At 45.9% G+C, this 288,358-nt stretch overlaps 8 protein-coding genes, 4 long non-coding RNA genes and 1 other non-coding gene across 15 annotated transcripts; 7 read left to right on the top strand and 6 right to left on the bottom strand.

Moving 5' to 3' along the window:
- Positions 1-20,710: 20,710 nt before the first annotated feature.
- Positions 20,711-21,600, bottom strand: LOC140213561 (putative nuclease HARBI1). Its single transcript, XM_072284793.1, has 2 exons — positions 20,874-21,600; positions 20,711-20,783 (listed from the first exon to the last, which is right to left on the bottom strand). Exons 1-2 carry the CDS (start codon positions 21,417-21,419, stop codon positions 20,739-20,741), a joined length of 591 nt encoding a protein of 196 aa, XP_072140894.1. The 5' UTR covers positions 21,420-21,600; the 3' UTR covers positions 20,711-20,738.
- An 8,023-nt stretch (positions 21,601-29,623) lies between these two features.
- LOC126544420 (arylsulfatase B-like) lies at positions 29,624-56,438 on the bottom strand. The gene is made up of 10 exons (XM_050191736.2): positions 56,033-56,438; positions 54,937-55,096; positions 44,924-45,036; positions 42,935-43,045; positions 41,343-41,495; positions 40,580-40,706; positions 35,753-36,043; positions 33,568-33,946; positions 31,260-31,464; positions 29,624-29,828 (listed from the first exon to the last, which is right to left on the bottom strand). The coding sequence occupies exons 1-10, from the start codon at positions 56,141-56,143 to the stop codon at positions 29,694-29,696; spliced, it is 1,785 nt and encodes a 594-aa protein (XP_050047693.1). The 5' UTR covers positions 56,144-56,438; the 3' UTR covers positions 29,624-29,693.
- Positions 56,439-100,662: 44,224 nt separating this feature from the next.
- LOC126544426 (uncharacterized) lies at positions 100,663-108,475 on the top strand. 2 transcript variants are annotated; one of them, XM_072284792.1, is made up of 7 exons: positions 100,663-100,832; positions 102,186-102,254; positions 104,351-104,440; positions 106,090-106,223; positions 106,797-106,850; positions 107,712-107,747; positions 108,345-108,475. In XM_072284792.1, exons 1-7 carry the CDS (start codon positions 100,824-100,826, stop codon positions 108,364-108,366), a joined length of 414 nt encoding a protein of 137 aa, XP_072140893.1. In that variant the 5' UTR covers positions 100,663-100,823; the 3' UTR covers positions 108,367-108,475. The 2 variants fall into 2 exon arrangements, with proteins under 2 accessions (XP_072140893.1, XP_072140892.1); XM_072284791.1 differs by lacking the exon at positions 108,345-108,475 and having other exon boundaries at positions 107,712-107,918.
- Positions 108,476-108,800: 325 nt separating this feature from the next.
- On the top strand, positions 108,801-120,718 carry LOC129387905 (uncharacterized). Its single transcript, XR_008615054.1, has 4 exons — positions 108,801-109,152; positions 110,779-110,802; positions 118,454-118,534; positions 120,338-120,718. It is a non-coding gene; the product is annotated as an uncharacterized lncRNA (long non-coding RNA).
- On the bottom strand, positions 112,974-115,320 carry LOC129387904 (uncharacterized). Its single transcript, XR_008615053.2, has 2 exons — positions 113,694-115,320; positions 112,974-113,625 (listed from the first exon to the last, which is right to left on the bottom strand). It is a non-coding gene; the product is annotated as an uncharacterized lncRNA (long non-coding RNA).
- Positions 120,719-125,696: 4,978 nt separating the features above from the next.
- LOC126544423 (protein AMN1 homolog) lies at positions 125,697-145,599 on the bottom strand. 2 transcript variants are annotated; one of them, XR_007602144.3, is made up of 8 exons: positions 145,449-145,599; positions 141,751-141,883; positions 135,024-135,165; positions 132,533-132,750; positions 129,998-130,054; positions 127,526-127,640; positions 126,564-126,655; positions 125,697-125,909 (listed from the first exon to the last, which is right to left on the bottom strand). XR_007602144.3 is itself a non-coding variant. In XM_050191738.2 (8 exons), the coding sequence occupies exons 1-7, from the start codon at positions 145,493-145,495 to the stop codon at positions 126,577-126,579; spliced, it is 777 nt and encodes a 258-aa protein (XP_050047695.1). In that variant the 5' UTR covers positions 145,496-145,598; the 3' UTR covers positions 125,697-125,909; positions 126,564-126,576. The 2 variants fall into 2 exon arrangements, 1 of the variants encoding a protein (XP_050047695.1); XM_050191738.2 differs by having other exon boundaries at positions 126,564-126,641; positions 145,449-145,598.
- Positions 145,600-145,729: 130 nt separating this feature from the next.
- LOC126544429 (transmembrane protein 138) lies at positions 145,730-149,043 on the top strand. The gene is made up of 4 exons (XM_055077634.2): positions 145,730-145,926; positions 145,998-146,169; positions 146,607-146,697; positions 148,850-149,043. Exons 1-4 carry the CDS (start codon positions 145,802-145,804, stop codon positions 148,975-148,977), a joined length of 516 nt encoding a protein of 171 aa, XP_054933609.1. The 5' UTR covers positions 145,730-145,801; the 3' UTR covers positions 148,978-149,043.
- On the bottom strand, positions 149,010-157,566 carry LOC126544427 (NADH dehydrogenase [ubiquinone] 1 beta subcomplex subunit 2, mitochondrial-like). The gene is made up of 3 exons (XM_050191744.3): positions 157,374-157,566; positions 150,288-150,417; positions 149,010-149,177 (listed from the first exon to the last, which is right to left on the bottom strand). Exons 1-3 carry the CDS (start codon positions 157,463-157,465, stop codon positions 149,103-149,105), a joined length of 297 nt encoding a protein of 98 aa, XP_050047701.1. The 5' UTR covers positions 157,466-157,566; the 3' UTR covers positions 149,010-149,102.
- A 572-nt stretch (positions 157,567-158,138) lies between these two features.
- Positions 158,139-205,479, top strand: LOC126544428 (protein CIP2A homolog). The gene is made up of 21 exons (XM_050191745.3): positions 158,139-158,438; positions 159,288-159,557; positions 161,357-161,451; positions 164,484-164,577; positions 166,155-166,277; positions 169,413-169,552; positions 171,998-172,076; positions 173,315-173,491; positions 173,990-174,146; positions 180,606-180,729; positions 183,606-183,705; positions 186,205-186,323; positions 188,178-188,376; positions 190,188-190,250; positions 194,814-194,924; positions 195,368-195,439; positions 196,794-196,918; positions 199,211-199,324; positions 200,918-201,000; positions 202,600-202,739; positions 205,065-205,479. The coding sequence occupies exons 1-21, from the start codon at positions 158,334-158,336 to the stop codon at positions 205,206-205,208; spliced, it is 2,634 nt and encodes an 877-aa protein (XP_050047702.1). The 5' UTR covers positions 158,139-158,333; the 3' UTR covers positions 205,209-205,479.
- Positions 205,480-209,619: 4,140 nt separating this feature from the next.
- On the bottom strand, positions 209,620-209,691 carry TRNAE-CUC (transfer RNA glutamic acid (anticodon CUC)). The gene has a single exon. It is a non-coding gene; the product is annotated as a tRNA-Glu (tRNA).
- Positions 209,692-236,468: 26,777 nt separating this feature from the next.
- Positions 236,469-238,409, top strand: LOC126544430 (uncharacterized). The gene is made up of 3 exons (XR_007602146.2): positions 236,469-237,558; positions 237,638-237,729; positions 237,809-238,409. It is a non-coding gene; the product is annotated as an uncharacterized lncRNA (long non-coding RNA).
- A 1,090-nt stretch (positions 238,410-239,499) lies between these two features.
- On the top strand, positions 239,500-248,037 carry LOC129380280 (uncharacterized). Its single transcript, XR_008608293.2, has 4 exons — positions 239,500-240,728; positions 244,148-244,339; positions 244,421-244,474; positions 247,950-248,037. It is a non-coding gene; the product is annotated as an uncharacterized lncRNA (long non-coding RNA).
- Positions 248,038-254,277: 6,240 nt separating this feature from the next.
- On the top strand, positions 254,278-262,174 carry LOC140213707 (uncharacterized). The gene is made up of 5 exons (XM_072284958.1): positions 254,278-254,478; positions 254,556-254,762; positions 254,840-255,046; positions 255,124-255,330; positions 255,408-262,174. Exons 2-5 carry the CDS (start codon positions 254,711-254,713, stop codon positions 255,599-255,601), a joined length of 660 nt encoding a protein of 219 aa, XP_072141059.1. The 5' UTR covers positions 254,278-254,478; positions 254,556-254,710; the 3' UTR covers positions 255,602-262,174.
- The last annotated feature ends 26,184 nt before the right edge of the window (positions 262,175-288,358 follow it).

The following is a 288,358-nucleotide window of genomic DNA, read 5'->3' as shown; positions in this document are numbered from 1 at the left end:
CTGCACCAATAATGCAATCTTGTCAATGGTAACTTGACGACTACGTTGGGTGGTCATATGCCTTTCTTAGTATTTGCTTCCACCGAGCAATCCTACGCTTACACAACCTTTTGCTTTATTGTGACGGACGGTGGCGATGGTTCATTTATATTGTTTTTCGCTGCAGAATTGCCTCTTTATTTATCATATCGCAATTCTTCGAGCGCCGCACCAGCGCAAGATAAAAGGACAAATAGGCCCGCAGATTTTCCGTTCGCTGACACAGAGACTTTACCAAGGCGCCCAGAGCTTGCGCCTAGCTATGGCTAGTTGGTCAACATGCACCTGAAGCAGTAGTTGACGATGAAGAGCACGCACGTCACCGGAAACTTGTGCGAGGGAGCCATGATCTTGCAATGTCAAGACCTTCTCCCCTTCAGTTATCTTGTGTTCCACTGCCAACTCTTCCTTCTGATGAATCTGCAAGGACTTCCTTTCTAGCATCGGGTTGCTTTGACGTTGATGGCGATCTTATAAACGTTCTGCCATTGACTTCTGACTCCTCCCTAAAGTTCTCGCACTGCATTCACTTGACATCACGGAGTTTGACTTCAATTGTTCGAGGCTGATCATTTGCTGATCAATAAGTCTGGGTTGTAATTCAATTTAAGCGAACCAATAATTCAAGCCACGAGGTTTTGAAGAAAGAAGGCACACTAAGCGCAAAACTACCTTAAAGGTTGTGACGTCACCCGAAATAACCGATGTTGGGTGTGGGCATAAAAGTTACAATTGAAGAATTGGCCATAATCTCATTAGCTTCAACTAACCCTTTTCCGTTAAATAGATGAACAGGAAAGGGCAAGGGCATCTTTAAAAGGATTATCGAAAAGTCTATGCAGTAGCAAAATAAGCTTTTCAGAAAAACTCCGAAAAAAACAAGAGATCTAATTTATTCACTGGTGCACAATTTTATTGTCTGAATGGTTGCATTTATCGCCGACAGGCGTTCGCTGCATGCCGCTATACGCACAACTGACACAGCTGAAGTGGCACCTGTGTGCGAGAAATATAGCGGTTCTGCCCATAAAATATACTTTTTTTTAATTTGATGTACTCTTCTTTACTTCTGTGGAAACCGAATCACGCACTGCGGCATACCTTTCTTTATATTTGAATATTACCTTTTCTGTTAATTTCTATGAATCTGTAGGATCACTAAGATTGTTCACCAGTGTTAACTGTTTCGGTGTTTTCATTTAACATGCCTTTTCTATCAATAAAGGTAATTTATTTTAATTTACCGTCTTTGAGCTGCGCCGAATGATCTCAGCGAATGAAGGTTGGTGGAGGGCGGGGGAGGCGGAGACTCCATAATAATTTTGAGCGAACTACGTCGAACTACGCTTACGCTTTTGCATTTTCCTTTCATCATAATCCCGTCACTGCGGCCTATAATCAAGCACGCCACCTTAGTTTGCTAGGCAGCAGCGCCTTTATATATAAACGAAAACCAAAATACTAACCACCACGACTGACGCAAGGACAGCTCGTTAAGAACCCCGCCTCTGCTTCTTTCCGCTCGTCTCGCAAGGTGGAACCAGCAACGTCATCACCTTCAAGCCGCATCAATTCGAAGGAGACAAGCAGCTCCCGAGGCAGCAAACCAGGTGGATGCTGGACTTTTGCCAGAAAGTGTTCCGACGCGAACCGGACGAGACGCAGCAGTTCCTAGACGTCGGGTGCGGGATCGGAGACCTGACGCGAGAGGAGCTGCTTCCTCGATGCCTGCCGTGCCGCCGCATCGTCGCCGTCGACGTGTCGGCCGACATGGTGGAGCACGCCGCTCGTCACTATCATCACGACAGGCTTGAGTTCAGGAAGTTGGACATCGTGAAGGACAGGGACGTGGCCGATTTCATCGACGAGTACGGTCTGTTCGACAGGGTGTACTCGTTTCACACTGTCATCTGGGTGCGAGACCAAGCGAAGGCGCTGAAGAACATGGCCAGGCTCCTGAAGCCTCGCGGAGAGTGTCTGCTTATTTTCCCCGCGTCTGTGCGGTCTATCGACGTCAACCGGAACCTTGTTAAAATGCAGGGTTGGAGCAAGTATTCTCACGTGAGTGTCAATTGAGCATTGGTGTTTTAAAAGGGACAGTGTAGGAAAATATTAAGTCGAGGTAGATTGAAAGATTAGGATTCTCTAACAACGAATTTGTCATTCGTAGCGACAACAGTTATCGCAAGCGAGAAAAGGACGAAAATGGGAAATCGGAGTAGTGGCACCGGTTCTGAACTATGGCGCCTCTCTTGTGACATCTTCACTGGACAATTCACATCGACCACAATAGAAGGCTGGGGTTGGGCGATTTACTCAAGTCGCCTAATTTCACGGGAGTAGTTGCAATTGGGGACCACCAATTTTCTGCACAACAAAGCAACACATTGGCCCATGGAATACAATTACATGCTTTCTATCCATCAATCTGAGCTCTACTCTATATGTTTCCTTTAGAGTTCCTTTAGGTCCAGTCAAGTAAGCCTGATTGCCGAAACAATTCATTCTAGCAACAATTTTCGGGAGGCACGTGCTCGGCGGAATGTTTGTCCCCAGCAAACTATGCAGCCTACAGTAGTAGTGGTCGTATTGAACAATGTAATGCAACGTGAAGTCAGCGCCGAATTGAGGAAGATTTGATATTTGACAGTCACCCAATTTGTTAAATCTGCAACTAGTTCACATGATATACAAGACAAACGTTCATTTACAGTTGTGAGCAGTACCATATAAAGCAATACTAAATAGCTTTCAATGCGTTAAATAGTTTGCTAAAATCTAATTTAATGCTTTTTAATGTCGATTTCTGCAGGAGACCGGACAGGTCAAGATTTTTTTTCTACGAAACCAGCGCCCGGGAGTGGCAGTGTTACATGACAGATTACAAAGCGTATTTTCGTTACCAGCTTCTCCCATCTATGTGCAGTAAATGTTCTTCAAATGACCATGTTGAGTCTCCGGATCCTTCAGCTTGTTTCTAAATGCTACGTCATCTTCGAACGTCTAGCTATACTGGAGTAAACGCTGTCAAAATACATGACGTCAGGGAGACCTGATGGGAGAAATCCAGGGTGGAATTGCCACTCGTTTGATTTTTTTCGTCATTGTGTTGTTTCTGCCTGCTTCGCCAAGCCTCGTGCAACGGCAGGAATTGCTCATTTTCTTCGTAGAAGCACGTTTTACTAGTAAAGTTAAGCAGTACTTTTTTAGTATTCATTTAATTCAGCTTGTCCTCACGGCATGGACACCCGCTAACGTAGCTCTCTCCGGCAAGCTCAGTTTCAACCTTCAGGAATACTAAAGGTAATTTAGATGTCCAGTCTAAGTATGTAAATTTGATGAACACGTGTGAAAGTACTGCCCAGTAACGAAGCTGCTAGCTTTGTTTCATGGAGCTAAACTCGGCCCTCGTCAGTTTCCGCCCGCATCGGTGGCACCTTCTACTTCAAGGCGCCTTTCTCAGCATTATTCACGCACCTCGCGAAACTATCCATCGTTCAATACACCTTTTCGGCAAGAGAGCATACGGCGAGCTAATATGGCGAATATTTTGAAATAACGCCTCAAGCCTACGTTTCTTGTCTCCATTCTCTCGCTATCCAGGTCGTCGACCGCTTAGCACCGAAGACGCAAGACATGAACTACGACGAGAGCATTGCATACATTTCCAGGCTTCTGGAAGAAGCTGGACTTTCACCGAGCACATTGGAGCTCCCAGTGTCCACGGCGTTCGACAATCACAGCCTCGAACTATTGGCCGGTAAGTGCCGATGCACCATGCACTGCCCTCTGGCACAAAGTACTTTTGACGCCAGCACACAAACATCTCGTGATTTTCTGCCATGTCCAATGCACGTTCTTCGGCAACGTTAAAGCTGCAGCATAACTGCGAGTCGGCCTAATTGAAACAGATTCATCTTAAAGCTTTTTTGTGCGCAAACAGGGACGACGAATAAAAGAAACACAAGGACGAGCGCTCGTCCTTGTGTTTCTTCTATTCTTCGTCCCTGTTTGTTTGCGCACAAAAAAGCTTTAAGGTTAAATCTGCAGCAGCTTTTTTTTTTTCTCACATACCTGGGTCGGTCAAACAATCTTTAGCGGATATATTTAAACTCTCACTCTGCATTCGTGGAGGACATCGGCAGCCGAGGCCCTATAACCTTGAGACCCGCAAGCACCTTTACATACAGTTGAACGTTTCGGCCATGCCACTGCCGAAACGCAAGCAAGTAAACATGCCTTTTCCGTATGTGTGCTTCTCGTATCTAAGCTACCCGCATACCAGTCCATATAAGATTTTGTTTGAAATTATAAATATTATTACGATATGATTGAGCGATGCTCAAGAGACGAGCCGCTACGAGAACGACGAAGAAGTTGGTCGGTGCCCTTGGCACGAGCGAGTGTCAGCCTGGCTGCCTGGCTCCAGTGTAAATAGCGTGTAAATAGCAACTCTCGTCTGTGTCTTTCCACACGTAACAATATCAACGATAAGAACGGAAACCTTGGAGCCCCACTTTATTAGTCAATTCATAAGCCAACAATGTGAGTGTATATATATATATATATATATATATATATATATATATATATATATATATATATATATATATATACACTCACATTGTTGGCTTATGAATTGACTAATAAAGTGCAGCTCCAAGGTTTCCGTTCTTAACGTATATATTGAAAGGGGGTTTATTGCAGCTCGTACGAGGGATCGCAAGTAGCTCTTGATCGCGAGTCCTAGCCGTTCGCATCAGCAGCCCGAGCTCGGGTCTCGCGCCGCCGCGGTGGCAGTCCGCACAGCGCCACATGCATGTTACCCACTACAATTGCCCCCGCCGCGAAGAGGAGCCATCCTGGCGACCTAAGGTGATGACACGATAAGGGGGTCGTGGTACGGCTTCAGACGACTGACGTGAACCGTCTCGCGGCCACGGCGGCGTTTGTCCGAAGATGGCGTCACCGGTTCCACCACATAATTCACCGGCGATGTACACGCGACGATCCGGTACGGACCCTGATATTTTGGAGCAAGCTTTGGGCTAAGGCCTGGAGATTGGAAGGGCAGCTGAAGCCAGACGTGAGAGTCCACGGCGAAGGACTGTGTGGGCTGCCCGTTGTCGCGGCGATCTTTGTGGATACCTTGGGTATCCGACGTGAACGAGCGAGCCAGTTGGCGGCACTCTTCAGCATGGCGAGCAACTTCGGAAAGAGGGGTGAATTCAGAGGCATCCGGATGATATGGTAGCATGGTGTCGAGGGTAGTGGATGGTTCACGTCCATAAAGAAGGAAAAATGGGGAGAAGCCTGTGGTAGCCTGAACGGCGGTGTTATACGCGTACGTCACAAAAGGGAGGACATCGTCCCAATTGGAATGATCAGACGCAACATACATGGTGAGCATGTCACCAAGAGTGCGGTTGAACCGTTCCGTTAGACCGTTAGTCTGTGGGTGATACGCCGTAGTGGTGCGGTGAATAGTGCGGCAAGCGGCGAGTAGCTCATTAATAACTTCGGACAAGAAGACACGGCCTCGATCGCTGAGCAGTTCTCGCGGTGCGCCATGCCGTAAGATGAAATGCCGTAACATGAATGCGGCGACGTCGCGAGCAGCAGCCGAAGCAAGTGCAGCAGTTTCGGCATATCTGGTGAGGTGGTCTACTGCGACAATTATCCAACGATTTCCTTTAGCAGTGGATGGAAGAGGCCCATAAAGGTCAATGCCAATTCGATCAAAAGGGCGTGCAGGACACGGTAAAGGTTGCAGAGGGCCTGTCGTATGAGGAGATGTCTTGCGTCGCTGACAGGCTACACATGACCGAATGTATTTGCGGACATAAGAATACATGCCGCGCCAGTAGTAGCGCTGGCGGAGCCGCTCGTAGGTTTTCAGGACGCCAGCATGAGCTTGTTGTGGGTCGGCGTGGAAATACGTGCATATGTCGGAGCGCAAATGGCGAGGGATGACTAGCAGCCATTTGCGACCGTCCGGCTGATAGTTTCGGCGGTACAAGATGGCGTCCCGTAGCACGAAATGGGTGGCTTGGCGACGAAGGGCTCGAGGGCATGTAGCCGTCGAAGAACTGTGAAGAATGTCAACGAGAGACACAATCCACGGATCTTTCCTCTGTTCAGACGGCATGTCGGTAACAGCAAGAGTAGCAACCGGGCACTCTATGGGTGAGGGTGGCGTTTCGTCGGATCGCATGGGCGATCGGGAGAGTGCATCGGCATCAGAATGTTGGCGCCCGGATCGATAGATGACGCGAATGTCAAATTCTTGGAGCCGAAGAGCCCAACGTCCAAGACGGCCTGACGGGTCTTTCAGTGACGCAAGCCAGCAGAGCGCGTGGTGGTCTGTCACAACATCGAACGGATGGCCATACAAGTAAGGGCGAAATTTGTTTAACGCCCAAACTATAGCCAAGCATTCTTTCTCTGTCACAGAATAATTGGTTTCTGCCTTCGTGAGGGCACGACTCGCATACGCAACCACATATTCCGGAAAGCCAGGCTTGCGTTGCGCAAGGACGGCTCCAAGACCAACGCTACTGGCGTCCGTATGAACTTCGGTCGGTGCAGTCGGGTCATAGTGGCGTAGAACAGGCGGTGAGGTAAGCAGACGACGCAAAGTGGTGAAGGCTTGGTCACATGCCGGAGTCCAATGGCGAAGGTCACCGGGGCCAGCCAGGAGCTTCGTCAGGGGAGCGATGATGCAGGCAAAATTGCGCACAAAGCGTCGAAAATAAGAGCAAAGGCCGATAAAACTTCGGAGCTCTTTCAGTGTAGTCGGCCGCGGAAATTCGGCGACAGCGCGAAGTTTGTCAGGGTCGGGAAGGACGCCGTCTTTGGAAACGACATGGCCAAGTATGGTCAGCTGGCGGGCGCCGAAGCGGCACTTTTTCAAGTTAAGTTGAAGGCCGGCGGTGGCAAGGCAAATAAGGACTTCGCGTAGACGAGAGAGGTGAGTGGTGAAATCAGGGGAGAAAACTACCACGTCGTCTAAATAACACAGGCACGTCTTCCATTTGAGGCCTCGCAGAATATTGTCCATCATTCTTTCGAATGTCGCGGGCGCATTGCAGAGGCCGAATGGCATTACTGTAAACTCATACAGGCCATCAGGGGTAATGAAAGCTGTTTTCGAGCGGTCGGATTCATCCACTGGTACTTGCCAATAGCCCGATCGCAAGTCCAAAGAAGAAAAGAATTCAGCACCATGTAGACAATCCATGGCGTCATCTATGCGCGGTAGAGGATAGACATCCTTTCGTGTAATCTTGTTGAGGCGTCGATAGTCCACACAGAAACGAATCGAACCATCTTTTTTCTTAATGAGTACTACGGGCGATGACCAAGGGCTGCAGGATGGCTTGATAACACCACGGTCAAGCATGTCTTCAACTTGCTCGGCGATGACACGACGCTCGGTGGATGACACGCGGTACGGACGCTGGCGTAATGGTGCGTGATGTCCCGTATCAATGTGGTGAGAGACGGTACTTGTGCGGCCTAATGATGCTTGGTTCCAATCAAAAGAGGCGTGAAAATCATTTAAAAGAGTAATTAGTCGCTCACGTTGTGTCGGCTCGAGGTCATCCGCAATGGAGCGACAAAAAACATCCGGTGGTACTCGGTTAGATGGCACATGGGGTGTCAGTGCTGCTACGTTGGCAGTATCTACGTCGTCGGCCATAGGGAAATGCACAATAGCGTCAGCGTCGACAGACTCGACGGTACCAATAGTCTCGCCACAGTGCAAAGCCAAAGTGTATGAATTTGGGTTTGAAATCAGTATTTCTGCAGCACCATGGTGAACTGTGAGGAGGGCGAAAGGCAACAATATAGGTTGGCGGCGAATGAAGACGGCAGCGGGTGTAAACATGACCGTCGTTTCGGCAAGCGATGCACATGAAAGAGGGACAAATACAGCACTGTGAGGAGGAAGGTCAGTATCCGAAGCTACACAGATCCTGCTAAGATCCTGAACTTGAAAGTCGTGACATGGCAAATCGCACAGAACGGAGAACTGAACCTCAGCACGTGCACAGTCAATGACGGCATGATGGCGCGACAGAAAATCCCAACCGAGAATGACATCGTGGGAGCAACAAGTTAGCACAAAGAAATCAATGGAATACAATATGTCTCGAATCAGCACCCTGGCAGTGCACATAGCGACTGGCTGAACTTGTTGTGCACTGGCTGTTCTAAGCAATGGAACCGAAGGTTTCATGGTCACTTTCCGCAATGCACGACAAAGCTTCTCACTAATCACGGATACAGCAGCACCTGTATCGACGAGCGCAAGGCATTTGATGCCATCAACGGACACTTCAATAACGTTAGCGGGGGGAAAACGAGGACTTTGATGTTCCGACGATGACGCAGTTCGTGCCTCAGGAACTGCGGAAATCAGTTTTCCGCCTCAGTAGTACTGGCACTGGGCCTACGACGCATGGGTGAGAGTGAGCGAAGACGAGGGGAAGGCGAGCGACGAGTATTGTAGAGGTGTGACTGCGGTGCTGGTATGTCATCAGCAGCGTAGACTTCCGGTGCTGGTCGCTGAGGCATACGGTATGGTCGGAAGCCGGTGCTGGGTGGTCGCGCGGTGCCCACGAAGGCCGGCAAGCGCCGGCGGCAGAAGCGCGCTACATGTCCCGGTGTACCGCAGGCATAGCATATTGGGCGGTTGTCAGGAGTGCGCCAAGGATTTGTACCCTGCTGCTGTGCGCTGAAAAAGGGAGCGACCTGCTGGCGAGGCGAAGGCGGATGAGAGAACACCGGCTGGAGAGGCGCTGAAGGAGAAGGAGAGAATCCCGGCAGACGAGGCGCCCGTGCAGCGGCTTCAGCATACGTCAGAGGCGCGGCCACGGGAGCCGGCTGACACGGAGGTGGAAGAGCTTCGGTCACTTGCTCTTGAATTACCTGTCGGATAGCTGGAGCCAAATATTGAGAAGGCTTCTCCGTGGTCGGCAAAATCGAGAGCTGTCGCGCGACCTCCTCGCGCACAAATTCTTTGATTTGCGTCAGCAAAGTTGTGTGGTTGTCGCCAATAACCAATGCTGCTAACGAATCTTCCGTAGGCGGTGGGCGCCGAGCTAAGATGCGTTGTTTCCGTAGCTCGTCAAAGCTTTGGCACAAGTTGATAACTTCGGCCACGGTACGCGGATCCTTCGCTAGCAACATTTGAAATGCGTCCTCATCAATGCCTTTCATAATGTGTTTTATCTTGTCCTGTTCCGCCATTGACGGATTCACGCGCTTACACAGGTCAATGACATCTTCGATGTAACTTGTGAACGTTTCACCGTGATGTTGCGCGCGCCCCCGTAAGCGTTGTTCTGCGCGAAGCTTGCGCACAGCGGGGCGCCCGAACACTTCTGTGAAACTTGTCTTGAATCTGCTCCACGTTGTGAAATCGTGTTCGTGGTTTCGCAACCAGAGGTTCGCGACGCCGGTTAAGTAAAACAGCACATTGTGCAACTTCGTGACGTCGTCCCACTTGTTATGCTGGCTCACCCTTTCGTAAGATGACAACCAATCCTCCACGTCATGATCATCGGTGCCGCTAAAGATGGCAGGATCACGCTGGCGCAATGCACCGGAAACGATGACCGTCGGAGGCTGTGGTGCATCTTCCTGGGTGGTTTCGTCAGGCATGGTCGCAGCAGTCGGTAGCGTCCGGCTTCGGAGTTCCAGTTTTCGAGGTTACCCCGCAGCTCCACCAAATGAAATGGGGTTTATTGTAGCTCGTTCGAGGGATCGCAGGTAGCTCTAGATCACGAGTCCTAGCGCTTCGCATCAACAGCCCGAGCTCGGGTCTCGCGCCGCAGCGGTGGCAGTCCGCACAGCGCCACATGCATGTTACCCACTACAATATATATATATATATATATATATATATATATATATATATATATATATATATATATATATAGCGTACATATTCGCGTATTACCCGCACCCCTAACTTTGAACTCCACGAAAAAAAGAACTCTCGTATAGCCCGCACGTTTACCTGAAAAAAAGAAGAGCGCGAGAAAGATACAACTGCACACTCAGTGATCATTTCGTTTTCAGAACATTTATTCACACGACCACCACCCCGCCACTGGTTATCCGATTCACAATCGTCGCCGCTCTCACTGCTGCCATCCGACTCTTCATGACCCCTCGGAAACACCCAAGTTTTTTTTTGCTGATGGCACATTATTTAAGCTTTTACGCACAAAGTCGGCCGGTATCGCTTTCCGCGCATCCACGATCCACTGGCACAGCAATGGAATATCGGGCCTTGGCACGCGTCCCGTCGGTATGAGGGCGTAAAGGCCGTCGGCCATCTACTCGGCATACCGCCGCTTCACGTGCCCCTTGAGCGGCTTGTTCAGGCACACGTCGAGTGGCCGTAGCGAGGACGTCGTGCCATCAGGTATTATGGCGAGATCGGTGCCGGTCTCGGTGAGGCGAGCCTTCACCAAATCAGTGCAGTGGCCTCGGAAGGAATCCAGTACGAGCATCGACCGGCGTGCCAGCGAGGCACCTGGTCTTCGTTCCCAGATTACTCGAAGCCAGTCACCGACGGGGCCACTGTTCCTCCAGGAATTTTCTTCCGCACGCACAAACGATTCCTGGGCAGGGGGGGGGCGGGGGTGAGGGACAGTGGGGGTGCTAGGTAGCGTCTTGCGTTTGAAAATGACACACGGGCGCCGTTTCGTGCCGCCAGCCAAAGCACATAGCATGACTGTGCAGCGCCGCTTAGAATTTCCGCTGGTCAGCACGCTGCCTGATTTTGATCCCTTTTTTTTCCCTGGTCATGTCCATCGGCATCTCAAAGTACACAGGTGGTCTGATCAGTATTTGCCACCTGAGACAGCAAATAGCTGTGCTCCTTCCGAAGTGGGATGACATATCGTTGAAAGTTCAACAATTTTTTCCCCGTAGGCATCGGGAAGCCGCTGGCCCATGGTTGTTCGCCGCCACATAGAAAATCCATGTCTTCGCATGAAGCGCTTGCACGAAACTTGCGGGGGATGTTCATTTCCCGGGCCAACTTCAGGGCTTCCCTTTGTGCCATCTCAGTCGAAACTGCGTGGCCACGACTTCTCTGCGCCTCAGTGAACTTGGCAAGATGCGTCTCGAGGTGGGGGTACGCGCCAGTCTTCGGACCACGAAACGCTTGGCTGTCCCTGTTCATTGTTTTGAGACTCTCATTTTTTCTTCCTCCAGCCGAGTATGCACGACTCGTCGGCGTCATGCTGTCTCACACCAGCTCTGTTGCCGATTTCTTCGGCAGTGGCTATAGTCTTCAGCTTCTCTTTAGCAGTGAAAGACTGCCGCCGAGTCGCACTCATGACGCCAAAGCAAAGCAGCCATAAAGTGCGAACTGGGGTGTAGTGCACGAAACAGCGCCTGACACTAAGCTCAACAACACTGGCTAAAAAAAGAAGTGGCCAATGGCGTGGGGAACAATAAACGGATTATGAATGTGGATTTGGCTGTGCCTTTCGTTGGCCCCTCATCGGCTTGGCAAGCGTCGATGACGATGGGGATGGCGGACTACACGGGGGAGGCCGCCGCGCATTGCCGTGAAGCCAACCCCCCAAAAGAAAAAAAATCGCAAATAACCCGCATCCCTACTTTTGAAACATGTTCTTTCAAATGTTGGTGCCGCTTATACTCTAATAACTACGATATATATATATATATATATATATGTTTGTGTGTGTGTACAGGGTGACGAAAAAGCGTTTGATTCGGTCGAAACCTCAGCAGTCATGGAGGCACTACGGAATACGGAATCAGGGTGCAGACGAGCCATATGTAAAGATACTGAAAGATATCTATAGCGGCTCCACAGCCACCGTAGTCCTCCATAAAGAAAGCAACAAAATCCCAATAAAGGAAGACGTCAGGCAAGGAGATACGATCTCTCCAACACTATTCACAGCGTGTTTACAGGAGGTATCCAGAGACCTAGAGTGGGAAGAATTGGGGATAAGACTTAATGGAGAATACCTTAGTAACTTGACATTCGCTGATGATATTGCCTTGCTGGCGCCAGTCCTGTCGCTTGTGTTCTTCTTCTTGAGTCCTGGTCTTCTGCGCCTTGCCTTTACTACTTCAAGCATGAACCAACTAGCCCAAGCAAGAGCTTTACTTGAGCATATTTCTTCTATGGCGCCGGTCCTATCGTTTGTATTCTTCTTCTTGAGTCCTGGTCTTCTGCGCCTTGCCTTTACTACTTCAAGCGTGAACCAACTAGCCCAAGCAAGAGCTTTACTTGCTTAGTAACTCAGGGGACCAATTGCAACGCATGCTCACCAACCTGGAGAGGTAAAGAAGAAGGGTGGGTCTAAAAATTGATCTGCAGAAAACTAAAGTAATGTTTAACAGTCTCGGAAGAGAACAGCAGTTTACGATAGGTAGCGAGGCACTGGAAGTGGAAAGGGAATACATCTACTTAGGGCTGGTAGTGACCACCGATACGGATCATGAGACTGAAATAATCAGAAGAATAAGAATGGGCTGGGGTGCATTTGGCAGGCATTCTCAAATCATGAACAGCAGGTTTCCACTATGCCTCAAGAGAAAAGTATATAACAGCTGTGTCTTACCAGTACTCACGTATGGGGCAGAAACCTGTAGGCTTACGAAAAGGGTTCTGCTTAAATTGAGGACGACGCAACGAGCTATGGAAAGAAGAATGATGGGTGTAACGTTAAGGGATAAGAAAAGAGCAGATTCGGTGAGGGAACAAACGCGAGTTAATGACATTTTAGTTGAAATCAAGAAAAAGAAATGGGTATTGGCAGGACATGTAACGAGGAGGGAAATAACCGATGGTCATTAAGGGTTACGGACTGGATTCCAAGGGAAGGGAAGTTTGCAGGGACAACATGGCCACAATTAGTACATGACCGGGGTAGTTGGAGAAGTATGGGAGAGGCCTTTACCCTGCAGTGGGCGTAGCCTGGCTGATGATGATGATGATGACGTGTGTGGTACCGCTGAGGTGGGTCGCCTTTCCCAAGCTTTGCTCGTGCCGACGTCAGCTGCTGTTGAGTACCTCTACAACGAACGCCTCTAGAACTGAATACCATTTATAAAGAAGGAATAACTCTGTCCCTGTTTTGTGTGAGTGGCGCGCTGCGCGACCTTTACAATGAAGTAACCCGTATAACGAAGAGGGTTCATCTGTGAATGCTACCGCGGCCACATTTAGCCGAGAACAGGCTGAGCGAGCCATCCGGCACGCGTCGGGCCTCTGACGATGACGAGGACGACGCCGACGGCGACGACAACGAAGTGCTTTCTCTTCTCGCGACCACTGGCACGAGAAGCGTGCGCCTTGCTGTTCAAGGCCGGAACAGTGGAGGCCAAGAGGACGTGGCAACTCGGCAGATGCGTTCTGCTCATGCGACGAAGTGCATACCACTGTAGCTAGGCATTGGCCGGCCCTGGTCCTCAATACAAGGGTTTCGTTTGGGGGCCACCTCCTCCATTCCGGGGCTAAAGCCACCCCACTGCAGCCGTGGTTGTTACATCGATCTTTTCTCCTTTGACTGTGCTTTCAAGGAAAGGCGAAACAGGGGCTAAACTTCCTTTTCGTCCTCTATTCCGGCTACGATCCAACAAATGATACTTGCCGCATGTCATTCCATGCATGACCGAAGATACTTAGCAAGAAACTCCGTAATGAAAACGGAAACACGCCAAGAAAAGAAATTCCTGGTTTGTTGCCTCAAAGCAAGTGTTTCCCATAGAATGTTTATGTTTATGGAAGCTAGCCCTTGGCTCATCTTTGTTTTTTGTTTGGAACAGTTAACTTTATCCATAAAGTGCACAGTGTCTATTTTAATCTCTTTTTTTTCTTTGTCGCTTTGCGTATCGCAGAGATATATGCCTCGAAGAGTCCGTTGACGGCGGTCGTGTCGGATGACGAGAAGCAGCCGTTCCTGATAGACCTGGCGAAGGAGACAGCGAAAATGTACTCTCTGGACGTGGATCGTTCTCGCTACCGGACTTATATCATCAAGGCGTCGAAAACCAACAGTTGGATCTCAAGCGGCCGTTCATGAAACGGCAGAACGTCCTTCCTGTTTCATCTATACAGTGAGATAAATTGAAAATAAAAGCGCAAGTCAATCCGAGTCCCCTTGGTATCAGAAGTCCTGCTCAATTTTGCAAATCGTCTTTGACTGCACATTATTCTAGAAGAAAAAAACTTCCCCCAGAACCTATCTCACGATGACTGTCCAAGTTAATGCGATTGGCATCGAAGCAGTGTGTAGCGACACACCGTATTTGCACTGTTGAAACGTGTCACGTATAAGGGGAGCATGTAGATGGACTTCTTCCCAGTGATTCGATTATAATGATGATGATAATTTACTGGCATCCCTTTTGAAACTGGGCGTTGACAAATAGTCACCTAGCCTGCGTAAGGTAATCCGGTATGCTGTACAAGCTTGTAATTCGAACGCGAAAGCGTTAACGGCCCCGTGTCACAAAAAAAAAAAAAAATTGGGGGTGCGATTTTGTAGAAATGACTTTTTTCATGCCAATGCCTTGTCGCGTGACGTCACCGATTTTGGAAATTGTGTATACGTAGGCACGACGTTTTCTTGGATCGTCCAATCAGAAGCTCCCTTCATTGGCCGGATGTTTCTTTCGTATTCTCTTCTCTTTTTCCGGGACTGTATAGCAAATTTGTTTTGTAAAACGGCACTTAATAAAAGCGGACTTCCATGCTGCGTAAAGCAAATTCATTTTGTTACCTTACAACGCAAAAGCTGCCGCAGTCCAAAGAAATGCAAACGCAAGTGCTCTATTTTTGAAGTCGTAGCCACATAGTAGTCGGATGTGCATCCGATCCATGTCATTGAGCGCTCGCAAAATGGCAGCCTTTGTTTACCTGTGAACAGCTGACAGCCCCTAGCGTGTCTGTCTGAACAGCTGACTGCCCCTTGCGTGCCCGTAATTGCGGCCCCGCCCCCGTCAGATACTGATTGAGGTGAGTAACTATTGCTCGTGTAGTGCTTGCATTGTCCTGTGGTTTTCGCTGCATGTCTGACGTGTGATAATTTCTTCTTTAGGAAGGGCCAAGAAGAATTATCCGTAGCCCCCGAGGTGAAACTTTCCAACATAGTGGATCGAGAACTGTCAAGGCATTTTCCATAGGGCACCGCCATGACATAACGATAGCTTCGTCAAAGTTATCGCTGCATCGGTAATACTTCCTGCACTGATACGCTCCGAGAAAGAAGCTGCTACAACATTAAATGTGAGTAGTGACTTCACCTTTTTTTACATTAGTGGTATAAAAAGGCAGAAATAAGTCGTAGTGAGCACTTTATGCAGGCGCTTAGCTTGGACAGAATGTTTGCCTCTAAATTTCTTACTGTGCTGCGGGCCGGCTGAAATTCCCAAGTTGACAAAGAGAAAATGGCAGCAAAAGGGCCGCGGGTGTCGAAAGAGCACGCGGCTATTCTCGTGCAGTTCATCAAGCAGCACCCATACCTGGCGAGAGCTTCTACAGAGTTCTCGCCACGTATGAGTGCTGCTCGAAAAAACGAACTGTGGGAGGAGGTGGCGGCGGTGCTTAACGCACAGGGGCCAGCCGTAAAGGCCACCAGCCGTTGGCGCAACCATTGGGCCAAAATGGCCCATAAAGCGAAAAAAGAAGCGGCCAGGGCCGCGAGCGAGAAGAGGTGAGCTTCTAATGATGCTGACAGTAACGTAGTTTCACGTTGTCGTTGTTGCCGTGTTTGCAGGGCTACTGGAGGTGGCAAAGTGGGTGGCGTGGACGGCCGCGTCCTCGACGTCCTTATGAGGACAGGAGGGGTCCTTGTTTCCCCCCCTGAGTACTTCCCCGATAGCGAGGTGCGTACATTGGATTTAAAAAAGTGTTGTTTGTGTGACCTGCTGTGACCTCACAAATTTTCAGCATTACATTGTAACACAATATTGCAAAATTTTTAAGCCCTTTTTTTTGTGCAAGTGACAATATAGGTTATGTACTCTGAGCAGCAACTTGTGTACATGATGCGCATTGCACACACTGCTCGCAATGTCTGAACACTACTCTGATTGCAGGACGAGGCAAGTCCAGAGGAAGCTGCAGGGCCCAGCGGTTCCCGCAGACATCCACCAGCGACAACTGCTTTCGTGGTGTCGGGCCCTGCAGCTGTTGCTGGGCCAAGTGGCCTTACACGTAAGGCAGTGACCTAGCTTTTGTAGTAGCATTGTTGTTTGCAGTTGCTGTATGATCTTGCTATGAAGTAAAGTACGTCACTGTGCTGTTATTACCTTTGTGTCCAACATCCAGCTCTTATTCATGGAGGAGAAATGCAAGACTACAAATGACATGATGTTGTAATAGAGATTCCTTGTACTTCTTAAGGTTTACTGCTACCAGCAACTTTCTGTGGCATCTTTTGCTCTAACTACCTGTTTTGTGTATCATTATTGTAGCTATGCAGCTATAATGACATTTCAATGTGACTGGTTAGGACAATCAATCTGTGTAGATCGGATAACAGTGAATGAGCAGTCTTTGCTTTTGCCTTGCATGAAGAGCCACCGGCTACGCCCCAGGTGCTGCGGCCTACCACCCAGGTGCCGCGGCCTACCACCCAGGTGCCTCAGCCAACCCCGCAGGTGCCGCAGCCAACCCCGCAGGTGCCGCAGCCAACCCCGCAGGTGCCGCAGCCTACCCCCCAGGTGCCGCAGCCTACCCCCCAGGTGCCGCAGCCTACCCCCCAGGTGCCGCAGCCTACCCCTCGAGAGCCACGGGCACCCCGTAGACAGCCCAGGCAGCAGGAACTTGATGGTGCTGTGATGACGGCTACTGCCGCATACGTTCGCCAGAGCCAGTTGGAGGAAGCCAGAGTTCAAGAGGACACCCGCTTCCGCCAACAACTGCTGGAGCAAAACCGGCAGGTATGTGTAAGGCCACAGATGTATATTTTTCTGCGTATGAAATTGATGAGCATATGACCTCTCTAAAAATTATATTAATCAGTGAACAAGCATAACGTATACGTGTAGTCCTGTGGTGATATCTTGTACACATTCGCGTGATATAACATGTGTAAATATCTACGCAATTATGTGGCAAAAAGAAAAAAGTGGCGTTGAATTCAAGGAAGCAGGTATAGCAATGTAACACATCTTAATGGAATGCGACGGCACAAGTTTGATGGGCCAGAAAGATATTTCCAGTGTTTGAATATACAATGACAAGACAATAGCCTGCAAATGGGGATGAATGCAACACACAAAGGCCTTGTTACTGAGCTTCTGTAATTAAACTAATTACACATCTTTGCTAACAGCACCACGAGGCCCACCTGCAGAGCCTGCGGCAGCACCACGAGGCCCACATGGAGAGCCTGCGGCACCTCGGGGAGGAGGTGGCGGGAATGCGGGAAGTGCAGTCGCAGCGCCTCGAAGTGCAGCGGCAACGCCTCGAAGTGGCGCGTCGGTCGCACGAGACTAACGAGCGCCTGCTTCAGCTGCTGCTGGCTGCACTGGGGCATGGTGGCAGCTAAGCCCCTCCCCCCTCTCAGGCCCCACATAATTAAAGGATGCAAAAGTAGCATAGGCAAGGAATTTGTAACTTATCTTAAAATTTGCTGATGTATTAATGATATGAAGGGCAAATATTGCTAGTTTGCAAATAAATAATTGCTGAAGTCACCCTTTAATGCAACCATAAGTAGCATAGCCATTGCAGCATGAATTTTTTCTTCAACGTTTACTTCAGCCATAAGAGCGTGCACACCATCAGGCTCACCTGCAAAAGTGCCTGTAGGCCTGGTGTGTGCGGGCAGTCCGACTGTGGCACTGCAATTTTGAGGTGCCTAGTTATTGTCATGTCAATTTAAGCACGACGCCACACTGGAAGTGTTCTACAATTTAATCCTTGTCATCGAATGGTGAAATTTTCAGGCCTTACTATAATGTCGAAAGCAACCTGTCAATATACACAGCAAAAAAGAAAAAAGTTATGAAAATTCCTTGCCTATGCTCCTTCTTTTCATTTGTAATGTTTATTTTTTGTTTGTTGCATATTTGTTTGTGTCACTACCTACTGAGCTGGAATGTCTCTTTTCTTGCACATCTGTCTCATTATCAAACATTTTGTTGTCATTCAGTAATCTTTCAGGTTGTGATACATTGTGTTTTAGCCCTTGTGGTGCAATTTGTGTGGAATATTTATGCAGTTTGTCTTACTGAATATCATAATATGGTGCTATGGCTCTTTCAGTTTCAGAGCGCCACAACAGCATGTTCCTTTCACATGTAGTGATGTACCTATACATTTCGCTGTGATAAATATTCAGTTGGCGTGTGATTTAAGCACCTGCTCATTTCTGTTTCTGGTGCAGTTTAAGCCAGTTGTTATTACTGTGTATTTGTGCAGTGTACAACAGTTTTCTTAAACGATGCATGCCGTTACCTGTGATATATTATGATGCAAGAACAATGTGATCCAATATTTATTCCAACGTGTCTGTGATATGTTGCATAATGTCTCTACTACTAAGTACTCATGATTCTCACACTTCTTCAATGTAGAGACTGTCGCATGTGATGTGTGCATAAACAAGTGTATGTTGAAGGCTGAAATACAGAAAGGTGCAGTTTTCCTCTAGTGCTTTTATTTACACATCGAAACCACATTTCTTGTGCTAGCTTGCACTGTACAAATATTACTGTTTAACATTGCTGAGTTCTGCTATATACAAGTGAGGTCACTTTGTTGAAATCTATCAACTGCTCGTGCGTGCACACACTTCGCGGGAGCCACAGCGTTTGACATGGATGACCAGTTGGACGGCATTTTCGTCACTCGAAAGGAACTTTGCCGTTGTTGCGAGACAAAATGGTGGAGGACCTAGAAGCTGCGCGTGCAACAGCACGTTCCATGGAGCGCAAGGTGTGACGTGCACTGTACATCTTGGCTTCTGTGAGCTTCTCTGTGCTAGTAGAAAGTGAGGAGACAGGCGCTTATGTCCATCAATGCGTAAGGGGATACGAGTAAGAATCAGGCTACATGCATCTAGATGACGACAGCAGCAACAAGCAAATTGTGGCAGACACTTTGAATATGCACTTATTTTTAGCTTGCTTTCAATCTCATATGTCACCTCTAACGATACTGTTTTACTTACTATCTTACTATAAGTGCAGGCTTTACATAACCCTTCACTACACAACTTTTATGTACCCACTGTGGTTGCTCAGTGGCTATGGTGTTAGGCTGCTGAGCACGAGGGATCGAATCCCAGCCACGGCGGCCGCATTTCGATGGGGGCGAAATGCGAAAACACCCGTGTACTTAGATTTAGGTGCACGTCAAAGAACCCCAGGTGGTCGAAATTTCCGGAGCCCTCCACTACGGCGTGCCTCATAATCGGAAAGTGGTTTTGGCACGTAAAACCCCATAATTAAATTTTTTTAACAACTTTTACATTTCTCAACAAATCATGAATGCTTTGCATTACGCAGACATCAACTGCAATTTCACAGCATGAAATGCACAATGCAATTACTTAAAACTGTGTGCATGCACCTAGCGATGCTGACGCTGCTGTTGACGTCGCAGCTGCCGCCGCACGCTCCTCAAATAACGCATGTGCTGCGCACAGGTTGTGCCAAACATGCCAATGACATTGTCGCGAACAGCCCGCCCTCTCAAGTAGTGCATTCTAGAGCCCGTGTTACGGGGCAGACTGTGTGGCGTGGGGTCGCCGTTATTGTCAAGCTCACTACTACTACTGCCGCTGCTGCTGTCGTCATCACTGTCATCGCCTGACTCGTCGCCTTCAGAAAGGCGAAGGTTGTGCAACACAGCACATGCCGCGACAATGTTGGCTGCACGTTCCGGCTCGTAGAGGAGGGTGCGATATCGCTGAAGACAGCGGAAACGGCTCTTTAAGAGCCCAATGCACCTCTCCACTACGGAACGCATGGCGGCATGTGCTGTGTTGTACTGCCCCTCGGCTGTGTGCACTAGAGGATGGCCAGGAACCGGGGTCAGGAGCCACGGCTCCGAGGGGTAGCCACTGTCACCTGCACAAAGATGGAAATAGTACATTGAGTACTCCGCTGACGAGAGGCAAGTTGTCAACTGAGGAAAGCTACAGCACCATTCAACAACGGTAGACTTCAGGGTTGCAAGTCCCAAGTAAAAGCATGAGTTGAGCATGTCCATACCCGACACAAACTCTTAACCAATTTACAAGTGCACTACTCGGTGCCTGCCACAAACAAGAAATCGACACTTGTTGGTGCTATCAATGACAGTAGTAGCAGTAATGTGTGTTCATTTCTTCTGCTTCTGGCAGTCACTGGGTGCAGAAAGCACTAATACGTGTTGCTTTCGTCAGCTCCTCGCAGACACATAATGTGCTTGTAACTTAACACTTCGAACATTGCCAATGGTGGCAGTCAATGTCTTAATTTTCTTTTTTTACTCCGGAATTACTCATGTTCTTGTGGTTTGGTTAAAAGTTTGGGTTGGAGCGGACACGGCGTTCTGCGCTGCTGAAGCGTGACTGCGCCAAAAAAAATGTTTTTTTCTCACCGAGGAGGTATTCCCCGGCATTCACAATGCGCCCCGCTTGAAACCGCCGGCGCAACCATGTCATCCGCCAGACAAAAGCGTCGTGGTCCGACCCCGGTCACAGAGGGTCCAAGGCCAAGATTTTCATGTCCGCGTCGCAGATCTGAGGTAAAACGTAAACCAGAGAAAGTGCCCGTTGGCAAGAGCAACGTAACTTTCAAAAGGGATCGCAGAAAACGTGAGTTTTACTTACGAACATGCAGTTGAGGGCGTAGTATCCCTTGCGGCACATGAACACAGCCTTGCGCTCACCCTTGGGTGCGATAATGGCTATGAGGCTGCCGTCTACGCATCCGATGACGCCGGGGATAACGCCGCGCCGAAGGAAACCCTCCTTCACGGCTGCCTTTTCCTCGGCTGTCTTTGGAAAATGGACCCACTTGTTGCGGGCCCCTGCGTTCACGACAGCCTCTGCCACACGTCGCACGCACTCGCTCACCGTCGACTGCGACACACGGATCGTCTCCTCGCTCCCAACGGACGCTTGGAAGCTCCCGGTAGCAAAGAAGCGCAGCGCACACAACACTTTCCGCTCCACCGACAGTCCCGTCGCTCGCTCAGCTTCTAGTTCCCCCGCCAGTTCCTCGCACAACAACCGCACCGTTCCCTTCGAGAGGCGAAAACGCCGTCGAAAATGGTCATCCGGCATGTCAAACGCGTCGTCTGGCTCTCCCTGTTCACGTCGGCGACGGCGAAGAGCCACGGCCATAGCGATCAGAGGGGCGGCCATTTTTTTCATGCCTTCGGAAACGACCCTGCCTCTGGCCGTGCCAAAAATCCGTGCCTCTTGCTCCGCATAATGAGTGCGTCAACGTCACGATGACGATTACAGTTTTTGCGGGTTCCTGACGTCGCGTGATTGACAGACAAAATGGGCGCGGCCCGGTCATTTTCGACCAATGGCTGCTCAGTGATGGCGGCAAAAGGCATGGAAAAACTAATAGAATTCCTACAAAATCGTACCCTTGATGTCGGCGTCGCACGTGGTTTGGCGAAAAACTTTCCCGAACCACAACCACCCAGGCCCTCCAGGTGGCGCAGAGGCGTTACAGAACTAACCGAATTCCTCAAAGTAAAATACGTCAGTAAAATCGTAAAGTACGACCTAAACACAAGATACAGACATGATAGCGTTGGAGTTTAATTTGAATATTCCGGAAAACATGATTCTGTTACGCGGATATTGAAACAAAGAACCCTTTTCCGAACGGCGTGGCCCACTCGGTTCCTTACAACAACACCGTCGCGCTCGGCTCCGCACACACGCGAGAAAGCTGCGGTTCCCGGCAAGCGCGACAAGCACTCAGGGATCTTTGAAATCTGTTGCGTTCCACTCTTAACGGCGAATATTAAGCGTCCTCCAAATGTGTTGTGTACGTCTCCTTAATATTATTTTTCTTCCGCAAAGCTTCTCCATCTACTTTGCACCGCTACCTATTCTTGTAACGGATCCGGTCGTATCAATGTGTTCCCTAATTTTTTTCTTCCCCACCAGTACTCTGAACATCTCTATCTAAATCTAGATCTAGACGCGCCATGCCATCTGCCGGCACCGCCAGAAAGTGCGTTCGTGGAATGTGGGTGAATGCATATTCAGACAAGATTGCCTGATTATGTATGAAGTGGCGTCGATTCCACCCAGCACCCGATAAAGTTTAAAGGATTTTTTTTTGTCATTGAAGAGCTGGCCATGCACAGTGGCACATACCTACTGACAGGTACCCTGTCACCCAAGTTGCTTCAATGAGGTTCATTGAAGAGCGTCGCATACCTAGTTGCACATACCCAGTGAAATGCGTCGGGGTCAAAGACGTTCGTTGAAGACTGGCACACAACAAGTAGCACATTACCCGTGAACCAGGGGTGGACAGCATTGAAGATACATGTGTCCTAAATACCACCGTACGATACTGCTTGAGTGTCGTGTACATGTACCATGATACATGAAGGAAGACGTGCACCTGTGTCTATATTTTCAGTACTTCGACTGAAGTTTCGTGCATTTTGTGGTGCAAGGTACAGCTGTGGCGAAATTCCGCGCAGTCACTCAGAAAGACCTGTGGCAAGGTAGTTTTTTCTAAACGATTTTTGAGACAGGCGGCGTTGTAAACAATTCCTGATATTGTTCCCTCTCTGTCTACGATTCCATTCGGTGAGGTTTACCGTAAAGTAGTAATAGCACTAGTAGCACCGGTAGTATTACCTGTGGCAGTAGCAACAGGTAATAACATGTAATAACAACATGGTAACAGGTAATAACAACATGTATCGCAGGAAAATGAAGCTTTGGAGTGATCAGCAGATGTCAAACAAGGATTTTCGCTGGAGCCACGTTTCACGACGCGGACACTATGGTATTTATCAGAGCAGCAACTTGTCGGGACCAAGTTCAAGTCCCGTTGTTAAACTATAGCTCCAGCAAAATCCTTTGTACGACAAGTGCTGATCACCAATAGTAGTATTAGAAGTAGTAGTAGTAGTAGTAGTAGTAGTAGTAGTAGTAGTAGTAGTAGTAGTAGTAGTAGTAGTAGTAGTAGTAGTAGTTGTAGTAGTAGTAGTAGTTGTAGTAGTAGTAGTTGTTGTGTTTATATAAATATTCGCCATGACATCAAGCACCAGAACTGAGAGAAGAGTTAATTCCAGAAGCTTCAAAATGCTCCTCCAGTGTCCGCACAATTTTCGTTGTCATAATATGGGCTGTGACTAAACCTAAACCTAAACAGCCTAGCCTAGTTACACGTGGACCTTGTGTGTATTGAATGAAAAGACCCACTGGTATACTTAGAAAGGACCACCACAATGCCAAGAAGGAAACACCTAGACTGTTTGCCAACTGTTGTCTATAGGCCGTACCTGAAATTTACGTGGTAAAAGTACAAGCCTAAACCAAAGCAAAGCGGTTGTTACAATATCCACGGATAATTCCTGGACTGCTCAGAATAGTTCTTCCTAAATGAATGCACTAATTAAGTTTTACGTGCCAAAACCACGACTTGATTATGAGGTACACCTTAGCGGGGGGACTGCGGATTAATGTTCACCTCCTATGAATCTTTAACGCGCCCCCACGGGCACGGGACACGGGCGTATTTGCATGTCGTCCCCATCGAAATGCAGCCGCCGCGGCCGGTGTTCGTTCCCGCGACCTCGTGGTTAGCAGCGCAACACCGTAGCCGCTAAGCCACCACGGCGGGTTTTTTGCTAAACGGACGCTCTTCCAATTTTATCCGCGTTAAACGCACAAGTTGTATATCTCCGCTTGGATCGCCTTATTAGGCGAAACTAGTACATTTATACAATATTATGCAGCCGAGTTCACTGGCATGTTTAGAATATTCATCGTTAGTTACTCCGTCTTTTCTTCAGCTTTTTCGGTTTTTGTTTTACTTTTCTTGCTAGGTTGCCTGTCGTTCAGGCTTTAAATCAAGGACGAGAGGAGAAATGTTGGTTTGTATTCGCGAAATGTTTTATTACCTGTTCTCAAAGAGCTAAAGAAATGCTCGTTACGGACATTTTTTTTTTTATGAAACGTCCGGGGATATTTTGGTACATCCAAGTGAATTGATTATTTTAGGCGTCGTGGGTACTTGCCAATATAGGGACAGTCACCGAACCAAGTAAAACTGCTTATCAAAGTAGCTTTTAGCGGCTGCTCCATCGTTGTTTCGTTTCGAAAGAAAAAAATGCGCGATTTCATTTAATTAACTCTGAAATTTTACCGTCTTCAATTCCCGCTGATAATGGGCTTTTCTCCGTGTACCCAGAAATTCATTCAAGGATTCTGATGTCTGAGCACTTACACATTTTATTTTCTCTCTAATTAGTCAGGCTGTCATACATTTGCGCGAGTCGGCATCCTTACGCAGTTATTGGAGCAAGAAGACGTATGAGTGAGACGGGAATTGAACTTACAGAGTCGCCACTTGCAGTGGCAGAGATTTCCTTTGCAATACGCTTCGAGATTCGGCTTTCCGAGATGCTCTGTCCTGCAGTACTTTACACATTGCGCCAGCACGCATCGTATAATTAAGACAAGAAATGAAACGAGGAGATCAGTCGACAACGAGCGGGTTCTTTGTGTCGTTGGTGGTGCACACGTCAGCGTTGGCTAAAATTTCACGACGTTTCTCCATACAGGACAACTTTTTAAAGCGCCTTGATAAACATAAAGCCTTGCAGCCAGCCCGGCACACATAATGAAGCGAAGTAACGAGTTCATAACTTTAAGATGAAGCTTTAGTCCGCGGGCTCCTCTCTAAATACATGTAAAAAGAGAATTCGTTTTTCTTGGCAACCACTGCACCAAATTTGACCAGGTTTGTTGCATTTAAATAAATCTAGTGACTGTTGGTTTCGAATTTTTGAATTAGGTCGTAAATTTCTTATTAAAAATTGGCAAAGATCACAAATTTTCTGTAAACGAAGCTATCACGTTTACAACGCGTTTTTGCGTTTTAAATGTATTTGAATAGGACGCGTCGGAGTTAGGCCCGAGCTAAAGCTTCTTCTTCCTAATAATTGTTTTTTTTTCCTTTCCAAGGTTGCGTTACATGCATTGACTGAATATATGGAATAGATTGGTGAGTTGTGCTTCTGCAATTGCAAACCATTTAACCTTGACATGAATGGTGGTTCGAGTTCATGTAAAGAAGAAACAGAGGTGAGCGACTCTACTTTGAAACTCCGCCACAGATGCATTCCGCGTGGTAGTATAGAATCAAGCTTACTCTATTATTACAGACGCTCCTTAATCTTTAAGTTTTCTGTAGTTTAACCCCTTTTGCCGTTTTTTTATGAAGTATGTTATCTTAGTTGATAGAAGTGCTATGACAAATTCCGTAAAACAGACTCAGTGGGAAATACAATACCCCCCGCCTACGTTCGGCACCCTTCATTCTAGTGTAAGAAAGTCTTGGAGTGAAAGAGCAGGAACAAATAGTGAAGCCACCCCGTAACATAAAGTGGGCAGAAAAAGAAATCAAAATAAAAAAATCGTTACCTAGAAACTAAGCAGGCTCATTATCCAATGTGTTCGGTACATTGTTCCTAGTTTGAAAGACTGATGCCAGAAAGGATGCCCGAATTTCAGTGAAGTACTCTCTGGCAGTTAGTACTCCAAACGTTGCAATTTATCCAAGTAAACTTAACTGCCTTCGAAGACTATTAGTCGACATCTAGTTTTAGGTCAAAGTAACTATTTTTCAATAGTGGCGTTGGAGGAGCCAAATGATGGGATAAATCAAAATGAAATTGCGGTGTTTGACTACCCAATGCAACACCTGGGCTATAAGAAGTGGCGTACGGCGAAGGATTCGGGTACTGACGTCTGCCACCCCCTTTCCGCAAGGTGCACCTGAATCTAAGAACACAATCATTTTTGTTTAATTTTTTTTTGCATTCGTCATTTGAAATAAGAACGCCGCGGTCAGGCATCGCAAACGACGTTCTTTATAACATGGGCTGTGAAAATGGATAACAGCCACTTCCTCTGTAGCTACAGTCATACATCAAGCACGTGAACACCTGTTTTCTCTGCTCGCTATGTAAAATATCGATGAAACCTGCATTCGACATCGTCACATGTGTGTGCCTGCGTACTTCCCCCTTTAGTCTTTCTTTCTTTCGTTTATTTTTCCTTTGTTTAATGTTGGCATCGAACAATGTATCCTATGTGGGTGCAGCAGTGGACGTTCTCTTTTTCTATTTTTTCTATGGCACAAAATTGACTTTCAACCCAGACGTGTGGGCTTCGGCGAAAGTGGTGTGGAAAGGTAACGTTCTGATTCACAGTTACTGCTACAACTGCATTCTAGTAGAGAGAATACGGGACATAAAAAAAAAACATTCCTGAGGGTTTCATTGCGTGTTCTTGTATATGAGGCATGAGACCGCATGAGACGGCTTCAATCACCTTAAAATGTATCAATAAAGAACACAGCGTACCTTCTATTCCTGTACTTTGAACGCCTTTTGTCTGGTTGTGTCGGAGTTAGGCGTAATCCTCTCCTGTTCCCTTATACAATTTCGCACGTCACGATAGCATTAACACAGTCTTACAAATACCTAGGCGTAACGTTGTCTAACGATCTAACCTGGAATGCACATGTCACTAGAGTGATATCATCTGCTAACAGAAGCCTTGGTTTCCTAAAACGTCATCTACGTCTAGCGCCACCAAACCTAAGATTGCTTGCATACAAGTCACTCGTACGCTCTAAGCTGGAATATGCCTCTGCCATCTGGAGCCCTAACCAAAAATATCTAACAAACTGTCTAGAATCAGTGCAGAATCGTGCCACAAGATTCATCCATTCATGCTATTCATATAATGTCAGTATATCATCGTTAAAAGCAGAATCCGGCTTAACAAGCCTGACTTGTCGGCGTCGTATCGCTACTATGTACTTATTTCATAGGTTTTTTTACAGCTCACTTCATCATCCACCCTACATCAGCCCTCCTGCACGCATTTCTCTCCGCATTGGTCATCCCTTTCAAGTCGCCCGTCCACGTACGCACACTACCACGTTTGCCACATCATTCTTCCCACGTTCAGCCTCGGACTGGAACGGCCTTCCACACGACATCGCCGCAATCACCTGCCCATCGACGTTTTTGAACTGCATAATTAACATATTTACCAGCGAGCAAACTTGTACCTAAACATCTTTCCCTTGTGTATATAATTTATTTTAATAGCTACCCACCCCTTATGTAATACCCCCAATCCTGGGGGCCTTTAAGGTAATAAAGTGAAGTGAAGTGAAGTGAAGTGAAGTTAACTGTCAAGCATGAGTTCCCTCTAGGAGAAATCCTCGTTTCGTTGCATCGGTGACTAATGTGCATTTTCAACGCAACGCGCAGAAAAATGACATTTGTCCGTGGCATGTGAAATATTCCCGCCAGTTTCGGTTATTAGCTGAAGATTGCAAGATGTGCGCAAAAACCAACACTCAAATTGATTCTATTGTGACTGCGGGTTTCACGGCACGTATACGTACATGAACCAGGATAATCCAACTGAAGCGAACAATCATGCACCGATGCCATAACTTTAAGTGCGCTTCAAGTAACAAGCAGTTACTTAATTACGTCTCTCATTGTGGGCGTGTGTTCTCGTGTATAATGCTTGATCTGTACGTGCTCCAGCTGCATACCGCAGGCGGATCGCACGCGACGAATTGTATGTACTCCCGTCCGGTCATAGTGAGCGCCATGGGTGGTACGATTATTCTCGGACGTAGAGGGAAATGTTCAACAACAGCATAATCTCGAATAAGGTGTTGCCAGCGTTGCTGACGTATGCTCTGAAAACAGGGATTGCACACACAAATGTGTCCCCGAAATTCGCGCGTCGACTTGCGATATACATACCGAAAGGCCTATAACGCTGCTGGCATCGCTGCTAGGCCTCAGTTCTACGAAACACGTTTGTATTAGACAGACTCTTCCGTCGATGTGCTGCGAACAAGAAAACACGTCTGATCGAAGAGAGTTGTGCTCAAATACACTGCACTAGATACAAAAAAAGAACTGTAACTGACGAGCGAACTGATGCGATTGGCGCAGTGATTCACGCCGAGCGTGAATCGCTCGGCGCGAAGGAGGGACTCGCATGCCCGATGATCGAGCGCCAGAGCGCTCCAGCGCGAGCACATACAACGTGAAAATGACAATGGTTCACTTGCATGTTTGTTGAACCATGGGCCAGATCTTCGCGTAGTCAATCCGGCCACTGCGCATCGGTGTACCCGAAACAACGGCCTCTTGCCGCACCGTCACCCATGCTTACACTGTACGGCCGCTTCGCTATCCTTCGATCCAAGGCCAGTCATGCCGGCGCGATCACGTGATCGAACATGGCCGCGCACGTGCGCCGCTGTCGAAAATCGTCTACAGCCGATATCTGACAGGAAAGGCCCGCACGCCTGTTTTATTTATGATGTAAAATCTGGTTCCAACCTGCAGATGCAATCCTCACGTATCCGTGAATACCGCCTGCGCTATCTTTTTTTCTATTTTCATTACCTTTATTTTAGTTTTGCTGAATATCGAGATTGGTCGTTGTGTCCTGTGCCGAGGCACACCTCAAATGTGCTTTTTTTCTGTAGCATAAAATGTCCTTTCAGCCCAGACTTATAGGTTTCGAAGAAAATGAGTTCATAGGGTAACATCTTAATTCAGAGCGACTGCCTGTTTTTACAACTAATGCTAATCGTCTGATGTAGAAGCACTTCCTACGGTTCCCTTTGCAGGTGTTTCTAGAAGAGGTAGCATGCATTTTGGTTTGAAGAGCCTTAATGGTGATTGACATGTAATACTGCAGATCTTATTTTGCTTCTCATGTGTAAGAACCTTAACCTTCGCTTGAACCCTAGTGAAAAGTGGAGATTCAGCTACCTCACAGTTACCATGCTTCTATCAACGTCATTTTTCGCACTCTTCTCTTCAGAGAGACGCCTTCATTATATTACACAGGAAAATAAAATGCTCGTGTGTAATTTTACAGTCAATATTTATAAAATATATTAAATAATAATGAAACTTTTCAACACGCATGTCCCCTTAAGCCGTGCTGAAGCCGGATAAAGGTACTTGCCCTTTAGAATTGCAGCATTTGCCTTCGTCTCTTCTGCTTCCAGGATGGTCCGTTCCGAAATTGTCTGTCATTAACGCTAACAGGTTAATTGGAAAACAATCGTATTTGCAAAAGTTAGGTACAATTGATTTCGTATGCCCCCTTAGTGTTATTGTACTTTTTGTACCTTTGTTCTGGGAGTGGCGAGATCTGTTGTTGCCCAAATGCATATACTGTAACAAAACGTCATCCCCTCTTGACTAATGCCATGAAGGGACACAGGTTTACAAAATACTGTAACACACGGTGACAAAAATTGTGGGAGAGGCTCTCTAGCGAATCCTTCCCGAAAAACAAATTCGACATGAGTTGTCATTATTTACTCTGTGAAATGTTTCCCATGTAGCAAAAGTCCCTGCCATGAAAGTCGGAAAATCACACAGAGTCCATATAAGGTGCCCACGTGAAATCAAAATATCGCGGGTCTGCTCTTCTTGTGGGTGGCTTGTTCAAAGGTGGGACCATCGTCTTCCTGTACTGTTCTAGACGGTTTTCCAAGCTTCGTATTACCTGAGAAGAAAAAAGCAAGTGAAACTTATATTCGACATTTGAACATTTTTTTTAAACATCTTCTCGAAGCACGTTTATGTTTCTTCGTACATTCATGTTACGACGAAACCACTAAGAATAAGGGAGTGTTAGCCTACGCTTATACGCGAAGCTAAGATGCTCAAAATTTTCGGATGAATTACCGTTATCGTCGGTAATGCAGCTCAACAGAACTACATGAACTTTTCTTGTGAACACGAATGTGCATATTCACAAGTATGTTTTTTTACGCTAGACCTTCACGTAACAGCAGCTGCAGCTGCAGCGGTGACTTAGCGACTATGGTGTTGCGCTGCTACGAAGGAGATCACGGGTTCACTTACCGAGCACGGCGGCGAAATGCGAAGATATTCGTGTGATGTGCATTAGGTGCACGTTTAAAGAACCCCAGATGGGTAATTCCAAACAACGCTTATGAATCGAAATTAATGTGATTTTGACCCCAGACGTTATGTACGCTGCGCATTTATAAGCAGTCGGCATTACATATTAATAAAGGGAAAATCAGACATCCACCCGTTCGTAGCAATTGCTACAAAGAAAAGCCGTACGTGTTCCTCGAAAGAAAAGCCTTGCAGCTGAAGAAAAATTCGTCCAGGTCCGGGACCAGGACGAATTTTTCAACTGCGAGTTTGTTTTTTTTTTTATCGGGGAATGCGTATGGGTTTCCTTTGCAGCAATTGCTACGAACTGGTGGAAGTATGATTTTCTCCCGGACCAGGAAAAATTTTTCTTCAACTGCGAGGCTTTTCTTTCGAGGAACCCGTATGGATTTCCTTTGTAGCAATTGCTAAGAAAGGGGGAATTTCTGATTTTCTCTTAATAATTACTTCTCTCCACCTTGTGGGTTTCCGCAGAAATATTCCGTCAAAGCCATTACATATTGTGACCCATGCTCCAGTAACAACACAAAACACAGTCCCACCCGACACGAACTTTGACATCAAACAATGCGCGTGGTGGGTCTGAAATTGATTCTTGCTGACAACGTTTCTCAAATACTTAGTGAACTTAGGTTACCGCTAAGCTGGTACCATGCAGTAGATATTTCTTACGTTCTCCTTCGTACTCTAAAATTTTTCTTCAAGAACGACCAGTTCTTTGTACCACCTGCATGTTTGAAGTCAGAGAACTAGATAGGGTACGCATTCACAAACACATCCTTAGACTGAAACTGTTCGTAAGATCAAGTGTTGGCTAATCATAAGATTCGGCGTGTTATTAGCCTAGAAGATTCGGCGTGTTATTAGCCTAGGCGGCTAGCCTACTTAAACAGCTCATAGAAACTTGAGTAAAACAAAAGACAACACACCGAAAAGCATCTGTTCAAATCTCTCGGCCTGATTACGACATTTGTGCTGTTGCTACGCATTTGAAGAAGCAATTACTGACGTGCGGATTCTCCTCGGCTATGTTGTTTATCTCGCAGGGATCCTTGTCGATGTCGAAGAGGCACGGCTTTTCGAGTGGCTTGCATTCTTTCCTCCTCGGTTGGCCGCACTCGGTCAGCACTTCTCGGGGACTGTGCCTCGGCAAGGTGCGACCGATAGACAGGATTGTCCGGGCCGCCGCGCACGTCGGATCCAAGACGTTGTTCCTGGAAGGACGTAATGTTCGTAAACAACGTACAAGTTCCAATTTCGGGTACAATAAATTGTCCTTACTGGTTGAAAGGCGCCGTTCAAACAACACACGCAACCGCATGAAGAAAGAAACTCGTCTGAGGGCGGACAGATTTATGTGAAAACAGTTCACTGCTGCCAAAAAATTGTGTTTCGCTAAATTCAAAACGCATCCGCTGAGCAAGGGAACATTCCAACACAAAAGAATTCAGAAGGACCACTGTGGCGCAAGCAGTGCTCGTTATTGTTTTGCTTTGCCCCACAATATAACAGAGAGAGGAACTTTATTAGGATGCGAATGGGTAGATCGGCCTAGTCATGTGTCTCCAGTCTGTCATATCACGCGCTTCATGCAGAAGAAAGGGTTCGGCGGAAAGTCAGAGACGCGTAGGTATATTAAGGTCGGGAGTATGATGGGGGTGGTGAGATTTAAGGGGCGCCGACCGTGTGAAGCGGCCAGGACTCAAGACATGAAGACACCGGCCCACCGCCAATCTCTCTGAGATATAGAGCAATAAAGTTTTTCCCCCCATTCCATTCCATTCCATTCCATACGCAGGCTAATGCCTCTGTGAAACACTTGCGTGCACTCTTTATAGCACATCTGCCGTGGCTGCCAGGGGTCGAGGCGACTGGAGTGTAGCCGAGAGACCCTCTACAGCGTGCATTCAAAATCAAGAATTGGGTCGAGCGATAAAGTAGCACATTGTAATACCTATGTTACATAAACAGGGATCAATTGCCTCACAAAGGCTGGCCAACGTTTCGATATGCGGACCTATCATCTATCGCTTTTGACAAAGGTGCGTCCACCTGTCTAAACGTTGAACAGCCTTTTTGAGGTAATTTATCCCTGTTCATGTAACTTCTGTATCAGTATAGTGTGCATACATTTCATCATTCTCACCGCAGGACACCTATATATTTCTCCCTAAGTAAGGGGTGTGCAGTGAGCATGAACTGGTTTCTTGAGAATCAGAACGAGTTGATGCAAAATAAAAGAAAGCTTTGTGAACTCGGCCCTCGGCACACATTTGTGTTTGAAAATTCTACAAAAGACAGCTGGCTCACGTTCTCACTTCTGTTCGCAAATGTAATGCGAGAGATGAATAACATAGAATCGATGGCCAATCGGATAATTTCAAAATCTTTCACGTAATGGAAGTCATCAGCACTGGCCGAACAAGAAAATCCTCAGCCAGGAGGCAGGCCGAAATAGCGTTAGTATAACAACTCCATGCGGGCCGAGGGATCTATTGTTCGATCACTGTAGATGGCTTTATGTGTTTAACTGTCCCCTCCGCCTTTCGCTGTAGTGGCACATCTGTCTTGTTTTGAAGCAATTGAGAGCAGCTTCGGAGAATAGACCAGGGCGTCGGTAGCAGTCTTTCGGCATTGCGTTGTGGTTTTACGTGCTAAGCGTCTGCTGAGGAAAATGTGTGCTGCCTTGCTTTAAAAGTTTGATTCGTTCATCTACATTCACCTAATAGTTTCTTGAGCGCCCCTTTAGGCCTCACCTCCCGTATTCTCTTTCACTGAGGTGGCACAGTTCTCGTAACGGCCGTGCCAGTGAACGAGAATTGTAACTGAACATACAGTAGGTGAAAACGCGACGTCTCCAGTTTCACTGCCCTCAAAACTACGTGTAAATAGAAAACATAGCCATGCCCCTACGTTGTGTTTGTATTATTTCTTTGTCTTAATTAGCTCAATGACGAGCAATGAGGACAACCTTGAGCTCCCCGAGTTTTGCCAAAACGCAAGAGAACACCTTGTGGCGCTCTTTCATTTGCTTTTTTCCCTAGGTTATTGTAAGTAAGCCAACAAACAAACAATATAAAACTGTTGCTAGTCCAAAGCTAAAAATGGCGTTGGGAGGTTCACAGTATTATCTGTACATATAGTACAGTCCTGCTAAGGATCCGTATGTTCCCACATGAACATATGCATTCACGTAGAATTGTTGTCTCGAGCATATGGATCCTTTTTTATGGAGTTGTTTCTTCATTCCGCCCATTGGGCTACTCCAGAAAGCACGCAACAACCTCAACTCATTCAAGAACGTGCAGGACGTATACCTTGGGCCTGCTCCCGACGAAGGAACAGGATGTGTGTAAGGTTCGTACTGCCACGTCGTTGTGTTGTCCCCGGCAGTCGTCAAATCTGTACCACGGTCGTCGTAGATGCGGTGCAGACCGTACTTGTCCCCTGAAGTGTTGTCTACTCTGTATATTCCGAGCTGAGAGTCGCTGACTTGCAGCGGCTCGTACCAGCCGTCGTAGTGGCCGCCACCGTACGTGCCGTTGACGTACTTGTAGCGCCCAACGCGTAGGGCGGACATGTTCCATATCGGGTCTATGTTGTGCAGCACTTCAGCCCTCGGAGAACCGACGCCAGTGACCAGGCTGTGCCACATGTCGACGCCATCAATGTCGCCTAGGTCTTCTACGTTGCCGCCTGTGTTGAAGAGCGAGAAGGAGAGAGCTGTTAAAAGAAAAGCAAGTCGGCTAACCAGAGCGCACGTCTTCAATGCTGGCACTCGGGAAAGCTCGCGGTGGGCTCCGTGTTTCAGGACGCGGACACCGTAATTTGCGAGGAACGTAGAAGGATCTGCTTACTGCCGCGTCAACTGTGGACAGCAAAATTTATTGTTAAACGCTACATTTCACGAACGACATAGTAAGCAATATGTATGCACGCACTGTAAGCTATAATACAAATAGAACAAAAAAAGGATACAAGTTTCATATAAAGATAAAGGTATGAAGTTATGAAGGTTGCGCTTGTATTTTCCCGCGGCCCTAATATATGCGCCACTCTGAGAGGGTTGGCATTCGTGCATGTGTATGTGAGTCCACAGCTGGCATGTGCGGGAAGCCACACAGGCAACGCATTAGTGTACGAAGGCGACTGCGCGAGGGTAACGCAATGAAACCGCTCTTGAGAAGGCTGTTGTCTCCTGCCAGAAATAGATGCTGTCGCAGTAAATTAGTTGAGAGCCCAAGGAATTGTTGAAATGTGCTTATTGTTTGAAGAGATTGATTGATTGATTGATTGATTGATTGATTGATTGATTGATTGATTGATTGATTGATTGATTGATTGATTGATTGATTGATTGATTGATTGATTGATTGATTGATTGATTGATTGATTGATTGATTTAGTCTATCAGTCAGTCACCGGTTTCAACGTTCCAAAGCTATACTGGGGCTATTAGGGACGCTGCAGTGGATGCCTGGGGATTTTTTTTACCACCTAGGGTGCTTCAACCGGCATGTAAAACAAAGTAAACGGGCGTGTTCCTCTTTCCTTATCTTTTTTTTGTCATTTACTAACAGAATTATGTCTCTCGCATTTTATTATACTTGGAATGGTGTCAGGCTTACACGAGTGTTGCAGTATAAGTATTCTAGTTGCTATTTTCACAAGTGGTCTTTCTTGGTCTCACCAAAGTGAACACGTAAACAAGAAAACAAAACTAAGTTGCTTGCGCCGCACTTTAACTAAGGCCTCGCGCGATACTAAGCTGCTTTTATATTAAAGTTCAATTCGCCCCGTTCTTCAAAATGCCTCCTTGCTTTCTTACCGATACCAACAGTGTGAAATGAGTTGAACCTTCGCAAAGGAAATATATTTGCTTCATCTGCCATAATTATGGTTGCAGTTTTGTTTTGTTTTTCACCGACGCAGGCACTGGAGTCCCTTAACATCCAACCGCTCTTGCTGCATTATCACACTGAATCTGCATCTGCAAAGTTTCTGCATGTCATCATTGACTCTGTCTCTGGCTTTTGCTACTGCAGCCATATCATACTTTCTAAAGAAAGTTAGTTTCTAAAAAGTTAATTTCGATCGTTAGGTTTCTAAAGAAACCTAACGCCTTTTCTCGGTATTACTAACGCGTTCAAATGTGCCTCTTCTTTTTTCACGTAGAGCAGAGCACTGAAATTCATCGTCCGGTACTGTTCGTTCATCACTAATAAACGAGTTTGTAGCGATCATAGGATACTGTTATTTCAATATCTCGTTTTTCATTACATGTACTACCTTTCTTTCTTTCTTTCTTTGCTTGTATGTTTGTCCATATTAACTGCTTCAAATGCTTTTCTTTTTGTTCGCGTTAGCCTCGTTTATGCTGACTTACTATTATTACTATTTCTCACGTGGTCGGGGGTTCGGTATCCGCGACCACGTGCTCAGGAGCAGAACGCCGCAGCCAATGCGCGCCACAGTTGCGTATATTAAAGATGGCGCACCCACCGGCTGCAGAGTACAGTGTGGGCAGCCAATCAGACACGTGCATGAGCTGGCGCGACACTCTGGGCCGGCGAATGAGAGGGCTCCAGAGGAAGGCGGTTCCTCGCACGCCGCCTTCCCAGTGGGTCATCTTGGTGCCGCGAAGAGGCCAGTTGGAGCCGGCGCTCTGGTCGATGCCGCCGGCGGCAGCACCGTTGTCCGTGGTCAGGGCAATGATGGTGTCCTGGATAGCATCCGTTTCCTTCAGGGCCTCCACCAGTTGGCCAATGGCGTCGTCCAGCGCAGACAGCATCGCTGCAAATCAGTGCCACAGCTAATTCTCGCTGGCAACGTAACTGGTTGTGCGAGGTAATTCAAAAGTAAGTGAAAAAAAAATTTCTGGCTCTCCCGTGATGGAGAATAGATGCAAGCATGAAATGGCAACCGGCAAATCAGCTTGGTTGGAGTTGATACGAGCCACAATCTCAAAATGGATGTAGTGCATATTCGCAACGGCACACCCCACCAGACCACACCGGACAACGCCATACTGTGGTCCGGTGTGGTCCATATGGACGCTGCCCAGCTAGAAGAAGAAAACCGGCTCGAGGCGGCACGACAGGCAGCCAAACACGCCAGAGAGACAGAGCGCACTTCTCAGATAGAAGAAGAAAAACGCCTGAAGGAGGCGCCAAGCAGCGTGGTGCCATCTATCGAGGCGGCGCGAAACCCGCGCCGTAGAACTCAGGGACCGCAGGCGTTCAAAAGAGCACAGGCGACCCTGTCTCAGCGCCGAAAGATGACAATGAAATGTATGGTGCCATCTATCTGCCTTTTGAACGTCGCCCCCCCCCCCTCCCTATTGAACATGACAAATAAAACTTCAGCGCACTAGAAGTTACAATTTCAGTGATATTCTGAACAAACATTAGAAAAAACTCGGAACCAACATTTTTGTGACTTGTTTGGGCAGTAACAAGCGTATTTATTGCGGTTCTGTACAAAGGGTTGGGGGCCAGAGACCGCATTTTCTTAAGTTTTGACTGGTTGCCCGGATGATCTCGTTTTGTTCTCGCAACTTCCCCGGATGTCCTCGTTTGAGTGCCCAGATAACGGCTCTGGTTTTTGGCTCAAGGCTACTTGAACGTCGCCGACAACGGCAGCTAAAAGCATTTCATGCTTTAAAAAAAGTAAACATTCGTTAGTCAAAAAGTGCGTAAACAATAGCTGGTTACCATTTTTTACAGAGCTGCACAGGCTTGCATAAAAAAAATTTAATAACCAAAAAATACGCATTGTCAGGATAGTAATATTTACCAGTGACAGGTGGAGCTTAAGTTGCGTCAGTAGTGACACAACCCCCGGCAATAATAGAAAGTCCGGGTTCATCAAAAAAGAAATTGACAGAAACCGAGATGCTAAGTTGGAGTCAAAGGATAAAAAAAAGATGCCACCGATATTTGCAAGATCGGCATGAAACAAATCAGTAGGGAAAGTAAGCAGTGTGTGCAAAGGGGCTGGTTGGTTCATCTTCAGAATAAAAACAGGAACAGCGCAACACAAGACAAACGCTGTCATGTGACAGAGCGCTGTCATGTGCTCTGTCCTGTGCTCTTTACTCACTCGTCCTGTGTTGCCCTGTTCCTGTTTTTACTCAGTAGGGAAAGTTAGTACGATAACACGAAAGATTGTCCCTTGCAATTTAAGGCCCGAGCTGGCTGCCTGAGGAACAAAAAAACATACCGCAACAAATATTAGCAAGAGGATGAGGCACGTGCCTGTCGCAGCCAATAACAGCAAATGACCCAGCACACTGCAATGGAATGTCAAGATGTTCACCCTGCAAGATCCGTAGCCGATGTCCACCTTCCAAAAGCACTGGCACTCAAAGCGGATGCAAGCATTACCTGCTCAACGCTCGATATAAGCAAGACAAGTTTAGAGTATTGGTGGGGAAAGAAAGCAGGCAAGCGATTGTTAGAGTGCGAGACGTTACAAACCAATACGTAGAAATACATTAAAGGGAAATTTTAACGAACATGGAAAATATCAAGGAAACGTAGGCAAAATACCAGACTGCTGTTGCATCTATGTAATACTAATTAACTCAAGCACGCCTAGGTGACTGCTTGTCGCCGCACCGTTTCACAGGAGATACCACTGTAAATTATCATCATCATCACAAAGGGAGCGAACGGGATCGTTATCCGGACAACCGCAGACGTAATCGCGAAGAGGTTAAAGAGTATTCACGAAAAGAAAGCAGGAAAGAGACGTGGAAGGATCGTCACAGGCATCGACAGCTTTAGAAGAATAATAAGGCGAGGTATAGTGCTACACCACAGTATGGTAAGAAGGAGAGAGAGAGAGAAACTTTTATTGACAAACGATTTACGTGCAGTGGTCGGAGACCCTTTAGTCCAAGGCCCCGCTGGCCTCGGCCACCCGCTTGACCTGGTAAGGAGGAAGTAGCCTGCAAAGTCTAGGTGACTACCTCTCGCCACCTCACTTTAAAGGGACGACATTGGGGACCCTCGCAAAAGTCTGTCACGCAGTGGCGCTACAGCGCTACACGTCAAGGGCAGGCTCGTGCTTCTCGCGTGCTACGTACTCCACGCTTGAAGAAAAATGACAAAGGTAAATGAAGTCAGGTACGCGACAGGGAGTAGGTGGCCCGTAAGATGATAAGCGCGCTGCTGCTGTTCGTACATGCCGTACTATGCAGCACCTTTGTATCGCCTTCAACTGAGCGCGCGCACCTGTGCACTTTAACGGTCATGCGGGTCTCTGCGTGCTTCGTTTTAGCACCGTAGTGTCTTAAGATTCACGCTTTTACCGCGTGTAGCACTTGTCAACGTGTCATGTGCGTCCTTTCCCTACGCTCTTGCGGCTGAGGCGAGCGTCTCGCTTCCAACTTTTCTATTGTACGGCCGTCTTTTATCTTGCTTCAGTGTAGAGTGGCCCTTTGTAATGACCAAGGTTTCAATCATGCTAGACGGAGGTTTACAGCTCAGAACGTTATTTCAAGCACGGATAACGTAACTCATGACCTATGACAGCGTTCTTAAAGCGCTGGGGCGATGTTTCAGTTGTGTATAATTAAGAATGCTACTCGCTAACGAATGGCTTACTATTAGTAGTTAAGTTTTTAGGTAAATAATATTTTATTGTGAACCAGTCCTAAATTTTCATGATGTGGAACTGTGTTTTTGCATTAGCGGAATAGCGCACCGGATGTAACCTATGCTAATGGCGTAATCTTTCCGCCGATCTCTTTCTTGTAATTCTTTTGTAGCGCCGAGGTTTTATTTTCACAGTGCTAATCAACCCCGTAAGACAAGCAGCTTCCACCGGCCTTCCTTTCTTTTTTTTTTCTCGGAAGAAGTAACGACTATGCAACTACTGCGTCGAAGAGCACGGTTATCAAGCATTGCATGACCCCCACTGAAGTATTAGGGATATTTCTAATATTTCTTTATATTTACGACAATTTAGTGCTATGTCTAAAGAGCGCCATGCTAGCTTATTTCATAAAGGTATATTTTCTTTCCTAGCTAGTAAAATTCAGTGAGACTACTAGGAACGCTGTAACCCCCTTTTCTAATACAACTCACCAAGCTATCTACAAGAAAGCCGTTAAATGGTTTATGCATTTACTCAACGTAAAGATAACATTGGTTATTCTAGTTCATGTATAGAATTCTCATAGTAAAATTTGGTGGTATGTACGTCCTTTAGAGATGACCGGCGACTTTAAGGCTATTAGAGATCGATAACATGTTTAGCACACCGTCAATGATATGTTTTATATATTATTATGAAAGGCTGCACGGAGGCAGCCTCACCTTCCCCTTTTGCAATAACACCCCTCTCTCTCCACCGCAGCGTTTTCGGCGCATTTTTATGTGGACTAAAAGTGGTTTCATTCATTCATTCATTCATACCCAGTGTTAAGCACCCAGTGACCCAAGTTCACAACAAAGAGGGCCACTTACTATATGCCCATACCCAATGGCTCAACTGGGTCCAAGGGTCGGTTTTGAACTTGATTCCCTCAGAACAGAAGCCGGATGCTCCACCCATCTGGCCATGAACTACCCAGTAAGCCAAGTTCGCGGGAAAGAGGTTAGGCGCGAACATAGATACAGACACTCCCAAAGAATGCCAACAGCATTAAAGTGAGCTCTCCTCATCGAGCGCATACTGCTAGCGTAACGCGTTCACACTTTAATAGATGGCCCGGTTTGCGTTTTTGTCAAAGACATAGAACATGCTCTATGCATTTCCTAACGAAAAATCAACTGGATTTAAGCTTAAAGTTTGGCTCAAACCTGTGTCATCTTACTGCGCTTCGCTTCACAGTTCGCTTCTAAGAGAAAAACTTTCCTCGCCTTTGCTCCCTTTCCAACAGTTTATTATAGATCTTACATATGTGTTGTCGATGTTACTCAGTTCTCCCATCCAAATTAGGAGCGCGATCCTGCAAATTCAGGCATCCTCAGGTCCACCTGCCCCTCCACGCCGCAGTACTCTGCAGCAATGGGACGTACAGCGCAGCTTCGATCAACAAACCTCGAAGTTTTCACTCACGTGCAGCAGAATATGGGTACAGTGTCGTCGACTGTCACAAGAAACGCCTACCTATTTAGTAGTCCAGTATTGATTACAGCTCAAAATAGAAATGAACACCTGAACACCGTTTTTTTACGAGCGTACGTCCTCATAAAGCGGCGTACTAGCCCGATGTCTTCTAAGAGTTGGAGAACTATTGATGTTTCACTGGCTTGAACACTGACCGTCTGTTCCCTAGTGGGCCATAACGTGTACAATGCTTGGCGCATCTCATCTCACCGGCAAAATGTCGTCGCTTGTGGTTCTTGATGTGCCTGTTCATCTCGATATACCTGTCCGGTGCCTCGAACAGTGCGTAGAAGTTGCCCACGTGAACTGCCAGGTGGCTGAGGTACAAAAACAGAGGCTGCAAAAGAAGTGATTGCATCCCCTGACTAATCAAATACTAGCAAGTCATTTTTTGGTCATCTGGCTTCAGTACTTCGTATTCTCTCCTTACGAAGATCATCAGGACAAACTGCACAATTTCTTCGCACAAAATAACAATTTCGCACCAACAGTTGTTTATTCAGCGGAGCTACCTTTACGAAAAATTTCATAAATATTGCTCGTTTTCGAGTTTGCAGAAATAGCAGCCGTTTGTCGTTGCGCAGTATCGCGAAATAAAATAGACCAATAATTGTATAAGGTTGATCAATTGCTAGGACTCTGTGAGAAGGAACCATTTTTCAATTCTCTAATCGCCAGAACAAAGTGACGCAATCCGCTTTATAAAATAAAATTTGCGCGCAAGAGAGAATAGACAGAGGTTCTCATTTCTAAGTCAGTTAGAAAAAGTGTCTTTTTGTCGCAGCATTTACGTACTATAAACAGCCATTGTTTGTTTTTGATTTCTCAGTCCTAAGGAGTGAACAAGTTTTCGCTGTTTGCTACCACGGTAATTATTCCACGTACTGCCACTCTGTCACTAGGAAAGCACACGAATGCAATAAAGTTAGGCACGATAACTTTGACAGCTTCTATATATACCACCTGTACTCACCTTATTGCGGTCCCGATTCTTAAGTATCTCTACTGCCTTCTGCGTGAACAATTCCGTCGTGTAGTTTCCAGATTTGGATTTATCTGCTTCTAGATTGTCCCAAAGGTCCAGACCCCAGCCTGTCCACGGATTTTTGGGATCATCCATGTACTCCTGATAGGCAGATAATAATTATATTCAGACATCTCACCTCTAATCGAATTAATTAGACATTTTTAAAAATTGCCTACGAATATTGAATATATTTTACATATAAAAAATAAGCACGCAACTTGTACACCAGAAATTCAGCTGAACATTTCCCATCTGAAAGCATGCTCTTGGGTCTGACTTAAGTGAGTGAATGTGCAGATGCGGAGTCCTTGACCTAGCGACACACACAATGTATCCGTAGTTTCGTATTTCGACTATCTCATCACATGTTACCTGCAGAAGACGAGCACCCACGCATGCTGTAGTAACTGTACCTTACGTGGCATTCGGCGAAAGGGAATACTCAAAAAACATGGAAAGTATTGTCCTCGAGTCCAATGCAAATCAAACACCAAGTACAAGCCGATTCATATTCAAAATATTTATTATTCGTGTAGCCCCAGTAAATAGCTGCCACTCAAGAAAATATAAAACGAAAAGGTTTTTCCAAGTACTAAGCAACCATTTAACAAATACACATATCTTAACAAATAGCCTCTCCTCTAATTTCTGCAACAGTGACTCGGCTTTTTTCCTATCAGTGTTTTTTTCTCAATGTCAATGCTAAAATGGTAGTTGACGACAAGAAGTTGCTGCTTGAACGCCTTTGTACTCTGCCGTCTTACATGTAGCGTCGCTGTGTCATCTAACGAGGCCTGCGCGATGCATTCGAGCAGGCCTCCAAGATCTGCGTTCTGCACCAACCATGGGCTTCATTAGAGACGCTTCATGCACAACGCCAGAGATTTCGGAGGATATGTCCCAGCAAGATGCACTAACTTGTGTAGCACTTCACGAGCTGCGGCATTAGCTGCGATTTCTGTTCAGTCTCACAGTTGAATGCTCGTCTCCGCAACGGCACACACAAGTTTGATAGTTGGTCAATTCGACCCACGGCAGGTATTGGGCATGTACCAGGTTCTCGTGATAAAGAACAGGTACCTGTACAATATACCGCTACTTGGAGCAAAAGAAAAATAGCGATCGCCTAGACTGCAGCAACATGTAACCTGTGAGCGAAAGGTTTGTTAGCACTACAACTCCACTACACATACCTAATCTGTGGTTGTTTCTCCTATAATGTGTAACGTCTTTAGAGTAAGTTTCACGCATGTTCTTGCAACAACTGTCCAAGGCCAGCCTAATTCAAGCATCTTTAAGGCTTGAGTGAGCGTAGTGAAATCACCATATAAGAAATGAACCGCATTGCTCTGGACGAAAATATATTCTTGTAATGTCACCCAAGATGTCATGGTAAGCAACCGAGAACATTTCCGCCGATTACGCTAACCATTACTTACGTCCTTGCTGAAGTAACTGCGTGAGATGCGGCAGCGCACCACCCTAACCAAAAAAGCACACAAAAGTCAAATGTACGTCGTTCCTTAACAACTCATTACCTCGAAGGCAGAGTGGTCCGTATAGCCATGGTGTCCACTGTAGTAGCCGTAGAAAGAATCGAAGCCACGGCGAGTCGGTGTATGGTTCCGGGTCATGTGACCTAAATGCCACTGGGCCGCAAAGAAAGGAAAGTTACCACTCTGCTAGATTCGGTGAACAGCGCCAAGTGCAAGGCAAGCCGCTAACGAACACTAGTGCGTTTGTATTTCCTATTCCGCTCACTTTAGTAATGCAGTAATCTTGCATTTTGACTTGTTTATCTTCTGCGTAGTTACAAATGCAGTACAGTCTACTTCGTTATGAAGGATTGACTGACTGTCCCGGAGCACCTCACGACTGCGTGACTCTGGTCGGCACTGTACTACCAGCATAAACTCAAACGGGAACAATCGCGAAATTACCATAAAGCATTCTTCGATTTTCAAGTTTGCCTGCATTTGTAAACCGGCTAAAACGTGTCTTTACTTAACGCCTCTTTTGTTTAATTACGCGTAACGGACGTTTCGTATGATCAGGTATTTCCTGTTTGCATTCCAATTCATGCTCATAGTGATGTAATTCATTAAGTACTGTACTGTAAATTGTACTGTAAATTGAATACAGCATTATAAAATAGGTATAGACCTCCACATTTTGAACAGCCTCTGAAATAAACTTAAGAATAGGATGCGTTTCTACGGGTAGCGAAATGAAACTTTCGTAACAAGTTGTTTGCGTATTGTTTCCACTGCATTTACAACATGAAGACTTATCATTTGATTTGCATGATTTAGTCAAATTTTCTTTAGTTGCTACCGGCACTGCTCGATAACTTGGTAATATTTCGTAGTTCAGGCGTGACGAAAAGTGAGGCAATATTGCTAATCAATATGTGTTCGTGCCGGACACTTATGGAATTTTGTCTCCTTACAAACCAATCAAGCACGATATACAGTCTCATCTAACGCGTCATGCTTGGTCGTCACGCTATAATCACGGCCAGTCACTTAAAAACAAAGTATTCAACACCAACCCTCACTGACATCCCATCATTGCGCCACTTTGTTACGGCCGCTGACCCAGACGGCGTCAATCCGAATTGCGGCTTGCCACTACACCATAGGAACAAATAGAGTGCTGATATTCTGTAGATTGACTTGTTGCTGGGATAGTTGATATTTGCTTACCGACATAATGTAGCGCGAAGACACAGTTAGACAGCATCTCCTGAGCTGCTCGCAGCCATGTTCTTTCTTTTATCTTAACGATCGCCTAAGCCATCATCTGGCGCTCTCGTTTGGGAGCTGTGTAAACAATGAGGCAGGCTGAGAAGGGCACGTGATTTGAATACATCGGAACTTTCAGCTGAGGCATACTCGGATTTAGAACAAGTGCGCAAAATTGTGGATTCTCGTAGCGAAAAGGACAATTTGCGGGAACGCAGCTCACAGCCATCTTCTATCTTTTTTTAATGATCGCCCCAGCCCAAATATCGAGTCTTCTTTCGGAAGTTCGGCAAGCCATGGTCCAGGATGAAAAAGTTTCACAATTTGAAGGCGTTGAAACTTTTCGCTGACGAGTACTTGGCTTTAGAAAAAGTGCCCACAAAAGTGGACACTGGTAGCGAAGAGGTTATTGCAGTTTACGGAGTACCGAAACACTAGCGATCTGAACTGCGCAACAAGGCGTGTAACAACTGTTGTGATGGTTTGTCCAACCAAGAAGTACCCGAATTGCTTTGTTTATTTGTTGTTGTTTCTCATAACGCCAGTCTTGCATAAAAAGAAAGATTGCACTCATTATACATCCACAATTGGGCTGTCGCTAGCGCTTTCCAGCAACTGAGAAACACTTAGAATGCTTTCACTTGTGCCCTAGTTTAACTCGACTTCGCTATATGGCGCCTCAACTGTTGCTGCTCACGTCTACGCCAGCGGTATCCCAGTATTCTATCAAGGGCAATTTGCTTAAAGGCAAGCTAAAGCTCTGCTATGAAGTAAACCGCTTACCTTTCCCACCGCATGTGCTTCATATCCAAGTGTCTTGAGGTAGTCGGGCATCAGCTTAAACTGAAGAGGGAACCCATACGGCATGGCAGAATAGATCACATTGTGCTGCAGTCCTGCGAACCAGATAAAGCACTTTGTTGTAGCACAACTTCAACCGATAAGTATCTATGTTGATGATGACGATTTGGGATTTTTATGGCGCAGCAGCCGTGCAGACTATAATGCGCCAAGAACATGTTTTCCGTATTAGCTTATTTGTTTAAATGCTGTAAAATGGTGTAAATGGCCAAGTAAAAATATAAAACATCAAATGTGCTACAGTTCTTGTAGGATTCCTGTGGCTTTTAAAAAGTTAAAAGTATCTTCATATGGGACCAGTGGTTCATCACTCAATAAGAACATAGAATGGATAGGGATTCTTTTTTTGTAAAAAATGTTAAAATATCTTTCCCTCCATTTTTCTAAGCCAGGACATGTTATTAAAATATGTAGCCCGGTTAAACTTTCGCCGCAGCGTTGGCATGTTGGTTGTGGTTTGTTATTAAGTAACTATAAGTCAGCCTTGTGTGACCAATTCTTAAGCGACATAAAATAACCTCGTAAAATTTTTGTCTGTGGCAACAACTCTGCCATTCTCGTAAAATAGGTTTTGTGCGATGAAGCTTAAGTTTTTCTTGATCCCACACTTTCTGCCAGTGTTTCTCAACTGCTATTCTTAAAGTGGCTTTATAATCTTGCCAAGGTAGGCCAACATCATGTAGCTCCATATCTTTGGTACGGGCTGTCATAAAATCTGCTCTTTCATTACCGGGAATTCTTACATGACTAGGAATCCAGTAGAAAGTGACATTTAACGCTCTCTTGTGACATGTTGTGTATTGATTTTTTATTTTCTTCAGTAGATTATTTCTATGTGGTAACCTAGATGCGAGAGCTTGAAGAGAGCTCAAGGAGTCGCTAAATATAACAGATTGATTATTTCCTCTTTTCAGGATGTCTTCAAGAGCTAACGAAATGGCATAAAGTTCTGCAGTAAAGACAGTAGCCTGACTTGGAAGTCTCATTTGTTCTTCAAGTTGATTTGATGTCACTGCAGCGCCTACATTGCCATTGCTTTTAACGCGACAGCGTTAAGGAGCTCGTGTCGCAGAAAAGCCGGTGTCGTCGGCGTCGGTGTCGGCGGCGTTGGCCGTGGGCGATAAATCCCAGAAGGCACTTCATAAATAAAAAACATTTTGCAAGATGGGCTGGTGGGAATCCAACCAGGGTCTCCGGAGTGTGAGACGGAGACGCTACCACTCAGACACGAGTTCGTTTCTTCAAGACGGGACAAAATCGCCTCTAGTGAATGCGGTGTTCCCTTAGAAACGTGCCGTAGAAAGTTATACTGCGGTGTATATCGGTAATTATGACCATGTAACTTACAGAAGTCGCAGTTTCACGAGTAGCGAAGTACGTTTCCGTTACATTTCTTCTGCGGTCTGCGCACACGCAGAGCCATCTTGCGGCAAACCCAGAAGACCCCCTCCTCACAATGTACGGCGGTGCCCCGACACGTGGCGCGCCACTCGCCCCGTGATCGCGTCCGCCTTCATGGCGTGTCGGGGGCCGGCTATCTGTGCCGATCGCGACGTTTGGCTGGCGATGCGCGTTTGAGTAGGCGGTGCGAACGGGGTGCGATAACGCTATCGCGTTCCACTCTTGAAGGTGAAGCTTAAGCGTCCTCCAATATTTTGATCCATCTGTAAAGTATTTCATGCAAAAATTACATTCTGATTCTATTTCTAATAATTCGCTTAGTAACGCCTCTCGGTGAAAATTGTTTTCTGTTTTTTGTTAACCTAGAGTCGCATTGCGCATGTTTCATCTCCCAAGGAGCAAAAGAAGGTTCATCTTGCAAGAATTTATTTCTTACGTCGTAACATAGGTCCGCATTCAGCTTTTAGTACCTGATAAAAAAGGAAGAAATGATTGCCGGTTTGTTGCTAAAATACATTTCAAAGCGCGGCCTTGTAAATAGTATTCTACAAGGATGCGTTGAACAGGACAGTACTCTCATTATGTACACGTTTCCAAGAAATAGTCTTCTAGGTTCCAAAGACAACTGGTTGGTTTCTGCATACAAGCTTTGTATGGGAGACGTACGAAACGCACCGGAACACAGACGTAGTCCAAGATGATGCACCGGATCAAGAACCTCTAATGCCGACTTTCGAGCTGGGCAGTACACAAAACATCCGTAGTCTAATAGTGACCGGACAACTGCATTGTATATGCGAAGCAGACATATTCTATCTGAACCCCATGATCGATGGGATAGGAGCTTTATTAAATTTATAGATTTGAGAGATTTCTGTTTTGCATAAGCGATGTGGGCTTTGAAGTTGAGTTTCTTGTCAAAGATTATACCAAGAAATTTGTATTCATTCTTTACAGTGATTTGCTGTCCTTTAATATGTAATGTTGGGTGCAGTGTGAGCCTCGGTATTGACTGAAAGGTACGCACATTGTTTTGTCTGCGCAAAATTTAAAACCATTTTCGTTTGCCCATCGCACTATAGAGTTTACACCCAACTGCAGTTGGCGTTCGCAGGTAGCCATATTGCAAGTGGAGAAACAAAGTTGAATGTCATCGACATATAAAGAATACATTAGGGAATAAGGAATAACTGTACTTATCGAATTGAGCTTCACTAAAAATAGTGTAACGCTCAATACGCCACCTTGCGGCACTCCATTCTTCTGCATAAAACAGTTGGAGAAAGTTGGGCCAAACATCACCTGAAAAGTTCGGTCCTCCAGATAGCTTTTGATTATGCCAAGCATGTGCCCTTTTATTCCGTATCTGTTCAAGTCCATTAAAATGCCATGTCTCCACGTCGTATTATATGCTTTTTATAAGTCAAAGAAAACGGAGACGCAATGTTGCCTTTGGACGAAAGATTCACGGATTTTTGTTTCTAACCGGACTAATTGTTCAATTGTACTGCGATTGACTCTAAAGCCACACTGGTACTGATCAAGTAACCCGTTACTTTCCAAAAGGTGCATAAGCCGTTTGTTAACCATTCTTTCGAATGTTTTTCCTAAACAACTGGTTAAAGCAATGGGGCGATAACTGTTAGGGTCGGAGCATGCCTTTCCAGGTCTTAGAAGTGGTAGAACTATCGCCTTCTTGCATGCTTTCGGAAAATAGCCTTCAGCCCATAACCTTTTGAAGAGGTGAAGGATTGTGTCGTACGTGTTCATGTGTAGGTGTCGCAGCATTTCGTAGTGTATGTTGTCCGGGCCTGCTGAATGGCTCTTCCCTAAATATATCGCATCGAAGAGTTCAGTTTTTGTAAAAGGACAGCTATATGGCTCAGTACTATTCAGTGATATACGAAGATCTTTCTTTTCTGCAGTGGCCTTTATCTTAAGAAACTCGGGAGTGTAGTGAGCGTCACTCGAAATTCCAGCAAAGTGCTCGCCAAGTATATTTGCTTGACCTTTAAGATCCGTTTCCTCGTCAAATATAGGGAGCGTGTATTCTATATGAATACCGTTAATTTTTCTCACTTTCTCCCAGACTAATTTACTTGTTGTGTGACTGTTTATAGAGCTCACATATTTTACCGATGATGTTCTTTTTGCTATCCGTCTTTCCCTTCTAGCTGCAATGCGCTTTTGTTTAAACAACAATAAATTTTCGAAAGTTGGGTACCTCTTTAGTCGAGACCATGCACAGTTTTGTTTCCTACGAGCTTTATCACACGCATCATTCCACCGCGGTTTTGGTCTACGTGGAAGCTTCCCTTGTGAAAGTGGTATGGAGTTTTCAGCTGCATCTAAAATTTGTTTCGTTATCGCATCAAATAAGTCGTCAATATTAAGTGCGATGACATCATCAATCGTTATTTCGGAGATTTCCAAAAGAAGAGACCAGTCTGCTTTACCCAGCTTCCATCTCTGTCTTCGTGCTGGCATTGTTGGAGGCGCGTCGATCGGCTTGAGTATAATAGGGTAGTGGTCGCTGCCACGTGGGTTTTCCCTCACGTCCCAAGTAAAAAACCCAGCAAGTGACGGCGTGCCACAGGAGAGATCAATGCTTGAAGTAGATTGTGATTTAGCAATAAAATATGTTGGCTTTCCATCATTAAAAAGGTACACATTACAGTTGTCTAAAAATTCTTCAACCATTTCCCCTCTTGCGTCAGTGTGGCTACTGCCCCAAATGTTATTATGAGCATTAAAATCACCCAATAAAAGGAAAGGTTCTGGAAGTTCTTTCACGAGATTTTCTAATTCTTTTCTTGTAATATTCTTACCTGGTGGTAAGTACAGGGAGCATACTGTTATTGTTTTTTCTATCTGAACCTTTACTGCAACAGCTTCTAAGTTGGTGTTAAGCTTCCCTTCGCATACTGGGACTCCTTGAGCAACCACTATAGCGACTCCTCCAGATGCGACTGACGCCTGTTCCCTATCTTTGCGAAAGATGCTATATCGACGCAGAGGTTGTTTACGGCAACCTTTCAAATGAGTTTCTTGCAAACACATAACAGAAGCCTCAGCATCCTCAAAAAGATCGTAAATGTCATCAATATTAGTTCTTAAACCACGGCAGTTCCATTGCGCAATAGTATCCATATTTGATTATGTGGATTATTAAGTACTTCGCGAAGAAATTCTACGTAAGTCCCGAAGATGACATATGTATATTAGCGAAAATCTTGCTAAAATGCTTTTGAGGTCACGTCTCCTTGGCAGGGGGAATGACCGGAAGTCTACCCCCTTTAAGTTTTCCAGAAGAATACCCGACTTTTTGGTCTGCCTGCCAGATGTAGGCTCTTTTGTTTGATTCGCGTCCGGCGGACACACTTCCATCATATCATCGCCCTTTGGGCGTTCATCGTTCATGGTGCTTGGTGAAGGTGCCGTTTTCTTGGAAAGAAAGCGGTCCTTCAGCACCGGCGTTGAGACCTTCGTGGCCTCTACCGCATGCTGACTGCCGTCAGCCTCAGCAGAAGCCTCCGGGCCTTTTGGGAGAGGGTTGCTACGAGCGTCTGTCCTTTCACTGGGTGAGGAGGGCCGGAGCGCTGACACCTTGTCCAGCAGCTCCACCTGGGTTCCAACTGACACCATCGGCGGCGCACGCCCTCTGTGCACAGCCTGTGCGTAAGTACCTCTATCGGCAAATGCGATTCTCTTTTTGGCTTCAATGTATGAAATGTTCTCCCGTACCTTCAATGCAATCACTTCTTTTTCTTTTTTCCACTGAGGACAAGATCTGGAAAATGCCGCGTGCTGACCCGCGCAGTTTGCGCAGCACAGCTCGTTTGTGCATGTTTCATCACCATGGTCTGGTTGACTGCATTTAACACAGGTTGCTCTTCCACGACACGATTGGGATCCGTGCCCATATTTCTGACACCGAAAGCACCGGCGGGGATCGGGCATATAAGGTCTTACTCTAAGGTACAGGTAAGCGGCCTTAACGGCACTTGGAAGCGTTATGGAGTTGAAGGTCAGCACAATGTGCTTGGTCGGAATTTCACTGTCATTTTTTCTAAATTTTATTCTTCTTGCAGCTAGAACACCCTGATCTCTCAAGGCTTCTTCGATTTCCTCGTCTGTGCACTTAAGGAGTTCTGTGTCTGAAATCACACCCTTCGCGTAGTTCAGTGTGCGATGTGGCGAGACAGACATACTGTTCTCGCCAATCTTCTCAAGTTTCTTAATCTGCCTGTTATGCTCAGCCGTCATAACTTCGAGCAAGAGGTCTCCAGAATTCATTTTCTTGGCTTTGTAGGTCTCGCCAATACACTCGTTAAGTGCTTTGGCGATGAGGAAGGGGGACATGTCTTGAATGTTTTGTTCGGTTTCAGACGTGATGACAAAAAATTTTGTGAAGCTATCACTAGGTTTATTGAAGTTCATTACCTCGGTCCGGTGCCTTTTCGGCTTCCGATCAGGTTTTGCTGAAGAGGGGGTTCTATCCATGAAATTACATATACGTTCGGCAGCTAAGCTGGCCGCCCACTATGGAGCCCAACACGAGAGTGTTTTAAAAACCACTAGCCATACATAACTGCTATAACCATATAACCATGACCAAGGAAGGCCACGCCCACATGGTTAACCCTAGCTGCCCGGAAACTTGGAAATGAAGTGAAGTAAATAGGAGACAGGAAAGATAAAATAGTGGAAGGAAAGAAAAAGATTGAAGAGGTGGACAGGAAAAGGCGACTGCCGATTTCCCCCGGGTGGGTCAGTCCGGAGGTGCCGTCCATGTGAAGCAGAGGCCAAAGAGGTGTGTTGCCTCCGCCGGGGGGCCTTAAAGGTCCAAACACCCAGCATCGGCTCAACCTCCAGGATCCCTCTTTCCCCAGACACGGCTAATCCGCGCACGGCTACACGCGGGAGGGTCCAACCCTCGTGTGCTCGGGTACGTGGTGTCGCAACACACCAAACGCCTGCTGACGCAGACGCCCCTGCGGGGAAGTATCTATTTTACAGCGAAGCTATTACTCTCTCATTGGTTGGCATTTTCCGTGTCCATGTCCATGGGCTTTTTGCCTCCGGGCCGACCCGGAGGTAGTGCAATAAAGGGCCGACCCGCGGCGATGGTGAAGCAGGCTTCAAGCACTCAGAAAAGTTGAGCGAAAAGTGCATACATTCTTTGGAATTACCCATACAACATACACAATAGCGTTCGTTTTACTAAAGAACAAGCACAAAACAAGCATACAACCGTATGCGAAGCATGTAGCGCTCCCCGCATGCTTTTCCCAGTGAAGATTATATTGTGGCGCAAGCTACTGTAGCGACGGCAGCTTGCGACGTGGGGAGTGATGTCACTAGCTTTTCGTATATGAAAGAACCAGCCTAGCAACTGATTTCATTGTCGTTGCAGCACCGCTATGGGCAGGCAACACACAGTTATGACTCCCGAGGAGCAGCGTTAATATGAAGAGCGGCAACGGCAAAAATAAAAGACAGTAGGCCAGCGGCTACGTGCTGTCAAAAGTATCATTACTCCCAACACTGGCATTACTCTATATTACCATTACTGCGCCGTTACGCTAAAACAATAAAACATTAAATACCCTCCTCAGCAGTTGTCGTGGTGGTTTTCAACAGCTTCGCCGGACATGCACTTTCGCAGGGCGGGATGGCGAGTGAATTTTTTTTTATTATTCCTTCATCGTTGTTGAGGTACTCTCAAAACAATTATGTTCTTTAAGGCTATACATCTCCTCTTTTGTAAAACTTCACAAAACCCGTTTTTTCTATACTGGTAGAAAGAGCAGTGACACTGCATGTGCTTTCTTTTTCTTCATCGTGTGTTTTATTGCTTCCGTAGTTGGATCAGTAAAATGTAAGAGGGGCGTGGGAGTAACCTATTAGTTAATACATGTTATCCTCTTTTTCACAACCCCTTAAATATATTTGACGGGATTTCATGATACTTTCTTATAATGAATAATTTAGACACTATGGAGAGTCTATAATAATACAGTAGATGGATACACCCTCTTGTCAGCCTTGTGCTTTTGTATGTGGACTGATACAAGCTGTATGTAGACAAAGTCATCGACAATCTTATATCCTTGCTTTTCGCTGACCTCATGTGTTTCATGGTTATATTAAAAGATCCGTTCGCATAATATCTTGAGATAATATCGAACAAAAGTGTGAAGTCGCAAGTACGCTAACCATCTATTCTACAAAAAATATTCTACAGACAATAAAGCTAAACATATAAAGAGTTTCTACGGACTGCTCAATATATTTTTGTGGATGTTTTGAAGTTTTCGTGCACCTGATGAGCTCGAAAGCGTTACTGTTGAAACTGTTGAATGCCCAACAGGACCTAATCAGCGCACTTAAACAACGGCCAGTTTTTATGCTAAAAATACGGGAAGGTAAGCAGCATGGGCCACAGTTGCTGCGTTATCTTTTCTTCCTTAGAATATCAAATTTAATTGCTACCAGTTCGAAAATTCCTTTCAGAAACGAACCAAATAGTAGTTTTAGGTCGTTACAGCATAAACACCGTCATACTTCGATGCAAACGTGTTCTCACCGGGCTGCTTAGCAGTACTCTAATTATTTCTCTGGTTGTCTATTCCGCACGAAATGACACTTCAGGGGACCTTAAAGAGAAAAGTCAACTGCGCTGCATTAGTAAACAACTCTTACGTCCTAGTAAGCAAAACAAATTGCGGATGAACCCATCTAATGATGAATGTCGATGGCAATGCGCTTAGCAGTGAAGCAATGTAACGGCACACCGTATCGCCAGCGTGGAGACGGGTCATGTATATATGAGGCGTGTATGCAAGCAGGCGCCTCTCTCGCGCTTCCCTCTGGGAACGTTGCGCCATCTGGAGGCGCCGCCGCAAAGTCCGCGGGTGGCGCTTGCGTGATTACACATTTTAACAAGATTGTCTGATTATATATGACTCAGGTTCGATTCAACGCAGCACTGGAGAAATTCCAAATGGCATTTTGTTTTTCCATTGAAGAGCGGCACATGTTATGCGTCACATAGTTACCCTGCTTGGCGCCAAAGAGGTTCGTTGCAGAGTCACACATACCCAGTGGCCCGTCAACAGTGACCCAAGTTGTTATCAACGGAGGGTCAGTGAACTGCGGCCCATACCGGATGGCACATACCTATGGTGACCAAAGTTTGCGTCAGAGAGGTTCAGCGAAGAGCGGCACACACCTATAGTGTCACACCGACTGACCCAAGCCGGTCCGGCGGTCGATTTGTAACCGGGTTCCCTCAGCACAGTAGCCAAATGCTGTACACATTAGAGCACGCACTAACCAGTGGGAGGCCAGGGTGGCCAGCACCGACCCTGAAGATCGGGCGAACGTGGTAGGCAGGGCGACGCTGACGGCCAGGGCCCACGGTGTCCTGGACTGAACGCGCCTCCTGCCTAATGCGAAGACGCTGCCTGCTCTTTTGAATGCTAAGGCTTATTACTACTTAATACGGGAGAAGGCTTGATATATATGTTTGAGGAATTGGGGAGATGGCGCGAAGAAAACGCAATAACTCATGACATGCGTGGCGAAGCCTCATTGAAGTTGTCGCACCAGCTTACCGAAATGTGACCAGTTTCGACTGCGTCGGCTGTGGTCTGATTACCTCTTTTTTTTTTTTGGACGAAGACGTAGACCACATTCTAGGCTAAAAGTGGCAAAGATTGAACTTATGAAGTTGCCGGCTTCTTTACGGCGCCACCAGGCTCTAAATCCGAGAAAATATACCGTGACGTGAGTGACATCATGTCACCCAGACGTTCCGGCGCTGGATTTTTGGGGACGACATTTTCAAGAATGAAATTTCAGCTTGCTCTTTCTGTTCTGGTAATGAACCTCCCATCGCAAGATAACTGAAAAAATGTGAGAAAGTATTTTATCAGTGTGAACTTATTTTATGCTTAGACTGAGTGTCTCTTTGAGAATATATAGGTAACAATTTTGAGAATTCTTTAAGGCACACTGCGTGCTTATATTTCACTGATTGCAGTGACATTGATTTTTGCCTCCACGTGCATCTTCCTCTGCTCTCTGTTTGAGGGCCAAACTTATTTTGAGATCCAATTTTGAGCGCCAAAAGTTTACTGTAGGAAACTCTAGCCTAACGACGATTCAGATACCATGGAAACTATGGGTAGTACGTGTATATATCAACAGATTCGTCTCACCTTCGTGCTTGTGGCTTCGGACGACCGTCTTGCGGCACTGAACTTCTGCGCATTATTTTTCTATATTTTTTTTCATATTTCCCAATTTTATAAACACGGCCAGACAACAAGACTCCGTGTGCATGCACGATTATTGCAAATTGTTGGACTTATAACGCAATATCTTGTCTAAACTCATACATTTTCTAACACTCAAAGCCAGCTGAAGGCAGAAGGACAAAATTTAGGCATCACTTGGGCGAGGACGCTCGCGCAGACGATTAAACGCACATCAAACTGTTTTGCCCCCACTCCACCGCAGATACGCACCGGTGTGAATCGGGTGCCTCCCGGACAACAGTGTCGCCCGGGATGGCGTGCACATAGGCGACACGTAGTGACTGTCGAGCACGATGCCGTCTGCCGCCAGGGCGTCGATGTTGGGCGTGCGAATCTGCTCTGACCCGTGGAAGCTCACATCGCCCCAGCCCTGCAGTCATCGATTGAAAGCACCACGTGATTCCAACGTCGGACATGGGAAACGGGTAGATGAGGATATAGTGCAGCCAACAGTAAAGTGTACCTCATACTGTGCCACGATAGAATATGTTACGGTATGAACAAAGCAAGGATACACTGTACGTTGTAGCTATACTGTTTGCACCTCCTCAGCACTGCACTGCAAATTGATACCATCACGTGATCCCGACACAAGTTAGACGTAATGGGTCGATAAGGGTATATTGCATAAAGAAAAGTCCTGCATACGGTGTTTCTCGATAACATTAGGCGGCGATGGGTAGGTGCCGAACTTCATCAGAACCCGCCGGGGTGGCCCAGTGAATGTGGCTAAGCTCGAGTTCGCGGGTTCAATCCACGTACATTAACAGCCGCATTCCGTAACAGGGCGTGAATCCGAAAACCCCCTGCGTACGCTGCATTAGGTGCACGTTTAAAGTACTCAAGGTGGTTGAAATTATTCCGGAGTCCTCCGCTACGATGTGCCTCGTAATTAAATCGTAAAAATGACACGTAAAACACCTGAATTCAATTTTAATTTTTTCTCGAACTTCGTCAACCCATCAGCCGTACAAACAGTAAGCAGTTCTAGAAACAAGCCTCATGAAAACATAGAGACGTGGTAACCAGGAATACGTAATTAATGTGTATATATCCAGAACCGTGCTCTATTAAAACACAAAAACAGTAGGACCGCTCGAAGTGCCGTGAAATATTACCTCCTCATTTAGAAAAAGTCGGTCATACGTTTGTATACATTCATGTAGACCGCATCAGAACCCTTCGCCCGAAAGAGCTCCGATCGCAGTAGTGCTATAAAATGCTCGCATTGCTCAACATACCTCTAACGCAGCTTTGTCGCAAAAACACGCTAAATATAAGATAAACAAGTGAAGTCTATACGAACCAGATCGTCGGCCACTACAACGATGATGTTGGGTCTGGCCGCGCATTCTGCTGGACTCGAAAACCACACCACACAAACCAGCACACGCAGAAGCTTCTTCGCGCTTTCCATCTTGACATGCGACAACAGGACGGCTTGGCGTTACACACGCTCCTTGCGAAACTCTCACGCAGTGGATGCTGTCGACGGCGCTGCGTGCCCTGTTTTTACGCAACACATTCCTCCAGTGTCATCCTTCCCGTCACTTCGCTAAAACGGAAAAAGAGAAAGTGCTCTGCTGGTGTACCGATGGTTTATGCAGAAGGCAAAGGCAGACGCCACTTCTGCACCCGGGCATTCCTTCGCGGTCGTGATATGGCGAGCGCGAGCTGGAATGATCTCACCGTCTCAGCCGGCTTCTTGGACAAAACGCGTGGCACCGATACTCGAGAGCTTCGAGATAAGGTGGATTCTCTTTGTTTGCGTTCTCTTTTTTTTCGTATCTTATCGAACGCGTGCGGCTGCCGTCTTGAGAAATCGCAAAGCGTGCTATATAGTCAAATAGCCTTCACAAACATTCAACGAAAAAATAAAGAGGGGGAGGGGTGGCAAACATAGTCTTTGTGGTATATATGGCACTCGAGTGGGAGTTGTGGCTTGGTGTGTCCCATACGTAATCAATTTCGGTAAAGTTCGCTTATCGTCGTGTTCTGTGCGGGTACTTTTCCTCAATGAACACGCGTGTTTGCAAGCTCTTCTTTTTCTTTTACTTCTCATCTTTCTTGTTTGACATTATTTCTTTTTTCGTGTGTCACCGTATCATCTAGAGGACATTATTGGGCCTACGACTACGCAAGTATTCCCAGTTGTCATTAAAGCCTGCATCTCCCAGTCTCGCTCACTCACATATATATAGAATGGTATTCTCATCATACATTTCTCTATCATTAAGGAGGAGTCGTCACCATGATGCGCTTGCGCGCTAGACGTGTGAGCGCAAAAACGTTACTTTAAAAAGGCACAGTTTATGTCACGTATCCCGATACCTTTCCATGCACTTTCCCCTAATAACGACCCGATATTGTGGCTCACTGGCTACCGTGTTGAACTACAGAGTGCGAGGCCGTTAGTTTGGGTCTCACCTGCGGAGACTGCTTTCCGATGAGAGCCGAATGCAAATAAGTCTCACGCCCACACAGGACGTCGCAGAGACGTCTTCCGGACGAATTCCAGACGCGTTCCATTACTTGGGATCGAAGCTGGCTCCTTAGCTGTCTACTTAGACTGTCTCCGATGCTGACCAGTATAGGAACACAACCTGAGATACGAGCTGTCCTCGTGAAGCGTCCTCTCAGAAGGCAGCTTTACTCGGGGCTAACTCTGATGCCGCCAATTTAAATATATCTAAATAGCAGAAATGAATTAGAGAGACCACCTCTGGACCTATTCGAATGCAATTTGTTGCAGGAGAAAGTTAACTTACGGCAACCCTAAAAATAACAATTTTAATTTATGGTTTGGAACTTTCGCGAGAATTGTCGAAAATTTGGTAAGCTTAAAAAAATTGAAGCACGCAGTTTATCAATCCGTAACTGCGTACCAAAACCAACTATCGCAGTTTTGTAAAGTGCATCCTTTAGAGCATCTAAAGCGGGCAAATTCGATATATTAATTTGCAGCTTACATAAGTTTGGTACAATCTTTATGGAGGTGTTGCAAAAGTCCCACTCACAAGTTAGTTGTATGTTCCAGAGGGATGTATATTACATCAATATTGTCCGCATTATCTGCATTCTTAGGTTCCCTTTACAGAAGCAAGATACCGTTCTTAACTGCTGAGTTACAGCGTTATAAAAGGTTAAAGTCTCCTTTTCTGATATTGTGCAGCTTTCGGCAATTTTTCTAAAACATGAACGGCTCAAATAAACAGTACGCTTCCTAGAGTCACCAAATTCGAAATGTATCTTTTAAACGAGACAAACCTCATCAAATGCGGTGCAGTGGTTGCTGAGAAAACCGATTCCTTCGTGCCCATGAAGTTAGGTCGGAGCCCTTAAGCTTGAGCTTCCTCTCAACGCGTACCCATAAAAGCCCTGGCCACGCTCGGACGTACGTACAACAGCCGATTGCGTGCGTAGTGGCGGCAAGGGTAGCGAACCTCTCGTCTTCCACGCGGCCGCCAGAGGATTGTGCCGAGAACGACGACACATGCGAGACATGCACCGGCGAGCCAATGGTTCGCCTGGTGCACAGCCCCGGTTTCCTACAAAAAAAATAACTGCTAGAGTGAACTCATTGCTCATTGCAAGTATAAACAGCATTGCACTGAGGAGTACAGAAAGTAGATTGGGCTAAAGATGCATCCTCTGGTTTCAAGCTACATCAAGAATCCACAAATTGTATAATTTTCCGCGAAGCGTCCAGTTATAAGTGCCACGATTATTCCATCACCCGAGCTCCCGGGACAGCTTCCGAATCCTGTCTCTCATGGGGGAGTCGGATGCTGCCCATCTGAACTAAGTATGAGCCCCGTAACTTGCATCATCATCGCCGAGGTACACAGACGATGGATACGAGGAACGTAGCAAAATGAGGTACGAGTACGGTTTAAGAACTAGGCGAGCAAAGCGTGGTCGATTCAGGACCAGGTATGCACCACAGTTCCTGAGGCCGTCGCCATCATCACACTCGCAAGCAACGCGAGCGCGCGCGAAAGAAGAAGTAGAAGAAGACTTGCATGCCCTGCTGCGGTCGTCCGGTCGTCCGTTCCTGCACTTCAGGCGAACCTTCTCTGAGCCGTACGCCTGGGAAAGTCGTCATGGGCCGTCAGTACGACGGTAGTTTGCACCCGGTGGAGTGGGCCATCCTCGAGGCCAACCGGCAGCTGGCCGAGGAGGCCCAGAAGCCGCCGCTCTACCTGCAGGCCTTCCTGGACATGGTGCATCTGACCATAGGCTTCGTCTCCTGCTGTGCCAAGGACGAGCGTAAGATGCAAGGCCCGTCACTTTTGTTGCGACCCGGCATCACGCATTGCCGATCGCTGCCGCGCCGAACAGGGTCTATACGCAAATTTGATCGCTCGATTGAGGCACGCGTTTACGCTCGATATCTACACGGGCGCGAGTTACGTCAGTGACGTTATATTAGAGCTTAAGCCTATCCAAGTGTGTACACTCCGACCTCGATTTAACGTAACCTGACTTCGCGAAATTTTCAATTTTACGGAGCTCTCGATTCAAAAACATGATGATCGGGTCTCGTGGACATCCTTACATTCACATTTACCTCCATTGTAATTTAAGGAAGACCCGAGAAAGAGAGAGAGAGATGATCAGTGATTTTTGTTGCGCCTTAGTGAGGCATAGGGTACACCAGAGTGCACAGAATTATTGTTGCAGTGGTTGTCATTGCAATACTCTGAAGCTGGCATAGCGGCGTCGGTGGAAAAAATAATTACTAATGTGCAGTAGCTCTTTTCCTTAAACGATGACAGTTGTGCGACATGAAAACGCCATGAAGTCGTAGTGACTGAAAAAAATAAGCACCACAAGACGTTCCTGAATTCTGTGACTAGCAATATGTTTCACAGTTGACGAAATACCAGTACACCGGAGATGCAGTCTCATCGACAGCGCTGAAAGCGAAATGTTGTGGTGGTTTGCTCAGCTACGAAGCTGCAGAAATGTATTGTTTTTTCTGCGCCGGTCTTGTCAAAGAAAAACAAGAAACTACTGTACACTTACGCATGCATTTGTGTTGACAACTTCACATCAGCAGCTGCATAGCATATAGAACTTCAGCCTTCTACGTTATACTTTCACTCATCTTCTCGAGATGGCGCCACCAGCGCTGCTGCAAACGTCTGCGTCACTGGTATTTCGTAAATGGCAATACGTACATGAAGAAGCTAAATCTCGGCATTTTAATTTCATTAGCAGTTTCCACAGCCTTTTGCTCAGTTTAAATATGACAACGGGGAATTTTCTGTCGTAAGAGAGAAATTTTCGCTGCATTTCGGCGCATGATGCGATTCGAGGCACAGTGGTGCAAGGCAAAAATTGCACATGGTAAAGAAAAAAATGAAACCGATACAGGAACCTTTTCTGTCTCATTCTTTTTTTTTTCTTGTGTGCTTTTTACCTTGCGCCACTGCGCCTCGAATAGCTATGCACCAACTTGCGCAACATATTACGCTGCTATACGCATGGTGCTGTCACCACGAGAGAAATTCTCGTTGCACCAAGTCAACAGAAACTAGTGGTGGAAACTGACCTTCGCAGTCACGTAGTAGGTCAGGTTCCGTCCTGGCGACATTGAAATGTTGTCATGATAAGACGTGATGAGAACACTTTGTCATGCGTTGGGGTGTCGCCTTCTATCGTTGCGTTGCATAAGGACTACAGTAAAACGGGGCCGCATTGTCGATAGGTCACTTTTGAGGGACGCTATCCCATTTGGAGCCATCACTATAACTATCACTTTTGCAGCCTGACGACTTGTTTGTTAACTATATGCAGTGCGGAAATAGCGCTGATGGTGCTTTCCTTTCATCGCACCCCCTTTCACAGGCTTAGCCAATCATCGCGCACTGTGTGTGATATGCCCGAGACTGATCGATCAAGAACGCAACCTGTGGTGGAGGAGAGAGTGTTGGACGTACACGAAATCTGCAGGGTAATAGAGAATGTGTTTGAGCGTATTTGGCAGGCACTCCAGAGAGGCGAACAGCAATTCGGAAAGTACTGAATCACTATATATTATGTCAGTATTACTTTTTACCGCCAAAGCTACGGGATGTAACAAAGAAAGATGAAGCGCTGCTTCAGGCTTCACATTAAGCGTTGAAAATGAAAACGTTCGACATAAAATGCAGCATATCTATTTCTATTCCATTTCTTCTACTAGCCCTCCACGACTGGTGAAAAAAATTTTCGGGCCAATCTGGCCCACATGGCCTGTGTGCCACGAAACGTCACGAAAACCACGAAAACTCATGTTATTCACGTGTACAGCCTGATTAGGCATCATTAGTCCGTACGAACAAACCAAATATTTTCAATTCTACGCCTTTTTCACCACTAGCATTACGCTACTGGTCAAACTTTTCTCGGACTGCGCCCACTTCGTCTGTCCGTCACACGATGTCACAAAGCCGCGAAAACCCACCACGTCAGAATGACATGTACGCACTAGAGATGCATTAATTGCCCCGTTACGAAAGGAATAGAAGATGGCAGCCTGCCGATCGCTCTAGCCCTCGTTACTCTAAGCTGCTGGGAGGAAGGATTTCTCTCCGTATACTAAATCTTTCTTGTGCTACCATACAGTGTTGTCACGCCCTTTCAGCATGTATACGACATCACTCTGCCAACTGTTCTTGGCCGAGCATCCGTTTTAGAGCTAGGCCTGTTTAGGCTTCAGTTGCACCACCACGATTTTCCACTAGCTACCACAAGCAAGCAAGGGGAAGGGGACCAATCGCAGACGTCAGTACCCTCATTCAACCTCCTCCTTCCTTAATATACTTTCACTGCGCCAGCTCGGACCCACCGAAACCCTCTCCATTTTCCCGCACTCAACGCATCTTGTCAGCTTATTAGATAAAAATACACCTACCAAGGTAGTCGATGTCATTTGCTTCCAAAGGAAGCAAGTGACCTCTTATAAACGAGGCGACCATTTAGCTGGGCAGTTCAAACAACTTTGCAGGTCACGGCCCGATTCATGCGTTGGCGGTTACGTAAATCTGACGTCAGGAGATTGGAATAAAATCAGAATGCAATAGATTTAACAATACGGCCCCATGAATCAAACGTACGCTCATGGTATTCTAGTTTAGATTAAGAGAAATAAGCAGATTTTAGCGGACAATGTCGCTCCTACATTTATCGAAAGTGGGCATCTTAGAGTGACCTATAGCGCGATTGAGCAGAGGTTCTTGCGGCAATATTGCGGTTGACACACAAGAAAAACAAATACCTTGAAGAGGCATGGCCATCCATCACCATCCATGACCACCCATCAAGACAATAAATGAGTCCGTGCCATTGTTCAAAACAATGTGTAACCTCCGTGTCGTGCGCTTAGCAGCTTCGCTGGTCAACCACCTTCACAGAATAGAATGATGTTCATGATTTTTTTTTCTTTTCTTGTCAACCAACAGGTTTCATCAAGAGGATTGTCGAGATCAAGGGAGATGATGGTTTGGAAACGGATTACTTAGACTACATGGTGGCTGTAAGTAAACAACGTCCAACGAACAAAAGACCACTTCCTGCAAATGTTCAAAACAGAAAACAAAACGCTGAGTATTGGTGAACCAAGTCATGGTTTTCTTCACGACTCTTCAAGTACATAGCTTTTCCTTGAACAACGTAAAGTGTAACGTCAGGTGCGCTAACGCCGAGGAACCTCAAGGACGCGCTCCTAGAACAGTTAAAGTTTTATGGTTGATTGAGTACTAAGCTGGACGTTTTCAAAAACGTAGCGGGGTTAACGTGGTTAAAAGGAGTACGATGTTCCCGATTTACAATCGTATGGTTAACAGGTCCGAAACATTTGGGCTACAACTCCAAAAAGGTGTGCTTAATAGCCTTAAGATGTTTCGGGTCTGCGTAGACGTTTTGACGTTTTGAACATATTAACTGCACCTGTAAGGTTTCTGAATGAAAGCTGAAATGACATTAAGCTATTATCCACATCATCCTGGTGAATAATGTGAAACGCCTTTAACCTGTCATATATTGGCCCCTATATTAACGCCTTTTTTGGTGGCCGTCCTCCTTTTTCTTTCGACAACTAGTTATTTCGCAGCCAAGCGCGACATCTTCATAGCATCGAGTTCCAGTTTTCTATTTTACGTCATCGTTTATTATAATGTGCGCATGTCGCTTGATTAACGAACTCAGGTTAAGATGACAGTAATGAGCAATATGAACTGTGCTGCACTAGTAAATTGCGCTTCTACGACATTAAGAAAGTCACTGTTACCTTGAGAGGAGGTGTGATAAGGCCGGGAAAGACGCAAGGAATACCAGTGGCGACGCCACCTTGAAGTTCCCGAACCAGCTCATTGTGACGTCGTGTACTTTGACGATGTCTGCTCAGGCCTGGTTAATTTTATCGTCGGTAAAGGTGAACTAAATTGCATTTTCAAGGAGCCAAGGCCTTCATTTAGCAGATTCTCTATAGCATTACCGGCACCCCACAAGAGCCCAAATACAACAAAATGTTTCCAAATCGCTGACGTCAAAGTAGCGCGCAAACCCTGAACTTCCGGCTCGAAATTCTCAAGAAAAAATGGAAGTTCGGCCTAATAATCATCCTCTTACGGCGAAATTAAGAAAAAATTAACGGGTACTTTCTAATACAATGTTATCTTTACTGTGCCTGGCAAAGTTCTACGCCAGTTATTGCTGTTGCATTAGCGTTTAGGAGCTAATATCTGAAGTGGTCGCGCGCAGCTGTTCACCCACGAGCCCTTGCTGGGCGCGGTCGTGGTGCTCGCGCTGGCCCTCTTCCTGGGCTCGGTGTTCTGCGGCCTGTTCTTCGTGCTCATGCGAATGGTGGGAGCCTTCGGGGGCCGCAAAGTGCAGAACATCACCGGCTACTACATGCTCGCGCTACGCCTGCACACCGTCACCATGACGCTGCTCGCGGGCCTCAACGTGTGAGTGTATACGTATCTACGCTTGCTACGCTTGTACACTTGCGAGAACATCGGAAGACTGCAAAACCGTGACGATGATGCAGTATGATCTGCGGTCGGGGGAGTCTGCAATAACGTGTGCAGCCAATGGGCGCGCATTATACGTGCCCATTTGGACCATGTCTGCACAGAAATGTGTTAACACGGCAAGCTGGGCGAGTCGGTGATTGAACATGTTCCTATGGGCAGGCAGCGCAACCCGGACAAAAGACAAGAGGAAGTACACGATACGAGCGCATACTAACAACTGGTTTATCTTTTCCGAACAAGGTACTAAAATATACAGAAAATGCAAACACGTGTAAAGTGACGCTTACAAGGGTGAAAGAGTGTTAGCCTATCTTGCCATTCGAAAACTCAGTTTATCCTGCAGAGTGACCGAAGTCTGACTGACGCATGCGCCTGAGTTTACATGCATGAAGTAGGCTTCCACAATCTCGCGGTTGATTTGATTCATATCTTTATACAATATTTCCGTTTGTTCAAACATAGGTTTGCATAAGCAATCTCTACAATGCGCGGCCAGATTAGAACCTGTTGCATTCCCGATCGCATCTTGGTGCTCCCTAAGGCGGACGTTAAGGCAGCGTCCCGCCTGCCCAAAGTACTATTTGCCGCACGAAAGTGGAATGACGTAGACCACTCCCACAGAGCATGCCACAAGCTTCCCCGAGTGTTTGACGCGGCACATAGCCTTGGACGCCTGTTTAGGTCTATTGACAAGATTGCAAATCTTGTTTAGCGAAATCTTTGCTGAAAAAACGATTTGAACACCATATTTCATGGCTGTCTTTTTTAACCCATGCCCCATCTGATGTACATAAGGGATGACTGCATAGTTTTTTTATTTTTTCGATCTGTGTTTGGGGTGCTTCCCCTTTTTTTATTTTCTTCACTAGTCCTTCACATATTGACACGATAATAGATTTTGCAAAACCGGCCTTCTCTAGACAATTTAGTTGCTGCGAAAAGATCAGATTGGCGAGGTGGTGGCATGACTTTCTAAATGCGGAACCTAAACACGTCATACCAATTCCTTTTTTCACTAGTTTTGAGTGTGCCGACGCGTAGTCAAGAATTGGTTTGCGGGTCCTGAGGTTATATTGCCAACAAGATGTCTCGCTGTTAATCTTAACTTCAAATCCAAAAAAACTGAATTTCATTATTACTCATAATCACTCATGTACTGCCGATTAATAATGAAATTCTATTTTTGGTACAGCGTAGTGCAGTAAAGTGATCGTATGAAGAAAATGATCAGTCACTCGAAGGTAGACGCACACGGATGAATGACAGATGGCTATTGGTGGAAGTGATAATCCCTCTCAATAATATTTTTACACCAAAGCTGTCTACGACTAGGATGCCGGAATTTCTTCGTGGCCTAACGTACGTCGACAGAAAACTACAGTCATCTATGGCTTGTACTCCCAAATGCAATGGCTCATAACCCCGTAAAGCAAAGGCCACAAGTACTCAGCAAAGTGACGCGAACAGTGCATACATTCTTTGGAAACACGCTTGCAACAAACAAAACAGCATTCAATAAATAACAAGCTCAAAACAAGCATCCGAACCACATAACTGGTGATCAGGGGCTCCTGCGCCTACGTGCAAAGCGATGCACGTGGCACTCCCCGCATACATTTTCCGGTAATGATTACTGTTGCACAAGCTGCCACGGCGACGGCAGCTTGACTGCAGCACACGAAGCAGCGACTGACGCAACTACACTTATGTACGTAAAAGAATAACCCACCTAGCAATTGGTTTCTATGGTGACCGTGCTATGGGAAGGCCCCGTATAGTGAGGACTCCTGAAGAGCAGCGCGCTTACGAGGCCCGGCGAATTTCTCTTCTCTCCCGGTCCACTCTTTGTAGGTGAACGAAGTAGCGGCGCAAGCGAAGTCGCAGGCCGTCGAAACATCTTAGGCTTATAATTAGGGGAATTACATGTGGATGTCGCCACGCGAATAATTTCAACGTATGTCACAATGGGTACTCGTTCTAGTTGTCGTTTACAGATTCGCTGTCCAACCAACATCACAGCGTGGATTAGCGCTTTCGTTTTTTTAAGCATCCTGGAGATCTTTCGTCCTCTCTTCTTTCTCTCTTTGCTGCAAGCTCAGTTCTGGCAAGACGTCTGCCCAATGTGATTTTCTTTTCCTGCGCTCCACAACACTACAAAAATTAAAGACGAAAGTTGTCTTTCATGAGGTTCAACGCTGCGTGCGTTGCAATCATTATACATGCTGTGTTGCTCAAAGAAATCCTGACACTCATTCCATTTTTCTCGAATATAACTGATGCCGTCTCTTCTAGCCTTCCACTTCTCATCCCTCTCCTGGGCAGCAAGTTCTTCGGCAAGGTCCTTCTCTTGCTCACTAGCAACGTGCTGTCGCAAGCATTACGTTTTGTTTCAAGACATGTGGAATATGATAGGGTTGTTAATCTGCTTCGTATTGGTGTAGTAAACGTCGTAGACTGGTGTAAAAGTAACCAAATAAATGCTGATGCGCAAAAAACGCAATCAGTCTGAGAAATCCATTAAAAGCTCTTGATGACACGCTGCCTGTCCATTTGCATGGCTCCGACTGTTTGGATTGTGACTGCACACCGACTGAATATGTAGACCGTGTTAAATATCTAGGAGTTCACTTTGACAACGACTTATCACGGAACGCTGACACGGCTTCCATTTGTGCTAAACTTCACCGAGCTGCGCGCTTACTTTACCACGTTCGGAGTTATGCTCCTATTAAAATAAAGAACATGATCGTGTATGCGTTAGCTTATTCTGATATAAGATATGGTACCTGATGTTTTTTTTTAATTGTAGCACTTTACAGAAATCCAAAGTAGACTCTCTATTGCAGAATATTGTAAAAAAGTGTAGCCTACAACACAAAGATTGATACGGATAATCCATTCAGGCCTCTGAATAGGCCAAACTTTGATTCAGTCTTTCTGTCTGTTGTTGTGCCGAGATATTTATGGAACAAAATATTCGCATACGCACTCTAAAGCACCTGAATATACGCAATCCTTCCGCATATGTTGTTAATCGAACAGGAACTAATTATGGCAAAGGGCAAAGACAATATTCCTAATTTATTTAATGAACTTCCCACCTTAGAACTGGAGCAAGGAAGTTTATCCGACTTAAACAACGCCTTAAAAGAAGGGATATAAAAGTAATGTTACTCGTATGAAGCTACCTTTTATTTGTGTGTAATGGTTCGAACATCGTACCTGTGTCCATTTCCCGGAATTCCTACAATACATTCGCCAATTCAGTGCATATTCATGTAACAGTGTGACCCATCTTGTTCGACGATGAGAGGTAGCACCTTTGTCGCTCTATTTTTTTCGTTTCTTGGTAATTTGCTTTGTATGTGCTCTTGAAAACGAAGAGGTTTACTTTATATTTTGGAATCATTAGCTATGCTCGAGAACCTGTGAATGTGATTTTACCCGGACTGTAAGGTCTCTGCCATACAAGCCCTCTGAAGACTTCTGCAGACCCGGCAAGAAATGCATGTACATAATAAATCGCAATCAAGGCTGTTGTTGTAGTTGTTGTTGTTGTTGTTTGTTGTTGTTGTTGTTGTTGTTGCTGCTGCTGCTGCTGTTGTTGTTGTTGTTGTTGTTGTTGTTGTTGTTGTTCTTTACTTAATTCTTTCGCGCAGCGTGTCCCTGGCCTGGCTCTATGGCAGCTCGACTCGGCTGGTGATGGCGCACGAAAACAGCGTAAAAGTGATGCACGAAGGTCACAATTTCATGAAGAGCAGAATGTTAGATGGCTTGAACGTAAGTGTGTGCAGTCCACAGTTACCGATAGACGGTGTTCTAAAAGCGAAGCGCAACGAAAAACGATAATGCAAATGCAAGCTCAAATGCAAGCCTTTGCGGTATATAACGAATGTGTTATCGAGGCACATAGATAGAACCCCGCGGGATATCACTGAAGCTTTTCTTTATTAGCGAGGTTCCGGTGACGTGTGCGTTCCAAGGCCGTCTCTGATACTGCATAAGTTAGAGACTGATGACATCTCTCTAAGTTGTTGTGTTCTTGTTGTCCTTTTTCTGTCCTTTCTTTTTCATTTAAAGTGTGCGTGTGCTATGCAATATACATTCGTGTTTCTGACAGGGAACTCTAGTCGGCGCTCGTGTCGTATTTCTTTCTCGTCCCTTGTTTTTCGCGCTGTACTTCGTAAGTACGGAAGACTAACGCACCCATCATTCTGTACTTGTAAGGAAACTTCAGAAGAACCTAAGGCCCGCTCAGCAACTGACGAAAAAAAAAAGAAATATAAGACGTGTTATTCTGTTTCGTTGTCACCTGGTCCATTGTTTCGCTTTCCCACCTTAGTGACAACGCTCGTGCTCGTACCCATGCCCACTAATCACAAACACACCCCTTCTTTCCGCACAGTGGTGGCTTTGCGCTGTTATCGGGCCACGAATTTAGACATGCTCGCCCGAATCAAGGATCCTAATTCAATTCATTTCCATAGTGCGCACGGCCATTGTGTACACGTCCTAATCCTTATTTTCATGAACCGGAGACGTTGTTCTCCGCTCCATGCCGCTCATTGCGCGATCCTTGTGTTTTCTTGTCTGCTTTCATCGTGATCTTCACCTGCCGTGATAACCTATAGTGATTGTGGCTTTCTTCCACCGAGCTCGACGTTGTGGGTACGATTCCGGGCGCGGTGCCCGCATTTCGATGGGGGCAAATTGCAAAAAAAAAAAAATTGCAGAAATCATCCATTGGGATTGTCAATGCAAGCGAATAGTACGAAAGAACGAAGGAATGAACGTTTTCCTTGCCGATGTCCCCTACTGAACACCCACTAGCCTCCAAAAAACTGACAAAATATTGGCAAATAAGAATATTCGCCTTAGAGGCACTCGTGCATGCAGATTTATGTGCCAAAATAAAGAATTGAAGGCTGTCAGAATCAATCCGCAGTCCCACACTACGGCGTGTATTTTAGCCAGATCATTGTATTCGTATGTAAAACCCGAGAACTTTTTTTTTTCCTTTGTTGCCACCCAATGTTCAGCCTGTTTACTACTACAGTAGAACGCACTGTAAAAGAGTTAGTCATGGGGTTGTTTGGTGCATGGCGTTCTAGCAAAAAAAAATTTACTTTCGGACTTAAGGTGCCAAAACTGCAAAGTTGTTATGGCGGACGTCGTGGCGGAAGACCCCAGCCTAATTTCGACCAGTTGCACAGTTCATTGCACAACGTAGTGGTCTTTTTTGCTTTCTGCCCCCAGCGAAATGCGACCGCCAACGATCGGGATCGAACACGCAACATGATGCTCGGCAGCGCTATGTCATAGTCATGTGAGCACGACAGGCTCAGAGGAACACGCTTAATAAACGCACGTTGATTTCCTTTTTTTTAGAGTTGTCCGTACTGAGACGCATACGCTGGCGGTCTTAAATTGGTCCGGAGAATAACTTGCATGTATAAGCAGCGTCCTTGCACGTCGCACATGCGGCAGCTCCGGAAGCTAGAATAAAAGTGTCTAATGTTCATATTCACAGCGTTTCGCTACTTGGTTCTTTTATTAGTAGTAGTACTACCAGTAGTATTACCGTTATTTTCATTATTAGGAGTTGAAGACCTCCGTGGAAACTGCTCGATCCTCCAGGAAGAGCATCGCCGACCTCGTCAGCAAATCTCAAGCAGGTAACGCTTCTCCCGGTCGATGCCTGCGGAGTATTTCTCCACGAAATGTTCCAACGTCCGCGAGTTGCAGTAGAAATGCGTGGTGTCACGGTGTAACCTCATCTTCGCCGGATTTTGGGAGCGGAGACCGAAATGGTCATCGCTGATGACGTTTCCATCGCCGAAACAACTGTTGTCTCAGCGACGGACACTTAATTTGAGTTTTCTGGGAACAAGATTACCATGCAGGCATCGAAACGTCAATTTCGACGTTTGTTGGTCGGTGACCAGTTTTCGTAATTGCCGTACTAGTTCTTCGTTACCTGTAAACAATTAGTCTACCAGGCCTCGAGCAGACATCGTCAAAATCTGTGACGTCACTACAGGGCGGAGCGAAAGTATCAAGGTGCCCGTCGCCACCCTTCTTTAGTTTTCGCGTCTTTTTCTGGCTAACTAAGCCTCTTCTCGTAGTAAGAGTGTCTTGGTTTGTACTGTAGAAGGGATACGTTGTCCGTAAAGACAACGCATAACTTTGCAATGAAAACAGGTAATACTACTTTTTATTAGGGTGCTTTACCAACTAGCTCAACATCAAGCTATTCTCGAAGTAATACACGGTGTATGATATGCGCTGTGAGTGTAAGTAATCAATCAGTTCGTTAAAAATTTATTCACGTCCGGGTTCCTTAAAGCCGCACCCAGATCACGGAATGCGCGTGTTCTCGCTTTCTGAACCGCATGCCCCCTCCCCCCCCCCCCCCTGAGATGCGGCTGCCACGGGAGCATATCGAACCCTCGACCTTAGCGATTACTGCATACATCTGGAATGCAGCTGCACCTGTCCCCTGGCAGAAATGTAACGCAACCGTACTTGTTGACACTACTAAATTGGAGGAGGAAGTGCTGCTCGCTGAACGCTGACGACTGTACCTTCTGGCCAGTAACTATATCGCTGGTTCTCGTGTATAGCGTTCCTGGCACGTGCGTGACGTGATCGTGTGCGAAATGCGCGTTCACTTCAATAAACTTCTCAGCTGCGAGTCAAGACCCGTCCTGTCACCTTTGTTTTTGGTTTTTTCGTCCGTGTGTTCTTTCGCTGTACGTGAGATGGTGCTGATGACTGTGGCTGGGCTAGCGAAATTCTCCAAGCAATATAAAAAAAAAGAAACCTAGGCGCATGAATGCTAAACCTCGTTTAGCTTAACTACAACAGCGCGCGATATATGGGCGGCAGCACAACAGCGCCAGGTATCGTGCTCTGACATGTACGTACGTGACACCATGACTATAAATTGCCGTTGTAAATATTGTAAGTGGCGCTACTCTCAGCTTTAGACGTCGCGATAAATAGCCAGTGCAAATCCTTCGCGCGTGGAAGCACTGCGTAAGATAATCGCTCTAACTCTCATCATAACGTCTACCGAAAGGTTGTGTGATATCAGTGTGTTGTTTATTGTCAGCAATATTGGGGCCAGCCAGCTGGCGGTGAAGCTGATAGAAGTTAGTTCGAACCCAACGCATCCAGATGTATCTCAGCTTTACGCGGGCTCCGGCTTCGTCGATAACCCGGAATTTTGGAGATCGCCCCCTCCCCCCCCCCCTTTCGGTCACCTTTTGAACTACATCGCAATACAGTAGCGTAAGTCAATGACCTGCAATAAAAAGAAAACGTCATAGTTCCAAAAATAGGCCGAATATCAACAACTCTCACTCGGCAACGTCGAGCGAGTATACTTCCTTGCAATTACATATATATATATATATATATATATATATATATATATATATATATATATATATATATATATATATATATATATATATATATATCCTGCTTCGTCTTCTCCTGCTTCAACTGCGAATCTTTGTTCGAAAAATTCCTCAGGAATCAATATATCTAATCACTTTCAGTTTCTCTATGGTACAGTGTAATTTTAAGTTATCATTAAGAAGTCCCCAGCAGACGTTGTCTACATACCGAGACATCACGAAGTTACCTAATTCCTAGATTTCTAGCATCGTTCATAATTGCTTCCTGTAACAGTGCTTCAGCTTGAGAAAGTGTAGAAAAGGCCATGAAGTCTTTTTTTTTTTTCGTACCGATAAAACAAAGCTGCCTCGACTTTACGAAATTCTCGCATTAACAAAATTTGCTGCTGAAAGTGCTACTTCGTTATATCGGAGTTCGACTGCATAATTCCACTCGTGATAAGCGCATAGGAAATGTATGCGCAAAGCTTTCTAGCCACTTCCACTATGAGGAGACATCTATTTGTCCTTGTTTGTTGCTGTTTCCTTTGCTGTCTTTTTTTTTCTTCAGAATACTTAAACCAACTGCAGAAGCACGTCGGCCTGATCCTAGAGAAGTCTGGTCTTCCGTCGGAAGAACAAGTCACTGATATCAGTAACTGTACGTAAAAGATAGCGCGTTTTGTATTTGACGCAGCAGCAGAAATATTGTTTTTGTTCATTAGGGGGGGCATTCTCTGAACTGGCCTTGCTAACGCAGACTCGATGGTTGTAGCCAGTTAAGCCTATCATTACCTGCAGTCCTGCCGCTATCCTTGAAGGAAAAATTTACAGTCATTACATTCTACAGGTACCAGTGCATGTCGCAGAAGCTTTGGGGTTAACAAAGAAGATTGAAAAGAAGTAAACGAACGAACAACGAGGGATGAAACAAAAAATCTTACTTGCAACTTTGATACACCCACTAGCCCAAATTGCTGCCTTGCTGCCTGCATCTTCGCTTCCAACTTTGGTGCGTAACAACGAAAAATTTTTGTGTGAGTGTATACGTAACCAGTGTACAAGCTTTACACAGTACAATCATCTTGTAGACCGTATAAATAGTCCAAGCATTTCTGCTTTTATTGATGTGTAAGGTAAGAAAACCTAAACGGAGACTAAGGATTTCGCAATGAACAACACGGGACGAAAGAATGCTACGTGGCATACATAGAATGCGCGGCGTCCCATTGTGTGGCACAAACAAAATTGTAAATTATCTTTCACAGTCTGCAAGGACGTGGCTAACGTAAGTATTAACTATCGTAAGCAGCGCGCATCTTTCTTCGCATCACCGTTTACGCTGCTAGAAAAAGCCCCATAATGTTTATCCGTATCGAAGAACACCACAACGTGGCAAGGATCCCCTCATGTAAAACCCCCACCCCGGTCTTTGGATGTAAAAAAAATATTTTTGAGATGTATGCAGTCTGAGCAAGTGAAAGATCACACAGCGAAGCTCTGTGAACTTCTCACGTTCTTCGGAAGTACTAGGGGTCTGACAGGTGATTGATTATATTACGTTTGTTTTCTATCTATCTAGCTATCTCTCTCTTTCTCTCTCTCTCTCTCTCTCTCTCTCTCTCTCTCTCTCTATATATATATATATATATATATATATATATATATATATATATATATATATATATATATATATATATATATATACATACATACCTATCTGTCTATCTCTATCTGTCTGTTTGTCCACCTATCTATCTATCTATCTATCTATCTATCTATCTATCTATCTATCTATCTACCTTGCAGGACAACAACGTGCCTCAGAATGAACGCACAAAGTTCGACACCTGTGCCACGGCATGCGCCGATCTTATGCAGGTACTCTGCGTATTTTCTTCTTGCCTTTATTAGGGGTCGTGAGGACCATGCCTCGAACAGCATACACATCTTGCCCTAATCCACGCGTGATGCCACATACTTTGATTTCACGGCAGAGAAGGCCCGATGATCTGGTCGTCTGCAGACCAGCAGTCTGCAGTCGTGTACAGCCCCGCCGATCACATTCCGGCATTGGATTCAGACGCTAAACCTGATCCATCGATCACGTACCAAGGTGGCACGCGCTTGAGCCAATGAGATTTACATATTAAAAAAAAAAGGCGCATCGATTATTGACGCTTAGTTAGAATTGGGATTGATCCCTCCTTATCGTAGAGAGACTTTCGGAAAACGTTTATCGCCTCCGTTAGCCGAGTGATAATTAGGTGCAGTCCGCCTTGCACAGCGTTGTATGCACAGTGTGGGGTCGGTGCAAAACCGTGCAACTTCCGACGTCGCAGGCTGTGCAAGATGCATCGAACGAGGTCATGTCAGAGCTTCGCACGACGGTGGAGGAATACAACAGACGTGAGTGGAGAAATGACGCGTTTTACTCGCAATATTTCGATAACGTCGTTAGCATAATTCTGACGTCTTCGAATTCTTTGAAAAACACTGAATGTTTGTTCGTAAACCACGCTTCTTGTTTATTAGCAAAAAGGTCACTGTTACCATTAGAAGAAAAATTTGTTTTTAAGCCAGAAACAGAGACAAAAAAATGAAAGAAGGGTGGGGATGCGGTCACGAAATTCCCACGCCAGCGCTCTCTCTCTCTCTCTCTCTCTCTCTCTGAAGGCGCGAATTTCAACAGCGTCTGTTCGGTAACTATGTTTTTCATTTCTTGTCCCCAAAGAAAGACCGAGATTGGTCCGACGGTTTTCTTCGAATCATATTCCTTCAGCATAGAACGACAGAAAGCTGTTATGATTCCTTTATCACAGATGCCCGACGGCGTACCTATTGAACCATGGACTACCCAGTGTTCCAAACTGGCGGGAAAATGATTAGAAACCCAGCAAGATAGGCAGAAAGTCTGCTAAAGCTGCTTCAAGTTCCCGAAGAATGCAGATTGCATTAAAATTATGCAGGAACCATCGACTAGGATAGTCATTGTCATTGCAGATGAATAGACCGAGCAAACGAACGAGCGAACGGTCGAACGAGCGAGCGAACAAATGAACGAGTGAGCGAACAAACGAACGAGCGAGTGAGCGTGAAGGTTAACAAGAAGTCTAGAGAGAGAGAAAGAGAGAGAGAGAGAAAACGAACGAGAGAACAACGAACAACAAGTTCCGTCTTGCCGGGCCCGACCACCAACCACGAAGACGGCCGAAAGAGCCAAAGAAAGATATCCGCTGTACAATTCTACAGGGCTAACTTATTATGTTGAGATGGTGGGTAGGATAGCGTGAGATCACACATGAATCGTAATCCCGCTCTTCCCGGCAACGTTGCCCAGCCGGGACGACGGCCTTCCGGGAGCTCCAGCCAGGCACCTCCTGGAACTCCAACAAACAGAAGTTGGCCACACTGTACTCAGAGGTAACCGTAGTGACTCATTAGTGTGTTTTATTCAACCATACCTGGCACACGATGCACAATAGGGCGCATTGAACGTGATATGTTCTATCTTTCTTCTATTTTTTTTAAGTTTTACCAAAAAAGAATACAGTAAGAAAATCTCACTACAGCGATCGCATGCAAGCTGCTTCAACCTTTGCAGACACCAACGCATTGCGTTCGCTCAAATAGCTTTATCGTATTAGAGGTTCGATTGCGCAACATTTTGACGGCACACACAGAAGAGAAACACACACTACAGAGGCGCTCTGTAGTGTGTGGCGCTCTGTAGTGTGTGTTTCTCTTCTGTTTTTGTGGTCAAAATGTTGCGCAATCGAACCTCTAATATGCTATACCAGCACGCCCAATCTTCAACCTTAGCTTTATCACATTTCTTGCATCTTAGCATGATTAAAAACCGAGTGTTTCCCAAAATTTGTCCGAAATTCCCCAAACATAAGAAAGAGCAAATAACTGATTTTGCTTTTACCATAGAGTCACTGCGTTTGAATATAACTCGATACACTAGTTAGACAAGTAATTGCGCAAATTAAACTAATCTTCGAGCAACGAAGCCATTTGTGAACTAGGTATGATGTGCGATTATGTTACGGCCATTAGAAACACAGCGCATAACGGCTGACTCATGCTGTCAAGCACTTGTTGCAGAATGTATCTTTCTTTACAAATGCTGTAATTCATCCACACATATTTAACGTTGCGCGCTCATTTATCATAATGTCCTTCCTATTTTCAGTAAATTTGATATTGATGATAGCTGCAGTTGTATTAGGATAGCGGGATAAATGCCGCACTGCTTGTGAAATTCAATTATAACGCTCCGGAGTGCTTGAAATTAGTAACTTGGCGCCAGGATCTCTTTTTTAAATGTGGTTAACCACTGCTAAATGAAACCAACGACACATAGTTTGCCATCATGTGGCGCTCCTTAGAGTACTTTCTTTATATTCTGCCTAATTGGTTAATTAACCAAGATCAATTATGTAATGTTTTTAATATACACTTTAGGGCCAAGTTCATTTCGTTACATTAAATAACCAGAGCTTTCCCCTTTTTTTCTACAAATTTTAAAGAAGTTTAATGCGTAATAACCAACTACAATTCTCGTACTGTAACTTATGAAAATGGAGAAACAGCGATCGTGTTCAATAAATATTTGAGAAGCTGATAATTAAGGCAGCAGCGTTGAAGTTTCACAACAATTTTCACTTACCATGTTCCCCTTCTTTCTTTTTTTTTTGCACAATATACTCTGCCTGGCGTAGAGTTCTCTCGGGACACTTCGAAACAGCTCATAACCGCCGTATGACGCTTTCGAGCACTCGCTTAAGGATTTTTTGACAAAGCCTGTAGTACACTGGCGCTCCCGAAAATTTGGCGACATGTCACGCATAAAATGCCCCCTATGCTCTCATAATGCGAGCTTCCTGGCACGTAGTGTTTTTTTGGGACGTCCGGTAAACTTACTGCGTGGCCTCTAAAATATGCTTCGAAACCTCTAAAATACAAGTACTCTTTTACACAGATCATAACTAACCTACACATTTCAAGCGTTCTGAACGCGTAACCCGTAACGTCACCCCAATTATCAGCAAATACATAATTGTTATCACGTTTGTTTTCTTCAGGGCAGCGGATAAAAGTTGTAAGCGTTTTATATAATTCCTGTAACAGCTAGATAGAATAGGCTTTAGCAATTTTCACATAGCTTCCAGTAAACTTAGACTCGAAATGTCCCTGCACATAACCCTTAACCTTCCACACATTCCCTCCGCTTAAAAACTGCGCGAATCATCTGGTTCTTCCAAAACACACTGAAAACACGAATGTACCGGTATATAACGTTTTCGAGAGCTTCCAGTCGCACTAACAGTTTTGCTGTAAAACGATTTGTAGGAGATGAAAGTTGCACCTGCATGTTCCACCCTACGCGTGCGGTCACATAGTGCGTGAGCTTAGGAGCAGGCAACTGGCCAATAAGCCTTCATATGCTGCCTCATGACATCGGGGCTGCCAAAGTTGAGACAACCGAATGAGCGAGATGAATCTGGGAATTGACTTATTTTCTTGGTTCAGCTCAGTGTTATCCCTAACCACAGTACGAAAATAAAAATTTACGCATTGTGTCGCAATGCACTTTAACGCTCAAATGCTATCGCATTCCCATAACTGGTCACTGTGTACTGTATTGCTATTGTACTGTAAATGCTATTGCATTCTCATGTTCTCGTAGAGAGTCAGCGCACTGTAACGCTTAAATGCTATCGCACTCTCACCGATAGTCAATGTACTGTAACGCTCGAATGCTATCGCATTCTCGTAGATGGTCACTGTCGACTGTAATGCTCAAATGTTACCGCATTCTCATGTTTTCATAGATAGTCAGTGTACTGTAACGCTTAAATGCTATCGCATTCTCGTAGATTGTCAGTGTGCTGTAACGCTCACATGCTCTCGCATTCTCGTCTGTAGTCAGTGTACTCGTACCCTGAAATGCTCATTGTCAGCAAATGTGAATTCTGCGATAATTTTTCCCCCAGGTCAAAGCCAAGGATTTCCCCACCATGTCTGATTTTGGCATACTGGCGCTCCTCAATCCCTACGGTGACATCTTCGAGAGGGGGTGAGTTGCGGAGCACACGAGTTAAAAAGATTGTCTGGCGATTATACCGTGCACTGTGGTTTATAGTCCGCAGTAGCGAATTTGAGTTTAGCATAAGAGAGGTCTTCCCTATATAGCCCGTCATGCTGGGGACGAAATTAGACCTAAAAATTGCAGTTTCGCTCGAAGGGCGAAGCACTGATTGCGATAACAAGGTTTAGTGTTGAACCTGAACTTCTCGGACGTTCGAACTATACGCGGGTCCGATTAACGTGGATACGTGGGTGTGACAAAATTTCTGGCACCCTTAAAAGCTTTACCACGATGTGTAGGGCCTGTAATGATATCGCACAGGCTCCACCACGCCGCTCGTAAAGAGCCGCGGCAGAAAAGTTATGACTTCCAGGTTTGAGCTTTGATATTGTTTCGCACTTTTCATATTTAAATATCCTGAAACGACTGCAAGACAAAAGGCATGCGTTGTGGGTGTTATTTTGTGACATTTCCTTGTGGGCTGCCATTTTCAAAATTCTGAAGAATAACTTAGTCAAAAATGTAAAGGCCTGGTATGAGCAACCTTATGCATAGAATAGTGTAGCACTATCATCCGCATATACAGCATGGCATATAGCATGGCATGGTATATGGCGTACATATATTTAACTGCATGCGGATCTTCACGCCAGCATCAACATCGACAGCGAAATTTCGCCTGGAGTGGCCGTATAATCTCTATCACAACAAAATAAGTTTTCATCAATCTCCTCTTGGATGCTATCGCAATCGTTGTTGAAGAAAGGTGTCCCTGGCGTTACTACTTCATCTATGCCGTGCACGTACTTTTATTTATCTACACTGTAAGTCGATTTAACCCTTAAGGGTGTTCTTTCTTTATGACTCACACGGGTGTAAGGGTATCAGTTATGCGCCGACTTGCACCCTTACCGGTCCTTGAAGGTGTAAATCGGTTTGCGGTGTACTTACACCCACCATGGTGGCTCATGTCGCTGTGACGTTGCGCCGCTGATCAGGAGGTAGCGCGTTCGATGCCTGGTTCCGCAATGTAAAAACGCTCGTGAACCGCGTTTCACGTGCATGTTCAAAAACAGCAGGAGGTCAAAGCTAACCGAGAGCCATAAACTACGGCGTCCCTCGTAGCCCGTTGTGCAGCCTTAAGGATGGGGTGGGTGACGTTAATCCCGTAATTAAAATTTTGCGACTAAGCGCTGACGGAACGCATAACCGCTAACGTAACGCATAACGTCCTCCAACCTGTCAAACATAACGGTGCCTTCACCAAGGTGGTCGTGCGTGGCAATGCTGGGCGCGAACTGAAATCGAGCCACGGGAGTTTTGCAGGGGGGCTCAGTTTGTGTGCAGTGCACTACGACGATTATTTAAAGCGAAGAATAGCTTTTCTTGGCTCTTTCGCCCGTTTTCGTGGCAGTCGGCGTACGGACGTTCGCCGCCGACTCAACGCCCCCGAGGCAAATGGCGCGTACTCTCGCACAACCCAATTGCGAGGGCACGTTCATCGTGGCACGCGCTCACACGCGAGAGCATTGGGCAATCTGAAGGTTTAAAAGCTGTGGTGGAGTCCTCGCGAAGGACAGCCCTCTGCCCACTTGGCGGCTGCGAGAAAGGGCTCCGGCGGCGTGAGAGGTTGGTGGCAGTCGCCTTCCGCATCGTCGCTTGCGCCCCTCGAGGCAATAGGCACACGTGACGACTCAGCTTTATATGTACGGCCACCTGTACTGCCGCTACAAAACGTGGTGGTAAGTGGTTCTGTTCTGTACTGAGTTGCGCACTAAAACGCAAAACGGCGCCTAGATATTCTCAATGCAAGAATTACGTACGCCTTCGAACGCTTCATTCCTTTAATAAAGCGAGTAGCTTTCTAGAAGCCTGCCGCTATTCGCTTACATCGGCAATCGTCGTCGATGGTTTCTGCACAATCTACACGTCCCCACCGCTGGACATGACTGACAAAAGCGAGCCGCCAAGAGAAATTTGTATGCCGTGACCGAGACCGCGATTAAAAAGGAACGACAAGAATATATGCGAGGCCATTTGATTTCTGAACCAGATTAGGTGCCCGCAGAAGCCGAGGCCAGCCATCGCTGCAGGAACCATGGGAATAGTAGCTAAGATGTCGGCAAGTGTAGCACCGAAGTTGGCTTTTAGTCCCATTGTGCGCGACTACTGCGCTCACGGCGCTTCTCACTCGTTCCCACGGGCCTTAGTCTGCGCTTCCACTGAAGGTGCAACCGAACTCGATCCAATGGACAATTTGCCGTTGCTGCGGTGCTTCCTCAGGACGGGTCCATGGCGTGTTGCGGAGAAGCATCGCTGAGCTAGGTGTACCGGTTGGCGGCTTATAAATCTGAAGACGGAAGTAAAACTGCAAGGTTTCTCTAGCTCCCACGTCATCGGGGCCGATCGCCGAGGGATACGTTTGGGAGTGCAGAAAGATGTGTGGAAGCGTCCAACCGGTATTCGTGCATTCTTGGACAACAATTAGCGTTTCTACGAGCTAACGAAAGCCGAAAGAGTCGGAGTAGTTTATGCCTTCCGTCTGCGCCTTCAAGCACTTTGCAGCAGCGCTGAAGCTTCGACTGATATAATACACATATCTACTGCGCGTAGGACGACTGATGTGTGTCTATGTCGTCTTTTATTTTGCACCATTGCGTCTATTAAAATTTGGCATTTTGAGGTCTCGTGCGTTTGTGTACGTCGGTGTATGTTTCAGTCGTTTCGAGGGGCGAGTGGCGTGCGAACGGAGAACGCGTGCTGCGTGAAGTCACGCCAATCCAAGACAGTGACAATGGCGAAGCCGCATGTGTGATACAAAAGGCTAAGCGGATAGGCCTTGTTCCCACAACATCGAGAAGCAATCTCAAGAAAACCATCGATATAACACCAGGACTTCGCTACAGAGAAAGTCTACAAAAACCGTTCACTACCCGTGAAAGGGGGACGAACGGGTTAGTCACGGCTACCCGTCAGGCCTAACGCAGGCAGGTCGCGTGCAGCCATATGTTAAGCCATGACGCAGTTTCCGTAGAACGGGAATCCGCGGGAGACCTCGGGAAGAAAACCGCTTCTGCTGTAAAAAAAAATCTACAAGATCACCCAAGCGAAGCCTGTGTTCGTCACTTGTGCAGAACCCCCGGAGCGATATTTGCGCAAGCTAAGCTTCTTGCGTGTACCTTGTTTCTAAAACTCCCTAATGTACATGTGTGCCGCACTTCTTCTTGTGCAGCTTGGGCTACGGGAGCAATGCGTGCATCGCGGCGTTCGTGCTGCAAATGGTGGTGGCGTTCAGCTTTATCGTGGGCGCCTGGGTACACGACGCCGAGGTGCCTCCAAACAAGCGCAGTATGATCTCCAACCAGACTGGCGTCACGCTAGTCGTGTATGTCACCCTGCTTACATTTTTTTACATTTTCTCCCCTGCTGGCTTGTTTCATGTGAAAATAAACACAAATCAATGTTTGTAATATATATTTTAGAAAGAAAACTAACTTAACCCTTCCAGGCACCAGTTGCTATTTATACGAAAATCGCGCGTTTTGTAAAGCTATACTGACGTAGACGCGTGAGATAGACACGAATGGCGGAAGGTTAACACAACATAAAGCGATCTTTAACTCTAGAATATATGCACGCGATTCTGTGCGTAGCGCTTCAGTGCCTGCTAGGTTATTTGTGATGAGCAAAGGTGGGGTTGGAGTCATGTTGTCTTCACTTATTTCTCTTGTTGGAGATGAGAGAACATGTTCATTATAGGCAATGAAAATGTGCAGGAGCCCCAACAGTTGTAAAACGATTCGCTGGTCTGGCAGTACCGTCAGCCATCATGTTGTAGTAAATGATATATTTCGTTTAATATGGTTCAGGATATGATGCGCCATCTTATACAGGTTGTCACGAAAATATTCAGAAGTGAGCCAAAATCCACCATCTTTAGGAAGATATTGACACGTGTACTTATCTTCATCGGGCAACTACGTTTCGCCGCTTAACTGTAATCACACAGCGAGGGACGCGCCTGCATGTATCCGACGTTTCTGGAAAGTTATCGACGCTTCTATCCGCGTGTCTGTTGTCGCCGAACCTTGTGTTATCAGATTTCATCGCGTGACACGAATGGTGTCGAACTTTGTGGAAGACACGCGGGTCCCATCAGTTAATCTGGAACATTCGACGACTGATCTATAAAAGCCGACGCGCTTGACCCGCTAATCAGATTTCCGACGATCGCCGACTGTGTTCGCCGCTTTCGTTGTGCTAGAAGTGTAGCCTGTTTTGTGGGCACAAATTCGCCCAATAAAAGTTAGTTTTCTCGTTCACAGTATTGCTACTGTGTTCTTCTACGTCACCACCACGTGACATCTGGTGGAGGTGCTTTTCGTCCATGTACAGGACGCCCCCGACAAGCCGTGATCCCAGCCCAGACCACAAACAGAACACCAACGTAGTCCCGGACCACCGAGCAAGCCGCCGTCTTCAACAGCTGCCCCCGGAGCACGGACTTTTACCTGAGAAGACCAAGAAGATTGTGGCCAAGGCAACCGCAATGGCAGCCCCAGCGTCCCCCATCGTGCTGCAGCAGCCCAGGGAACCACCAACGTTCCGCGGTTCCACATTTGAGGACCCGGAAACCTGGCTGGAAACGTATGAGAGGGTCGCTACGTTTAACAACTGGGCAAGCGACGACAAGCTACGACATGTCTATTTCGCATTGGAGGACGCCGCCAAGACGTGGTTCGAGAATCGAGAAGCCACCTTGACGACGTGGGACCTCTTCCGAAGCGGCTTCCTGCAAACATTTCAAAGCGTCGTGCGCAAAGAGCGAGCCCAAGCTCTACTGGAGACAAGAGCGCAGCTGCCGAATGAGACGATAGCGATTTTCACTGAGGAAATGAGCCGTCTGTTCCGCCACGCCGACCCAGAAATGTCCGAGGAGAAGAAAGTACGTCTACTGATGCGTGGTGTAAAGGAGGAACTTTTCGCCGGTATGGTAAGAAGCCCACCGAAGACCGTCGACGAGTTTCTTCGTGAGGCGACGAGCATCGAGAAGACACTGGAATTGCGGAACCGGCAATTTGACCGACGCACCAAGCCAACAAGCTACTCCGGAATTCAATCACTGGCCACGGACGATTTATGCGAGACCATCAGGGCCATCGTGCGCGAAGAACTGCGCAAGGTCTTGCCATCGTCGCAGCCTCAAGTGGCCTCGATCGCCGACATCGTGAAAGAAGAGGTGCACCGATCGCTAGGAGTTCCTGAGGTGCAACCACAATTACCGCAGCCCCAGCCAGAAGCGATGACTTACGCCGCCGTCGCACGCCGTCAAGCTCCCCCTCCGCGACAACGCCAGGGCCCTGTAACGCCACAATTCCGTCGTCCACCGCCGCCGCCGCCAGCACGCCCACCCGTCGCCCAGCGCACCTACGCGAGGAAGACGGATATTTGGCGCGCCCCCGATGACCGCCCGCTCTGCTACCACTGCGGCGAAGCCGGCCACGTGTACCGCCGATGCCCATACCGCGACCTGGGATTGCGAGGCTTCGCCGTGAACGCACAGCGCCCGAGGGAAGGTGAACGCCCTCGTGACATCGCCGACTACCTCGCCGCTACTCAGTGGAGCCCTCGACGACCGTCCCGTTCGCCGTCACCAGGCCGCTACCTGTCGCCGCAGCACCGACCATACACCGGCCCAGCCCGGGGCCGCTCTGCGAGCCCATATCCGGAAAACTAAAAACAGCAACCGATGGAGGTGCGGTTGCTGTTCGTCGAACTGACGAAGATCCTCCGCCGCCGACGAAGACGACGAAGAAACCATCTCGACGACCTAATGACGACACGCCGCCGTCCCGACGAAGTCAGGAAGCCAAGACTACACCGACGAAAGACGACTTGACGAAGCGACGTTCCAGCTTCAGTTCAACACGACGCAGCCGTGATCCGACGCCACGACCTAACTGCAACGCCAGACAAAGAACCACCGACCTTGACGTGCTTCTCGACGGCCACGCAGTCACTGCCTTAGTCGACACAGGGGCCGATTACTCCGTAATGAGTGGACACATTGCCGCCCAGTTGAAGAAGGTTAAGACTGTATGGGAGGGCCCCCAAATTCGTACCGCTGGAGGGCACCTCATTACGCCGACTGGAATCTGCACGGCAAGAATTACCATTTATGACCGGACTTACCCTGCCACCTTCGTTATCCTGCAACGGTGTTCACGAGACGTCATTCTCGGCATGGACTTCCTGAACCAACACGGCGCAATCATCGACCTGAAGTCGCAGTCAATAACGCTGTCGGAAGATCAAGCGATACCATCGGAGAGCCCTTGTAGTCAGCACGCCTTGAGTGTGCTCGAAGATCAAGTGAGCATCCCGCCTCGCTCCAGCATCGTTATTTCGGTCGGCACCGAAGCACCCGCTGACGTAGAAGGCGTCATCGAAGGCGACCAACGTCTACTACTCGACCGTGAAATTTGCGTCGCAAGAGGGATCGCTCGACTGCATGGAGGAAACACGAGAGTGTTGCTGACAAACTTCAGCCAGGAGTTCAAGCACATCAACAAGGGCACGACGATCGCATTCATCGAGGAAATTCAGGAAACCAGCGATGCCTTTGTCCTCTCGGATTCGATTGCATCTACCCCGACGACCGCAGTTCCCGAGCCAGACTTCAACATAAATCCAAGTCTCCCCGTGATTAAGCAGCAACAGCTCAGAAGTCTGCTTCGACGATACAAAGACTGCTTTTCGACGTCATCAAGGATTCGACAAACACCAGTCGCAAAGCATCGCATAATCACCGAAGAGAGCGCTCGACCACTACGCCAGAGCCCTTACCGAGTTTCGACGCGAGAACGCGAAGCTATAAGACAACAAGTCGACGAAATGCTGCGCGACGACATCGTCCAGCCGTCGAAAAGCCCGTGGGCGTCTCCAGTTGTTTTAGTGAAGAAAAAGGACGGAACCCTACGTTTCTGCGTCGATTATCGTCGACTGAACAAAATCACGAAGAAAGACGTATACCCCCTCCCACGGATAGACGACGCATTAGATCGGCTCTGCAATGCTAAATACTTCTCATCGATGGACCTCAAGTCTGGCTACTGGCAAATAGAAGTCGACGAAAGGGATCGCGAAAAGACCGCCTTCATCACGCCAGACGGCCTCTATGAATTCAAGGTTATGCCATTTGGACTGTGCTCGGCGCCTGCAACGTTCCAGCGCGTGATGGACACGGTTTTAGCAGGATTGAAGTGGCAGACCTGTCTTGTTTACTTGGATGACGTCGTCGTCTTCGCCGGAAATTTCGACGATCACCTTAAGCGGCTTGCGACAGTATTAGAGGCCATCAAGTCATCAGGGCTCACCCTGAAGCCGGAAAAGTGTCGCTTCGCTTACGATGAGCTTCTATTCCTAGGCCATGTCATCAGCAAATCTGGAGTGCGCCCCGACCCGCAAAAGACAGCTGCCATCGCAAAGTTCCCGCAGCCAATCGACAAGAAGGCAGTGCGCAGATTCCTTGGCATGTGTGCCTACTATAGGCGCTTTGTCAAGGACTTTTCGCGCATCGCGGAGCCGCTAACACATCTAACGAAATCTGATGTCGAGTTCAATTGGGAAACGCCGCAGGCCGACGCATTTCAAGAACTCAAACGACGCATGCAGTCGCCGCCGGTACTTGCACACTTCGACGAGGACGCCGATACTGAAATCCACACTGACGCCAGTAGCCTAGGCCTCGGTGCCGTCCTAGTCCAGAGGAAAGAAGGACTTGAACGGGTGATATCGTATGCTAGCCGGTCGCTGTCAAAAGCGGAAAGCAATTATTCTACGACTGAAAAGGAATGCCTCGCCATCATTTGGGCTACAGCTAAATTCCGCCCTTACCTCTATGGCAGGCCATTCAAAGTCGTCAGCGACCACCACGCGTTGTGTTGGCTAGCTAACTTAAAGGACCCTTCAGGACGGCTGGCGCGGTGGAGCCTCAGACTACAAGAATATGACGTAACGGTAATATACAAGTCCGGAAGAAAACACTCCGACGCCGACTGCTTATCACGCGCCCCAATCGATCCCCCGCCGCAAGACGACGTGGACGACGACGCCTTCCTTGGGATAATAAGCGCGGAAGACTTCACTAAACAGCAACGAGCAGACCCGGAGCTAAAAGGCCTCGTCGAGTATTTGAAAGGGAACACCGACGTTGTCCCTAGGGCATTTAAGCGCGTGTTGTCTTCGTTCACGCTACGAAACAACCTGCTCGTGAGGAAGAACTTCTCACCAGTCCACGCCAGCTACCTTCTTGTGGTGCCGTCAGCGCTCCGTCCAGAAATACTGCACGCCCTACACGACGATCCAACCGCTGGGCACCTCGGATTCTCCCGGACGCTGTCGAGGATACAGGAAAAAGTATTACTGGCCGCGTCTGACCGCCGACGTCGCCCGTTACGTCAAGACATGCAGAGACTGTCAACGACGCAAGACACCACCGACAAGGCCAGCAGGATTACTACAGCCGATCGAACCTCCTCGTCGACCATTCCAGCAGATTGGGATGGATTTGTTGGGGCCGTTTCCGATGTCAACATCCAGGAATAAGTGGATCATCGTGGCGACGGACTATCTCACCCGCTTTGCTGAAACCAAAGCTCTACCAAAAGGCAGCGCAGCCGAAGTGGCGAAATTTTTCGTCGAGAACATCCTGCTGCGACATGGTGCCCCAGAAGTCCTCATCACCGACAGAGGAACTTCTTTTACAGCAGAGCTCACCCAAGCCATTCTGCAGTACAGCCAGACGAGCCACAGGAGGACAACTGCCTACCATCCGCAAACGAATGGTCTCACGGAGCGCCTGAACAAGACCCTCGCCGACATGCTAGCAATGTACGTCGACGTCGAGCACAAGACGTGGGACGCGGTCCTGCCGTATGTCACCTTCGCCTACAACACGGCGGTGCAAGAAACAACACAGATCACGCCATTCAAGTTGGTTTACGGCAGGAACCCGACGACGACGCTCGACGCCATGCTGCCGCACGTCACTGACGAGGAGAATCTTGACGTCGCTACCTATCTCCAGCGCGCCGAAGAAGCCCGACAGCTCGCCCGCCTACGAATCAAGACCCAGCAGCGTACCGACAGCCGACACTACAACCTCCGACGACGCTTCGTCGAGTACCAGCCCGGCGACCGTGTTTGGGTATGGACCCCGATACGCCGGCGAGGACTCAGTGAGAAGCTGCTGCGACGCTATTTCGGACCCTACAAGGTCATCCGACGTATTGGCGCACTAGACTATGAGGTCGTGCCAGACGGCATTTCGCACTCGCAGCGGCGCCGCGCACGATCTGAAGTGGTCCACGTGGTGCGCCTTAAGCCATTTTACGGACGCTGATGAACTTCCTTAGTTTGTTGTTTTCTTTGCTACGAGTGCTTTTCTTTGTTACTTTCGTTTCTTAGCAGCATCGGGTCGATGCTCTTTAAGAGGGGGGTAATGACACGTGTACTTATCTTCATCGGGCAACTACGTTTCGCCGCTTAACTGTAATCACACAGCGAGGGACGCGCCTGCATGTATCCGACGTTTCTGGAAAGTTATCGACGCTTCTATCCGCGTGTCTGTTGTCGCCGAACCTTGTGTTATCAGATTTCATCGCGTGACACGAATGGTGTCGAACTTTGTGGAAGACACGCGGGTCCCATCAGTTAATCTGGAACATTCGACGACTGATCTATAAAAGCCGACGCGCTTGACCCGCTAATCAGATTTCCGACGATCGCCGACTGTGTTCGCCGCTTTCGTTGTGCTAGAAGTGTAGCCTGTTTTGTGGGCACAAGTTCGCCCAATAAAAGTTAGTTTTCTCGTTCACAGTATTGCTACTGTGTTCTTCTACGTCACCACCACGTGACAATATGCTTCTTATACGCTTAAAACTCAGGAAACGCAGAATATCCACAATTTTGTTCATAGAACGTTAAAGCGTTAGCATAAAAGACAGCTTCACAGGAGGATGAACATTCGAAAGACCACAATGCTCACGTCTGGAGGCGACGTTCCGACAAACGGACTTCTATTCGCGTTGACGAATACAAGTAGCTTAGCGGAAACGCCGGTTCTAGAAAAGTCTCTTGTTTGACGTCCCTAGGTCCAGGACCAAAAATATTTAGTCTTTAACTTTCAAGTGTTTGTGCTGAAAACGCGTTGATATATGTATTATATGCTTTTCCCGTATAACGAGGTGAATTTTTGTTCTGTCATTTAATTTTAATGTTATGCAAGCTTCATTTACTTTATTCTTCCTGGAAGGGTTTGCAAAATATCAGCTCCAGAGATTTCGCTAAACAAGGTAGCGCAGATTCTTAATGAGAAAACCAACCTTGTTACTCCGTCTACCTTTAGGTCTACCGTTCTAAGTTATACATAGCAATGTGGTTGGTCCTCTTAAATTTCCTGAATCATGCTGAAGATGTTGACACGCTCTTTAGCAATATCTGAAATAGTCATGGCAAATGTTTTCAGAAAATTATCAAAGAAACTTGCCCAAAACTAAAATCAAATGACAAACAAAAATACACCTCACAAAATAACCATACAAAATTCGCACATATATATATTTGTAGCACCATAACCCATCGAGCACAAATGAAAAAAAAATCGAGTCGAAGACCCAATTAGTTTCGTGTTATTCGCAACACAAGTGTGCTACGCTTTGTGCAGGTATGCGTTTGCAGAGTACAGCAGTAGAGTTTACGTGTGTATCGTTTTACCTTCAATCTGCATTCCTTTTTCACACCCAGGTCGACCTTCTTCATGTGGCTCTTCACGACCGTCTTGGTTCCGTCGACCATCCTCTACATGCTGAGCGGCGTTATAGCAGCCAAGTACCTCTGCATGCCGTACCAGTACGGCGGCGCAGAGGGACTCCAGCTGCTGGACAACGTGAGTAGCACCACCACGTGCGGCGGTGGTTCACCGAAAGGCGAAGGCTTGAAGTGATGAACATTTGCAGAATGAGGATGTGTTGCTGGGGCCAACGTTTCGAGAAGGGGACTCGTTTTCGTCCGGCACGAAGGAACGTCGACAGCTCCCTTTGTCGAAACGTTGGCACCTGCGACATTCTTTGTTCGAGCACTGTTCATCACTACCAGCAAACGCGAAAACGCGTGTTCCTGGTCTATTTCCATTGCAGAGTCAAATTCTAAACACAAATTGCGGCAAACGAATACACGCGGCATGAGTAACAAAAGTATGTTTACCCTTTCCTTGCATGTACCGCATTTACTGAAATGTAAGGCGCCTTTTCGCTCTGGAGAAATCAATGAAATATGACAGTGGCGTTAAACTGGAGTACAAAACCGAAACTTATTTATGCAGCCCAAATCTCTTCCGCAGATCTCGGATCCCACATTTTCTTCTCGAAAGCTTGGCTTTGTTGTAGTGAGCATGCTGGAAACTCCTGCGAGCGTCGGAAGTTGACCTATACTGGGTACAAATTGTACTTCTTGCAGCAGAATCTCGTGGTAACTTCTTCTACCACAAATGTTGAGAGTGGCTTTCTTTATCTCATGGCATTTTCGGTGAAGCAAATTGAAAATGGAACCACTATACGTTCAAAATGATTCTGTTGCAAGCGCTTTTAAACCGGAAATTTGGCACTATAATACCTGTGTGCGCTAACATTCATCAATGTTTTAGGGCAGATGGAGCCAAAATTCTTGCTTCAAACGTCTACGGTTTCCTGGTATTCCGCATGAATAGAGAGTTTCACCGCGTCCGGTATTCCGGTATGTGGTAAGGTTTTTGTGGATCACCGGGTTACCGGACGCTGGTAGCGCCATTGTGTGACGCGTCCGGTATTCCGGTATGCGGTAAGGTTTTTATGGATCACCGGGTTACCGGACGCTGGTAGCGCCATTGTATGACGCGTCCGGTATTCCGGTATACGGTAAGGTTTTTATGGATCACCGGGTTACCGGACGCTGGTAGCGCCATTGTGTAACGTTTCATGTAACCACAATACCTTAGACACGTATTCGTGTTCCATGGTGGTTTTGTCGAAAACCACTGAAAAGGGTACGTGTTCATGATTACGTTGCTGCCGAAAATTTACGCCAGCCGCGAAGTAGAATATATTTGGTTGCTGCAATTATAGTTGGTTGAGCTCTGGGCCACAAGATCATGCCAACAACTCAGCCGCTAACGTTTACGCCTCCGGTAACCCAGTAATCCGCAAACGCCTTTGCGTTTGTAGGAATACCGGACATGCTAAAACCATCTATTAACAAGCTTAAACGCTCTAGTTTTATCGTGTACGCATACCATTTTAGTATACGAAATACCGGTACGCCGGACTACAGCAGTGCTGGTTGGATACATTCCGTGACGCTTTTTCCAACCACACGACGAGTTAGAAATGCTATGTGACTCGGTTGTTCACACAAAAAAAAGAAAAATAAGCTCTAAATGGTCACTTTTTTTGCTGCCGACATCTTTACGCCAGAACTTAAGTATAGCAGAGTTGTTGCAGTTTTAGTTCTGTCCGCTTTAGTTGAGCCCAGTGTCACGAACTCGCACTCTGAGGGCTCAGCGTGTCCATTATTCGGGTATTCCGCAAACGGTATGGAAAGGATAATTTTTTGCACCATTATTTACGTGTTGAACGGTGGCCCGGTAGCGCTCTACGCATGGTCGGGATCTTTTGTATCTGATAGTGTTTTTACTATCTTTTCTGTGTGAGTTAGTTTCTTTTTTTTTTATTGTAACCTATATATTGCGCATTAAAGAAGGACTTCATGTTCATTTTAGCGTTAGAAGTATGATGTTATAATTATCTATTTAACGCATTAATTGTAAACTATGATTGCTGGTGATGGCTGTTTGCAGAAAAGGTAGTGGGTTCGACTCCCACCGGTGGGCAAGCTGTCCTTTCTCTCATTTTGTCTTTCCTTTCCTTTTAAGAGGAACGTGATATATCATATCACAAATTCAACTTTATTTCCATGAAGCATTCCGTATTTATTACAAAAAACAGTCGCCTTCAATGTGCTCCAGTTGTTTATAAACAATGAGAACCTCTCTTCTCCCTATTCTCTCACTCATTGCGCCTTATGGAGTACACAGATTTTGGCTGTTCCTTTAATTTGAGTAATCTAGGGTCTAATAAAAAAGCCGGCTTCATTATGTGCATCTCTCCTTTCTACATTGTCAGGTAACAGCAGCACTGTACATTAAAGGCAAGTGGGATCCCATCGAGAACCAAGAATACGAACTGTACAACACTACCTACAAGCCGGGACAAGTGATAAGGTAAAACTCCTTTCGCCGTCTGTTTTGGTGCGTGTTGTATCAACTGTGCAACTATGAGCCGGAAGGAAATCCTTGACAAACGTGGCAGGAGCTGAATCAAGGACAGAAGATGTTCGCATGTAGGATAAGGATATCCCGCATATCTATAGGATAGGCCGGCGCCAAGTATTGTCGCTGGTGTACTGGATCATCCAACCACTCAAGAAGAGGTTGCTCGCCGGCATTTCTGATAAAGAACAATTGGACGGGCTTTCTATTTGCAGCCGCACCCCAATACCGGAAGGAATACCTCACTAATAGGCATTTTAAGCCTCTTCGTATATAGTTGTCTTGCAGTTTACGGGATACCGGACAGTAGGCGGCAGGAACAGCTCTGGTAACATCGTCTTGCGATGCTCTCTTCATTCACAACGCTTAGGAACGTTGCCGCGCTACGTCATTGTTCTCGCGGTAACAAAAAAAGAAAGAAAAAAAACTGAGGTCCAGCTATACGCGAACGATTGCTGCTGCCAACACTCTTGCATAAGCAGGTAAGAGGAAGATAGTTCGCCACTCGAGCTCGGAAACTGTTCTGTGCACTTGAGAATGTCAGGAGATGGAGGCACCAGTGCTGCTGAGCATGTCTGTGCCCCAGAGTTCCAATGTTAGGTGAACTACTGCACAATGTATTTACGAACATGATAACGTTAACATAAGATTGAGCTGTATTTGTGTACTTGCGCTACTACGAAAGCAGAAAGTCAACTCTTGCAGTAAGACGAGGATGGGAAAGTCATTAAGGAGTCATTATCAAACAATGACGGGTAGCGACACCGCTTTGTAGTTGTCCCACGAACGTGCCGTGAGTTCCTGTAATAATGCGTAGCATTATATGGTGTGCCGGTAGCAAAATTCCACTTGAAGCCAGAAAACCCCTCTCCCAATACAGCATAAAGATGCGCAGTTCAAGCCCATCGTGTGCGCGGTTCGTAGCTGCCATCCGGAGTAAAGTGACGAATGACCCGTTGTACGCGATAACAAGAGCCACGCCGGCGCGAAACATTCTGTGAGCTCATCCGCTTCCGCCGTTCCCCATACGCCATGCATAGAAAGGAGGCCAGAAATTCCTAAGCCTATATGAAAAGGGGCATAGCAAGCACTATGGGACGCCCTGGCAAACACCCGACCAGTGAGGATGGAAGGTGACTAAATGGCGCGACTAATGAAAGCGTGACCGATGAAAACGTGAGGCTGCGGCACTCGTGCATTAAGTACACACTTAATGTGTACCATTGTACCAATGTGTACCAATGTGCGCCATTGTTCGGTGGTGTGACCATTTTGGGGAAGGGCAAGACCAGATACGAACGCGAAATCTTAGAAGCTTTTCACATTGGAAATGAGAAATAAATTTGTGTCTGTGATACGTCTTTGTGTTTAACAAACAAGGAACGTGCCTACCTATCGAGTAGGTAAAATATGATTAATAAAAAAACTGGCATTCATGCACAGGTCTTGGGAGAAGTAGAAGTTGCGCATGCGTAGGCTGTTTTTCACATGGTAATGTATCTTCGAGGTGTTATCTGTGCACATGTCTTGGGAGGAGTTGAAGATGCGCATGCGTTGGAGGTTATGTGTGGCAATGTAAATTTTAATAAAGTACAGTTGAAAGTGCAGCGTCCGTCCGTGTCTAACACCTTTTCCTTGTGTGCGCGTCCTTTGTGTTTCGCTGGTACCCCCCTTTTTCAAGTTACACACGCACGCTGAGCCATCCCCCCTCCGATACCTTTGACGACATTAACACATTGGTTAAGCCGCGCCAGGCACCTTGCAAACAAATTAAACAGAACGTCCCTTAACGGCCGGAACTGCCGAAAATGTGTGTAGCATTACATGGTGGGTCGGCGAGGTGCGGGTTGTATATGTTGGGCAATGCAAATTTGTGAATCTCTCTGCTCGTACTCCTCACGCATATATGAATAAATAACGCATACTACATCAGCATAAACCCCAACGCAAGCGACGCATCATTACCCCGCATAACACATTCCGCACCGCGCCGACAGCCATATAATGCTGCGCATATCTTGAATAGTTCCAGTTCAGGGATGTTGAAAACCAGGAAGCGGAGCCGAAGTAGAGAACGTCTTCTTTATTCGACGTTTGCAAAAACAACTAAAAAATGCAGGCGCGCGCTCGGCTCCACGCTCATTTTTCACTTCGTCTTCTTCTCATCTTTTTCGGCGCATAATATTTAACAAGGGAGGTCTTACTTAATTTTTTACAACGTCTATTGGTGCGTAGTTGTTTATCAGTAACTACCTCGACTGCATTATGTTCTGAAGGACCAAATACTCAACCTAACAAGTTCTTATGACTGCTTTAGCTTCGAAATGACAGTAATAAGAGAAAAAAATCTGCCGTCCATTACCCCCCCCCCCCTTTATACGTACGGGCGCTGAAGTTTCAGCGCAAAATAATAAAAACAGGACAAGCAAAACTTTCGTCTTTGTTTTATAACATCTTTCTCTCCCAATTAATGAAAATTGAGCTTTAAAAGAATAGCTCTCAAGTCCAAACTCATGTGTTGTTGTTCTTTAGTTTCAAAGGCCCATACCCAGGCCCCAGCAGAAATTATGGTTATATACGCGAAGTCGTGTATATCGGCTAAGGAGAGTTTTACCTCAAGAATGTTTCAATTCTGTTCATTTTAAGAGAAGGTAAGAGAAAGTTAAGAGTCGCGCCACTATGTTGCCAGCGGGCCAACTTCATAGTCAACATAGCTGGCCTCACACTTTGCCTCGACCAGCGTCCGCAAGCGACGTGCCTGCTCCGGAGCTTAGGGTTCGAGCTATTACGCGTTTTACGTCGCTAGCCCTGCTTCTCTTTCAATGCGAAGCGCTCTTCTCCTTGTGCAGCCACATCTATGCTAGCGCACAGTGTGAGGTGTCTCGCCGTGTAGGTGGGCCCATCCCGTTGATAGGGCAGTCTAAATTATGTGCCACTGGGGCGACTGGGTATGTGCTTTGAGGCCACTATAGGTACGTACCACTGGGTTTTAGTTTGCTTTCAGTTTTATATATTGCCGTTAGAAACATTGTCTTACTCATTTTAAATATAACCACTACAGCCTTTAATTTTTACGTAACCGATCGCTACCAATACAGTTACATTGTTCATATAAGCGATTTGCTAGAAATCGTGGTAGCTTCGCATTACTAGACGTGAACTACAGTTGAACCTGTCCGTTTTTAGTGGAGCGGCTTACTTCCAGTAGTTGTTTGCTATGCTCTCCATATTGGCATGATTTTGCGAATTCAAATGCCACAATGGACCACGTTGCAGGCAATGCATACTTTCACATAGGTACCGGAGCTGTCTCGGTGGAAGGGCGCATGGGATCTGATTTGAAAGTTCAGCTCTTTTCGTGGGCTACACTATTTTATACTTTGCAAACGCGATCGTAAGAGCTTGACCTATACGCACCGAAGTTGCCTGCTTGCAATGCTCAAACAAAATGAGGTGCCCTGTAAAGAGAGTCCGCCGGTTCCTCGCGGGAGTTATACGTGTGTGGAAGAGTCAGCGCTCTCTGCTAAATAAGAGTGCAAAGTTATGTGATTTTTGTTGCGCAACGACCTTAGAAGACAGCACAGTCGTTACCTTGTTTCTTTACGGTTCTAACCCACACCTCGTGTTCTCATGGAACTTGTCGCAAAGGTCAGCCTCGCGGAGGCAGCTGACGACACACAAAAACCCGACTACAAAAGACGAGAAGAGTACGGGTTATTGCTAGAAATGTGGCGAATGTTTCGAAATTTCCATTAGGGGGACGAAGTACTCTAGACAATTCTATTCGCACTCGATTCGATAATTCCCTATCCGACGTTGTCGAATATTACTTTGAATTCGAGTACAAGAGGTGAAAACACTTAGTCAAATGTACAGAAAGGCTGATGCAAGGGGCCACTGTTCCGAATGACTCAGCTGCAATATGGCCGCTTTTGCTAGTCATATGGCGCCATTTGCACAGTAAACAAATTCAGTAGCTAAGGTAGTTAACCTCTTCTCAATAAACTCTTCTCAATATTTTCCAGTTGAGGATGCATACTGGTCGACTTTAGACCGTCTACCAACTTACTGGCTCAACCGACGCAAAAGTGTCCCTAATCTGAACTCTCACCACGTCTCCGCCCTTTTAAAACTACGTGCGGTGATGTAGTATTACACTTCGCTTATTCGGCTAACACAGGAGCCAATCAACATACATTTGGCTGCGTGCTTTTCCTGTGTTGCAGTGCTCCCGTAGAAACAGTGCACCAGATACAATCGTCTGAGCTGTTTGTGAATTGCCAGCGCTTCGGTGCACAGGCCATCTAGTTCTGAACGGCATTACGGGGCTCATTACGATGGAAGCAAGCCTTCTTGGTTTTACCGAACGAATTGCACACAACCCTAATATTTCACATTGTTACAAGAAACGACAAACATGTTCGTAATTCGATTTGATATTCGAAGGTCGTTTGTCTTGAACGTTGTCATTCGATTCGATTCCGAAATTTCGAAGTTCGAGCACCTCAGCAGAACGAAAGATCCAGCAAGTTTGCAGGTCTGAATGCAATTTCACGGCGTGGAAATGAAGCTAACTGAATTCATTATTATTTGAACTGCTGGTAAATTTCGGAAACGATAAAATCTGAAAGCCCCAAGAGGGCGCTTTCTAATGAAGCCTAATGAAGTTATTGTTTGGAACCTAATTAAGTTCTTTTTTTTTTCAGGAAGTGCAACGGTACGACGCCACTAGTGCATTTGTCAACGCATCCAGACATCACCGTCGCGTCAATGATATTCACTACACACGTGAGTGCAGGGACGAAGAAATCATAATTAATTAGGTTCAAATTATACAGGTGTTATTAAACGACTGTTCAAGTTTACTGTCTAAGGTAGCCGGCTGCTTTGCGATTGGGAATATTGAGTAATAACTGCTCGGAATATTGAAGTTACGCACTACGCATGGTTAGTTCACAATGTTTGCTTCCGGCTGCCGCGCTTTGCATTCTCTCTTGTAGTTGTCTTGCGGAAAGTGCGTGAAAGTTACACGGCAGTTTTACGGCGTGGGAATGAAGCTAACTGAATTTATTATTATTTGAACTGCCGGTATATTTCTAATACCATAACATTACGTGCTACGTTGGGGAAACGCCAGAAGTCTTCTTGAAAGTGTAGTTAAATTAAAGTCAAGCGGTTACTTCCAACAATAATAACTTTTCAGCACCGCTGTCGTTGCCTTTCTTTTTTCAAAGGGGGGTAGTTTACCACTCATACTTTTGCCACCCCATCGATGCCCAGGGGTACCCCATGTACCTGAAATCCCTGGAGGAAAACAAGGCCTTGACGTTGTCGAGTAGCTTCGCCCTACCCAGTGGCCTCGCTGTCAAGCTCAACGATGCAAAGAACGCGTTGGACAATTTGAGCTCCCTAAATGCGTCGTCAGCTGTAAGTGCACTCACAGTTGCATCTAAACCCTTAGTATTCCAGGCAAAAACTTACTGAAAGTAAATTCGGGACAGAGCCCACGGTGGCCATCGGTGCCATGGTGCGGTATTCTAGCGCCATTTGACATGGACTCGGCGAACGATGCATGCTGCCTCCGATATTTCGTTGCACCTTCGCATCGTGTTTTCAAGATTATTCTCTTTCTTTGCCTTCCTTTTCTTTAATGATTTCACACATTCATAAAGGAGAGCTTTTAAAAAAGATTACATGAACCGCGCGAAAGTGAAAGCATAACTTGAAAGTGCAAGCAAGATATTGCATAATTATATACCTCTGCCGCAGCTACGATGCGCAATATAGGCTACAGTAACCAGTGCAGACGTCACACATAAATCGCTATTGTAAACAAACGTATTTAGCGGACTATGAACTAAAGGAATGCTTACTTCGAGGGATGGATGTCGCGATGATGACGACAGGCGGGCTTTTTATTTTATTCCGAATGTTCACGGAACTATTTTTGTTTGGCGCATATGTTGTTGTTTTTTTCGTAGTTGCCATGATGGTCACAGTTCGTTCTTTTGGGGGGGCGGAGAGGAGGGGGGAGCTGGGGCACGGCGTACGCATTCGTACGTTCCGAGGCCACGGGTTCAAGGCGACACCGTGACGACTGCACTCCGATATGGGCACTACGCAAAGGCGCCCATCGTACTTAGGCTAACGTTCATGTTAAGTGGTGCGGCAGGTCAAAGTGAATTCCTAGCCTTTCATTACGGCGTCTATCATAACCTTAGTGATGCTTTGAGGCGCTAAACAATGTCGATCGACTGAACGTTTAGTATGCCAGGTTTTCGGGCGAGAAGCTTGACACAGAAAGATGAAACAATATTGTAGACTAATTTTTGTTACAAAAAAATGGTATTACCGAGCTCGTTCGAGCAAAGAAAACATCAATTTCTGGTGGCTGTTTAATACAACAATATTGCCAATGGTAGAAGCTGTATCGTTTGTTACCAGGCTTCCCTGGCAGATGGCCAACTGATAAGGTCGGTAACTATTCTTGGAGAATTGGGGTGCAGAAGTTGCGTTTTGCTCATATAGCTGCGCTGATGTGAAGTGATTAGAATTAAGGTACCGAAATTCATTGGCTTATTAAACCGTGCGCGCAGCATTTTTGTCAATATGGTTAAGAAGACAAACGTTCTTTTCGTTCATCCATTCACATCTTAACTAATGTTTATTGATATGGGGAATCGGAAATATGTAAAATCGGAAATTTTTGCTTTAAGGAGAAAGGGTCATACAATCACTGATGACTTGGCATGCTGGAAACATAACAGTAAATATGGACTCACGGAATGCTTATCCATTTAGCTCCAATTACAAGATAAAGTTGTCACATGTATGTATACGAAGAGATAATATAATGAACCTAATTGTGAGAATTGCAATGGATTTACTCCTGCTTGTCTGAACAAAAACGTTGGTCAATTAATCCTTGCGTAGAACATGCAATTGTGGTAGAAAAACCTGGAACAAATTATGGCAAGCAAAACACCGACTATCAGGTTACGCTTTTAATGTAATTATTACCCTTTCCTAATTGATATGGCAAAGGCATGTACGCGCTGCCATTTCGAACAAGAAATACGGTTTTTGTTTATCATGTAGATTGGTGTTCCTGCAGTCACATTGTTCCTCACTCGTCAAAAAATTACTTGAATTTCATTGATCTTTCGTGTGCAAATGTCCCGTTCCCTCATTTTCTTTAATGCACTCGTAAGTACTGTTGTATCATGTAATTTTTCTTTGTGCCACGTGGCTTCAATTATGCTTTTATGCTTATCCAGTTTCCGTATAATTATTGTTTGCTTCTTGAATTTACTGCTTAGCCATCATTTATTGCTACCCGGTAATCTTGACTTGTGGTATGTCTATAGCATACTGTTGGTGATGCGCCCGGCGGGGTCAGAACCCAGTCAAGGAGGCTAAACCCCTCTTTTCGTTCTCCCTCACAGGCACGGCCCATGCGTTACCTATGAAATAAAAGGCAGAAAAAGGTCAATAGATTCGTCGCGTGGTGAAAGCGACTTAAGTATTCTAGGTCTCTCTCATAATTAACCTAATCAGGAATTATCTAAAGTGTTCCTTCGAAATGACTAGCGTTGTATATTACAACGATGATGTCTGAAACGAATACGTTCTCCTCGCGCACAGGTAACCGGTACCGTCAAGTCGACTGATGACGTCAAGGTGAGACCCCGGAATCTCCTTTTCTACACTCATGTAGAACACAAAAGAGAAGTACATTCAACTCGCAGCAATCTAAACCCTGATAATGTAGAATTTCGGTTAATACACCGAAATATCAATTTTCCGGGGGGAGGAAGAGCTTATAATGTTGATGTAGTGGGAAGTCGCCTTAGTCCAGATGAGGTTTCTCGCTAATTCAAATCGAAACCTATAAGACCAACAACACGACGCGGATGTTTGTAGAACGCGAAGAGAGAAAAAACAAAAAAGAAACGTGCCCTAGTTTGATGTTCAAGTCAATATGCGTGTTTTCAGGCACCGCCACGAGATGGCGCCACCAACGCTCTCACGTTAAAACCCCTTATTCTAGAATGGAGTAGTTTTATCTCACGTTATAAGGTTTGGCTCACGCATACATAGGTGCGGCATTGATATCGAGCGTGCGCGCCCCTTCTCTACGCCACAGTCCAGAGGCCGCTATGATCAGTGACGCGTCAATGTTACGGAATGGGTTCCAAGGGAGGGAAGCGCAGTCGAGGACAGCAGGAAATTAGGCGGGGTGGTAGAATTAGGAAATTTTCAGGCGCGAATTGGAATCAGCTAGCGCAAGACAATGGCATTTTGAGATCGCCGGGAGAGGCCTTCGTCCTGCAGTGGACATAAAAAACAGGCTAATGATGATGGTGATCGTGATGGTTTACACATAGTCCCGCTGTCGTTTCTTATCCTTTCTGTCCATGTCCCTGCATTTGCTTTCTTCGGAGGCGTCCTTGCCACTAAATCCCTCGCCATTATGAAGGAGCTTTTTGTGCATCAGGTATGAGTAATAAAATCAAGTTGGCCCATTTCAGCCTTTGCAGGTACAACTCGAGAACAGCGAACCAACACCTAAAGGATGGTGCAGACGAGAACGTGCCATGTGCATGAGGTCAATAGCCGCGTTTACATGGACGCGACAGTCTCCATGGAGTCGACTGTCGCATTTATGTGAACGCCACTCTATTTTCGAAGGAGGGAGGGATAAATGGCAAACGCTTCGTGCTTCTTTGGAGGAGCCTCTCCTTCCATACTGGACCTGTCAAGGAGCAGAGTTATGTATATTGTTACGTGTGAAAAGACACAGACAAGAAAAAGCATAACTGCGAGTCGGCCTAGTTGGAACAGATTAATCTCTTTAAAAAATTTTGTGCGCGAACAAACAGGGACGAAGAAGAGGAGCAACACAAGGACGAGCGCTTCTTCCTTGTGCTCATCCTTGTGTTGCTCCTCTTCTTCGTCCCTGCTTGTTCGCGCACAAAAAGTTTTTTTCAGACAAGATATACACGATATTTACACTGGAGCCAGACCACCAGGAAGACACTCGCTCGCGCAAAGAGCCCAGACACTTCATCGTATTTCTTGCGGCAGGCTCGTCTATCTGTCGATGGTATCATAATATACATATGGGCAGGCATCACCCTATCACACCGAACACTGGCTGTCACAGCACTGGCGTCTCAACAGCGCTGACGAACGTTTCTGTTGCCTCTCCCTTGAACGCATCTCGGAGACTTCAGATTACACTACCACCAGCACTGTAGACGCACGGAAAGAGGGCGTACGTGCAGCCAACAGCCATGTTGGCTCGCCCGAGCTTTGCACCAGCCGCAGAGTAGCTGCAAGGTAGTGCGCGGGTGGCGTACGCGCTCAGCCGCGCGGACAACCGTGCGCATCCACGGCCGGGCTAGCGGTGGAGACGTGCGCTCACCTGGCCCGCCACACCGCAACGCGCGCGCTTGATCACGATACCGCACGATCGCCACGATACGGCAAGATCGAAAATGCAGAATACATCATAAGTTTCTGGCCTAACAATATGCCCATGATATATCTAGCCCTAGTATATTTTAGAACGACAGAAAGCTGAGCTAGTTTGTAAGGATTCATAATGCAAAGAAGGGGTAAGGCGTGCAGACACGCACACAAGAGAAGTGAAAGAAATGAGAGAAGTGGCAACAACGGCGTTCGTGTTGTCCACTTGTGTCCGTATCTGCACGCCCTACCCCTTCTTTGCATTATTAGCCCTAAGATATGCTGCTATTTCGTTTCCCACTGGCGGCAAGTTGTAACTTTCTTTTTTCTTCCCCTATCGATAGTTTCCCTCCTTGCTTATTAAGATTTAGTTTAATTAAGGTAAGGGCTCTTAATTCCTCCAGGTCTGGAGGAAATTAAGCATGTCTTGGAGGAATTAAGCAAATTAAGCAAGCACCTCTGCTTGCTTCATATATTTCATTCCTTCTAATTCATGACGAAAAGGTTCTCTCTTACGTGGATCGAAGAGTCGTTTTGTGTTGCCGCTGAATTTGCGAGTTCGTTAGCCCATACGGCGTCTATTGCAACCTCAACCGGGTGCCGGCGCATAGTCTCATACGCTTTTCGCTAATTTCGTTCTTGTTTTTTTACATTGCCGGAAGAGTGTGTCCGCAAGGTGGAAGGAAGGTTTCGCGGCACTCGGGAGCGACGCTGCGTATCGTAATGCACTACAGGCCTCGATGAACAAGGTGAGTTGGCCGCGTAGTTCTCGCGTGAACTTTGTCTACGCGAGGATAAACGGTTAAAAATAAAAGAAGTAAAACGCTAAGTGCCACGCAGGAAAAGGGCAGCAGACATGAACATAATGTGAGGCGAGGATAAACGGTTAAAAATAAAAGAAGTAAAACGCTAAGTGCCACGCAGGAAAAGGGCAGCAGACATGAACATAATGTGAGGTAGTTCAGTCAGTTCAGAATCTGTATTTCTTCATTGAAATGTCCAGCAGCTTCAGGACTAAAGGCCTGCCAGCATGTGTGCTGGAGTCCTGAACTACTTTGACGCGCTCGGCATCATGTAATACCAAAAGAACGAAAGAAAAGAAGAACAAAAGGAAGTTGCATTGTTTCAGGAAAATATATGAAAGCTAGAACAATGTGCATAGTAAATGTTCGCTGAACAAACGTTGCATAAATATGAATGGTCACATGAATGAATACGTGCAAGCTGTTAAATACACCTGGTATAGCGACCTTGAGGTCTATGTTATCTCTTGTGATAAAGCATGGGAAATAAAAGAAAAAGTTCATAGATACTGGATATAGTGACCTATAAACTTAGAAGGTTTACTGACTTGACATTTTCGTGTTTTCATTGTTTGCTTTATAAGAAGGCCCTCGACCGCAACGCGATAGAAAATTACTGACAAGTCATTTCAGAGAGGCCCATATAAAATTGCTATAAAAGCTACCATCCAGCTACGCAGCTATAAAAAGCTATAATAAAATCTTAACACGGCATCTCAATGCGCGAGCTGCGTGAGGAGAGAACACGAGAAACTGGCACTCGGCGCACGTGCAAGACGTGTCTCAAATACCTAGTCGGCTTTGGCACAAGAGTCTAGTGTGCGTGCGATCGTGGTCTATGATGGTTACAGCGTTGCATTGCTGTGCTGGAAGGCATGCAGAGGTCCAATTACAGTGTCGGTCTTGCATTACATTTTTTTATTACAGAGGTCCAAAGTGTGACGAGACAGGAAACGCCTATTTATATACCTACCGCGTAATATAACCGGAATGTGGGCAAAGAATGCCTAGCATTAAAAAGAAACCATGGTAAGCGGTACCGATCTGGGTCGAAGAAAAAGCTATTGCAGTAAATTATTTAGAGCGTTCAGAGACTAGCCGGTACTTCTTTCTCGGGTGTCGAAACCCAGGGCCTTCATTAAAGGGCCAAGAATAAAAAGAAGAGTCGAATGTGATTCTAGTATAGTTTTTGGGTTTTAGCGGCGTAGCGTGGTTATATATGGAGGAGTAAGGGAAGTCGGCGGTTACATGGTTCCTTCGACATGAACATGTTTCCTTCGCTTTTTCTCACGTTTGCAGGAGTACCTCGAGTATACGAATGAAAGCATTCGCGCGCCTTTGAGCCAACTCGACTCCACGAGGAAAGCGGTAAGCTCTTCATTAGATTTTTTTTTCTTGTTCTCTGTTTGTTAGTTTTCGCACACCGCCACCGCCTGATCGTTATCCGTGCCGTCTCCACCGCGCGTTACGCATGCGCATTACGCATGCACAGTCGTTACGCATGCACAGTCCATGAGCGTTACGCATGCACAGTCCATGCGCGTTACGCATGCACAGTCGCTGCTTAAAGGGACACTAAAGCGAAACAATAAATCAGTTTAGACTAATGAAGCATTGTTTGAGAACCCTGCAGGCAGTCCTTTCAAAAAAATATATTGATTATTAGATGAGAAAATCAAGGTTCGAGTATCACTATTTGAATTTCGCGTCGAAACCCCAGCGCCGGTACGTCAACGTGACGTCAGGGATTCCAAAGTATGTTTTCGCATTTGGGCCGCGTTGGCTGAATAAAGGTTCCCGAAACTTGCCATGTTTAATATTTGGTTCCTTTAGAACACAATGTAGTCAATCTGTACCGCTATATAATTAGTAGGCCCTAGAAGGTGCCATCAAAATCCATGACGTCACAGCCCCCCGGTGCGGGAACTTAAGTAGGCGTCGCCACCCGTATTTCGTTCTTGCGCTTTTTCTGGCTTACCAAACGTCTTATCGTTGTAAGAGTGGTGTTTTTGGTGTTGTAGAACGGTAATTTACTGATGCAGAAGAAATCATTTTTCACTTTAGTGTCCCTTTAACCATGTTGGAAGCTAGGCTCCAGGTACAGGTAACAACAGTAAAGGGGTAGCGATTCACTGATATTCTCTACGGTCAATGGTACTCCGTTGCTGGACACTGACCTCCGAGTGCGAGGACGCCTTCGCTTCGATATATATATATATATATATATATATATATATATATATATATATGGACCAAGAAGGCTCCGTAATGGGCGCTATCTAAGCTCTGGTGGTTACCGTTTCTGCGACACAAGATCAGTACTGGTCTGTTTGTTAGCCTAGTTGTTTGCTGTTTAGAAGACACACAGAAAAAAAAAAGGAGACTCATTGACAAACCACATTTGAAGTGCTCCAGTGAGTCGTCGATGTGTTTTCCTTATGCGCTCTTTTTGCGGGAAATGTGTATTTTAGCACTTGCAAATTGCTATCGTTGTGCGTGTGAAACAGTGTGTCACGCTGACACAGCATAATATTGCACTGCCAGCCTCGCATTACATCACTGAAACGCTTTCCCGTTGCTGCGGTAGATAACTTAGCCAATAGATGTTTCGGACTGAAATTCCGCATATATTTGGATACACAATACGGACACGTATAATATAACAGGCGTACATAGTTGAACTTACGCTGCTTTCGTTTTTTGTCCCTCATATATAACGCAACACAAAACTGTTTCTGACAAATTGTGGTTAAGAAAGCATCACAATATGGCGCACCTGCGATTCTACGGAAAGCCTGTATCACTGTTGTTTCGGTATTCCACCAATTGTAGTACGTTTAGGTACTGGCTATAACTACATGATAGTCTATGAACTCAAGACGGAGACAAGAGGCAACAAGCCCCATTGCGTAATAGCAGATCAGAGCATCGCAGGAATTCATTGTCCATCTTATGTCGGGCACAAATGTCAACTTCAAAATAAAAGAATCGCTGGCATATCCGAAGCGTGACCGAAATTTGGGAGGACTTGTCTACTTCTTGAAGGTATCTTTCGTTTCCATCTTTCTAACGCTAGCGTCAGGAAAAAACTTGGGCAAGGACGAACACAAAGCAACAAGAATGAACAGGTGAAGCACAAACTGCAAACTTGCGCCTATTCGATAACTCACAGCGGAAGAAAACAATCTTCTGCGCTTCACCTGTTCAGCTTCGTTCCTTTGCGTTCGTCTTTGTCCGAGTTGCTTCCACACGCTGGCGCAAAAACATGGAACTCCACTAACTAGCTCAAATTCAAGCTCTGCGTAACTTTAGGTGCAAGAGACATTCAAAATTCTGATTCCTTGGCCCTGGCTCTGTAGTAATTTGGTCTGGCTCGCGAATTCTCTCTTTTGAGACAAGCCAGCAGCGGTTCTTGATTATCGAAGGTCTCTCTCCCTCTCTCTCTCTCTCTCTCTCTCGTACAGGTGTTCACGAGTGTCGGGGACTGCAAGCCCATCCGGGACTTCTACGTGCAATGCCTCCAAGTCTTCTGTGACGGTACCTTACAATGCATGGTGAGGGGCTCGTAGTGCAACAAATATGCGAGAGCTTTAACTCAACGTGTATGTGTACAGTGGGCAGTAAACCCTCATTATAATGAAGCAATGTGGTAGAAAAATTTACGTTGCTATAAACAGTGTTTCGATGAAAGCGGAGCAGCTGTAATGGAATCGCAGTAATGTGGTACGCTCACTCCAACGGTCGCACGTCTACAGAAATAATGCCGCTCCGGATCATGGCTAAATTCTGCGGACGCCCGTGAACTGTTGTGTCGTATGCGGTCCCTATCCCCTGATACATTCAGCCTATCACGAAACTGTCGCCACGTAAGTGACCTTCACAGAACTCTTTGTGTCGGCCAGTTGTACGAGGAAACAGCCAATCGCGTGCGCTGCAACCGAGCGATCCCGCACAGATTTGCCGCTTCGCACTTCGTACTGAGCACCGTATGGTGTCACTGGACTTCGAATAATTCTGTCTAAGACGCCTGCACTGCGGTCAGAACCTACGATAGCTTCTAGCAAAGCGATACTTCGAACAAAGCGATTTCGTTATAACGAGGTTTTCACTGCATGTGTAAAGTCTCGGTGTTAGGAGTTTCTCTTCGCCTCGTAAAAATATTCGTATCATCATATATCTTCGTATGCCGCATAACAAGTGAAAGTTAAGACATATACTTGTGTAAGTATTTGCAGTGATTATTTTTTATTTGAAGAGATCATTATGTAATGCGTAAAACACGTGCTCGTTCCTTATCACACACTGATAGCGCTCACTGCATGTAAGGATAGGCCGGCAAAGTTGGGCACACCGGCCGCGAATTTTCTAAGATATGTTCAAGAAAGGCCCGCTATATGCGTTATGCTCCTCCCAGCACCCACACACCTCGTACTGTAAAATAATCGAGCTAAATGTGACCCTGACAGCATATCCCAGTATACCTGTATACCACTTGACGTCGACAATGATAATCCGACGGTTTCAGCCCAATTTCTCAATAGGCGGTATTATTGGTTACTGCTGCTATTAACATTACTAAATATATTTCTCTTCTACATTTTGCGCTCTTATTCCACTTTTGTGTAGGTGAAGCCACCATGGTTGCTCAGTGGCTATGTGGTTGGGCTGATGAGGACGATGTCGCGGGATCGAATCGCGGCCATGGCAGCCGCATTTCGATGGGGGCGAAATGCGAAAACACCCATGTACTTACATTTCGGCGCACGTTAAAGAACCCCAGGTGGTTCAAATTTCCGGAGTCCCCCCCACTACGGCGTGCCTCATAATCAGATCGTGGTTTTAGCACGTAAAACCCCATAAATATATATATATATATATATATATATATATATATATATATATATATATATATATATATATATATATATATATATATATATATATATATATATATATATTATTTCTTGTATAGGTGTAACGGGATGCACTGTAAAGAAAGAAAGAAAGAAAGAAAGAAATAGCGATGCAGCTGCTCATTCACGAAGAGCTGTCACGTACAGCGAATCTATGCCGGCCCTGTCTTCTAAAAAAGAAATTGAGACGAGTCTTTCATTGGTCGAGAAGGAGAGAGAGAGAAAACTATTTGGTCCATTAAGGGTTTAGCGTTCGGTAGGTTCATTGGTCGAAATCTCTTTCCTCCCAGAACGGCATCTGGTTCGCAGTGTGGATGGTGTGCGGGATGTTCACCACCCAGATTGCCGTAGGCTTGAAGCTCTCCAAGTACCTGATGAAGATGGACGACTACCTCTATGAAGGCGTCGAAGTCGAGGAGTCGGTGTGAGTTTACATTTCGTGACGTGTTTTTTTTTTAATCGTTATTATAGAGCAAGAGGCGACTTGCGCACGCCCTCTTAAGTGCAGTGGCAGAACTACTCTCAAGAATATATTGTCGGAAAATGAGGCCTATCTCCGCTGCTGTTATAGCTGCCCTGCACAAGGGCTGTTTTGCTGCTTTACCTTGTTTTTCAACGCCTTTCTTTCTTCTTCTTTCTTTTTTTTTTGTCGTGCGTCAGATAATGTTGCGTCCTGGAGTCCTGCATCATGTTGACGCATAAATATGCTGTATTGTTGCTCTGTCACTTTCTGTATTGCGAGATTTACTCCAGAATCCAGTCATAGCATCCGCTGAGCGATAACAGAAAAAAATAACCAAAGTAGCCTGAATACAAGGATAAGGAAGTGTCAATGCGAAGCCCAGGTCCGGAAGAAACAGCTCTTCATATAGGAAGCTGCCTTGCTGCGATAATTGTATTCCAGTCTGCAAACACCGCGCTAAAAAACAACGAACTGCACTTCAAACATGCTACGTGAAGCGCTAACGTTGCCGCTATTTCAATTTTCATATATCAGGGAAAGTCCAGCGGACGACAAGTCTACGGGTTTCAGCGTGAGCTACGCGCCAAGGTGAGCAATGCGTCTCCATATGCAGGGCTTACGTCACAATACACCTGCAGCGGTCATTGCGGAAACCTTTCGTTAAAGTTATTCAATATGTAACACGAAGCAGACTGCCTAGTGGGTGGTTTCTTCAAAACGCAGTGCTCCTAATTGGGCGTGTTGACAACCGCCTGCATAGGCTGCTTACCCGAATTTCTTTTTTTCTGTTATTAGAGACCTTTAGCGTGTCCGCTATTCCGGCAAACCGGAGCGGTGCAGCCGCCTGGTGTTGTAGAGCTCAATAAGAAAAACACAGCTAAAATTACAGTAACCTACTTTATTCTGCTTCACTGCTGGTGCAAATTTTCGGCAGCAACGTAATTGTGTTCACAATTACGCCGCTGTCGAAAACTTACACCCCAGCTAAGAAGAATATAGTGATGGGCTCTGTGTTTAGGTGTTGAGCTTTGCACCACCAGCTGGCGCCACCAATCAGGCCGCTGACGTTTGCGCGCCCGACCATCCGGTAATCTGCCCAACCGGTTTGCCGGAATAGCGGACACGCTAAAAGTCTCTATTTCTGTCACGTGGACGTTCCCAACGCTGGTTTACATCGAACGACGTGGATTTTTCGTCGCCGACATCCACGCATTCCAGTGCCACATGTTTAATTTCAACAGTCGACACAAGAACTTGCCGGGGACCTAGTTGATATTGCAGAAATTTCGTTGTGAAACGTACTTGTTCAGGGTTTAAACGAAATTGAATAGAGTTCTTATATTCGTTTTCATCCGGAATGACTCCGCTTCGTCATCTTTTATGCGTTTTTCTTTTTCGCCTTACACCCTCCAATCACAAATTGTGCTTCTCCGTTTTCTGCTTTTACAGCGGCTTCAAAGCGCCGACTGGCCAGTACAAATGGAGGTTAGTATACATTGTTTCGTTCCGTAAACGATATTGTGGGATATCCTGTCAAAAGTTCACTTATTGCGTTTAGTCTAGATGGCGAAGCTAAGCCACATAGAGCAACTCCGTCTCCAAGCATCAGTTATCCGAGTTCTATGTACATCAATTTTCTCGCGTTCGTATTGCATACCGCCCTTAACTTATGTTTGCGCAAACTTGCCATAGTCGCTGAATGTTGCGTATGATATGTCCGAGAATAGGTTTCGTCCAAGTTTATTACTACTACTGTTACTATTATCTATGCTACCGGAGGTCTTGCTGAGATCGCTAGACATACCCAAGAGAATTCGGTATCAAGTCTGAAAATACTTTTGACGCGAAATCCAGGTTGCATATTCACGAATATTTCACTTCTTTTTTTTCATAGAAAGAGCACATGCGCGTATATGGTATTTACATAATAGAAGAAAGGTAATATTTATTTCAATGGACAGATAGTTCCCGGACTGTTTCTTTGTGCAACTTTGCCAGTATTATTTCTGGCTCATATAGTTTGCGGCATAATCACACGTACGTTCTTCTATGACTGCACTTGTGATTTTCTTTTCTTAACAGGCGGCCTGTTAAGGATCCGTAAGTAGAACCTACACCGTTCCTCTAGTCTCCAGCGTTTCCTTGCCATCGTGTCTTACTCGAAATCGTTAAAGATGGAGCAGCTGAATTGCAGACACATTAGTTGGACAAATGACAATCACTGCACTGAAAGTCTGTCACAAGGTGGGTTTGCATCGACCGGCGGCCTGATAAATGTGTTTCGAATTCTTCTTTTTTTCAGGGAAGGAAAATTCCTGTAAGCTGGTGCCCTTATTTTTTCATCTTCCATCTACTGCCTGCCTCTAAACGCATCCCTTTCTGGCGACAGAGACGTATTAGCCAACATTTAACTAACATCGTATTAACTAACATTATTAACTAACATCGCGATACCAGCGGAGTTATTCAGTCATGCCAGTCCCTGAACACCAGCTCAAATTCTGAACTTCACCCGGACATCATGACGTGGGGGTGCTACTGAATATGAGGATGATGTTTAATGACATTCTCTTTAAATCAGGATGACGACATATGTTCGCCTATGCAAAATACAAAAACCATATGTCACAGTCTAGCACTCTGCCTATTTGCTTTATCTGGCAAAGTTGTCTATGCCCCGCCGCGGTTTCTTTCAATCGCTTTGTCCGGACTCTGAAACACGAGGCCCATAAGGGGAGCTTTGCAAGTGCCATGACTGAATAGCTCTGCTCACATCTAGCACACCCTATACGAGCGGGTCACGCGTGGTTGCGGGCATCTCATAACAAAGGAGTCTACATTCTTTCTGTTGCCGTTTCAGGAAATTCGAGGAGAACCCGTACCACATGCCGTAAGAAAAGTTATTGTATTCTACATACGGTGCATGGAGACTATTTTTTACGGAAGCGTTGTGGGAGGTTAACGCGGGCGCTTTCTCGCTGTAAGATCAGTGCATGCGGTTGAATTGTGCGCATGAAAAAGAGAGAGACGAAAGTTTTATAGATACGCTGGAGACAACGCTTTAAAAAGAGGGAAACGCTACTGCATGTGCCACTTTTTAACAGAGCTAAATCATATAGCAAATCGACTCTGCAATGACCGTCGCTGCGCGCAAGCAACATTTCGGGATGATACTGGCAGTTCTCGGCATGGGTTAACTTCCGACAACCCAGGCAAGAGCCTTTCTTAACGGGCCCTTGAACTGTCCTCACTTTAGCCTAATGAAGAGTCTATGGGTTAACATGGATGAGAATAAATTGTTCGCTAACGAACTACGTATATACTGGTTGCGGATAAAGTTCAAAAAAGGAAACCTTATCTCGAGCCGGAACTAGTCCCTGCGAGCGCGGGTGCGAACTACACTTAGGAAAGAAGTTTCTGTTTTAAAGGGACCCTGAACAGAAAAAGCATTTCGGGCTGTCTTAATAAAGCACCCTTCTAGAATACTTAAGAAAGTCACTTCGTCCGCGAGGTTTGTCAAGCCCGAATTGGCACAGTAACAAAAAGTGAGTGGTGGCGCCGCCAAGTGCAAGTTCCCGCACTAGTTCGCTGCGACGTCATAGAATATAAAGGCGTGTGCTAGGGCATACCTAATATGTCGTAAAAACCGACTGCAATGTATCCTGAAAAAAAAAAAGCAAAAGATTGGTCATAACAAGTTTCACAAAGGTTTACTCAGCCGCAACAGCCCAAATACGAAAAGTACTTTGAAATCCGTGATGTCACAGTCTGACGTACCGGTGTATTGTGGTTTCCTTAACAAGTCACATGATGGTTTACTCAGCCGCAACGGCCCAAATACGTTAAAGTACTTTGAAATCCGTGACGTCACAGTCTGACGTATCAGTCCTGTGCTCATTCTGCGCGAATTTTTTTAAAAAGCACGGTACTTTTTCGTTCGGTTTCTCTTCTAGTAATCGACGTATTACCAAGAAATTAGCGAAAATAGAGTTTTGAAAGGACAGTACTGCATTGCGATAAGGTGATTTAGTGTATCGCTTTCTGTTAGTTGTACATAGGCTGCTGTGGAGAGAATTATGTGTACAGTACTTCAGCTGCTCCGATGCGATACGCTGAGTGCGTACTATAGCCCAGAAGTTACGGTACTATACGATACTGTTAACCTCAGCAAAGCAGCAGATTCTAGCCTGATTTGACATGGTTGTCAATTGTCCCTGTCAAGTTTACTGCTGCCCTCAGTATTCTATTTGTTACGGAACAGGATTTGCAAGCACAATCACACGCCGAGACAAATGTCACAGGCTTCTATGTGCCGCCTTCTGTGCGATTTTGCCTTCGCGCTACAATGTCATTGAATAAACACCAACTAGCACAACAACAAGTCGTCCTGCAGCATTAGCAGGATGTAGCAAAGTTTGAACTGGCCTTGCGTTGCGGTGAAAGCGTGTTACGTTACGCATCAGTTAGGATACTATAGGGGATGCCGGCAATATATGTTGACTCTTTCTTCTTACAGAAAAGAACTGGAAGGATCCGTAACGTAAGAACCTACACGCTATTGTATTTTGCGTATAGGCTTAAAAATCCAAAACACGCAAAATATATTTAGAATATCTTAACGCAATATAACACGGCAAGAACATTTACTTCTTACATTGACGAAAACATAGACTGTTAAAGGGCAATAGGGCGATCCTTTGATCAGACCTTTTCATACATATATTCATCATATTCTCATCATAATATTATATTATTCACATTGTTATGGCGTGATATACGGTATATATTATTCTATTTATTTGATTTGTGCGAGCCTAATTCTGTGGGAGGGACGCGTAAAATTGCTGTGTACATAATAAATGCAGAAGTAAATAAGTTAATAAACAAGTAATAAAGAATAAAAAAACGTAACGTCTAAATTGAAACTACAGGTGAGTACAGTGAGCTGCTTATATAGTCCTGTAATTGTTTACAACATTGCAATTAACGCTGGTACGGATATGGGACGCTGCATCAGCTGGCGGTGAGGTTAATGTTTGTTTTTTGCATAAAGTACTCGAGAAGAGCGATTCCTGTAAAATCTTCACCATCAGCTAAATAGTTGTAAATCCTTGTCGACGTCTTCGGAGGTCCACTCTGAGCTGACGCTGTCTGTATGTATTTCCTTGTATGCATTTACGTACTTGTACTGAAGCTAATACACTTAAAGGTCAACTGAAACGAAATTTTGGACGCCGCTAAATGCCAAGTTTCAAAAAGTGTACGTTAGAGCAAAGTCTGTGCACCATTTTAGTCATTAAATACAAATGAACGCGTCACAAAAATCGCTCAAGAAATTGTCGTTTTTTATACAAAAGCTGAAAGAACGCCGCCATTACTGCTGCCCGGAAATGATGCAGAGCCCGGATCTTTGAGAACCAGAGCGGCGTGCTGAAAATCTCGGAGGCTATCTTCTGGGATTCGAATCATATTCACTGACCGCCAGGTGTCCATGACGTCTGCTTAGCTTAGGCCATAGAGTTACTATACTGACTCTAGAGGACAAGCTACCCATAGGGCCCATGCATTGAAATCGGGAACCGCAAGAGCGCCGCCATGTTGCTACGCGCCGAGGTTGCCAGCTCCTGAGACGCTTGCTAGACATGGTGACAGTAATCAGTAGTCAGTTTTAATCCGGCGACCGTAGCAGCGTAGCAGCATGGCATCTCCCTTGTAGTGTCGTGATGTGTGCGTGCAGCCGTGTGTTTGGGCTTTATAAGTTGGTTCTTTATTCTATGTTATGAGACGGTGTGGGTGTGGTCCATGTTGGCCGTACAGGTGGCAGTTATGCAACCGAGGGATGATCCTGTTGAAGTTTACGGCGGTATGCGGTTTTCAGCGGTCACGCCTGTTGCATTAGTGTCACTCGACGAGGTTACGAGCTCGAAGTTGTGGTCAGATTCCTCGTCGGCGTTCCGTAATTCTCTTCGCACAGGCGCGGTATGTTGCAAAAGCCGCTTTCGCGATCTATCGTCGCGACGATAGATCGTTTTTTATTATTATTATAAGTACTGATCCAGCTGTAGGGCACATGTAACCGACAAACGGAAGTCTCAGGAGAGCACCTGAGGTTATAATAAAGCAGGCGGCGCAGGAACTCCAGGGCACCAAAGGGACGGTGGGGGGACCAAAGCTCGAAGCAGAACGGTACGTAGGTTGGGGCCACCGAGGCAGGTGTATGCCAGGGAGTGTTCGCACGAACAGCTCCCCTGGCACGCGCAGCAGTGCCTCGCAAGGTCGAGATACTTTAAAGGCACCTGCGCCCATGATCTTTCTTTTGCCTCGGTGCAGTGAGCACGATTAACGAGAATAATATGGAGGGCATCCGGTGCAATCGCGAATGCGTCATGGCAAATGTAGCTCGCGTCGCCTGGCGTGTGTAGTAATATCGGAGTTGGTTGTATGAACTTTATGCATAGTACGCGTTGTTACGGTACCTTAAAGGAATGGGTCTAGAGGACGGTGTTGGTACATTTTTTCGTATCGCCCTAATCCTATACCCCCACTACAAACACACACACATACCCTTTTTTTATGTATACATACATGACGGATCATAGCCTCCTTCATTTTTGAAAAATAGAGGTGACTATGGACGGATTGACCAGTTCAAGTTGTCAACTTGTCAGTAATTGACATAGGAATCACTGTGATAAACACAATTCCACGATCGGATTGTTTACTTTCATTTTTTATTGTAACACTGAGGACTACATAGAACTTTATTTTGTATATGTGAGAGAAGTATGTGGATATCACGAGCTTAAGCCAATGTGCGATACACAGACAAAGCAGCTGCTACAACATGAACTGCACTGAGGGCCACACAACACATACATAATTACAGGTGCAAAGTCTAGGGGGAAGCTTCAAAATACGCTCTGCAGCACTGCAAAGTATAACGTATGTGTACAATAAATGTTCAAAAAAACAATGCATCAATGTCCCATTTGCCTTTAAGTTCATTACCAAGTTCAAGTTTACTGAAGTTTATTATGAGCATATGTACAACAGGAATCTACTGACACACCCGCAGTCAAGGTGGCTTTTCGCGGTGTGCTGGCTGCCTCAGTGTAAGAAAAAGAAATTGGGTGAATGTCGACACCAGTGCCACTGCTTCTGACCTCTGACCTGCACATGCCTCCGCGGCATCTTTGTGCATAAGTGTGCTGGCGAGGCGAGGCGTAGGAGTCATCCGAGAGAAAGAGTATCGTTTACATGAAGAAGTGGCTGTTCACATTGCCTGTCGCTTTCCCTCAAATGTTTCCTTGGTGACTAGGGTGACACCCGCAGTCAAGGTGGCTGTTTGAGGTGTGCTGGCTGCCTTAACAAAAGAAAAAGAAAGAAATGAGATGAGTGTCTATACCAGTGCTATTGCTTTTTGCCTCTTACCTGCATTTGCCTCCACGGCCTCTTGGCTTGCGGAGTCTGTATGAGGGAGCTGCTGTGGCTAGGTGTAGGCATTGTCTAAGCAAAAAGAAAAGGCCATTCAAATGGGGAATTATGGAAATAAATGTAGTTGTTATGTTTGCTTCTTGCACTCTTCTTGCCTAAAAGTTTTCAAACATAGTGTCCAGAACACACCAGAACTTTGACTGCTTCTGCTTTTTACCTGCAGGTGTAGCTGCGAGATCCTTAGTATGGCTGCGTGCAGCATTGTAACACTTGATGGAGGCATTTGAAGTGGTAGCCAAAAATATAAAGAATCATCCTTGTCTGCATGAATGCTTTCAATTTCTAAATGCAGTGGTAACTATCACTATTAGTGCAAGGCCCCCCACATCTATACGGCAAGTGCCATAGCTGGAAACTGAATTTTTCCTGTAGTGTTTCACAAGGCGTCTGATATGTCCACATTAGATGTGATGTGTTTGTTTTTATTTATCCCAGTGTGGAGAGGGCATCATTAAATTGTTTTTTATTTTTGCGTGTTTTGTTTTTTGGTTTATTTCTGAATTTATCAAGCAGCAATCTCATGATGCTAAAGTGACTTATGTAATGGCAATCAGCTTTTTTTTGCAGAAAAACAATGCATGTCTTGACCCATATTTTGACATCCCCTCACTCGCATAATTTTGCAGAGTATTCTACCTATATTGACTTGCTTGACCTCCACTAAAGAGTCTTGCATTTTCAAATACGACTCTTTTCTTACAATCATTCGACACTTCTCATAATTTCTGTACCTTGGGGCTTCTGATACTCTGCATTCACCATTTTTGCTTGTTTCTGACTAGAAATGTCTTCTTTAATTTAGAGCTTAAATTTTACCTTTGGAACACACAGAAGGGCTTGCCATTGCATATCTACATAAAATGGAAACATGTTTCATTAAACATTTGCAAAATCCAATTGAAGATTGATGAATGCAGCTTGCAGTGTGATTTGACTGAATGAGCCATAAAAGTAACTCATCTCACTTGGTAAATTAAAGCACATATTAGTGTGATGTACAAGATACGTTACACTAACGTGGGGGGTTCTCTTGCTTATACAGCAAAATAATCGGTGCGCGAGAAAAAAAAAATTATTTTTGCATACCCCTTGTACACACTTATTTAAGGAAAATGAGCTGGAGCTGTCCACATGATCTACTTGTTTTACCGGCGAGTATGGTCAACAAAAATGTGTTCCAGCTGCTTAGTGGTATTTGAGATTATGTCAGTATTGCATATGTGCCTGTTGTCTAAAATAATTGAATTTTGAAAATGCTCGCAGGGATCTGATGTGCATATCTGCAGTTTATGGATACATGCAAAAGACTCAGCATCAAGTGCAAGTAAACGGTCCCACAGGCCCGGATTCGATCACGCAAATAGATTCGCTGCACAAATTTGTGACCAGAAAAGATATGCCACATGAAATGGCATGCAAGGAAGTGTTGAAAATATTGCTCAGTTAATAAAACGCCTACGCTATTAACATGTGGGTTGATGCACTCGTTATGCAAAACGGAGGTGAGGCGTGCAGACAGGACACAAGAGTAGAGAAGTGGACAACACGAGCGCCATCCACTTCTCTACTCTTGTGTCCTGTCTGCACGCCTCACCTCTGTTTTGCATAATGAATCCTTACCAACTAGCTCAGCTTTCTGTCGTTCTAAGTCTCGATGCACTCGATTTCGTTCGCATTAGGCACTCGCCTCTTGATTACTTCGTGGCACAGAAATACTCGGCATCAGGCTGTTTTTCTGCTGTGGCCTTTGTAGAAGCATGATTGTTCAAAGTGCAACAATTAAACAAATTCTATGAGTTGCTTGTGGCTTCGCCAATACAATTCCGGTGCGCTGGTCCACCTGTCCAGCAATTTCCTACTGAAGGGAAACCTGCAAATAACACCGCTCCGCATGTAGAAAAATGCTCTACTGTGACGCTTCTCAAACGATTGTGATGCACCACAAGAGCTGCCTACTCGCGTGATATTCTCAACAAGGAGATACATTCGTTCACTTACATGTGAAGGTATATGCCAGAGCACTTCGGGGCTTCGGTGGCACATAAGGCACCAGTGTGCCATAGCGTCCGATGTCTACGCGCGATCGCATGTCAAACCTAAACTGCACGAAACTACTACGCGTCCAAAAAACAGATTCGAAACCGAAATTCGCGTCATCCTTTATTGCATGAATGCGTACATCGTGATTTACATAAGTCACTGACTTAGCGATCGCTTTCTGTAAACTTAATATTAACGCACCATCTTCATAAAGCCATCAGGTATGCGTTTTTTAGATGACAAAGCATAAGGTGACCTGTACCTGTTTTCAGCTCTTTCAATAGTAATTGCGCTGGCCACATTGACCAGTAGCAACAGGGCGGCGCTCTAGAGGTTCCCACTTTTCCGGCCCAGCTTTTCCTCTAGAGTTATTCTACTAACTCTATGGCTTAGGCGCTATTCAAAGGACGCCAGTAATAAATTTAGACAACTGCCCACGTTCAGTATATTCTTGTATTTTTTAACTAATTTCGTGAAAGGAAAACTTTGTTAAATTGGCCCTTAATGCACCTGATGATGTGTGTACCCGAATAGAATATATGAGGCTGCAACTTTGGCGTGTCATGACCCGAAAAACAAATATCAAGGTTGTTGAGTTATACGGGAGGTTTTGCGGCATCATTATGAATGTTAAAAGATGCATTGTATCACTAACACAATACGCAACGAATCCGCCTTTTTCACGGCGCGACGGCGCATGCGCCCTGCCCTAGCGGAGTTTTCGCAAAACGTTTTGGAAGGGACGCGCGCGGGGCCGCGCGGCCAGATATCGGGGGAAAGTACCCCGGAGAAAAAAGATGCGCTTGGACAGCGCGCTGTTGCAAACGCTCGTGCCATGTACCGCTTTGGAACTCTACTGGTAGCTCGACGTCGGTGCGGTGCCGAAAACGCGCGTAAGACTGCGACTCCACTTTGAAACAGAAAAGGTCCAGGGCTGGGGTCAAATTTATCGATAAACCCGTCCGTTACACTTGGGCGACACTTCAGAAACACGTTGCTGACGCAGTCTTCTTGCAGCGTCGGCCCACTGTTGCTGATGGTGACAGCGCGTGCCTGACTTCATGTACTCTTTTAAGGCGTGGTAACACTGGGCCGATACGAGACCGACAAGATGCTGACGCCGACGATTGACCAACTATTCAGCACTGTGCCCCTGAGACCATTTGATCATAATAGGCCGAAAACAACGCAACCGATGGGTGCAAGTTGTCATATAGCGCGACGGGCTTTCGTGTCGACGGCACCGACAAAATCAGCGTGCCGACCGTGATAGCTTGATCGAACCCTACGTGATCAGCCGTCGAACCGACAACGCGATAGCTGCAGCTCATTCACTTATAAATATAATTACTCACGCTCAAAATGCATAGACATGCCTTCGAAGTCGAAATGCACGAGCTTCAGTCCTCTCAAGCCGTGCACGTGAAATTTGAGCAAAATGTTCATCCTGTTTAGCGAAGTTTAGTTTAGGCTTGACTCCGTCGAGTTTGTGCACCCACTACCGATGGAGCTCGACTTAAAAAATAAGCAGTCAGGACGAAGGAAACCGTTCTCGTAGTTAGGTTGTGGCCCTACAGCGATGTGATAACTACTCTCCACTTCGCACGGGACGTACACAATAAGCGGCAAGTGGCGACACAGCGCTGTGCCAACATCTCGTACTTTGGTCACCGTTCCCAAACGCTGCCGGTCGCATTCCCGTAGATGGTGGGTATGTGTGTGTTGTTATGCTGACATTTCTTAATTCCAAAGCAGCACTGTTTATCTGTGCGTCAAACAGGAAAGCAGAGACGGTGCATTCGGTACTGCAGCATAAACTCGCACAGTTGCGAACAGTGTTAGCGATGGCATCCGCGTTCTCGCGAGAAAACTACACGGCCTATAAGTGGGGACTTATGCCGAGCACAGTTGTCTCTATTCATAATTTATAGCACGCGCAAACTGTAAGTAGGATGAAGTTAAACAAAAGCGAGAATCAGTGGTAACAGCCCGTAATATATATTTGTCTGGATCACAGTTGCAGTTTAAGGGAGTCGGCCGCTCATACTGACTCGTCTGTACGTTTGGCTACGTTTTGAGATTATTTTACATCGGCGATGCGGCGTTTCTACAATAACCGATCAAGCTAACAGCGATCTGAAGCTGTAGAGGTAAACAAATGCACCGGTTTGGCAAAGCCCACGTGGAAGGCTGCGCTCGAAGGTTTCTTGAATATGCGAAATGTTTAGTGAATGTGTAAAGGGAATACAAAAAGCGATGTCCAATCGCAGACATCAGCGACAACGAACTCAATGCGGCCGCGTCGGCAGACGGAACTCAGCGTGCCTTTTAGGGTGGCCCTTCTAGCCACCCTAGCACTGTTACCACAACAGCGCACTCGGGCATGTTCACCCACTATACTCGATGGGTGAACGACATGCTGCCCCTATTAATAATTAATTGCGAGCCACGAAACGCACAACCGACCCACACTCAACATGGGCGCAGGTACACAAATCAACTGGCGAAATCCCCGACACCCTTACAAAAACGTTTCCAGCGGCGTGCGCCAGAGGGCAGTACAAGAACATGAAAGTGGCAGATTTTGTCGCCTTTGACGCATGTCAGTCATACAATAATCACTCATCTAGTCAACTATATCCCACATATTTTTTCAGGGGTTTTGACAGCAACGAGTCGGGACTTGACCTGAGAAGATGGAATGCGGACAGGAAGAAGGAGTTCGTGATCGAGTCCATGTGAGTTCTGAACAGCTACTTAAAGTTTCTCGGAATGGTGGTACAGCTAGCATAAAACTTAACGAGAACGCACGAGCCGACTTTCTTGCACCTTCCTGGCGCAGTTGCTGGGCAGAAAATGTCGGCAGGTTTTGTTACAACCTCTTGAGGCCCCGTGTTCAACCCCGTGTATAGATTTATCCTCTTCGTTACTTTTTCAAGATTGAACCATGAGCAATAATTAAGAAAAAAAAATCTATTGACACTTAACCTACTCCGGCCCAAATTTTAAATGATTGAAGTGGCAAACAACGCTGTGTTTTGCATGTGAATGATAAAACACAGGCAAAAAATAAACAAATTCTTGTAATGCCTATGGCAGCATATAGAAGACTTTTCCCTCTCGTGAATTGTCAACAAATCAAGCCATTGGAGACAGCGTATGGTTCTTCGGACACTAGTTAATGTGCAATCACAACGGTGCGAAGCATGGCCATGAATTCTTTGTTAGACCATTTTTGTGCCACCCAAGGCAGGCGATTTGTGCTGGACAGCATGCTCCGAAGGCACAGCAGGGAGGCCTTGCCGTGATGCTATGCGTGGACATTCCCGAAATCTCGGAAATAACCGCGTTTATTCGCTGCACCAAGTGAAAAAAAGATGCAGGACGCCTAATCATCGCCTTTACGGGTGTAACGCGATAGCATTCAAAGATGCCCGACTGCTTCTCACGGCTGCTGGCAAGTGTAGCTTATACGTAACCGGAATGTATACCGGTAAACGCTGGCAGCGAACGCTTTGCACAGAGGCGAGCTTCCTGGTAGAAACGCCGCCTCTTGCGTGGGTTGTGGATGCGCGGAAGCGAGTGCCATCTAGATGGTGTTGTTGCAAGGAACCTGGCGCGCCGCTCTGTGAATGTAAGGAACGCTGAAAAGAGGGTTTGTGCTTGAGTTTCCGTGCAACAGAATGACAATCCAACGCTATCACGTCTGTGGGTTGTGTGAAAGTCATACTTTATGATATTTCAGACGTATTTTACTTTCAGAAATTGAATTAGTTCAGTAATGTCTCTGCGCAGCATGGAGGGCCTGCATGGTTCAGTATGCGTGGTTGAGAATTATTTTTCGCTCGCGAGACGGTCGGCGCTGGATTTTCTGCGACACAGGACCCTTAACGCTATCGCACCAAAATTATGCAATTGTGAGTTGCTGGTACTGAAAGTTCTGAGATAAGTCCTTGAGCATGTTTATCTTCCTTTCAAATATTCATTGCAAAGCGATATGATCACTGCAAAAAATTAATCAGAACCACAAGGATATGGTTATGACTAACAAAAATATGGTCCCCTCAGTTTCCCCTGCCGAGGGTCTCAACTCCGGCAGGTTTGATGCCATCAGGTTGCATACGAGGGTTTACCGGTCCAAGCACTACGTGACGCCGTAAGTCAAACGGATGCTCCACATCCGCCACCATGGCCGTGAGTGGTCCGTGCTGACTCTCTTCCGGTTAGTTCCTGTACACACGTATAGATACCCAAGAGTGAATGAAGGAACACCCACCGCTGTAGCTCAATAGGCAGAGCAACGTACGCGTAATGCTGTGAAAGTGTGGGCTCGACTTCCACCGGCGGCAAGCTTTGTTTTTTCGCCAATTCTCATTTCTCTGTACCTTATCGTTTCTGCGCTTCAATTAAAAGCAAATACTTTCCCCTGTACGATATCCTTGGTTTCATTCATTGGCGGTTTCATATGGTTACTGATGTATGTATGTATGTATGTATGTATGTATGTAGGTATGTATGTATTAATGAATTACTGTTCACAGTGCCGATGAGCTCAAGAGGGTAAAGGAGGCGCGTGCCAAGGGGCAGCAGCTTCACGTGCTTGCTGGAGACGGACACTGATAGTTGCATGATGCACAGCAAGCCCGAAGACGCCTCCACTTCGCTCCGGACGAGGCATTATGCTGCAATTATTATTTTAGTTTTGTTTTTGTATTTGGAATCTTGTACGTTATTTACATTGTCCATTTCACCTTATTTTGTTCACGCAATTGTGAAAGCACTTTGTCCAATTCACACCTAGTCAATACGTCAGGCCTAACGCCACTGCCTTTCTCTCCTTTGGGCCTTCATTTGTGCTCTAAATGTACTATAAAGAACCACAGCAACTCTTACGGGAGAAATAAGAAAGCTGTCAGCAGAAACTCTTGTGTTAATTCTGCTTTTTTTTACTGTAGGATATAATGTGTAATGTTGGTGGAAAATCCTACTATTATATAAAGCAATATGTCAGTATGTCCTATCAATCCTTTTTTACAGTTCATGTTATCACTATACCTTATAATGGCCAATTGCTTGTTTATTACTTTTTAATGCCTATCTATGTCATTGTATGCTTCTACATAGTTGTGATTGCAATTATGTATCCATTCTGCAGATATTATGGCAACAGAAATGCAGTATTGTTCACTAAAATAAATAATAATATATGATCATATGGGATACTGTATAGAAGGGACAGTACAGGATTAATTCGTGTCACAGGCATCCGAATTCTTAAACCAGGTTTGTATAAGCTGTGTGGCAAAGCCCGCATGTTCCCATTTGACAATATGGGATTAACTTATATTGCAGGCGTCTAGGTTTCTTAAGTGAGGTTTGTATAAGCTGTGGGCACCTGGTCTGACATGCATCCCTGCTTTTGTGTGTTATCCTTGCTCGCTGTACAAATATGGGACAAATAAACTAGTGCGAACATTCTCTTTTCTGCAAACCTTATAAACGTTTCCGACAAAAAAATATATCAATGCTTATTGTTCACGTTCCTGCTACGAAATACAAGACCATCAATGCTGCATTTCTGCTGCAGTCACATGTACACAAGGGTCTGTGATTCTTACAGCCAGATGTCCCATCGAGTACTCAGTCTCTCGGTATGCATTCACGGTGCTGAATGATATGCAATAGCGATTTGTGGTGCCATGTGACCACTGCCTACGATTTGTGCAGTATCACGAGGAGGCGCCTGTTTAGAGCAGAAGGCCACACTACACTTGGTGCACATTTTGAAGGGCAGCTTCAACAAGATGTAATTATAACTATATGTGTGCTGCATATTGAAGTGTGCATACCGGGTGCTTCAGCGAACACTTTCAAAAAATGTTGAAAGAATTGCCTGCAGCAGACAGCACAATTCTAGTCCATGAGCTGGGCTGTTTTGTTTTGGAGTGAAACCAAATATTTTTCAACGTTTTTCGGTTCAAGGAGAAAGTCTGCTATCCGTAAACCAATGTCAGGCAACTTCTATAGTGCATATCACAGGGGCCTGCATGAGTGCGTATCTCCGTCAAAGATAGCACGAGAGATAACTGATCGAGCGCTCCACTACTACCACTCGGTGCACAAGCGGACCGGCACTGTAGCAAAACCCAGGGCTTGCACACCGAAAAGCTTATCGTTTCGTTTTTCTACAGGTACAACGCTTTGTTACTGCAGTTTTATCGTTCATTTATGTTCGTTTTATCAGAACAGCATCTTGCATTTTAGCGAGTACACTCGCTGAGGTGCTCCTTCTGAAAACATGCTCAGTGCCTTGACTCACGGCACTGAGCATGATCTCAGAATCTACAATTCACTTAGTGAGAAAAATAAATACTATGTTTTTTTATTGTTACCTTGCATTGAAAATTTTTGCATGCAAAGTAAAACCATTATAAACCGTTACAGATCAGTTATATTTTTTTCGTTTCGGAGCAGAACCGGAACGAAACTTCTTCAATGAAGTGAAACTTAAACCCAAACGAAAAACATTTCGTTCTGACACCCTGAAATTTCTATCCTTTACAGCAGTGGATATGTAGGGTTGTCTGGGCTGTGCGCCTTCTTGTCGTCGGTAACTGTATGTGTGACAACTTCGTTCGGGAATTAGGCATTTGTGCGCATGAAGAAAAAGCCCGTTTGTGATCTGCTCATCACGGTGGTTGGTTCCGACCACGTAATTCTTGTTGCCATCGCCGGTCGGATAAATTGGGAATGGTTTTCCGACTACTTTCAGTGTAGATTAACCCCACAAAGTCCGATGACCTTTTCACGTCAAAGACAACTAAAACAAGTTAAAAAAATTTGTTGCTGGGCTCGTTGCTTCATACTAATAAATTAATACTGGTAAGCGCTGTTTCAAGATGGGACAAGAGGAAGACATTGATGCATGGGATGCTGCCATGCGTTGATGTATTCTCTCGTCCAATCTTGAAACTGCGCTTATCAGTGTTCATTTATAAAAATTAAGACAACCTAATTGTTCATATTTCTTTCTGCTCATGGAAGGTACATTGGCACAAATAAAACGGTGAACGATTGATTAAAATAGATTAGTATGATAATTAGTAGTTCACTTTATGAACTTCAAGGAACGATTAGTAGTTCATTGTATGAACTATCCACAACTGGAACCTCCCTCCAGCCATAGGTGGAAAGTTTTCATTTTTGGGGGGAGGGGAGGAGGTGCTCGAGACCATCTTTCCGAACTCCACCCATGTGTGTGTGTGTTTATATATATATCATTTGATAACAGCTTTACTTGAAGAAACTTCGTGCAACCTCCAATAATGGTTCACTTGTAAGAACTATACTTAGCTATCACTAATACTGCTTCGCCTTCCCGGCGAAATTGCAGCATTTCTTTTTTACAGAGTCCGAGCATAAGCGCTACTGTGCATGGCTGCTATTGATTTTCTTGAGTGAATCCAGTTTGATCTCACTTTGGTTTCTGAGTGAATTATATATATTTATCGCTACAGCATATAAGTGGCGATGTTTCCATCCTTTATAAATGTTGTAAATTATTAGAATTTTTTTCACGAATTGTTAGCATTGCCCATTGGAAAGGGATGCAATACGGAGACACAAATCATTCACGTAAATTATACACAACATTGATAAAAGACTCTGCCGAAGGAGTCATTGAAGTCTGCAAGGTTTTTTTTTTTCAAGTTCAAAGAGCACAGAATGCAATTTGAAGCCAGGTGAACCTACAGCAACATATTCATCCTCTAGGCATAGGCTAGCCATAGATTGCATACCATTAGAAAGAAATGTTAGTTGGCTACTTTCTTCTCTTAAAAAATATAATAAACTTTGTCCTGTGTAGATATTTAAATGTATCTGTTCATGGTGCTCACAGTGAAATTTTTTTTAAATGTTGACGTGAAAAATTAGGCAGCCGCCGCTAGTGCTTCTAATGCACTATCGCCAGCAAGCTGTTTGACCGACGCCGCACATCGCACGCTGTATTTCAGACAATAAAGTTACTGTTGCGAAGAGTAGTTCATTTTTCAGCGTGCTCGGATTGGAGAGGCGCTTTTGCACAGGCACCACTCGAGACCTAAGAGTGCACATACTCTTTCAAGGTCTTGCGTGCGACTGGTTGATCGTGGCATATATATATTCGCGGCCACTGCCATCAAGTCGCTTTATCCACGGTAACGATTGTCCCAGTCGAGTTATTTTAACATTCACTTCGTGAAGCTTCATGCCTGGGTGCCAGGTAAACAATGCTTAGAAAATCGTACCGCTACAATTTTAGGACCACAAAAGCTGGCAAAACATGTTTAGTCCGAGCTTCGCTAGATACCTGGATTGGGGGTACGCTGGTACAGCACACCACATGGCACATGGAAACACTTGAGTGATACCGTCATAAATTTCAAGGCTAGACATACAAGAAAATGTTGTGGGTATGTTATGTATTAACAATGTCCAGGCTTGACTCTCCTGTTATTTCAATGACGGGTAGAGCTGCGGCAGCACTTTTAGGCCCATCGGCGTTCAATAATGTGGCTATAACGAAGCTCGAAGCTTATTAACGACATGCTAAGGAGTTTCCCAATCCACAAAACTAGACACCTCTCAGAAACATGCGAAAACTTGCCACTTGTCGTCAACAACAGGTTCTCCATGCCCCTTACAGCGCGATCTTGCATACCAGCATGGCGCCGGAGAACAGACGGCATTGTGGTCGAAAAAAAAAAAAAACGCCTTCAATAAAACGGTCTATACACGTTTGCGGTATTTGCTGGCTGATCGCCGGCGAAACCCGCGTGCTGTCGTTAATGCAGCCTGTATCTGTAATCTCTTGCCGGATCAGCACGTATTCGTCTACGGCTGTGAACATTTACCAAGAGCTAGCTTCCCGTGAAGGCATTCCACCCGACACCACCGCCGGCTAGGCCTAACCACCGCCGTCTCATCGTGATCGAGTCGGTGGCCAAAGTTGCGATTGGCACAGAGTCAAAGAAATGGTTCGAAGTCGCTGTATGGCGCTTGTAAAAAACGGAGGAACTGCCTCCCTAACGAAAGTGAGGGCCCATTCCGATCGTGTGCTTCGACTCCCATGGACACAGGCGGCTGCTAGTTCAAGTTTTGCACATACGTGCCTCTGAAAGAAAAGCCTGGCTCTCCCATAATCTAAAGTAGATATAAGCATGAAACGGCTACCGGCAAAGCACTGGTAGGAGATGATACTAGCGATTATCTTAAAGCATGTTCCCAATGGCACACCGCACCACATCATACTGTGTACTGGTCCATATGGATGCAACAGTTTCCTGTCACAGGCAGAACCTCAAGTCTTGTCTCGATCAAACAGCCATTTGCGGCGCGCCGGACGCTGCCGGCTTGGAGCCTGCCGGATAGCTGCGGGAATCGCAGACTGCCGGCGTTGAAAAGAGCAATCAGAGCCAAAAGATTACAAGCAAGTGTACAGTGCCCTGTATCTGCCTTTTGAATTTTGCCCATTGGAAATGACAAATAAAACATCAGCGTACTAGAAGCTACAGCTTGAGTGATACTGTGAACAATCATTAGGAAGAACTCGAAAAAAATACTTTTTTGCAAGTTTCCTGGGAAGCAACTAGCGTATGTAATGCGGTCTTCTATGGTTGCCCGGATTATCTCATTTGAATGCCCTGATAACAGCTGTGGCTTTTGGCTCAAGGTCACTTGAAGGTCGCCGATAACGGGAGCTAAAAGCCATTGCTGCTTAAAATGTTCTGATTATAGTGCGGTGCTGCTTATACATAGTGCGGAAATTTGCGGCTCCGGTGACATGTTATAGTGCTTACCATAGATCGCTTATAAGCAATCTACGGTAAGCACTATCCTGAAATTGAACAACAAATGAAAGTTGTTTGAGAAAAATATTTATTCGTCATAAAACGAAGTAAACACAATGTATATAATGAGTTGAAGCAATGTCTGTAAGAATGAGTTCGAACAGTCCAACAGCCTCCTTGGAAAGTGTAATTAAAATAAAACCGAAAGGTGAGCATTCCGTGCCAGCTGTTGGCCAGCAAAAGTGATAAATGCCGATGACAGACTTCATGTGGTGAAGCACACCTGAAAAGTATGCAGTTCAAAAATACATCAGCCGGGGAAGTAGGACACACATTTGTCTTTACTCGGTGACAACCTAAGAATTCCGTGCAATTTCTGTCCACAAAACCATACTGCAGCTGCCACAAATGCCTCTGCACTCCATAACATAGTTTCCAAGAGTTAGTCTCCATTGTGAAGTCACAGAAATGAGCACGTGTAATTTGCTAGCACATTTATACAGATTCTCTTCCAGTTGGACAGTGGTGCTTTTGTCACGGCATTATCAGGTTGTGGTTTATAGTTACGCTGGTATAATTTTTTTGCTTATTCCCCGAAAGGTTTGTCACTCTTGATGATGCAGAGTCAACATACATAGGGGAGTATAAAGAAAAAGCAAATCCAGATTGACACAGAGTTGCCAACAGATGAAATTTAAATACCGTAGGTATAACGGGGTGACCGGGCACAAGGAAAACAACTGAAGAGCAGACAGAGACAGTCCTTGTATGCAGTTCTCTAGCATAACTTTCCACAGCCATAGTCATCACCACAGGTACCTGGGTAACCTGGGCCCTTCCCTCAAATACACAGCTGGATATCCATGTACCAAGCCCTTGGCTGGTAAAACTTAAAAAAAAGGAAGAATGTAGAATATGAAGCAAGCGGCCCTCTCACCTCCCAGTGACAGTCAGCAGAAGACAAACCACGACAACTGGCCCTTCCTCTCCATCCTCACTGGTACTGCCTCGGGTGCTGCATCAACACACCTTGTGACAAGTCTTATGATGTATAATGTCATGTGTTCATTGCAATATTCACTGCAATATTCACTGCAATATCTTTCTTTGTATTCATTTTTCTTTCCCTGTCACCTGTGTTATTGCACTTTTGCTTCAGCATGTAAGGAGAACGCAGTACATGTATTGAACTGCTACGACATCACAAATGTAGGCAACATACTTGTGGACAACATTCTGTGGCAATGAAAGCCATGGACGCAAAACACATATGGGAACACTATTGAAACATATTGCCACAGTCTCGGTTGCTTTTGTTTAAGCTGGAGAACTGCAAAAATAAACATCTTATTTACTAGTGCACTTACGATAAAGTAAGGTGTAAATACAGAATTTATTCTTAAAGTAGCAACGTTTTCTTTCTGCGGTGACAACCTGCTGCTGACATTACTGTGACTCTTTTTTACTGTGATAGGAACTCCAAAGAAATTCAGTTTGTGTGTAATATACATTAAGTAATATCACATTTACATCGCAAACTTTGAGTGGTCATTAGAAAAAATATGGAGATAAGGTCTGGAAGAGAGAGAATCAAACATCGTAAGCTATTAACTATATAATTCTCAAGAATCTAAGACAATCTTACTAGGCATAAGTAATTGCCAATGGTTGAGTAATTGAATATAGGTGTGAACAAAATTGGATGCTGGGTGATGACAATGCTCAAACAGCAGTTACTAAAGAAATTTACGTGGAACTGTCAGGACATACTGCAAATGCTACAGTAAAAGATGGTGCCTTCAATGAAGAATACACTGAAGTGAGCACCAACTACTATCTTACTGCTCTTTCATATGGTTCTATTTGGTTCACTAGAGACAGCCAAAGCACTCTGCTTACCAAACAGTATCTGGTGGCAGTCTGCCAAGCTCAGTATTTGGAGCGATGGGCAGTTAGTCATGAGGGTCGTCACTGCATCGGCTCCAAGCTTGCTGCATCGATTGGCAAGGAACTCCTGCAGGACAAGGAGTCATTGAGGTTGGACGGGACAAAAAACTTTGAAGGAGTACTGACAGGAAATTGAGCCATAGATTCAGCAATTGCACTATGCAGCCTCAATTCCCCAAGAATGCAACAACAGGACTCGACAGGACAAAAGAGGAAAGTTTGTCCCCCTGTGTTTACAAGCACACAATTGGAAGGGGCAATATGACAACTTTTGGTGATACATGCAATGCATGGCTGATGCATGGCCTTCAAACACCACACCCAGCTGACTTAAGTGCTCTTAACTTGTATGTGATACCATGAGACTGCCAGCTCCGTTTCTGGCGACATGTCTCTTTTTTTACGTTTGAAGCTGTGTTGGGCATGATACGCACTTTGAACGAGTCGTTTAAAAGGTGCTGTAATGAAATACTTGGGTCGCTCTCGAAATTGATGCCTCTTACCATAATTGAGGACTCAACAGCTACTTAAAGATGATAAAAAAAATTGTAACAGAAGTTTTGTACCAGTAGTTCTTAAATTTTTGTACCAGTTTTGTACCAATAGTTCCCAAATTTTTAGCTGTAACAGACTTTTGACTTACAAGTCACAGGTGAGACATGTACTCTCCAAGGTGGTCAAAAGTCTAGCTTGGATTCTTGACCTTGACCATGGACAGCAGTCAAGAGCATAAATTTTATTACAGTGATAACTGTCAAAAACACTTCAGCCAGTTTTTATGACATCTGTCACAGATATTATCATTAGTTTTGTCATCACTATGTGTTTAGCATAGCAGAACTAGTCATAAAAAGGAAAATCCCCACCATCACAACAGATTATTTCTCAAGCCTTCCATCATGCCATGGCTTTGGAGTTTTCATTGTGTGATACTGTCATGGCTGTTGCCAAAATAGTTCTCGTGCCATCAGTGCCGTTATTTAGTCATGGCATCATAGATGCTGTCAGCTTTGTCATGATTAACAGTCACAGTCAGGCCTGCTACAGCTGGTTCAAGTGGCACCTAAAAATTTTCTTAAAGCAGCTCATTAAAATTTTATGCAGAAAATTTTTCGCAAGGAAAGCCAAGGATTGAGTACGCTCTGTCTATATGTTCTGCCCTTAATATGCAATGCAGCAATGACGATCTTAGATTATTAGTGCACTTCAGTAGTGCGACTTAAAACTTCTCACACGATTGCACAAGACTGGGGGGTAAAACAGACATTTGCAGTGCACGATTCTATAGGCACCAAGCTATGCATTGACCTGGGCTGCTTTTCATTTCATCACAGAAAATGTGCAACAAGTTGTTGCCTACCCGCCAGTCAAACGCCTTTACAATGAAGTCCTCAGAACCTCAAGAATCCTTCATTACACTGTAAAGGTCACTGTAAAGGTTTGTAAAGGTCACATACTGTACGGCTCACACTAGAGCAGGCTAAGCATGTTCAATGAAAGAAAAACCTTCGTTTAACATGAACTCAAGAGACTTAGTTAAGTCGCAAGTTTTTTTGTGCATACTTGCCTGACAATGTGCACCTCGCTGCATCTCTGTGACATCTTTAGAGGGCAGCAGCGGCACTGCCATGTAGCGTTCATTGCAAAGCAACAAATTGGCAACAAAATTTTCTTTTAGCGGCAAATTCGCTGTAGTGGTCTTTATCATAGATGCGCTCACAAAGCATATGAACGATGGCAATTCAGCCGAGACATAATCCTTCATTATACAGTTTATTTCACTATAGAAAAAGAGAGAGAAAGCAAGGACAAGACTGGTGGGGAGGTCAACCAGATGAGTGTCCGGTTTGCCACCCTACAATGGGGGAAGGGAAAGAGGGAATATTTGATTCAGAGGTGTTCTGCTGTATGTGCAGTATCATTTAGATTCCAACTATAAGATCTGTACCTTTCCAATGCAATACCCTTCCCAAGTCATTTGTTTTCCATATGTCATGTGAATAGACTTGATGTTTTTGTATAGTGAACCGCCAGCACTTCGACATTCCATTAGCCCATTCACAACATATTCACCTCGCATACACTGGAACACCGTGGACCAATGTTCAGCGCTTTCGACTTCCTACAAATATGAAAGACACTCTCAAACAATAAACTGGCATGGCTTTCAGGTACCACGAAAGGCAGATATAAGGAGTGTAGCTGGGTGGGCCCTATTCTCACTGTTATTGCCACGGTATTATGATGGTTAATGCAAAATGCCGGTATATCACCAGAATTTCGTGGTTATATCGTAATATTGCCTTCAAAGCCACAAGCTAGCCAAGCAGTTTAGAAAACTCAAATTTTCTCTGCTCATCATCCCCAAAAGCTTTGCATAAAACAGCCCACTCTGGCAACACCAGTCATGAGCTGTCAACTTGCCTCTAAGGTGGCACTGCAGGGACCTTTGACCAAGGCATCCAAACCACGAGAAGTTATCTGCAGTAGGCAAAAATAATCCCTTTCAAATAACACCGCAAAGGATTCCTTCAAACATGCAGCACATTTTGCGAGACCTAAGCAAAGCAACGTCTCTTACCGCCACCAGACATATTCGGTACACTGTGGGTGAAAATCCGAATACTCCAAGGTTAGCACGAGAGATTGACTTTGAAAGCGACACAAGAAGAGGCACAGGTTGTGCACATGCCTTGGCAACACGCAGAGCCACTAGCACAATTGTCCAGAGTATAAATGTGTATTGCAGTGCGAGAAAAATGATTTACAGCTGCAGCTGACAAGCTCACAATAAAAGATATACTGCACGCCAATGCAGGTGCATGAGTGTACGAGCGAGACGAAAAGGAGTGTCTCGCCTGAAACCTAATATCTACGACTACAATCAATGCCTCTGATAGACAGCGTCCCACTCACATGCTTCAAGCAAATGTACTGGCAGCCTGTACTGCGTCATACATTTAAGACGTTTGACGTCTCAAGTTAGCAGCATGGTCTATGAAGGGCACTGTAGTGGAGGGGCTAACAATTTCAAGGCTGGGTCCAGTGCGCATACACAAATATGCAAGAAAAATGGGGGTTCAACTGCCGCTGTGGCTAAACTGGTAAAGCATCACACCCATCTAGCGGAGGTTATGGGTGTGGCTCCCACTGGCGGCAAGATGTCATCTCTCATGCTTTCTTTTCCCTATTCACCATTACTTCTACATTTTAAATAAAGAAACACAGTCATATACTCCCTATGCATTTCTTGGCTTCATACAGTGAAGGACAACAGCATCAACAGCAACAAAGGAAGCTGCACAAGGCAAGCCAAAACATGCTAATTTTTCTATGCACACACACACACACACACACAGAAAAGTTAGTTAAAGGATACAAACGAGTAAATCAGGAGTCATTAAGTATATTGCAACAAGTCAATAATGAAAGCTAGAAGTTACGTGAAACACGTCAAGACAAGCTGAGGTTGGTATTATTACTGCACACAAAAAGCTTTGGTCAAAGAAATACAGTGAAGCCTCGTTAAACCGTAGTTAGCCGGAGCCCGGAAAAACTACGTACTAAACGGTAGTACTGTTTAACCAAAATAGCATGAGATTGCCCACTTACCTGTTGAAAACTGAACTCGGAGAGAGTGCGATGAAAGGGGAAAAAACATGCAGTATTCATTCACTTTGCGCGACAAAAGTGTTATTTTCGTTTGATGCCGCAGCGGCCTGGCACGACGACAGCATCCTCAAACTTACTGAAGCTGCGTGCCATGCGGCAAACGCTCGCATGGCAGATTCCTCGTTGACGTTACGTATTCTCTGTGCACGCGAGCAGTAGTACTGCAGAAGTCCCGGGGGCGCATTTTCATTGCTGGGTGCCGGAGTTTGGAATACTTTTCGTTTGGAATAGAGTTACATTATCGCGCCCCTGTTCTCGTCGCGACGATTGCATTCATTAGGCTGACGTAACGCGTAGCTTTTGCCACTGTTGGGCCTGAATCACCCGTGCTGTCGCTTTCCGTGTCGTCCTTATCATTGTCGCTAGGTGACACTTCGGCAACAACAGAGGCAACGATGGCGAAAAGTCTAACCTCATAGCCGACATGTCCTCGCGGTCGCAGCAGCGCTGCCGAGCAACTTATTTGCATTCCAATTGCCATACACCGTAGTCAACAGCAGATCCTTGTCGCGTGCCAGCGCCGACTTCTTCTTGTTACGTTCGATAGCATGGACGATGTCTAATTTTTCTTCTTTGCTGAGCACCCGGCGTCTTTTTTATCCAAGCTTCGGAACGACGCGAGTCCTCGCTTGCACGACGCCATTAACGCTCTCTGGCACCGCGTCGAAATGATGCTGATGTTGATGCGGCTTCACGCGCAAACGCACAGGGCGCTTGGAGGCCATTGTTCCGATCTCTGAGGCTTGTTGTTCTGCCGGGCCGCCCGATGGAGACGACGCACCGCCGTGTTTGGGCGACGAAAAGCTGAAAGGCTACGTTTTAACCGATGCGTACGCGATAAGCCGGTACGGTTTATGCGGATACAAAACACATTATGTTCAATGGCCGCTGAGTCGGGGATTTGACTTTACTACTTTTAAATCTAAACTACTGTTTAAGCGGGTACAGTTTAACGAGGTTTTACTGTATCAGCAAATGAATTAGCCTATGCCTCCAGTAACCAAATGTATCCACAGAAATTTGCTACAGTTGAAACTCCTTATGATAAAGTTGCACCCGAAACAAAAGATACCTTTGTTATATCTGATACTATTTGTTATATCGGAACATACCGAGAGATGGTAGGTTATCTCTCGGGATTTTATGGTAAGCAGATACTTGTCACATGCTGCTGATATCAGCAAGAAGCATTTTAGGCTTCTTTTTTTGTCTGATAATCTGCTATATCCATGTTCATTATATCAAAATTTGACTGTACAAGGAAACGAAATGAACTGCACAACTGACCTGAGTTTCAGAGAAGTCAACGGATTTCAAAAAATGGCAGTTCTGCCCCAGCGCTTTGAGGCCATCATCACCTAGGTTCTCACACCCATTCAGTTTAACAACTGTGAGGTGTTTGTTCTGCTTTGCAACAGTTGCGAGGACAGCATCCGTGACTGCATCAAGCCTACTCAATTCAAGCCACTCCAGCTCGTGAAAACACTTGACAGTTTCCAAGAGACCTGAAACATCAAACAGGCACAACCTTCAATACATACTCCTGTGAGTGCTATGCCTATGTCTTTGCCATTTAATAAAGTTGTGCTCTCGATGTAGTGCGAGTACGGGCCCCTTAAGATCACAAAAGAGCAACAATAAAGTGGTTCACACTAATAAAGTATTTCTTTTATTCGTCTATTTTCATTCACGTGGCAGGAAAATAGCTGGAACACAGTTTAAAGATGCTCTGTGGTTTCTGCGATAACTAATAATTATCTTCTATAGTTTGCCGAAACAATAAAAAAAGCTTATTTAAGAGAAAATTGTTACAAAAGTTTGCATGGACACTAAAATGCATAAGGAGTGCAGTGCTAGAAGACATCTTAATTAAACCTATACTAATTAAACCGTATTTTACAGTAAAATGAATTGACCCGCAAATATAAATTAAAATTTCTAGAGCTGAAAATGAGAAATCTCGCAGCATTGCAAGTCCCGTACGTTTAGCCTTCGTGCTCTCAAAAGGAAGCATAGTATCCAGATGTACGAGGGCAGCTTTAATAACTAAGGTAAATTTCCAAGACATGGCGCATTATTTCAGGTTGTAGTACATGGATAGATAGCAACAGTCTTCGGAGTAACTCATACCAAGTTATCAGCTGAAATGATGCTCAATTTCTGCTTAGCAGCTGTTTCAGGTGAGCGAGTCAGCACTGGTCAAAAGCACAGACAAAGAATTCTCTGTCTATGTAGTGATGAAGCATTTATTTTTAAAAGAACTGGGCAGTGGTGTTGGTTAAAACTGAGTTACATGAAGTTCACTAGGCCTCTGCACAAATGTTTGTGAACCGTGTATTTTGGTTTATTGAATTCAAACATCGCCAGACGTCAATAAAGGCTAAACTGTGTCCAGAGCGTACCGTTGAGGTCTTTGCATCAGAAATGTCTGGAAAAATTAATCACGATGTGATGGAAGATCACCTCATGAATATTTGTTGCATACACAGCTCAGACTGTGGGAATTTTTATGGTGCATAACATTCCACAAGAGGAACTGCAGTGAAAAAAATAACTGTTATGATGGGTGCCACGACTGTTGACCATGGTCCACAAGATTGCAGACGTTTCATAAGGAATCTGTTCCTGAACAAGCGCAATCCACAAGAATTTTATCATTCATTTGTGACTGTGGACTAGACATGGATACACCATTACAGACCCAAGCGGCTACAGTAGTCAAAACAGTGATCAGCACCTGGTGAAAATGCCCTGAAAAAGGCGAAAGCCGTTTAGGCAGTCAGAACGATAGCGGTCATTGTTTTTCGGGGTCAACAAGGTGTCATTTTCATCGACTTTTTACGAAACGATGAAAATGTAAAAGTAGAATATTATGCAACACTTTTCAATGGCTTGGACGATGAGCTAAACAGAAAAAAGTCATGATTGACTCACAAAAAGTTTTCTTTTACCAAGACAAAGTTCACACCTCTGCAGTTATAGTGGCTGAATTTCATGAATAAGGGTTTAAATTGGCGCCCCATCCTACCCATTCTTTTGTGTTTGTCTCCTGGCTACTTTTCTTTTTCTAAACCCCTAGATTTGGCGTGGGGACAAGAAGTATTCATCAGATAAGGAAGTCATTGCTGCTGTGTAGTATATTCAAGGCCTCAAGGCTAACAACTTTTCTGATGAGGGGAGACAATTGCAACGCCACTGGAACAAATGTGGGAAGCTCCAAGAGGACTACGTTGAGAAATACTAATTTTGTGGAAGAAGACTCAATTGATTTTTTTTTACCTTGCTTATTGAACAACTCACACATCACTTCAGCAAACCAGCCACGTGTCTTGAATCTAGCAAAATGCATTCTTGGGCTAGTTGGTACGGATCCGTAAATACTTTGTTTAGCGCCATAAATAAATACCTTGTGTCCTGTCGCCTTTCCTGTGTCTGTTGTTTTGCGCTAAACAAAGTATATATGAGTCATAAAACTATGTCTCAAGAAAATTAGAAAAAGTGATTGAGAAAAACTTTATAAACAAATAAACAATGAAAAATAGTTGGATATTTACGTTGACGCCACTCAAATAAGGCCCAAGCATAGTCACACTGGGTGTCTGCACCCATGCGCTGTTGCTCGACGTTTCATGTGCTCCCATCCTGTTGGAGTGTACTTTCTCCAGATTATTATGGCTCCACTTACAACAAAGTCATGATGGCATCGTTAGAACAAAGGTTTACAGTAGTGTCACACATGCCAACAGTGCAACAATGACAGGTTAATGGTTTACCCAACTCATTTCGCACAGAGTGTCATCCAAACGCCATGAAGAGAGAGTCAGCTTTTTGAGCATGGTGCATCGTCTGAGGTGAATGAGTGCACCTTCTGTAATCAGGTTCTGAGACAAGTCAGCTTCAAGGGACTTGGCATGCAGGACCTGCATGCAGAACAACAGACAATGGAGCAAGACGGCAACAATTCATAGCTTTAGAAAAGTCAAGGGTGCTTTTTCACATTGTAATGTGGAATAAGTTACTGCAACCCGTCGCAGATTGCCATACAGTTGAACATTTTTGAGAGTAATTGGTTGGGTGTAGCTTGCAGCTTGCAGCTTTTATACACTTGCGGACAACTTTCTGTGGCTATGAAGGGAAAAGTACGGGGGCAGAGCTTCTGCACACATGCTACTGCGCCAAGTAGCCCGCCAGCATTCGACACTGCTTTTGGCAGCTCAGAACAGACGCTGAATAGGTGCAGCTTCCACTGGCAATGGTTTCGCATTTGCCCAGACACTGAAGGGAAAAGCCACAGAATAAGCAAGCTTTTGCATTCAGTGGTGGGCTCTGTCTTATTTAACTGTTGCTAATAAGTGGTTATCTTTTCTCTTCCCCAGCTTAAACTAATGTGGATGAAAACACAGAACTCTTTTCAGAAGTGCTCTCACTTGTTCATGCTTTGCCTCCGTAGCTTTCCCTTCATAGCCACGGAAAGTTGTCAGCGAGTATAGTGGACACACAGCGTATTTGCTGGATGTGTAAGTCACACATGTACCGTACTCTCTTTTTTGCTGTAATTTCTCGTATTGGCATCATAGCATCATATATTACATATTGAGGCTAATCTGGTGGTCCTCCATTTCTTTGTATATCTATTACCTGCAATGCCCACCCTGAATTAATGCCCATACGGTGCCGCAGGGTTTTGGTAATAAAATAAATACGGTAATTTCGAAGGCGTCATTGTGTTACAGTTTGTGTTGCCATCAAGAGATGGCGCCACTGCAAATAAAAATTGCTTTCGGTTGGTGACAGGCTTGGAGCAAGTATTGTTGTGTCGCACAGCCCCGAGAGGAATTAAAAGCACCACACAAGTGCAGGCTATCAGCTGACAGGTAGCAGAGTGATGTAAAGGAAAAACACAGAGATCATATGCGCAAGCTCATGGGCAGGCAGCGCCAACCTGTCACTCAACCCATGAAGATTTTGCCAGGCAGCTATGCCAGACAAGAGGAAATGACACGATCTTTCAAGACATGAACTAAACTGAAATTTTACAAAATAAGCTCTTTACACACAGCATTCATTACTGTAATTCGAGCACAAAAAATCAGGTGCACAAGGGGCACGATCGTGAACGCCCACTACACTCATGGACAACTTCTTGTGGCTAAGAAGGTAAAACTACGGGCGCATGGCCACTGCACAAGTGTTACCGCGCCAAGTAGTCCAGCAGCGTTTGACAGTGCCTTTGGTAGCTCGAAACAGACGCTGCATCGATGCAGCTCCCATGTGCGACAGTTTCACGTTGCCTCGGACACGGAAGGGAAAAGCCGCAGAATAAGTAAACCTTTAGACTCAGTGGTGTCTTCTGTCTTACTTAACTGTTGCTAATAAGGTGTTTATGTTCTCCCTTCTCCAGCCTAATGTGGATTAAAATGCGAGAATATTTTCAGAAACACTTCCAATCGTGTGCGTTTTGCCTCCCTAGCTTTCCCTTCATAGCCACAAAAAGTTGTGTGTATAGCAACCTGCTTACTAGCAACTAATGAAATGAGTGCTCATTAGCATTGTTTACCTAACTATATTGAGAAACTTCACTGCAATGGCTTACAAGACACAACAGGGACACAAACATAAGCCTTTGCAACGGGAGGCTATTAAGCTCCAAATGAAGCAATAAAGGGGCACTAAAGGGAAAAATTATTTCTTCCGCATCAGTAAATTACCGTTCTACAACACCAAAAACACCACTCTTACAACGATAAGACGTTTGGTAAGCCAGAAAAAGCTCAAGAATGAAATACGGGTGGCGACGCCTACTTTAGTTCCTGCACCTGGAGGCTGTGACGTCTTGGATTTTGATGGCATCTTCCAGGGCCTACTAATTATATACAGTGGTACAGATTGACTACATTGTGTTCTAAAGGAACCAAATATTAAACATGGCAGGTTTCGAAAACCTTTATTCAGCCAACATGGCCCAAATGTGAAAACATACTTTGGAATCCCCGACGTCACGCTGATGTACCGGCGCTTGGGCTTCGGCGCGAAATTCGAATACTGATACTTGGACCTTCATTTTCTCATCTAATAATCAAGGTATTTTTTTTAAAAGACTGCCTGCAGGGTTCTCAAACAAAGCTTCATGAGTCTAAACGTATTTATTGTTTCGCTTTAGTGACCCTTTAAGTGACGTCTAAGTCAATTGACAACAAGTTCTCGTGAGACACATTTTGTGTTCATGAGCAAGAGCATAATAATGTCACCAGTGCTGAGGTTAGAACGTAAATTAAATTCCGGGGTTTCCTGTGCTGAAACCACGATACGATTGACACGTGTACTTATCTTTATCTGGCGACCACGTTTCACCGCCTAACAAATGTAATCACACAGCGCGAGACGTGCCTGCATGTATCTGAAGTTTCTGGAAAGTTATGCTTCTATCCGCTGTCTGTTGTCGCTGAACCTTGTGTTATCTGATTTCATCACGTGACACGAATGGTGTAGAACTTTGTGGAAGGCACGCGGGTCCCAATGATTTGTCTGGAACATTCGATGACTGCTGTATAAAAGCCGACGCGCTGGACCCGCTGATCAGATTTCCGACGATCGCCGACTGTGTTCGCCGCTCTCGTTGTGCTTTAAGTGTAGCCTGTTTTGTGGGCACAGGTTCGCCCAATAAAAGCTAGTTTTGCCTTTCACAGTATTGCTACTGTGTTCTTTGACGTCACGACCACGTGACATCTGGTGGAGGTGCTTTGCGTTCATATACCGGACGCCCCCACAAAGCCGTGACCCAAGCCCTCACGCGGAAGACACCAACGTCGCCAGAACCAGCGAGGGAGCCGCAGGCTGCAAGGACTGCCCCCGGAGCACGGACTTTTGCCTGAGACGACTAGGAAGATGGCCACCAAGTCCACCCCAATGGCAGCCCCAGCATCCCCCATCGTGCTGCAGCAGCCCAGGGAGCCTCTGACATTCCGCGGTTCAACTTTCGAAGACCCGGAAAGCTGGCTTGAGACGTACGAGAGTCGCTACGTTTAACAACTGGAACAGCGATGACAAACTGCGATATGTCTTCTTCGCATTGGAAGACGTGGCCAGGACGTGGTTCGAGAACCGAGAAGCCACCTTAACGACCTGGGAACTTTTCCGTAGCGGCTTCCTGCAAATATTTACAAGCGTCGTGTGAAAAGAGCGAGCCCAAGCTCTACTGGAGACGAGCGCAGCTGCCGAATGAGACGATTGCGATCTTCACTGAGGAAATGAGCCGTCTGTTCCGCCACGCCACCCCAGAAATGTCCGAGGAGAAGAAAGTCCGCCTGCTGATGCGTGGTGTGAAGGAGGAACTTTTTGCCGGAATGGTACGAAGCCCACCGAAGACCGTCTGTGAGTTTCTTCGTGAGGCCACCAGTATCGAGAAGACACTCGAGATGCAAAACCGGCAATTCGACCGCCACACGAACTCGACAAATTACGCCGGAGTTCAGTCACTGGCCACCGACGACCTTCGCTTACAACACGGCGGTGCAAGAAACAACACAGATCATGCCGTTTAAGCTGGTTTACGGCAGGAACCCGACGACGACACTCGACGCCATGCTGCCCCACGTCACTGATGAAGACAATGTTGACGTCGCTAGCTATCTCCAGCGCGCCGAAGAAGCTTGACAGCTCGCCCGCCTACGGATCAAAAACCAACAGAGGACTGACAGCCGACACTACAACCTCCGACGACGCTTCGTCGAGTACCAGCCCGGCGACAGTGTTTGGGTTTGGACACCGATACGTCGACGAGGACTGAGTGAGAAACTATTGCGCCGCTATTTCGGACCCTACAAGGTCATTCGACGTATTGACGCACTGGACTATGAGGTCGTGCCAGACGGAATTTCACATTCACAGCGGTGCCGCGCACGATCTGAAGTGGTCCACGTGGTGCGTCTGAAACCCTTTTACAGACATTGACGAACTTCCTTATTTTTGTTTTCTTTGCTACGGGTGTTTTTCTTTATTACTTTCATTTGTATGCAGCATCAGGCCGATGCTCTTTAAGAGGGGGGGTATTGACATGTGTACTTATCTTTATCTGGCGACCACGTTTCGCCGCCTAACAAATGTAATCGCACAGCGCGGGACGCGCCTGCATGTATCCGAAGTTTCTGGAAAGTTATCGATGCTTCTATCCGCTGTCTGTTGTCGCCGAACCTTGTGTTATCGATTTCATCATGTGACGCGAATGGTGTAGAACTTTGTGGAAGGCACGCGGGTCCCAACGATTTGTCTGCAACATTCGATGACTGCTGTATAAAAGCCGACGCGCTGGACCCCCTGATCAGATTTTCGACGATCGCCGACTGTGTTCGCCGCTCTCGTTGAGCTTTAAGTGTAGCCTGTTTTGTGGGCACAGGTTCGCCCAATAAAAGCTAGTTTTGCCTTTCACAGTATTGCTACTGTGTTCTTTGACGTCACGACCACGTGACACGATTATGAAGCATGCCATAGTGGGGGACTCCAGATTAACTCTGACCACCTGGAGTTGTTTAATGCACGGTACAGGGGAATTCTTGCCTTTCACTGCCATCGAAATTTGGCCGGTACGACCAGGATTTGATCCCATGCCCTCAGGCTTAGTAGCACAATGCCAAAGCCACTACACCGTGGCGAGTAGTGCTGCAGCGGAAAAAGTGCCAGTGGTGATTCTTTAAGGGGGGAGGCTGCGCTTAAGTATCAGAAAATTGGCCTTAGAACCTTATTTTCAGTTCAGCCACTTTTGTATTTCTGCAACCCTTCTTTTCTGTACGATTTTATAAGTTTTGTTCCAATAAAGGTGCTTTGAAAATGTTTTTACACGAGGGGCAGAATCAGAAAAACTGCACTCAGAATACTCAGCGGAGCCACCTCCGCCGAGAAGGAAAAGCCCAGGCACAACCTAATCTGGATCCCAGGTCACGTAGGCATAGGGGGGAACAAAAGGGCAGACAGCCTAGCTCGAGGCGAAGCGTTCCGAGCAGGGAGGTCGAATGCCCCGGAGACCCACCTACAGGCTTGCGAGGGGGGATACGCAGAGACCCTGAACTTACATAGAGGAACTAGAATTAGATATCCGCCCCCACACAAAGCCCTCACACAGGAGGAAGCGACCAGCTGGTGCAGACTAGAAACAAACTCCTTCCCCAACTTACACGTGCTCAATAAGATGTTTCCGACACAATACAGGGCCACCTGCCCTTGGTGCAGTGCCACACCTACACTCTACCACATCACCTGGGAGTGCGAACGCAACAAAGCATTCCACAAACACGAACAACCAAGTGCAGAGCAATGGGAGAGTCGGCTCACCAGCAGCGAGCTCACGGCCCAAAGGGCCCTAGTGCAGCATGCGAGCGATGCAGCACAACTCAGTGAAGCCTTGGAATAGGGGCCCACCCTTGCTGAAGAGAAGTCTCAAGTCGCCAGCGCCAAGAAGATGGAGACGACGGAGACCTCATAACCGCAAAACTCTTGAAAGACTCAATAAAAGTTTTCACTCCCTCACTCACTCCATGATTTCTCAAAACCACAATTTTGACACAAGTGCAAATTTGGAGAGATAATAGCCTCTGTTCTATTTTAGCTATTGTAATTTTTTTTCTTAACCTAAAAGATAAATGCATGGAGCGTGCACTAAGTCCAATTTTAGTGTAATACTTTTCTCAGTAAATTTTTTTTCATGAGTTGTACGTTTCATATGTCAAAACAGTATTTTTTTTTTTAGGGTAACCTTGATCGGCATTTACTCTAGTTGAAATGAGCCTAGGACATTGGTTTATACCTTGGCGCACACACTTTTGACATTTTACATTTCTACGTCCTAACCACTGTGCTCATCTTTTTTTTTATCTAGTTGCCAATTTTTCTTGGAACAAAGGAACCGAGTGTCTGCAGAACATCAGGTACTACTTGTCCTAGGCCAAAAATAACTACAATATTGAAATTAGCACATCAAAATAAACAGGGCATACAAATTGGGTTAAGACCCATCGATAAATAAAAAAAAAATATGGCTTTCAAGTGTGGCATCCCACCTTAAGCTACACACTTAAATAGATGGCTGTAATAATCTGCACTCATTAGATGGCTTCCTTTATTCACCGCCTTAACAAGCTCAAGTTAACTACGAATATACTGGCATACTTGTCAAAGCTGGCTGGCACGTAACTTTGTGGCACTGCAATGTAGACAATGTAAACACAGATGTGCAATTCTGATGACCTTAAATGCGAAGAGAAATGTCTTCAGAAAGTATTCTTATATTGCGCATAATGTAAGAACAGGGGTACTAGTAGCTTGAAGACCTGAAAAAATAGTAAGACATCACTGAGCTGATGCATCATCTCATGTTAGAGGTGCAGGTTAACTCGAGCCCACAAAATGAATAGCGTGGGCCTTTTGCTTAAAAAAAACAAAACTATTTCATTCCGATTCCATGTTTCATTTAAGGTATGCAAGAAGTTTGGCACGTAAATTGTTGATATACGTACCAGTGGCACAAGATGGTCGTTAATCAACTGTCGCCTGTGCAGCCGTGCATAATAATAATCGGCAAGGGCCGGTGGCAGTACGAGGTGCTGAACCCATTCCGCTTCTGAGTAGTCAGTAAGAGCATCCAGGCACCTGGCAAATGGGTAACACAAAATGTACGATTTACAGCTCCCGTGTGCGGTTACATGCTTTGTTCCATAACAGGAAAATATACCACTCTTAATTTTCCAGCTGGACCATCAAATAAACGCTGCTTAATCGCTGAATAACCAGTGACAAGCGATGCTTCCTACTGAGAGCAATATAATGTTCTAGTGTTATCTGTACGTTACCGTCTGAAAGTGGCTTGATTTTGGAAATCCTTCAAATTCTTTCCAAGTTGTTTTTTTATTTCCAGTAAAAGATAACTTCAAGAGTCCCTGACATAATGGGCCGATATAAATATTCTTCATCAGCGTACTTTACAATTACTGCAGAATGAAGGTCTCTCCCAGTTACCTCCAACTGTCCATGCCCATCCTTTGATATCAATAAGTAATGCAAATTCTGCTGGACTGCTTTACATCTAGCTGTGCAATTATGTAATTCAAGAGACTTAGTACTTATGTTTCCTTTTAAAATGTTGTTTCAGTAGCCAAAGTAAAGGCAAATGCATGCAATGAAGGACCCCCCCCCCCTCCCGTCCCTCACAAACATCTCTAAAAAAAGAAAAAGCCTCTTTTCCAGTGTGTTGATGATGTCAAGCATAGCAACAGAATGCTAGCTTGGGCTGGTTGGTGCATGACAAAGCCAAATAAAATAAAAGCTAATGAGGTTAATAGTCAACGCTTTGTCTATTTCTTTCTGTCTGTCCCGTAACTAGTCCTGTTATTTGTTTTAACCCTTCCAGGTGCTGTACACACAATTGTGTACACCAAAATAATGCATCAACAGCAAGAGCACCAATGAGAGTAATGATATTAAAATGTGTCGCATACACCTTGAAAAAGTTTTGATTGGAATTGAGCTGCAACTTCGAATAACATGTGCAGAATGCTTTAGTAAAACGAGCGGGAAAGTAGATAGTTGGGTGTTCTTGCTCTGCGTATGTTGTTGAATGTATAGCAGATTCATTTCTTTCAGTGTTTTTTCGCAGTCTTGCAACAGGCATAGTTTTCAAATGTCTGGATAAGTGCTTTTCAAGCCTGCTAGGCACAAAACAGTTGACATTCTCATATTTGATGTTCGTGTAGTGAGTTTTCACACGGAGCCCACATTCTGAAAGCTTGACAAAACTCACTAAAGAAGTGAAAATTCATTATCTATTGCACAACTGTACGTTTCCTATGATCCTGAAGATGCAAGAAATGCGGTGAAGAAGTGGGCACGACTACGGACGGAACTCAGTGACAGTGTAATTTGGAGTCGACACAAGTGTGAACGTGGGTGACCGTTGGAGAGTGCGAGCAGACGTCCGTCAGGTAGTGCTGGTGAGTGGATGCACTTGTGAGCATGAGTTGGCGCCGGTAAATGTAAATGACTGTTGTGCTTGCGTGTCTGTGGTGCGTGTGCAGCTCTGTGACATGTGAACACAGTGCGAGACAGCATGCCGGTGGTGGTGCCTACTGGGGTGCTCGGGAGCTGATGCCGCTTCTGATAATCGCTGAGAAGATGGCGATTGACACGGCAATGGAATTCAGCCTCCATGTCGGGTTTCTGGGACCAGTGTGAGAGAGTACATGTCCTGTGGAAGTAATCGTGAGCAAGTATCCAGTTATTCTGCTGACCTGTGGAGTCAAGTGATCTTGCCATGACAATGTGCGGGCTTTTGCAACATCACTCCGTTTATGTGCAGCTTTGCCGTTTTCAAGCAGCTTAATTCAATGTCCACACCATTTGCTACAATCAAATTGCTCTCATAAATTGGGCTGATGTTTGTCAGATTCCCACGAGGTCAGATTGCCAAGAATTCTGAAGACCCTTATTTCCCCCAAGATTGTTCACACATTGTAAGTAACAGCTCTCGAGTGTGCTATCTATATTACTCCTCCTAAGCCAGTTGCAATTGATTGAGCTATTTATGGATCCCCTGTCATTTGATTGCCAAGAGTATAACAAGTTAGATCTTTGGGACGCAGGATTTTATTGACGGTAATGTGGGAAGCACACTAGGCGACAAACAATCTCGGTTATTGGAGTCAACAGCTCGCGTCTTACGTCTTAGTGATAACAGTTCCGCAGGTCACTGCATGTTAAATTTGCATTTGCTAGGATTTCATTTTAGATGTTATATGTCACTTGCTGTCTATGATCAGTGAAAAATGGTGATGTATGCTAGAAATGTAGCCACTCGATTAGCTACATAACCTGTTGCAAGCGATGTATTCTCCGTCAATAACTTTCGGCGGCACTACTTCTTTCGTGTGAAGTAGTGCTTAACCAGCCAAGGCCGTCCGATAATACGTCCCGGTACTATAGTCAAACGCCTCTACAATGAAATAACCTGTATAACGAAGGATTGATTGTATCCCGGCCAAATTCCTGTCTTCTATATGTTGTGAATGCCTCTAAAACAAAGAACACTACAATGAATTTACCGGTACAACGAACGAATTAAGGTGTCTCCAACACCACCCCGTCATTTGTTGCTTTACAATGAACTCCACGTAGCGGTGCTGCTACTGCCCTCTACAGACATCGCCACAATGCACTTGGCGCACGTGCAGAGCACGTGCGCTAGTAACGCATGTAACGGGCGTGCTGATATCAGAAGTAGTCCTGCTGCACTGCTCCAGGAACCACTTAACTCGCACACTTCTTGTTGTCACGCATCAGCGCCTGCGACCGCTGACAAATACGTTGCAGCTGATGATGACATGAAAGTGTAATCGTGACTGACAATCGGCGACATACGTCTTCAAAGCCACCTGAAGCGGGAAGGACGCGAATGTCAATAAAGTGAACAGTGGTGAAGATCTTACAAAGCTAACCAAGAATTTTGACGGAAAGGGATGCGACAGCTTCATTCAATGATCCGCAGTTTTACTTTGTGCAGCTCCTGCGTTTCGCCACAGAGCATGCTCTGAACCTCGGTGCAATAAAGTTGGCTACAGTTGCACACTGTGTCAGACAAAGAGCGCGCGCGCGCACACACACACACACACACACACAAAATATCGACTTATTAGCGTCTCTCTTGAATTCATATTAGTTTTCTTTTGCTGAACGTGCTCAGCCTATTCTACAGCATGCGGTACGGTGCTCGACCTTCACAATGAAGTGACCTGTACAACAAAGGATTTTAAGACTACCAAGCACCTCAATCAGGGGCGTATTCTTTGACGGTCACTTTTGGAGATACCACTTTCAGTGCGCGCTTATTGGCTGGTTGAGCAAAACCTGTTGAGCTGATTGAGCACTGCGTCACGAGAAGTAGATTGTTTTTCGGAAAGTGATCGCCCGGGAATATGCCCCATATGACCAACGACGCTCAATCGTCAAAAGCGCAAGTCCAGAGCGATCTCCACGGCCCCTTTAACGAATGTATTTCTAACTTCAGTTTGTTCAGCAATCTTGCTAATGAAAGCGCCTCCCTATCTCTGGAGAAAACACCATTACTGCTCTCATTCATGCAATTTTCAGACGTTGCCGTCACTCGCCAGATAAATGCTCGTGCCGAAAACGAGTTGCACGCGTTATTTCTGGAAGATCGACGTACATATCTTTCAGGAGAGGAACATCACCGAAGCGACGTAGAATATTCATTTCGCTACACAATACTATCTTCGCTGGAACGTCATTCGCAACTACGACGCAGACCACAACAAATTCCACAAGACAAACACATGGACGCGTTCATATTAGACAGGATCGCACTCGTAAGTGCAGCACAAAAAATGCAAACAAAGCATAATTATAATAATTCTATTTATAAATAAATTGAGTATGTTAGCATTTTTGTTTATATTCTTTTTGTTCTTGTCAATATAACTATAACTGCGGTCCTGTTAACTGCGCGGTCGCATAGCAACCGCTTGTAAACACGCGTGGATTCGGCTCTATTCCGTAAACATGAGGTGCGACCGCTTCAGATTAGTGATATTGTTTCAGTTAGTGCTTTTGGCCGTCGACGTAGTGCTCAACGTTTTGTCAGACCTTCGCAGGGGTTCACCAGTTACTTTGCTACTGCTTTTCATGTAAGAGTTGGCAGTGGATCTCGACTTTAGGAGCTTTCCAGACATATCTGACTCTTTTTTTTTTTTTCCAGCATTCAAGATTTCTGCATTGTGTCGAGCCTGCTGGTCATGTGTCTCACAATTTTCAATACCTATGCCTTCCAAGTCGGGGAGTTCAGGGAGGTCGCCGCGACCTTCAAGACGCCGGTCGTCGTCAACCTCATCTACTTGGCTCTGTCGCTGACACTACATGTGTGGTCGATGGCGAGTCAATTGCGCTTACTTCTGTCGCACTGTTAAATTGTTAAAGGCGCGTTTCATTTTACTAGCATTCTTGTTCTTTAGACATATTGTAATTAAAGACAGTGGATTGGTGGGATCATCCCAATATTAGATGACAATGAGTGTAATTGTCAAAGTATTTTAACGAAGTGCATAACGCGGGCCAATCTTCAAGAGGTGACAGTGCAACAATGAAGCACTTACGTCTCATAGTGTACTGATATAAAGAATTTTTTTATACCGATTTCCAGAAATGTTGCCTGGCAACAAAATCAGTGTTGTGGGGTAATACAGATAGTTTTACAGATACAGAAGCTTTAGTTAAGCAGCTTTGGCTGGGCAACTTCCAGACTTAATGAACATCATCTGTACTGCGAAGCCAAGAAATTCTTGTTTCTTCATTTCTCTACCTCTCCCAGGAAATGGTTGAAGATGGGTCATCCAAGCAGCTGCAGCTTTCATGGCAAACCACAGCTGCTGATGTCACATTGTTCACGCTTCAGAGATTCGGTAAACCTCATGTTTCTACCATGTCAGGTGGCCTGTAACTTAGAATCGTGACGGACTGACAAACTAGTAGGTGAATTTGAGAACTACAGATAGTGCTTGAGTAGCAATTTAAATGCAGGACAAAGCAACATGCAACGAGGACAAGCGTTGTAACTTAGGAACGTGACGAGCTAGGCTAGTTGGCAACTTTCCGCAGTGCTTGTCGCATGTTACTTTGTCCTGTGTCCTGCATTTGTGTTGTTATGCAAGTGTCAGTTGTAAATATGAATCTACAAACCAGTCTTGGCAGGTGATCACGTACACAAAATTCAGTTTTTTTGATAAACAATGCCTTAATACCAACAAGCCTCCCAAAACCGTTGTGACTTTGCAAAAAATTTGAAATTGCAATCCACTAATGACAAGAAGAAATGGTCACCAAGTCTTTTTAGATGTAATGCCCAAAGTCACAGATCACACCTACAGCACCTGCTAAAATGTTGCGGATCCCGTATTGCGTTGCGACACGTTCAACAATGTTGCAGTGGCGATGGCAGCTGCAAAGTAGCATTTGTCAACATTTAACCATGATGCTGCAGCGTTTCCAAGCAACACGCAGGCAATGCTGCAGCTTGACATTGTAGCAACATTGCTTTATGTGCAATGATAGCATGGTTTTAAGGGGTAACGCTGCCAAGTCTCAGTCTTTCAATTTACACGTGAAAGAGATGTACATTCCAATACTCAAAGCATGATCGAATGCTATCGTTTCTTCTGGTCGCATTTGTACAACATTTTACATAAACCAGTCTTGGCAGGTGATCACGTACACAAAATTCAGTTTTTTTGATAAACAATGCCTTAATACCAACAAGCCTCCCAAAACCGTTGTGACTTTGCAAAAAATTTGAAATTGCAATCCACTAATGACAAGAAGAAATGGTCACCAAGTCTTTTTAGATGTAATGCCCAAAGTCACAGATCACACCTACAGCACCTGCTAAAATGTTGCGGATCCCGTATTGCGTTGCGACACGTTCAACAATGTTGCAGTGGCGATGGCAGCTGCAAAGTAGCATTTGTCAACATTTAACCATGATGCTGCAGCGTTTCCAAGCAACACGCAGGCAATGCTGCAGCTTGACATTGTAGCAACATTGCTTTATGTGCAATGATAGCATGGTTTTAAGGGGTAACGCTGCCAAGTCTCAGTCTTTCAATTTACACGTGAAAGAGATGTACATTCCAATACTCAAAGCATGATCGAATGCTATCGTTTCTTCTGGTCGCATTTGTACAACATTTTACATATGTTATGGCATAAGTACTGTTTTGAGCTAGTTGGTATAGAATAGTCAGCCATTATAGCTTAATACTGGTACTGTGTTGTCTATAAGGTAGGTGCATGTTTTGTCTAAAACAGCAGGTGGATAAATTGGTGGCTTGTTGGGATCATGTTTACCACGTCAGTACAGCTTGCAGCGAAACCAGCTTTTCTGCAAAGTTAACAAAAATATACTACTTACACTAGATTGTTTTTTGCTACTGTTAACATTTTACAAATGGTGAAGAAACACTTAAACAACCTCCGTGCACTTAGCTAAATTAACGAAAAAAGTTGAGTAAGCTAGTTTTATGGTGCAGCATGCACAAATACTAGGACATAAATGTTGCTACTCTGAATTAGTTTCTATAAAACAAGTATACAAGTATTTGCTCGATCAAATATCACAGACATTTAGTGTTACCTAAATGCAGCAAAATCAAAATCAATAGGAAAATCTGGTGCCAGTGTCCAGGCAAGTTTGTTGAAGGGCACTGCGACCCTGTGGGAAAGCAGATATGCGAAATATCTGTACTTGTATGCAACATAGCTTCACCTAACAGCCATGACACTGCAAAATATTGTTTTCTTGCAGTAAAGTCTCGATCTTCGTATTTTTGTCATGCATTTATGTATGCTTGAACATATAAATAGTAAACAAAATTGTACATATGCACTTGTGCACTTTCTTTGCAAGAGGCAACTGACTTGGATGGCGTTTGTTTAATAAAAGCAGCCCTCGTAACAGTTATCGGCATTCCACGCATGCGAAAGAACCACAGCATCGAGTTTTCCTCGAGATTATTGCAAGTAAGTCAGCGTCAAATATGTTCCCGATTTCTTTTCCAGCCGGGGTGTGGCACTACTACTTCTACAAGAAGACCGCTCTGCTCATGGCCGACGATCGACTGTACCATCCGAGCGACTGGCCTCCCACGACAAAGTGCCTCGAAGTCACGGCAGAGCAGCCAACGTGACGTCGGCTTGTTCGCACAGAGATGCAAAAGTCTTGGAACATTGAAACAATAGTTTTTAATCCTGTTCTATGTCGTCAACTGGTGCAGCTGTTGGTGGGAGAAAAACCAAAGGCAGAGGCGGCAGTCTATGCATCGTCATCCGGAGGGATGCCAAGCTCTGCGTCCGTGAACGTGCTCGCCGGTGGCCGAAGGAAGTGACCCTGAAAGGACAATGTCAATGTCAGATGGCATCCAACACCATTAGCGAAAAACCTGGAAAGCCTTAACTTTTTCTACATTTCCGTATGCTGGCTGCCCTGCCAGGCTGGCAGTACTCTTTCAAGAGGCAGCATCGCTATTAGCTTGCATGAATGCTGGTGATGCAAAGCTATCGATAGCAGACCTGCCAACCTTAAGGTTTGAACAAACCCTACAGTCGAAGCCCAAATATACTAAACTCTGATTTGAAATACAAGAAACTGCTTTAGTATTTAAGATGTGGAGAGCTTATTAAAATATTTCACAGCTATTGTTCTGTAATAGGGCTGTAAACAGGCACACTTCTCTATATTCACAGCTAGCATGATCTACATCACAGACGGAAATATTCATGATGTTTATTCATGAAATATTCAAAAACAGTGGCCAAAAATATAGCTGCCATTATACAGGGGCTCAGAGAAGTGGGTAGTGCTGCTACAGGTGTGCGTCCGAAAAATATGGCACAGTGACTTACTTAGTGACTGTGTTTGTCGTTTTTTTAAATAGACCCTGCCCTAAGCTTACGCAAATGAAAAAAAAAAAGTAAAACCACTAGCGCCTACATGGTAATTGTAAACAAGCTCTAGAATTCGGAAATTTTACGATAATGTTGTAACACATCGTAAAAGTTGGTAGCTGTGTGATAGTATCGATAGTTTTCTTTTTGAAAACTGTCAGTAGAGTAAAACAGGGCTATCGATACTATAGTGATAGTTCGCTATTGACAGTGCATTCAATAGTTTTGCAATTCTTGGCTAATGATAGTGCCAGAAATTTTGATACCGAGCCATCAGTAACACTCGGTTAATGCAAATGGGAACAGAAAAGCATTGCCAAGTTTATGTTGCAGTATCTACATGTGGTACGCCATGTGATTTTACATTATCAACAGCGCCCTAACAATACCATTATTGATAGTTTTGCATCACTAGTCAGAGCTCATGCAGGAGTCATAACCATAACTGCTGCAAATTACTGGGCAGATTCAAACAAAATCTGCTGCATTCAAATGTTCGAAAGCCCAGCATAAGATCAATTCGTCCCGGTAGACGTACAACTACTGCACGCACCGTGATGTGTTCGTAGTCCGTGAACACATGGTAGAAGAACCACCACCATGCCACACCCATGATGACTTCCGCCATCTTAACGTCCAGCGGATCAGGCTCGACTCCCTGACGGTAGTACCACTTGCCGTGGCTACAAAAGACAAGAGTGAACAAGGCCAATAGGAGTCTGATTGATTGCCAGTAACCTTGTTGACAAGTGCAACATACGAGAAAGAGGGGCAAGTGATGTGCTTTTAATGCAAGCACAAACACAGAAACGCCTATACAAGAGTTCCCGTTACACTCTCAAGAGGAAGCTTTAGCTCTGGGGCTCCTACCTAAATAAGAAAAGAAAAATCGCTTTTCTTGGCAACCACTGCACTAAATTTGATGAGGCTTGTTGCATTTCAAAGAAAACATTTAAATAGAGTGACCATGGGCAGCAAATCTTTTATTTAAGCCGTCAATATTTTAATGAAAATTGTTGAAAATTGCACATTTTCTGAAAATGGAACTACAATGTTTAAACTCGGCTATGCAAAACGATATCACGATTCTGTAAACTGTATCTAATAGTACATCCAAAGCGGACATAACTGATGCATTATATATGGTTCTAAAACAGACCAGTAATATGCGAGTACGACTTTTGCAAAACCCTTGCAAAGGATGTAACAAATTCGCGTAAAATGTAAATTGATAAATCAAATTTGTCTGCTTTGAATGCTCTAACAGATGCAGCTTGCGAAACTGCAATATCTGTTCTTAGTGCAGAGCTACGAATTCATAAGCTTCATGCTTCCATTTTTTTCAAGCTTACCAATACTTTAAAACTCTTCTTAAGAAATTCGGGCCCTAAATGGAAATTCCACTTCCAACGGTCACTAGAATTTAACATTCTCTCTCAAATGCAAGAAATTTCATTAAAATTGGCCCAGTAGTTATTTCAGAAAGGCGTTTCTGCATTTTACATGCATTTGAATAGGCAGCATCAGAGCTGGGCCCAAGCTAAAGCTTCCTCTTAAGCAAAAGTTAGTTTTCCCAAACTTCAATCACCTTCAGAAGGAGCTTGGAGAAACTCCCTTTCAGGAAGAGCTCGGAATGTGTGCGCTTGACTGAAAGCATGGAGCCAAAAAACCCCACAAAGGAGTTTCTCCTACACCCTTAACCCTTTAATGACAGCATGTACAAATACGTAAAAAAAAATTTTAATTTCTACCCGAATGTGCAAAACACATCGAGAGTAAGACAAAATAAAAAATTATTTTGTGGAAGCTTCTTCAGCAAACAGGGGGGAAACACCATGCAGAAACCTAAAAGGCCTTTATCACAAGCCACCTATGGCTTCGTTCGGGATTTGTACAGGGAGCTCTAGTCATATGTGAACTACACTGCACATTACATTTGCTTTAAATCACATGTGTGAAAACACTGCAGCTGGGATGTGTCAGTCTGTCTCTCCTCTGACCTTGCTTTCAATAGAAAGCAAGTCACGTGCCAAACTTGTTCCTCATCCTGCGTTCTTGCTCTAAGCCAACAAATGACGCTTGCCAGCTGTCATTCAGTGCTGGTCTATTACAGTTAGCCAGAAGCTTCGTACTCAATAGCGAAACTCTGTAAGAAACAAAATTTTCTTTTCCTGGTATGTCACGTGCAGGCAACACTTGTCAATAAAGGGTTAAATGGGAGTTCCTTTCCCAGAAAAGGTGGACGTCCCTTTCAAGGAACTCCCAAAATGCATACGAATTTCATGCTGTAGTATGTATAGGTGGCTTCACCAATGTTCCAATCAACTTATAGAGCTTCCCACATGATGGCGTTGTTTGTTGGCTGATGAAAGCGGCAGACCAGCTTCTTTCCCCTTGTTGCAGTTGCTGTGACAGGAAAGCATGCCGGTATTCCCGTCTACTTAAGGTCTTCTTTTTATGTGTGCATAGGTGACATTATTTTGGCCACTTCACATGTTTCTGCATAAGGCAACCTACCTTGCATGATGTACAGTGCTCACGGAATGAAACACAACAGGGAGAATTCAATAGAGCCTTGCATATGTGCAAAGTGCTTGAGAGTACCATGTTATGTCGCTAGGAATCTGGTCACCAAAGGTAATGCGGAGTCCATTCTAAGTGTACAAGCCAAAATTATGTTGATGTGACATGAACTGCAGCCGGTGGAAATGAAAGCATACGCATTTGTTAGCACTAAATCAATGCGTTTAATTCCGTGAGCAGTGTATGTAAATGTACATGAATGGCGCGCTAAGTAGCCAGCAGGGCTCAGTCCTGGTTAACCTCGCTGACTTTCATTTATTTTCTCTCTTTCTCTCATCTGTATTGCTTGAACTGTTTTACATTGGCATGGACCTCCAGCCGACTAGTCTGCGTTTGCTAAGGATTCAAATGCATGCTGTACACACCCCAGTCGCAAAATAAACATACTCAACTCAAGCTACCAATTTTCTAACACACCATACCCTTCTATGCACTTTCCTTCACACAGTGCTATCCAGCAGCCAGTTGGCACATATGCCAATAAGAAATTTTGTCTATAAGGCATTTCTACATTTCGTGAGTGGGATGCCAAAAGCAGCGTGATGTGTGTCCTCTGAGGAGCTATGCAAGGACAACGCTGAAGGTATGTGACACAGGTGTTTGTGTGCAACCATGGTGCAAGCAGTGCATTCATAAGCTAGTCACGAAAGGCATGGCTTGCGCATCATGACACTGCAAGTCAGTATGAACCAATTCAAACAACCAATTTTAACGTGTAACTGCCATTCCATGCATTCAAATTGATAGGGGGCGTCTCGCTGGCTGTACGGGCGATTTGTTCAAAATGTTGGCATGTTGAATCGAACCGCCATTATCAACAGACTGCAGTTACCGCAGGACAAAAATTGAGTCTGCCGGAAAGAAAAGCTCTCCAATTACGTACACCTTGTGCTGACATCCTTTCAACTTCCACTAGAACTGAAACTATTCTCTGATAAATGTCGCACTCTTTCTTCCAACGTCACACTCTGTTTTCTTTTTTACTGCAACAGCAGTTGGGAGCTCGAAACAGGGCATGCTCTGTCCATCTGTACAGGCCTTTGCACTGTGACATTCCTTGCAGTGTCCGTGTTCTGTGCATCACTTATTTAAAAGTAAACATCTTTGACAGAAGTCTGTCTGGCTGGGTAGAAAATACTGGAAACGAAAACTACTCCAGCCAACGTTAAGAAGCTCCCGACATTTTGGGACATTTTGCTCAGCTAATACCCCAGAGTGAGACAGGCACCTTTAGTGACACTTCGAGAGAGTGCGCATTGTCACAGTGAGTGCCGCTTTTGGTTGCGCACTGCTAGACATTAAAGGAGAATATAATTTACAATTTATGGCAGCATCAATGAGTAAATCAGCGAGAACATTCTATACATTTTAATTTGGGCAATTATTACCAAATAACAATGTCAACTGCCATAAGACAGGACGAGATGGCACTGCATCCGACACTCTAGCGTCTTGCTGCCCGTTTGGAAGTGCTGGTAAAGCATCAGCGCCTAAAAATGCGACGACTATCATTGGCAGAGGAAGAACGAGAGTTCCCACAAGCAGGGACGCTTAACACATTTGAAATCGCAAAGCCGGTTTCAGAATTAGTGCCGACCACGCACGGGCCAATTTTAAAGACAAAATCTTTTTAGCGATTTAATACTACTTCTCTGTAGCCTCTTTCTTATCGTGGGCCGATCCCGGAGATAGTGCAACCTGAAGGACATGCCTTTTGCCTCAAGTTAAAACATACACAAAAGGAAGATACATAAAAACCCCCATGACGACGCATTAAAGGAAGGAAGACACATAAAGCCGCCTGTGTTGTCTTTATGCATCTTCCTTTTGTGTGTGTTTTAACTTGCGGCAAAAACATGTCTTTTAGCAAGCACCAACTACGCCAACAAGCGGTTCTGTTGCAACATAGTGCAACCTATAGATGTGGGCTGGTATGTGCTACTGGGTATGTGCCCCTCGGGCTATTGGTCACCATGATGTCCAGAGGATACATACATACATACATACATACATACATACATACATACATACATACATACATACATACGTACATACATACATGTATGTATTTAGTAAATAAACATAAATAAAATTGTCTGACAGCAGGATTCAAACACAGGACCCCTAGCATCGCAGCCTGATGCTCTGACCATGAGTGCTGCCCCAGCAGGCAGAACATCCTTAAGCATTTCCCATGAGCAAGCCAGCACACTGAGGGCCTTGGCGCATTGTATTGCAATAGCAATTTTATGACCACTTCATGCAATCATTCGTCCTCAATAATTACAAACAAAAATACTAATTTCTTTAGTTTTAGGGACATTTCTGAGGAACATTACTCACATTAACTGTATGCTTTCCCTTTGCATCTGAGTTTGAACGCCAGGTGGCGAAATATGTCCAGGCATTTTCGTGTTCCAATCGCACAGACTGGTGCGCAGAAGCGGCTGTATTCTAAGACCTCAAGTTAGATGGTTTCGCTTGCTGAAGCAAATCATAACACAGCTATATAGACCCTGCCAGCTTGTCCCACTGTTTTCCCATGTGCAGTAGCCATGGTATTACGTGCTGGTGCGGAGTTTCCGCAGCGAAGCACCACGTCCCTCACACCGCGCAAACGCCTCCGCATGTTAATCGTCAGAAGACCAGCCAAGAAGCTCCTGCAGAATGTTATTGCAGTGAAGCAAGGAGAGCCCGCATACACGTCAAGGCCACTCCGTGGTCTACACACAGGAACAACGCCCTGCTGCGAACGCGACACAAGCTGCAGCTCAACACAGGGGGTGCACACACGTGGCGCTGCATAAGCACAAGGCTGAGGCAAAGTGACAACGCCTTCAAAACCCTGCAGTCAAAAGTGCGAAGTAGACGTATACGAAAGGCAACAACACCAAGACCCAGTAGTTCTAGCCGATGCTGCTTGCAGTCATTGAGTTCTTTCTTTCCCATGCATACGCGCACATCACACCGTGAGGTTTTACTTAGCCAGCTTGTGTATACAGCAATTCATACTGCAATTGAAGCTACGAGCCTAACTTCGTGTAATGTAACTTCATGTAATATTCTAACATATTTCATAACATAATATTTTGACATAGTTCATAAACATAATACTCTAACAATAGATGTAAAGGATGGCACATCGTGTAAACTCACCTGAGCTGACATTTATGTGTTCTTGGCCTGCTGAGAAATCAATTTTTTTTTCCCGGAAATTTTTGTTTGTTTGCATACCTGCGTGGTACCTATGGACGTAAAAGCAGTGGCATAGTAAAGGGGGGGGGGGCGTGGGCCTCGGGTGCCAGTTGAGAGGGGTGGGGTGTCATATATGTCTGAAGACCCCCCTCTTTCCACTGGCTTGACTGGACGTAAATGGTAAAGAATGCTCTGGTAACCAGCAGCCCGAGCTCATGTACCCGATCTACCAGATGCGTAGTGCCGCAGAATTGTCGGCTGCAGCTTCATCAACATCCTGCGCAATAATTGCACAGACGTGCAGGATAAAATATTTAATTCGCTAAGTGGTCGCTAAACTGCTCCCCTTAGTGGAACGTTTCATGTGCGTTGTGCTCATGCTCAGAGCGGGCATCGCCAAACATACAGTACGGCGATTTGGCTCTTGGGTCCCTCTTCCATTCAGTCCGCGCTATCCTAAAATAGCATATCTTAAATAACTGCTTAATTAGCAAGTATAGCAGAAACATTGCAATTTGGGAATTGGGAGACTCAAAGTGATATTATTAACTCAACAAAATCTTCTCCACACAAAATTGTCTAGAGTGATAGAGCCTGCAGTACTTTGGCACTGTGGGTGGCCCAGTATGGCAGTACCGAAAGTAATATGAAATAGTGCACCAGTGACGTCGATGTTTCTATCCTCACCATTGTGAGTGCAGACCAAGAGTAGCACATACTCTTGCTGGCATGGGCTTCACCGCAGCCTTCTCCTTTTTTTTCTTTTTTTTTTTTTTGCATGGTGATGCCAGGAATCGATGCGAAGCGTGCTCTATTCCGTTCCCAACATTGCGGAGGTACCACAGCTCAGATAATGACGTTTACTAATAGCAGCAAATAAAGAAAGGCTTTATGGATCAGAATGAAGAGAACTTATAATTGTCACAGCACTGACGCCCACAAAACAGGGAAGCAGGTGTTGTTTTCTAATAGGGTGGGGCGATCGGTGTCACTGACGCACTATTTAATTTTTGCCCACAGCCAAAATACTGCACGCCGTAGTACCTACGATTTTTGTGGAGTTGCTGTTGGTCAACAAATGACTGTCAGGCTCCAATTTTGCAAATGCAATATTGCCTCTAACATCGCTAATGAAAACTTCATTGAAATATTTTTGTTACTTGTGATCTATATTTTCCACGATGCCGCGTGTGTATTGGCTGCCAAGCCTTACAGTCTGACAGCAGATGTGCAAATGCGCCTATGACAACTTATCAGCGCAGCACCCTGTGTTATTTGATGAAGAAAATCAAACAGCGTGTATGCCTGCTACATTCGCGATCTTAGAGAATGGAAGCGAAGGGAGGAGTGGGGACGTGCGGTATCCAAGCGGCTGTGCTGACGAGACCTACGGGCTTCGGATGTCATGCGACCTAGCTATGCCACAGCGTAAAAAGCTGGTGAAGAAGTTCACGTAAGTGGAAAAATATGAACGAAAGTGCAACCTCATACATGACTGTGCACGATGTGTCATTAAAATGTGACAGCAGCCGCTCACAGCCGACATCTATTCAACTCACAGTTACGGTGCCAACAGGGTACTTGGCTAACTAATTCGTAAGGTGATTAATAATAATAATAATAAAAAAACTGAAGGTAGAAACCAAGTGAGAATCAAAGAAGCTCTTTCCAAACAGGAGTGAAAACACCAGCAAAACGCACACACACATAAGAAGTTTACATTTCACATCGTAGACACCGAATAATACCATGTTGTGCATTTTAGGCACTTTAGGAACAACCAGATAGCACCGCGAGAACTATAGCTTGCCAGAGAAAGTTGGGATGGGACACATCGCTTCGCTCAAGAAAGTAAACTTACTCGCCGCTCTGTCTTATGCTCGTGCGAGTCACAGGAACGATGCGGGATCGGGCCGATCGGACGACGGCTGTTCTAATTAAAGTGCCGATCATCTTTAAATTACTGAAATCGAAAATTTCACACTAATTTGACCTTCCACTATATACACAAGCGCAGCGCTGCGGCAACAGCCGTGGCCTTTCAACAACCAGGCCTGCACTTAGCTTGACACAATACTACAAGTTGTAGCGCTAGTTCCTGGTAATTCTTTTTTTCACACACAAAGCAAGGACAAAATATTACAATTGTTAGGTATGTTTCATTTAATAAAAATGACTTTAATTTTTAGTGTTAAACACAATTTTTTTAAACGTTAGCTTAAGGTTGGTAACGTTCATTAAAAGTTTGGCGCGTTCATTATTGTATGAAACTCTATGGGCGCGTTTGGCGGAACGCTCAGGTCAAACAAATGCAAGAAACATTTAAAGGTGGAAAGTTGCAGGGGAGCAATCACTATGAGCACTCCTTGGCAGGGGCAAATTCCAATGAGTGAAAAGAATGGTAGAATGCTTAGCAAGTTACGTCCATGATGACATTAATGAGCGAAGATGAGAGTTACGAAATAATTTTTACAAGAGACATGAATGCGCACGAAAACAGACTCAACAGGCAACAAACACTACGATCCAGAGGCTGTGTTTTTATACGCGCGTTTTAACGCAGCCTTCAAAATTGGAAGCAACTTTGAATAGGAGGCGGAAGCACTAACAAACGCGTCACTCAGTGTTGACCAATGAGCAATCTCGTAGTCGCTCGCTGCACGTTTTAAAATCCGTGAACGGTCCACGAACGTGGTAGCGAAATGGCGAAATTGTGGAACGCTTGTGTGTAGATGGACGGCTCCTTCGCTTTCATGTGAGAGAGGGGCGTCTCATTTCATCGTTGTCGTCGTGCCGTACAAGCCGTACGCACGCTGCTCCAATGGAAGTCGCCGACGTCGCCAAGTCGTTCGTCCAGTCGTGCACCCTGCAGCCGTCGCACGAGGATTCGACTGCCTCGTCGTCGTTCGCGCAACGACAACTGGATGCAAGTTGCTTTGTCACCGCCTTTGCTTCCGCATGTCAGCTGTCATGCTCGCGCTCATGCGGCACTGGAAAAGTAATGTCTTTGTTAAACACCGTGCGCATGCGTGGGTCGGTTCGCCTGCCGCGAACTATTATATATATTTCGTTGTTTACGAGTGCAATAACATTGAAAGGGACTCAGTAGTTCCCAGCTTCGGAGTGTGAGGTCGTCATGCCGATGACGCTGATCACGGCCTGGGACACATCTTGTCGGCAGCGGAGTGGCTTTGAAGAAATAAAAATTGGACAGAGATCACACCACATAAGACAGGGGCGGGTTACAGAGAAATCGCGCTTGTGGGCGTTTTGTTCACTTCATGCACTGTTTCTTTCACGTTCCCGTGTGCTAGCCGTCTTACACACGAGTCCCTGTCATCAGGTGGGTATTTTTTTTTTATAAATTAAGGACTCATAGGAGTCGGCACTCGTGGTTTTAACATAGAGAACTTGGTTTCGATGCTTAAAGAAACACAGGACAGCAAAGGATATGTGGCGCATGTCAGATATGGGGATCAGTGCTCCATCCATATTTATCTACAAGAGCGAATTTCATTTTCTTTTAATGTCTCGAGACCAAGGTAATCTATGTTCCTTCTACAGTATATCTCACCTTGTTCTATGATTCTTTGTCTGGTGGTTACCTTGCATGGCTTGGATGCAGTGAAACTGGGTGGCTATTGCTTGTACGAAGAAGGCTCTGTTACTTTAATGAAACATTCAACTGGGAGCGCGCCTTCGTGTGTCAGATCCCTTTCTTTGTCCCGCGTGTTATTGCGCGCCATTTACAGTTACTTTTGTTTTTCTTCATCAGGTTCTGAATGGCTTGGTTGGCTCTCGAGACTTGGCTTTTTTCGCCAGCCGCAGCCGGCTGGCGCACGAGTGCATCACCTGCTGCATCACCATCCTGTTGGAGGTGCAGCCAAACCTGCAGCTCTCCGGGAAGGTGCTGACCCTGCTGCAGCACTTGGCCAAAAAGCCGCAGCTACTCGAGTGGCTACGAGAGGAGTTCGAGCTCCACTCGGCGCTCGTGGAATTCTTTCAAAGCGGGGCCATCGAAGAAAACTTTCAGCTGCGGCTGCAGGTAGGTCGCCCGGGAAAAGATGCGTTCCTCCAGCGGAACAACTTACACGCGCCTACGGGTACAGAAAGCACAGAACAACCTCATGAGGGTCGCAAATTTGGCGAGTTGGTAACGATGCACTTGCGACAGGAACAAGCAAGGAACACGGGACATGTGCTGACTACGGGCTGAGTTTATTACATAGAAACGGCAGTGCACATACTCCCCCCCGTGCCATTCCTGCGACCCGTGCGTTTGCACATGCAGCCTGTAGCAGGATATTGTACGCTAAAAATTTTAATCTAGCCAATGGCACAACTTCAGAGCAAAAATTCTTGTAGTGCCCTATCTACCTTCCGAGAAGGCCACTTCACGCTTGCACAAAGCTGTAGGAGTGTGGCTAGAAGGGTGGCATGATGTGCTAGCAGCCCTCTCATTGCAGGACACTGCAGGACTCTCTCAGATGTCTTTAATTACACTTGTCCTGTGTAAATTGAACTCCACCTATCTGAACTGCTGATTTCCTGATGTCGTTACTGCACCTAATTACCTGCCATCCTTGATGGCAGTATTTGCTCTGGCACCAATTCTGGTGCTGTAGTATACCACCACATCAGTGATATTCCACAAGTATTTCGTTACATTACCTGCCTACGTAGAGTTTTTCCTCTTGACTTGCCTAAATTGTCTATTTGCATTTGATCCATTGTCGTACCTGCCAAATCCTAAATTTTTCATACATCTTACAATTTTAGGATTGTTCTGTGAAATTTGAAACGTTTCAATAATGAATCAAATTGTCACTATTTGCAAGTATGATCTTTTTTAAATAGTTCTGATCCAAAATATGCATACAAGAAGTCACTATTCGCAAATATGAATAGCTTTCAATAGTTCTGAAATGTTGACAAGGAATGCATACATGAAATTGAGATGTTACCTGTGCCAACCTGCTATGGCAGTGCAAGACGCGATACACCAGAGGGCTGCTTCCTTCGGGCAAGTTTATTCCTGAAGCAGGTGAAATCGGCAGCACATAAGTAGCTGAAAGTGTCACTTTGGCCTAACAATGTGTTGCTTCAGTCAGCTGTTTCTAGTTTGTTCTTGCTCGTGTGCTGGGTCTAAGAATAAATAATTGTAAATAAACTTCGCTGCATCCCACAAGAAGTGTGCATGAGGCAAACTTTAAAAATTAATGCAAGCAACACCTCTTTCTTCTGCCGTTTGCTCATGTCTTCAGGACCTTTATGGATTTTAATGATCACAGGTTGCCTGCCGCGGTGGTGTAGTGACTTTGGCATTGCGCTACCAAGCCTGAGGGTTTTTTGACATAAAAATTGTTACAGTGCAAACACATGCAACCACAAAGTATCAAGGACGGGATACAAGCCACACTTGATACTTTGTGGTTGCATGTGTTTGCGCTGTAACAATTTTTATGTCAAGTATGCACCAACTCGCCCAGAAAGAAGTTTTAATGAAGCCTGAGGGTGTGGGATCGAAACCTTGCTGCGGCGACTGCATTTCGATGGGGAAGAAATGCAAAAACACCCGTGTGCCGTGCATTGGGTGCACTCTAAAGAACCTCGGGTGGTCGAAATTAATCTGGAGTCCCCCACTCTGGCATGCCTCATTTATCATATCGTGGTTTTGGCACGTAAATCCAAAGAATTTAATTCATAATGTTTGCAGGTTGGCAGGCTTGCGCTATGCATATTGTCGCTCTTAAGGTGTTTCAACTACGCCATGCTGGCAATTTGTCGGTGAACTATCCAGCAACCCGACCGTCGTTCCACATGTCCTGTACAATTAACCTGCAGGTCATCCAGCTTCTTCGAGAGCTTTGCTACAGGCATGAAGTGACATTGACAGAGTCCAAGCTCGGCTACCTCAGTGACTTTCTTTTCAAACAGATGTAAGTTCAAAGTCACTATTTGCTTTCTTCTTTTTTTCTTTTTTCCTTTTACTGTTCAATCATTTGAAGGAAAGCTGTGGTGAAATCATTGATTGGGCTGTGTGCAACTAGATGAAATTATATCTGCGTCATGTTCATTGGCGTTCATAATTGGTTCTGCTAATTGCATGGTACTCTCAATGCTTAACTTTCAACATGTGGCTGGGCATACTTCAACTTTTTGTGCCATTTTTTTTTTCTTCTTTATTCGTTGTCGGTGTTGGCACATACTATATTTACTTGCCTAACGAATCCACAACCTACATTTTTGTCCCTTGTGAAATAACTTTTTTTTTTACTTTAAGCACGAAACTGCACCATGTAGATTGTCCACCAGGTGTAACCTTCAAAGTTGCACATGCAATGCGATATACTAATCATTAGACTAAATACCCTATATGTATGTCACATGTTTCTGAAATATCTCTAGGCGGTGGATCTGTTTATATAAGCCAGACTGCAAATCCCTTCGATGATAGAGCGAGATTGCCCAAGTCCGAAAAGGATGCTATTGCAGCTTGGCCATTTAGCTCAGCAATGCAAGAAGTGTCCATGTTTTCCAACATGATCTTGTTAAGCAAAGAAAAGACAGAATGGGCAATAGGCGAGCATATTACATAAACAGGTGATAAGCCCGCCAACTGCCACCTTTGTTACTGCATGAAAAAGGCTTATTTCTTACGAGCTATATGTAGGCCCATGATTGAATCATGCAATCTATTGAGTAATAATGTGTGCCTGATGGGCAGTGTGCACAAAATTTCCGAGCTTTCGAATTAAGCGGCAGTAAAAAGTTCAGAGCTCATCTTCTTGTATATACTCTTTCTCGATTTCATCTATCATATGCTTTTAGAAAGCTGTCAGCAGGATGAACAATTTTGCCCATATCAACGCATTGTTGCTGCTCATTCGTCTTCATCCGCTACACTACAGTACTGCCTGTTATGGTCTCGTAGACTTGTGCATAGACGCCGTTACCTACTTGAGTCAGCTTGGTGGACAAATTACCAGTGTGATAGTCCTGTGGTTAACGCACTCAGCTACGCTTGCGATAGGGGCATGATTTCAACCCTCATGGTGGGGTTTCCCAAAGTTTAGTTTTTCTTTTCTGTATAACTAGGGTAAAGTGAATGACGAAGAGGTTGACTGACGGCACACTGATGTCGAGTATGATGACAGTGTAATTGAAAAACAAACAGCAAACCTAGTTTCGAGCTTCTAGCTCCTGGCGCAGTAAAGGTAGTGAACTAGAGCTGAAACGGGACTTTTTAATGTGAAATTTAGGCCACCAAGTGGACATTGTCACATGCACACATTTTTTTTTCTCTTTAAGGCAAAGCATATCCTTTATCTACCTCCCCGGGTTTCTTGCACCGTTGTCAAGATAGTCTCCGCGCCGCAGCTGGTTGTGTTGTGAGGATGCGTTTTGCTTTGACATCATGTGTTCTGTTGTATCCTGCGCGCTTGATGGCACGTCTAGCTTCGCATTGTGCTTTGTACACCACATGTCAATACCACGCCTCCACTCATCCTATATAAAATGCCCACTTATGACATCTGCAGCAGTCTACCTCTGAGACACCTAAAGTGCAAGTCCTTAAGGGTTGTCGACCTGCTGCTAAACGTCACGGCGCTGGCCGAAGCACAGAAGAGCATTGGCATGATTTAGAAGTGAGGAGACAATCTCTGCATGGGCTCAATGCCACATAAAATACAGAGAAACATTATTTTGAGGCAGAAGCAAGCTGATAACATGCCCATCGTTGCTGCATCATGGTGTTTTAAAGGGACACTTAAGGCAAAGTTTAAGTCAAGCTAAAGTGACAGATTAATGCTTGAGAATATATCTAAGGCACCTATATTATTGCGAACAGAGCTTTAGCAATCCAGAAACTGGTAAATGCAAGACATGGTTTGAGACTCCCCAGCGACATTCGGGTACTAGCCTGATGGCGTAGGCGCTCCTCATAATTCTGTCACTAGCACTCAACCAACTTAATAGAGAGACCATTACATTGCATTAAAGACAGAAGAAAATGCTATTTGTCTGGACAGTTCCATTTGATATTTAGGAAAATCCGACTCTTCTATATTACCCTTAGCAACTATGTGTGCGGTCAGAAAGTCTTGCTCTCACTGGACTCTGTGCCCCCTGCACTTTTGCATTTTGGTAGTTTCGTTATCACATAGTGCTGCGCTGGTTTTGCTGGCTTGCAAAACTTGCACAAACTGCAAGTATAGCAAAGAATCCACATCCATGTGATGTTGTGGGAGGCCCAAACGCTTCACGCCACTTGAGCAAGGTCAACTGTAGCGATGAATCAAATTGTCCATCTTGGCTTGGTTTCTTCGTGGTTTCTTTTGCACTTTGTGCAAAAACGACCGTAGTGCCATCTGTCGGGCGCCGTTTTATTCACTGACGACAGTAAAGGGCGACGATGGCGTATACAATGCCACCACACCCCACTCGAGGTTGGGCAACTTGAATGTCGCTAAATGTATGCAGGACCCTTCAGTCGTGATTTTTTCTTAAACTAAATCATTTCTTGGCACAGAATGAGCACTGCTAGGTTACTGGAGTGGTATTTTAACAGTTCACATTGACTTAATGTTTGCCTTTAGTGCCCTTTTAAGTGCTCGAAAGTGCCACAAGAACACGTGCATTGATAACCAGAACCAGGTGGGCACGTTGGCAAGTGAAAGGACTCATCAAGGACAATATTCAGGCATTTAATAGTCACGTGTGTTGTTAGTAATAATGCTTCGCACTAACATAGATTCCCGCATTGCATAAGATCTGCATAACTTTAAACTGACCAAATGGGACCAGCCCTCGTTGCAAACAAAGGTACAATGCCTATGGTGCAGTCTCGATCTACATAATGCTATCTTATTTTTCGCTTCACCACCTTGTCGCTTTTATATTACGTAGCGCTGCACATTGTAAACACTCGCATGGGGCCCTGCGTAATCTTTTGTTTCAAATGTTTCAGGGACTCGGGGGACCACGAGCTGTTCCTGCCATGCCTGGAGCTTCTCAACCACTTGTCATGGAGCATGCACGCACAGAAGTACATGAAGATAATGGTGCGTACAGTTCGGTGTAGTACATACAAACCTCATTATAAGGAAGTTGCATTCTTCCTAACCTTGAGAATAACCTAGGGCATAACCAATATTTGTAATACATGTATGCGCTGATAATTGGCGAAAGAAAAAGAAGTTGTCATCAAAATTATGCCAAGGAAATGCAAGCTTAATGTCCTCGACAGGCCATCAAAGGGTCTCCTTTTGATTTTGATGGCTTGTCAACAGCTTTACAAATCCACTTTGCACCATGCTTAATACGCAGCCGTGCAATCTGTGAGATCGCACAGTATCAGCTTGCCGGCTGCTGATCGATCAAGCAATGTCTTCGGGCAAAATGTGCCGACACGTCCAGAACGTGACCGTTCGAGTTGCTCTGGTCGAGTTTTTGGCATTTGTGCTACCAGAATGCATACTTTGCACTACTGAGCGAACAAATGTTCGCTTCGGCTAGACCTGATTAGACAGTTTTCGCAGAGCGTCGCTTACGCTCGCATTTCACGTGTTTGAGCGGCTGCTGAGGACTGCATCGAGTTTGCTTTCTTTTTTTTTAACTAGACACGATCCTCGGAGAACCGACGAATGCCTCTCCCATCGATCTCTAATTACCCCTGCCTTGCGCTAGCAGATTCCAAGTTGTGCCTGCAAATTTCCCAATTTCACCACGCCACCTAATTCTCTGGCGTCGTCGACTTTGTTTCCCTTCCCTTGGCTCCCATTCTATAACTGTTAACTGACCGCCGGTTATCTGCCCCATGCATTACATGGCCTTCCCAGCTCCATTTCTCTTTCTCAACTAGATTAACTACAGAACTCTATAAAAGGGCACCTATATGTGTCCATACATAATCAATTCCCTGTGGTATGGCATTCTGCAGAATTATTTGCATGTCTTTGCTGCTGAGAAGAGGTTGATTATTAGGAGAGGAAATGTAGATCAAAGCTTTGCGTCAAAGCCTTGTTTAACTGCATAGCATTCTAATTCTGACAACCGCAAAAAAAAAAAAGTCTGCATGTACTGCTGCTTTGTTATCGCTGTAATTACTCAACAAGGTTTAGTTATTTGACGAACTTCCATGTGACGAGTAGGGATGTACCAAATTATTGAGTTTAGCAAAGTAAATCTAAAATGTTTCTCATCAATGTCAGCATGTAACGAATATAGTTACTTGATATAGCGAAGTCAGTAAAGTCGACAGTTTGCATCGCAGATGCAATGCCCAAAAGGGTGCGTCAACCATAAAGGTACTTATGTTGTATTTGTTTTGCACATATTCGTTACATGCCGTTGGGTAAGAAATGTTTTAGAAATACTTTGTTATATCTTCAGTCATTGTGTCAAGGTTTGACTGTAGCAGCTTATGTCGAGAACAGTGTTTCGGATGGCACCACCTAGGGCACCGGAAAAGTGTTTTCATGGAATCTGTATAGTATTGTCGGCGAGTACTGTTGCACTTCGTTTTGTGGCCTCTGTTGATTGCTAGTGCAAATACTGCTGCGTACTGGAGTGTCCTGAATGTTCGCAGTGACCGGTTACCAACCACTTTCGCATACTTTTTTTTTTCTCTTCCATGCAGCCACAGCTACCGGAGTTGTGCAGGTCGTTGGTTCCAAAAACCACATATGACAACAGTTGCGTGGTTATGCACACGCTGGCCATTTTCGCTAACCTCTCGCTCGACCAGTTCATCAGCAACAAGGTACTCTCTTCATTACACCTAGTGGACTGTGTGAATATATGTGTCCCGCATTTACCCAACTCTAACATGCCCCGAATTAAACAACCTCTGCATATACGTGGGTCACAAATTGGACAATCATGTGCACCCAATTCAAATCTGGAAATTTCATAATGAGCAAAATATAGTGTGCTACTGAGTATAGCACTCGGGATGAAACCTACAGAGCTTACTTTTACAGAATGGTAATTTATGCACACTTATTGTCCGTCTTTGTAAATTTCGCAGTTCTCTCTCATTGTCTCTGGGCCGTTGCATGTCGTCCTCAGTGCGGTCTGCTGCGTTTGAGATTCGCCGTTCCTTGAAACCTTCCACAACCCTTTCAGAATGGTACGGTGGCCTATGCTTAAACTAACTACATTGCCCGTTCATCCTGTGGTGTGTGCAAGCTCAAGCTCGCACAATGCGAGAAATGTGTACAGTGGCTCTCTTAGTAGTTCTGTTGCGAATAGGTTAGCATACAAAGCAAATTCCTTCGAATGAGCTTTAGTACTGAAAGCAGTGTGTCGTTGCAAACCTGCGTCGTTGGTAATGGCAATGCCGGTGCGCCGTTTCCGTCTTGTGGTGACAGTGGTTCCGACTACAGTCGCCGACCGATAATGCAGACTTGACGGGGACTGCCAAAACGTCCAAATTATCGGGAGTCCACAATACCCAAGCAGAAGTTACTTTTTTTCACAAATGGGCGAGGAGAGGTTTGCCCCATTCTTGTATTGTAAAAAAAAAATATAGGAAGTGCAGAGGAACAGGGGACAAAGAATATCGCATTTAGCAATGCTCACAATATTCAAGAAACCTTCCACTGCACTGCGTAAGCTCTCCAGGCCCTTCCTAGGTGTAACGGAGAAAATGTTTGTACACTACAACGTTCTCCAAATACGGCAGCTGGCGCAAATATTAGGCTGCAAAAGCGCAGGGCAGACCTCCGCACAAGTGCTGGCTTGCAAAGCGTGCATATTTCAGCTGCATTGCTGCCCATGTGCCAGTGACTTTCTAATGTGCAGCTAGCTCCTCAGCAATTGTCTAGCAAAAAAAAAATCAAAATGCTGCTAAAAGCTTTTGTTTAATCATGTGGTCCTTGCTATGAAAAGATGAACATGTGCCGTTGAATGTGACAGACGTTATGCGAGTGATGTTAAGGGGTAAGCCTCTCTGCTCCGCTAAAGACAGCTGTCAACAAGGCAGCATGCAAATACAATTCTTGGACCCGCTTTTGCTTTTGTGGGATATTGCGCAGCATGTGGTCTGCAACCTGGCTAATGTGCTCTTTACAGAGCAGTGGAGAAGGATCTCTTAAGGAAAGAAAGGCCAGCAAAGCACTTCAGACTAAAGGCAAAGCACTCCAGAAGCCCCGCATTTGATAGGATATCAACAATTACAGCTCTGCTGCCTTCTGATAAAGTAAAAGCTAAGGCACAACTTTGAAAGCCATTTTCTGAAAAGTGCTTTTCTTGCCTCCTGCTCAGCTTGTCCCTCTGATTTCTTCATGACTGTTAAGCCTATATTGATTACGTTTTTGTTATGTTCTTTGAAGTGCAGTTCAGGGCGTGGCATTCTTGGTATTACAGTGACTTTTTCCGAATTAATGATTCAACTATTTGTTCAGTCTAGGTGTGTGTTGTACAGTCAGTCGCCTCGTAAATAATGAGAACTAAAAAAATTGTGTTGTAAATAAAGAGATCTAAGAATGTCACATACTCAACCTTTCGTTTTAGAACACAGAGTGCCTCGAACGAGTCTTGTATAACATTATGCAAGCCAATCAGGCTTGGGACAAGCTCAACAGAAGAAAAAAGTTGTAAATAAGCTGAGAGATAGTAGAACCTCGTTCGTATGTTTTGGGGAAAAAAACCAGGGAAAAAGAAACCGAAAGAACGTACGATTTGAAGTGACTCAAATATTTGAGACTGAACTGTAGTTGACATCTACGTAATGCAAAGTGTTGTGCAGATCGTTGCACACGAGACCTGCATTGCACTGTTGTGGCTTTGGGGACCCTGTTGTGTAGTGCTTTAAGGCGGCGATGAGAAACCAAAGGGAAATCGAGCTGATGGGCGACGCTGGTTGTCGCTGAAATGAAACGTGGCACTCGCATCGTGCTGCCTGCAGCAAGGGATGGCGACTCATTTGGATTATTGCTTACTAAAAGCGTGCGGTACGCTATGAACGGTACTACACCTCATGGGTCGTAAAAGAAGTAGGTTAAGATGCTTATCGCAATAGGTTTGGTGGCGATAGCTGTGGATAAGACATGCGACGACCCATGAGGAGATTTGCTGGTACAGGAACAAGAAAGTGAGTGCGCGCCGACGTTTTCACGTGAGGCTAGCAGGCAAACGTGTGGAAAGTGATGTGGTGGACGGCCATATACGGTTCTCCATCGTGCGTGCCTCACATATTTTCTTGTTCAGTGGGATCTAGCAGCCAGAAAACATATCGTATGATTGCAGTTTGGCGGCGTACTGAGCATTGGCGCCGAAAAATCGTGCTTTGCAGGAACGTGTGGGCTGGTAAAAAGCACAACTTTATTGGGTCATTTTTGTGTTCTCGATCGGGAACGTTGGCGCCGGGAAATCACACATAGCAGGATCGCATAATGGCTCTACTATACAACTTCAAAATTTCTATGATAACATCACAGAAACATTACCACTACCTCTGCCAATTTTCATCAAAATCCACGAAGAAACAAGGAAGTTGATTTCGAAAGCCCCCCTCCCCCCCCTTATTAAGTGCCATCTGTGATCAGCCCTTGCCATTACAATTTTGTCATTATCAAGCCGATGACTATCACAAGTGGCGTGTGGCCGATTGACAGCCAATCGGAAAATATTCCTGCGTAAAATAGGTATTCGAACACAGGCATAAAGAAACTTATTGTACTTAAATGCCATCTTCGATTAACCATTGCCATGGTGACAGTGTCATTATCACGCCGATCGCTATCGCGAGTGGCAGCCGGCTCAAAAGCCGGCCAGTCGGGGCATGCGCTTGTGTAAGAGAAGCTTTGTTGATACAGGTACAGAATTGCAAGCTTCGACCTCGCCGAGATGACTTCTTTTTATGTGTGATTAATATTGTCTTGTTCTTTGCCAGATGTTCAGCCAGTCGATAAAGCAGACACTTCAGGTTCTCCTCTGCACGGTCGTGTCCAACAACCTTGAGGCCAGGAGGATAGCCACCGACATTCTGGAGGATCTGTTGAACAATCAGGAGCGCCGAGCATGCATGCTCAAGTGAGTCTGTTTGGAAAAATCCTCATTACTGAAAGGTGCGGAAGAACGGTTAAGGAGACACTAAAGAGAAATGTTAAGTAGCTTCACACTGGTATTGCTTTTCCAGAACTCCCTCTTTTTTTTTTTCCGCTGAAAGCCCAGGCAGTTTTACAGCAGTGTGACATCATGGATTTCACGGGACAGCAGACTTTTGTTGATTCGACCCCACCCGAATGCCCCAACGGACGCCTATACGCTTCTAGACACCAAATTTTCGCTATTTCAATCCTAAAATTGACTTTCGCCAAATAATTAGAACTGTACCGGTCAGCATGCATGTGCCTGACCCCTATGGTGAACCCTTGTGAAGCACCCTCGTCAAGAAGTATGAGCTCGCTCAGTCAATGATATTGACCATTTTAAGTACCAGGAGCACTGCGTTTGTGAAGACAGGAACTACTAGTGGCCATGCCGATCAACGGAAAAGGGTTAGGGACCCTTTGTACACCGATGTTGAAGGGTCGCTGTACCAGTGGGTCCTCACAACCCGTGCACATAATGTGCCTATCAGTGGGCCAATGCCAGCCGCAAAAGCGAAACACTTCGCTTTTCTTCTTGTATGGCTGAATCTTGAACCTGGAGGACACTGGATCCAGAGGTTTAAAGATCAACACAGCGTCGTTTATAAAAATGTGGTAAGGGAAGTGTTGTCTTTGGATACAGTTGAAGCAGCAGTGGCTACTGACAAAAGTGCCTGCTGTGCTGGAGCGCTACGTAGAGAAGGACATATACAACTGTGACAAAACTGCTTTTCTTTTAATGTTCCCTTTGAGGATGCATGCTTTTAGAGGATATCCATGCCCTGGCGACAAGCACTCCAAACTTACGGTGACTGTGTTGCTGTGTGCTAACCTGCATGGGGTCCAGCGCCTGAAGCCTTTTGTGATCGGGCAATCAAAGACGTGTGCATGCCTTAAGAACCAGCACATTCCGGTCCCCTGTCGCCGCAGTAAGAAGGCGTGGATGACCCGTGACCTTTTCGAGGAATGGCTGCTCGAGTTGGCCGACATAATTGAAAGCCAAGGGAGAAAAGTGATGTTGCTGCTTACAACTGTAGCGCACACGGCGTTAGCCCGAAGCTAACAGATGTCGAGTTTATGTTTGTGCCTCCCAATGTGACGGCAGGCCTGCAGCCGTTGGACGCCACCGTGATAGCCAACTTTAAAACTGTATCGGTGGCGCATGCTGAAGTGACTAATCTTAGTCATTGACTGCACAGCTTCTGGTAGGTCGGCCCATGCAGACTGGCCCCCTGACGTGAAGATTAGCCTTTTAAAGGCCATGCACTTTGTCTATGGTGCGTGGCATGAAGTGAAAAATGCCGGGCTTTATGCGCTAGCATGAAACCCCCCACTGATAGTGACAGCAACACAGTTGACAGTGATTGACAGTGGCTCTTCTTTCACTCTGACCTTGATGTCCACGCAAAGTGCACTGTCGTCGATCAACTCGTTAGTTGATTTTATGTAATCTAAAGAATTGCTGTCAGTGTTTCTGCAGCAGCTGGAAGCAATGCACACCGCGGTTGTAAAGATGAAACTGCCGTGAAAGCGAGTGCGGATATTATACTATTTCAGCGTGCCTAATGCTTGACAAGCTCTTTGGAGCTAGAAGAAAACTTCTATTTTTCACAGCCTACTTTCTACAACCTCCATTCTTCAGTACAAGTGACAAATTTGGGTTTGGAGCTATAAAGGTATGTGCAGCATACCTTTAAAAGGAAGACGGTACGATGAAAAAAAAAAAGAACTCTGAAAGTCGATGGGACGTTTTAAGCCATCAGAAGAGTGGGAGTCTGCTTAAAACTTTGAAGACCTGCTGGTAAAATTGTTGGGCGTCTCGTTGCTCGTACTGTTCGTGTGAAAATTAAGAGACATGTGATATGTCCTGTAACAGGGGCCCCTTTCTCTGCTTGGTATGCTTGAGCACATCGCGTAGCTGTATTGCGGCGAAGCTAGCTTTGAAGGCAAGTACTGCCAATTGAATCGACGGTGTGTTTCAGCGTTTTTTCCTACGTTTTGTTTAATTTGACATGCCGGATAACTCGACCAGTTTCGTTGGTTCCATAAGAATCGAATTAACTGAAGTTGACTGTATAACAAAGGACGTTGCCGATTTTTACTGGCTTGTATCAACTGTATCAAAGTAGCGAATATAATGAATTTTGGCTCCCCCTTCAACTTTTAATAACGAGGTTTTACTGTATATGCTTTGAACACTGTCCGAGAAGTCTAGGTGCAATGGTGAACCTTGCTATTGCTGTCACTGCTTAGCACTTCAGGCAGAACTTGCAGTATCAGAGTGCTCTGTGCACCATTCTTATAGTTGGCGTTTGACAATTGTTATTGCATTTTGCTATCTCTGGCAGGAACAGATGAGCACCACGCTTATTTTTTGTTTTGTCAGGTACCACAAAATGATGGTCTCCTGTGCCTCGAAGGTGGCTGAGAAGAAAGTACAAAGGGAATCTGAGGACTTACGAGCGGTAACGCCACATTATTCATTCAACTTTTTGATCGTGTAGGCTGTCGGAAATTTATTTTTGTGTGAATTGGTTTCATCTGGGTTTGTGATTTTTCAATTATAGCCAAAAAGCACAGCTCTAAAATTGGGTGTGTGTGTACCGTAAAAGCTCATTCAAATATTCTGAAAAAAGAAAGCGTCAAAGTCGCACCATCCAGAAAAACGTACAAACTGAAGTCAATAAAAAAAATATTGGTTGTGCCCGAAAGGTGGAGCATGGATAGCGATAGGAATATTAGACTAAAGGTTGAACACTGCATTAACAAAATTGGCTGTGAAAGCAAAAAAACTTTGCTTTCGCGAGAATTTAGCTGTTGGGAAATGAGACAGTACACACAGGGATCGCACTGAACAATGAGTTTACTCTCGAAATTTCATTCGCATACTTTGGCGAGCCTTGCTTGAAGCTATCCAGCAATGCATTGCTGACAGTACAAAGTGCGCCCCATATGTTGGTCACACTGGATGAGTCAGCATCTATGAGCAACTGCGTACCTGCAATGCCAAGCAAGCTGTATGACACCAGGAACACCGTCGCCCATGTTCCTGGAATACTGTCCCCTGTTTATGCGTCTGTATACTGCCGAGTTGCGTGAACTCTCGTAAAAATTGTATCCCTAAAGATGATTGCCCAAGAACGCAAGCATCTTGCACCAAATCTCCGTCAGACGATGCTGAATCCTTGCACAATGCCTGTTGGGTGAAGGCAGCTTTGGTGCAAGGTACTGTGACTGGCTGTAACCAATGAAATGATGGCATCAACAAGCTGGGCACGTGGGGCAACTGTGGTGAGATGTGGCATCCAAAGCCACAAAAATTCAAGTGGAGGGGAACTCTCATTTTACTTTTATTTTAAAGTTTCTGCGACAGGTAATGAGTTTGTTGCTCATAAATGCCCATAATTCATTTTTCTCCTGCTTTGGCATGCTGAGAATACTAGATTGAAGAGCACAGCTGGTGGCCTAAAATAAAACTATTGCAGAGCCCCTTTGAATGACATTGTTGAGTTGTGCTCAGACTGAAAAATTGTGCAACTAGTCAATACACACGCACACACACAAAAAAGGGCAGTTTTGCTTGTCTGTCTGCACTGATTTTTTCAAGAAGGCAATGCTCCAGCTCACGTGAATTAGTAGTGACATCTTCCTCTGATCGGAAACTTGCATTCCCCCCTTTTTTTTTCATTTCGTTCGCATCAAGACCATCAATTTTCTTGCGGTCATCTTATCGGTCCCCGAGCTTCTGGAAGGATATGTTGCCCGAACGCCGAGCACGATTGAACCACTGCTGGCCCTTCTCATTGCTGCTGTCGAGGAAAGCGTTGGCTCTCTGGACGTGGTACACAAGAGCGTCAAGCTGGTCACATTGCTCACCAAGGTTCGTGGCATGATCTGTGCTCTTTTACACCTTTATGACCATTGCCCTACGGTCATTCTCACTGCCATGACATTGCGATTACCTCGTGCTCAATGTCTACACATTATTTTTCTACCTTTTGCATGAAGCAGTTGTGTGGCTTGAGATAATTTGCTCATAAGGGCATGTAAAGGAAATTTAATTTCCATAAAGTTGACCTGTTTGTTGTCACGATATGCAAAGGCAGTTCAAACTCGATATAACAAAGTCGGTAAAATTGGAACTTTACTTTGTTATATTCAAATGTTGTTACATAGGAATTCGGCCTTGCATTCAAAAAGTACAGGTATTCACCCATTTCTCTTACATGGAAGGGGCCATAAAAGATTCCTGAATAATGAAGCAGTCCCCCCTCCCCCCCCCAAAAAAAACTTCAATAAAAAAAATTCCTTTCGTACGAGCAGCCTTTACTGCAATTTTAGACCCGACACTGACTGTACTTCCTTCTGTCCGTTGTAGGACATGTGTGCCCAGAACCTGCTTGTTGCCCACAACGCACCCGTGTCGGAATTCCTTAAGGCTGTGACAGTAGTGCTGGTAGCCCTACAGGACAAGGAGGTTGACGGCCTGTACTTTGCTCCGGAAATGTGCTTGGCCAGCCTGCGGCTCTTTCGCGGTGAGTGGTGAGGGCCAGGGGTGGTCTTGGGGTTGGTCTGACAAAGGGGTGGAAGGAACACCTTTTTTAATGAAGCTGTACGGGAGCCGTTCCGCAGCAGTTTTTCATGCGGCGGTGGCAACATGTAGCAGTGCGGTTGATATCACGTATTGGCCGGAGCACCGCCTGCATGGCAGCTCTGAAGCTACTCCATGACCAGGCTGTAAGAACATGAAAGCCGGCTTAGGTAGAGTTGGGGCGGTGTACAGGAACATGTATCAGATACAGAGGAATGTAGAAGTAATACAAAGCAATACGCTCGGATATACAGTCAAAGAACCAATGTTTTTTTTTTCAACTGAAGTAATCGAAGCCACCACCGCTGCCATTTTGATTGTCTCGTAGCCTGAAACTGGCGCTCTCATACGCTGTTCCGCTGGCAGCCGTGGCCACCATAGCCATCTGACGCTCTCCTTCTGAGACATTGTCCTATGAAATGGTGCATTTCCTGCATTCAATTGGTAATGCGAAAGCATTAAATGGCTCACGAGGCGGAAAATTCGGCGTTGTTGGCTTTGCCACATAATGTCCGAAAAGGCCACGAACCCTTGACCTTGGGTGTTAACTAATAATTAGTTAACTAAGACCTAGCTAATTAAGTACGGTAGTTAAGGCACTCAAATCCTTGACCTTTGTTGGGAGCCATACCCTCGACTTTGCGTTGTGGCATAATGTCTAAGCATTGCGTGGTGGTCACATTGCTTTCACATTCATCCACGTAGGGATAACTAAGTGCCCCATAAATTTTTTTCCAAATGTTTTCCTGGTCCCTCGGGAGACCAAGAAAATAACATTTGAAGAGGATTGCACTGTGTATAGCAAAGCATTTGCGAAGTCTTGGGCAGATTTCTGGCAATGGCAGAACTTCTGAAAGGCTTTGAAAGACTAAGATGTGTCCATCCCTAAAAGAGCTTCAGACTTTCATATGTGAGTTGCTCAAATTTGGATGCATCAGCAAAGGCTTTTTTATTGCAAAAGTTGAGTCACTTTAACGTACACTAAAGAGGATAAAGGTGAAAGCCTGTGCACAAGAGCCATTCATTAAATTACTTGACATTTTCATTTTAATGCGTTGTTACTTCCTATTACTTATTTTCTCCCACCAAAGGTCGTGGGTTAGAGTGCCGTAACTAAATATACCTTAATTGCCTGGGCCTTAATTAACTTTGCCCTACGTAACACCAAGGGTCGTGAACTCAAATCCCACCAAAGGTCGTGGGTTCCAGTGCCTTAATTAACTATATCTTAATTATCTGTGCCTTAATTAACTTAACACCAAAGGTTGTGGGTTCTACTCCCGCTGATGGCCGTGGTTCGACTTCCATCAACTTTGGTGCCATTGAATTTTGGGACCAGTGACTTAATTAAATCTACCTTAATTGTGTCTGTATTTACTTCCTCTTAATTGACACCAAATGTTATGGGTTTGAGTGACTTAATTAGCTATCTTAATTCATTGTGTCTTAATTAACTTCACCTTAATTAACACCAAAGGTCATATGGGTTAGACTCCCACCAGTGGTCGTGTGTTTTGATGCCAATTGGCATTATGGCACTTAGTTTTGGTGCCATAATGCCGGGCATCGAATTTTTTAACCCATGGGCCATCTAAAGCTTTCACCTTAATAATGATCGATACGGATGCCTGAGGCGTGTTGGCACAGCTGCTGTCGTTGTGCAGTCACGGTATCAACACCCATGCTGTCAGGTCTCCGGAGATGCACATTGTGTTCGGCTGCAAAAGCTACAAGAGCACCATATTTATTTGTACGTAACATGACCACAATTGAAATGTGAAAAGCAACTTTTAAGTCATGCAAAAAAAGCCCACAAATGTAACAAGAGATAAATGAGAAGAGAACTGGTACCTTTATTGAAGGTATCACATTTCGGAAACAAGTTCTGTTCACTCATCGTCATCTGAGGAGGAGACAGAGCTTTTCTAGGGTGGTGTTCTCGGGCAATCAGTTTTGGAGATAGTTGCACTTTTACAAAATTATGCATGACTTGGCACCAGATGCGTCCGCAACAGTGTTTCTGGCACTATACCAAGCTCCCTATCTTCGCACAGTACCAAGTGCGCTGTCAGCCGTATGCTTTGAGAAGTTCGGTGCCCAGACAGGCAAAGTCTTGCAGAAGTCTCGCAACCATTTCATTCGGGAAACTGTCTTGCCACGACAAATTCTGCGGAAAACTTGTTTGTGGCCACAACCAACTTGACGGCATTTTCGCTGTGCTTAGGAATGGTGCCACGGTTACGGTGCTGCAGTACCTTGTGGTCTATCCTGCATCGACTCCATTCATTGTACAGAAGGTGGTTCGACTCCATTCATTCCATGGAAGGGCCGTTGTGAAATGGATGGAGTCGAAGCATAATACTGCAAGGTACTACAGCACTGTAACTATGCCGCCACTCATAGGCACAGCGAAAATGCCATCAAGTTGGTTGTGGCAACAATTTCTGACTTCAGTCGACTTGTCTATACATTGGATCGAGACGGAAAGGTGCAGGTTTCCAATGTAATCCTAAAGATTACTGGATTTAAAATATCAGCTTTAATATGGTCAATTTTGCTTTTATTCGAATGTAACGCAAGGGTCGTCATTAAGCAATGAAAACTTTGACAAGAACTCGTGTTATAATCAAGTGAATACAGCAAGTGGACGCACCGTCACACTGTGCTCAGCAGCCTGTGCAGCATTCTGGCTTCTGCTGCTGTCTTGACTGCTGTGTGCACAAGCATCCTCCTGAGTAGCTGTCTGCAAACCACACAGTGGTACGTGTACTGGTGTGAGCAGAACGTACAGTGAATATCAATGTAAAGCCATTCTTTGGGTGCTGACGAACGTCGATAGTTTTCCTTCGATCTCGTCTTGTGCACCATCGAGATGTGATGCCTGCGACATCATTGGCATTGCTCCTTATCACTCTCTTAAGTTATGTAAATGCATGCCTCCAGAAAAACAAAAGAAAGACATATATGACATTTGGAAAACTTTGAATCCAAGACATCATGCTTGTTTTTAGCCGATATTGTTTTTTTTTTCTCAACAATGTCAACATGTAGATACAATAAACATCAGATAACAAACATAAAGGTAACAGATATAATGAAGGTACTTTCATGACACATGCAATGTCATTGTAACAAAGCTTATAGCATATGAGCTAGTTCTTTAATTTATTGGTTTAGGGAGTGATAACAGACCTTGGGAAGTTCCGGGGAAATTCCCACTTTCTTACCAGCATCTGGCACATGGACCACTGCTGCCAGCAGATAGCGCCACTTTTAAAGCAGATGGTTTTCGCTCTTTTGCTTGTTTTGGTGGGTGGTCGGTGCTGGTTGGACTATCACCGCTAGTGTAAAGGGTCCAATGCAAAGGGCGCATGCTCTTGGGCACAATTGTGACCGAACGCCAACTGTTATATGGCTCTTTAGGGCGCACATGCTCTTTGGGGCGCTTTAGAGCTTTGTAGGCGTCTGAAGGTTTAAATTAGTGCGCTTTAGAGCTTTGTAGGCGTCTGAAGGCTTAAATTGGTGCGCTGTAGAGCTTTGTAGGCGTCTGAAGGCAGAGCTTTGTAGCCGTCTGAAGGTTTAAATTGGGACGCACATGCTCTTTGGGGCGCTTTAGAGCTTTGTAGGCGTTTGAAAGTTTAAATTGGGGCGCTTTAGAGCTTTGTAGGCGTCTGAAGGTTTAAATTGGGGCGCACATGTTCTTTGGGGCACTTTAGAGCTTTGTAGGCATCTGAAGGTTTAAATTGGGGCACACATGCTCTTTGGGGCGCTTTAGAGCTTTGTAGGCATCTGAAGGTTTAAACTGGGGCGCGCATGCTCTTTGGGGCGCTTTAGAGCTTTGTAGGCATCTGAAGGTTTGAATTGGGGCGCTTTAGAGCTTTGTAGGTGTCTGAAGGTTTAAATTGGAGCATACATGCTCTTTGGGGTGCTTTAGAGCTCTGTAGGCGTCTGAAGGCTTAAATTGGGGTGCTTTAGAGCTTTGTAGGTGTCTGAAGGTTTAAATTGGGGCGCACATGCTCTTTGGGGCGCTTTAGAGCTTTGTAGGCGTCTGAAGGTTTAAATTGGGGCGCACATGCTCTTTGGGGCACTTTAGAGCTTTGTAGGCATCTGAAGATTTAAATTGGGATGCTTTAGAGCTTTGTAGGCATCTGAAGGTTTAAATTCTTATCTGGAGCACTCGGTAAGGACAGCCCTCCCTTTCTCTCACCACCTTCTCCCTCTCTCCCTTAGCTGCAACTGGGGAGGGCTTTGGTGACAAGAGAGGAGGATGGCAGTTGCCTTCCATGCCGGCGCTCGCACTAAAGGAAACAAAACACACTTGGCGACTGGGCTTAGATGTATAGCCACTGCACTACTGCTACACATGTGCTGGTTAATGGCTCTGTTCTACGTATACAGAATTACACAATGAAAAAGCAAATGCTTTTGAGCACATCATTGCGTTAATACTAAAGTGAATAGCTTTCTAGAAGCATTTGGCTTCTAATGATAACCATCGTCAATAGTTCCTGCACAATGTTTTGGTGTTCACATTCGAATCTCAACATAATAAAGTGAATCTAATATGTTTCTTGGTGATAGTAGCATGTGATAAGCATACAAATACAGTAAAACCTTGTTAACAGGTAGTTGGCGGGGAAGGTGGATCAGGTATGCACTAAGAGATGTAGCAATTAACCGACAATGGCAGATGAGCGGCTATGGACTTAATGGCCAGAAAAGTGTGTTAATTCTTACTCAAACACATGCGGACAAGTTTTATTTGCAAGCAGGGAGGAAAAGGTCTGATTTTTACTTGCTGCTGTGGTGGCGTTGCAGCGATGACGGCATCCTCAAACTTAGCAAGGCTGCAAGCCAATTTCTCCCTCAGTGCCCCCTTCTCTCTGAATGTCCTCATGGTGGTCAGCGCACTAGCTTCGTCGGATACGGAAGGGCCATCATTCACGTCATCATCTGTGATGACAACATGGAAGTGCTAGAAGCTATGGGAGCATTAAACACATCACAGCTACCATGTGTTGATGTCACTATTGGTGGGGAGGGGAGGCCGGGAAAGGTCTGTGCACCGCAATTTCGCTATCAGTGGTCTACGCACATGATATTTCACCGTTTTCATGCTTGTATGCACTGAGAAATGAGTTAAGTACTACACACTAACCATCTGGCATGCGTTAAATGACTACGGCTTAAGCGCTCCGCCAATACATTATCTTCAGTGGTGACAGGGTGGGAGGTTGATAGCGACTATATTTAAACCACAATTACTTAAGCGGGCACATACCGTATTTGCGTCATTCTACTGTGCCCCCGATTGTAACGTGCAGTTATATTACAGCCAACATATTGTCATGTAGTAGTGACGGTAAAGAACACATTAGAAAAACTTAATGACGAGACTAAGTTTTTATTGGGCGAACCTGTGCCCACAAAAGTAAGTTACACTCAAAGCACAATGATAGCAGCGAACACAGTGGGTGATTGCCAAAAAACTGATCTGCGGGTCAAGTGCATCGGCTTTTATACATGAGTCGTCGAAGGTTCCAGAGTAATCGCTAGTGTCCGCAGCTCTTCCAGAAAGTACTACCGAATTCAAGTCGTCCATACAATTGGATTACAGAACAGACAATGGACAGATCATTGATAACATTCCTGAAACGTCCAATACATGCAGCCCATCCTGTGCTGAGTGATAACGTTTAACGTTTGTTAGCCGATTAACAGCGGTCACCGGAGGAAGATAAAGAAGCACACATGTCAATATTCAAAATATATAACTTGGTGCTGATTCTACTGCGCACATCAATAACAAAGCCTAAGTTAATGCATACTGTGTTGAAACAATTTTATGGAGCATACAAAGGCACACAGACACACGCACAGCTGAATCTTAGCGGATAGTAGCTATCGGAATCCGGTAACACCTCCTTTTTGCTATCTACCGACCACAGAAAGTCATCTTCAGTTCCATGTGACGCGTTAGGAATGCCGCATGTACAGCAAACTGGAAAGTGGCGATAATTAAGGCAGGAAAGGAATGTCCATTCGATTGCAGTACAGCTTGCTACCTTGCATTTAGCTTATTTTTTAGTAATATGTTTCGTTCTTGATGTTGGGTAGAATCGGTTACGATGGTGACGTGCATGAAAATTTAAACTAACTCTTTAGCCAAAAAAGGTGCGTTAGAAAAAGGTGTGTTAGAATGGTCCAAATACGGTAACAACGAGGTTTCACTGTATATGCTTATAGTGAATATTGGATGTAATGAAGGCATTTCCATGTCGGATGCAGCTTCGTAATGAGTCAAATCTCATTATAGCCAGATTTGACTAGAGTAAAGCTTGAAATAATTCAAGCCTAGAGATAACGGAAAACACCCGGCATTCTTTTCCTTTATTGTACGCAGCTCTTACTGACTCTGGTATCTGTGGAGAAACCATCATCAAGCAGTGTCTCACGGTGGAGCACATCAGGGCCCTCCTGAAGCCTTACCTCACAAAAGATCCTCAATGCATTCAAGATACATGCACGTGAGTCCCCAATCCAGGTTTTAATATGTTGGTATAGGGTACTTCAAGCACTTTGCGAGTGCTATTTGCATATGTTTCTACGTACCTATCTATGTTTGTATCTAACCATTTCTTCACCTACCTGGGTAGTTCGTGGTCGAATGGGTAGCGCATCAGGCTTGTAGGCTGATCGGGATTCAAAGAACCTTTTTCTCGCGAGCAAATGTGCGCCATATTCGGGAAGTGTTCCAAATATAATTTTTCTAGCTTTTTCATCTTTGCCTCCCCACTTCGCACCCATCCCCAAAATTATTCTCGTATGAAGTGCTGAAACCTTTAGATAGTAGGCAGCACCAAAGAGATAGATAAATGCGCCCCTTCGTTGCTGAGAAGCGTTTTCGCGCAGATATTAAGTGGGATGTATATGTCCCGTTGTCCTACAAAGGGTTAAATCAATCAAGGAACAAGCAAAAATAAATACCTACACCGACCTGGAGCAAAGGAACACAAAAAGACAAATGGGCCAATTTTCTGCTCCGAAGAGCAGTGTCTTCCTTGCTAGCACCATGTTACCTCTTGGACATTAAACCCCATGAACATACCTGCCAACCTGAGGGCCTCTAATATCTGGAGATTTAAAAGAGGAGAGTGGGGGGCGATAACAAAAAGAAAGAAACTTTTTTCTGAACTGCAGCAACATCATAAACAACTCTGAATAGATGCAGTACAACTCTTGGACGTCTAGGTGCCTCTATGGTGACAGAAGATGGCGCAAGCGCATATGCACTATAATTAAACAATGCATACTAAGGCTTGTTACGGTCTCATATACACAGTGTACAAGGTTTGCGAAGTGAGGGCTCAAATCGTCACAACGTCGGATATGGCTCTGAAGGCATCGCGTATGCTTCAGTGCAAACAACACACGGGCGTTACAGAAAGGATGGGGCATAGCGCTACACCCTTGTGTGGCTTGCGCTGGTGTGTACATGATGCCATACCTACTAACCGAACAGTGTGTAATTTTGGGCTCTGAAGGCTGCCAATACAGTTATGAGATGTCTCGGCACCCGTACTGCTATCAAGGCGGTATTTGTGTGGCCCCTTTCCATTCCTAGCATGCTTCACCCCAATGCTTTTTTGTATGCTTTACCACATAATTTGGCTGGATTGAGGCAAATCTGACTTGAAGGAATCGGTCATTGTGGAACACATATTAGACCCCTGCCTCACGAGCACTCTTCAATGCATGTCTTGATCTGAATTGAACTGAGTCTAGCTAGGACCGTGTTGACTACACACAAGCGGTTTGTATTTAAATTACATGTTGGCTAGATAACTAGTTCATAATAATTACCAAGAGGCTGCAGTGCATGACACTTTCTTGTGCTGGGGTTGCGGCTGGATTTCAGGAGATTTATGTCCTTGGCCACACAGTCGTAAGCCTTAGTCAGGTTTTGGAAGTCTCCCGGGCAATTTGTGAGAGTTGGCAGGTATGCCATGAGTGAATGAATCACTAATAAACAAACTGTCAAGTTTAATGCTTAATATACTTCAGTGTAGCATTGGGTTCATTGAGCAAGACCAGATACCCTTTTTTTTTCTATGCAGTAAAACCCAATTAACTCAATTTCACAGGACCGAAAGAAATTTCCAAATTAATCCAATGTCAAATTATCAAGGGTGTCAAGACAACAATAAAGATATGCTTACTACGTCAACATGCATTTATTTACTGAATTAATTGGCAAATCCTGTTTTTATTTTGCACAAAAGCAGTGCAGAAGCTGCAATTCTTGTCATTTCATGACTGATTAGTTCTCGTAGTGGCGAGGGCCTCGCGACTTTCCTTCACAGTGCAGCTGCAGTGCGTGTCTTCATCTGAGACGCGTTCGCAACCGTGTGCACATCCCGATTATTGTTTCACCAGGGAGCTGGTTGCCAACAGATCATCCGTCTATCGCGATTCAGCCAGTTCTTTTCATCCTCAACAGCTTTGCTGAGTTGGAACGAAACTACTGTTTGGTGTAACCACTGCGAAAGAAACCATGGCTCCTATCAATGCGATCATGGGTGATGACTACGCAGGCTTCCTTATTGCTACTCACTGACGAGTTTCTGTGGCAATGGAGGAGAAGCACGTCCAAATAAGAGCACTCCTGAAAATAGTTCCACGTTCCCATTTGCGTCTGTTTTAGCGGGGGGAAAAGAAAACATAAATTTAATCTAATTTTCTGCTTTTCTGTTGCACGTTATGGCACATGCGAAACCGTTGTACATTGAAGCTACGCATATTCAGTTATCTGCTCCGAGAAACCAACAGCGCTGTCAAATGCTGCCGGATTACTTGGCGCAATTACACACTGTGGAAACTCTGCCCCTCTAGCTTTTCCTTAATTGCCGTGAAACGCTGTGCATGCGTATAGCAGCTGCACAAAGCGTGTCACCATGTCTACCTTTCAAAGCTGGGGAGTGGCGTTTGGTCACCACCTGTTGCAGGTTTGGTTTCATACTCGAATCTGATGCTCGTGTGATATTTTAATTTTTGTGGAAGTGCCCACTAAACTCGAGTAACTGCGGTACTACTTTACCTTAGATTTGATATTCAAAGCCTGTGCATTATCTCTGCCGAGCGTATCAAACATGTACTCGCACAGCAGAGAAATCTGCTGCAGGGTTCGTGCGACGTCACGAAGAGAGACTGCTTAGATGCCACGGGGTTTTGCAGCGACCGAGCAAAACATCCGGCCTCTGCGCAGATGTAATTCATTAGAGTAAGCACGTGGCCAGGTGTGACGTGCATATCATGTGATGTGCTCTCCATGGAGCAAACGGTTGGAATGCCGTTTAAGGGGTCCTGCAGCTTCTTACGCTTTTTCACCCCACTGCCTTCTCAGCAACAAACAGGTGGAGGTTGTGACGACATGCTTGGACTTCCTTCGGCAGCTCATGAACAAGCTTGAGAATGCCGAGGAGTGCCTCCAGCAGCTGCTTCAGGTAAGGGCAATGCGTGCGTTTGTTTGCATACCAGCGAACTCTCCCAAATTTCCCGTAAGGCTTACGAATTTGGGCTTGTACGATTTTACCTATGTGGCATCAAGTTTTACGAACAGTAAAATGTTTGTGAATATGTTTTGCTTGTCAGTCTGACATGTTACAAGTCTGATGGCGAAAGGATGCTAGAGGAGTACTTGCATTGAACAAGTTTGTACAAATTCCTAAAACAGGCGAAATCGGCCACAAATTCGCTTCAAAAGGTCGCTGTGATATAAAAACAGTGTACGGTTTGTTAGTCTTTGCTTTTGTATGTTTGATGCTGCTTGTATCATCTTTCTGAAGGTAAACCAGCTTTAGTAAAGTGCTTGAAAAAGACATAATCCCATGAAAGACATGTTCCCAGGGCGAGCTTTATAGAAAGGTGCATGCTATTTTGCTTTCCCCTTCCATGTTGTGTTCACGAAAGTTGGCATGTTCGTGGCTTGGTACAGTTGAAGCTCAGTACATTCAGACAGTTACGTAACAAAGTAGATCTAAAATTTCATTGGCCATGTCTTATTTCAATGAGTACTCTTACTGCTGTAGTGAAAATAAGAAAATTCAAGATCATAGGCAATATTTTTTGGCGGGGTTGCAGTTGAAGATATGTTTTCTGCTGGCAAAAAGAAAAGTTGGCAAGAGCAACTTGAAATGGCACAGTCTGGAGGCTTATGCTTAGTTTGGCTATTACCTTGGAATGGCTAGCCCGCTGCTGGTGATTCCGTGTGATTGTACTGGTTGCGTATTAATGATCATAAAAAGGGCATTTGTAATTTAGTGCCATTTATGCTCAGTGTATCGGCATGGCAAGCTGCAGCTGGCCCATTAAAATCTACAAGAGAATTGTTGGTGGCGACACATGCGCTTGCTTTTTTCATTGATGCATTTGTAAAAATTTTTTCTGCAGTTTCAGCCTGTGTGCTCAAGGACGTATCGGATATACTGACATAGGTAGTTTTGTATCATATGCAACTTCTTATAATGAGGTTCAAGTTATCCGTGTAATTTGCCATTTCCATGATGATAGTATAGAATATCGTATTTACTCGCATAATGATCGCACCTGTGAATTTTGTCGTCAAAATTTGATTTTTTTTATTTCCCGTGTTATGATCGCACCCCGAACTTGCCGCAGCGATATGTCGTGGGCCAAGTCTAGCTAAGGATGATCGCACTTACCATCTGTAGAACGCTACGCAAATGACTCAAGACAAAGCAAGTGGTCTGCAGGCACCAAACATACTTAAGCAGATGCCTCACTTCATTATTTTCATCACTTTCCGCACTTCCATGACAAAAAGAGGTGCAACCAAACTTGCCTTTATTATTTGTAGGCTTTATAATGGTTGTAGTCAACAACAACAAAAAAGGCCCCTTTCGATTCTTCTCGTCTGCACTCGTGGGCACACAACAAATCACGAGCGGCAACGATAGTAGCCACGTTTACACCGATACGTTAGAACTGTACCCTATTCATGCACCGACGTTTGTAACACAGCTAAGATATTCGCCCACGCTTAGTGGAAATGTTCGTGTGTTAGGATAGTAGTGAAGACAGCTGCCGCAGTTTCCGCAGCATGCCGGCCATGTGTTTCTATGTCACTGGCAGCTAAGCGCGCCCATCTCTGTTTCTGTCCCCTCAAAGTGGACATGGCTACGTTATTGCCGCAAACTTCCCGATATTAACGATATTGTTCATTACTGATACGGAAGAAACTGTTTCAATGCATGTAATGTACTCGCGAGAAGAAAAAAATATTGCGTTCGGTGCATCCGGCTTGCTCCGTTGGCCGCCATTTTTCTTTTGGTGTCCCGCACCAACGTGGGACACCCGCATCTCGCAGAAAATGCGGGATGAAAAAATTTTTTTTTCTTTTCGAGGAAAATTTCGCCTGCGTAATGATCGCACCCCTGAATCTGCGTCAAATTTCCTGCCAATAAAGTGCGATCGTTATGCAAGTAAATACGGTATACATGAAAAGCACATAACTACTAGAGTGCACGCAGAAATGCTTCAGCATGGACCAGTCGCACTGTCTGTTTTCTTAACCTGTTGCTGTGTCAGTAGTGCAATTATTGGTTGTTTCTTGCAAGATTCAGTTCATATATGTTTACTGATAAGATACTATGTATCAGGACTGTTGAGGAACCTATGAAGTAATTTTTACAGCTCAAACGTGGAAACCTAAAGTCAGTGAAATTCACGACTTAGGTAAAGTTTCTCGCGGCAAGTGTGAGCTCGCTAGTGTGTCGACATTCAACAGTGTTTGTGGTATTGCTGTTGGTCAGAGTCGAAGAATTTTGCGTGTGACTGGACGTAGGACAAGTGCAAGATTGCAGCCCATGATGCTGTGTTTCAAGTTGCTGAATATGAAACTTATGTTGGAAGTAGGCATCTACGAGAGCTGCGCTAAGTGCGCAATCATACTCATGCTGAGGAAATTGTGCTCGTGGTTCCAGGAACCAGTGACGGCGAGCTACCTGTCGATAGCCCTGTGCCTGACAAAAGAGAATGTCGTCATGCCTGCTTTCAACCTCACTCTGATGGCGAACTTCCAGCAGGACTTTAGCCGGGAAAAGTAAGTCGGCACTCATTTGCCTGATGGGCATCTGCTACATCAGCATGCACTTTATTTTGCGAATGCGCAACGAGCGAGAGGCCAGTTTTAAGTAAAAAAAAAAAAACCTTCATTGTTGATGTTATGGTGTCTTCCATATAAAGATGTAGTTCATTTGTTAATTCTTGCTTTTCAATTTCTGTTCTTCTGTTAGATTTATTTAATGCAGTTACTGCTTGTAATGTCTGCTACTTTCTATGCACCGGTGTGCAATATACAACTTACACTCTACATGCGAATCATGCGCTATGTTGTAACATACGCTTTTGCACTGTACTGAACAAAATGGGAGCAGACGTCCCACCAGGCTTGCCAGTCTTTCCTAAATGGAAAATACGCTAGAACCTACACACTAAATAAGCATACTGGCAGCTATTCAGAGCCGTTTCTGAAGTTTGTGTGACGATTTACGAGCTTGTTTTACCCACCATGCGTGTCTCAAATACAGGACCATTAACGGTGCCTATTGTGCATTCGTTAATTATGCGCATGCACCGAGAAGTGGAGAACAACGATCTATGTTTTGGAAAGTAAGCTAAAAGGAAGGTGGTAAGATGAAAAACTCTGAAAGCCAAAGGGGCATTCAGGGCCAACAATAGAGCAAGGGTCTTTCTAAAACTGAAGTCCTGCTAGTCAACTTATTAGGCGTATCTGTGCCCATACTGTGACTGGAGGTGGTGTATGCGCGTGCATAAATTAAGAAACAAATGGTATGTCCTGTAACAGTGGCACCTTTTTTTTGCTTGGTATGCTTCACCACTTTTAACATTTCTGTATTGTGGCAAAGCTAACTTTAACAGAAACTACTGCCAAGTGAATCAACAGCGTGTTTCGGCGTCTTCTTTTTCTGTTTTTTGTTTAATTAGACTCGGCGGATAAGTTAACCAACTCAGTCGTTCGTTTGAGGGTCGAAATAACGGAAGTTGACTGTACAAATATCTGTGACTTTTGGCGAGTGTAGGCCGGTGCCGATGAGTGTGAATGGAAGTAACTATAGGTTGGTTTGATTCACTTCGCAGATCAGTGAACCAGTTCACAGCGGGGCACGAGAAGTTCAGAAAGTGTGCGGCTGAACTTCAGCCACATAGCCTGAACGAGTATCTGAAAACGAATGCTGAAGTGCAGGCACAGTGCAGGCGTTATGTTTTGTGCGCCCAAAGTGCGCTGTCCGTGTCAGTTCGTTAGGTCCTGAACAACAGGTATGGTCACCTTCCGAGGCTTGAACACACCCCTTGTTCCTTAGGCACAGCAGACGTGCATAAGTGTAGTTTCAACGGCGTTTACACCCGCGGGCTGCATTGTCTGCTGCACTGCTGCTTCGCACCTATACGCCTGCATGCCTGCACCAAGTCGGCACCATTGGTAGGGAAGGTGCAGAAGAACCACGAATCATCCCTGCAGCTCTTGAAACCAATAGCATGTTTCAGAGGGTGCCATTTGAGCACTGCTATAAGGAACGACAAGGTGCAGCACCTCGTGAGCTGGTTCAGGTAGTGGAGGTGAATCTAACAGGCCCAATGGATGCGAGTAAGTGTTAGTATGAGTGGGTACTGAGGAGTGGGATTCGGATTGAGTGGATAGCCTGTGAAAAGTTGGTGAGTGCATATCTGCCTGTTGTGCCGACCTATGAACAAGGCTCTCAGTGTTGTTTTGCTGAGCTTCCACTTTTCCCCTGTCAACACGAAAATTATTAAACGAACCGTGAAATGCCCGGTGATTAAGATGCTGAGATATCTGAATTGCAGAGTTGTCGACGTGTAATATTTGCTCCGCGAGGCTGCGGTGTTGTCATGGAGAACTCTCTGTTTCACGCAGGTTCGTTCAGTCTCTGGTCTCGGTCAACCGCAAGCGGAAGGCTCTCGAGTCTCCAGCGAAGCGCGACAAGCCTCCCGCGCCTGTGCTTGTTGCCGGAACCATGCCACGTCCCGGCGCTCCTGTCAACAATCACAACAGACGCCTCTCCGTCGAGAACAGCATTGAGAGGATCTCGCGCAGGCTGGAACAGAGTTTCGAGGTATTCGTTCAAGTGAAGCCTTGTTTGCCCCTACACAATAAGAACCATGTCCCTTAAACAACATCCATGCAAAGCACTCATAAGTGATCAGTCCACATGTCAGTTGTATTCAAACAGGCCCTCACACGCACCGCCGTTCCCGTTAGCAGTAAAATCCGTTGCAGAAAAACTCGGAGTAGATTTCTTAGATCTGCAGGAAAGCGACTACGTTGAACCCATCCCACCTTGGGATGAATGTACAGTCACCTGTGACTTGTCCTTTACAGAACTTAACAAAAAGAGTTGTCCAAATGCCCTCATTCAGCAACATTTCTTGGCCCTCGAAGACAAGTATAAATCTATGGCATTTTTCACTGATGCTTCAAAGTCTGCAACTTCGGTATCATGTGCAGCCCATGGTCCAAACTTCTCCAACTCTAAAACCTTACATAAACATAGCAGCATCTTTACAGCGGAAGCGTACGGTATTCTGATCACTATTGAGTATATAGTACAATACAAGATAGAAAAGTCTATAATATACACAGATTCCTTAAGCGTTGTCACAGCCCTGTCCTGTGGCAAACCAAGCCGAAACCCTGTAATTAACCAGCTTCTTAAACAGATCCACGTAGCGCATAAACAAAACCTCGCTCTTGTTGTATGCTGGGTGCCAGGCCACTCTGGGATCACAGGGAATGAAATGTCCTCATTCAATGTCCTGAACTTTACCGACACCGATTGACTCATTTTAGAGAACTCTACTCACACCATATACCACCCCATCCCTCGATGTTCTTATCAGAGGATGCACTTTTTAACTATAAAAGAGTGCTTAATTATCTTGCGCAAGTTAACTTTCTCGACATCATCTCATACCATCCTAACCTTCAGATTGCGCCTCACTGGTGAGGCACAGTCTGATGCACAAAAGTATGTCTGAGCTCTTGCGCTTCTTGCGTAAGCAAGAATTGTGCACCAAGGGACTTGGACAATCCAGAATAATTTAACATGTGTGCCTGTAGCAAATGCATTTAAAGCCCTATATTTATCTTAGTAATTATTTTAGAATTCATCCACTAGTATTTAAAGATATATCTTATGTGTAGGCCTCTATACAGCCTTTATTTTAAATCATAGTCCTAATCTCACAATTTTACTAAACCATAACACATGTCCTGGTGCTCTTTGGCCTTAGATGCCCTTGCGCCATTAAACATCAATCATTAATCAATCAGAATAGGCATGTTTCACTGGGTAGGTACCTGAATAGGTAAGTGCAGCAAGGGGGTAAGAAGTGAAGTCGGCATCAAAAGTTGAGTGCGGACCAGGAACTGGGTGAAACAAAATTGGACCAGAGTATGCACTGAGCTACATACGAGTGAAGAAGTGGAGACATTTCGGTAAACATCAAGGAAAAGTTCATCACAGATTCACACATTTGCGTGGGATCCGCCAATTTTTTTTTTATTTGTGGCCTGGGATTTCAATGACAGTCCACAAGGCAGGTAGGGTTGTTCAAATACTAACATTTCCTGATTTAAATAAGTGCCAAATATTTTTCGTTCTTCTGAGGAGGGGGTAGTTTAGCAATTGCATTTGGCAGTCGTTGCATTTGACTTGTGCCTAAATGCTCAAAATCTATTTGGTGTGAGGGGACTTGCTTTTATTCTAGCCATTTCCCAGTCATGGTGATGGAGATGCTATGCATGCTGGCGATTACCTGTACATACAAAGATAAAATTCACATATTGTGCTTGCATTAGCTACAGCTTTATTGAGATTCTGAGGGGTCCCTTTTCATTGGAGCTTTTCAAATGATTTTTGTGCAGATGGGTGATCTTAAGCAGTCTGAAATCCTGGCTGTCTACGAGAACAAGATCTTCAAGCTTAAAGTAAGTTTGCCAACTTTGGCATTGATGGCTGCAAATGACCCGCCGACTCAGTGGCCACAGTGTTCTGCTGTTGAGCACAACGTCATGGGTTCGACTCTTCGCACTCACGGCCACATTCCAATGGGGTCGGGATGTAAAAAACACTTGTGTACTTATATTTATCGCATGTGAACGTTGGTGAAACCCACGTGGTCAAAGTTCATCCTTCGCTACCCACTGCGGCATAGCTCGCGAGTTGCTTCTGGATGTTAACCCTTTCAGACGCCACTTTATCCCGTTGATTGAAAACTTGCTTTCACTATATCTCTTGCATCTTCAGAATCATAGAAAGTGTGCAGCTGCAGAAAAGATTAAGAATTTTCAATTCTTTCGTGAGTTATGTCAAGTTTACAAAATTTCGACTCCATGCGAAAACTCGCTACAGGAACATCAAATATGAGGACATAAACTATTTCATGTTTTGCAAAGCTTGAAAAGTACTTATCCAGCCACTTGAAAATTATGCCTGGTGCATGACATTGCGACAAACAATGAAAGAAGTGAACGCGTTACATATAACATACTGACACAGAGTAAAAACACCCAACCGCTTATCTTCCCATTCGTTTTGCTAAAAAATTATGAAAGCTACTCAAAATTTCAGCACAGTTCTAATAATAAGTGTTTCCACATGTATGCAACACATTTTAAATATCATTGCATTAATCAGTGGTTTGCTGTTGATGCATTGTCTTGCTGAACACAATTGTGTACACAGCATCTGAAAGGGTTAAACCCAAAATTTAACAGCTACTGATGCCCATTGCATGGGCCATTTCTCGTCCTGTTGTTCAATAATGGAGGCGCCACTGCCTCTTTTCTTTTGCCTACCATGATAGGTGTTCCTTATCTGAGGGACATCACACCAGGAGGCGAGGGGTGTGCAGAGGTGTAAAGGCTTTGTAGAAGAAATTGTAGAAACAATGTTGGATAGTTTCTGCAACATTTCTTGCTTGTTTCTTTTTCTTCTTTACTAAAGCTGTAGTCTATGTTGTCGCATTGTAGTGCCACTGAAGACAAAAAACACTGCTAGAATCGTGGAGTTAGAATTCTCTCTTTACTGCACAGATTTGTGCCCAGAAAAACAACCAACACTAAAATAACAGTAGTGATGAGCATAGTTAACAGTTGTCAAATCTGTTGTTAGTAAAGGTGTGCGAATATTCGATTTCGAATAGAATAGTGAGCATTTGAATATTGCGGTACGGAATATATCGGTACCTTCGGTGAATGACCCGGCCATGGTGCGTGCCTTTACGTGCGCAGTGTTCCCACATTGCGCAATCGTTATTGGTACAAGCTTCAACCAGGTCGACCGGATCGATCAAAACGGTTAAGGCTACATGAACAGATGGAACAAAAGGAGACGTCGCTTGAACTTGGCGTGGGCCTCCCTATTTGAGAACTTGTTACTGTCGGCGCCAACTGCAGTCGACGCATGACCATGCATAGCGGTATACTGAGTCATATGACGTGTATTCACCGTTTTGCCTGTTGCGCAGATTGGCCTTATAATGAGCTGATGATAATCCACACAAACCACCTGCAATGATGGAAAAACCCGCCTATATTCAGGAAGAAAATAGAAAAGCAGTATACTTTCTAAGCAATAGAAGATTGCCATTAAGCACAATATGGCCCAGCATCAACAAGAAAATCACATTGGTATCAAGTACAACTCTGCTATTTCTTCAGCTTCAGAGGGAAAAAAGCACCTAAATCTATTTGACAAACGTTCCATCGATAAAAAAAAAAAAATATTTTCCAGACCCTTCATATATAAACTGAGTTGTTATCAGTACTGGCATACTACAGTAGACTACGAACTCCAAGGGATCATGAAAAGTGTTCATCGTATCAGAAGTTTGTTTAATCAGGAGTGCTTCTAAAAATGATGTTTGAGCATGCAGTGTGTGTCCAAATACCTCGTATATGAGAACAAATGAATGAAATGGCCTTTCAGGGTAAAATAACTGCAATATAAGCATTTCTTGCACTACTAGTGGTATACTACACATTGCCCTAGTAAGGCATCAGGCAATGTTGACTTACCCAGTCTGTTATTTGTTTTGTGCCTGTCGAGAAAATCGCCTGGCTGCTACAAATGCAGACATCTCACTTAATTTTCTAAGGTATTCCTCAGGCTGCTTTTTCTTCTCGCTTTTTCTCTTCGCCTTTTTTTTTTTTCCGAGTTTCGCTGGCTTTACTGGCCAGGCTGCGCTTGGTCTCTCCCCCTCTCTCTCTGCGCCCTGTTTCCTCCCTGCAGTCTGCAAGTTCGGAGAAAGCCAGCGCGACTCGAACCTGCTCCAGCGACAAAGAGGAGACATCATTGTGGGAGGTGCTGCGGTGGGGGGGAAGGGGAGTAGCACAGCGCTGAAAATGCCTCGCATGAAGTTCTCATCGCATCAGTGCTGTGCAGGGCACAGGGGGAGGGTCCGGCGATGGGGAGGCAAAGGAGAGAATGAACTTGAGGGCACGGCTAATTCTTGTAGCCTGGCCGGGAGGAGACAGAGGAGTGAGTGAGGAAGGGTGGGAGAGGAGCAGCGGAACCTTCGCAGAAACATCGAGGTGGTTAGGTCTCCTCATCTCCCCGCGTTGCACAGATGGTCGACGGCGCAGAAAAGCTTGCATTTTTCTCTTTTTTTTTCTTTCTTTCCCCTAATGTGCTGCTCAAATGGTCGAGTAAAGCTGCACAGGTAAGGCATGGCCGGCCATGAAAGTTCATCCTAACCGATTAGCACATGTGCAGTGTTCATATTAAGCGGATTTTTTTTGCATTGAATCTATCGGAAACCAAACGACTTCCACTGTTCATCTTAACCGAGCGTTCATCTTAAGCGAGTTCGTCTTAACGGGAGTCTACTGTAATTTGGAGCAGAGCATACAATGCATCTCGCTTCATAGGTGCCCAAGTTACTGATAGCTAGCAAGATTTTTGTTAAGTAATGTGATTTACCTCCTGAGCATGTAAAGCATTGCGTTTCTTGCACAAAATTTGGAAGCACAAATGTTTATGTTAAAGATTCTGATATTCGATTTGATATACGGCTTTTTTTTTCTTGATTCGATTCGAAATCTCCTATTCGGTATTCGCACGCCCCTACTTGTTAGTCAAGTCTATTCACTATGTACTCATGTCTTGCTGTGCATTCCAGAGCAATCGCTGGAGCTTGTTCACATTCAGGACCGTACACTGTTTGGGACATGTACTCAATCAGATTAGACAAGTCTGCTTTTATGAGGTCTGTCTGAAAAGTGACGGGACTGATATCACTGACAATTTGTTTATATGCCGAACGGTGAGCAACAAGGTAATCCCCCAGCAGCCTAACACACCTTTACATCCTTATACAAAACACCTCTGTGCATGGTTGGGAGGAGCCTCCTGGGATATTCTGCAGCTCTGTCATTACGACCCTTTATTGCCTCCACGCCTTCCAAATGGGTCCCTGTGATAATCAGCTTCAGCTTGGGGAATAAAAAAATAGTTGCAGGGGGTAGGACTAGGGCAATAGGGAGGTTCTTCCGTGATGGTGATGTTTCTTTCAGCTGGGATCAGCTGGATATCAAAGGCTTTGACTTGCTGCCTTGTCCCGATTCGTCGTCTTCCGCTTCCTCTAGCCCCTCTTTGAACCTCTTCAGTTCCTCAAACACGTGCTTGACATGGCCTAATATCGATACACTTATCGGGACATGTGAATTGCATCTGATGGAGTCTTTCCCAACCGGACAACAAATTTCAGGTTGATTTGTTGCTTCATGTTCATGCTTCATTCCTCAGTTTTCGTAGCAAATTACGTGCAAGGTTATAGTTATGATTGTATAGTAAGGAGGAAGGAAGGAAAAAGTGGAGAAGGAAAGGCAGGGAGGTTAACCAGTTTGCTACCCTACACATGGGAGAAGGATGGGGGCGATGAAAGATGGAGAAGGGGAAGAGAGAGCACATGCACAGATTGTGCTATGATTGTATAGTAAATCATAGTTATATGCTACCAATACATCATATTACTAAATTACTTAAATATTGTGCCCTTATATTACATAGCTCACAGAACAGACCTGGTTCCATTACTTTTCAGACAGACTTCATATAGAACTGGTGACACTGTTTGTGAAATTTTGAGTACAGTCTAGCACCGAGCAATAATTTCATGACAGCGAAAATTCTGTGGAAACAAGCACTGGCATAAAGTAGAACAGTGAAGCGTGGCAATATTCATTTCCACATGTTGCCTTAGCTGCTGTACCAGACTTCTGATTAGAGTACAGGCCAGTGGGCTTTGGCTTCATTCATTGACCTTAGTGACCTTAAACCTAAATTTGGCCTCCTCCTCCTCTTAAAAAAGCATCAAAGGCAGATACCTACATTTAAAGTCATGTTAAAGTGATGAATTAGTGTTAACGACGTATCTGAAGCATCACTTTTGCCGTGAACCGGACTTTTATAGGTGAGAAAAATGTGGAACCATGCATAACTTTCTGAATTTTTATGTTTGTTCATGCTTGTAACTTTTCTTTTGAAAGGCTCGTGAAGAAGAGCTTCTGCAACTTCTCGAGGCAAAAACTGCGGCTCTCCAGCAGTCTGATCGCCTGGTCACAAAATACACCTGCATCGAGGCCAAGAACGAGGCTGAGGTGTGTGCTTCCGTCTTGGCCTTCACTGTCTCTCGATCACTACCATATTTAGTCAGTCGCACCCCCCCCCCCCCCCCCTCCCCTACTTTCGAAGTAAGATATTTGAACGGATGTGTACCAAAAATTGTATTTTGTGTGCATGGGGGCATTGTAATGTTGCTCAAATATCTAACAGCATAGACTGCACGGATAACCATGTTTGGAAGCTTGCCGATGAAGTAGTGAGCTCTGGTGACATCGGCAACATTGAGAGTTTAAACGCTGAAAAATAAAGTGTAATTTGAGCAGTGCTGAATCTCGACTAAATGTGAGTGTAATGCATAACCAGAGTTGGCATTATTCTGTACCCCACTCGTATTATCGTTTGTGGTGTTACCCTGCCAGTATTGCATTCTAAGGGCATCCCTGGCTCCACTGTGTTGCTTTATTTCTAATGCTTTCAGGTGGAAGAGTTGCGCAGCCTTTTGAGGGCATCCGAACGGCGCATTGAAGACACCGAGGAGAGGATGACTGAAGTAAGATTATGTATAGTAATGTGATTGAATACCTAGTGAAAGATCCGAGAATGCAGTTAAACATCAATTTATTGAAACATTATGTGAAATTTTCAATTAACACAGTGTGTTCAGTTCTCTAACACATTTGTAGAGACTATGGAAAACCTGAGAGCAACGAAGTTCGTTCCAGTTAGATATGCCTTGGAAACTTAGAGGCTGCAATTAGTTAATTGCGATATGGGCAGTAAAGTAATTAGTTGAAACCTTAATTGGGGAATTTTGTAAAGTAGTCTATTAACCATCTCGATTTCTAGTACAAGTAATGTCCACTGCTCCATGGGCGATAAGATCGCATCTTACGCACTGTTGCTTCCCTCACACCTTCCGCACTGGTGCGAAAGAAAACATGTGGGGGTGAGCCGAGAAGGATGGTGGCGTGACGCACGGCGTACTCCTGTGTGCGCAATATTGGAGAGGACATAATCAAGCGGGTGCATTAGGAGGTGGGGGGAGGGGGAAGTGAGTGGCACGGCAACGTGATCAAGGGTATTCTAGGAGGAATGAAGGGGGCAGGTAAGCCACAGTAATGTGATCAAGAGCACGCTGGGGGCTCCTACCTGCTCTTTTTAAGCTTCGTGGAAAAGGGAGAGTGTGCGCTACTCTGCTTGCTTCGGTTAGGTCTCATCAGCATCACACGCTTCTATCACGCTTTTTTTACAACAGGCGACATTAAGGTAGCTAGCGATGCATTGGACTTTGGCCTTTGGCTTGGGGTTTGTCCGAAAAGAGGTGCATGGGAGTGGGAGATATTGTTCGAAGTAACCGTAGTGTGGTTTTAAGTGTTCGAATTTGTGGGAGTTTCTCTCTATTCAAATACACAAGACATTGCTGGATAACTGGACAATCGCCCCTTCACAGGAGAAAAAGTTCTAGGACACTGGTCCAGGCGGGTTTCGGCACTCAAGGCCTTAAGGGCTGTGCTGAAGTTTTTAAGGACCTGTGAATTGTGTGGCCGTCTTTGAATGTTGTAGCGTGTAGCATCGTGTTACTGTGTGAATTTCTGTTTCTTCTTTCTCCTTTTATTCTTTTTAACCCTTTCCCCAGCACAGTATAGCCAGCTGGTACTTACACTGGCTCCCTGTCTTTCCTCCCCCTCTCTCTCTCTCTCTCATTTGATGAGACCAACAGAGCAGTTTGAATTATCCATCAGTTCAAATAAAGAAATTTCGGATTATTGTTATTTCACCGTATATGGCTACCTTGAAATAATTTGAAATGCAACTCCTGCCTCTTCAACGTAGTGATACAGTTGCTTGCACATTCCACTAAATGCTCATTGTTTTCAGCGCCCTAACATTGCTGCCGCTTTCAGATGGAGAAGCGCACCGAAGAGACTGTGCAGAGCTTGAAGGCCTCGCGAACCAAGATCAAAGCCCTGAAGGCCCACGTAGAGGAGCTGGAGCAGAGAAATAACGACCTCGACGTGAAAGCGAAAAGGTGAAACCTCCTCCTGGTATCGACATGTCTGAACAGCACAAAAGACGAGGACAGAACAAAGGAAACAACACAGGCGCCGTGTTGTGACCTTTCTTCTATCCTCGTCTTTTGTGCTGTGCAGACACGTCAATATTAAATCACCAACTCGCCCATATTGTGCAGGATCAATCCTGTAATGGGCACTTTAGTGGGCAGTTTTAGCATAGCATTTGCAAGCAAACATAAATACATTGAGTATAACTTGAAAGAAATGTCTTCAACCTAAGCATTCAACCAAGAGATTTAATTGGTGCCTGAAGGGGTTAAGAAAAACTTGAGATATACTAGCATAAATGCGTACTGACTAAAATCGAAACAATGAGAACAAATTAGTAGCACAGGAAAAAGGAATCAAATGCATCAATGAATAGAAAACAGAACAAGGCGAGATATAACCCAAGGCCAGAATGATCCCTAAACAAGACAAAAACGGAAGAGACGCCAGTGAGGCACTGAAACTGTAGGTAGAACAAAGGCATAAAATTCCTCTCGGTTGTGGGAAACAGGGCTGTGCAAAAGGTAGCAATGGAAACTTGAAAGCGATCTGATGTTTTCAAATGTGCTTACAAACCTTCTATTGACATTCTGGCCATAAAGTTTTATTTAAAAGGGGCTTAACTAATCACTACAGATAATTAACAAGAACAGATTAACCACCACTAATTAAACGTGGGTTCCAAGAAGCGTTTTTTTATTGACTCTAGACAGGTGAAATCTTCAGAAAATATTTATTCTTATGTGTTGATTGCAAATATGCAATCAACTTTTGTTAGTCAATCCAAAATGATTTCTTTTTCTATCAATTTGGGAGGTGAGATTCAAAAAAATGCATTGCAGAAAAGAGATGAAATTAAGCAGCTATGTTTCTGAATGTCCAAAGAGTGCAACTTAGCATTGGAATATTTGTATCCTTACTTTAGGCGAAATTATTAAATTCTAAAATTACCACTTTGTAAGTGTGAACCTTTGTTGGGTGATTTTTCCAAGCTTACAAAATGTTTCCATTACGCTTCTGCACTCTCTATCTAGCATTCACACAGAAAATAAGAGAATCGAATGACTAACAGGGAGTCAGTGTCGCTCTCAAAATTTGCGACATGCAGAGACCATTATTCAAGAAAAGTGTAAAAAATCGGAGAGTGCAAAAAATCGGAGAGTGCAAAAATATGCATATCAAACTACAAAACCCGGTAGCTTTCTTTCTGAAACAGCATTGAAGGCTTGTTTTTGGCAGCAAAGAAAGCTGGAAGGATTCACTTTCAAATGAGGCCGAGATGGCCTGGCTCTGATGAGCAGTTTTGGAATGGCAGATGGCACAAAATGGGTCATTTTCTATGCTTTCATGGGTAAAACTGAAAATTTTGTAGGATAAGTAATGCATTTTTGTTTGTTTGTTTTGTCTCCCTGAAAGACGCAGCATTTTTACCGACTCTATTGGCAGCAGGTGCACCATGATATGTAGATCAGAAAATTAACGCAAAGGAAAAAGCTGCTAGCAACACACAGTTGGTTTCACCAGTGCACAAAGCCTTGCTTTCATTTAAAAGGCCCCTCACCAGGTTTGGGCACTGCAAACAGACAAGCGCGGCACGTCAATCACGTGGCGGCAGTAGCGAAAGCAAAGTGTCGAGTGACTGCACGGTGTGAAAACAGCTGACATTACAAAGAAACTTGCGAATCGTTCCTCTCGAACGAGCCCCATTTCCAGCCACAATCAGTTGCACATACGAATGAAGCTGTATAAGATGCATTGCCTGTGGTGCCGCCGATTATGGCACGTGAATTCGGCACATTGTCGAATGCAGAAGCACACAATGCCACCACTGGGAGGGCCTAACGCCTTACTACATGAATTTTCAGGTTCCGGGATCATGACATGAATGTGACGCGGTTGCTTGGCTCCAGTATGAAAGTAGGAGGAAAGGAATGTTGCTTGCAGATGCAAGTCGAGGCTGACAGTGAAGCTCGCATCCTGGCAGCATGGCAACGCAGCAGTTCAATTTCTTCCATCTCCTCTAATTTTTAAACTGTTTGGAAAATTTCTTGCAGTCAAACGCTCCTACAACTTCCAATGTAACATAATATATATAATCTAACTTTGCAATGGGGCCTGGTTAGCTGAGACACACGCTGCAGCATACTGATTGCCTCGTGTTTGATAGTTGGGAAAACCACTCCTTCCTTGCCTTTCTTTTTTTCCTTGTGAAGTTGTTGATTTGTGAGTGAGCCTTTTTTCTGTCAATCCCTTCGCAGGCACGAAGTGGTTCTGAAAAGCCTGGAGTCCGCGCAGCAGGAGATCATGTCCCAGAAGGAGATGATTGCGATGCTCCAGAAGCACGGCGATTCGATGAAGCTGAAGCTAGAAGCGTACGATTTTCTTCTTGGCATTTTTCCACGCATGATAATATTTATGCATGATACACTTATTTTATTCATGACAAATGTTTTTCATTCTACTTGTGACAATATTTATAACCGCAAACTTCACATTCAGAGGGAAAGCGCCCCTAATGAGCTTACATACGTCTAGAGGATAGGGCCCCATATAAAAGATACAAGTACTGCCTTTTAAGCATAATGTATTTAGTTTTTATTTGTACACATAGTCAGTGAGTGAAGTAGCCTTTCCTTCAAAGTTACTTTGTATGTATAAAACAATGGTTTTTATCGCTTGCTGTCTGCTTAGAATGCCTTACTGCATGAAATTTAATTTTATTGTCAATAAGTTTGACAAGCCTTTGTTTAGGCTCGATATGCCTAAAGTGTCCTCAGTTTTCTAAGGAACCACTTGGTTACAATTTTATGAGCTAAAATCTTTGTGTATCATCATCATGCAGTTACTGGGCAGTATTTTGTGACCATGCAAAAGGACATATTGAATTGCAGAAAGCTTGTAAAAAATGCAAGAATCATTGAAAAATGTGACACATTGCTTTAAGAAATCTGTTATGTCTCACCTCCAGCTAGTACAAGTTTCATTGAAATTTGATTTCATTCTTGATTGACTTGGAACTTCAATATCTAGGCTTGATCATTTAAAAACCTTAGTTTTATGTTACTTTTTGCTTTGTATAGTCTTTAGATGATTGGCACAAGCTGAAAGAGAACCTTCCTCTTCTTCCGAGGGCTACATGTGGCTGTTATTAGCTCTTAGAAAGTGGTAAGCCCTATGCTATCTTCACAAAACTAAAATATAGTGACAAGCTATCGTCATTGGTACTCAAGGATTTCTGTAATCCATTCGACATGTTGTGGGAACGTTGTTCTCGTGTAGGAGGGAAATTAGAGACAAGGAGGAAGGCATCACATGACACTTACAGTTTAGTCACTATATTGAACGCTGTCAAAATGTGCCATGCTGTTGAACAATCTTGCCATGTTCTCAACACCAAATCTTATCATCCCTCATTGGCTCAAAGGGTGTCTGTGCCCTTTCTGATTGACTCAAAATTGGGTGCGCGTTACAGTCAAGTAATTGCAGTACCCCTTGAGAAGATGGCATAATCCATTGTGAATGCCTGCTGCTCTCACAATAAGGGCTCATTCACACCATCTCAGAGGTCGTGCGAGTGAGTTGTTCACAAAGCGAACAGTCATCATCAGTCACTTTGGATGAAAGGCAACCGTTTTGGGTCAACTGCTTGCTGGTTGATTTTTTTTAGTTGCGTGACAGCAGTTGCAAAGCTTCTGAACCAATCAGCGTTGCAGGAGCAGGACGTCTGTATATGCTCGGGCCTACTTTCTGAGGCAGTGGCAGCGCAAGCAAACATAAATAGCACCAATCGCAAGACGTTTTGGTGTGTTGACGGGCAGGTCGCGCTTGCCAACGTGAACATTGGCGGCTGTGAATCGCTCCTTGGCCGCCAAACACAGTGGTTCGTGTGACTTCTGTCAATTGCAGGTTCAGAGATGCAGGAATAGTTCGAGTTCGCTGAACTTTTCCTATTTATATGTCTGCAGGCTTACCAAGGCGAATGAGGAGCTCGAGTTGGCCAACCAGGACCAAGAGAAGCTGCTCAAGGAGCACGAAGCCAAGATGAAAGGTCAGTATGCGAGGGCCCGAAGACATCTGGTAGGATGTATGATTGAACATATCGTTGCAGTCGTGGTTGCCATAACCAACTCTAGAGGAAAAGCTCCCCATAGCGCTCATGCATTGAAATCTGCAACCGCAAGGGCACCGCTATGTTATCTCGTTATCTGCAGGTGTACATGACAAGATGCGATCCATCCGGCTGAGACGCACAGTCAATGTCTAGTGCAAGCCCCTGATGCTCTACCCATTAGGCCACATATTCATGGACATCACAAGTGAATACCACACTACACTGCTTCCCACTTTCGAGCTAGCGCTTTAAGATGGCTGGCATGTTTGTCATGTCACATAGCGACATTTTGCTTCCTTTGCACACTGACTTTCCCCACTCTTCTCTTGTAGTAGCTAGTGATTTCGGATGCCATGTGACATACTGCACCTTAGAGATTGGCTTAGCTTACATATCGCACTACCTTCATGGTCGACCCACATCATAGCAAAACAAGCTGCAGTTTCCTTACTGCACCGCACTAATCAGTCATCGTCGTGCTGACCCCTTGGCATCGTCATCACGCACGATTGGTCATTCTACATGGACAGTAGACTTCCAATCATTAGAATCCGGTAAATTCGAATTTTCGGTTGATTTGGTCCTGACCGAAAGTCTCGGCTGATGCCCATGCATGTCTATGGGCCTAAACTTTTGTTATTACGATCCTGAAATTGGCCTTCACCGAATCATTCGAACTTGACCAGTTGGCACCCATACACCTGATCCCTGTGGTGACCCCAGTAGCGGCTCCTTTAGTGGCAGCGTCTGTCACGGCAGAGCTCAGGGGACAGTGCGTGCATTGAACACACGTCATCTTCCATCGAAATTGGCTATCTTTAGCCGATTCAGTAGCTGTAGCCGAAGCAGTAGCCGTAGCTCACCAGTGTCTTATTATGGCAGTCACCCTATTGTAACGCGCACCTCTTTATTTTTTAAAATAAAAATTGGGCCGTAAGTTGCTTGCGCAGTTCAGTTCGATACGAAACCATGTCTTTTCAGCGATTGTAAGCTTTGCCGCATAGCACGAATGTACTGCGGCGAAGCTGACTTCAAAAATCTGAGCGGCGATGTTGACTTGAAGAAACCGTCCGGCAAAGGCGACTAAGAAACTGCCGCAAAGATGACTTCAGGAAACTGGCCGCCATTGTGCAACACATATTACACCCTTAGCCATTTTTCTTGCTAAAGATCGGGTGCGCATTAGATTTATACTTTGTTGAGGAGTTTTAATGTGATTTATACGTTAGTTTTCTACTTCAAAAACATTGAAAGCGGGCTCGTGTTTGATTCGGGGGCACGTTTGACTCGAGCAGATTCTGCCGAATGAAACGATGCTGTGTTCTTGTGCCTCTTCTGCGTCTTAATTGAATTACCTGCTGGGTCGAATCAAACAATTTCGTCGGTTCTGTCAAGATTGGAATTAACGGAAGTTGACTGCAGTAAGACTTGACCGAGCCCCAAGTTACGCTAGCCAGCTACTTTCGAAATTCTGCTCACGATATTGATTCCCGCAGTGTGCTTGATCTGCATGATTTTATTTTTGTTTTCTCCTAGACCAAGCAAAGTGCCTGCACAAGCTACAAGTCAACTTGGACGAGAAGATGGCCCTCGTGAAGGCTCTCAAGACAGAGCTCAAGAGCATAAACGAGGCCAGCATCACCCTCCAAAAAGAAAACAGTGCGCTGGAGCAGCAGGTGGGGATGTTTTGTATGCAGTTCGGCAGTTCCATGCTTTATGTGTATTTCTTTATCGTTTTTGTGAAGTCAGTGGTGATATCCTTAAGGATTCTATGACTTTCATGTTAATATTACAAAAGACAGGATTATTGAACTGCATAAGCAGCATTTCAGTAGGAGCAGTTGGTTTAGAGCGCAGCGCTTAGGTGCCCGTTCCTGCGTCGGCGGCGTCCCTCAGCGTAACCGAGCGAACGAGCACAGCGAAGGATGAAAGAGCGAACACGGAGCGCAGCGGGGGGATCAAAGACGGCGGTAGCGAAGAGAGCGCGAGGAGGAAAGCAGTGGAGGAGGGTATGGTGAAAGCTTGAGAAGAAAAGCTACGGGATGGTGCCAGAGTAGCATGCCGTCATCTGTTCCACGATGACGCCATCGATAAAGCATGCGGCCAGTGCACCCACAGATATCATAAATGGAAACAAATTGCTGCGTGAGCGGAGGCCTGTCTGTCTGTCTGTGGCAGCTACTGTGAATCGCACCCACGTGTCACCCACGTGCTGCCACTTTCGATCCCCTGATCAGCGAGGCAGTGGTGTCAAACTTCGCTCTGTTTGCAATGTGCTGCATGAGACATTGTCTGCACCAGCCACGTTACTCACAGTGTTCTCTTCCTAATATAAACCGAGTACCTCTGCAATCATAATACAAAATATTGACATGCATGCTTCCTTTCATGCATAGAGCTGTGCTCAAATTTTGCATTAGGGAGTATCGTAACTGTTGGTGAATTTTTTTTTTTTTTCATGCTTGAATGCTCTCATGTGCAGCTGAATACTTTTGTGTTTTCTGCACATGTTTTATGCAGATCCTTTGGAATGATGTGGAAATGGTACAAAATTCAAACGGAATCCAGATAAATTCCGAGTGAACGATACAGGAAACTCTGTCTAGCACAAAATAAAAGTGCCCCAACTAGAATGGTGCACGGGCACCCCAATCATCCAAGAATTTTCGCATTCATCTCGTCGGTTGCGTATCCACAAGATTAATGCAGAGAATGTGGAAACTATAAACTTACAATTAAAAACATGTCTAATCAGAAAAGGCCCCGAGATTTTATGTTCTGATTCGTGTTAGATGGTTCAGGCTTTGTAGAAATCCTTGAAAACCATTATCTCATGCAGTGTCTGAAGATTATTGGACTTGGTTTTCTACTACAGCTTGTAGATTTTGTACGGACATCAAGGTCACAAAGTTGGTGCTGTCTAAAAGTCAGGCCCATCCATTGGGGTGGTTAGCTCTAGATTGGTTGCCAAGTGCTTGTTTTGTGTCTTTCTCATTTTTATGTGTAAGTGAGCTTACTTGTTATTGAAGATGACATTCTGTTATTCAAGCTTCCAAACATATACATAAGCTTGCTTCAGTGCTTGGAAATATTTTTATTGGCATTTCAGAAGTGTTTATGAACCATGAAATTCGATGGTTTGTTAAGTTTATTTTCATAGTATTGTATAATTCAAAAACTGGAACAAACACTGATGTTTGCATTTGCAATTACCGAAAAAATAAATGTCAATATTGGTGCCGGTGTCGCTTTCTTTTGGAGCTAAAGTTCCATCAGCAAGTTAGAAAATTTATAGTGCTTGAAAAAGAATACAAAGCGCAAAGACACAAGAGCGGGAACAGTATGAGAACCTTTTCTGTCCTTGTATTCCTTGTTTTTGCTTGCACTCTAAACTTGTGCCAAGACGTACCAGCAAGGCCCAGCAACAAGCAATAACTGTAGCATTAACTAAGTTGCCTTTCTCTTGTGTCAACTGTGTTAATGCAACAGTGGACTGGCTAAAAAGGGAAGAAGCAGTTAAACATCGACCCTTGGCATCTGCTACACATTCATCATCAGCCTGGTTACGCCCACTGCAGGGCAAAGGCCTCTCCCATACTTCTCCAACTACCCTGGTCATGTACTAATTGTGGCCATGTCGTCCCTGCAAACTTCTTAATCTCATCCGCCCACCTAACTTTCTGCCGCCCCCTGCTACGCTTCCCTTCCCTTGGAATCCAGTCTGTAACCCTTAATGACCATCTGTTATCTTCCCTCCTCATTACATGTCCTGCCCATGCCCATTTCTTTTTCTTGATTTCAACTAAGATGTCATTAACTCGAGTTTGTTCCCTCGCCCAATCTTCTCTTTTCTTATCCCTTAACGTCACACCTATCATTCTTTCCATAGCTCGTTGCGTCGTCCTCAACTTAAGTAGAACCCTTTTCATAAGCCTCCAGGTTTCTGCCCCATAGATGAGTACTGCTACACATTAGTCTTGTTCTTTCCCTCACTTCTTCAGGTGCAAGCTCTCGAGGCCAAGTATCAGAAGAAGGACGAGGCGCTGCAGAGCAAAACGAACCAGCTGGCCAAGGTGACTGCCGACTTGGAGAAGCTCAAGAAGATGCAAGAGATGATCCAGAGCATCAGCGCTGGCATTTTGTGATGCAACCAACGCCATGCCTCCCTACGAGCTTTAATATTAATTGTGTGCCATCGTTGAGTATCCTTACGACGCGAGCCTTAGCATTGTTGCAAGTCAGGTAGAAGTAATCCGCATGATAACACCTGTATTAACTGCGAATCATGTTCATTGACTTAGATATATTTATTGTCTCGATTTTTATCATTCCGCATTCCGACGACTGAACTTGCTGCCTTGATGAGGCCAGGAAGTTTCATAATGTATAATAAATGAAAATTTTTTTTTTGCAGAATTAAGTAGTGTGTTTTTATGAAGAAACTGAATGCTATTGGTGGGGAAAAGGGTAAGCGGGTATGAAAATATAATTAAGTAAACAGAAAATTATTTCGTGTGACTTAAAGTGGCATGACGTCAACACGTGCAATCACTGTGGTGGAACTGTTTCCCAAGATATTCATAATACATTGCCAAACATATTTTGTGTTTCATCAAACAAAGTGGCAATGTAAAGTATCCAGATACTCACGTTAACCTCAACGAATTCCTCATTGCAAGCGGCAAAAACTAGCATAGTTTAGAAGCTTGTTACCAAGCAGTTGTATTCAGAGCACTGCAAACAAGGTTGGCTCCCGTCAGATGACTGAGAAAATGCATGCTGCTGGTTGAGCGCTGCCAGTGAGATAAAGAACGCCCTGCCACTTCCTCGTCGCCACTCGCGATGCAGCCGATTTTGTTCACCTAACGCACACTTGAGAGCAGCACAATAACACTGTGCAAACGCTCAGTCACATGTCTTTCTTCATATTTGCTGGGCTTTCTTTGCAACCCGAAAAAAAGGGCTATGTGAGATGTATCATAAAGGAAACAACTCTATCGGTGGTTTCTGAAGGTGCTGCACAAGTATGCATATCATGCTTGGGATCCTCAGCCTATAATTAAAATGTTGGCTAATTAGTGAGCCATGGGAAAAGCAAAAAAAAATTGTCCGAGTTACCACAGGTTATTGCGAATAGCATGCTTTCGGTTCGATTCACCTCCGACGCGCCTTTCATTGTAAAATTCTTGGCTCAAGTTATGTGGGACACCCTGTATAAACTTATAAGGAATATTGGATGTAAGGAAGGTATTATAGTGTCAGATGAAACTGTTATTATGCGGTTCAACTCTACTGTGACAAACTAATAATTATGTACAAACTATGCCCTCAAAACTGCACTGCATCTGTGTTGCGTGATTCCACATTTTGAAAACAATGCAAGCCTGTTGCACTGGAGTTTTGAGCACAGCATGGTGGAGCAAATTCGCGGCAAAAAATAAAACTGGGTAGTACAAGGGTACTATCGTCACATTTATGAAAGGGAACATGAAAGAGCACAGAAAATAGCCTGGTCAAACCACTTGTTGCATGGTACCGCAACCAGTGGTTGACGAGCACCTAAAATAAATGGAGAAAAGGGCACCGTTCCTGCTCTGGCTCGGAACCCTGTCACGAATGTTTCGCAATCTTCATCTTTTTTCGTTGGATGCGCGTGAACAAGAACAGTTTCATTCGAATTTGATATGGATACGTACTGCATGTACCGCAGGTTCGCAAGCAATCTCAGTAAACGGTGGGTACGAGTGGTATCGTAGTCGTGCCACCAGTTCTTTCCTTTCTCCACTTGTTAACAGTGTCAACGCAGCAAGAAGGAAACGTGCAAGATGGTGTTCAGGCAGTGGAAGGGCCAGCACAGCTATCTCCTTTTGTTTTTGCACGTGGCTGCAGCTGCGCTTCACAACAAGTAGCCGACAAGGCTATCTGCCATGCGCTGGCCTGTTCTCCTTCATAAAGATGGCGGTAGCAAAGGCGTAGCCAAAAATTTTTTTCGGGTGAGGGCCGTGATGTTTTGTATGAAGTCCAAATGCGATAAAATCGTATCGCGCCATGCACGCTGTATGCTGAGGGCAAGCTTAGGAAGATGGTGGCTTGATGCGCGCCCTCTTCTCGCGCGCTCACAGAAGGGGGCGGCAACATGGGGGCAGGTGAGGGCGCCTATCTAGCTGAGCCTTGCGCTGCGGCACGTCCTACATTGGAGGTAGTTTCCAGTGGGTGCAAATCTTCGGTGAGCCAAGATTGCTGGTCGCTTCAAGTACTCTAATTGTCACGCACCTAGTACCGGAGCTCGCGTAAACAGAAGTTTCGGAGATGCGATCAAGGGACAGGCAGGAGAAACGTTCGCTTCCTCCAGTTTTCACTCATCAGGCAAGTGCTACAACAGCGTGAGTTCGTATTCATCGAGTGAGATCGGTTCGTGTTTGCCTGGGCACAAATGGCACCATGCCTGCTGGCTTAATTTGCAAGCGAATGTTCACTGCAGTTGTACGGCCAATAAAACTGCGAATGCTACTTCGTGCGATACTTTGCCATCCCAATTGCAACTCTTAGAGCACAGTTCTTGGGCGCCCGTTCCTGCGGCTGTAGCGTGGGCACCGTCCCTCGGCCTACTTGTAACAAAGCGCACAAGCACAGCAAAAGGATGAAAAAGCGAACGTGGAGTGCGGATGAAAGATGGTGATAGCTGACAGAGCGCGAGGAGGAAAGCCGAGCGGAGGCCGGAGCCAGCACAATGGTCAATTGCCACACATTGCCGCCTCGTCCGTTGTAAACCGAGAAAAGCAGTGTCACTCGCAGTGGTGGGTCGCAGGCCGCGCTTTGTGCATCAGAGGTGCTGACGCCCGCACGCAAGAGGTACCATAGTGGACAACAGATTGTGCCACTTCGATTGTCTATTTATGGCATTTTTCTTGCTTACAAAAGCTCTATTTTCGTTATGAATGAGGAATTCGTTATTGCAGAAGCCTCATCTTTCAATGTAGCTTGACTTAATGTAACATTGAATTTATTCTGCGTTTTCGCGTTTGCCCACACGCGAAAGGGAAGAGCCGCAGAATAAGTCAACTTCAACACTCGGGAGTGGGGTGTGCCTTATTTAGCCGTTGTAAAAAGGTATTTATGTTTCCTCTTCCCCTGCTTAAGTTAACGAGGATGAAAAATGTGAGACCTGATTCGGAAGCGCACTTGCTTGCGCATGCTTTGATTCTGTTGATATGATCGCGGCATTGGTGCGCGAGACCACAGAGGCAAAAGGGCGGCGTTAGGACCTCTTGTATTATCGTGGATGATGTGGTTTTGACGAGGGCCTTCGGTACAACTTTGCATTGACATTGCACTGACGCAGAAAGTAACAAAGGCTCCGGCACTCTTTGTACATTTAAATAAGACTTCGCTGTATGTATAAATTCGAACAAAGACGCTATTGTTCTGCACAGTTTATTTTTAAATGTTCGGCGGGCTTCAACATGTAGAGCTCTGAAAAGAAGACTCGCTAAAAAAATAACGACATCGAAAAAACTTCATTGCTGTCACTGAGCATGCTCTACAACTTCTCCAATGCGACTTATGACCTAAATTGATATTTATAATTCTTGAAATTAAATGTAATTAACTAATTGCAATTAAGGAATTCGCTTGTCAACTATGTACAATAAATATACTGCGAGTCTCATTTCTTTACGAAGGTACACTCTATTTTTAAAGTTTGATTATAGTTACGTGAAACACCCGGTACATACACAAAATTATCCAATATTTTCACGACGGCCTGGCTCAGACGAAGAGAGGTACCAATCCACTCACTAGCAATTTAGCAAGTGAATCGGTTATAGCCGAGCCGTCATGGCCGCGGGACGAAACGACAGTAAAGGGCCGTTTTTTCCCTTACGTGCCTGGGGAGAGGTTTTTTTTTTTTGCATTTACGTCACCCCCACTGCTCTCTGCGCATGCAGCGTTGCTATAGCGACGGCGGCGCCAGGTCAGTGGCGGGTGGGAGGAGGGCCGTGACACCGTCTGTTTCGCGCGCCGTCGGCCTAACCTAATTTAACGTGGCACACCGTCGATGCGTACTAAATAAAATAATAGAGAATTTTAGCGTGTCCGCTATTCCAGCAAACGGGGCCGGTTTGGCTGGATTACCGGATGGTCGGGGGCGTAAACGTGAGCGGCCGGAGCGCTGCAACCGCCTGGTGGCGTAGAGCTCAACCAGGCAAACACATAAAATTGCAGTAACCCACAATATCCTGCTTCGCTGCTGGTGCAAATTTTCGGCAGCGGCGTAATTGCGTTCACAATTACGCCACTGTCGAAAACTTACAGCCCAGCTGAGAAGACTATAGTAATTTGCTCTGTGTTCAGGTGGTTGAGCTTTGCACCACCAGCTGGCGCCACCAATCTGACCGCTCACGTTTACGCCCCCGCTCATCCGGCAAACCGACCGCACTTGCCGCAATTACGGGACGCACTGAAATTGTCTAATACCGTAGACCGTCCTTCCAAAAACACGGAAGGACTCTGCTAATACTAATAAACAAAAGAAATGGGCGCAAAAAAAAACTCTTCCGACACCGGGAATCGAACCCGGGCCTCCTGGGTGAGAGCCAGGTATCCTAGCCACTAGACCATGCCGGAGACATGTGCTGCGGTTTCGTAAACCCTAAAATACAATAATGACGCCTCATAAGAAGCCAACAAATGACGCCTTATAATACAACGCGGAACATGCGCAAAGAGCAGTGGGGGTTAGATCAAGTGCAAAAAACCTCTCCCACGTGCCTGTAGTCTTTCTTGCACACACACGCGCACACATGTATATATAGCTCCGCTACGGTGCATCAACGCCAGTCACCATATTTGTGGTTGATCTGCAGCAGAGGACAATGTGTTCTGCCCGGTGTTGCTGTGCAAGCAAAAGATGAAACGGCAACAGAGACAGCGCACTAATGAAGAAAGAACAATGACAGGACAAGGGGCTACTTGGAACTGTTTATTGAGAGAATAAGCAAGCATGTAAAGCAAGGCTTCTTGATACAAGAAACATGTTTCAAAGCCAAGATACTGTGGCGCGTCAACTGTTGGAGGCCAATCAGATTAAGAGGGGACGCCTGTATCAGCACCACGTCTCCGAATATCCACAGAAATAAACGCATGTTTTAACATAGGTTTTAGATTTTGGTTAATCTTGTAATTCCCTTCCTATACATGATACATCTGTTCTCGCGCGTGCGCATTCAGATGTTCCGTGCTCCCTCTTTTTCTTCCCCCTCTCCCCATGCATGGCTATATATTCAGCCACTTTTGACCTCAATAAACAGTTTCAAGTATATATAGCGCCTTGTCCTGTCGTTGTTCTTTCTTCATTAGTGTGCTGTCTCTGCGCTTCATCTTTTGAAAACCATGAACCAACTAACCCCACAACGTGTTCTATTGTTCTATTGCTGTGCGAAGGTCTCTTGTTTTATCGCGTATGGTTCCGCTTCTGCAAGATAATTGGTATTAAATATTTCGCTGAATGTGTTGTGCGAACGTGCAATATAGTGTGCTTGGTGGTGTAGGTGTGAGCTTCGGCTAAATATCTCGATCGATCTCCGAGTATGCGCAACTTTGTGCCAGGATGCATTAGCAGTGCATGGTGTGGGTCACGCGCTTCTTCTAACAGGTCAAGAAGCAAGCACAATGATGTCACCATTTGAGGGCCTGTTTTTGACTTGCCTACATCGCCGAATATATGAACACACACACACACATTATATATATATATATATATATATATATATATATATATATATATATATATATATATGTTTCCGTCTGCCAGTGTTGAAGAAAGACCATAATTCCGACCACCATACTTGTATAACCGAGATGCTCAGCGCTTAGAAAAAAGACAGTTATCACACTAAGGCAATAATAAAGTAATAAGTAAATGTACTATCACAATGAAAATAACAGCAAATGTGGAAAGGAAGCCAGTGCATATGCTCGGGAGTGGGGGCACATGTGCTTCACGAAGCAGCAACTGATAGTCTCGCCGGGTCTCACGCAACTCCGCTTTAACCTCGATATCGCGCGTGACTACGGTAATCACGCTTACTGTTTGCGTCACGCATTAACACGCAATAGGCAGCACGTGACAAGCCCTGAGCGAAAACGGCATGTTGCCGACGAATGTCGTTATATATAGTGCCGGGGCCACAGCCTGACCGCCACATTTAGGAATTTTCGGGTAGCCGCGCTGCATGCATTCCAGTCATGACCGACAAGGATTTGAAGACGCTGTGCTCCCACCTCAACCAGCTGTCAGCGGAAGAACTACGCCGCCTGGAGAAGGCGAACTTGATTCCGTCTCTGCGGCTAAGAGGTGCTACGGAGCGCCAGGCCATGATTGCCGACATACGCAGCGCTCTGGAAGCCGTCCATTCGCGGCAACAGCGACTCCGACACGTGGCGTCGCTCTACTGCTGGCTCATACCACACAACAGGCTCCGGTCGTGGTTCCTCTATCGTCTCGAGGACCTCGAGTCGTTCGCGGTGGTCACCCAAGACTTCACCATCCATAAGCGGATGGCGGGACTGTTGAGCAGCCGTAGTTCCGACGTGGCCGTCGCGTATATGTCCAGCGAGAGCGGACGCTACGCGAGCATCGTGGCGACAGACCTGGAGTGCGGAACGCAAGAACACAGTGTTCTGTGCCTGTACGTCTGGAATCGGCTGCCTTACCTGGCCGTCTGCATCTCTGGCCTGCTAAATCTGCCCCACTTCAAGTCCTTTCTCAACGCAACGCTCCGCTGCGACCACGAAGATCACTTGGTTGGCTTTTACGCCGACTTCGACGACGCGTTTGCTGCGGCCTGCAATGACGTCCTGGTTGAGCGTCGACTGCGTCGCGCGTGAGGCTGTGACGAAGGACTTCCTTTTTGACGACCGCCGACGGGCGCGACTGTGAATCCAAAGCGCCGACAGTCTTGGAAACTATAGTCTCGTAAGCCACACTTTCGTTTATTTCACGTTTTATAGGGGCTATTACCACTGGCCTGTGTGGTGAACAACTTGCGTTACGCCGAGCCGCCCGCAACCTTAGAAGAACGCCCAGGAGGCCGCAAGGGCGAAAAGACGTTCCCTTGGTGCGTGTACTCTCGCCTCCTTACACACGGCTCGCACGACGCCTTGATGTCTGCGAGCCGTGGGTAAGCCAGTCTGCTGTGTTCCTTCAGCGAGCGGGACTTTAAGCTTCGTGTGTGCATTCCCTCTTCTCGGCGAGGGAAACACCAGCGGTGTCTGTGTGTGCGTGTCAGTGCCTTTTCGTCTACTGGGCCAGTGGCGGTTCGAAAATCCGTTGTACTGGCTTCCGAGGAGCGGCCGCAAGTGTGGAGAGTGTTCGCTCTCTCCCTCTGAGCGAGGGCGTTCCAAAGACTGTAAAAGACGCCCCCGCCAACGGACTTCAGCAGCCATGAGCACGAGCTGGAGTGTATGTCGCTATCCGCCAGGAAAGCTTGAAGAGCTGACCGCTCCATAAAGGTGTAATTAAAAGTTGTTACTCCTTACGCCGCCATTGTGTCCTCTGCTTGGCCTCCTTATTGTGAGCCGCTTGAAAGTGGAGTAAGCGGCACGCCTCCGTACCACCGGGTACACAGTCTCAACAAGGCACAAATCTCGAGTGCACGAATTTCTGGTGAAATTCTGTCATGTCAGATTCGCTGTCTCGCCAGCTCTGTTCGACTGACGGAGCCGCTATTCTCTGATTGGCTCGACGTGCGAGTACGGTGGCATTCGACAATATGACGGAATATATGACAGTGTCTGGAATAGACACACCGATATCCTTACTTCGCCAGCTCTATGGGCTTGACGGCTAGCTTCGAAGACTGTTACCATGCATGAACTCTTCAATCTATCCTATCGCTGTTCTTGCACAATGTGTCGGCTTAATTATGTGAGTTTGTTTATATGCATGGGCAGCCACGGAGTGCGTAAACTTCGCGGACCAACAAGAACGCCTTAACGCACGTAACTGTAGCGATCGAGCCGAGGAAGCATATTTCAGCACGACGTGCTGCGATTTATCGCGGGAAAGTTTAGCCCCTATGATGAAGTGCGCTTACCCAGCTGCTTCCTACCTGAATGAGCGCCTCGCGCTTTATTCAGTTTGAACGCATGCGTTGTCTATCCGGGCACGTGAGCCTACGCGCGTGGTGCGCGCCGATATACGCGCCACTGGTGGCGCCCTTCCGCAGTGCAATCGGGAAAGTAGCCGGCCGCGTGCCGCAGTTTTCTGCATCGTTCATCGTGCTTCTGTGTCTTATTCACGCTTTCAGAGCAAACTAAGCAATACCCTTCGCACGCGTGAGGTGGCCAAAGCTTCGAGGAATGCCGAAGAATTGTTGCACTAGGTGGTGCTCAAATGCCGGCAAAAACGTGCCGGCGATACGGTTCTAATAATTCCCCGTAAAACTTCATCAGCGCGAACAGCGGTGGTAATGCATCGTCGCCGTTCGGCGGAAAATTTCATGTTCTCATACTTTCTTTTGTCGTGTCGGACGCGTCGGTCTCGATACCAGTTCTCGTGGAATCTGTACTGGACGGTGCCACCAGATTTAGAGCGAAGTTCGCTTTGCCTCCTTCCCCGGGTTTCACGTTTCGTTGGTGTTTACTCTCGAGTAGACCCGCGTTAGCGAGGGAAGAGGTGACCATTCCGCCATATGTATTCGCCACCTTTGTAATCGTCTCGTAGTTTTGGCACGTACAACCCCACAGGTTATGTATGCATGTATATATCTATATTTAAATATTCGCCGCCTTGTCTTCTCTGATCGGCTCACAGTTTGCGTGTGTCGTCACAACTATACAGGCTCTTTCGTGCGTGGCGGACATCTTGATGAACCATTGCGGACGTCACCGTGACGGCAGTGGTATATATAGCTGCAAACTTGCAGTGGCTGTGTGGCGCGAGCTTTCCAGCCTTTCGACTCACAATGTCGCCAACTTCGAGCAAGCAGTGTTTTTCATGCTGACCACTACTCGTATAGCTGATCGCATCGACACATTCGTGCTACGAGGTAGCAAAATTGCGGCGCTGATAGGTTGATCCGTACACGTTTATGCCCCGGAACCGGACACGACTGCCCGATGTCCAGCGTCTTTCCGTAGATAATCTACGGTCAAATCTTTCGCTATCTTGTGTCTCAGCCAACTTCCTTATCCTCGAACATTTAATAGCCTACAAGTAACTGGGACCTTCTATATATTTTTTAGCGAATGGGTAAAAAGCTTGTCGGCGAAACGGTTCCAGGGAAGTAAGTAAATTGCATCTGCATGTAGATGCATATGTTCTTGAATTATAAACTTTATGAGTGCATTCTGTACAGTATCTTGTCAGGAACTCTTTCTTCATCGATAGACAGAGCACAGTCGGCATGTGTACACGGCGCTCTCTCCCCACTCTCGACAAGCACCTGCGCCGTGTCAGTCCACATCGCACATCGCTCTAGCCTGTTTACAATGGCGCGATTTCGCCCTGCGTTTTTCGCGACTACGTTTTCCGCGAACGCCAACTTCACAATGCCGTTCCACAGGCGTCGATCACGGCAGCTGCGATTCTCGCATTTACAAGTACCTGGTTGAATACCGAATTACGTCTGGCGTTAGACCGCTTCGGCGAAAACGAAGTAAAAAAAAAAGTTAGAAACTGTTCTCGTGTAGCACCTTTCGTGTTTGAGCTCGTTACTTTGGCAAACAATCATTAAGCACGCAACCTACGGTGACGTGTCTGATGGTCCGCGTTGCTGTTGGTTCCTCGTCCTCATTGCATGTGCGTTTTTTGCAGAAATTTGCCACGCCGGACGCCGAAAATTCACGAAGCGGGGCCGACAGCCCATTTGCCGCGCCGGCAAATAGGCCGTCGGGCCTTTGTCGTTGTAATGTATAGGAACGGAGCAAGTCGGTGCCCAGCGGCGTCATGACATAAGCAATTTTAAAATGAATTGAGTTAAAGGGACACCAAAGGCAAATACTAAGTCAAGCTAAAGTGATAGATTAGTGCTTGAGAGTATCTAAGGCGTCTCAATATTATCGCGAACACAGCCTTAATAATCGAGAAATCAAGGTAAATGCAAGGCGTGAATAGAGACTCCCCCGGGACATTCAAGTACAGTCGCGATCAACTTGAAGGTGATCGCGCGAGCATCGACCGGTGGGCCTTCCAAGCAGCATAGCGGCCGATCTCGGAACTGCGAAGATAAAAATTGCGTGCGTCTATTTGTCGTACAAAAATCCCTCACGTGACCTGATCCTAGGTGCCTAGGGACAGCATCGTTTAGGGATTTTTGAGAAGGCGCTTCATTCTATGAAGGCGCGATATGGCGCGATGCTGGCGCCGAACGACGCCGTGGCGTGTTCGTCCTCGGCATGATAGCATATGATGATAGTTCTCTGGACCGCGCGTTGTTCAACATTGCACATGTGATTGTACGTGCGTTGCTTGTGTGTTGGTTGTAGGTTCTGTGTTACTTGGCGGAAAGCCGTGAGTAGTGGCGGTGCGGCAGTGCGGCTTTGGCCTCGGTGAGCTCTGGTAGTACAGAATCTGCGTTGTGTGACCCGTGCTTTCTTGAGAACCGGCGGTGGTGACGATTGAAATATCGAAGTGGCCTAGCGCCTCGGCAGCGAAGTTCTGCGAACCGCAATGTGGCGTCGCCGTGTCCGACTTTGCTTAACGGACATCGAGGGATGAGCTGCTCGCTGCAAGTCATGTAAATGAAACTGCGTCGACCGCCCACTGTTCAGCGCTGAATGTGTGTTTGGTGTGCTGTGCTTGAAACAATTGATGCAGCCGTGCAGAGGGGGTGGCGAAGGAGCAGAGTGGCTTAGGGGCTCCGTTTGCGTGTTCACAGACATGTGCTCCCGTCTTGGTCTCATTAGCGGCTGTCGCGGGATTGTGGTGTGCTAGCTCCTTGCCTAGTATGAAGTTTACGACGCTAACACACAGCATGTTCACGTTTTTCCGCGCTACATGTCATTTGCATGACGGCCGAGTTGAAAACGAGACGTATGTCTGTGTTCTTTGCGTTTGTGTGTTGTAAATTACTTTCTATTGTGGAAGTTCTGGGAGTCTTATTACGCAAGGAGTGCGAACGTAAACATAAACACATGTCTGTGTGAATCAGCTACCGTATGTTGCGACGCTCTTCCGTGTAGTAGACTGATGCATGGTGCGCATTTATTGCTGTACTGTTGTAAAAACCATTTGTTTATTCACTCAATAAAAATGTACGGCTTCTTCGCCGCAGTACATTTTAATTACGCGGTGAAGCATACTAAAAGTGGGAGGGGGCCGCTATCAGCCAGCATAGTATGTCCACTTAGGCGACCTGAGAGGCGGCGGGTGCGCGAGTGTATAATTAAAGAACTCTTATTATGTCCGGTGACAGTGGCCCCTTTTCACTTTTAGTATGTTTCACCGCAGTACATTGCTTAGGCTTCACCGCGAAATATTAGTGTATTGCGAGAAAGATAATCGTAAAAAGCCTAATTATGCAACGTTTCTTTTGTACCTTGCTACACCGCAATACAGGGGTGTAAATAAGCATCATGCAGTAAAGCATACTAAGAGTGGAAAGGGCACATAGATTTACACTGTGCTCATTATTTTCAATTGTGACATAATTTGCAAGTGCATCTGTGCTCGTGGTAAGCTTCATTGACAATGCTTTGTACATTACAAATTAATATTGCAGGGAAGCTTACTAAAGCACATTCGCCATTATGGTATGTGTTATTCACCTTCCATGCAGGAGCACAATGTGGATTCTTGCCCCTGCTTTTGGCTGGACTGCACATGCTCTTTGAGAAATGATTCATTTCATTGATTCATTCTTTGATTAAGCGCGACACCTAGCAATGGGTAGCCCAAATATAGATTTGAGAACACCAAAACGAATTCAGCAGTAAGAAGCTAAAGGGTTGTTTCGGTGTAGAGCAGTGGCCAAGTCTGGATATGAAAGAGGAGGAAGAAAAGCCGAGTCTTTCCACTTCAACACTGGGAGGCACAACTCCCACAAATAAATACGACTCTTACTTATTTTACTTTTAAGATTACCGACTTGCATTGGCAAGTGTTTCACAAATGCTGCATGAAGTAAGCTTTCTGCGCATATTTCACCAGCTACTGCATCATTGTTTCACATTATGAGTGAAACTGCAATTTTCTTTATGCCACAACTTGCCCAATCTTGTGTTTTGCAGTAGGATGTTAGCAGTGCTATTAAGGCACTTAAATACTCATGCATAGTAGTAGAGAGAAAAAAATAAAAGTAAGAAAGCAGTGGCTTTTCGTGCGTAGACTATGCATACACCTGGTGATCTTATGATCATTTTTTCCCTATCTGCTAAACCATTCTAAACAAGAAAAGTTTATACACAATTAGTTTATACACAGACCACAACTAAACCACACGTATTGTTGGTAAGCAAAGTATATTTATTCGGTGACATTTTCTGCAGCCCTGCTATTGGGCTTTCCTTCCTTCATTTTCACCTGTGCAGATTCATTAAGAAGTGATGAGACAGTTTGACAATTTTAATCGCTGAAAGCCTTAACAAAGCCTTTTTCAGGTTGTTTATTCTTGGTTTCAGACTCTGCACATTGCATGTTTTCTGTGTTTGTTGCTTTTTCTTTATGGGTAGGGCATGTCAACATTTTTTACACCATGTCAAGTATGTGGTGCCATAGACTGTTCTTAGATGGAGTCTTGCCCTTTCATTCTGTACAATATGATGTCGTTTTTTGTTGTGTCCAAGGCCGTTTTACAGCGTGATTGTAGCATTTTGCTAAGTTTTGCCTCTGTCACCCAAGCTTGAAAGATTGCTACCCACTGCTGGTGGCATGACACATGTGACATTTCTTGAAAAGAATATTAGGTAAATTTTGGTGTGGGTGGGAATCATACCTGGGCCTCCGGAGTGCGAGACAAGCACACTTCCCCAATGCCACGGTTGCTCCACGGTTCTGATGGGCTAAATGAGCGCCCAGTGTGTGCATCCTTGTGCACGTCACGTCGCAGCGCTAGTGCGTGCGTCGTTGTGCACGTGGCAGTGCAGCCAATGGGTAGGAGGTGACGCCACGTCACGAGTGTATAAAGTGAGTGCGTATAATAAAAAGCATTAATGTCCAATTAAATGTCGCTGAGTGGTCTATTGAATTATGAACTCCTTGTGGGCATATGAGGACACTAAGATGCTTGGCACATTTTCATTTGGTCTCACCAAGGCACAGAAAAGCGGCCGAGAGCTTGCACAGACAAGGAATGTGGACGAAAAAAAAGCATTTCAGCAAAAGGACTAATGCTTTCGCATTCCCACACATAAGCAGTCATAAGTGTCCCTGCCGAATTTATTATATCAGTATTGCCTTGCGTGGGGCAATTCTAACTCTCCAATTATTGTAATTGAAATTCTCTGCTGAATCCTGTGATTGAACCCTTCACTGATATATAGGGTGTCCCAGCTAACTTTGGACAGAGTTTAAATATATGCGAATGCCACACAGCTGGACAGAACCAAGGTAATGTTGTTTGCCGACACTTGGAGATACTTGCATTACTTCTTTTTCGTTCTACCTAAATACATAATTAGTCCTAATTAATTATTCAGCTTCTCAAATATTGTTGTTAGATTAAAAGTGTCAATGAGAAAATTGCCATAAAAGGAAGTGTCACTTATCCTGTGCACTGGTTCTCTCTTTGAATTGCAATTTGTTGCCTATATTTGCTCTTTTGTTGCATTTCAGATTAGGAATGGCTATCATAATTGACATTTAACCATATTGCACACAATGTGGATCATATGTAATTGCTATATATGGCCACCATATATATAATAGAAGTTAATAATTCAAGAATAGTGCCTTTGCATGGTGATGCAGCTATGAATTGTGGCTATAAGGTACCAGCACTGCAGGTAGCACTGTTTGTGCAGAATATAGTTCAACTCTGCTACTTTCAAACATCATTGTTTTTATCTGCATTTATATAGCTCCAGTTTCTATGAACAACACACATCTGGTGGAAGAGTGGCTTGCACCTGCAGTTGGGTCCAATTAATAGCCAAATTTCTGCCCGTTTTCATGTTATTAGCATATTAGTAAAGGCAGTCGTTTTTATAGTAGCCTGGTTGCCCAGTCTAGAAGCCGATGCAGGGTGTCAGGATCTCATACACATCTTCAGCTTTGCAGGGGACACAGCATCTGGCACATAGTTTGTCACAGGCCATGTATTCGGGGCAAGTTGAGTATTCACTAGCAAAGGTAAAACCAAGCTTGTTGGATATGAAGTAAACCACCTATATACTCAGTGGCCTTCATTTCGTGTGACATATGTGGTTATAGCGACCCTTGTTTTAAGCACTTCTTGTCCAGCAGTGGTCGTTTGCTTTTGAAACACTCAGGATAGCTTTCAGCAAGCTGGACAGGAATAACACTGAAAAACCAGCAGATGTTAATTGTCGCACTTATCATGCGAAGCTTCGTACAGTATGATGAGGGCGTAAATAAATGAGGGTGTTCCTCAAGGCCTTGTAGCACATGTCACGAGTTTGAAGGAACATGATTTATGGCACTTTTTTGATCGCATGCCATAGGTTTAGCAGGTGTGGCCATGGTTGAAGTGCGGTGCAAGGTCAAGAAAACAGATATCTATGAGCAGCACCCTGGTAAAGGAGACTCTGGGAAAACTAGTGGGAAGCCTGTTGAACATCTGGTTGACCCACTGGCTGGCTCCATCAGGCAAAGTATGATAAAGAGAAGGAAGTCATCAACACATCAGAAGGTTTTTACATCTAAACACTGTGTTAAGGCCATAACATGCCAACAAGTCTTAGTGCGCAGGCTATGCACGACCAACTACATATGCCTTCTGTTCGGACATTGCTCATTGTAACTAACAAGGATGGAGTGGACAAAAAAAGAACAGCAGCTCCATTAATTTGGTTTCACTGGTATCAACAGTGTTTTGTAAGTGTAAATTGCCGTACTCCCCAATGCCTTCTTGGGTGACATCAGCAAGGACCAGCTTGAGGCAAGGGGTAATAGAAGTCTTTACAAGCTAAACATGCATGCATGCATGGAGAGCACATTGTGTCCAAAAAGTAGGCACTTCACAGGGGCACTGGAGAAGGAACAGATTATTAACAGTGGGCAAAGACAAGCTACTAAACACCCAACACTGTTGCATGTAACGACCTCTGAAACAATCCCTCTTAAAGAGGAAATCATCTTTGTGTATCCATAAAGAGGGCACATGGGCAAAGCCCCTTCAGTAATGCTGCCAGCTTCAAAAGCCCACTTTGCACATCCTGAATGCTTCCTTCTTATGATTTTGCTGGGTGCAAGCATTCTACTGTCCAAAAGCTGTCATTGAGAGCACTGTTGGTTTGGTGGCAATACAGTTCAGAAGCGATTGCAACAAACCTCCTTTCCTAGTTGGCCTGGATGCTCACGGTGCTTATGAAGCAGCACCATGAGGCAAGCAAGGTGAACGGATGCCTCGAAGCCCTTGTTTGTTTATCACACTGTTCTGTTAGTAACAACCATGAGAGTTGAAACCAATAAGCTCAAGTTAGGCACTCGCGTGCTTACTGCGGAGGATCCATAAAAAGCACAAATACAGAAAACTCAGGGAAAGGATAAAGCACCATTTAACACTTAGTATTGCTGCAGCCCACCCCCTTCTTTTATTTTGTCTGGTCGTGCTACATCTATTTACTATATGTAGGCATGAACTTAGGTGATGTTCCCAATCAGTGTCCAATTTTTATATACACTACGTGCTGGTTCAAAGAGGCTCGAAACACTGCAACGGAAGCTTCAAGTAGAAAAGGTGCCTGGAAGAAAGAAAAAAGCTGTGCTGCAACCATCTCGGCAACATCTTGTCCCCTTAATAAAAATTGTGCTATCACATCACTTCATACTAGGCAAGGAGCTAGCACACCACAATCCCGCGACAGCAGCTAATGAGACCAAGACGGGAGCACATGTCTGTGAATTCGCAAACGGAGCCCCTAAGCCACTCTGCTACTCCGCCACCCCCTCTGCACGGCTGCACCACTCGTTTCAAGCACAGCACACCAAACACACATTCAGCGCTGAACAGTGGGCGGTCGACGCAGTTGCATTTACATGACTTGCAGCGAGCAGCTCATCCCTCGATGTCCGCTAAGCAAAGTCAGACACGGCGACGCCACATCGCGGTTCGCTGCCAAGGCGCTGGGCCACTTAATTATTTCAATTGTCACCACCGCCGGGTTTTCAAGAAAGCACGGGTCACACAACGCAGATTCTGTACTGCCAGAGCTCACCGAGGCCAAAGCCGCACTGCCGCACCACCACTACTCACGGCTTTCCGCCAAGTAACATAGAACCTACAACCAACACACAAGCAACGCACGTACAATCACATGAGCAATGTTGAACAACGCGCGGTCCAGAGAACGATCATGCCGAGGACGAACACGCCACGGCGTCGTTCGGCGCCAGCATCGCGCCTTCTCAAAAATCCCTAAACGATGCTGTCCCTAGGCACCTAGGATCAGGTCACGTGAGGGATTTTTGTACGACAAATAGACGCACGCATAAAAATTGCGCTGCCTTCTTCCCATGTTATGCTCTTCCAGGCTGCAACCATCACCCCCAATACCAACTCGCCACATTTTTGTGTTTGTTTCCCTTTCATGGCAATGATCTGTGTGCGTCGCTTCCTCATGCATATCTTGGCTAACAATGACGCCTCTGTGCAAAAGCTCAGAACGCAATCGAAATGAATTCGCAGGTTATGCCGTGAACGGTGACGGGAGTGACAGCTTTTCAGGGAACACCAAAAGAGAGAGAGGGGAGCTATCTGATGTTTCCCTCTCGACCGACGGTAATGACGTAACGTGGCGCTGCTCCTAGTTTTGGTTGCCGCTCGAGCGATCACCTTCAAATTGATCGCGACTGTACTTGGCCGATGACGAAAGCGCTCCTCAGTTAAGTTATGCCACTAGTACTCAACTACTCGTTGCAAAAAAACATCCTCGTATTGTATTATAAGATGAAATAAAATGCTACTCGTCCAGTTCCATTTCATTTTAGAAAAAGGAAATAGTTGAAATGACCGTTGACAACGACGCGGGTGGTCGAAAAGTTTCGTTTTCACTCGACTCTGCGCTTCCCACGCTTTCGCGTTTCAGAAATTTCCTGATCGCGTAGTGCTGCGCTGGTTTTGCTGGCTCGCGAAACTCGCACAAACTGCAAGTAGCAGAGAATTCAACTTCCATGTGACGTCGCGGTATGCCCGTATGGTCTACGCCATTTGAACAAAAAGCAGCTACAGCGGCGAATCCGCCGCTCTATCTTGGTTCGGTGCCGCCGCCTGACGGGCGCCGTTTTACTCACCAACAGCAGCAAAGGGCGCTGATGTTTACGGTGATGGCGTATGCAACGTCACCACTCCCCCTGGTTGGGTGGCGGGAGATTTGAATTTCGAAAAAGGTATTTGGACCCTCTAAATACAATTTTCTCGTAAAATAAGTTTTTCTTGGCACGAAACAAGCGTTGCGAGGTTTCTGGATATGTATTTAAACAGTCCACGTCGACTTAGTATTTGCCTTTAGTGTCCCTTTAAGTGTTACGTGCCAAAACAACGATCTGATTATGAGGCATGCGGTAGTACAGCTGTAGTCAATAGGGATGGCGAGGTGTCTGAAGGGAAAAGCGTTGATATTGCCCAGTGACCCTCCCCGCCACCTAAACGGAAACTATATCCATAATATAGACTTAACTAATATAAGCTAACGTAATCTTGCTCTGTAGTGTCCCGTTAACCAAGTACTTCTCTTTAGCAACCGTGTAGAATTATTATTATTCGATGACGGCAGAAGAAAATGTGTATAGCGAGAAATTAAGCTAGTTGATGTGACGCGTTCACCCTTTAAGGACAAGGACGACATAGCGCTCCGTCGCCCTTGTCATGCTATATATATATATATATATATATATATATATATATATATATATATATATAGTCTTTCCTTTCGCGGTTGTTATATATGTACTCAGCACATTACGAGATTTGGATAATATGAAGGCAACTAACTGCTCAGAACGTCACCTAACGGACTAACGGAGAGAAAAAGAATTGTAGAGGCGACCCCCATAAACGCAGGAAATGCGGAAATCCTGGAAGGAACGAACACGTGGAATCTTAATAGAGGTATGCCTCGCGTAGTAAGATTTGTAGCTGCATTTTTTAACCGCCGCAGTGGGGCCGCGTGGTTCTTGGCACTTTCCCAGGCTCGCAAATGTCCGCGATACGGGCACCGCACTTGATTGTACCATTTCGACAGCGTATAACGATCTCCAATGAGGCCCGGAACGTTCGTGGGAACGCCCGTTCTGAATCGGACGACGCAGTATATATATATATATATATATATATATATATATATATATATATATATATATATACCTTCTTTACATATTCGGGTTTTCCTTCATGCAGTCTCGACTATAAAAGCAGCTGTCCTCGAAAAGAGAACGCCCGCTATTGCACGAGCCCTATAAAATCCAATGACCCGTATCGCCGGGCATCTTTATGTTAAAAAAAAAAAACAAAAGAAGACGAATACACGCGAAAACCTCATTTCCGCTACACCAAATGGCTTTCCCTCGACAGGGTGGGTAAAATGACTTGCACTGCAACGCCTCAGAATGCCGGCGCCTCTCTGCGCGCGTTGAAGAAGAGAGCCACTTTCAAAGGGTGAGGCAACACCGCTCTGGATGCAAAGCAGCAGGACTAACACTAACACCCCCCTACCCCTCCCCGTCGGCCCCTCCCCTTGCCGCTTTCCGGCGTCCCAATCGCGTATCAGAGGGCCGCCGAATCGGTTCTCTTTGCATCTGATCCCGATTCGGCGACCCTTTGATAGCCTCGCGCAACAACGCTCTCTTGTTTGGGAAGTATGTGCGTACGCTCGTAGAAGAGGGAGTGGGGGGGGGGGGGGGGGGCGAGAAATGTACTCGTAAATCCTCCATTGCCCGCTCGTGCGCGCTGCGGGCGGCACTTGCCAGGTTCGGGCTCTTGCTGTCGACCGCGCCCCCTGTCGTCAATTTCCAGAGCCTGCGCGAGTCGTAGGAGCCCCGCTGGGCTTTTCAACGCCCACGCCGCGCGGTTTCCGCGGCGCACGCTCATTTCCTGGTAACTGCGCGCCTAAACTACACCATTTTTTCGCGGGTCTTAGTGTTGGCGGCGTCGGTCCCACTGGTGGTCTCGCGCGACGGGAGACGGGAGGGGTTATTTAAGGGGGGGCCAATGAAATAGCTTTCATCGATAGCGCGGTTATAGCCTCTCATCCGAGGCTCTTGTCTCCCACTGTTATCTCTTAATCAAAGCCCCCGACGGGCTGGCCCGGTGCAGCACGTGTAACGGCGTGGTGGCCCTCCCAGTCGGGCGTAACTATTCCATGTCTTTTAATACCTTCTCCATCGCAGTATCGCAGGATTTGTCTCCTATAAGAAGAACAGCAAAGAAAAAGAAGGAAGGCCCGTGTAGGCGTTCATCATTTCGTCGGAAAGAAAACATCTTGACTACAGCCCAGATGGCTGAAGACTGCATCAAAATGTCACGTGGCAATGATCTGGTGCAACGCGCTTAGAAGGAACGAACGGGTTACTTCGAGAGGATTCGGCGAAAGAAAGGATCGAATTAGGGTTCCTCGAATGAAGGCCGGAGCACCTTAAATCGAATTGAATTGGGATGACTTGGCGCCCCTAGTGGGCGTTGCGCGCACTTACTGCTTGCTGCGCCTCCTGGCGTCAATTATCCTGTTGCGGAAAGAGCGCTTCGCTTTCGTCGCACCAGGCTATAGGGTGTTTGTGCTTTCTCCGAACGGTAGGGAGAGTCGCACCTGAAGTTGTATGGATCCGTTCCTTCAGGGTAAAGACAATATGAGAGTGCTTATTAGCATCATCGACCTTCGAAACGGGCCTAAAGATACAGCGTGCGGGAGTTCACAACATCTGACAAAATTAAGCAAAAGAAGAAACACTAATACGAAGATCCACTGGGTTGATATGCACAGCCAATGCCTTATCAATCAATTTAGATCACCGCATCGGGGGCTATACTTCACATGTGGACACGCTCGACTCTCTCACCTTGCGGGAGTCACGTCTCCCAATGCTATAAGAAGCCAACAAACACTGACACCAAGGACAACACAGGGGAAATTACTTGTGCTTAATAAACGAAATAAATAAACGATAAATTATTGGAAATGAAAGTGGATGAAAAAAACAACTTGCCGCAGGTGGGGACCGAAGCCACAACCTTCGCATTTCGTGTGCGATGCTCTACCAATTGATACTGCTTCCGGTGAGGCGCAGCAAGCTCGAAGAAACGTTTGTTTGGTTAATAAGAAAATTCGTGTGTTCTGCTGCATAAGTTTCCATGCCGTTGCCTTCTGCGTGCCGCATTCTTAAGGCTCGATGGAGCGAGTAAATTGTGCGAAAAGCGTGAAATGAGCAATTATGCAAGAAATTACTCCTTTATTAGTACATGTGGATGCCGCCCAAGTATACCCATTAGCATAACTATAAACAGCAATGACTGATATGTTAATTCCACCGAACAGAAAAGTGCTAGTCGCTTTTTCGCTGGTCTGCTTAAGGCACGTTTATTTAATTTATTCTTAATATATTTATTTATGAATTCCTTACATGCATTCCGGAAGGCATTGACTAAACGGAAAACTTCGGTTACATCAACGTAAAAGCGTTATTCAACAAGGCTAAAAAAGCATAAATTTATCAGAAGCATTATTCGCACAGCGCAATAGCACGCAGCATCAATACACGAAGTTCATTGCACCAGAGGATTGACGCACAAACACAAAAATAACCATACGAGTTGCTGAATCACCGCAATTATACTCTGCCATCTACGATAAGCAACAAGTTCACAGAAAATGATTTTTTGTGTGTGACCCCACACATCAGTTGCTTCGAATAATAATGAAGATACCATACGTACGGACTGTAGATATTAGAAAATCAGTGGATAAGGGTATAGAAAGGTAGAGGGCAAAATAAATGCACAAAAGTACCAGACGGGAAAATGTTTGAAACAGAGCACGAGGCAGAGTTGAAAAAAATGCGTGGGGTGTGAAAATCTTTCGCAAAACGTGAAAGGAGAGGCAGTGCTCACTTTAGCATCTCGCGCGGTCTGCCTTCAGCGGCCGCCTCCACGGCCAGAATGATGATGATAATGATGGCCCTCGGCTGACAGCGCCATCTCGGGGCAGCCGAACGCGCACGCCGCATTACACGTGCCGCATTACATATTTTTGCTACGGAGTGCGCCGAATGGAACGGCCGGAGCGAAAACCTGCGAGCGTGCTCGATCTCGGAGGCCACGAGTAGGGGGCCGGTATTTTCTAGCACTGACGAGAGATGGCGCGAGGGTTGCGATGCGAGTAAGAGCTTGGTGGCGCTACCATTTGGTTCGTTCAATTCAGAAAAAAGGTGCGCGGCACCACAAACGACAGGGTGTAGGGGTGCCAGTTATGATGTGCAGGGCTGCACCCACTCGCTGCAAGGTTCAACGGTGCACTGCATCGCGGCGGCACCTTCCTTGCCTTGCACCCCGTTCAATCGAGCACTGGAGTGCAGCAGGGCGCACCGCTTCACCTCGGGGAATTGAAGGCCTTGGTGCAGTGCACCTTGAATAGGTGCAGAAGGTGCAGAGAAACTTGGCTGAATCGAATAGACCTGTTGTAAGAGCTTGGTCCCGCAACCCACCGCCCCGTTGCAAAGGGGACGCTCATAATATCCATGCATCCATCCATAGTAAAGCTTTAGATGCGAGTGCTCCCTGATGGCAGGATAACTCGGGCGCAACAGGGACTTGCTTCCTTCTCCACGGTTCTGCTGGAGCATCTGCTGAAGAGCGGCACTGCCGAATGCGCCGTCATTCGTTAGGCTGTACCCGCGAACGTCTCGGTGTCCTGCATCAAGTGTCTAACCCACTTGATTCAGCAGCGTGTTCAGTAGGTATATGTTCCATCCATTGTTACATCGGCGAGCTGGCTTACTACGCAAAAAGGCGCAATAAATTCCTTCTAATGTTCGCACTGCTTCACTGCGTACTGTGTCCTTTGTTGCATGTAGAGCACTCGAAGCATCAGACACTCTGGATATTTCAGACCATCGTGGATTACTACCACAATATGGTACCAGTGCCTCCTTCATTCTGACGAATGTAGGCTGATGCAGTTCCTCGTAGCAGCTGCCAGTCAGAGCACCGCCGACTCTTAAAAAGTGCCTCCGTCTCTTAAAAGCATCACTGTCTGGCGAGCCCGCGCGTAGGACGCGACGGAAACATTGTCGCGTAAAGGAAACATCTAGTCTGAGCTTGTGCAGGAGTCTGGCACGGCTACGTTGGATACCACTCGGTATCCGAAAGGTCCTATGGGGATCGATCCTGTAAAGTGAAGCCATACTGATTTTTTTGCCCCAGATATGACTGAACGGTAGGCACTGACCTCCTCGCTTGCCCCAATTAACAACCGGCCGTTGAGTCAGAAATTGTTTGCCGAGCCCTTGGTGGGGACGGTATGAAGCGAAGCGAGCCGTTAAAGCTATCTTTTAATTTTTCAAAATTTGTGCAGGCCTAGATTCAAGGCTCTGGGCCTTTCGACCACGAACGCGTATACATGACCGCATCCCTGCCTATCCGAATCATCGCTCCCCAAACTCCTCTATTTCTCCTCTTCCGGTTCCTCACGGGAAGAATCGCAGGCAAGAGCACTATTCTCTTCAACGTTGCTTTAATACCTCTGGCCTGGCAACTACATCGGATTCCGGATGTGAGGTTCTTAATCTATGCGGATGACGTCACTTTGTGGTCCGTGCATAAAGATTTATCTAGACAAACTCAACAGCTTCAAGAAGCCCTTGATGTGCTGAACAACTACGCTCGGAAAGCAGGATTGGACATTTCCGCCCAAAAATCAAGCTATGTTGTGGTGGCCAACAAGAAAGGACGCACAAGAATCACGCAGCACCCCTTCACATTTAGACTCGGCGCAGTGACAATCCCTGAGGCTTCTGAGATCCGCATACTGGGTCTCGATATTCACCAATCCGGCAGTGGTGCACACTGGCTCCGTAAAACCAGACAGAGTTCGACAAAAACACTTCACCTTATTCGTCGCATTGCAGCAAAAGCAGCTGGAGCTCGTACTGACGTAGCTCGACGGTTGGTGCGTGCAGTCTTGCAGCCACGAATTTTATATCAAGCACAATTTCAACGGCTGACTTGGCACAGCTGGCACAGTTGGAGACGATTAATCGCGATGCTATGCGCACAATCACAGCACTGCCCCGCATCACTCCGATACCAACCTTACAGGAACATGCCCAGCTCAACACAATTGCAGAGCTAATTTTGCAACGTGAAAAAGCACGTGAAATAAAAAAGCAACTTATTCCGGCTGTCGCTGCGTTGCATGCTCATTTTCACCGCGGCTCTCGGATTGACAATCAGCCCTATCCAATGCCTCCCTGGGAATTCACCAGCATCACAACTAATAAGCCAACGAAGTTACGACGCAGCGATACAACATTTATTATTGACGAACACAACAAAGTCGATGCATCATGCGTTAACACCTGCAAAGTCTATACGGATGCTGCCATTCTCCCAGACGGCGGAAGGACATCATTCCTGAGTACTACGCATAATTTCATCACCGGCCACCATCGCTATTTATCTACGGAAGCCAGCGCTCTAGTAATGGAACTTCAAGCCATCCACGACGCTGTGCAAGATGCGACATCTAAGCTGCCTACCATCAAGCAACTAGATATCTTCACTGATTCTTTAGCGGCTATTCAGGAACTCAAGAAGGTTGATAAGGCGATGGAAATCTGCGAGAGAATACACACTATGAATAGTAAGACAGCTACTTGCGTCAAGGTACACTGGATTCAAGGCCATTCAGCAAACCCTCACAACATTGCTGCTGACCAGCAGGCACACTGTCCTCCTAATCCTGATCCTCCACCTATTCCCCTCCCACCCCAACCCCGTAACTCGCTGCGAGCCCGTAAAAATGTTCTCCGGCAGGACACACGCGCTCTTATCCCACCGTGTGTCTGCTCCCTCCCCCTTCATCTTACTAGGGCGGAGGAAGTTGTGCTTAGGAGGCTTCGGGCAGGGGTGGCCCTTACACCGGCTGTTGTCTCAAGGTGGAACTGGTCGCATTTACCACTGGGTGCTACGTGTCCATACTGCTCCATTCCTGTGGTGGAATCAGATGCATACCACCTAATATGGACATGTACGGGTTTACAATCGGAACGCTCGCGTCTCCTACTGCAAGCCGGCCTCCGCTACAGTGTGACAACCAGCTATGACCGCTGGATACATGACAACAGATTCCACAAAACACTGCTTCAATTCATACACAACACAGGCCTCACAGCACACATATAATACACATATACGCTCCAAGAATTATGCCTTAAGGGCAAGCCTTTATCGCAATAAAAAAAAAAAAAAAAGAGCACTATTACCTCAAGCTGACTTCTCTGTGTTTCCTCAGTGAATTCTCGCTTTCCGCCACTTGCAACCACGTGTCATGAGTCACGTGGCCCGATTATGGCTTGAACCCAAGATTCCCCCGGGACGAGGTAATGTCAGGGCTAAGCCCTGCTCTCCGGACGTAGCGATGCCTATCACTGTTGCCAGTTTCCTTGTTCATTTTTTTTTTTTCGTGGAATAGTTTTCTTTTGTTTGTGGCCCAGCTCTTTGATTTCTCAGTTAACGCCACTGTCTATTCTAGAGCTGGTTTCATCAAGAATAATCATTAGAAAATCTAACGCATATGTTGGACCTATGCGAATGAGAACTTTTGGGAAACGGTTAAGAAAGCGGTCGGGATGCGGCAAGGAAAGCTTCAATGTAAAAATAAAGATGAAAGAATTTTCAGCTTAGTTGTAGGGTGCAAGCAAGTGTGCAAAATTTGTTTGGACTGATATACACAGTGCATATTTGTGACCGCCTCTTTCATTTATCGCGTAACGTCAATCCAGTGGAAGTGCTGATCTCATTGCAATTGAAAAAAAAAAAAAATAAGAATGCCGATCAAACGCACATCTACGTGCAACGCTATCGCGAAATATCTTTGTGGTAAACGCGTGTTCTGACACGCGGAAAGCTGCAACTTCACTGTCACACCCATTAGTGTGCACAAAAAACGAGAAAAAAGGGGGTTAACCGAGGGGCCCGATTTTTATTAGTCATTTCATAAGAAGCCAATAAACCCTGACACCAAGGACAACATACAGGAAATTACTTTTGCTTAATAAATGAAATAAAGAAACGATAACTTAATGGAAATGAAAGTGGATGAGAAAAACAACTTGCCGCAGGTGAGGAACGATCCCCACAACCTCCGCATGCGAAGGTTGTGGGATCGTTCCCCACTTGCAGCAAGTTGTTTTTTCATCCACTTTCATTTGCATTAAGTTATCATTTCTTTATTGCGAAGGTTGTGGGATTGTTCCCCACCTGCGGCAAGTTGTTTTTCATCCACTTTCATTTCCATTAAGTCATCGTTTCTCTATTTCATTTATTAAGCAGGATTAATGTGTACAGTTATTTAACCGCACTACGGGTGAAAGCACATTGCAGTTGTGCTCAGTTGTTTTCCTCGTAGCTAACTTTAGTGTTTCCCTCTATTCACGATCGATTAACACGATAGACGCGTGGCTGCGCATAAAACGACCCACTGTGCTGCCCCGTTATACCCGCACTTCGGCTTTGGTTTCCAACCCGCCCGTAATCTTTTATAGTTATCGTCTAATCTAACCCACTGTCCAACCTACTCTGATTTCTTCGTACTTTGACTAATATCCTTTCGCCGTTTAAGGAAGCGCGAAGCTTTTTCCGAAAATTTCCGTGACGACTTCGTCGAAATCGATCGGTTCGGTTCGCACGCTTTGCCTTTTTCTTTGCACGAACCAAGCGGGCGCTCTCACTCAACGACGCCTTCTTGCCTGTCGTCAATTTTCCGAGAAAAAAATATACAACATCCCGCTCATTCGCCTCCCCCCCCCCCCCCCGTCCCCCCTTTCCCCACTCATCGGGGCCCGCTTGGCTTTTCAACGTTTACCAGTGGTGCGTTTGATTTGTGTTCGTTCCTGGCTAACCGCTCGCTTAACTCGATCTTTTTTCGACTCGGCCATGCGAGGTGGTTCTAGGTGGTCCCGGCGCTCCGGATGGGGGCCTCATTTGTTCATTGGACAGTTAGAGGAGGTTAGTGGTCCCGTGCTGTGTTCTACGTTTACGGTAAATGCAACCATTTTGCGGGACCTCTAACGGAGTGTACGCATCATGGCGTGTGGTTTAACGGACGCGAATGCATGCAACCAGCGTCTGTGCAAGCGGCGATTGCACATCGATAACGTAGTACGTCCTCGATCACTTTTGCGAGGCCTTGCAAGTCAGAAATTGCCATTGGCTTCGATAGGCTGCATGGCGTTTCCATCGTTACGAGTTTCGTGAGGTCCGAGGTGGTCTTGTGCGTAAAACCATCTCGAAAAGGAATCGCAGGGATTCCCCATTACTCTCTTTAGAGGACACAAAAGCTTGAGGGGTTATTAGCTGGCGTTGCGCCTATCAGTGGAACAGTGATGGTAGCTTGGGTTTTTTCCAGCGGCTACTCATTCCAATGACAAAAGCAAAAGGAAATTTATTATGTTTCTTTTTTATACTTTGTACTGCCATGTCTTTTCCTCCAATTCGTGTTTTTATTTGAACCGCCCTATATCTAAATCAGATAACATGCAGCCTTTTGTTTTTATTATTCAAGCGGTCTTAATATTTGCGTAAAATACGCAGATGGGCGGTACAAGTGCTGTATCAATCAATCAATCAATCAATCAATCAATCAATCAATCAATCAATCAATCAATCAATCAATCAATCAATCAATCAATCAATCAATCCCCTCCGCGCTTCCGTCCGTCAAGGGATCCGAACTTTTTCTGCATTTGTTTTAGCGCGTAGTCTTCGCTCAATAAACTTATCAAGCCTATAGTGCGGGTCTCCATTTTGTCTTCGCCTTTGTCTGCGAATGGAATCAGCGAACAACTCGAACAAAATGTTGTTCACGTGGGCATTGCTTAGAACAAAAGAAAAAAAAAAGATTGAACACTACCTCGGTTGCTGCGCCTGCCAGACTGAAAGTTCGGATGGGCGTAGCCGGAACAGGAAACGTTCGGGAACAACAACAAAAACAATATTGACAATAATAATAACAAAAAACGAGAGCTCTCCGCCCGCGAGGCCACTGAGGAATTCGGCTCAGCTTATCCGGCCCCCAGCGTACTATGTGGTACACGTACTTCACGACCCACGCAAGCGGCTAGCCTCGAGGGTGCTCGATAATCGTGAGTGCACGATCCACCCGTTCCCGCTTCCGTCAATAATGAAGCTGGCGTTATCTTCGCACGCGCGTGCACGTTGGCGCGTTATGCACACGAGGAGGGGGAGGTGAAGCCGCTTCGCCCACAAGCCATTAATTAGACTGTGCTGCGCCTAATTAATTAATTACGCGACCCTCGTGCTCTGTCTTCCTTTTTTTTTCGACCCATCGCGTGAGTTTTTTTTTATACTCCACGCTAAGCACACACTCATAACTGCACGAGTGATGGCACCTTGCTCAACGGGGGAGGGCGCTGCGTCCGTCGACGTTGCGGCTGACACGCTTTGTCTCAAATTTTTCGATGAACACGTCGCGTCCGACGCCAGTCCACTATTCTTGTTTTTCTTTTTTGCTTTTCCTTTTTTTTGTGCACCTTCGCACTGTGTGGCCCAACTGCCACTTGCAGCGAAATTGGCGGGTTTGAAAACGCTGATATGCATGCTTGTGGCTATGTAGACTGTTTATTGATGCGAAAGCGTCAAATGGCCCATTCAGTGAAAAAAGCCGACGGTGTCTGTAGCAGCAAAATGGAACCTAAATTTCCATTGGCTGCGACGCCACGTCACGAACGCGCGCGAGAAAAAAAAAAGAACGAAATGCATGGACGTTTCTACAGCGAAGATGTACATGGCTAGTGTTCCATGTATTTGTCATGTCCGTGCGTAAACAGCAACAACAACAACAACTTAATAATTAATAAATCGAGACGCATTGTTTCAAGTCGATGGGTTACTGGAACCGTTGGTGAACAGCACATGGACTCACGAGCAGGTGGCGTTGCTCTATAAAATGTTTGTACAGCCATACACCCTTGACTCGTAAGAGGACAATGTCACCGATCGTGGGGATGCCTGTTGCCGTACAAACGAAATACGGAATTGTGATATCCACGGTGTGTACATCTCCAGGCACATCCAAGTGTGAAAGTCAGGGGCCCATAGAGTAATGAAGTTATGAAACGTGACATTCGAAAACACTTTGGGTTACTTTGCGTTCCACCACATAGGCCACGCGCAACCAAGGGATTTTGTCGAGAGGAAGCTTCACTTCTATATCGAATAAGGACTCGATCTGCTAGTACACCAGCATGGTTATTTAAGACGGGGCGCATCGCTTCTCCGCACTGTACGACATGCGACGAGGCAGGAGAGACTGAACACTTTCTCTGGTCGAGCGCAAAATTCTCAGATGAAAGAGACGCTCTCCTGAAAAATCTGCAATAAAAGGACCTTCCGCACACCTGTCTGCAACAGCTTGCGTTCCCCGAAGGACCAGTTATAGCCCGCAAAGAAACTTCACGTCTCCTTGTCACATTCTTAACAGAGACTGGTTTGATGGACATGTGGTGAAACACCACAGTGGTTCTATAAGAGACCCTCGGGCCTCGGAGCAATCGCTGACTTTGATCGCCAGGCTAAACCCGCCTGTTGCTACAACTCACCAACACCACCACCATATCGAGAAGTTTATGACCACGCACATTGCGTAGGTTAGCCGCGATGACACTACCCCTGTGATCATCGTTGTAGAATTCAATGTGGACATTTCAATATCAGACAAGGAATGGTTCACTCAGTTCATTGTAGAAAAGTTCGGTTTGCAGTGCCGCACCAGTCCAAGTCGCTCGACTACTCAACAATGCTCGCGCATATATTTACCTTTGGCCAAAATTCTAAGGTTGTAATCGAACCAATCATTGTATATTACAGTAATCACAACGCTATCGTCGCTATAACTACCGAATAATGAAAGTAAATACACATACCCTTGTCTAACCCTGCGTTATGTGCTGCAGCTTCGCTGGTGGACCCTTCACCGAGTGGAATGGCTCCCGAGTTTTCTTTTTTTTTTACAATTCTGCCCTATTTAATGCTAATTGCACATGCGTATAATTGTTTTGTTAGGAGACATGTAAAGGCGTCTCTTGGGAATTTGGGAACTGTTGGAAAAAAATAAAGATAAGCCCGGCCCTGAGGTTATACACAATCGGGACCCTCCCTCCTCAAATAACGAACTTACCAAACATTTTTACATGGGACAGAGACGATATCCTCCACCACATAGGAAACTAGGCCGAGCACACGCTTTACAACTCAGGTTACTGCAGGTCGGGGCACACCCTAACCCCGCACTGTTACACAGAGTCTATCTAGAGATAGAATCGACCAATATTTGCGAGCTATGCTCAGACGTGGCTGACTTGGAACACATGCCCTGGCGGTGCCCCGCATTACGCGACGGCGTCACTTCTTCCAAGCTGCCCTAAGCAACCCCGATATCGAAGCACAGTTATGGGCTGTCCATCGGGCCCGCGACGCAGAAGAGTCTCGGCCTTTCTGTATCGACGTGGGAGCGGCCCGCTACGAGCTGACGCCCGTTCTGAAGGAACAGAATAAAGTTTTACCATACCATACGTGGGCAATATTTTTGGAGGGTAATCGTGCAGTATTAATCGAACTTGTCATGACTGAAGATGGTTTGTTGATTAGACACGCAGCTACTTCATTACCTGCGTATCTACTATTGGGCGTATAGTTTTCAACCCAGAATGAAAGGTTGTTTTACCCTGCGCTCAATTTGGCTCTCACGCAGAGCAATAGACCAACGAGGCCACTGCTGAGAGGGCGCCGCGCAAAGCAAAAACAAAATAATATTTAAATAAAATTATAAAAAAATAAGAAGCAAACAAAATTAACCTACCATCGGCCAGACCTACGCGAAGGAAGCAGGCGGTGGGTTTAGATGCGTTAATCTTTGGGTAAAGAAAGTTTTAACAAGGAATTGAAATATATATAAATGCGTTAATTGTGATTAGGTGCTATATCGAATGACTCGTCACGGTGTGTCTTGCGGTTACGAAATCTTCGCGCGTGAGATTTTGCTCCTCCGAAATCTTTTGCCATGTTTCTTCGCCGAGTCGTTCAGAGCGCGCTAAAGAACAGCATTTTATTCACTCTCTCTATTATTCGTTTTCCGCCTTTCTATCGTGTTGCTTGCAAAATGCAAGATGCTGGAGTTTTGGCAAACCGACATCCGGAGAAAGAAAAGGAACTGAAGTGGTGCAAGTCATACAGAGACAGAAACGTTTGGAATGCGAATGCCTTTTTTACGGCAAGCTCGGGTCGTTGTACTATAGCAGTCCGAACCAACGCGCGCTGCAGTAGTCGAATGACTGTGGGATTCAGCGCATTCAGCGGCTGAGCTCCAGCTCAGGGGTTCGACTGTGGCCGCCGCATTTCGATAACGACCGAAAAAAAAAAAAACGCTCATGTATTTTGATTTCGATGCGCGTTAAAGAACCCCCCGATGGTTAAAATTAGCCCGCGGAGTCCCGGGCCGTACGGCGTCTATCTATCGTAATTTGATCGTGCTTTTTGCACGCAAAACGCCCAGACTGTAATTTTAATCTTCGTTCGACGGGAAATGGCACGGCAGGAGCAGGCGATGACGTCGCACAAAGAACTGCTGGAAACACGTCGCGCGACAAGCGCTCTCGTTTAGTTGCAAGTCATGCTAGCCGCCGGAGCCCAACGCGGAGCGCGGCCACGGGAACCGCGAAGGTTCCGTCAGCGGGCTGTAACATCGATAACACGACGGCGACAGCGCTGACGCCATTGCTGTCCGAGATCACAGTGGAAGCATCTGGAAGCTTCTAGAACATTCCGAGTGCGGGTACATGCATGCAGGCTGCTACTTTTTTTTGTCTTAATGTTTTGTTCCTGTGGTTACTTTAACATCGCCACTCGCTCCGATCGCGGTGATAACGGTGGCGCGGCGGCTGGCGGGCCAGTGACGTAGTTCGAGAAAACACCAACGCGCAAAGAAAAAACGATGCTCGGGCGTATCAACGCATGCGCCAAAGAGCTTAGCGTCGTAGTCGTCGTGGTGGAAAAGCGAGCATCCCGTGCCTTGGGCCGCCATTTTTCATTTTCCCGCCTGCTTCGCTGTGTCTCCTGTCGTCTGCTCTCTTGCGTCGTACCGTAACCCGCGGTCCCGCTGCTCGTAATTACTCGCCAACACCGGCAGCGCTTGACGACGTTGCACGCTGCGCGTGTACCCGCCTCGGGCCGACTCTGGAAGAACTGGCTTCGTTCCCCCGAGCCTGCAAAAATGTGAGCCACGCTTCGAGAGACTTGGTGCCCGGCCCGCCTGCCGACACCGCAGCAGCCGACGTCGACTACCGGCTGCTGCCAGAGACTGCTCGTTGCTCGACCCGTGAAAGAGCGGTGACTGCGGACAGTTCTTCGTGCCTGCAGTCGAGGACTCGCTTTTCTTTGTGCGCTTGTCCACTCTTCGGCGACTACTGGACTATGAACTGTGGATCTGGAACGCGGACCGTGGCCACTAACCGAGGACCTGCGCAGCAACCCCTCGTCACAGCGAGCGTCGTCTCTGCGAGACTTCCACGCGTCGAGCGTCTTAAACGCTCACCAAGTAGGTGCCACAGGTGGTGCCCAAGCTGGCGAGGGTGGCGCACGCCTTAGAGTAGTTAACTGTTTGTTCAGTTAGACTAATTAGCGCTCGCTACATTGTTCCTTGCATTTGAAAATTGCGTAGTTACTTTTGTTGCTCAGCTGTAAGCCCGAGGTTTCGTGGGCATGGCTTGCGGCCACACGGGTCTTCTCCGTGCCGGAATCGAGGAGGACGGGCCACGTGTGTGCGGGGTGGCGGCGCGTATAGCTTCAGGTGTAGCTGACACAAGGCTTAGCTCACACTAGGCAGGCTAGCTGATAGCCGTCCTCTTTCGGCTTCGTCAGGGACACGGACCCATCCGATTTGCGTTGCGACCCGACCCCACTGTTTCGGGACAAGGTAGCCCGGGCGCGTCAGTGCTATCGAGCGAAACGTGGAATCTCGGGAAGCAAACGGCATTCGGAAATTGCCTCGCCAGCTTTTTAGCTGCTACTAATACTGTTACTGCAGCACTCGACGCCGGACGTCGTCGCCTGCCGTGTTCATCGGAGCTCGGCCCGGGCAGCAGCTACAGTACGCGGCCCGTTTCGTTGTCTTTGTTGCTTTTTCGTTTCTTTTTGTGTGTTGACTTACTGTCCTTGCTATATTCCAGAGCACCACTCGCTACGTGGTCTACCGTGTTCCCTCGCCGGTGGGCGTGTTCCTTGCCGGCGAGACCATGGCTGTCGCTTTGCACTACTACGGGTAAGTACCATGTACTGACCGTTCGTACTACTCGAATGTCTCGGAGTGGTGAAAACAATAAACCTTGTTGTCGTTTCAGGATCCCGACGTCCGCTTTCGAGATTGCGGACCACGAGTATGGAAGGATATCCAGCGTGCTGCTCCACGTTTGCCGTCCTCCCAACGTCACCCCAGGAGACGGCCTTGAGCACGGCTCGTATACCGTGGATGACCGCGTTGGCTCCATTGCAGTTGCACACCCACGACGTCCTACTCGCAGACTTCGCTAGGAGCCCTGCTACTACAGGTAAATATCACACATGCCCAATTCGTGCGATAATTGTCTATTTATAACGCTACCTATCTCGATGGAGAGCGTAGTTAGTGGGCACTGCGCATGCACAATTACGCTCAGTATGAGCTACAACGCGCGACTGCTTTGCACTTTCATGCTGTATCTCATGTTGACCGTGATAGTACATCGAAATTATAATGAAAAAAAAAGTGAATCCCACGCACTGGGAGAATATATGTAATATGTAAGCGAAGCTTTGTCTGCTGTTTGCGTTAATTCGCGATTTAGCGTTCAGTTGAATACTCTATTCGCGAGTTTGTTAAACGCTACCTTGTGTAGACCACGTGTGCCAGCGTTTGAACGCGTAGTGCAGATGACACACAGCGAGGCGCTTGCTTTGGCGTTGTTGTGCTCCATTACGTACAGCCGGCGTGATGGTCGGCATGTCGCTGCCTCACGCGACGCATCGCCTCTTGACGAGTGTCGTGCATTTCATTGAGGCACGCGGTAACAGGGTCTCCGGATTACTTTTGAGCATTTGAGATTCTTTAACGTGCACCTAAACTTAAGTGCAGGAGCGCTTTTAGTGGTTGGTACATTGGCGCTTGTCCAGAACGGCGATTGCCCAAGAAGCGGGAGGTGCACCCGCGATAAAATGTTACGGACCATGAAATCTGAGAAAAAGTTGAATATCTATCTCCTCAACCTCGCAACGGAGTTTGGAATTTGCACTTCAGGCCTCGACTGGAATATGCTAACCACGTTGTCGTATACATTTTTAGGCTACTGCTACAGGCTGCCCAGGATTTGAATATGGTTCGTAACTTTTTGTCGCCGGGTGTGGGTGTCGTGCTAACGCCAGTTCAAGCTCTTTGCAATGCCTGCTTCGTGTTCATTTCCATGCTACGGCGCATGCCTGCATCTGGAGCTGGTGAAGTGGCTGGTATAATTAACATGAAGAAATGAACTCCAACTACATATCATTCGTCGCATTGTGTAGCATGTTTACGCGAGAGAACACGTGTGCGCGCTTGTTGTATCGCGCCAAATACACCGGATTAATGAATCGTTTCAAGAAAGCTTTGCTTCACACAGATTCAAACATGCTTATTGGATCTGCATAATTCGTTTGCGATGGCAGTTTATCGTTTTGGTCGCACCAGAGGTACGGCCGATTGCGTATGTATAGTTTGTCGAACGCGACGGACGCTCACGTCCTAAGTTTTTTTATTGTCATTCCAAACTTTTCTGACCTTTCGTGCGAGGTATTACTCGGACAACTAGTCGGTATTAAATTTGATCATTTGAATACCTTTTTTTTTGCGAATTTAGGCGCATAAGTATAGTGCATCCTTGCCTCATTTCTTGGCTTGCATAAATTCTGGATGCGTTCCAATACTTACCGATTCCTGCACGAGCACGTCTTGATCGAGTTTTCGTCAACTGTTCAATGTCGAAGAGAGTTGGTGCGTTGCTCTTGCCACTTGGCTGCTGAGAAGACTGAAGCTTTGGCGTTGCAACTCGCGCTAGGCTGGAGCGGCTCGGTGACTCTGGGTGGGACCCGACGTGACTGGGCTTGCCGCTGTCAACAAACGCCATAGCAAGCTAATTTTCTAGTAGCTTACTCGTTTCCCCTTCCACCTCGGGAATGCCATATGCAATCAAATTTGGCCTGCTAATGCGATTTCTGCAAGTGATCGATTCTTTTTCCTAGTGTTTGCCAGATGTGACATTCATACTATAACCTGGATTTCGCAAGCATCATGCAATCTTTCTTACCACAATCCTTGACGATTTTCACTTGGTTTCTATATCAACCGGTCGCTTTTTGCTTAATGTCCTTGATACCGCAAGAGTCCGCTGAAGTTCCCTAGTAATCTGCGTAAGATCTGGTCCTCTGTTGGTTTCAATGGCCCCTCCAAGCAGGAGTAGGTTTCTTATATACACAACCGTGTCGATCGCAATATATGTCCGTGGCCCTGCCAGAATTGACAAAAAAAAAACAAACAAAAAAACGAAGTACTCGTGTGTATGTAAGTTTCCTCACGTACGCGTATGTGTTCGTACGTTTCCTCACGTACGCGTATGTGTTCGTACGTTTCCTCACGTACGCGTATGTGTTCGTACGTGTTCCTCACGTACGCGTATACGCGTTTCCTGAAGCACGTTTCCTCGCGTACGTATGCAGACGAGGGGGTTAATTGCAACTTGCATGCTGGCACCGCTGCTGTGCCCAGTGACCGCGGCGTTGCTGGTGCGGCTTTTTACAGTTAAGAGCTGTCGTTGCACTGGGTCGGAACGTGCAGAGCGTTGCACACGTGTAGCTGTTCGGAGTTGCACCAGATAATCAAGGGAAAAGTTGTGGCAGGAAGCAGCTTGGTGGGGTTATGATGTTGCACGGCCCAAGTCGCATTGGACACCACTTGTCCCGCGCGCGCCGGGAGAACAGACACGAACATTGGTTGCTGAATATCGGTGAACGGTTTAATTGCCATCCGAGTGTTAATAACACTGCCATGCCCATGCCTTGTTGTTTCAGGATCTTGACCTCTGCTTATGATTGCCGCCCACGTGTAGGATGATATCCAGTGCGCTGCTCCACGTTTGCCATCCTCCCACGTCCCAGAGGAGATGGCCCCTGAGCACCACCCGTACAGTGACCGACCCTTGCCGGTTTGGTCTTGCTGGCAGACCAGATTGCTCGTTGCCTTGCACTGTACCACGGGTAAGTACCACGTACAAACGTCTTGTACTACGGCTGCCCTCGAGTGGTTAAAAATAAACCTTGCTGTTTCAGTTCGTTTATTTGTTTGATCTTCACTTCTAGTTAGAAATGTTTTATACTCATTTCGAAAACAAACGTACGACAAAGCACAAAGCATCAAAGGAAAAACGGCGACTAAACATGATTGTCTACACCAGAGTGGGCCCATGTCTGCAATATTTTTTACTCGAGCGACAGCGGTAGCATAATGCCATCGTTCCACAAAAATAAATCGATTGAGTATAAATCTTGATGCACTATAGCAATATCAACATCAATGTCTGGACAAGAAATGTGTGAACAGAAAATGCATTCATCGAAGGCAAACAGAGCTCAAGATATCGCAAAATTAATCAACTTAATATTCTGTAACCAATCGGGTAAAGAAAACAGACTAACCATTTGTTGCGGAAGTTTAAATACAGAGCAAAAATAGACTGACAACAACAAAGTGTCTGGTTTTGTACTACCTAAGCCCTGGGGTAAAAATTACCAAGATTGCGCCCTTAACAGTTCTCTCTAAAGTGATTTTGCGAAATGTCTCGGAGACTTCGCTCGTTGAATGTGAATTTCAAAATTGCTATATTCTCGAATGCAGTGGTCTAGAAGCCAATGCTGTCTACCAGAATTTTTCCTTGCTTTTGACAATCGTTCACGCATTTCCGAGCTGAAAATTTTTATCAAGTTTCCTTTCAATTTTATCTCCTAATCTCGTTGTAAATTCGTGTCTCGAGTACGCGCGTGTGTAGTCTGCTCGCGCATAGCAATTCGTAATGGTCACGAAAATCCGTCGTACGGTCTGTTAACCAAAATTGCAAGCGCACGGCTACTTTTTTTGCAACATGGCTAGCAATTTAATGTTGAGTAGTTGAGCCCCATATGAGAATACAATACAGCATGTAACTGTATCAGAGAAAGACTTGACCTGAACCTAGCTGGTATTTGGTGTCTCATCCTTCATAAACAGTCTGTTATGCGTGGCAGGTTCAGGTTTAAATAGTTAACATGCTCAATCCACGACAAATTCACGAAAAAGAAAATTCAAAATATGCTTTGTGCGCTCTGTATTATCAATACGCATATAAAGACTAAAAACATTACTCGCTCCCTTGCTTAAAGTACTCATGTTTTAGGTCTGTTTTATTGAGGTTCAATTGCAGCTCGTTTACGTTTTGCATCTTTGCCACCTCTCCTAACCACCTATTTGTTTTTATCCGTTAATTCAGCAGCAAAAAGAAAAAAAAAATTCACGTCATCCGCGTACAATAGCACTTCTTCCATTAGTGGGATGCGAGTGATCATAGCTATAAAGGAAAACCAAAAGCGTACCCTGTGAACCACGAACGTCTCTTCAACGTCTGTAATTGATCTAACTTCAACGTATTAGTCACGTACCTGTTACGTCCCGCGTACGTGCCGTATTCTAAGAAAAAGCGTGGCTGTTTATAGACGTACTATCTACACGATTGCTAGGCTACCAGATAACGTATATTGGATGTACATAGGATGTCATTCAAGCACCAATTCGTAGCTATATTTTATTGGTGCACACCGTTTGAACAGTATCACCTAAAGTTCGTACATATATAATATGCATATCACGTGGCATCCAATGTATTTTATAAGGACCTGACAACTTTTTGACCACACATGACTAGTTGTCCTTCCAGAGGCGTTTTCTTTTTTTAGTTTCCCTATGACAAACATGTTTTCTGACTTGCTCAAATTATAGCTCGTGACTATCATGTTTGCTTTTCAAATGTTTGTCTCAACTCTATTTTCGCATTCAGTTTACTCTTAAAATGTGATGTAATTCAATGTACTTGTGCCAGGTGTGAGGTCCTAATGAATGCACGCTGCGAGCACTCTGCACTAATGAATGCACTCTGCACGCCCTCGAGCACTTGTGCGTTCACGCGAAGTAACTAACTTTGTTGTGTGGCATTCCCCCCTTGCACCTGTCACATAGCGCCTTCTGAGGACTTAACATTCAACATAGGAAGCAATATGGAAAAGCCGTGATACGCCAGGCAGTCTCGCGAGTTTTTATTTCTCGATAAAGGAATTAAAATTTTTTGCGGTCCGTCAATAAAAACATGCTAAGCTGCTCCCACACAATAATGTGAATGTACACAATGTAATCTGCGTAACGCGGTTATAGCGCATTTCAACATTACACTAATATCCCGAAAATGTAGCGAATATCTAGCAGAGACATTTATATAACATCTTTAAACTTAAAGACTTTTGACAGTACCATCAACGTTATTTTCCGGTAAACTAGAACAAACATCAGCCTCTATTGAAGGTCTCGAATCTCCAACTGATACATCTAATGTACCTCTAGGCAATGTCCGTGGTTGATGGGGTAATGAACCTTTTGGTACACCTGTAATGGCTGAGATTAGCTTGGACGATGATAAACCCAGTGAAACATACTGCTTACAATTTTTACAGCGAAGCTGTCAAAGGCTAGTTCGCCTATGATCGTCAGCGTGTCGTCACAAAACTCTACCCTTCTCCTCCGGCGTGCGCTTCAGACACCACCTGCGTTCGTGTCGTCGAGTACGCGCCGTGATTGACGCAACCCTACTAGAATAAAACGTCATTACGTCAGCCGACCCCGAAGATATTAGAGGTTTAGCTTGCATTCGGGTAAACACAGACGGATGGGGCGTCGTGGCGGCGGTGTAGATGGGAGCGGCCTGCATGGTGCACTCACCAGGTGGCGCAGAGCTCAGACAAATGGCTAATATTGCAGTAACCAAGTGTATTTTCTTTTGTTCCGGGTGTAAATTTTCGCACCAACAGGATTGCGCCAGTACCGAAAGTTTACACCAGCAGTGAGGTAGAATGCACTTGGCTTCCTCCCATACATGGGCCGATCCCGAAGCTTGTGCAATGCCGGGCCGACCCACGGCGTAGGTGACGCAGGCGTTAAGCACTCCCCATACGTGAGCCGATCCCGAAGATAGTGGAATGCCAGGCCGACCCGCGGTTGAGGTGCAGTTCGCCATTACGGGGCACGCATACACAGCTTCACTGATCATCCTTCAGAGTGGAAGGGCACTGAGATTTTTGAGGTGGTTTCTAATTAGGTTTCGTCCCTCTAATTCCGTAAGAAGACAGCTTACTGAAAAGTATTTGGTATGACTGAATTGAAAGCCTTCCTTGGGACCAGACACAATCCCTCTGTATGTAACCTTTGGTCGATATTTGCAAGTTTGTTTGCAGTAAGGCTGGCTGAGTTAATTTATCCTGTGGATAACCAATCTGAGATAGCGAAATTCATGCCTTTTCATAAACCTCGGGTAATCTCTTGTGAACTACGTGCTCAAGTATTTTAGTGTAAATGCTGAGTGGGAATATTGTTGTTCCAGGATCCCTACATTTGCTTTTGATGGCGGCCCACGAGTAAAAAATCAAGCGTGCTGCTCCACGTTTGCCATCCTCCCGACGTCAACCCAGGAGATGGTCTTGAGCACCGCTCGTACCGTGGCCTACTGTGTTTGTTGTTTTGAATTCCCTCACCGATGGCGTCCTCCTGGCAGGCGGGTCCGGACTCGGTCCTGGTGAGTATATCGCTTACAGACGACTTACTTCGGCTGTGTCCTGGAGTAATTAACAAGGCCTCGGTCGTTTCGGGTTTCCAGGTGTCCGTTTTCGATGGCGGTGCACGAGGACATCCCAGGCAGCGTTGCCAAAAGGTGGGCAATTTCCCATATTGTGAAAGTCGGAATTCTCAGGAAATAAACCTGAGTTTTTGTGGTAATGAAAAACGTGGTAAAGTTATTCTTGACCTCAGAAATATTTTCGTCGCATTATTAAGCTCCAGCGTTCTAAGAGGGTAATATTATTTGCACTATTTCGTAGCCAATTGAATTCAAGTTGCTGCGACTTGCCTTAACCATTACACATGCGTGGTTTTTCCATTTCATTTTTCATTTATTATACCCCTCAGGGCCAAGGGCATTACAGAGGGGGAGTGGTAAATACAAAAAGACAAAGACAGTTGGTTACATGAGTGTTTAAATGGCACATGTACATACAATATTAGCTAAGGCTTCACGGAACTGTTCATAATAAGGCCTACAACTTCGGCGGGAAGATGGTTCCAGTCACGCGAGGTTCGCGGCAGGAATGATTGTGAGAAACTTTTAGTGTTGCATGACAAAATGCCGACTTTGTACTGATGATCAATGCGACGGGATAGATAAATTGGATGCGGGATGAGGTCATCTATTAGAGTATGGTGATGGTACAACTTGTGGAAGAGGGCAATACGAGACACTTTTCTGCGAGATGCCAGCGATGAGAGACAAAGATTAGATTTCATGTTAGTTATACTCGCTGTGCGGTTGTAGTTAGCAAGAATAAAACGTACAGTTATTTTGAACCATCTCGAGGTCAGTGATTAGGTTTTCATGAGCAGGGTCCCATACCGGAGTCGCGTATTCGTGTTTGGGTCGTATTAATGTTTTATACAAGTTTCAAATTAGTGGGTACGTTGAAAAAGTTGCGACGTAGGTATCCAAGCATGCGATTAGCGTGTTTGATTGTTTTCAGTATGAAGAGACCAGTTTAGGTTAGAAGTCATGTAAACACAAAGATATTTATATGAAGAAACTGATTCCAACGACGTGTTGTTAATGTAGTACGGCGGTATTATATATGTTTTCCTAGAAACACGCATGACTTTGCATTTGTTAATATTGAGCTCCATTAACCATTCATTGCACCAGTTCCCTATCGTGGTAAGGTCTGACTGAAGTAATTCAATATCGTTAGCATTGGTAACTTCTCTGAAGATGACGCAATCATCAGCGAATAGATGGATATGGGAGTTGATAAGCGAGGGAAGATCAATAATGTAAATTAGGAACAGTAGGGGTCCAAGGACGGAACCCTGTGGAACACCTGCACGGACTTCTGTAAAACCGGAGTTAATGCCGTTAGCACAAATTGCGAGCGGTTGAGAAGAAAACATTCAATCCATTTCAAAAGGTTACCGTCTATGTTAAGTTGTTTTAGTTTATGAAGTAATAGTTTGTGACACACCTTGTCGAATGCTTTTGAAAAACCTAATATACGATCAGCTAGTGATTATTTGTCAAGAATATGGTGTAGTGCATGTGTAAATGATATTAATTGGGTTTCACAGGAGTAAGATTTCCGAAAACCGTGCTGTGCTGACGTAAATGAGTTCAATTCAAGGAAATTAACCAGGTTAGTAAAAATATGTTCGAGCATTTTACAGCATGTACTGGTGAGAGATGGGACGGTAATTGTTAGAGGATGCTTTGCTGCCAGATTTATACACTGGAATCACTTTGCCTATTTCCCACTCATTTGGTAGCGTACAGTGGTCAAGGGATTGCTGGAAAAGTTTGGATAGTATAATGGAAGAGTAATATGAAGCGTTTTTTAAGAATTTTGAGTTAGTACAGTCGTATCCGGGAGCAGAATGAATGCTTAGTCCATCAATAAGCTTGACACCGGATGTAGCAACAATTATGGAGGGCATGGTAACATAATTACGGTGCTGTGTACTTGGCATATGTGTGCTGGATGTGTCTGAAATTTTCTGCAAATGTATGGTGGCAGAAAGGTCAGAAGGAATTGGAACACCGGAAGAGTCTGTTAAGGCAAGGCTGTTGTCAGTCGAAGGAATAATTGCACGCCAAAATTCTTTAACATTAGTGGTAAGCATTGAAGGGAAAACCTGTGATTCGAAGTGCTTTTTGGCGTCTTTGAGCGCTTGCACATGTGTTTGACGCCGCAGTATACGATGCCCAGCGTTCAATTGTGGGTGAAAGCTTTGCAATGCAGTAAAGACGCTTCTTTTTATTTGATAAACGCTTAATGTAATTATTGTACCAGGGAGAGTTTGTGTGAGTTGTAATGGTGCGTTGAGGAATGTACTGTTCAGTTAGATGGTTGACTATAGCTGTGAACATGTTCCAATTAGTTTGTACACTACGGTGTTCAAAGCCATTAAGGAAAACGTCAATAAACGAAGATAGTGCATTATTTATGGCCTGATAATTTGCTCTGTAGTAGTCTCGTATTATTTTTTTCTTCTTTTTAGTTTTCGGACAGGTCTAGTTTAGTATCGAACTGTAGAAGTGGTCGCTAATTCCTGGCAGGTACGTTACAGGCGATACTATATCGGGTTGATTAGTGAAGACTAAATCTAGTGTATTCGCCGTGGTAGCTGTTATGCTAGTTGCCTGAACGCAGATCTGCACGAGTGAGAATACTGAAGACACATCTAAAGTCACGAGCTTGAGGTGAGTGGGGATATTAAAGGGGGGTCGGTATTCTATGTGATGTTTGGTAAATTAAAATCGCCAAGTAGGAACAGCGGTGATGAAGGAAAGCGTGTTGCAACGGTGTTAATAGCGTCATAAAGTTCGTTACTAAAGCTTGGTGACGACGAAGGTGGACGGTATACTATAGCATACCCCTATTGCTTGGTTTCTGAACGTGATCATCTGCGTGTGGTCAGCTCTGGTTACGCTTTCTACAGCTGACTAGAAGTTGCAAAGAGGGACATTACATAAGGCTCACGTAAGCGACCTTAGTGAGATTTGCGGTGATTGCTGCGAAGGTAAGACTAAATGTTGGAAGTTTCAGCAACGCCGGTTGGAGGATCCTTCGTTGAAGGGCGGAGTTGCTTCACTTAAGGGTGGTGACTTCTAGCTACACACGTTTTGTGCCATCATCGTGTGTTCGGCAGAAACCTACCCATGTATCAAACCGATTATTCAGTGATATATTTTTCATTTTATAGATAAGTATGATGATTGAAACGTGCTTATAAGGAGCGGAAAGCACAACTGTTAATTCACGGATTCATTGCTTGATCAATATGTTTGAAAACGTGAACGGCTGACAATACCGCTTGATATTCGAAGTTTGAAAGATACTTTATCAAATCACTGTGCCTGGTTCTGAAACTTTTTAAACTGCCGGTCACACAGACGCATATATGTGGGCCTCAGTCGTGCTTCTTATGCTCTGGAATTGACTTTTACACTGCGTATTTATCTTGTGTGAATGTGTTCATGTGGTGCAGGAATGGGAAACTTCGGCCAGAAATGCGGCCAAGATATTGGCGAAAATTTTGCTGCACTGGTTCCTGCCTAAACCTCAACACGTATTTTCTTGCCTACGTTCCAGATGAAATCGTACTGACCAGCATTCGTCCCCTGGCCTTCCATGTGACCACTTCGGCCGTTAACTGTGGACGTCCAAGTCGGAGCGTGGCTACTCACCGCTGATCTGCGCAACGACCCTTCTTCGCAGCGAGCTTAAATGCTCATCAAGTGAGATGCTAGATGGTCTCCAAGTTGGCGAGGGTGGCGCACGCTTTCCATAAGTTATAGCTGTCAGTTAAGTGTAGCTGCGTTCGAAAATACGCAAGCTGCAGCTCAGGTGAATAATTGTAAGCCCGAAGTTTGTGGGCATAGCTGCGACCACATCGGGTCACCTCCGTGACGAAATCGAAGAGGACGGACAACACGCGCTGTGGCGGCGTGTGTATAGCTTCAGGTTTAGCTGATCCAAGGTTTAGCTCGCTCTGCGCAGGCTGTAGCTGGCAGCCGTCCTCTTTCGATTGCGCCAGGGACATTAACTCGTTCCAAATGTCCTTGCCACCCCGACCCCACCATTTCGTGACAAGGTAGCCCGGGCGCGTCAGTGCTATCGAGCGAAATGTGGAATCTCGGGAGCAAACGACATTTGGAAACTGCCTCGCCAGCTTTTAGCTATTGCGGCGACCTTAAGTCGCCTTCGGCCTGGAGCGGAGCCCGGCCGTGCAGCAGCTATAGTAAGTAGTCCATTTCTTTGCGGTTACAGCTGTTTGTTTTTTGGTGTTTACTCTCCTCCTTGCGTTACAGAGGATGCCCTTGAGCACCACTGGTGCCGTCACCGACTGTCAACTCCTTCGCATTCCCTCGCCCGTGAAGTCTTGCTGGTGGACTGGACTTTGTTCCTCGCCCGGCATTACTACTTGCAAGTGCCATGTCCAAACGAATCGTACTGGGGCTGTCTTCTCGAGTGTTCAAGTCCTGCGTGATTTCGGGTTCTGATCGTCTGCTTTCGATTGCGCCTATTTGCAAGGGTATCCAGCGTGCACTTCTGCCCATCTAGTCTCCGGCCTGCGCTACAGATGGGCTCTGCTCGCCCTACAGCCGGCCGTGTTGCATTTGCATTTTCTCGCCGGTGGTTTCCTGCTGGGAGACGGGGTGTCGTTCGACTCCCAGCACTAGTTCATGCAAGTACCATGTATGCGCCAATCGTACTACGGATGTGCTCTTGTGCGGTTTATACGCCCTATGGCATTTCAGGATCCGAAAGCCTGCTTTTGAAAGCGTTGGCAGAGGATGGAACTTTTCCAATGACAGCTGTTCGTATTCTCTCTGTGCTCTTTTCGTTAATCCTGTTGCTACGGCTTCCCGGTGTCGCAAATAAACCAACTTTGTGGGCTTTCGAAGAAATTTGCTTTCGGTTGTCTTAATATGCAGACCCTCTAGGTTTGGTTTATGCTTGGGAAAACTCCCTTCGCCGCGTAGATTTTTCCAAGAGGTTCTTAAATGTCTTTCTCCAAGTAAGCAGACATCATCTTCAGTCTCCGGTGATATTTCTTAGCTACTTTCGTTTTCACGCTCCTAAATTCTTTCGTCTGTTCGGAGCGCCATATTACATCGCCATGCTTTCGCAACTTAACGTAGACATTTTTGTTTAAGGTTGCCGTCGTATTCTTCACTCCTCCTAGTTTTGTTTCCACCAGTCGGATCCACAGGAGTTAAAGTAGGTTCACCAGATTCATCGCAAGCCTATGTTAACAACTGATTGTTCATGGTGTCATCTACTTCGTCTATTTAGGTATTGTTTTCCAAAACTTCATACACATCGGCTGATGGCTTTTCGCAGTGGAAACTACGGATGAACCTTTCATAGAAACTACACCACCGTGGTGCGTTTTTCCGAAAGGAATTTCCACTGGGTTATATTGGTGATGAAATCTGGAGTTGTCTTGCGAGGTAATGTGGTCTTGACCACATTAAATCTTATTTTCCTGAAGGTCTTTCTTTTCGAGCTGGGAAGCTCTGGAAAGCCTGTAGAAAACTTCGGCTGCTATATAAATTGCTACGTAGTTTGACAATGTCTCCTTTATTTGTAGTTGCTCCCAGAGCACTGGTGAAATGTACGCCGGATATTTCAAATGGTCTGCGTCACTCTATCGGCAGGGATATGTACTTCCTGTTACAACGATCTGTCTCCAAACAGCGCACTGTTGTATTGTATTACTACTTGCACTTATTTTCGTGCTCCGATTGTCCAAAATCCAGTTCTCATATTACTCAGCGTGTCACACTCCACCGTGAAGTTTATCTACATACGTTTCGAACGAAGTGCCACGAGATTTACATCGTGTAATGAGATCTCCTGCTGCTCATCTTGTTATGTGGAACCTACCGAAAGCGCCCGTTAAATTTCGATAGGCCTTGTTTGTGTTAAAACATTTGGCATTCGCGTTTTGTGTTCACATTCGCTTGCTTGTTGAATTACTTCAATTCTTTTTTGCTACACGCATTTTGTTCTATCCAAATGAGACGGGTTTCAGTGGTATTTTCTACTTTAGTGGACCGTTGACCTTGTGTTACATTATTCACGGGAGGAAACATTCACGCAGCTGCTTTCCAAATATTCAAGTAACTGCGAAGTCTGTCGCCTTCAATACCTCGTTTTGCAATCGTTTGCGACGTATATGAAACACGTGATTAATCTCCTTCTGTCCTTTCGTTATTATCCGGATTTTTGTAGCACGGCTCTGCTTTAGTCTGTAGCAACTCGGATTCCTTCCACAAAATTTTTGAGACCGACATCGGTTCTGCAGTGACGCTGCTGGTTAAAACTGCTTGATTTTTATTGCCGCTGACGTGTACCCATTGTTTTTCCATTGAACTATCCCTATTTTTTGAAATCTGTTCATTGGAAGCTTCACGCATTTTCTTTTTTTATCAAATGCAGCTCAATCTTAGCAGTGGTCCAGATTGGTCAATTTCTCCTTTTAGGTTCTTGGTGCAAATCCACACCACACCGTCTTCATTAGAGCTACACTATTCTTTGCCAGCATCAGCATTGTCTCCGATATAAGATTTCGATGCCCACTGCACTTGCACTGCAGGGCTTGCATCCGAGAAAATAAGTTCCAGTGCTTATGTTCTGTTTCTTCTTGACGATGTACTGTATAGGTATTTAGTCCGAATTTGTTTAACTTACCCGATGCATTCCTCCATAGATAATTTATTTTCGTCTTGAAGAGGGTTTTCCCAAGATATTCCGGTTTTTTCCCACTCATTGAATACTGATATCAGTTATGGTGAAGGGCGTTACAAATTCCAGCGGACCAAATATTTTTGCCCAGGCTTGATGCACTGTGCGTTTCGTCAGCATTTCACTCGTCTATATTATTTGATAGAACACGGCCGACAATATTCTGCAGTCCCATTTCATTCTTAGAGTACAGGTCTCGCCCGATTAGGCACGAGAGGTACATCGATGTGTATTAATTTCTTAATACACTGATCTCCATTTCCTAGGATTCATTGCAGCTCGGCAAAAATTATTTTTGCTTCTGTTCTGTATGACGCCTGTTGCCTGGTTTGTTTTTGTTCCGAGCAAAACGTTGTCAACCCTAATCGAACTGTTTGGGGCCATTGTAACCTAGTAGTTTCGAAAATTCATTATCTCGTTACCATATTATTAGTGTTAATACACGTTTATTCAAATTTCATCCTGCCTGAATGTTTGATTATTTTTCCACGCCTGCAATTGACGGAATGGTTTCGAAAATTCATTGTTTGTACATCTGGATTCAAATTTTCTCCAGCTTGAAGGTTTTCATTCAGAACATTGCTCATATCGACTACGAGCCGCCAAATATGCTTGTTGCTAGTTTGTCCTCTCGAATTGCTTGATGCGGCATATAGCAAACACTTCCATTGCTCCGACAATGTTTGTTCTGCCATTCTAGGCATGAAATATCTTGCATTGCAAAGTTGTTCCTTTTCTCAGAACAGCATTTGTCTAGAGTTCCTTTTCGGCTTCCGAATGCTATTTCGTTTTCCACGGTAACTTACTTTTTTCGTGGAATTCTTACCATTCCATCCTTTTGAACTGCCCTTGTGAAGGATGTAACTAAGTGGCTCAATTCATGCATTGTTTTTGTTTGAGTTGTGCCAGTATTTTATACTCTACAACTTTCTGATCGCGTAAATTTTGGCAGTTCTTTCGGCGGTGTGAAGAACGACAGGTTTCACGTTTTGTGCTTCTAATTCTGCACCACATTAGGCGTAGCCAGTACAGTCTACAATGCTTACCAATGCATGTTCGTTTAGTCTATTCATCCGTTTTGCTATCGGTTCCTAGTAAACATTGTATCGAAATGTCTGTTGGGTTGTTTTTCACCATTGTCATCGGCATTTTTTGTTCTCATCCTCTTTGTATATGCTACTTTGCATTTGGTTGAGGAAGTCGTGCTCTTGATATTAAGTCTGCTTCAATAGACTCGATTACTAATTCACCATCTGGATTTTCTTTTGCTGAAGGTTCTACATTCGTCTGGCATTCTCTCCTTCTGAATGCGCCCAGCGTGAGCCTCTGTGCGGTCTTCATGCCAATCTTCATGCCAAACAGGCACATGTATGCATATTGTTAGCTTCCACGTAATTCTTGCATCCTCTCCTTTAATTCAACATGTTGTTCATGCTATGGCTGTGTGTAGTAGAATTTCACGGTCTTGTAGATAAGATCCTAGCAAGTATATTATTTCCCATCGGACATATCTTTTCCTTCTTTTGCGCCGTTTGATTTGACATCTGATTTTCGACCCGCACATTTCATTTCGCTAACATAACGCGCATAAATTCCACATTAGGTTTCGGTCTCACGTCCCGGAAGCATTCGTTATCGTCTCGAAGTTTCTGCTTGCCTTCATACGTTATTGATCGGCAGCAGTCTAGAGTGAAGTTGTTTCTTGTATCAACTTCATCTTGTGGCGTAGTTTTCCCGAAAATCTTGCTCGCGAAGTTCGATCCATCAACCCATTTTCTTTGAAGTCTTCGCTGTCTTCGAAATAATGCAGACTCGCTGCACATGCCTTCTTGCAAAAGTCAAATCGATGTGTTCAGTAACTCTGTACTGAACATTTTTTTCTTTTTTTTTCTTCTTTTCTTGCACAGTGTTCAGTTCTGTTTGCATTACTTCTGTAAAACTGGTAGTTAATGAACAGTTCCTGTGGCGTCCTACGCTTCAAAATTGGCATCAGCATCAGAGCTTACGATATATTTACTCCGAACGTTCATGTGAACTCGTACCGTCTGGCAGATTTCTCGCAAACCTTCAAGGTCTTTCGGTTTTCTTTGCTGATTTTGACTTGTTCAACGCATTCATCTGACCTTCCATTCATGTTATTCATCAGATTTCTTCCTTCAGAGGCTACACAGCTGTCTAGTAACCCTTATCAGAGTATAGCGCTTCAATCAGTGCACCGGCCTTCCCACCAGACAAAGTAGTGGTACTTCTAGTAAATTCTGTCGAAGATGCATGGCGCTTTAAAACTGTCTCCGAAGTCTTTGCCACGTCAGCTTGCTGCCGTCAAACATAAACACTTCTAGATTCGGCCGCTTTACGAAGCTGTCATGATCTGCAGACTAGTTAACTTACGTTGACTGTCCACTTTATATTCCTGCATTATCTCGATCATGCGTTGTTAGTCACTTTATTGATACTGCATAATTTTTTATGTTCTTGAAGTAACCTTCGTCATATTCTAATACTTTTCCAAATTCGTCGGTCGCTGTTTCCTAGGTGACAAACAGCTCCATCTGTGCATTAGAGGCTCGTAAACGGTTCTGCCCTTGACTTCACTAAGGCTCGTGGTTGCAGAATATAGGTTTTCTCCGTCACCCATTTTTCTTTCCGCCTCTCATGAGGATCTTTATCTGCTTCTTCAAAGTATTCCTTTACCGCGAAACGTTTCGGTTCATGTTCAACATGCAGGCTTACTTCCACGCAGTAGTGACGGCTGAAATTCTGTTATGTGGTTGCTGTCGGCTACACGGCGTCTGTTCCGAATGGCCAATCGCACATCAACTGCCTCATTTTTTATTCACTGTTTTCTCTCTTAGTGGCGAGCGTCGATCGTAGTCACGGCACCATGTTGTGATCGAAGCAACTGAAGAGCCGTAATCAATAAGAACGTTTTTTCTGAAACTCGGAACATGGATACAGCTATGGCAGTCTGCCTACGCTATATACGGCTATTCCTCTGGCCTGTGGGGTTACATAGTCATTTTTCTCGCCGCGGTGGTCCTGCTGGCAAACTGGACTTTCCTCGTCACCCTGCACTAGTACTGGTAAGTGTCGTGTACAGATGACTAGTATTACGGCTGTCTCCTCCAGTGGTTAACAAATAAGCGCTGTGTCGTTCCAGATTCTGAACTCCTGTTTCCGATTGCGGCCCACAAGGATACCCAGCCTCCTCCTTCACATTGCCTCCCTCATCTACGCTCCAGAGGAGATTACTTCGAGCGTGAGCACCACCCGTTCCATGTGCGACTGTGCCATCATTTCTACATCCTCTCCCTGGTGACGTCCCGCTGGCAGACTAGATTGTCCTCGTCACCCTGCACTAGTACTGGTAAGTGTCGTGTACAGATGAGTAGTATTACGCCTGTCTCCTCCAGTGGCTAACAAATAAGCGCTGTGTCGTTCCAGGTTCTGTACTCCTGTTTCCGATTGCGGCCCACAAGGATACCCAGCCTCCTCCTTCACATTGCCTCCCTGATCTACGCTCCAGAGGAGATTACTTCGAGCGCGAGCACCACCCGTTCCATGTGCGACTGTGCCATCACTTCTACGTCCTCTCCCTGATGACGTCCCGCTGGCAGACTAGATTGTCCTCGTCACCCTGCACTAGTACTGGTAAGTGTCGTGTACAGATGAGTAGTATTACGCCTGTCTCCTCCAGTGGCTAACAAATAAGCGCTGTGTCGTTCCAGGTTCTGTACTCCTGTTTCCGATTGCGGCCCACAAGGATACCCAGCCTCCTCCTTCACATTGCCTCCCTGATCTACGCTCCAGAGGAGATTACTTCGAGCGCGAGCACCACCCGTTCCATGTGCGACTGTGCCATCACTTCTACGTCCTCTCCCTGATGACGTCCCGCTGGCAGACTAGATTGTCCTCGTCACCCTGCACTAGTACTGGTAAGTGTCGTGTAAAGGCGACTCGTATTACGCCTGTCTCCTCCAATGGCTAACAAATAAGCGCTGTGTCGTTCCAGCTTCTGAACTCCTGTTTCCGCGCGCGGTCCACAAGGATACCCAGCCTCCTCCTTCACATTGCCTCCCTGATCTACGCTCCAGAGGAGATTACTTCGAGCGCGAGCACCACCCGTTCCATGTGCGACTGTGCCATCACTTCTACATCCTCTCCCTGATGACGTCCCGCTGGCAGACTGGACTTTCCTCGTCGCCCTGCACTAGTATTGGTAAATGTCGTGTACAGACGACTCGTATTACTCATGTGTCCTCCATTGGTTAACAAATATGTACTGTGTCGTTACAGGTTCTGAACTGTTTCCGATTGCGGCCCACAAGGATACCAGACCGCTCCTACATACTGGCTCTCCAGCCTATCCTCCAGAGGAGATTATTTCGACGCGCACCACTCGTCTTGTGACCGACCATTTTATTTCTGCATTCTCTCACCGATGGCTTCCTGCTGGCATATTTGACTTAGCCTGGCGCCCTTGCACTTAATTATGGTAAATATCGCCCACACGCGACTGCACTGCGACTGAGTTTTTCAATGACCAACAAACAGGCCTTGTGTCGCCTCAGGTTTCTAGTGTGTATCGCTCGTGGCGCAAGATAAATGTTACCGCAATTTACAAGAACAGTCCGGACCTTGCTTCAAGATTGAATTTCTTCAGCCCGATCGTCCTGCCACAGACTATTACAGCCCGCTTCTTCTATCTGTGAATAGCGTCGTACGTTTCCGTCCTTGTGGTATCCTGCACTGTGTTGACGGCGTGTGAGTGTTCTGAAGGACTGCCTGTCATCGCCATCCCGCAACCCTCCATCGGATGTGAACCTACTACTTTTCACTGTTGCTTCTTCACGGAGGCAAATTTATGAGAATATCAAGCTTTTCTGTTTCAAAGTGGCGCGTCGCTTAGCGAATGAATGGCGTTTCTGGCACTCGGGTTAATACGAAGCAGAACAGTAAAAATCTGTGGTTACATGGACACCACCCAGTTTTCACAAGGATTGTTGATGTCTTCATGAGCTGATCTATAAGTTCTTGGCGAGAGTAACGGGCATTCATTCGCATTGTGCACCTTTGTAGTAGTACGTTGATATTGGTGTGTGTGTGTTGTGTGTGTGGTGTTACCTGTTTGCGCACTTTGATTCATTCCATACGTGCACACCTATCTTGTGCACCTTTTGCTCCGCGGATTGGCTTGGATTGGAGCCAACTTTATTTATGCCTGCAGTTGGGCGCTCGCGCACCCCGACGAGGGCCTACGTCATCCTCGAAGTCGCCGTTACTCGGCGCGGGTCTCCGCTCGTCGTTGCCGGCTCTCTGGGTCCGTGCCTTTCGAGCGCCTCGAGGACCTGCTGGACGAACCAGAGCGCATCGTCTCGGTCGTAGCTCTTTGCGGCTGCCTCGAGCCGCGGTGGGAGCGTTCTTGATTTTGCTCCTTCTGTGTATTTAACGCAGTCCCACAAGATGTGCGTGTAGTCTGCGGTCTCCCTCCGGCAGACTCTGCACATATCTGTCGGATATGTCTCGGGGTACATGCGATTCAGTCTCGGGCTCGGTAGCGATCCGGTCTGGAGCTGTCTCAGTACTACCGCCTCCGCTCGACTCAGTCTCGGGTGCGGGGGTGGGAGAGTCCTGCGAGCCAGGCGGTAGGCTTTCGTGATTTCATTGTAATCCGTCATGCGGTCCTTGGTTCCGAACCACGTCGGACGGACTGTTGCCGGGGCGCGGTTGGTTAGCGCTCGCGCCGCTGCGTGTGCAGTCTCATTATGGTTCTCATTGCGTTCCGACGCGTCGCCCGCGTGCGCCGGAAACCACTTGAGTCGTACTTTTCGTTCATTTAGATTGACCGCTCGCAGTACGCGCTCAGCCTCCCTGCAGATTTGGCCTTTGGCGAAGTTTCGCACCGCCTGTCTTGAGTCACTCAGCACCGTGTGGCAGTCTGCGTCGGCGATGGCCAGGGCGATGGCTACCTCCTCCGCTTGTTCCGCTCCGGCGCTTCTCACGCTCGCTGCCGTCCTCGTGGCGCCGGTTGACGCCTCTATGACGACCGCTGCGAAGGCGTTCCGTTGGTATTCGGCCTCGTCCACGTACCGCGCGTGTTCGTCGTCGGCATGCTGGTTGATGAGAGCCTTGGCCCTCGCCGCTCTTCCCTTGTTGAACTCGGGATTCATGTTCTTCGGTATGGGGTCGATTCTGGTCTGGCGTCGGATCTCTTCGGGGACGGGAGCTTCATCTCCACCTCGTTCGAGCGTCTAATTCCCAGATCGTCCAGTATATTCCTCCCGGCTTTAGTCATGGTCAACCGCTCCAGTTGAGCGGTCCGTTGCGCTTCGGCTATTTCTTCGAGCGTATTGTGTATCCCGAGTTGTAACAAGCGGGTCGTGCTCGTGGACTCGAACAGGCCCAGCGCCATCTTGTACGCTCTTGTGATGAGCACGTTGATTTTGTTTCGTTCGTGTTGCAGCCATCTGTGGTAGGTTGCAACGTACGCGACGTGGCTGATGACGAAGGATTGGACGAGCCTAATTAGCCTCTCCTCTCTCAAGCCGGCCTTTCGGGAAGTGACTCGTTTGAAGAGTCGAATCGCGTTGGCTACTTTTGCCTTGAGACGGGTGATGGTTTCGCCGTTTCTTCCGTGCTTTTCGATGACCATGCCTAGGATCCTAATTTTGCCGACCTCGGGGATCACGTTGCCGGATTTGGTGACGATTCTGATTTTTTCGTTTTCGCATTGTCTGGTCTTGCCTCTGCTGTTTTCGGTCGGTGAGAGTATGAGAAGCTCCAATTTGCTCGGCGAACATCTCAGTCCGGTGCCTTCCAGCTGGTCTTCTATTGCGTCGACGGCGGCTTGCAGCGCGCCCTCGATGTGGGCGTCGCTGCCACCGGTCACCCAGAGCGTGATATAGTCTGCGTAGATGGTGTGCCTGACGTCTTCGATGCGCCCGAGCTTCTCGGCCACTCCGATCATTACCAGGTTGAACAGCATTGGTGAAATGACCGATCCCTGCGGTGTGCCGGTGCTCCCGAGCTTCCTCTCTTGCGTCTGTAGGTCTCCTGCTCGTAGCTCGACGGTCCTGTCCGTGAGGAAGTCCTTGATGTAGTTGTAGGATCTTTCGCCCATGTTAAGCTTGGAGACTTGGGACAGAATCGCCGTGTTTCACCTTATCGAAGGCGCTCTGCACGTCGAGCCCTAGGATTGCTTTGTTGTCGCGGGCGCTGCCGCAATCCTCGATGATTTGGTATTTGAGCTGCAACATCGCGTCCTGCGTGCTGAGGTGCTGTCTGAAGCCGATCAATGTGGCCGGGTACAGCCCTTCTCGTTCCAGGTAGTCTTGCCGCCTGTTACGAGAGTATAAGAACGCTTCATGGGTATTCGGCGCACTTCGAATTCCATTATATATCGATATCACTTGCCGTACGTGTCAATTTTGTGTCCGCAAAACCCGTTGATGGATCATTTTGGCCAGTTTATACCGATTGAAAGGTGCCTGGTTTGGGGGTTCACTATTGTGAATAGACATCCGCTTTTGGATTGGTAGAACCTCTCGTTTTCTTGAATTGGTCTTTGTATTGATCTCTTTGCTCGGTTCGGCTTTCATCGTAATTGTTGACGCATCTTTCTCGTATCGGGAACGAGGGCTTCATATACATTGTCGGTTCCTCCACGTCGCTCATCACCTACTTTTAAGATGAACATGCCGCTACAAAAGCACACAATGTCAATGAATGGGAAAGGGGAGGGTAGCTACTCTCGCCAACAATTGCCTGATCGGCTCATGATGACAATGACGTCCATTCTGAAACTGGCTGGTGTTCAATGTTACCATGCTCACTGTTTCTAGTTCTTTCATGTGCCTGAATCATGGGATGCTTCTATGGTTGTGTGATTGTATGTATATGAGCGTTCTCTTTGGAGTAGTCTGGTTCTGAGGCAGTACGTCGTCTGCGTTACTTAATGCCCCGTAAAACTGCGGTTCGTAGGATCTGTGGGCCGTGCAAGCTCGCAGAAATTGGTTGTCTTCGTAGACGCAGGCCTCAGAGCAGTGTTCGACGAGGCAAAGCAGCATGTATCTCTGAGTGGTCTAACTTTTGTATTGCCCGTCGTTTGCACATCGGACAGTGCTGCCAAGTGTCGCCGCTTGTTCACCGCGTATACTGTCCCGCATTGGCACCATGGTTTGCTTGGGATATGGGTGCGTAATTATCACGTTCTGTGCAAGGTCGTCAGGAACAGTGATCAGCCCAGTGAATCCTTGACGCAGCTACGCATGCGCGATACTGCTCAAGAAGTCTGACGAATTTTTCTTGAGCGCCAACATGGACACGGCAGTATGGAGCCTTTCTAAAGGAAACGTCTTAATCTTAATTTACGACGTCAGTCCTGCAATTACTCCACAGAATACTCGCAAGCAGTTTACATTACGAGCAGCGTGGAAATTTGGCCTGGTTGCCGTGTCTCACTTTGAAAGCTTTTTCTGTGTGACGCTACCGGTACATAGACGCAGAGCAAGAACAAGACACCCACACTGCAGCAGTAAATAGTTCACAATACGACAGCAATGCACGAAATCGCTGCCTGTAGCGGCGCTACTATCGCCTCCAGAGCCGGTGAAGACTGCTCACGTGTATGCAGCATGAGAATTGAACACGCTAGATGCTCGACCTGAGCGGCCGTGGTAGCAGCCGCTACCGAGGTCCCACGGCACCTTGGCTGGCCGGCCTAAAAAAGCCGTGGCTACGGCGGCTACCTCTTCGCGCCGCCTCCAACGAATTGGCGACCTGGACGACTGAGCCCAGCCATGCAAACGTCAGTGCACGGACTCTACCAAGGCGAGAGTGACGTGGCCTCGCGATCCGGCAGACCTCCAACGGTTGTAGGGTGTCCGGGAAATCTACATCGATATGCCGGACATCTGGTTCGTCCAGCTGGACAGCCACTTCCTTCTCGACAAGGTTCCAGGCTCCGGCTGTCGCCCTTTCTCCCCTCCGACTTCGATTTCTACGAGGACTTGGGCGCAGCCGTCCTTGCTCACTACGCCTCCTCGAGCGCTAGTCACAATAGCTCTCCCCTTTTGAACCATCGTCTCATTCCGCATCTTGTCCCACATCGCCTGCGTCTACCCGTGCCGATCAGGGCGCGCTGGCCTCAGCATCAAACCTCTACTAGGTGCGCGAGCTTCCCATTTCAAAGGCAGCTGCGCAACTCTTTCCAGGGAATTCGCTGGGCCACACGTAAGCGCTTTCGGCTGCCCGACGGCCCGCCGCTCTCCTTCGTTGGACGCTCCCGCAGGCTGTCCGCTTTCCGTTCGGGGGCACCTCACTCATCCCCCAAGCAGAGGCTCTTCCACCGGCTCCACTAGGCGTAAATTTCACTCACGCAGGCACGGCGACGCCACAAGCACAATCTTGGCGATGCCTTCAGTGGCCAACGCAACCCTGACGCTGTCGCTATTCGAGATTTCGCCGCAGGCAACAGTGGTGGGCGAGCCTTCCGTTCTGTGCTCGCACCTTCCGCGGATGAAGGGCCTACCAAAGTTTCGCAGGAGCGGCCCCGCCATCTGCCTTCTTCAGCTCGACAATAACTTCTACGTCACCAACATGAGTGACCAACACTCGCGCCATCTCCACGCAATTCGCGAGCTGCCAGGCGGTCTCTTTTCGGAGCTCCGACTACCATGCCCAAGCATCTCGGAGAACCTGCCGAAGGTCGCGATTTCCCACTACGGCATCACTGACTGCGCCTCGCTCACAACCTACGCTGCCGGTGCTGCCTGGTACATCTCTCTCGGATTGCGCGAACCCGACAAACCAACGGGGGCAGCATCTGCTCTCAGTGCCCCTCTGGACGAAATCCCTGGCAAATTACGGGCCCAACGAGCAGCGGCCTGACTGACCACGTCATCTCGAGGCCAAGGTCTTGCTGGTCGTTAAAATACGCCGCCCTGCGCAACCGTACCTGCACCTGAAACGAGGACGCAGCATGAATCGGCAAAGGCAACAACGCACAGCGCCACTCGCTGTTCTCCACCACTGCCACCATTGCACGCCGTTCGACGACGCCGTTTTCAGAGTTGTTCCCCTCAACGGCCTGAACTCTCAGCACGTGCGAACCACCGGCGAATATGCCTCAACTCTGCTTGCCGGTTTGCACCACACTGTACGCGCAGACGTCGACAACGCAAGACTACGTCCTCAACGTACAAGGCAATGCACCCTGTGCCCAGACACTATCAGCCTCGACCACCACATAGCTATTTGGGCCCTTCGCCGCAACCCGGGACTTCTTAACGGACGCTGCGAATTACCACTCATATCTGTAGGATTAGTCTCTTCTTTCTATAACCGCGCCTTTTGCACATATTTCAATCGCGCTTCGCACTATAGGAGGGAAGCTCTGTAGCGGCGCGACTATCGTCTCCAAAGCCGGTGAAGAAGACGGGCTCAGGTGCATGCAGCGTGAAAATACAACACGCTAGGCGCTGGGCTTCAGCGGCCGCGGTAGCTGCCGCTCCCGTGATCCTGCGGCACCATAGGTGGCGGGCCTAAATACAGTGGCCACGGCGACTTCCTCTTGGCGTCGCCTCCCACTTGCACTGAGCTACCTGGGATATTGTAGGATAGGACGTGTTGTATATGATCGTTGTGTAGAGATGGGCGCTTTTGTCCCTGCTGTGCGTTACGCACCCAACGGGGATATCCTTTCTCGTTTCCTGTAAACAAAAATCGGAATGTTTCCATCTCCTTGCGAAGGTGCTGTAAAGCGCCGATTTCAGGTAGTTCTAATAGTTTCAAACTGGGAAACCTTTCATTCATGGAAATAAAGTGGTAAGAGGTCCATTCCTTGTGCCTTAGGTCATGCTGTTATTTTCGCTTCTATTTGTTGTGTTGCAAAGCACAAGTTTTCGCGCATTTTTGACGTCAGTGTATCTTGAAGCTGAGAAATTCTGTGTGCTATTTAAATCCGCTATGTATTTAGTATGTATTCGTATACAAATGCATAAGCGTGTATGCTCATTCTATGTATGTGATTAAATACACTGTATGCTGCTGTCAGCAGCACGGGACGTGAAGTCCATGCTCGCGCCATTGAGTCGCTTTCAGTCTCGTTCATTTCGCAGTGCTTTTTCGCACTCATTGCACTGAATGAATTGCATCAAACTGCACCTTGCATACCTTCCGTCAAAATAAACATCGTATTCCTGTTCACCATTTCACTAGCTCCATGTTGTGCAGACTGTCGTGTCAGCCGACCGCGATGCCAACTCCACTGTCTGCAGCTGATCGGGCGACACTGAGGAAGGAGCGTCAAGGACAGGTTTGTATAGGGCATAATCGGCCAGCCCTTTTTTCTCTCGAACAAGCCGCCGGATCTTGTTAGATGACACGAGCACTTTGGCGTTGGGCTGCGCTGTACTCCAGAGTTCAGATGTTCTGCACACACTGCCTCAACGAGTTACGCCTATATATTCCTATTGGATATGTGTTTCCAGCCTCTTTCATGCGTGGATCTCCGAGATGGTAGTCCAACTATATTGGCCAATCCAAAAGGTAGTGCGGTTCTGTGGAGAAAAATAATTGAGGAAGCCGACGCTTTCTTTCGCGAGGATTGACGCGTTAGTGTAGTGCGCAGTGCTTTCGCCCCATTATCACCCCAAACTTGTTCAGGAAGGCCTTGTCTGATCGGCATCAACTTGCAGTTTAACGTCTTCATGCGGAAGATTATAGGGCGAGTCGGCCGTAAAATTGCATGTGAGGAGACTTGCATGATACAGGGTGAAAATGTAAATGTTAAGCGCATTGACGCGGGGCCCTTACAGGAAGACTAAAAGCAAGTACTAAGTCCACGGTACTGTTGAAATAACATTCCATAAACCTCGCAGCGCCTGATGCGTGCGAAAACTGTTCACGAGAAAATTGTCTGAAGAGTCCGAGTACCTGTGGCGCGCCGTTCAAATCACCCGCCCCCGATATGAGAGTGGCGACGTTGCATACGCAGTCACCAATGTTTGGTGGGATCGGTAAGTGAAACTGCGCCCGACAGATGGCGCTAGGGTTTTCTGGGCTAACCGCAAACGCGCGGCCACGGAGAAGCCGAGCCAAGACAGCGTTGGATTCGCCGCTGCTCTTGGGCAAGTAGCGTGGGCCATTCTGGAATCTCGCGACATTACATAGGCGTGGTATTCTCTGCCACTTGCAGCTCGCGTCCTTGTCAAGGGTAACTTCATAGACTTCTTTCTAAAGATCAGATCTAGACAAACAGCAGTTCCTTTTGTCTTATAATGCAATGCAATGTTCATATGTGTGGTTGAGTACTAGCGACAGAATTATAATCGGGAGAGTTCCTTCGTCATCGGGCTAGTATACTTGCATGTCCCGGGGAATCCGCAGTCGTGTTCCGCATTTTCCTAATTTATCGATTGCTAAAGGTTTGTTTGCGATATTGACGCCTTAGATGTTGATCAGCACTAATGTATCACTTCAGCTTGATTCAACATTTGCCTTTAGCGTTCATTTAAAGAGACCCTGAAACGATTTCGATGATTTTGTACAAACGTACTGAGTCGTTAGAGTAGGCCCTTCTGATCATTGATTCATCTAAGCACTCCGCGTAGAGCGTGTAATTTATTTTTTGATGTACATCGCTGCCGATCACAGCAAGCTGCTCGGCGGAATTTTCAGCTCCCCCTATCCATATGATTTGCATCACCCAATTTACGTCAGTAGGGAGAGCTATCCGATTGGCTGTCCAGGGCGAGTCATCGATAATTTTTCCACCTTTATGGTGAACAAATGACGTTCGTAATAGTTGGAATGTTCATTTGTTTCTATAAAAAGAAAGTAACAGAACGAGAATGCACGAGAACAGTTTCTCACTACACTCTAGCCCTTAAGCCCTCACTACACTTAAGCCCAGCGCATCGGACTGCCGCTATTCGAACGGCGCCAGGGTTTGCGCGTTTGCGGCCGTCACTTTACACCGGAAGATTACTAGCACAATGGCATTTCGCGAGTCCAGTACTAGGGTAAGCGCAAGGAGACAGGGCCTGGCCGTTTGACCGTGTCGTTTCATGGGATGAGCAGAAGTGCAAATGTGAATGGTCTGCACGGTGCAGCCACCTGGTGGCACAGAGCTGAACCAAGCACAGTAGCAGTAACGAAATGTATTCCTTGCTGCTGGTGTAAATTTTTCGCAGGAGTAATCGTTCACGCTTCGTTTTTGTAAATGTTTAAAATGTATTGCACTTGGTTGGAACAATATTAGCGCTTTCTTTGTCTGGTTAAGCTCTGCGCCAACAGGTGACTAGACCGTTCAGACTGATCAGGCCGCTCACATACGTCTACGCTAAAGTTCCTTCATCAGCTTCAGTTTATGCCTTCAGCCATCCGTCGAAACTCTCAGCTCGCCTGTGGTTACCGGAATACCAGACACCTTTGGCGCTGCGACAGAAAGCTCGCAACGCACGCAGCTTCGATAGCTCTCGCTTGGCGTGGACTGCCAAGCAGCTGGCGGAGAGTTTGGAGAGGCTTCGCGCGCTCGCTCCTAGAGAACCGGAAGTCGACGACACGACGTGCCATCATGACGCAGAGCCAGGGAAGGCGGAGCTTAGCCCCGATTACTCGACGAACGAGTTGAGGGGAAAATGAATGACTATGGAGGATGGTAACTTGTCACTGTCCGCAGCTCTCTTAACGTTTCACACAAATTGTGGTGCGAATGATTAACTTTAGTTGTACCCTACGCGTCTACAAAGTTTGCCTAACCGTTTCAGGGGCCGTTTAACGCCGTCGCGTTAAAACAGCATCGAGTCGACCCGCAGTGCGGGTAATCTGGTGTCGGCATATGCTAGCCGTGTTGATTACGCATGCGGCCGACCATTTCGCGTCGTTGTGTTGAGAGGGCCCTTGAGATGTCCGCGCCGCACTCTCATTTCGCGCATACTGTAAGTGTCTAATAAGCAGCGCAAGCAAACGAAAGTAAACGCAATTAAGCGCAAGAGAATAAACAGACAGCGCGCTTTCCGAGCTCTTGCTTGGAACACCCGGCTTCGTTTCGCTGCATCTCGTTCTTCGCACGGCCAAAAATGCATGTAGCGCGCGCATATACTTGAATAGCGTCCAAGTGTTCCGCCAGCGCGAGTCGTTCAAGAGTATAGCGTAAATGCAGGTGCACTGCCAAGTAGTGTATAAATACAAGCGCGCCTCTTTTAACGAGGTCGCGCATGCGCGGGAAGGGAACATGCGAATAATTTCCGAGTGCGTCACTGTCCCACTCGCAAAGGCTCGAGCCGTCGGACGCGTGCTCGCGCATCTGTTGTCACCTGACTGAGTCGCACACAGCCCCGCGCACGCCGTCCCCCACGCGAAACCAACAGGTTGCGCGAAAACGCCGAATCGCTGCTCTTCGAACGCGTCCGCCTTGCGATTCCTGCAGCACGAAGGACACGGACGGTCCACTTGTGACGCGTCTAGCCTCCGGTTCGGCAAAGCCGCCCGGCTTTGCCGATTCCTTCGTACGTGGCATACGCTACAGCGGCTGCCGCGGGCCTGTACACTCCACGTTGGACGCCGCGGCCTGCACACGTTCACCTGCGCGCAGACAAGGCCGGAACGCGACGGGGTGCATCCTCGGGCAGAGGAGGTTGAGGGCTGGGGGCGAAGGCGAGCGAGGTTTGATTAATCGAGGACTGATAGGGCGCCGAGTATGCGGCGTTTCGCTCCGCATCGGGCCAAGCCCACGGGGGCGACTCATCGCCCGACTCTGCGGGAATCTTTCTTCTCCTTCTACGCTGACGCGGTTGCTTTTTCGTTTTAGTTCTTTTCTTCTGTGTTATTTTTTTATTGGCACCATCGCCACCGCTGCCGCCAGTGCAAGGGGAGCGGACGCGACGGCATCGGCTGGCCGTTCGCTTGCTCGCCACGCGGTATACTCTGCTACGTTTTCGAAGCCGCCGCCGCCGCCGCGTTTTCTTCGCATCCTTGGTGTTTCATCGTTGTTTCTTTATCCTATCTTCCGGCGCGTTTCACTCTGCACGAGTAGTCGTCGCGTACGTGCACACGGGACGAAGGCGCGACCGGTGCCCAGCCGGGCATGTGCGTACGAACAGAACCGCGGCGATGCAGTGGCCGTATATAGTGCAAGTTGCTTAATACCGCTGCGGCTGCTCGTCAACGCTATATGTAGCCGCCTGAAGGTTCAGAGAACTACCGATGTATCATGTCGAAATGGGGGCAGGTTGGTATGCACTCATCTTGATGACTGTAGTCGTGCGTCATCGAGTCCTCATTGTCGAACAAAAATATTAATTTCCTTGACGGCACCTGCTAAGCGACGTTTTCTTTCTTTTCATGCGAACTTAGTACTTATAGTTAGGATTATATATGTATTTTTTTTCAGGCGCTTTTTTTTTCATATTCTGCAGGTATACGACGCATTTATTGGCAGCTGTATTATCTTAAATGAGTAAACACCGCTCTCAAGTCGTGTTTTCTTGCAGGCAACTACGCAGGACATGTACGAACGAACAGTAAATGCGCTGCCGTTTGGATTCCAATAATTCGGGGCAGGCGTAGTTTTCCAAAGCGTCAAGCCTTGGGTGCCCACAGAAGCGTCACTGCTCCGTTAAAATGTAAAAAACGAACTGCATATTTACTTTATGGGCGTAGCCAAATGTCTATTAAATCGAAACTGATTTCTTAGTAATATGCATAGCCGTAAAGAAGTTTAAAAAAGACATGAAGTTGGCTCGTCGACACTGGTGACTTCTTAAATAAAATATAAGATTTTTGGTGCCTATTCTGTAGCCCTACGCCAAGCATTTTTATATTGCATTTTGTTGCCATGTTTGTAAAGCACAGTTAATTACCATGCAGTTAGTGGCATGGGGGATGATCGATCAGACACAAAAGTTACACTGCTAAAAGACACCTTAACCAAGAAAGCTGACGTTAGTAAACTAACGTCAACTTCAGACTGATGAACGCAAAATTATCACAAAAACACTTTAATGCCTTTTGGATGTTAAATTTATTAAGAAAAAGCGATACACATGCAGACACGTGAAAGCCATGAACGCCCGGCAGAAAGGTTCACCAGAGTATAGATCATTAAAAAGAATTGATTTAAACATAACCTGACAACACACTTGCTGAAGAAAACATGAAAAGTACATATTTCGCTGCATGCATCACGTGTTGATAAGCAAAATACGATGCAATAGAAAAACAATGCAGAGTGCAATCTTCCACACCAGGAAAAACAAAACGGTGACGTTGACGGAGGCTGCGCAGTTCACACAGAGTGCAATACTTTTCTGTGCACATAAATTGCAACGTGCCATCACATGTTTGAACATATCTCAAATAGTACACGTGCAACGAACGAAACATTCTAGAATAGCGTTTGATGCACATAACGTACAATAGGGATTTTAGCGTACTTGTAAGCGTACAACCAACCACATTGGCGAACAAAAAAGAAGCACTATTTACATCACAGTCGTCACAGTTTACATCAAGGCCGAGTGATAAAAAAATCTGTTTGCGAACTTGAGAAGAGCAAGACAATTACACCGGATGAGTATAACATGTACAGCATAGTAAACATGAAACTTGCATTATGCACTATGATAATTTTAAACAAACATAGGAAAGGCTCTGCCTCGAAATTCCTGATTGTAAAGCCCCACAGGCAGTACAAGTATACAGGAAGCTATGACGGTGCATAAAAGCAATCCTGCGGTATACACACAATTCTTGGATGATATCTGAAGCTTGCGGTGCATCATCCTCTGCCGTTGAGAACGATGCCATCGTGCCGATTTTTGGTACCACGTCACTCGGCAAGCTTTAATAATGGCATATCTTTTGTGTGCCTCCGAAGCCCGTCCCGCACACTTGGTAGCACATTTAGTGTGTCGATGCCCACCCTATTACGACGCTTGCTCTTCGCAATGCTTATGTCGCTAAAGCACCGTTCTACTCCAGCGTTTGAGAAGGGCTATGACAGCACAGTGTCATGGCGAGCGCGATCAGCTTGGCGAAGGGGCTTCCACCCTGCGTTTCCCTGGAGGAACCGGCTTCTGCCCAGAAACCATTGACTGTATTCGTAGAGCACTATTTTACGTGCCGCGAATTACTCCACTACGTTTCTCAATCGGACACGGCTTCCACTGAGGGAAACTGTGACGCCGATTCCGTAATTGGCTCGTGTGTTAACTGCTTTCCGTGCGTGCTCTACAGGGAGGAGAAAAGCCTATTGCAAGCACTGAATGTTTTCTGGAAGCCGCTGACGCAGATGGTCGAAAAGTTCCACAATTAAACTTCGCGTGGCGAGCCTGCGTCTTTGAGTGCTGTTTCAAACCGGCGACGAAAGTACGGACTCAGGTCGAGATGCTCGTTGATATCGACCGCTAACACGTCGTACCGGAATGTTGGCAAATATATTTTTTGTGGCTGTCGACTTCACAAGGACCATCAGGGGGCGAGATCGGAGATCGTCGTTCGAAACGCGCGTTCAGTTTGCGTTCAGTTTCGCCTCACGCGATCGGTCTATGCTACGCCGAGCCGTCAGCCCGCGGGCGTGGCTGACGACTCTAGGGTGCCTCGAAGTCTTGCTCGCCCACCGCTCCAGAGCGGCGGGCGAGGAGGACGTCGAGGCACCCTAGACGACTCGGGCATTGCATCACTTCGCTAAAAAGAAAAAGCTGCTCAGAAGCACCCGTACCATATATCATCCACAACCATTTCGAACATCTTCATTCTTTGCCACCTGTAGACGTGAAGGGGCATGGCGACGGAAAAGGAATGGCTGACAAGTACCGGTACTGCAATGCCGAATTGGGAAGGCGGCTCTGACATGGGATTGGCACAGGATTGTCGGCGCACAGGGCAAGACGTATGGCTGAAACACTGTTTGTCTTGTCCAGGTCGGCGAAGGAACCGTCGTCAGAGGCGCCACGAGGTGTCGCCTGCAGTCGCCATCATTCTTCGCGAAACCGTTCGACGTACGGAGAAGCTGTTTCCGCTTCGCATACGTCACGTCCCACGTGAGCGACGGTGTCTCTTCCCGGGTTTGTCCTATGCTAGTTTCCACCTGTAAAACGGGTCCCCGCATGGCACGCAGCTGTTCTGGCTGGATCTTGCGACGTTGAGTAATTCGTTGTCTCGTACCAGTACGTTCTCTTGCGGCGAGAATACACTATTCTTTATCCTTCCTCACAGAAAAGTAAAAAGGACATAGAAAAATTCAAAGCAGTTTTTGGATTCTGTATCTTGAGGAATTTTCGAAGAGGACATACTCAGAGATAGACTTCAGGGGAGGTATTCTGTAGGAGTTCACCTAGTGGACTGTCCATTTAGGCCACTGCTGATTGGATGTACGATCTGTACGAGCGAGGAGGAGACGAGCGGCCCCAGCCAATTAGCAGCGGCCGAAATGGGCAGTCCACTAGGTGGACTCCTACAGTATACCTCTCCAGGTGTCGTCATTAGCGCTACTCTTGCATGCCTGCGCTTTCTGGTATCCAGGTAACATCTAGGCTAGCACGTTAGAACACTGGATTAATTTAGTCCACATAAGGTCGCTTCTGAATCGAATTTATCACAACATCCGGTAACCAGTGACTACCTGCATGCGGAAGTAGATTTCTTCTGTAATTTTGGTTGAAAACAGCGTCAAAAGTTGTTACTAGAAAATATATGCATCGCAATAAAATATATGTTAATGGTAGCGCACGTACGTCATATTTGAATTTAGCAGTACGGGCTTGCTTTTGGGGCCTATAGTGGCTATGCAGTTCTCACTGCCGGACACGGGGTCCCGAGTTAGGTTTCTGGCTTTAGCAGTGACATCATGCTGGGCGAAGAATTAAAAAAATAAGAAGGAAAACGTTATTGTATATTTACAGAGCGTTCGCTGGTCCAGACTGACCAGAATTCCAGATGGCCAAAATTAACAGTCTTACAAAGACTACCTATAAGCTCTGACGGTATGAATGACCGTTCCACGTTTAAACCTAACTTAACTATACAGCTTACCCTAAGGATCATCTTTAGTATTCGTTTAACAGTGCTTCTGTTGATGACCCCTACTTTTCAATTTGGATGGTAGGGTCTGGCGCATGTAGAACAATGACGTTGCAGCTTCAGCAGTAGAGAGCTTTCTCTCTCTCTTTCTCTCTCTCTCTCTCTCATCTGCGCTCGCTGTCATCATCCATCATCCGGATGTGCAACGTCTATTACGTGGGTGCTGGCGGTTTTCAACGATCACCACATGGTGATTAACAAGTCGCAATATGAACGACGATAGCGGGAGACTGCGGACGATATTCGAACCATCGACGTAGTAATGAGCTCGTATTAAAATCCTAAAGCCGTAATTAATTTCCAGATTTGTAATACACCTCGGTATACAGGGTGTCCTAGCTAACTTTATCTAGAGTTTAAAAATATGCAAATGCCACGTAGCTGGACAGAACAAAGGTAATGTTTGTCTTCGATTGGAGATACTCAAACTGTTTTTTTAATTCTGCCTAATTACCTAACTAGTCCTAAATAGTTAATTAATCAAATTCTGAAATATTACAATTAGATGTACAGTGTCAACGAGAAAATTGTAGAGCGACATGAAAAACTCCCGATACAGCTTTCTGTGCCTCAATACATGCTACATAAAAGTGTCTTCCGAACGTGAAAGCAGCCCGCGAATACACGCAAAGTGCTTCGAGCGGCCAGTCGCGCCGCGATTTTGCGTGCATTTGCGGGCTTCTTTCACGCATTGCCTCAGAACCTCGCGTCAAAGCGGCTCGAAAAAAAAAAAAACCTAAATTGTGCCTTTTTCAGAAATGTATCATGTGCCGCCTCCAAACAGTTCTGTCGTTATGCCTACCTGCCGCAACTCACACCGCATCTCTCCCCCAGATAGCCTATGTATGTATCCACCGCACATTCGCAAAACGGTGTGCTCTGCTTCTTTTCTATTTCTCACAAACGGCCGAGGACCGGGACGATGTTCACGCGAACGGCATCATGCACAGTGAATCCGCACAATTCCAAGTCCGCCACTGAATCACTGCACAGGCCCAGCCAGGGCTCACGTAAAACCCAAACTCTATGGGGGTCTCCGAGGTAACTCCCACAGTGCGAGAGATCTGATAACTTCTTGTATTTATTTATCGCGGGCCTTCAGGCGTTCGCCCTCGGCTGACGGCTGCTCTTGATGTATGTGTACCGAGACATGGCGACGTGCCTTTTTATCTGTTTTTTTTTTTTTTTGTTGCCGATACGCTGGCGACACCACGACCATCGCAAGCATGCGCCACTATTTTTTTTTTCTCGCCGCGTCCATTCGATTACATTGCGACAACGTGTCACGTTTGCTTTCCCGCGGGTCAGTGTACACACTGCCACCACGGTGGACGCGAAGCTGGCGAAGTGGGTCTTTCCTCCCTGCGAGGAAACGCGAAAGCCCGTGTAAGCGCGCGACGGCGTCAAGTGAAAGTGATGCGTCGGACGTGACTGCCGTGCGAGATTGTCCCCCGGGCGACGCGAATGTGGGAAAAAAGAAATTTGCCGACGCTTCGCGCGCGTCTATTAATTCCCGCGCCGTGGGGCCCACCGTGAGAGGCCTCGAGAGGCTGTATACCGCGAGAACTCGCACGTTAATCCCGTATAACTCTAGATGCCCAACTATTCCTTCTTAATGCGTGAGCATTAAACGGGACACTCGTCGGCCCCCTTTTGTTGCCGGTATCGACGCAAATATAGAGTGGGCCGATCCCGGAGGCCGTGTAATCGAAAGTGCGGGTTCGGTCGATGACATTGCATTCAGTCGTACGCGGCGCGAAGACTTGTTTCTAAAGCGAATAATTATTTGCGAACTTCCCCGGTCTTCGCTGACCGTAGCTGCTACTGTGGTGTCAAGCTGCTCTCACGCGGGACAGCACTAATATAACGAATCGAATTATGTGTAGCCCCCGTTTCTACGCACCACGCAGATGGGCCGGTGTCCAGCTATGTTCTCTGTGTGGAATTACGCAGCGAAACAAGGAACAGCACCTCAATAGTCTCACTGCAAGAAGAAGGGAGTTTGGGGGTTCTAAATTTTTTTTTTGTTAGTCACCATAGAAGCTAACAGGTAACGAAACCAGGGAAATCATAAGGGAATTTTGAGCCTTGACTCCTGGAATTTTTCGGGGGGGGGGAGGGGAGAGTAGTGCTCGGACACTCTTCCCGAAACGAAGTAAATATAGTTGTCGCAAGCCCCGATGCAGCTTGTCACTCGGCCTGTTGAACAGGTGTCAATAAACCCTCGCACGCTACCTGAAGGCATCAAAGCTTCCGGAACCGAGACCTTCGTTATGCAAAGGTACACTGAAATGGCGTGATTTGTCTATTAAAGCGAAGCTTTCTGTGCCTTCCTTCCCGGGTTTTGTGACATTGCTCGGTCGGTTTCTCCCCCATGCAGTAACGACATATTTGAACGTTTCGAACATGGCTAAACCATTGATTCCTCAACTTGCACTCATTGTGCCGAAATAATTCATTGTTATGGTTCCTAGCAAAAAGTGGAATTCCCCCCCAAAAAAGAATGCACACTTTTAGAGGACACTAAAGTAAAACATTGAGCTCAGTTAGATCGACAGATTATTCGTCTAGAAGCCTATCAGTTGTTTTCTGTGTGAACATGTTACTTGGTTTCGTAGAGAATTATCTTCAAAGATTCCGCTGTTCCTTCTGAGTCCGAATCGCCCTCGCCAAAACGGACTAGCTGACGTGATTCGCACGTGATCTGTCTTTCTGCCGCTCTCTGTGGATCAGCAAGTGCTGGCGTCACACAAGAGGTAAAGGTAGTCCTAAATAGAGGGCGCCACCCCGATTTTGAAATTTGCGGCATTTTATTTTTTCGCTTACAAAGGCTCTGTTCTCGCCACGAATTATGAATTCGTTATTACAGAAGCCTAACATTTAAATCTAGATTAACTTAATATTCGTCCTTCAGAATGTCTTTCACGGCAGGGACAGCAACAAGCCACAGTGGCGGCGAGCGACCTGGGAAACAAACATGCGTAAAGGAAAAAGAAAAAGAAAAGCTACAAGGCGCCGCTCGTTTGAAGGTCTCGCATACCGTGGAATCGCAGCGCTTGAAGCAGGCTTATTAATGAGCTCACGTCACATTGGTGAATGCAGATATTACCCGACCTCAACGTGGGAGGAAAACTGAAGATGTTAGCCTGTGGGCGTAGGCTAATTAATGCCGCTTATGGAGTGAAAGGGCAGACGTATAGGAGTGGGCAGGTGCGCTCATAGAGATATCTGGTGTCACCGCACTTTGGCCGAAGCACAAACAACTATTATTGCAACGACTGGTTGCACTCTACATGGCCTTTTCTTTCTTTAAATTTACTTTTATTTAACAGACAGTTCTGGCTGGCGACATGAGCTAAAATTTGTTTAAACAGCTTGACGGGGGCCCAAGTCAGCCGCTGCAAGGCAGACGCAGCAATAGAGCATGCGAGATAAAGTATCATTGCTACAAAAAAAAAAAGAATAACAAAGAGAATTGCAATACAAAAAAGAGTGGTGCGCACTTCGAAAATTGAAGAATAACATAAATAGTCATTAAAAAAATAAAAACAAGGATGAACAAGAGTTCAAAGGCGTCGGCTCAAAGACGTGGAGAGCAGCACTACATTCGCGAATGTGTACTCGCTCCTCTGTCTTGCGTTCTTTGAGCAGTCGTGCAGCAAAAAAGAAAAAAAGAATTAAAAGAAAACGAAGAGGAGTCTAACATCGTAGTTGGACCCAGGCGTTGCAAGATGCCGCTTCCATCTCCGGTGTATATAGAGAGCACTACGTGTGCGGCCAAGCCGAATGTCTGAGTTTTCCTGCGTACTCTCAGCCCGATTTTCTTAGGTTTTACGTGAAGATCTTCTAAAATATTGTTTGAACGCAGAATTTTCATGTCATATATATATATATATATATATATATATATATATATATATATATATATATATATATATATATATATATAGTGACACGGAAGCTCAACGCATGTTGCTGCGACAGCGCAAAGCTACGAAAAAAGCGTTCGTCGAAGTTTGCTTCTCTGCAGTAAGAGGACATGTTAGGAAAAGACCGCCTTCTCGTAGGCAATAGAGCTGCAGTTGATAGCGTGGTGTATCTGATGCATTTGTCCTCGTGTATTGGCGTAACAGTAACTTTCGTTACGTTCAGGGGCGACGCATATTTAACCAGCTGTAAATACATACAGGACCAGAACTACAGGCACGCAGGACACGACGCCGCATCGTGTCCCGTTTGCATCCCGTTTGATCCTGCGTCCAAATTGCGCTAGGCGAGTATTTGTCTATACTGGAATGCAGACCTTCTATTCCAGAAGAGTTCTTAAGTTTACCAGCTCAACGGCAAGCTTCGCTGGATGCACGTAAGTTCAGTGACGCCCGCCCGCCCGTTAGCACGCACGCATGCACGCACGCACACGAAAAAGAGAAATAACATGCCGCGTACAGCGATTGGGGGCTACTAGTACATCGATCCGCAGTAGCCTATTGACTGGTTTGAACATACGGGCCGTTGCTCGTCCGTTTACGCGTAGTCTAACAACTCCAAGAAGACAAGTGAAATAACAAACACAACTAATTTGCATACTCGAAGGCGCACGGTCTGTCCAAATGTGTATAAATACTTAAAGCTGGCTCACACGCAAGCGTGACTTACCAAGTTTGACTAAAAAAGAAAGAAAAAGACGGCAATCAATTACAACCATAAGACATAGCTTTTGAACTTGTTAGGAGGCCGATATATTCTTTCCACGTAGTACATTCACGGATGGCTCGCGCCTACGCGCGGTCTACCGAATCTTAAAATCAACTAACCAAGGCCGCTTTCACATCCATCAGGATGCGAAATTCGTGCCTACGCGTACGGTAAGTAGCGCGATCGCTCCAGCGCGTGCGCGCACTGAACCACCAAATTTGAAGAACAAGCCTCTTCATGTTCCGTGGGCGTCGCTGCGCTCATAGCGCGCATACGCACCTGTGCTACTTCAACTGTTGGCTGTGCGTAGTAGAGTCGCCTAAGCTAGAGGGGGGGGGGGGGGATGGGTGGTGGTAGCGGGCGGTGGTCCCGTCCCGCCGCTCTCTTCGTCAGTATGCGGTTCGCCACCTCCGGGAACCGACCGACCGTCGGGCGTCCACACCTATGTACAGGGCCACCTCGTCTTCAACTTTCCTTCTTTCTTTCTTCCTTTCTTTCTTTCTTTCTTTCTTTCTTTCTTTCTTTCTTCGCTTGCGAGGAGCCCGCAGGTTTGAAAGCACGCGTGGGAACGCTTTCGCTCCTCCACCCGATGGTTGCCCGCTGAGCCACCACTACCACCGGCAGCAGCAGCACCGCGTAAAGTACAAGCACAGGCCAGGAGAGCGCGCGCGCGAGCAGCATTTTTGGAGAAGTGCAAAATCATTTATCATGGCCGCTCTGGAGAGCGGTGGCGCTACGGGCGCTATGTAGCGTTTGGCTCGCTGCGGCGCCGGCATCGGCTACAAGCGCGCCATCTAGCGCGTGCGAGCTGCACTCGACGGGGCCCCAACAGTTTTCTTTATTTCCTTCCTTCGTTGTTTCTTCACTGTTACTACAGCATTCTTTGTCGGGGCGCCCTCGGCTTGTTGTATGGAGGGTTAAGGGCCCAGCCCTCTTGTTGTGTTGCCGCTTTATCGTTTACCTTGTCTTCTCGCTGCTAGTCACTAATTTCGGGCCGAGGTCGCGCATTCAACGCCGCCAAGTGGTTCCGCGTTTTTTCCCTCCGGGGTCGCTTCATTGTTGCCGCGGCCATGCTTTGTTTGAGTTTTGTTTCATCTTAGAGGGGCCGTCATTTGCTTTTGTGTGTACAGCGTGAAGTTCTTAGTGTTTTTTTGTTCATTTATTTTTTGTGCACTCCGAATGAAGAAATGAGAAGTGTAGATGACGAAGCCACGCTTAAGTGCACATGAGAGCTCCCTTTTCTCGGAGCCACGGTATTCATTGCAGTAAGTAAATTGACACGTCATAAGTAACGGCGCCTGGTTAGCAAGCTATAGTGACACCAAAGACAAACAGAGTAACGTAATAAAGCGACGAATCAGCGGATGGCTGATTCTCATAGCTTAGATGGCTGACGCATAGCTTGCTTTGGAAAGGTGATAAGGATAAGCTTCTTGCTAACGTATATCATACCCGTCCAATCGAAAGTCACCTTCATCATAGATGTCCTTCAGGTGCACAGCCATTTCAGTGAATTGCAACCTTGAACCAACGATCGGTACCGCGCTGTGGTCCATGATCTGCGTTTTCCTCAATCCGTTCGTTCCCACGCCGTACTGTTTTGGGATGTTCTCGAGGGAACTCTGAAACAGAAAAGGCTTCGGCGTCAATCAACATACTATTTGATGCCTGCTGCTATCTTCCGATGATAATGTACATTTTGGTATGGTATTTTTCATGGGAGATGCGAGTCGCCCGAACTGTTCCCGACAATTCGGGACAAAACTAAAACGGCTGATATAACAGCGTAACGTCAAAAGTATCCAAAAGTATCTTGAGAAATGCTACGGATTATGCCATACTCTACTCAAGACTATGCAGTGTAGGGGTTTAGTTCCATCAACGAGCATCTATGATGCACCTGGCACTGATAAATATATTAAACAGAACTATTATATCGCACATGAGCTCGACAAATTACTCGATGATGCCACACTCAATAATTTCGGCACTCGTATTGTAGAAACTTTTCATTCCTAGGTACGGAAGAAAAAAAAGCCCCGGGCGTCGTTTGAATGACTCGGAAAGGCACCTACTGAGGCTCACTTTTTGCGAGAGTGTCATCGTGCCTACCGGATGGCGTCAGATCTAGACCGTGCATCTTGAGCATGAATGATTTTCAACTGTTCGCGTCCTGTGTAGGTGGGAGAAACTACATCATACGCCGGCAGGGAACGACGATTGCTGACTAAATTCGGCCCCTGAGATCGAGCATTTCTTTATACCAATCACGCAGGAGAAGCGGATGACGAACTAATTCGCAGTTTTTTTTTAATTCTTACATGCAGCCTCCATTGGTGGTGATTAGATGGTTGATGATAGAAAACCAAATACATATAATACATACTACTACTACTACTACTACTACTACTACTACTACTGCTACTACTACTACTACTAATAATGATAATCAGCCTATTTTTCTGTCCAGTGCAGGACGAAGACGATCCCTGCGATCTCCAACTATCTCTGTCTTGCGCTAGCTGATTCCAACCTTGCGCCTGTTAATTTCCCAACTTCATCACCGCACCCAATTTTCTACCTCCTCGACTGCGCTTCTCGTCCCTTGGCACCAGTTCTGTGACTCCAATGATCAAACCGTTATCTGCCATACGCGTTACATGACCTGCGCAGCTCCATTTTTTCCTCTTAATGTCAACTAGAATATCGGCTATCACCGTTTGCTATCTGATCCACACCACCCTCTTCCTACCTATTAGCATTATGCCTAATATTTTAACGCGACAGCGTTAAGCAGCTCGTGTCGCAGAAAAGCCGGTGTCGGCATCGGCGGCGTTGACCGTGAGCGAAAAAATCCCAGAAGGCCATTCATAAATAAAAACAACTTGCAAGCTGGGCTGGGTGGGAATCGAACCAGGGTATCCGGAGTGTGAGACGGAGACGCCACTCAGCCATGAGTTCGATGGTTCAAAGCGGGACAAAAGCGCCTATAGTGAATGCGGTGTTGCCTTAGAAACGTGCCGTAGAAAAATATACTGCGGTGTAATTGGTAATTATGAACATGTAAATTACAGAAGTCGCAGTTAAACGAGTAGCGAAGTACGTTTCCGCTACATTTCTTCTGTGCTTGGCGCATACGCAGAGCCATCTTGCGGCAAACACAGAAGACCCCCTCCTCGCAATCTACGGCACTGCCCCGACAGGTGGCGCGCCTCTAGCCCGCTTCTCCCCTTCGTCTCGTTTGAACGCATTGGGGCCGTACGGGGACCGGTGCGAGGATGCCCCAATATCCTTGCGTTTTCTCGCTTTCTCCTCTTCCAACTTCCAGCGTGCTTCACTCGAACCCTCGTGTTTAGGCGACGCGGCTCCTCTTTCCGCTCGCAGGTGCAGCGTCCGATGCGGGACGCCTCTGACGTGATGGCTGGGCCGTAGTGCGTCTGGTGGGAAAGCGTCCCCTGCGATGTGTGCCGTGCTGCTGGCGAAGAGTCATGCGTCTGCGTGGTGCGCCTGGAACAAATAATTAGAAAAAAGTTGTGCTGTGGACTTAGACGTGTTCTATATGAAAACTACGTCTTTATGTGACTCAAGAGCATGCCGAGCGAATGAGTGGGCGGTGCGAACGGGGTGCGACAAAGCTATCGCGTTCCACTCTTGAAGGCGAAGCTTAAGCGCCCTCCAATTTTTTTTTCGTTCTATCACTCTTTGCGCGGTCCTTTACTTGTTCTCGAGCTTCTTGGTTAACCTGCAAATCCGTGCCCGATATAGCACCGGCAGAATGCAATGATTGTACACTTTTATTTTCAACGACAGTGGTAAGCTCCCAATCAACATTCGGTAATGCCTACCGTGTGCACTCCGACTCATTTTTATTTTGCAAATTTCCTTCTCATGGATCAGGGTCCCCCGTGAGTAACTGACCTCCATAAACATACTCGAGTACAGAATCTTGAGGATGACTAGGGATCCTGAATTCTGTTCTAGTGCCAGGTTATCGAACATTACCTTTGTCTTATGCATATTAATATTCATCACCACTTTTACATTTTTTTCGGTCATTTGTTGCAGTTCGTCCCCAGTGTTGCTGAACAGTGCCATGGCGTCTGCAAACCGAAGGCTGTTGAGATATTCGCCGTTGACCCTCACTACAAAGCCTACCAGTCTGATAGCTTGAATACTTCTGAGCATGTAGTGGATAGCATTGGAGAGAGTGTGTCTCCTTGATCGACCCTTCTCCTGATAGGTGATTTTCTACCTTTATTGGGGAGAATTAGGGTAGCTGTGGAATCTCTGTAGATATATTCCAAGATATTCGCGTATGCCACCTGTACTCCTTGATTACGCAATGCCTACCCGCCGTGGTTGCTCAGTGGCTATGATGTTGGGCTGCTGAGCACGAGGTCGCGGGGTTGAATCGCGGCCACGGCGGCCGCATTCCGATGGGGGCGAAATGCGAAAACACCCGTGTGCTTAGATTTAGGTGCACGTTAAAGAAACCCAGGTGGTCGAAATTTCCGGAGTCCTCCACTACGGCGTGCCTCATAATCAGAAAGTGGTTTTGGCACGTAGAACCCTATAATTAAATTTTTTTACGCAATGCCTCTATGACTGCTGGTATGTGTACTGAATCAATTACATTTTTCAGAATCTATGAAAGCCATATAAAGAGGTCGATTTTACTTTTCAGATTTCTGAGTGACCTGATTGATGACACGGACGTGATCCATTGTACAATATCCATTCCTGACGCCAACCTGTTCTCTTGGTTGATTGAACACAAGTGTTGCCCAGATTCTACTGGCAATTATCTTGGTGAACATTTTATACAATACTGAAAGCAAACTAATGGGCCTATACTTTTTCAATTTGTCAACGTCTCACTTCTTATGGATTAGTATAATGTTGGCATTCTTCCAGCTCTCTGGTACACTTGAAGTGAGGCATTAGTTATAAACGACCGCAAGCTTTTCAAGCATGATATCTCCTCCATCTTTGATTAAATCGACTGTTATTCCATGTACTACCACTTTTTCCCGGGTCATGTCTTGCTAGGACCTCATCATCGCTAGTTGAAGGAGCCTGTGTATCCTGTTCATCACTACTTCGTATGAAGGTAACGTGGCAGCTCAGGGTACTGCATAGGTCAGTATAGAATTGTGCTGCTGGTTTTACCATATTATCGAGATTGCGGATGACATTACCCTGCTTATCTCTCGCTGCATACATCTTGCCTTGGCCTATGTCAAGTTTTCTTCACACTGATGTCATGCTGCCGCCATATGCATACATCCTCAATCTTTCCCACGTTATAGTTTCGAATAGCCCTTACTTTCTCCTTGTTGATGATGATACATAATACACAATACAATAACTAATACGGTATTGCACGCAAAATTAGCAACACAAACAATGAATCGATAAAGGTAAAGTCACACTTACCTATCTAAAGGCAACCATTTTTTCTCCTACGTGAACAAATGTAGCGACAATCAATTATCAAATAAAGATGGCGCTGCTGTAACGTGTCATATGGCCATTCATTCCATTTGTGCACTTTATTGGGAAAGAAATAATGTTTATGTAGATCATTACAGCCCTTGTACTATTGTGCTTCTAGCAGATGATCTATTCTGGGTAATACGTAACTTGGATTGGTTACGTACAGAATCCGTGCACCAAACCAGTCTTTCCTCCATAGATGCTGACGAAAAGTTTAGGCCGTAGGCACCTGCGTTGGTTCTGCCATGCTAACTGCACATGTATTTGTGTATTTCTGATGATTCCTGAGTGAAATCACAGTTCCCGGTAACAAACCGAGCCGCTCGTTTCGGTATTCGCTCGAGTTGATTAACGGACGCGATTGTTTCTGGATCCCAGGAAAAGCAACCATATTGTAAAATAGGACGTACGTATGTCAAATAAAGTGTTTTCTCTACATCAAGGCACTCTACGGAAGTTATTTTTCAGAAAATTCAGCATAGGGCCGGCTATTGTACCTATATGAACTCTGTATCATCATTCCAAGAAAGAGTACTTTTGAAACTAAGACACCTAACAACTTATAACTCCTTATCTCATTCTGTTCAATGCTTAGAAATTAATTTGTGACAATCGGTGGCCTCTGGTCATCAGACAAACAACATTGCATTTAGGGGAAATTAAGTTCACGCTCCAGCTGTGGTACCCCGTCAACACTGTCTGAAGGCCCCTTTGTAAAGTACATGAATCATCAGTGGACGTAATGATGTGGTATATGCAAAAGTCGTGAGCATACAGTCGTACATGACTAGGGATACGTTTCCTTATGTCATTTTTAAATATCAGAAACAGCAGAGGGTTCAGGGCGGACCGCTTCGCAACACCCAACACAGTAGCATCTGTCGAGGTCTCCCCCTCAAGAACAACACGCTGCTTTCTACAAAAGGTACGTTTCGAGACATTTCATCAATGATGCTTGAATCTTAACGGCGGACAACTTAAAGAGTAGAAGACTATGTGTAAGAGAATCAAACACTTTCTGGAAATGTAAAAATGCGCAGTCGATCCGATGTCCGTTATTGATTGATGATGTGATGTCGTAGGCGATTTCGATCAGTTTGGTGCCCGCGAGAAACTCTTTCTGAACCCACATGGCGTAAAGCAGAGGACATTGTTATTCCGTAGTAACTCATTAGGTTAGCATAAGCTATATTTTCTAATGGCCTACACAACATGTTCACACTGGTTAGTGAAATAGGCCTGTAATTATTTGTCATTGTGCGGTCGTCACACTTAGACCAGGTTGTGACCTTGTGCGGTCGTCACACTTAGACCAGGTTAGAGCAGGTTGTGATCTTGTGACCAGGTAAACCTGTTCACAAAGACCAGCTTTCCGCTTTTCCACTCATTGGGCCTGGACGGTCACTCTTCGATCGAGGTTCGAAAAAGGATTACTAGGTGTGGGGCCCACGATTACTGGCTGTACTTTATCAAAGCAACACCTTTTGTCATCGGGCATGGATTTTACCAACGGGCATCGCCAGTTCCAGCGGTCTCTTCGCACGTGCAAGTGTTCGGTGGCGACGCAGGCGTTCTACGTTCGAGCACGGAGCAGAACTCGCTTTACAATTACGATCACGTTACCCGAAGCCCGCCTACGGAGTTACCTGCAACCCTCGGTAACATCCGGCTGAACGAAAAAGGAAAGCAGCGTAACACCACAGAGCGCGCGCGTTCGTTCACAAAGCACGATGAACTCGGACCGACGTGACCGCGCCCCGTCTACGCACCTACCGCGATGCCTGGACACCGGGCAGTTCCAGATGTGAGGTTAACCGCTACAGCAAACGCCGTTTCTGTAGCCGTCGCGGCACAAGTGGACCAACAAAAGCGGCAGAGATGCGTGTACCGTACGTACGCGCCATTCCCCAGTATAGAGCTCGTCCAGCAGACGTGCGTTTAAGAGGAACGCGCGCGCGTTCATGTGATGAAGAAAAATGCCTCCCCTGACGATCGGGCGGCTCCCTTCGCCTGGCCCCGAGTAGCAGCAGAGACACGTACAGGCCGGAGTTCCCTATTAGTGCTCTCAATGACACCGAGCATTTTCGCACCATTAATCTTGCGCGGCGCGGAACAATGAAGAACGCCGCGCGCCGAGCTCGGACGGCCCCGCGGTATCGTCTGCTCAAGGACCGCACGACAATCAGCATGCTTTAAGCGCCGATGGGTTAGGCTCTCTGGGAAAAGGAAATGCCGGTATGCGCCTTGCAGGCGGCATGGAGCAGCCGTACAAGCGCGATACCAGGTATAAATTTGATCCAAATGTATCTGCAAATACAAAGAGAGACACACAAACACACGAAAGGCCGCGAGCGAGGCCCACGGAGCTGGCATTCGAAATGTATGCAAATGACAGATAGAGGACGCTTCTATTGGGTGGACCGAGGGGGACCGAGCGGCGCCGGAACTGCTCTTGAGCGCGTAACTCATTACGACCAACAAGTCTCAAATAACAATGCACGAACGAAAGAAACAAAAAGAAAGTTCGCAAAGGGGGCATCTATCTTTTAGTGTGCACCGTATGATTAATGGCAGACGACGCTACTTCGTACGGCGCACAATTCACTGGAAGGTCCGGGTTAAACCCGCCGGAACTGGCGTCGCTATATATATACCCAGGGCTGCGTATACGTCTGCACTCGATAGATGTATATGCAAAGGAGGCAGAATAGAATAGTGTTGAGAATAGGCGCGTCGCACACAGTTGCTTTCGCGGTAACGCCGTTCGAGCTCGTAATAGTCCGTGCGAACGCGTTATGGTTACGGAATGCGCGAAAGTATCTAAGCGTCTCGTTCTGCTTGCGCATAACATTAGGGCTAGATGGAATCGACGTTTCCTTTTGTCCGTGGTCGGGCAGACGGCGTGTCTGCGTATACTGGTATACACGGAATGCGGTCGTGCAGGTATACACACAGTTGGCGTTGTAAAGCAAAATTTACAAAACGCCGGTGACGTACTCGCGCGCGATCGAAAAGAGAAGGTTGCGCGGTACGTTCCGCCATTATATGCCCGGTGACTAATGACGTTTGCAATTACGCCAGGCGTACGGCGCGCGAACGCGGACAAGGCTTCTTAAAGAGGGAGTGTCTTCCAGAAGGTATACCACCAGGAACACTTACATGCGGCGTCTGGTCAACGAGCTAGTTAGGCTTAAACCGCCCGCGAAACCGTCTTTATATGGCGTCTTTCATGCAGGCTCGTTCGCCCTTTCTGCCGTCCCCATTTTGTTGACAGCAACTAACTTTCGCATGGCTGAAAGAGCGCCTGGTGTATCACGTTAAGCTTTCGCAGCCAGTACAACCTTGGCTTAGAAATTACGTATGCGCGAAGGAACGGTACGTCGCTCTTTAACAAAGCTGTTGTGGTTAAAGCCTGCATACTCTTGAGCTGTATCGAAACGTGTAGTTGTGCTGCCGAGTAGATGTCAAGCCTATGCGCATGCGAAATGAGCTATTTCTATAATTACCGATATATATATATATATATATATATATATATATATATATATATATATATAGCCAACGTCTATCGGTTCGAACACGAGCAGGGCGAAAAGTCGTAACGCGGAAGGTGTTTTGCAAGCATCCGGCGACGAGACCTTGACGGTGGCACTGCATAACTTGACATACTACGAAAGGCACGTGCCTGAACGAGGTCGTTAGGTGTCCCCACGCTCATCTGACACGTTTTTTGAACCGCTTCCATTGTTTTTCAATCGTTTTTCCTGAGATGACGGACTGCGTCCACTTCTTTGTTTTCTTAGGCCTTCTATTTCTTATGGGAAGAGATAGAGCCCCAGAGAGAGTTACCTTGAACGATAACGGGCCCGTGCCTGCACGAACGCTTGCTTTATTCCGATGCGTCCAGTTCAGTGAAGCTCAACCAATGGGAACGCTGGTTGAGAAGTGCGCATGCGCTCTCCCGATCTAGCACGTTGGTTGCTGCCTAGCACGATCAGAAGCTAGACACACGTATCTCAATATGAGCGACCCATTTGACGGCGCGAAATCGCAGCATGCCACACTGCTAACCAGTTCCTCCACTAGGTGTAGGCTTTGCGTTGCGGCCCGACTGTTCGCGCGCAAATTATCAGCTCAGGTTGCCCACTGATGATGGCGCCGCGATAACCGTAACAATAAATACACGGCATAAAGATGCTTAAACGTTTAAATTTGACAGAAGTTTTCAGAGAGCGAGCTTTGCTGGCACGTGTCACCGCCTCGTTTCGCAGGGGACGCTCGCACCATCAACGTAATCATCGTCGTCATCATCATCGAAGTTATATGTCGATTCTTAGCCGAGTCTACTTGTAACTCTGACGACACTTTACGTCGGTGTTCACTTCGCGCTCGCAATTACCGCGTCGCCCGTGTTTATTCCGCCGCCGCTGTTCCGCCGCTCAGCTCGCAGATGGCGCCACCAGTCGTAGTTGTGCCGTGGTGTCGCTTGTCAGGTGCGACCTCACGCAAGGCCCTACCGCGCGACAACACCGACACACACGCGCACGCCGATACATGCACAACCGTCTCATCCCTCCCCGACGATCAGTTCCAAGAAAATGTGGCGGGCGGGAGGGGGGGGGGGGGGGGACAACGAGCCCAAGTCTCGCGGAAGCCCGGAGAATGCTTCAAAACTTGCCGATGCACGGAGTCTCACGGCCCAAAAGCGTGCCGCTCGCGAACCGCTGCTCACTTTAGCGCAGCCCTATTTGTGGGTGGGGGGTCACATGTGTGTGTTAGGGGGGGGGGGGGAGGTTTCGACCATCGCGAGATATGCCTCGCAGATAGCACAGGCCTCTGCCGGGTCCTTTTCTTTTTTTTTGTATCGCGACCGACACTCATTTTGCAGAAAAGAGATAACAAAAGCGCGCCTCTTTTGAGAAGACGGCCGGTGGCAACCGGTGACTCTGTTGTTGCTCGGCGACCCGAAAGTCACCTACCTCGACACACAGCGCGAGCGAGACCTCACGTCTTGATCTCTTCCCCGCAAGCCTCCCCACCGCAAGAAAAGGGAGCGCGTACTCTCGAAGTAAAAGTGAAAAAAAAAAGAAAAAGAACGGTGGGAAGATTCATATCTTATTTGACGCTCACGGGGTCGGCGGGAGCAGTCCAGGAATGGGACTATGGGAAAAGAAAGAGACCAATCTTTCCCTGCCATTCTCGAGGAAGCGATATCCCGCCCCCTTGTCAGAATGGCCGAGTCAGAAGCGCCCGCCTCCTGCCCGCCCCGTTCCATTGAAAACCGAGGAGAGGTAACAATGGAAGTGGCCGCGAACGGCACGGTCTCTTGCATTCTTCGAGGGACTTGCTTCGGGAAGCCCGTGGAGGTACAGATGGAGAATAACTTTGGCTTCGGCTTTGGCTACGCAGCCGGCAATTTAGCGTGGCCTGCCCCTCCGTTTGCTCCCGCGGGGTCGACTAAACCACCAAACATCATTCCGGAGATGCTTGATGAAAGACATTCGGCTTCTGACCGTAGGTTCGAAGCTCCCCACCGCCAACGTTTTCCTTTCGAAGTTATTCTTTCTTTTATTAATTATTTTTTTTCTGTATAGCGATTCGTCTCACGTGACGTAAGGACAGGTTTCCGCGCTGGGTAGGCGTAGAAATGCTTACGCATTTGACAGTTCATTTCAACAAGACACAAAAAATTAGGTCACTTAAGTGTGGTTACGCGGTTTGAATGCGAAAGCATTATGACTTCCCTATTCACTTGGTTACGGCCATGGTATGTGACGTTATACATTGTCAAGTGTCGTTCGCAACTCCGCCTTAATCCACCTCGCTGTAATTTGTACCAACCTTAACCCGCCTTAATTTACCTTAATCCAGTTTAATCCGTCTAGCTCTTGTTGTAACAACCTTAATCCACCGCATTCAAATTTAATAAACATTCATTCACTTTAATTCACTTTACACCACCTTAAGTCACTTTACTCGAACTAGTTCCAACCTTAATGCTGTGTTACTATACTGACGTCTTAGAAGACATTGATGACGTGCCTCACTGTACGTATAATGCTTTGCCGTTAAAAATCCGCACCATGAAATAAATCTGCAAGTCTTGTTTAGAAAAGGTTTTTTAGGGACGATACGAACAATCACGGCACAGTGACATCCGACATACCTCGATGTATTAATAATGAATTCAGTTTCTCGAACATTACAAGCGATGAAGTTGCAAGTGTTGTGGCGAACATGCCCACGAATAAAGCGGCCGGGCCAGACGGCATAATGGCTAAGGTAATCAAGGACAACATTGATTTGTTTTGTGTTCCTTTGTGCAGAATATTCAATCATGCGATACACTCTAGCTTATACCCCGATACTTTAAAAGTTGCAAAAGTTGTTCCGATATTTAAAACTGGTGACCCTAACAACCCGTCTAGTTACAGGCCAATATCTGTACTGAGTGTCGTCAATACCATTTTTGAAAAATTAATTGCTTTCCAACTGAAAACCTTTCTTGATGTTAATCATATTATTTGTCCTCAGCAACACGGATTTGTTTCTAGCAGGTCCACGTCCACGGCTGTAGTTACTCTATCACAGCTTATCCTATCTGCTCTTCATAACCATAATGTTGCTGTAAGCGTATTTATAGACATCAAAAAAGCTTTCGACACAGTTTCACACTCCATTCTTTTAATGAAACTGGAAGCATATGGTGTGCGTAGCGGGGCCCTTGAATTCTTTAAAAGTTATCTTTCTTCACGACAGCAGCAAGTTGTCCTCAAACAGTTCAAGTCTGCATACCAAACTGTTACGTGTGGTGTACCCCAGGGGTCAGTTCTGGGACCGCTTTTATTTTCGCTCTTTATTAATGACCTCCCCAATGCAATACAGTGTTCTCAAATTTTGATGTATGCGGATGACACTGCACTTATCTTTACTGGCAACTCACTTGAGTCAATAGAAAATCCTATTAACAATGAACTCCAACGTATCTCGACCTGGTTTCGTAATAATCATCTAACTTTAAACACCGAAAAAACTAAATATGTTATTTTTCGTTCAAAACAAAAGTGTATTGAATTAAGTGATTTTTCTATATGTGTTGACAACAATGTTATTGATAGTGTGTCTTCTTTTAAATATTTAGGGGTCATGTTCGACTGCCACTTGTCTTGGAAGGAACAGGTACACAGTGTGTGTAAAAAGGTTGCGTACGGTTGTTTTACCTTGTATAAGGCACGGCGGCACTTTCCACCTGCTATTCTTAGATCACTGTATTTTTCATTATGTCACAGTCATCTCAGTTATTGCAGTGAATCATGGGGAATCACATACAAAACGTATTTAACACCATTGCTAAGACTACAAAAACGTGCCTTGAAAACCATGGGATTACCTTCTTCGAATAGTTCTAACAATAACATTTTTGACGCAATGCAAATCATGTCATTCACAGCCTTACGCGATTACAAAATAGCTCTTATGGTTAATAATATTATAAATACCAACTACCCCTTACCTCTTGGTGCATTCAGTATTCCCGTCCGCAACACTAGACAAGCCAGCAATGGCAATTTTAACCTTCCTATTTGCCATAATGCGTACGGAGAAAGACGAATAGAATTTACAGGAGCGAAAATTTGGAACTCGTTGCCAATTGAAGTAAAGCAAGCTAGGAATTTCAAACTGACATGCAAGAAACATTTTTTGGGAATGGAAGCAAGGCTACAAAGTTAGTTTTTCTTCAATGTGTTTGTGATTGCTGTCCTATATGTTATTTTGTATTGGACCGCTTACTAGCCTCATTGGCTATCGGTCCAAATATCTGTGTATACATTTTGTTTGTGTTACTCAATAAAGACTTCTTGATTCTTGATTCTTGAATTCCACCAGAACGATAACATAAAAAAACGAAGCATTGTATACACGGCACGTTTTTAAAATAGTGTCTGTGCCCTCACTCACCAACATACAATCAC

Source organism: Dermacentor andersoni, chromosome 10 (assembly GCF_023375885.2).
Source record: "Dermacentor andersoni chromosome 10, qqDerAnde1_hic_scaffold, whole genome shotgun sequence".
Classification (NCBI taxonomy): Eukaryota; Metazoa; Arthropoda; class Arachnida; order Ixodida; family Ixodidae; genus Dermacentor; species Dermacentor andersoni.
This window is presented reverse-complemented; position numbering and strand designations above follow the sequence as displayed.

Coding starts and splice junctions, on each gene's coding strand:
- LOC126544428 (XM_050191745.3), top strand. CDS start 158,334: ATGGAAGTCGCCGACGTCGCCAAGTCGTTCGTCCAGTCGTGCACCCTG. Junction 174,147..180,605: donor CAGCCTGCGGCTCTTTCGCG/GTGAGTGGTGAG, acceptor TATTGTACGCAG/CTCTTACTGACTCTGGTATC. Junction 186,324..188,177: donor CAGGACTTTAGCCGGGAAAA/GTAAGTCGGCAC, acceptor TGTTTCACGCAG/GTTCGTTCAGTCTCTGGTCT.
- LOC126544420 (XM_050191736.2), bottom strand. CDS start 56,143: ATGGAAAGCGCGAAGAAGCTTCTGCGTGTGCTGGTTTGTGTGGTGTGG. Junction 36,044..40,579: donor CAAGCGACGACATTTTGCCG/GTGAGATGAGAT, acceptor ACTGATTTGCAG/CGATGCTGTCTGCGCTGGAC. Junction 29,829..31,259: donor TAGCCGAGGAGAATCCGCAC/GTCAGTAATTGC, acceptor TTTTCTTCTCAG/GTAATACGAAGCTTGGAAAA.
- LOC126544427 (XM_050191744.3), bottom strand. CDS start 157,465: ATGATCGGCACTTTAATTAGAACAGCCGTCGTCCGATCGGCCCGATCC. Junction 150,418..157,373: donor AGCATAAGACAGAGCGGCGA/GTAAGTTTACTT, acceptor TGTCTTTTGTAG/CCACGGCAAGTGGTACTACC. Junction 149,178..150,287: donor CGGACTACGAACACATCACG/GTGCGTGCAGTA, acceptor TTGTCCTTTCAG/GGTCACTTCCTTCGGCCACC.
- LOC140213707 (XM_072284958.1), top strand. CDS start 254,711: ATGACGTCCCGCTGGCAGACTAGATTGTCCTCGTCACCCTGCACTAGT. Junction 255,047..255,123: donor GTCACCCTGCACTAGTACTG/GTAAGTGTCGTG, acceptor GTGTCGTTCCAG/CTTCTGAACTCCTGTTTCCG. Junction 255,331..255,407: donor GTCGCCCTGCACTAGTATTG/GTAAATGTCGTG, acceptor GTGTCGTTACAG/GTTCTGAACTGTTTCCGATT.
- LOC126544426 (XM_072284791.1), top strand. Junction 102,255..104,350: donor TCGACTCCACGAGGAAAGCG/GTAAGCTCTTCA, acceptor TCTCTCGTACAG/GTGTTCACGAGTGTCGGGGA. Junction 106,851..107,711: donor AGCGTGAGCTACGCGCCAAG/GTGAGCAATGCG, acceptor CTGCTTTTACAG/CGGCTTCAAAGCGCCGACTG.
- LOC140213561 (XM_072284793.1), bottom strand. CDS start 21,419: ATGAAAAAAATGGCCGCCCCTCTGATCGCTATGGCCGTGGCTCTTCGC. Junction 20,784..20,873: donor ACGCCCTCAACTGCATGTTC/GTAAGTAAAACT, acceptor GTTTTACCTCAG/ATCTGCGACGCGGACATGAA.
- LOC126544423 (XM_050191738.2), bottom strand. CDS start 145,495: ATGAATATTCTACGTCGCTTCGGTGATGTTCCTCTCCTGAAAGATAT. Junction 135,166..141,750: donor ACGACCATCTTGTGCCACTG/GTACGTATATCA, acceptor TTCTGCATGCAG/GTCCTGCATGCCAAGTCCCT. Junction 126,642..127,525: donor CTGCCACCAGATACTGTTTG/GTAAGCAGAGTG, acceptor GTGTTGATGCAG/CACCCGAGGCAGTACCAGTG.
- LOC126544429 (XM_055077634.2), top strand. CDS start 145,802: ATGAGGTGCGACCGCTTCAGATTAGTGATATTGTTTCAGTTAGTGCTT. Junction 146,170..146,606: donor CACTACATGTGTGGTCGATG/GCGAGTCAATTG, acceptor TACCTCTCCCAG/GAAATGGTTGAAGATGGGTC. Junction 146,698..148,849: donor GTTCACGCTTCAGAGATTCG/GTAAACCTCATG, acceptor TTTCTTTTCCAG/CCGGGGTGTGGCACTACTAC.